The sequence below is a fragment of the Theropithecus gelada genome, chromosome 10 (genome assembly GCF_003255815.1).
Source record: "Theropithecus gelada isolate Dixy chromosome 10, Tgel_1.0, whole genome shotgun sequence".
Lineage (NCBI taxonomy): Eukaryota > Metazoa > Chordata > Mammalia > Primates > Cercopithecidae > Theropithecus > Theropithecus gelada.
In genome coordinates, this window is record NC_037678.1 from 20,463,964 (window position 1) to 20,752,321 (window position 288,358).

The window sequence follows — 288,358 nt, forward strand, 5'->3', positions numbered from 1 at the left end:
CTGTAATCCCATCACTTTGGGAGGCCAAGGCGGGGTGATCACCTGAGGTCAGAAGTTCCAGACTAGCCTGACGAACTTGGAGAAACCCCGTCTCCACTAAAAATACAAAATTAGCCGGGCATGGTGGTGCATGCCTGTAATCCCAGCTATTTGGGAGGCTGGGGCAGGAGAATCACTTGAGCCTGGGAGGCGGGAGGTTGTGGTGAGCTGAGATCGTGCTATTGCACTCCAGCCTGGGGAACAAGAGTGAAACTCTGTCTCAAAGAAAAAGAAAAGAAAAAAGAAATTCTATTTTCCAGCTGCAACATATGACATAGAGAACCTGAGCAATAACCACAATTAGGGTGAAAGTAAGAGCTGAAATGCAGCAGAGAGGGCAAAGAATAGTGACAATTCAAGCCTTCCAATTTATAAGGTCCCATTTAATGTGTTATTTCATTTGATCCTACAGCAATCTTATGAGGAAATTATGATTATGCCCATTTTTAAACCGGCTAGGAAACAATTGCTGAGAGCTTGAAATATTTGTCTAAGGACACACAACCGGTAAGTGGTAAAGTTGGCGATTCAAACTCAGGTCAACTTATTACAAATCTCATTCTTTTCCCTAAACTTGGTCATCCTTGGAATCATTGGCCAGATTCTTGATCTTTTTTATTTTCATTTGTCTCAAGGTATTTTCTAATTTCCCTGGTGAATGCTTCCTTGATCCATTGGTTATTCCAATGTGTTGTTTAATTTCCACATACTTAGGAATTTTTCAGTTTTCCTTTTGCTATTGATTTCTAGTTTTATTTCATTGTCGTCAGAAAAGATACGTGGTATGACTATAGTCTTCTGAAACTTGTTAAGGCTTGTTTTGTGGCTTAGTAAGTGATCTGTCTTGGAGAATGTTTCCTGTATGCTTGAGAAAAATGGGTATTCACCATTATCACTGTTATTGGGTGGACTGTTCTGTATAGGTCCAATTGGTATAAGTGTTGTTCAAATCTTTTATTTCTTTATTGATCTTATGTCTGGTTGTTCTACCCATTGTTGAATATGGGTTATTGAAATCTACTATTTTTGTGTTACTATTTCTCCTTCAATTCCGTTAATGTTTGCTATATTTGGATGCGCTTATGTTAGGCACATATATATTTATAATTGTTACGTCTTCTTGGTGAATTAATGCCTTTGTCATTATATGATGTTCTTCTTTGTCTCTTGTGACAGTTTTTGACTTAAAGTCTATTTTGTTTGATATAAGTGTGGCCCCTTTGCTCTCTTTTGGTTACTATATGTATGGAATATATTTTTCCATCCTTTCATTTTCAGCCTTTGTGCGTCCTTATGTCTAAAGTGAGCCAGTAGACAGCATATAGTTGGATCTTGTTTTTAAAATCCATTCAGTCACTCTATGTCTGTTGATTTGAGAGTTTAATCTATATACATTTAAAGCAGTTACTGATAGAGGACTGCCTATTGCCATTTCTTTCTCTTTTTTAATGTCTTGTAGTTAATTTGTCCCCTTTTTCTTCTCTTGGTGTCTTCCTTTGTGTTTCATTAATTTTTTATAGTGACATGCTTAGATTCCTTTCTCAGTTTGTTTTTTTTTTTTTTTTTTTGAGACGGAGTCTCACTCTGTGGCCCGGCTGGAGTGCTGTGGCCAGATCTCAGCTCACTGCAAGCTCCGCCTCCCAGGTTTACGCCATTCTCCTGCCTCCGCCTCCCAAGTAGCCGGGACTACAGATGCCTGCCACCACGCCCGGCTAGGTTTTTGTATTTTTTAGTAGAGACGGGGTTTCACCATGTTAGCCAGGATGATCTTGATCTCCTGACCTCGTGATCTGCCCGTCTCGGCCTCCCAAAGTGCTGGGATTACAGGCTTGAGCCACCGCACCCGGCCAGTGTTTTTTTTTTTTTAATCTTGTATAGGTATTTCCTCTGTGGTTACCATGGGTTTTACATAAGACATCTTATAACAATCTATTTTAAACTGACAAGAACTTAACTTCAATTGCATATGAAACTCTACTCATTTACATCCCTTTTTCATAAATTATATCTTTTTATATTTGTATCATTAATATAGTTTTAAAGTTATGATTTAAATTCTTATGATTTTATGATTTTACCTTTTTAATTCTTATGATTTTATGATTTTACCTTTTTAATTCTGTACCAGAATTAAATGTTATTTATATGCCACCATTGCAGTATTATAGGATTTTGTATTTGTCTATATATTTACTAGACAGCTTTATATTTTTATATGTTTTTGTGTTGCTATCTAGTATCCTTTAGTTTCAACTTGAAGGAATTCCTTTAGCATTTCTTATAAGGCAGGTCTAGTGGTGAGTACTCTCTAAGCTTTTGTTTATTTGGGAAGGTCTTTAGTTCCTTTCATTTTTGAAAAATAGTTTTGCTAGATATAGTGTTCTTGGTTACTAGTTTTTCTTTTTTATTCTTTTTTTGAGACAGGGTCTTACTCTGTCACCCAGATTGGAGTGCAGTGGCACAATCATGACTTATTGCAACTGCAGCCTCTCAGGCTCAAGCAATCCTGCCTCAGTCGCGTAAGTAATCAGGACTACAGGCACATGCCAACATGCCCAGCTGATTTTTATTTAAAAAAAAAAAAATGTATAGAGATGGGTCTCCCTATATGTTGCCCAAGCTAGTCCTGAACTTCTGGGTTCAAATGATCCTCTCACCTCAGTCTCCCAAAGTGCTTGGATTATAGGTACGAGCCACCATGCCCACCCTTTTGGGTTTTTTCTTTCAGCACTTGGAAAGTGTCATCCAATTCATCCACTCCCTTCTGGTCTGTAAGGTTTCTGCTAAGAAATCCACTGATAATATTATGGGAGCTCTCTTGTATGTGATGAGTTGCCTTTCTCTTGCTGCTTTCAAGATTTTCTTTTGGTCTTTGACTTTTGACAGTTTTATTATAACACATCTCTTGTGGGTCCATTTGGGTTCATTCTGATTAGAATATTCTGGGCTTCTTCAATTTTTTTTTTTTTTTTTTTGGGGGGACAGGATCTTGCTCTGTTGCCCAGGCTGAAGTGCAGTGATGTTGATCACAGCTCACTGCAGCCTCAACCTCCTGGGCTTGAGGGATCCTCCCACCTCAGCCTCCCAAGTAGCTGGGACTATAGGTGTGAACCACTACACTTGGCTAATTTTTGTATTTTTTGTAGAGATGGGGTTGCCCAGGCTGGTCTCAAACTGCTAGGCTCAAGCGGTCTGCTTGCCTGCCTTGGCCTCCCAATGTGCTGGGATTACAGGTATGAGCCACTGCACCTGGCTGAGCTTCTTGAATTTGGATGTCCATTTTCTTTCTCAGATTTGGGAAGTTTTAGGCCATTATCTCTTTAGATAAGCTCTTTGTGCTCTTTTCTCTCCCTTTTCCTTCTGGAACTTCCATAATGCATATATTGGCCTACTTGATGGTGTTCCATAAGTTTCTTAGGCTTTCTTCATTTTCCTTTATTCTTTTCCTCTTTTGCTCCTCTCACTTGATCGTTTCAAATGACCTGTGTTTAACTTTGCTGATTCTTGCTTCTGCTTGATCAAGTCTGCTGCTGAACTTGTCTAGTGAATTATTTTCTTTAGTTATTATATCTCTTTCTTTTTTTGAGACAGGGTCTCACTCTGTTGCCCAAGCTGGAGTGCAGTGGCATGATCTTGGCTCACTGCAACCTGTGCCTCCCAGGCTCAAGGGATCCTCCCACCTCAGCCTCTCAAGTAGCTGGGACTATAGGTGTGCACCACCACACACAGCTGGCTTCTATTTCTTTAGGATCAGTTTCTGGTGATTTACTTTGATCCTTTGATTGGGCCATGTTTCCCTGTTTCTTCATATGCCTTATTAATTCTTGTTGGAATTTGAGCATTTGCAAAAACAGCAACTTCTCCCAGTCTTTACAGACTGACTTCATACAGCAGAAGAACTTCATCAATCAGTCCAGCTAGAGATTCTGTGGGCCTCTCAGACCTTCTCTGGGGATGCGTCTCTCTGGGCTTGTGCATGTGATTTCCCAATTAGAAGAGTTTGCTGGTTTTTATCAGGAGCTCATAATTTCTTGCTGCTTCCATTGTGTTTGCAGTACTGCAGGTTTTCCGGTGCTGCAACAAGCTGCGGAGCTGTCTCAAGGGCCCCCATGTATCCAAAGTATGCTAGTTCTCTGTCAGCATTCGGAGTCACACAAAACAGAAATCAGTCCCTTGGGAAGTATCCAAAAAAAACTGGAACATTAGATATATATTCCATTCTTTTCATTCCCTCCCATGGGAGAAGCCCTGAGTTGGGCATTTTTTTATGATTACACTGAGCTGTGCTGGCTTGTGAAGAAAGGACTATCATGAGTGAAGGCAATGGCTTCTTACCTGTTTCCATGCAGCTGTTTTTGGCTTTGCACTTGCATGGGGTACTGTGACTTTTTTTTTTTTCTTTTTTTTTTGAGATGGAGTCTCGCTCCCGTCACATAGGCTGGAGTGCAGTGGCGCGATCTTGGCTCACTGCAATCTCCACCTCCTGGGTTCAAGCGATTCTTCTTCCTCAGCTTCCCGAGTAGCTGGGATTACAGGCATGCGCCACCACGCCCAGCTAATTTTTGTATTTTTAGTAGAGATGGGGTTTTGCCATGTTGGCCAGACTGGTCTTGAACTCCTGACCTCAGGTGATCCAGCCACCTCAGCCTCCTGAAGTGCTAGGATTACAGGTGTGAGCGACTGTGCCCGGCCTCTGTGACTTCTTACTTGGTTTTTGGAGCTCTCATAAAGGCTTTTTAAACTGCATGTTATTGTTAAGTAATTGTCTATTTTTTAGTGACAGGGTCTCACTCTGTCACCCAGGCTGGAGTGCAATGGCACAATCATAGCTCACTGCATCCTCGAACTCCTGGGCTCAAGCGATTCTCCTCTCTCAGCCTCACAAATAGCTAGGACTACAGGTATTCACCACCATGCCTGGCTAGTTTATTTTTCATTTTTAAATTTTTTTGTAGAGATGAGTCTCACTGTGTTGTCCAGGCCAGTCTTGAACTTCTGGGCTCAAGCAATCCTCCCATGTCAGCCTCTCAAAGTCCTGGGATTACAGGTGTGAACTGCCATGCCCAGCCCAGTGTTTCTTTAGGGTACCAAGCTCTGTAGCTTCCTATTCTACTCTCTTGCTGACATCCCTCCAGATTCTTAATCTTTCTGAGTTGTGGGATATTTGACAATCTGTCAAAAGCTGTGAAACATCTTTTACCTAGAAAAAATATAAAAACAGAAATTATGAGATATGAATTTTGAGAGAATTATATGCCCTCACATGCACAGGAATATATCATATGCACATGAATATATAGCTATTCACAAAGCCTGGTTTAAAAATCTTGATACAGTCTGTGCAATAAAGCATTAAATCAGCAGGCTTGGGTTACTCAAGCCCTGCATATTCCAAATAATGGACTGGCCCTTGACCAGCTTCTGGGAGATAACTTCTGAAGCTTGGAATATCCTGCCTGATAAGAGCGTCTTTGTATGCCTGAGGCCTTGGGCCACACTGCATCTGTTTGTCCAGGTAGATTATGCTAACAATGTGATTTATGGTGAGTGCCTGTTTTTGTATGTCTGAAATCCTGGGCCACACAGTATCAGTTTGACCTGTGCAGCTGGAGACTGATAGCTAAGGTCATTGATACAGGGGCTGCATACCTGTATGACTGCCTCGGTTAAAATCCTGAACACCGAGACTCAGGTGAGCTTCCTTGGTTGGCAGCAATTTGCACGTGTCACACATCATTACTCAGAGCATTCAACACTGTCTGTGAGACTAGTAGAGGACAGCTGAAAGTTTATGCCTGGTTTCTCCTGGGCTTTGCCTTACATGCCTTTTCCCTTTGCTAATTCAAATCTGTATCCTTTCGTTATAATAAACCATAACCATAAGTTTAACAGAGTCCTGTGACTCCTAGTGAATTACTGAACCTGAGGGTGGTCTTGGGGACTCTTGACATAGTTCAAATCACTCACATGGAACTAGCCAAATTGTCATAACCACTATAGCAATTAGGCCACATGACTCTCAGCAGCCAAAACAAAAGTTCATTCGAACAAATATTTCATGAATGCTTATCGTTTGCTAAGTGCTAGGAAAGCACAAAGACTCGAAGATAAATACGTTCATGCGTAGAGCTATAGTCTTGGCATAGGTCTCTCCAGCCTTCAAAATATAAGTGGGACTTCATGTACCTAGGAGGTATTCCTTTCTTCTTGTTGCTTCCAGTTTCTCTCACTGAACACATCATTCTGTGTCAGGCCGTGCTTAAAAGGAATTATTTTTGTTTGCAAGGTAATGACTTTCGGAGGGGTTTTGTCTTAGTTTTTGAAATGTTTGTTTTTAAAAGTCAGGTCTATTGAGGCATAATTTATATATAGTAAAATTTACCCTTTATAAGTATATAATTCTGTGAGTTTTGGCAAGTGTATACAATCACCACCATGTCAAGATACAGAACATTTCTGTCACCCTGAAAAGTTTCCTCATGTTCCTTTATAGTCAAGCCTCCTCTCTTCACCCATAGTCCCTGAAAACCATTGATCTGTTTTCTGTCCCTATAGTTTTGCCTTTTCTAGAATGTCATATAAGTGGAATCATATGGTATGTACTCCTTTGTGTTTTCTTTTTTTTTTTTTCAACTGACCACAGTGCTTTTAACATTCATCCATGTTGTTGCATGGATCACTTGTTTGTTCCTTTCCATTGCTGGGTAGCTTTCCATTATGTGGATGTGCCATAGTTTGTTTGTCCATGCACCAGTTGGTAGACATTTGGATTGTTTCTAGTTTGGGGCTACTTTGAATTAGGCTACTATGAGCATTCACATTCGGGTGTTTGTATGGATATGCTTTCATTTCTCTTGGATAAATACCTAAAAATAGGATTGCTATGTCAAATGGATGAGTATGTTTATAAGAGATTGCCTATTATTTTTCCAAATGGCTTTACCATTTTGTATTTCTACCAGCAATGTATGAGATTTCCAATTGTTACTCATGCTCATCACCACTTAGTATTATCGATCTTTCCTTTTTCTTTTTTTTTCCAAGACAGAGTCTCACTCTGTTGCCCAGGCTGGAGTGCAGTGGCGCAAGCTCAGCTCACTGCAACCTCTGCCTTCCGGGTTTAAGCAACTCTCCTGCCTCAGCCTCTGGAGTAGCTGGGATTACAGGTGTGTGCTACCACACCCAGCTAATTTTTGCATTGTTAGTAGAGATGGGGTTTCACCATGTTGGTCAGGCTGGTCTCAAACTCCTGACCTCAGGCGATCCGCCCGCCTCAGCCTCCTAAAGTGCTGGGATTACAGGCGTGAGCCACCGCGCCTGGCCTTTGTTTTGTTTTGTTTGTTTGTTTGTTTTTTGAGACATGGTTTCACTCTGTCACCCAGGCTGCAGTGTAGTGGTGCAATCTCAGCTTAATGCAACCTCCACCTCCCGGGTTCAAGTGATTCTTGTGCCTCAGCCTCTCGAGTAGCTGAGATTACAGGAGCGTACCACCATGCCCAGCTAATTTTTGTATTATTAGTAGAGACGGGGTTTCACCATGTTTGCCAGGCTGGTCTCAAACTCCTGAGCTCAAGTGATCCACCTGCCTTGGCCTCCCAAAGTGCTAGGATTACAGGCGTGAGCCACCACGTCTGGCCAGCAGTTTCTTACAAAGCCAAACTCTAGGACCCAGCAATTCCACATCCAGGAATATGCTCAAGAAAAATTAGTTTATATGTCCACCAAAAGTCTTGTACAAGAATGTTCATAGCCACTTAATTTCTATAGCCAAAAACTTGACAAAATCCAAATATCCATCAAGAAAAACATAAAACAATTTGGGATATAATCTTACAATGGAATACCACCAGCAATAATAAAAGTAAAAAAATATAGTAATATGCAGAACAGCATGGATGAATCTCAAAAACAGTATGCTGAGATTAAAAAAAAAAGCCAAATGAAGTAAGAAGTATATGATTCCATTTATATGACATTCAAAATCAAGCAAAACTATCTATGGTGGTAGAAATCAAAATAATGGTTACCTCTGGTGGACTAGGTATTGATTCAGTAAGGTGCCAGGGGTCCTTCCAGGGTGAAGGAAATGGTCTATCTGTTGAAGTGGGTGAAGGTTTCATGGTGTATACATATGTAAAAATTAGTTGAATTGTACATTTAAGACTTGTGCATTTGACTGGGTGCGGTGGCTCACACCTGTAATCTCAGCACTTTGGGAGGCGGAGGCGGGCGAATCACGAGGTCAGGAGATTGAGACCATCTTGGCTAACATGGTGAAACGCCATCTCTACTAAAAAATACAAAAAATTAGCTGAGTGTTGTGGTGGGCGCCTGTGGTCCCAGCTACTTGGGAGGCTGAGGCAGGAGAATGGTTTGAAACTGGGAGGCGGAGGTTGCAGTGAGCCAAGATCGCGCCATTGCACTCCAGCCTGGTGACAGAGTGAGACTCTGTCTCAAAAAAAAAAAAGACTTGTGCATTTTACTGTATGTAAATTCTACCTCACTTTTAAAACACTTTTAATTTAAAAAATTACTATGGACTCCTAAAGATCCTGTGTTTATTTAACAGCTATCAGATTTTATCATATTAGCCAGGCACAGTGGCTCACACCTCTAATCCCAGTACTTTGGGAGGCCGAAGCAGGAAGATCACTTGAGCCCGGGAATTCAAGACTAGCCTATCAACATAGTGAAAGCCCATCTCTACAAAAAATGTAAAAATTAGCCAGGCACGATGGTGTGTGCCTATACCCCAAGCTAGTCAGGAGGCTGAGGCAGGAGAATCATTTGAGCCCAGGGGTTTGAGACTGCACTGAGCTCTGATCACACCACTGCACTTTAGCCTGAGTGACAGAGTAAGACCCTGTTTCTTAAAAAAATAAAATAAAATAAAATAAAATAAAAATTAGCATATTATAAATTGAGATGGACAAACTTTATTTTTATTTATTTTTATTTTTTTGAGATAGAGTCTTGCTCTTTCACCCAGGCTGGAGTGCAATGGTGCGATCTCAGCTCACTGCAATCTCCACCTCCTGGGCTCAAGCAATTCTTCTGCCTCAGCCTCCCAAGTAGCTGGGATTACAGGCGTGTGGCACCACACCTAGCTGATTTTTGTATTTTTAGTAGAGACAGGGTTTCACATGTTGGCCAGGCTGGTCTTGAACTCCTGACCTCAAGTGATACACTCACCTTGGCCTCCCAACATGCTGGGATTACAGGCGTGAGCCACCACACCCAGCCCAAAATAGAGAAACTTTAAAATATTTAACTCATTTAGAAATAACAATAATAAACTCATTACACATTAACATAACATTTTAATGAAAAACAACTATATTGTCTACAACAAAAAAATAATGAGAAGAGTGTCATTGTTTTATATCTTTGCAAATTTCTTTAATATGTGGCCTAAAAGAAGATGGCTGGATTTTTAAACCAACTTCTGCATTTAATTTTTTAAGCTCTCACATGTCACTCAGTGTTTGGAAACTCCACTGTATACTTGAAAGAGAAAATAAGTGAAAAGACAAATAACCCGTTATTATTATTATTATTATTTTCCTTTTTTTTTTTTTTGACATGGAGTCTCGCTCTGTCACCCAGGCTGGAGTGCAGTGGTGCCATCTCGGCTCACTGCAAGCTCTGCCTCCCAGGTTCAAGCTGTTCTCCTGCCTCAGCCTCCCTAGTAGCTGGGACTACAGGCACCCGCCACCACGCCTGGCTAATTTTCATATTTTGAGTAGAGACGAGGTGTCATCACGTTGGCCAGGCTGGTCTCGAACTCCTGACCTCAAGTGATCCTCCTTCCTCGGCCTCCCAAAGTGATGGGATACAATAGTGAGCTACCGCACCCAGCCTATTATTATTATTAAAATAATTTAGACCTCATGACCATCTGAATGAGTCTCAGAGCCTGTAGGGTCCCTCCTCACCACACATTGGGAACTGCGGCTCTGATCTGCCCCCCAGGCTAATTTTTTAGCATTTTTCTAGAAAAGAAATAAAATACCCACATATAGAATGGGGTTTATGTTAGCTACTATTTTTTATATGCTTCCTAGTACCTTTCTCATTTTCCACAGTTCTACCTTGCCTCCCCTGTGTCTTCCAGGTTCAGCAGCTTCAGAGAGCAGAACATCTTTTCCTCTCAGCCTGGCCCTCTGCAATGGAGGCCATAAAGAGGCCAGTAGTGAAAGCTACAGAACACATGAGCATGGCAGGGGCTGAGCTCCATTTCAGGGTAACCTCCATCACTGTCTACTTGCTTACATATAATATCACCATAATTTGCTGCTGGAATTAGTCTTTGTCTTGACAAATGTATTCACATATGTATCTTGCATCCAAGTTTTGTTTTTTTTTTTTTTTTTTGAGACAGGGTCTTGCTCTGTCGCCCAAGCTGTAGTGCAGTGGCGCAATCTCAGCTCACTGCAACCTCCACCTTCCAGGTTCAAGCGATTCTCCTGCCTCAGCTTCCCCAGTAGCTGGGATTATAGGTGTGCGCCACCATGCCTGGCTAATTTTTGTATTTTTTGTAGAGACAGGGTTTCACCATATTGGCCAAGCTAGTCTTGAACTCCTGACCTCAGGTGATCCGCCCTCCTTGGCCTCCCAAAGTGCTGGGATTACAGGCGTGAGCCACCCTGCCCAGCCCCTGCATCCAATTATAAAATATGACTGTCACTACAGAAAGTTCTCTCATGTTTCTTTTCTCTTTCTCTTTTTTTTTTTTTTTTTTTTTGAGACAGAGTCTTGCTCTGTCACCCAGGCTGGAGTACAGTGAAGCGATCTTGGCTCGCTGCAAGCTCCGCCTCTTGGGTTCACGCCATTCTCCTGCCTCAGCCTCCTAAGTAGCTGGGACTACAGGCGCCCACCACCATGCCCAGCTAATTTTTTGTATTTTTAGTAGAGACGGGGTTTTACCATGTTAGCCAGGATGGTCTCAATATCCTGACCCCGTGATCCGCCTGCCTCAGCCTCCCAAAGTGCTGGGATTACAGGCGTGAGCCACCTCACCCAACTGTTTCTTTTCAATCAAACTCTGTCCCCACCACACCACCAGAGGCAGTGTGGTAGGATAATAATAATAAATTAGTAAAAATTAATCCCAGAATATTTTAACTAATCCCCAGTGAAATTCTTTTTAAATTTATTTGGGACCAGGCATGGTGGCTCAGGTCTGTAATCCCAGCACTTTGGGAGGCCAAGGCAGGAGGACTGCTTGAACCCAGGAGTTCAAGACCAGCCTGGGCAACATGGCAACCCCCCATCTCTACCAAAACAAATTTTTTAATTAGCCAGGTGTGGTGGTGTGCACCTGTAGCTGTGGTCCCAGCTACTTGGGAAGCTGAGGCAGGAGGATCACTTGAGCCCAAGGGGTCAAGGCTGTGGTGAGCCATGTTCATGCTACTGCACTCAAGCCTAGGTGACAAAGTGAGACCCTGTCTCAAAAAAAAAAAAAAAATTATTTGGGAAATCTCTGGATATCTTAGGTCTACTGTTCTTGGTTATGGACTCTATAGAAATCACAAAAATTTTCCAGTCTTTTCATAGATAATAATAGGTATTTTGGTTTTTTTCTTCAAGTTATTCTAAATTATGAAAACAGGAGAACTGCTCTTCAAACTGTAGAACAGGTATTCAACAAAAGCTTTTTATTTCCATAATACTGAATTGCTTGGATCTAAGGAAGAATATATTTAATGGGCAAAAGTCTCAAAAGAAAATGCAGGTCACTATTGCTCTTTCCCATTTATCAATAGTGCAGCTCGGCAAAGCTCACATCGTATTGTGCAAGGTGAAAAGAACCCTCTCAGGTTCCAAGTTGTAGGATATGATTAAAGCCTAGTGACAATAAACCAAGCTGGCCTCAGGGCCTGTTTCCCAGACAGTCCTTTTCAACATCAGTACTCAAGGCAGATCAGAACCTTTCAGAGCTAGGGGAAATACATCTGCAGTGCTTAATTGTACACCCCTTGAGGCTTGCAGATAAACTCCCTTATCAAAAGAAGGCTTGAGTCCCCAACAAGTATTGAGTGGCTCAATTATTTCTTCCTCTGTCCCACGAAAATGGTTTTTCAGTGCAGAGGATAATTCTGCACACATTTATCAGTCCTGGCATAGACCTAGCCTGGTGGAGCACATGTGGATGAAACGTGTGATGTCCAATTTCAAGGTGTTTACAGTATATGTAGTTCTCTGTTTTATGGGGAGCGCCAGGTAGACAATGACTCCAACTAAGAGGTTAGGCAGGGTGGGGAGGGGACTTGTGGAAGAGGGAAAATGTGAACCAAGCCTTGAAAGAGCCAACTATTTTTTAATACCGCAGCCCAAGTGATGTTTCTGAAGTACAAATCTAATTATTTCATTTCCCTCTTTAAAGCCATTGGGGATGAGAAATATCAACACCTACTTTGTTTTGTGAGATAATGGTGCCCAGCACACAGTGAGTAAGGAAACTGAGGCTCAGGATGGGACCATGCTATCTCCAAAGCCAGCTAGTTAATGGCAGAATCATACTAGAACTCAGGGCCCCTGGGGTCACTGCTCCCCAGCACCTCAACAGCCATTCTTGGCTGAACTCACTGAGCAAAATCAAGGTGCCAGCAGGACTGTGTTCCTTTCTGGAGGCCCTTGGAGAGAATCCATTTTCTTTTCCAGCTTCTAGAGGCTGCCCACATTCTTTGGCTTATCGTTCCTCTTTTCCTCTTTAATGGCTGATTGAATCCTTCACACATCACATCACTCTGACACTGACCCTTCTGCCCTCCTCTTACATTTGTTAGGACCCTTGTGACTACATTGGTCCTACCCAGATTACCTAGGATAATCTCCCGTCTCAAAGTCCTCATCTTAATCCCATCTGCAAGGTCCCTTTTGCAATTTAAGATAACATATTCAACAGGTTCCAGGAATAAGAATGTGGATGTCTTTGGAGAGCCATTATTCTGCCTACCACAGATATAACCTAGCTGTTACCACCAAGGGTTGGAATGAGGATCATTCTGGGACTGCTGCAAGAGGCTGGAAACTGGAACCAAGTGCTCCCTTCATGGTAAGAAGCCAATGCTGGAACAACACTGACTGGAGCATCAAGCAAAACAGGAAGGAACAACTCCTTCTACCCTCCTCCTGGCTTCGAGTCTCTCTCTAGCTCCCCTTGTTGGCGGGACCTATCAGAAGGCCAGCTGGCTACAGAGGACTGTAGTTTCGCAGTTTCAGTTCCAGCATCCCAGAGCTGAATATAGAAGGGTGGGTTGGAAGCCGAGAGACAGTAGCTTAGTAACTGACAAAGATGCCACTAAAAAATTCAGTTTAAACAAGTGACAGCCTATGATTACATTGCATTTAATAAAAAGTTCAAAGCTCCGATATATAATGGTTTTTATAAACCAGTAAGAAAAAGCAACCCAGTAAAAGTGGGTAGATAAGAACAAAAGATTCACAGGTACTGTCCCATCCTGTCCAGTCCTATCCCACCGCTGTGTCTGCCAGTCATGAGCTCCACGCAGTTCAACAAGGGCACCTCCTCATACGGGCTGTTGGCTGAGGTCAAGAACTGGCTTCTGTCCAAATATGACCCCCAGAAGGAGGCAGAGCTCCACAGCTGGGTTGAGGGACTCACTGGCCTCTCCATCAGCCCCGACTTCCAGAAGGGCCTGAAGGACGGACGGGATGCTCTTATGCACACTCATGAACAAGCTACAGCTGGGCTCAGTCCCCAAGCCCAACCACTCCATGCAGAACTGGCACCAGCTAGAAAACCTCTCCAACTTCATCAAGACCATGGTCAGCTACGGCATGAACCCTGTGGACCTGTTCGAGGCCAACGACCTGTTTGAGGTTGCAGCTGCAGGTGTCTCTTCTTGCCCTGGCAGGGAAGGCCAAGACTTAGGAGCTGCAGAGCGGGGTGGACACTGGCATCAAGTACTGGAGAAGCAGGAGCGGAACTTCAGCAGCCCCCCGTGAAGGCTGGCCAGTGCATCCTCAGGCTGCAGATGGGCACCAACAAATGCGCCAGCCAGTCAGGGATGACTGCATATGGCACGAGGAGGCATTTCTATGACCCCAAAAACTAAATCCTGCCCCCCATGGACCACTCGATCATCAGTGTCCAGATGGGTACAAACAAGTGTGTCAGCCAGGTGTGCATGATGGCTCCCGGGACACGGTGGCACATCTATGACCCCAAGCTGGGAAATGACAAGTGTGAGAACTCCTCCATGTCCCTGCAGAAGGGTTACACACAGGGCGCCAACCAGAGTGGCCAGGTCTTGGCCTGGGCCAGCAGATATACGACCCCAAGTACTGCCCACAAGGCACAGTGGCGGATGGGGCTCCCTCAGGCGCTGGCGACTGCCTGGGCCCGGGGGAGGTCCCTGAATATCCCCCTTACTACCAGGAGGAGGCTGGCTACTGAGTCTCGCAGCATGCTCTCTCCCCACATCATCTCCCCGTCTGGGTTTTTGGGTTTTTCTGTGTTTTCATCTCTTTTTTTCTTAACGTGTTCAGTGCTGACAATCAACTGAGGGTCTGTGAGTGGTGGCATGGGATCAGGCAGCAGGGCTTTTGTCTCCCTTGCCTTGGTCCTTCGCAGGACTGAGCCACCCGGCTGTGGGGGAAGGGGTCAAGGCCATATCCCACTAAGTGTTGGGTGAGGGTCCTTGTTGGCACCTCCAGGCTGTGGGCCGAGCTGTGCTGGGGAGAAGAGACCTGGGCTTGGAGGGAACTGGTCCCCAAAGCTTTCCGCTTGCCTCACCTTTTCCCCCTTTTGTCAGCTGATCAGTTTGTGGTTTCTGTACCCACTAAAGTTTCAGGACGTATCAACAAAAGAAGCATACATTTTTTTTTCCCCCTAGGAATGGGGCGGGGACAGTGGAGAAGGTGCTGGGAAATGAGTCCCTTGGGAAATGGGGCCTGGCCACAATGCTAAATATCTCAGGCTCCCAAGTGGCTGGATTTCCCTAGTAACCTCAGACCAACAGATCTCAGACCCTCAGACCTGCCCTGGGGCCCGGTGGGGAAAGTGAGGCCCATACAAGGAAGTGGAATTCTGAGGTGTGAGGGCTAAGCTTGACCCCCCGTCCATGCTAACTCCCCACACTGTGGCCTCAGTAGGTTTTGTTGTTGTTGCTTAGGCTGGAGTGCAGTGGCGTGATCTAAGCTCACCGCACCTCCACCTCCTGGGCTCAAGGGATTCTCCTGCCTCAGCCTCCCAAGTAGCTGGGACTGCAGGTGCTCCACCACACCTGGCTAAATTTTGTATTTTTAGTAGAGACAGGGTTTCGCCATGTTGGCCAGGCTGGTCTCGAACTCCTGGCCTCAGGCGATCTGCCCGCCGCGGCCTCCCCAAGTGCTGGGATTATAGGTGTGAGCCACTGCACCCAGCCCCTCAGTAGGTTTTAAGGAGCCTCCAGCCCTCCTTCCCCGCTTCTTGGCTTGACCAGCTATACTGCTGCATCTCCCCCCGCCACATGCCCCGCCAAGTACTGCACAAGGACCAACACCCAGGGGCCCTGCTCCATGAGATAATGTGAAATACAACTGTGGACCAAATGCAATAATACCTCTGTTTGTAAGAAGAAAAAAAAAAAAAAAAAAAAAAAGAAAAATTCACAATGGCCAATAAACAAATGAAAATACTCTTGATCCCATTAGTGAGCAGGGAAATGCCTTAGGGTCTAGACGCAGGAGAATGAGGTCATCCTTTTTGTTTAGAAGATAATCCTAGGGCCGGGCGCGGTGGCTCAAGCCTGTAATCCCAGCACTTTGGGAGGCCGAGATGGGCGGATCACGAGGTCAGGAGATCGAGACCATCCTGGCTAACACGGTGAAACCCCGTCTCTACTAAGAAATACAAAAAAAAGCCGGGCGAGGTGGCAGCGCCTGTAGTCCCAGCTACTCGGGAGGCTGAGGCCGGAGAATGGCGTGAACCCGGGAGGCGGAGCTTGCAGTGAGCTGAGATCCGGCCACTGCACTCCAGCCTGGGCGACAGCGCGAGACTCCGTCTCAAAAAAAAAAAAAAAAAAAAAAAAAGAAGATAATCCTAAACCTTAATTTTGGCACAGCTGAAACACAAATTAGCACACCAAGAATGAATGGATCAATGAAGAGCAAAAGTTCTCCAGGTAGGAAATAGGAAGACTGGAACATGAGCATACAAACCATGCTAAAGGAAGAGCCTTCTTGGGCCATGTCCAGATACATGGAATTAAATCTTCAGAAGAACAGTGCATGTAGTGTCTGCTCATTGTAAAGCTCTCAGTTCAGAAACAATAGCCACTTTCGAGAGCACTGCTAGAGAGGTAGCTCCGCCCACTCTAGAGAGCCCCAGGCCAGTCCCATTTCCCACAAGCCAGCTGTAACAAGGAGGAGGAGTAAGTCTGGGGTGTGGGGTATTGAGAAGGGCGCAGGGCCAGGAAAAACAAGTTAGAGAATCTCTAGGCACCGGTGAGTCATGTTGATCATATCATAGATCAATGTCAAATGAGGTAAAATAAATGACTAAAGTGGCCAGGGTACTTCTGGGCTAGCACATAGTTGTGGAAAGAGGAGTTTGTCTTCTTTTATCTTATTCCCAAACCAGCATAATTTGTCTTCAGTGACCCTTACAGCATTCTTGGTGCTGACAGTGAGTGGGTCAGCTTGGTCTTTTCTGGAGGAAAGATAGAAGAGCAAAAAGTATCCAAAAGAAACCAGATAACGAAAACCTGAAGCCTGAAGACGTTTTTCTTGTATGTCAAAGTCCTAATTTTAGACCCAGTGGAAGGCTCATTATCCAACATATTACAGTATGGAATTGTAACTCTGCCGCGTCTAGAAGGAACTGTCCATTACCAGAAAGAAAACAGTCTGCTCGGTCAGTCTTCAACATTCATGGATTACGGTGATGGCAAAAGGGTTTCTTGACTTTCAGTCAGTTGCTTTTTGATCTCTTTCGAGTCACCCTCAGAGGATACCTGGGTACCCATTTTTCTTCCTGGTTACTCTCCTCTTTCTCCATCCACTACCCACCCCACCCCTACCCTGAGTCCTCGTTCCAGTCTAGACTGTAGGAACAGTCCTGGGCCGCCTTCTAAATGTAGCATAAACCAGACCAACAAACCTTTCTCTTGAGGGTTCTGATAGTCCCCAGTCATCCTTCCATGACTTATGCTAAGCGGCTCTCTCTCTCTGGGTAAAAAGGGTGAGGAACAAAAGGATTCTGTGAAATAGGAAATCCTTTTCTTCCACAAAGTCAAACCAGATACTAGACCTTTGGGTTGGACATCAGTTTATTTGCATGCTTGGATGCTGCTATGCTTTTATGCTTCAGAAGCCAGGCTGAGATTACAGGTTGAGTGTCCCTTATCCAAAATGCTGGGACCAGAAGTGTTCTGGATTTTGGATTTTTTCAGATTTTGGAATATTTGCATTATACTTAATAGTTCAGCATCCCTAATCTGAAAATCTGAGATCCAAAATGCTCCAATGAGCATTTCCTTTGAGCATGTCGGTTCTCAAAACGTTTCAGGCTCTGGACTGGGGATGCCGAGCCTGCACTAAATGGCTCCTCCCTTCGTCTCCCCGTGGGCCCTATGTTGGCCCTATGTTGTAGTTAAGCAGCCCCTCCCTTCTGGAACTGTGAGTGCCAGAGTAACTCAGATGTGCCTCCACTCTAAGCCATAAAGAAATAATTAGCCACAGTTAATGGCCCATAATTTGTTATCTCTGTATCCTGTTCCTCAGGGTTCCCTCTTAAATTATTATCCAGGAAGAAACATAAAACTACACATAAAACTGTATTTCATAGAAACAGAAGAATTGAGCTGCTTTTTTCGCTTTGTCTCCCTGTGATTTGAAGCAGTTGGACTTCCTAGATGGAAATGAGGTTCATTGCCACAGATGGGAAAGGCTGCCGCACGTTGGTTTGCCTCATTATGATGCAGACATATGTACAGGACCCGCTATATAATTTGTGGGACCTAGTGCAAAAGGAAAGTGTGTGGCCCTTTGTTTAATATGTTAGGAACTTCAAGATGGCAACAGAGCAGCATTAAACTGAAGGTGGGCCCTTCTGAGTGTGGGGCCCTGTGTAACTGCAGAGGCTGCACACCTATAGACGAGCTCTGCACGCAGAGAATGGTCTCAGGACTAGAAAGATGAAGGGAATTCTGCCCTGAGAAGGAGAAAGCACGGGTGAGGTGGTGAATGGTGTGGCCAAGGACAGTGTCCTCTAGGTGGTTCTCTGGAACGCAATCTGCTTGGCATTGGATATTGGAGGGCCCCAGGTTCAGAAAGGACAGGTATACATGAGGACGCTGGAAGGAAGCAGGGCGAAGGGTGTGAGAATGTTGGGATTGAAGGAGGGGTGGCATACAGTGGGAGTTCTAGGCATGGAATCATCTTGTTTTGTTTTCATTTAATCAACCCATTTCTTTCTCTTTTTTTTTTTTTTTTTTTACTGAAGTAGAATGTATCAAATTTAGATGAATGATTTTTTTCCCTCCAAATCTGCTTTTCCCGTTTCTTCATCTTGGTGAATGTGAATCACTGTCCACCTAGTTGATCAAGGCTGAAGCTGGGAGTTGTCTCTGATCCCTCCCCAAGTCCACGGAACATCAGTTCTATCATCAGTGCCTCTCCTGAGCCCACACATCTCCTTGCTCCATAACCAGTGAAACCACCATCATTCCTGACCATGGCTGTGGCAGCAGCCTCCTCACTGACAGCTTCTGAATCATGGAGACGGGAGTGTAAGTCCTCATTCTGCCACATGTTAGCTGAGTGAGCTTGGGCTGGGCTCTTTACCCCTCTGTGCCTCGGTTCCCACCTCTGTAAAATAAGAATCATAATACCTATCACAAAGCATGTTGTCAGGGCTAAAGGAAATGAAGACATAGCTGAGCGTCTTCCCTCTTGTTCCCTCTCCATCCCTCAGGCCTTCAGTGAAACATTTCTTTCCTTTCCTGACTTGCTCATGGCAGGTTCCCACAGGCCACCAGCCTGCTCTGCAGCCCTCATCACACTTCCCTGTCTTCTCTCAGCACTCCTCTCCATGAGGACAAGGAGCCTGGTTTCCATGGCCAGGGTGCCTCTGACATGGAGTGGGAGTTCACCTTGCTGTGTGACTGACATTCTCACAAAGAATCAAACGTTCCCAGACATGGACTCCCTGTAAGCTTTCCCCTAACTGTAAGTAAGTGAGCAGGTGACCACGTGACAGAAAAAAATGATGAAGACCAAGACTATCCCAGCAGATATTACGTTAAGCTGGGGCACTGGAATGGCTCATCAGAGCAGGTCCCTCTGTAAGAAACAGACCTAGGTCAGGTAAGGCCACCCAAGGAAGCCAGGAGACTGGGTGCTGCAGGTCAACACAGCCAAACTCCCCAGAGAACACAGTGGGGCTGGGGCTGGGATGTGACAGCCTGGGACAGGGAGACACCCCAGAGGAAGGAATAAAGGTGGGACTCCTGAGTGGTGGGTCACCCTTTGTCCTTAGGCCCTGGAAGCTCCCCATCCAATGCTCCCCACTGAGGCCAACAGGGTAAGAGGTGTGCACACTAGCGGGTTCGTGCCCTGAGCCGGTCAAGGCAGAGCAGAGGGACGGGGTGCGAGGGTTTTTTTCATGAAATAACATATATGTAGAAAAGCACATCAAACATATCTGTAGGGGTTGCTGAATTATAAACCCACTACTCCAAGACCTGGAGCATCCCTAGCACTCTAGATCCTCCCCAACCTGTTCTCCACATCCTCCTAGAGACCACCGGGACCTCGGCTTTTGTAGTTACCATGTCCTCACACCCCCAAAGAATAGTTTCGTTTTGCCTGGTTTTGAACTTCTCAAAAATGGAATCATACAGCGTATATTCTTTTTTCTACTCAATATTCTGTGAAATTCATCCATGTGGCTGTATGTAACTACTTTATTGATTCGTTGCTATGTTGTTTGTGGATAACTTTCACAAGTTCCTTATTCCTTGCCCTGTGGATGGACAGTTGTGCTGTTTCTGGCTTGTGCATTTTCCATGACTTAGTGTGAGACTTCTTCTGGATGGCTTGCAGGGGAGTGGGAGTCTGGGCTGGAAGGGAAGGTGGGGGAAGCAACAGCAGCAGCCCTGGGCATGGGGGGCACAGCAGGTGGGAGGGATCTGTGGGTCAAGCAGGACTACTGAAGTGCAGAGCAGGGTTGAGGGTACTACAGAGGAAAGGGCCCTGGAGGAATCCTTGGACATGTGCTCCTACTCTGAGACTGGACGGGGAACGCTCCCCGCAAGGCCATAACCGGGCTGTTTAGTAGGCATGGGCACAGCGCCTCTATCCTCTGGACCTGCCAGCTGACCCCAATTCCCTGTGGGGTATAGACCAGTTATATGCAAGAGAGGCCAGACAAGACAGCTTATTGCAGAATACTGCCCTTGGGACTCAGAGGAAACACTAGAAATTGACCAGGGAGTCAACCTCTGGTGCCACTTCTTTCCCAGGATGGGCATCCATCAAGAGGTTTGTATTTGGGAAGTTCAGGGATCACTGGCTGCACATCCAGACACTGGCCCACATGGAGGTAAGGTGGCTGGAGCCCTGAAGGGAGGGGGTCTGCACTGCTGACCACTTGCCTAGATCTCGCCTGTGCTAGAAGCAAGGCCACCCATGGAGCCCATCTCTCAGAGCTCAGCAGCTGAGGGCAGAGCTTCCTATCCTTGCCAGAAAACCTGTCCCTGGCAACACCCCAACCCCAGTATTTCTTGTTGGGGACTGTCCTGGCTGGAGATGGCCAAGAGTCCTTCCCACACTCTGAGAGACCTGATGTATTTCCCTCTTCTCTTGGGTTTGGCAGATATGGGTAAGAGGAGAGATGCTGTTGCCTTGGAGCTGGCAGGTTGTGTGGCAGACAAGCAGGGTTCCCGCCGCCTCCCATGGAGACTACACTGGAATGCAGGTGAGGTGCTGGGAATCAGTCACAGATGTTCAAGTGCCAGCTTTGGCAGGACCGTTCTTTCTGCTGTAGATCAGCCAGACTTTGAAAACATGATCTACTTCCTCACTGGATCCTCAACAGTCCCCTCAACAGTCCCATGGGCAGATCGGACAAAAATCCCCATAGGTGAGAAATTAAAGCAGAGTAGAGTGGTCAACTCCCACCCCGTAAGTGATTGTAGGCTAGAACACAGGTCTCACAACACTGGGTCAGGGCTTTGCCTGCTGGGTGGCAGAGAGCTGTGCACAAGCAGGCACTTGCCTAGGCAGACCCTATGCTCTAGCTTCATCATTTCATGTTTGATTTTCTTTTTTTTTTTTTTTTTTGAGACGGAGTCTCGCTCTGTCGCCCAGGCTGGAGTGCAGTGGCCGGATCTCAGCTCACTGCAAGCTCCGCCTCCCGGGTTTACGCCATTCTCCTGCCTCAGCCTCCCAAGTAGCTGGGACTACAGGCGCCCGCCACCTCGCCCGGCTAGTTTTTTGTATTTTTTTTAGTAGAGACGGGGTTTCACCGTGTTAGCCAGGATGGTCTCGATCTCCTGACCTTGTGATCCACACGTCTCGGCCTCCCAAAGTGCTGGGATTACAGGCTTGAGCCACCGCGCCCGGCCTCATGTTTGATTTTCTATAGTGTAATCAGTCACAGGATCATTAACCCCCCTGGTGTCTGCTGCAAATTTATCTTAAGTGCCAATTTGTCCCTGCATTAGAAGGGAAGCTGTTTAGTTGAGGGAGCTCCTCCTGAGAAACAGTGAATTTTATGTTATTTTTTATTTTTTTGAGACAGAGTTTCATTCTTGTTGCCCAGGCTGGAGTGTAATGATGCGATCTCTGCTCACTACAACCTCCGCCTCCCATGTTCAAGCAATTCTTCTGCCTCAGCCTCCCGAGTAGCTGGGATCACAGGTGCCTGTCACCACGCCCGGCTAATTTTTGTATTTTTAGTAGGGACACGGTTTAACCATGTTGGTCAGGCTGGTCTCGAACTCCTGACCCCAGGTGATCCACCTTCCTCAGCCTCCCAAAATGCCGGGATTACAGGCATGAGCCACCATGCCTGGCTGAAACAGTGAATTTTAGTGAGCAGCTGATTCCTTCTTGCAATGGTGATTGCTTCATGCATGATTTACTGAGTTTTGGAAAGAAACAGTCCTGTGTAAACCCAATGAAACAGCACTAGTACTTTAACATGCAGTGTTCTTTGGAATTGCTCTTGAACTCTTCCCTGCCCTGGTTTAGGCCTTTTATCATGCAGGTGGCCTCTTACCGCTCTTTCCACCTCAACTTGCCTCACCTCCCAGCACACACTTCCAGTCAGCCTGGGCCCAGGAGAGACTGGGTAGCGCAGCGGTTGAAAGCGTGATCTCAGGAGGCAGAGGGTCCAGATTCAGAAAACCGTGGCTGTGCTGCTTCAACTTTCGGGGTGACCTTGGGCAAGGGGCTTAACAGCTCTACTGGCTCAGTCATATTAGTTTCAAATGAGGCTATGACAGTACCTCGCCAGGTTAACAGGAGAATTAAGTGTGTTATTCGTGGAAAGTACTCGAACAGTCCTAGCCCATAATAAATACTATTATCATCTCGTTCCATTCTCTGTTCAGAAACCTCAAATACCTATAGAATTGGGACCAGTGTTTGGCCTGACGTAGGAGACTTTTTTGGCCTAAGGTTTTAACAAATATTTCCTGCCTTTCCTGTTCACTAACCCATGTACTCTGGCTCAGATCCTGAAACCCACCCTCTTGTCTTGACTCACCTTGACCTCATCATATTGCCATGTGTTGATGTCACTGCTATCCCCCCAGGGGCAGGTTCCTTGCTCAGACGTGCATGTACTCTCTTCTTCCTCTGAGCTATAACTCCAACTAGTCAGTATCCAAGTTCCTGTAGCCACTAGTTGTGGAGAAAGCTAAAGTCATCAGACATGAAAAGTATTCTCTACACAACTCAACCACTTAGAAAAATCACTCTCCACTTAAACATCTCTCCCTCCTTAACATACTCTCCATCCACCATAGCCCAACTTTCCTCTCTGTTATGGATTGTGAGATGTTGAAAATACAACAAAACAGGTATCAAAGTACAATTTAAGTTTTGTAAAATATGCAGAATTTCACATAGTTGATGAATGTGTTGTTGGCCAAATGCTCAGATGAGTGTAGCCATTGGCAAACAAGGATCTCAGAGAGTAGGTCCATTAACAAATGAAGGGGAAAGTGACATGTCTAACCAATTAGGTGCTTCCTAGGGGGACGATGTGAATATCAAAACTAAAGGATTTAAGAGGGAAACTGATGAAGCCCTTGACTAACTTTTCCTAAAATGATCCCGTGATTGGTTACACTGTAGAAAATCAAACATGAAATGATGTCCTATTGTGTAATCATATAATTTGGGGAGGGAAATACACCTAAAATATTATTTTTAAGAATTAGCCTGGTCGGGAGTGGTGGCTCATGCCTGTAATCCCAGCACTTTGGGAGGCCAAGGCAGGTAGATCACTTAAGGTGAGAAGTTTGAGACCAGCCTGGCCAACATGGCAAAACCCCACCTCTACTAAAACTACAAAAATTAGCTGGGCGTAGTGGCACATGCCTACAATCCCAGCTACTCAGGAGGCTGAGGCACGAGAATCTCTTGAACCCGAGAGGCGGAGGTTGTAGTGAGCCAAGATCGTGCCACTGCACTCCAGCCTGGCGACAGAGGGAGACTGACCCTGTCTCAATAACAACAACAACAAAGAATTAGCCTATAGTTGCAATTACCTTGTGTTAAAACATACTTTTTAACAAAACAGTGGGAGATACGGGTTAAAGGATACAGCATTTCAGTTAAATAGGATTAGGTGAAAGGGCTCTATTGTACCACAAGGTGACTTAGTTAATAACAATGTATTATATTCTTGAAAATCCCTAAGAGGGTAGATGTTAAGTGTTTCTCATCATAAAAAAAATAGTATGTGAGGTAACGCGTATGTTAATTAGATCAATTTAACCGTTCCACAATGTATACATATTTCAAAACATACTGTATATTATATATAATTTTTGTCAATTCAAAAAAGATACTTATTTCAATAATATTTTCATTTTGCAAGATTAAATTCAGATCAAACCTTTTTCACTATGTGCTGTATGAAATGCTGGTCTCCATTTTCAATGGGCTGTCTCTAAGAGGCTTTTTCAGGTCCTGTTCTTTTTGGATGAGGGTATGTATTTATCTGCCTGATCATCTTCCCTAACAGGCAGCACATTCGTGAGAGCAAACAGTGCCTGAGACAGAAGTGCCATGTCATTTCATGGAATGGTGGAGGGGGACATGTGTGAGTCACCAGTGAAGCCTGTATAGATACTTACCTTCAATGACTTACTACATGAAGGCATCACAGGGCATATCCAGAGCTGTCAGAAGCCAAGACCCCCTCTGTACATATTGGTTACAGTCCTCAGCAATGAGGGGTGACACAGTACCAAGGCAGAACAGGGCAGAGGGTTCCTGAACAGACAGCCAGGCTCTTGCTCTCAGCTTGATCTGGGCTTTTCAGGCATCAGCAGGGCCCTCTGAGAGCATGAGGTGCCTTGGAGGGCAGCAGGGTGACCCGGAAGACATGTGACTGGCATGGGTGATCTGGTAGTCCCAGGTAAGGAGAGGCAGAGGCCCCTCTGCCCTCACCTGGGGCAGCACACAGAAGCCATGCCCAGTGGCTTTGGGTGCTCTGGCCCATTCCTGTCTAACCAAGGTCAGAGCTTCCTACGACTGAGTGTCATAAACAGACTGACGATGGAGCTTCCCCTAGTCCCAGGAAGGGCTGGTGGGGTGTCGGAATTCAATTACAATATGGAAATAAGAGGTGAACTTCCTACTTGGGGTTGAGGGATAGGAGGGCAAACTTGGCATCAGCGTTCACCCCTGCACTAGGTGCTGACTGCATCCTGAAACAGAGGGTAAAAGCGAAGAGCAGATGCTGTGGCCTCTCGGTTCAGGGGAAGCCCCAAGGCATCTCTGGCTGACAAGGCTGAGCTTAGTCTTCAGGCCCAGAACTAGTCCCCAGGTTAATGCCACCAAGCTGTGTGGGGGTGCAGGTGAAACATGGCCACATAGACAGGTCCAGGTGGGGACACCTGATGCTTTCACAGTCTCCCCAGGTGCCTGAAGGAGGCCTCTAGAGACTTAGAACTGTGGTATATAACAGGCCTCCATTTTCAGCACTTTAATTTCTGCATGTCCAAGGAAGCATGTGTGGAAGGAAGGCAGAGCACTGAACCTCAGAGCAGTAATGCCGAGGAAGTAGGTGAGAGGGCTGCCTGCAAAGTCTGACAAGCCAACTACAGAGACAGAAGAACCAGCAGGAGGGTTAGCAAGGTTGCAGGTTGCAGAATGGTTGCAAGAAGGAATGCTTTGGAGTGGGTCTAGAGTGTGTGGCTGATCCCTGGGGACACCCAGTGTTGGGACGGCGGGGGGCAGCAGAAGCAGGAGGAGGAGGAAGGGGTGGTGAAACAAAGACCATATAGAGCTGGCCACTCTTTCTATTCGTTTCACAGTGAAGGGAAGGAGCAAGACAGGGTACTTGCTGGAGGCAGAGACTTGAAAGAATTTGCTTTGCAGGTGGAGGACTGGACAGCTTTAGGGACAGAGGAAGGAGCCAGCCAAACAAGGTTGAAAGAAAAAGGCTGAGGCCATGGTGGATGTGTGACAAACCCCCAGGCCATCTATTCTGGCTGTCATTTTGTCACTTACTGAACCATTTCTGTTCCCTAACTTCGAAAGTGTGAGAATTTCTGGCAGAAGAACCTACACCATGGTTTACTCTGTAACAGACAACAAAAACAAGTAAAGCTTTGTTGCAGAGTATTTTAAAAAACAAAACCAAGACAACTCACTAAAGGTGGTGAGTCAGTTACCTCTCGCAAGTGGGAATTTCACTTGTAATTGTGTACACTTTTTTTTTTTCTTGAGACGGTGTCTTGCTCTGTCACCTAGGCTGGAGTGCAGTGGCACGACCTTGGCTCACTGCAACCTCTGCCTCTCAGGTTCAAACGATTCTCCTGCCTCAGCCTCCCGAGTAGCTGGGACTACAGGCGCCGCCACCATGCCTGGCTAATTTTTTGTAGAGTTTCGCCATGTTGGCCAGGCTGGTCTTGAACTCCTGACCTAAAGTGATCCGCCTCCCTCGGCCTTTCAAAATGCTGGGATTACAGGCATGAGCCACTGTGCCCGGCCTTGTGTATATTTTTATATTATGTTAATGAACAGTATATTTTAAAATGCAAAATACAATTGGAAAGTTCTATAGAACCTTTTGTATAGTGAAAACAGCCTCCAAAATGCTTCTGTAAATGAAGAGGTTCACGTACTGGGTTGCTCTAAGTCCCTTGCTGTCCCCACTTCTTGGTAGGACAAGGGAGTGCCAGGAGAGCACTTCCTGCAGCACTGCAAGCGCTCAGATGCTAGGGGTCTGGCCTGTGCCCACTTCAGCAAAAGGAATGGTGGGTTCTCTTTTCTTTTTTTGACGGAGTCTCGCTCTGTGGCCCAGGCTGGAGTATAGTGGCATGATCTCAACTCACTGTGTCCGCCTCTCAGGTTCAAGCAATTCTTCTGCCTCAGCCTCCTGAGTAGCTGGGACTACAGGTGCACGCCGCCACACCTAGTTACAGCTTTCTTTTGTATTTTAGTAGTGACGGAGTTTCACTGTGTTGCCCAGGCTGGTTTCGAACTCCTGAGCTCAGGCAATCCACCCCGTCTCGGCCTCCCAAAGTGCTGGATTACAGGTGTGAGCCACCGCGCCCAGCTGTGTGCTTCTTTTTCAGAAGGAAAACAATTTCCTTGGAGTCATTCAACACTGGCATCTCCAGCTAGTGCCTGCAGGATGGCCTCTTGGGCATTGCCACCTCCGGTGGCTGCATGGGCCTGACCTGTTTACTGGCCTGAATGTGCAGTGGTGCCCAGGGTCTCCAATGCCAGGAGATCACATTAAAACTATTTGGAAAGGGGAAGAGAAAGTGGGGGTGTGGGACAGGAGGAAGAGCAGCACTACTGGTAACAGCTGTGTCCCCACCTCCACCAAGCTTCCAAGATGTTGGTGCAGCAGGGAGAGGAAGCACTGCTCCGGGGCTTTTCCCCGACTCCTCCCACAGCTTCCCTCCCTGAATCAACCTAAGGAGGGTGCTGCAAGAGGGGCTCTTAGGATGTACATGGTTTCCAGAGGCAGCTGCTCCCTTTTGTGAGTTGTGAAGTATCCTGTCCGTGGAGAGGCACTAGCTCAGGCTGCTTAGCCCAGGGAGTGACCTCTCAGCTCCTTGGGGGGATGCTGCTGCTCCAAAAGTAAGGGGGCAGAGAGAGTTCAAGCCCATCCCCCTTCTCCCAACCAACTAGGATTCCTCTCCAGGGGTCAGTGGCAACTGTCGAGAGGCATACCATTCTCATGGTTTCCATTTCCATCTCCTCATCCCAGTAAGAGAGGCTGGCAAGCTGACATCTTACTGTCTTTACAACACTAGGAGTCTCTAGCTAGGCAGTAATAAGGCAGCAGCTAACATTACTGAATCCGATGAAAGAGAACGGAAAGAATCAGACCACCCCCAAGGGGCCAGGGGATGCAGGTTATGTCCCAAGGGCTGACAGGGACTTCTAAAGTGTATGCCAGCAGTTATCAGCACTTTCTGGGGGACTTGAAAGAACCTCCAGTTCTATGGCTTGATCTTCCAACTGGCAAAGTGCAGCAACCACTTACTACTAACTCATGTCTATTTGAACTTGGGTGACATGGTCTTAAATACGTTCGGCAACCTTGGGCTCCTCTGTCATTGAGGAGGGTAGGGAGGGCCATCTGAACTCCAAGGCCTCCACTTCCTCTTCCAACCTTGGGCTCTGGGATTTATTCTTAAAGAGATGCTAAGAGCATCATAGCCTGGACCCAGGCCTCTGTGATGCAGAGGTGAGGTCCACCTGGCTCCACCTTCCCCACTCCTCAGCTGTGAAGCTAGTCTGCAGCCTCTGGCTTCACCTTTAGTCATGAACTTAAACTCATCAGTTTAACAAAGTGAGGTCCTGTCTGTCTGCAGGATTGCTGCCATGGCAGGACTCAGGCGTTCTTAGATGCTGCCTCAACCCCAACAGTTTCTCTCCACACTCCCTTCCCATTGGCTCCATACACTCGTACAGCATCGGGGCACATGCAGACCACCATCTGTTTACAAAATGTTAATTTCAAAACAAAACACATATATGATGCCAGGCACAGTGGTTCACGCTTGTAATCCCAGCACTTTGAGAGGCTGAGGCGGGCAGATCACCTGAAGTCAGGAGTTCAACCAGCCCGGCCAACATGGTAAAGCCCTGTCTCTACAAAAATACAAAAATTAGCTGGACATGATGGCAGGTGCCTGTAATTCCAGCTACTTAGGAGGCTGAGGTGGGAGAATCACTTGAATCTGGGTAGCAAAGGTTGCAGTGAGTCCAGATCACGCCACTGCACTCCAGCCTGGGTAATAAAGTGAGGCACTGTCTCAACATAAAAAAAAAAATAAAACACATATATGAACTTTAGTTTGTCTTCTTCGGCTAGTGATTCATTTGTAACTTAGTACAAAACTCAGATTGGAATGCTTCAAAGTCAAATGTTTTCCCCGTAAGGTGGAAGCCAGAGCAGGGTCTAGTTTCAACACACAGTGGAATGGAAGTGCTGCCTGGCTCTGATTGTTCCAAATGCCAGCTAGAAGCCAGAGACAGAAATGCTATCTCATTTCATGGGACAGTGGGGAGGAGAGCATTTGCTAGGCCCTCACCTTCCCACTCCATTTATATGCCAAGTGCTCTGCTACAGATGAGGAAATGTCTCCGAGTTCCTCATCATACACCAACGAGCAACTCGGCTGTTGCTGCAGGGCTAGGATCCCACTCCAGGTCTGTGGGCTCTAAAACACAGGTGCTTTCCACCAAACTGGTGGTTTTCAAACCAACTTTTGTGGCAGTGCTTCCGCAGAATTTGTCCTGATGATATTAATAACGTCATAAATATTAATAACCATCTTTTAAACTATATACACTCAAAGGTTTAAAACACATTCAATGAGGCTGCTTGGGACTTCACTGTACAGTCTGCATTGCTGTGTGTGTGTGGCCTTTGCAGGGGTCACTGACTGGGAGGGCACTAGCTTAGTGCTGTGATCATTAGGCCCAGGGCCAACTCAATCCTGGTGGCCCTGAGCATAGAGTAATTCTAGTGCTTATAAATCCTTGGGTGTCTCTTATCTGATATATGGATGATAAAGACTGAAAGCAGGTTTTCGATATTCTATTAATCCCTTTTTTCAGGCATCTACTTCAGTTTTGTCAACAAGAGATTGCAGGCAAGCTGTGACTACTACCATTTGCAACCACTTACCTATAAAACTCAAATTTTTAAAAATAAAACTCCCCCATATAACTAAAAATCCAGAAATAAATTGGATGCTGGGACAGTTCACAATGAACCTATCTGCACTGATAAAAAATGCTCCCTCCCCGAGCCCACTGATTTAAGATGTTATGACTTAAACTTTGATGATTCATGCTAATAACGTATCATTTGTTTTTGTTTTTATGTATTTGAAAAGTTAAAAAAAACACTGGATTAGACTCACAACATTCTGATTTTGATTAAGAGGGAGAAGGGCTCACAATTCAAGCCTTGTGATGGCAACTACCTTAGCTCCTCACCAAGATTTCAACGAGAACCAATACAGCTATTTACGTAAGGCTTTCTGGAGGCCCAAGAGCACAAGAGGAGGATTAGGAGTCGGGAAAGTATCTTCCCTTTTTTTTTTGGGGGCGGGGTAGGGGGGTGGGGGACAGTCTCCCTCTGTTGCCCAGGCTGGAGTGCAGTGACGTAATCATGGCTCACCACAGCCTGGAACTCCTAGGCTCAAGAGATCCTCACACCTTAGGCTCCCAAGTAGCTGGGACTACAGGAGTGCACCACATGCTTGGCTGGTTTATTCATATTTTTTGTAGAGACAGGTTTGTTTTATATTTTTTTGTAGAGATGGGTCTCAACATATTGCCCAAGCTGGTCTTGAATTCTTGGGCTCAAGTGATCCTCCCACCTCGGCCTCCCAAAGTGCTGGGATTACAGGCATGAACCACCGTGCCTGGCCAAGAATGACTTTTATTCAAATTTTGCTGTTAACTCATTGGTAATGTGGATGTCTTTGGCCCTCTCTGAGCCTCAGTTTCCTCAATGAAAAAGGAGGAGATTGGATTAGTGATTTTCAGACATTTTATTTTAAGAAACAAAACCTTTCTTCATACCAGATCTTACTTTTAAATCTAATAAAGCTTTAAATGGGTCTGGAGGCTCCCTCTCCCTGATGGCCCCACAGAACAGTATGAAAACCGTGGAAGTAGATGATCTAAGGTCCCTTCCACCTCTAAACATCAGGAATTCATGTACCCTGCCTCTGGAAGACAGAGTGACCCCCCTCACTGTCCCCTCCTCACTAACAGCCCCTAAGAGGCTGAGCTGATTTATGATTTATACTCTGCACCTAAGACACTGGATTACAGCGCTGGCAGGAGAACCACAGTGACAACCCAAATCCAGGTGCTCAGCAACTGTTTATGGGTGAAAATGACGGATTTATTCAACTTAAATGTTCATCGAGGCTACAGCAGAATCAATGCTGTTACAATAGGCAAGCACTACTGTCAGCAGCAACATACTGTTTATTTCTTCAACAGCATCTGAGCCTCATGGGTTATGTTTTCATTAAAAAAAAATCTTATAAGCCAGTTGGGAAGCTGTTAAAGGCCAATTTTAAATGCCAATGTAAAACAAATTTCACTGAAAATACAATTCAAATACAACTGCTATGAGCACTGTAAGAAAAGCTGACTAGTAACCTAGATATGATAGAAAAGACCTTAAATGGTAAATAAAAGGATAGCAGCATTTAAAAACCTGGTAACTCGCATTTCAGAAGATGCCCTTCCCCTGCCCAGAACTTCATGCCTGTGAACACCTGCCTAGCCTAGGAGAGGCCTGTTCAAGCAGGGAGGCAACTGGTATCTGCACAGAGCATGCAGCAGATGAACTCTACAACAGCCGAGAGGAACGAGGCTTCAGTGCAGTTGTGTGCTGGGGACAGCAGGACTCGTGTTTAAGTGTCAGAGGCTTAGACGGGTCAGCTCTGAATTAGAAGTCTCTCACATATCTGGTCCTGCCCTTGAGAAATCTTTTTTTTTTTTTTTTTTTTTTTTTTGAGACGGAGTCTTGCTCTGTCACCCAGGCTGGAGTGCAGTGGCCGGATCTCAGCTCACTGCAAGCTCCTCCTCTCGGGTTCACGCCATTCTCCTGCCTCAGCCTCCCAAGTAGCTGGGACTACAGGCACCCGCCACTTCGCCCGGCTAGTTTTTTTTTGTATTTTTTAGTAGAGATGGGGTTTCACCGTGTTAGCCAGGATGGTCTCGATCTCCTGACCTCGTGATCCACCCGTCTCGGCCTCCCAAAGTGCTGGGATTACAGGCTTGAGCCACCGCACCCGGCCGAGAAATCTTATCAGAAACCTCAACTTAGAACAACTTTCTTGAAAATGTGACTAGAAATTAAACAGCTGGGACTCCTGCCACGTTATACAAAACTCCAAATGGATAGTCACTTTGCTCCACAGCCCAGGGCCCACTTTCAATTCTGCTGTTAGCCCTCACCTCATGCAATCAGGTGGATACAGCTGCAGTCCTCGGGACAGGTCACTTGAACGGGGAGCAGCTAAATGAAATCCTGCAACAGCACCTTCAAATCAGCCCTCATTCTTAAAAGATCAACAGAGGTCAGGGCTAGAGTTAACTTCAACAGGCATGGGATGATCTCCTAGCCTCATGTGCAAGCAGCCAAGTATATCAGGATATACCCTTAATTCTCATCTTGATGTTTTTTAACAGCCAGAGATCATTTAACAGGTCCTCCAGCACCTTCTGTTCATTCTCCTTTAGATCTACCACAGTAACATTCTAACTCATAGAATATTCTTTGCTAACATGAAAAGAGTTAGCATATAAGCAAACTAGAGGAAAACTTTTCTGCACCCCCTCATAGAGAATCTCAGTGGATTAAGGCAGCTGTAACTTGTTTTGGACTGCAGTTACTGAGGCCAATGTATAGAAGAAAGGTAACTAGAGTGCCAGGATAGGAAAGTTCTGAGATGAAGACAACCTGGCAGCTCAAAGTGAGTTTGTGCCCTGTTGCTTCAGACCAAATTCCCCCTACAGCCTGAAGCAAGCTGGCCTTACCCACAGAGATCTCCCTTTCTCCATATGCAGCCACCTCTCTCAGGGCAATTCCTTGCCTTGGATCCTCACTGCACCTGCCTCACCAGCATCTTGGCTCTTCATCTTCCTACCATCAGAGAAGTTTTCTATTTAGGAGCTCATAACGGCCTTGCTGGGCCGTGCCAGTGTTTTAATTTGCTGGGGGCTAGCCCACAGGAACAATAGTGGCTGTGTGTAGACACGCTGGCCATAGCACACACTCATGTTTTTCACAATTTCATCTGAATACACAGACTGGGCTCCCTGGCGGAGTGAGGGTGGCTGAGATGGCACCTTCTCCTTCCACAGAAGAATTATTTCTTGTTTTCAAATGCCTGCTGGGTGGCACTTACAGCTTTCATACTAGAACCAGCTTAGCTGGCTTTATGTGTTTGTGTACTTTAGGTAGAAGGTACATTCAGAAAGTGACCCTAGAGAGACTGCCCCAAAAAGTGAAGGCCTCTGGGGAGCTCTGAGCAGGCCACTCTCTGGATCCTAGCCAACTCACCACAGATGCTGGGCTGGTGACTCTGGAGCCAGGCAACCCTCAATACCAACCTTCCCGAGGGAGGAACAGCAGAATATATCTCACCCACAGACCCATGTGATGGAAGGGATGCCCAACAGCGCTGTAGGGGATAGAAAAATCTCTGTGAAGAGCAAGAACTAGTACTGAAGTGACTAGATGCCACAGCCCTGCTGTAAGAGCTAAGGAGCAGAGGTTCCTCTGTGTGGAGAGGGTGGGAAGGAGACCTCTAGTTGACTGCATAACCCAATCACATCTAATTCCATTTCTGTCCCCAGTTCTCTCTGCCCACCCATAGTCTATCCTTCAAGAACAACAGGCAGAAGCATTTTCTCACCCCTACCCCACACCTCCTTCCACTCCCCCACCGAAGGGGCCAGAGTACTGGCTGCCCTGAAATCAGAGCAGCAGCTAAAAATGGAGCCTAGAGGCGAGAGGTAGTTGTAATGACTACTGATGTGCCACTCTTCAGAGGAGGAGGAACAGCTGCCAGGTCAGACGCCTGACTGCTTTGCCCTCTTTTAGCCTGGGAGATTTTAGGAGCAAAATCACTGAGGAAATGCGTTCAGTGCTTGGACATCATGGTGAGGCTCCTTGCCAAGGTCTAGAGACGGAAGGCTATCTGTAGCTTTCCTTTGCCAAAGGTCAGTTTCCCAGCAGGCCCTCAAACACTTCTGTGTGAGAGGGAAAAGGGATGAAGAGGGGATAAACCACAGGGCGAAGAATTAGGAAGTGTTAGCAAATGCTACCATGTGGAACACTCAACTTTATTCACTTTATTTATATATTTAACAATTCTAAAGTATTTACTTCTTGCTTTGACAAAAAATGAAAAATATAGGAGCACTGACTCCTCTTTAGGAGAAAAGGGTTATATGTACAGCTATGGAGAGTTACGGTTCCTCCTTTAACAAAGGAAAATATTAATAAAAAAGTGCTTCATTGATCAAAAAAGAGCTAAGAGCTGCAAGCATTTATTCACACTGTACATCAGACCCAAGAAACCCGTATCATAACCTCTTGGCACCTGTAACTGGGAACTGCACAATCTTCAATTAGACCAACTTTTCCCCTACCTGCACAACCAGATGACACAGAATGTGGTAAAGAACTACACCCTGTTTCACCACACACAAACTCTGAGCAACCTGTTGCCACTGGAAGTCAGAGACGTGCTCATATGCTCTGGGCTTTGCCTGAACTGAGAACACCAGGGAAGCCTTCTGGGCCACGCCGTAACACACCCAGGCACGCACAGAAGCCACCTTCCTGAGACACAGCTTGCCCTTGGTCAGGGAACTGCTACCAAAGGAGAAGAGCAATACAGGGCAAGGCCAGAGCTTAAGCATTCCCTGACCTTACCCCTAGTCCTCACCATGATCCACCCTGTCACCAGTTAGCAGCTTTCAGCAGAGCCAAGCATGGCCTCCCCAAGAGGGAGGGCAGGCACAAAACATGGATGCCAAAATTACAAAGAATGCACTCTTCTCCAACCTTCCCCACACCCACCTCCACATATATTCTTGATTTAAGGCTGTTTTTGGACCATATCAAAGCTCACTGAGGAAAGGTGCCCCAAATCTCCTCAAGGCTATGTCACTTCTCTAAGGAACCCTACAAAGTCACCAAGTGGCCCTTCACTGCTGGATAGCAGCCAGACAAGTGCCCACTCAGACAGCCAGGAGTGGGGAAGGGGGACTGCTCAGCCCTTCTTCCTGTTCCAAGAAGAGAAGGAGAAAGGCTGATTGTATGAGGACCTGCTCCCTTTTCCAGGGGCTTGTAACTCTAAAGGCTGATTCTACCCCTTAAAGGGAAGATCCATGATTGGTTTGGTTTGGGAATGGGGGATTTCTGGAACCCTGAGTCTGGATTTCCCTGTGCTGGCTGAGGAAGAGATTGTTTAAGGGACCAGGCCCCAGAATGGGGACCCAGGTGTATCTGGGCTCAGGGCAGGCTTTGACCTTGAGTGCATAACTATTTTGGCCAGTCTGTACTCATGCCTGAGGGTGGGAAGTGCTACACAGCCTGGCCCAGGGAAGCAGCCCCCTGAAAGCAAAGGGGGCCCAAGATAATCTGGGTCAAGTTAAAAATGGAATCCCACGGGGGATAACATGATGGCTACCCAACTCTCAGCCCCTCGCCTGCCTCAAAGGAGCATCCACTTTCCTTTCCCAAAGAGGGGCCTAAGGGGATGCCATTTACCGTGTGCCCCTCCCTCCAAACATCAGCCTCATTTATCCATCTGTGAGAGGACTGGCTCAGCTCCTTGCAGGAGGGAGATGATGCCCAGGGCAGTGCTCTTGGGGAATATGCTTCCAGCCTCCCCAGCAGCAAAGGGTTCCCAACCAGCTCTGATGTGGCGGTGGCGTGAGGAATGGTTGTATGTTAGCACTGGCTTTCTTCCCTGCTCACGGTCTCAGATCCCCATACTCCTGGCTCTGACCACCATCCTCCCACCCAGGAGAAACAAGCCATCCCTCGGTGTCACCTGACAGCAGGCAGCTCGGCAGTTACAGCAGGCCTGGCAACCCCTGGTCTTCCATCAAAAAAAAATTAAGACAACCAAGGGAGAGTTTCCTTTTTTGAAGGCAAAGAAAGAGGATGGAAAAGGTAGGGAGAGAGTGGTAAGGACAGGAAATAAAAATCAATCTACAATCCAGTGGTGCATCCCAAATTTCTGTCACTCTGTACAGGTGGTTCCATGCCCCCATTCCAAAGTGCACGGGCCTCTTGGTCTGCCCAGGCTGTGTGGGCCTGTCATAGGAACAGCAGCTTGGCCACTGCCCACCCAGGTCACTGAGCTTCAGTTGGAAGTGGCAGCAATGGGCTTATCCAGTTCAAGGTCAATGCTGGAGCTCGTGGGACGTAGGCTGCTATAGCAAGACTTGCATACTCGACTGGGTTCAAAGAGCTGCTGGCTGGGAACTGGAACCTTCTGGTTACAACAACTGGAGCAGAATACGTTCCCACAATTCCTTGAGATGAGAAGAAACAGAACAATGTTAGTTTTGGCCAGCAGGTATGCGGTAGGGAAACCAACTTCAAAAGACAAAGTTTGCTGTGTGTAATTTGCATGTGCTGGAGCTCCTTGAGATCAAATCCTTTCATCTCTCTAGCCCAGGAACAAGCTGGGTAGGGAAGGTGTCCCTACCTAGCAGAGTCACATGTCATTTTCACTTTAGGGCCAAGGATACTTGGCTGCCTCACCACTGACTCAAGGGTACCAGGTATACAGAAGAATGCTGCTCAAGAGAGATCTGTGAGAATACATAGGCCTAACAATGGGTTAAGTCCTGATCCAGGAAAACCCAGTGGCCACACCAACCTAGTCAATGCTCTCTGTGTAGCTTGTGATCACAAAGGCCAGGCTCCTCAAATGAGAGAAACAACTACCCAGCCTCACTGGGGAGTAAGGAACCTTGCCCAACGGCCACTTCTCCAGAGAATCAAAGGCAGAAACATGGTAGATAGACTGTTGCCATTTTGGACTGCTCTGCTGGCAGCATGCAAAGCCAGGGACAAGCAGCCTGTGATGCATGCTCAGAGGGTGAAAGAGGAGAGATGGGAGGACAAGAACACAGATGAACACACGTGCACACACACCCCCTTATTAGATAGGTGTCAGTCAATTATGGCTCACTCCCCAACCCATGCATCTCCAGGGAAAACCAGAGTTCTACCAGAAGGCCAGAATGCACTCAGGCCCCAGGCCTCCCTCTCCTCCTCCCCTGAAAGCTGGATTCTGAGGCATCTGTGCAGCACAGGCCTGCACCCCCAGACGGATGCCCATCAGAGCCAACAGGAAAGGGAATTGTTTCTGCCCACCTTACAACTCTACTTTTCCTGGGCCCTGAGGTACAAATCAATCCCAATGAGCCTAAGAACAAGAAATCCCAAGAAGCCTGACACAGCCCACCAAAGACTGAGGGAAGGCAGCTTCTTAGCCAGGATCACTAACTTTTCATTTATGCTGTTCGGAATGCAAACCCACTGTTGGATTAAGGATCACTTAGGCACAGGAGGAGAGAAGACTGAAGACCAGTTGGGAACAAAAGAATACCACAAAATGAAAGGGGGGACATGGGGCAATGCAAAGACAGAAAAGAAAAACACAAAATTCATCTTCTAGAATGTTGTAAGTACTTCATAACTAGTTCTAAAAAGCATGAGTCAGCAAAAACCTGTAGTTACACAGAAAAATTTCTGAACGGCTACACTTCTTTAACATCCCTGCTGGAGTTCAGCTCAAAAGCCTGACATGAATTTGATGCTTTTCTTTCTTTTCTTTTCTGAGATGGAGTTTTGCTCTTATTGCCTAGGCTAGAGTGCAATGGCGCGATCTTGGCTCACTGCAACCTCCACCTCCCAGGTTCAGGCGATTTTCCTGCCTCAGCCTTCCAAGAAGCTGGGATTACAGGTATGCACCACCATGCCCGGCTAATTTTGTATTTTTAGTAGAAGTGGAGTTTCACAATGTTGGGCAGGCTGCTCTTGAACTCCTGACTTCAGGTGATCCGCCTACCTCGGTCTCCCAAAGTGCTAGAATTACAGGCGTGAGCCACTGCACCTGGCTGATGCTTTTCTATCTGACTTCTTTCAGAGGACCCTGAAAGACGCTAAGTGGAGTCTTTCCTTAAAGTCTTCCATGCTAAAACAATTCTCTGGAAAGACCACCTCTGTTCAGTCCTGGTCTCTTTAAAAAAAGGTTGGCGGGCGGGGGAAGCAGCAGTGATGCTGTTTGACCTGGAAATTACTAGCATTATTCTGGCATCTCAATGAATCACTGACCCAAAATAAATAGCTCTGAAAACCCAACTGGCTCCCCTACAAGACCAGAAGACAAGAAGCACTACTTCTTGTCACAAGCAAGACGGCCTGGCTGACCTCTGTGATCAGGAGGGGAGCACATGGCTACAGCCTGACCCACCCTTGATGGCCTCTCCTCAGCTGCTTTGAATCCATCCCCTCAAGTCCACGTCTGCCTGCCCGTGCACCCCAGGCCCCAGGCTTCACCCCAGTGAGTGCAGAGAGGGGGAAATGATAAGAGTTAGTGTGGACAAGTTATTGTAGATGTGCAGACATCACAGGCAGGTTGTTGCAAATGCTCACCACGTTTGATCAACACGGTCAGTGTCCCTGCAAGGAGGGGAGAAAAAGCTCAGAAGAGAAGCCAACCAAAGATATCTGGGCTTGGGGTGCAGGGTGGGGAGATACATGTCCTAGAAGCATCATTGCTAGCCAAAGAGGTTGTTCCATTTTCAATCCAGGTTCACTCATGTGGGTGAGCTATGGCACGATTCAGATAAACTTCCAAGAACACTGAACATCCACCAGACGGTCAACACCCTAGCTGGGACAAAGCATCCCTAGTAACTCACTACCCCAACCCAGAAGGAAAAAGAAGTCAGGAACCTTAATGATTGGAAGACTGTCCTCAGCTGTCCCTACTACTGCCCAAGCTATGACTGCTCACCAATGGCACAAGGGAAAACAAGGGTGGGGTCAGGGAGCAGGAAAGGAATAGGAAAATAGTTCCCTCCCTATCACAGGAAAACTGGTTTTGCTCATAGTAGCCATGTTGAATGGGAAGAAATGTTATGCTGAGAATGAGAAATGGTGGTTTCGGTGGTGGCTGTTGTTCCACCAATCTGGGAGACAAAACCAAATGCTACCATTTGCACATTTCAGAATTTAATAGTGATTCCTCTCAATTTCAACAAAGATGCCAAATGCAGTTTTGCAAACACCAATTTCAGAGGCACAGGAAGATAAGACCATTGGTCTGCCTCAGACAGAACACTGAGATGCCCACAACCCTCTACTCTGCAGGCTCTGTGGGCCAACCCTCAGCCTCCACACCCAGCCCACCCTATCATACCCCCTTCAATGGTACCTGCAGTGGTGCTTCCTACTGGCAAGCCAGAAGGCACTGTCACACGCATAGCAGTGGGCGGCCAGGTGGTCAGGAAGCCAACGGGTCATCTGCAAAACAGATGGGGCCAGGTTACTGACAGGAGATGGGTCATCCAGCTGGAGCCAGCAGAGCCATGCTGGGGGCAGCAAGAGTCACAAGGACCTCACTGGCCCCGGTGGCACCAGCCCAGATCTGATGTCAACAGTACAAGAAAGGCGTCCAAATCGTTTCCCTGGAGGGGACTCCAATCTCCCCTGAGATAAAGTAGCAGGCAGCAGCACCCTGGGTCACTGTGAGAGCTGGCAAGGCTCCAGTTCATAGAGGCAATGAAGAGGGAGGGCCAGCTTGCTGAGTCTCCCTGGCTCAGAAATCCTAGGCTTCATGTGGGTTCCCAGGAGCTGAGGTGCCAGAGGCTCAAGCCTAGCTGTGCTGTGAGGTGCTTCCTTGGCCAGGGGTATGGGGTGGGAATGGGGGTGGAGAAGAACCACAAAACAGTTAAATGGATGGCACTCAGAGCAGGGGCTGAGCCTGTACCTCCGTGTCCTGTTTATCCACCTGCTCCCAGCTGGCTTCAGAGAAAATCTCTGTGCTGCAGCGAGACAAACAGTTCTGATCCAGATTGCTTTCCGAGTCGGGGATTGAAGTCTGTTGGCAAACAAACACAGCTGAACAGAATGAACCTCGTCTCCTCCCAAAAGAAGAAAAGGCCTGGTGAAGAAGGGAGCACTGAGGACTCTGGGTGGGGCCGAGTGCTAGGACTGCCGAATCTGCAGATGCATCAGCCATCAAGAACTGGGTGAAGAAGTGCAGTGTGGGCCTGGGCTCAGCTGGGAGACGGATACACAGGTTGTGTGCAGTGACTTTGGAGTGGAAAGACAGGCCTCAGGGTTCCAGAAAGTGAGAGAAGTGACCCAAATGGAATGAGAATTCTGTATGTCAGCTGCTCCAGTGGGCCTGTCAATCCAAACCTGCCTGCCACTTAGTTAAAGATGAGTGCTTTCCAGATGCCCTCCTTTTTTTGGAAGGACTCTCTGGGAACATGAGAAACTATCATTAGCATGAAGGAAAAGCCAAGTCACTCTGAACTGAAAGTCATTGGATGTGCCCGCCTTTAATGCACGCTGACCACTTGAGAGCCAGGCTCACAATTGTACTTGAGCTGCCTGAATCAACTCCACCCAGAGAAGAAAGCATCTCCTTAAGAACCTCCCCTCTGGAACCCCTTTCCAGCCACCAACCTCCATCAGAGCTAACTCCTCAACAGTGCTAGAAACCAGTCCCTTCTCTCCATTTCTACTGCCAGCATCTGTCACAGGGTGGGGTATAAATATTTGTTTAAAAAGAACTGAACCTTCAAAGTCATAGCCTACATCTGGAAGGGCTAATACTTTGCAGTTACTAAGGTAGAACAGGCACTAAAATCTGACAGGAATAACTTGGCATTGCCCTACAGATGTCATTCTGCCCACGGGTTCAAGCTCTTCTGAAGACTTATGATCCTGTGTCTGAGAGATCTGACCAACCATGTAGTGCATGCTAAGTCTCTTCCTCTCCAACGGCCTCAATAGGACATCTGTGGAAAGTAAGCAAAGCAGAAAACAGGCAGGCTGCCATTGCTGTGGCAGAGGCTCATCTCCAGCCTCTCTTAACAGGGCTACTCTGGACCTTTCCAATCCTTATAACAACCTGTACCAATCACCATGCTCTTGGCACAAAAGGCACCCAGCCTTAGTGTGCCCTGTCTCCTTGGGCAGCTATGGAGGAATACCACAGCCTACTCACCACCTCATCCCCAAAGTCTCCATTAAAGTGTAGGGAGCTGGTCAGGTACTGGCTCTCCAGGCGACTCTTCAGCTCCTGGACTTGTTTCTTCAAAGTTTCTACTTCCTGCTGGTGGCCTGACTCAATCTGACGCAGGCGCTGTTGGATTGTGTCCGTGTACACTGACATGCCATCATCATCCAGGTGGCTGCGGGAAGGCTGGTCGGGGCTACTGGTTGCAGATGGCCTCCCTGAGTGGCTATGGAGCCACTTGTGGTGCAAGTTCCTTGAGTGTAAGTGGGCAGAGCTGCAGCTCATAGCAGACAGCTGACGGCTCAGTGAGTCCTTGCTCCTACCAGCCTCCCCATTGGCGAAATGCCCATTGGGTGTGGCGTACATCTGGAGGGTGCTAAGACCTGGGGGCTGCTCTGAAGCCCTGTTTTCAGTCTCTGGGGCACCGTTGCACACAAGCCCCTCTTTACATTCAGCTAAAGGCAAGGCACAAGGGGAACGTGTCAGGCTGAGAGTGCTGCCAGGGGAAGTCCTATGCACCACAGACCCCACTTGGGGCCTCTCAACCAGGCTTGTCTCTGAAGGGCTGGGTTCCATGGTCTGGGGAAGCCTGTCCTTGCCACTATTAACAAGGCAAGGTCTATGATGGACTTGGGGCCCACTTCCTGATTCCACCTTATCTTCCACTAACATGTCTGTAGAACTGTCCACATTTGGTCCTCTGGTCTCAAAAGGGACTTGGGAAGGTAGCAGAGAACATGATTGTGAGGTACCACAGCCAACTTTTGCATCTACTGGGATTGGAAGAACTGCTTCCTCCCTACCCTCTGCCTTCTCTTCTATTCGAAACTGCTCCACAGGGACCTCCAGGGAATCCTCATCCCTCAGGGGGAACTGGAGAGAACTGAGGAGAACACTGAGCCCACCCTGCTGTTCAGAAATACCCTGTGAAAACAGAGGCCGGCTCATGTCCAGATGGCTCCTCAGAGCAGCATCACCCAGTTCTAGGTCTTGGTGAAGTCCAATGGTTGAGGCCTCAGGTGTCTTCCTCCTGCTCTCCTTTTCTAAGAGAGGGTTCTCTTTAAACTCCTGCATCTCAATGCCTGCCCTGTGGGCAGGCTCCTCTACTCCACTCTCCTCTTTGGTGGCCTCCTGCAAGATGTTCTCCATCTGCCCCTCGGCTACTCCAGCTGCAACGGAAAGCTCGGCACCCCCCGGCACTCTGGTGGGCTTCCCTAGGCTGTCGGCAGAAAGGGGATCCTCTCCAGGGCCAGCCAGGCTGCTCAGCTCTAGCGAGCGCCGGTGTTCCTGCCACTTCTCATTCAGGCTGGGGTCGCTGCAGCGCCGGCTGGCTAGAGGCACTGTGTTGTCACAGGCTGTGCTCAGATTGTCATACGATCTAGTCTTTGGTAGCCTACAGGAAAGAAATTTGGGGGAAATGAAAATCTTGGAAGCTGTCTGGAGGGAAGTAGGAGACAATAGGTTTTAACAAGCAGTTGCTTCGTAACTGGGTCCGTTACAGCTACTCATGGAGCTATAGCATCTCTGGAGCGAGGCCCAGACTGCTGGAGCGGCAAAGCTCCGGAATAAGTCCTCCTCCTAGTGTGCAGATTTCCTTTCACCCTCCCCCAACCCCATGCCCCATACATACAAATGAGCTAACAGCAAATGTTTTTTTTTTTTTTTTTTGAGACGGACTCTCACTCTGTCACCCAGGCTGGAGTGCAGTGGCTCAATCTCAGCTCACTACAACCTCCTCCTCCCAGGTTCAAGCGATTCTGCCTCAGCCTCCCAAGTAGCTGGGATTATAGGTACCTGCCACCACGGCCGGCTAATTTTTGTTGTATTTTCAGTAGAGATGGGAGTTTCACCATTTTGGCCAGGCTGGTCTTGAACTCCTTATCCCAGGTGATTTGCCCACTTTGGCCTCCCAAAGTGCTGGGATTACAGGCGTAAGCCACTGTGCCCAGCCTGCAAATGCTATTTCCGAAAGACATTCTTCATGATGCTGCTGTGTTTCTCAGTGGGTGGCAAAGTAGCACTGGTGTTTCTTGATATTACAGTATTTTAAATTAATGCGTTATCTATCAGTCTGTATTTAATAAAGCTAACTCTCAAGTGACAGAGCCAAATTTTTTCTTTTTTTTTTTTCTTTTTCCTGAGACAGGTCTTGCCCTGTCATCCAGGCTGGAGTGCAATGGATCTTGGATCATTGCAACCTCCACCTCCCAGGCTCAAGCGATCCTCCTGCCTCAGCCTCCCAAGTAGCTGGGACTACAGATATGTGCCACCACGCTTGGTTAGTTTTTGCATTTTGGGTAGAAACGGGGTTTCACCATGTTGCCTAGGCTGGTCTGGAACTCCTGGGCTCAAGTGATCCTCCCGCCTTGGCCTCCCAAAGTGCTGGGATTACAGGCATGAGCCACCAAGCCTGGCCCCAAAGCAAAATTTTCTGTCATCTGACAGCATCTGCCTTTTACGCCTCAGAAGACAAATCATGGCAAATAGGCAGGGGCACAGAGCACTGGGGAAAACACAAACCAGGGGGTCACAGAAAACCTGGAGGATTTGCTCTATCACTGAGGAGCTGCTCAGTGCATGCAAAACAACATGAAGCAACAGGGCCCAACTCACTCCCAGAAACAAGGCTCTTACAGCCTTGTAACCCAGAAATCCCTATAACTTCCCTGAAAAAACTGCAGAGATCTAAGAAAGATATTGTGGAGGCACATAACATTATGATCTCTAACCATCCCTGGACATGTCCCAACACAGGAATACACCACACAGGCTGTCAGGCCCGTGGCATCACCCTGGGCTCACCGGCTCAGGGGTGGATCATCAGGGCTGGTGCCTGGGGCTGGGTATGGTGCACAGCTGTCATCCACAGGGGTGGTTGGGGATGGGCAGGGCAGGTACACTGCACTCCACAGCATCAGGTTACGCACATGGCACACAGGGTACAGCACCTGAGGAGGGGGGAGGACACAGGTTTAAATAGGTCCCAATAAGTCTTCTAGGATGTCTGGAAATGAGGATCAAGAGCAAGCACCCAGCTGGAATACCAAACAGGGCTGACCGGATCTCCACAAAGCAGCAGCACCAATGGATACAGGTCTATCCCAAGAGGACCAATACACGACTAGACATTTTACATGGCCAATATTTTTCACCTAAGAGCCTCTTGAGAGCATGAAAATCTAAAATATTTTTTTAGATCCCTTTCTCATTATAGCTATTTCTTGGGTCACCTTCAATGTCTGACTTTCATCAGCTTGATTTGTTGCTTTTACTGCCTAAGAAAGTGAGTCATTCTATTAGATGCTGATTGTCCATCTCGCTGGCACAAAAGCTTGGCTTCAAAAAACACTGTCAAACCCATTTTATAGGATCATTTAAATTAATCATGTGAAAAGGAAATTTTTCTGCTGTATTGTTACTTCCTCAGAAGGCACACTGAAGGGGAGAAACAAGCAGTCAGCTTAAATCTTTTCTGTGATTACTTAAATGTAATAAGAACCATATAAATAATCCAGGAAATCAATATAAACTCTGATTAGCCTCCTTTTGACTTCTTTAGGGTTTAAGATACATTCTGACAAAGACAATATTACTATGAAACTGACACATATGTCTATGTGCCTCCTTTTCTCTGCTTAACAGAAGGTATTCATTTCTTCAGGGAACAAAGTCTTAAAGGGCCTGCCAGCTCTTCATGTGAGCAGAGAATCACACAGACAGACAGACACACACACACACCAATGTCAAACACAGTTTACTGTTCTGAGAGAAGCTATGGTGGGTATCATTGTTTATTGACACTGGGAGGGTGCTGGGGGCCTGGTGGCAGCTCCTTCTGAGCTATCAGTGCATCAGGAAGCAACTTAAGTGCCTCTCCCATAAGACAGAACATGCTAGAAATAAGCTCTGGAGGCAGTGCCAAAAAAGATTCATGTCTAGGGTGGCAAAGTAGAGATCTGTGTTAAATCAAACCACCCTCAGCAAGTAGTCATCAGAAACAGGTCAGAGTACTATCAGAAGCAGGACTTCCTCAGGACAGAATCATAAGGGAAAAATGGAATCAGTCCATCCAGAGATAGAGAGGCCTTCACAAAAACAGTCACTACTCAAAAAGGCTCTCATATGTAACCAACCCCAAATTCCTTCTGCTGATCACAGTGGAAAGGCTGAAGGATACATACGGCTTCTGACTGAGAGGAATACAGTAGGTTTTTGAAAGCCTTGTTGCCAGCCCGAAGAAGTGACCACACGGAACATGTCCGTTCCTGAGTATGCTTCTCCCCTCTCTCCTTGGCATTGTTGCACAGGAATGTTCCAAAGAGGCAGGAATAGGTATGCTGTACCAGTTTCACCTATGGGATTCCAATAAAGCATAAATTAAGCAATCAGGCATGCATACTCTGAGAAATCAGCTCAGCCGAGCCACCTTATCCTGACATCCCTAAGAACACTTCAATTTACTCTGTTAGGATGGGGAACCCAGTGAGCCATGCAGTAGCCTCCTCCTCCTCACACCACCAATTCCAGGACCCAACCACCTGAGTCAGACAGGTTGTTGGTACCCCCATTCCTCTTAGCTTCCCTGATAAATAGTCTGAGATTCTGAATTAACAGCCACCCTCACAAGCGCCAGAGCATATGAACAGGGTACAGGAGCACGTCCGTGTACAACTCAAGTCTGAGCTGAGAGTATACTTGTAAAACTACTTGTTCATTCGACAAATTATTGAGCATTTCACATGCCCCAAATATGACTAAGGTGCTAGACATGCAGCAATGACCAGCAAATTCTTCTGCCCTGATGGAGCTTGCTCTAGTCATAGGTGAAGAGTGACCAGTGCTATGGAGAACAAGGCAGACTGAGATGGACAGGACATGTATGAGGCAGTACAGGATGGCCTCACTGGCTGGTACCCAATGGACATGAAAGAGCAGGCATGTGGGTATCTGAGGGGAAGCACTCCAGGCAGAGGCAACCACATGTGCAATGGCTTTGAGGTAAGCACATGCTTGCAATTTCTGAGGTACAGCAAGGAGGCCAGTGTGACTAAACGAGATTGCACAAGAAGGAGAATGGTAGGAAATAAACCTAGAGAGGTAGCCTCTAGGAAGGCCCTGGAAGGCCACTTTAAGGACTTTGGCTTTTACTTTGTGTAAAATGTAACTAGAGGTTTTTAAGCAAAGGAATGACACAGCCTGTCTTATGTTTTAGAAGAGACTCTATGCTGGGATGACTCAACTGGGGCAGATGATGGTGGCTTCAACCAGTGTGGTACCAGTAAAGGTGGCAATAAATAATCATGTTTTAGATATATCTTGAAAGCAGAGCTGCAGAATCTGACTAAATGTGAAAGAGGGAGGGAGTGAGGGAGGGAAGGAGGAAGGGAGGGAGGGAGGGAGGGAAGGAGGAAGGGAGGGAGGGAGGGAGGGAAGGAGGAAGGGAGGGAAGGAGGAAGGGAGGGAGGGAGGAAGGGAGGGAGGGAGGAAAGGAGGGAGAAAAGGAAGGAGGAAGGGAGGGAAGGAGGGAAGAAAGGGAGGGAAGAAAGAAGGGAGGCAGGGAGGGAGGCAGGGAGGAAGGAGACTTGACGATGACAAAGAATTTTGCCCCAAACAAAAGGAGGGATGGAAATACCATATGGTGAGAGAGAAGACTTCTGGAAGATCAAGTTTGGAAGATCAAGTTTTATGGTGAGGAAACACAGAAATCAAGAATTAAGTTTTGGACAGGCATAGTGACTCATGCCTGTAATACCAGCATTTTGGGAGGCCGGGGTGGGAGGATACTGTTTGAGCCCAGGTGTTTGAGACCTGCCTGGGCAACAAAGCAAGACCCCATCTCTTAGGAGAAAAAAAAACAAACAAAACATCAGTCAGGCACAGTGGTGCGCACCTGCAGTCCCAGCTACTCAGGAAACTAAGGCGAGAAGATCACTTGATCCTGGGAGTTCAAGGCTGCAGTGAGCTGTGTTTGCACCACTATACTCCAGCCTGGGGGACAGAGTGAGATGCTGTCTCCAAAAAGAAGAATCAAGTTTTGAATTTATTAAGTCTGAAATAACATTAAGACAGCCAAGTAGAGATACCTAGTAGTCACAGATAGATATGTGACTCCGAAATGACGAGGTCTAAGCTGAAGGTGTATAAATGTGGGACTCATCAGCACACCATCTGTAGATGGCAATTAAAGCCACGAGAATGGATGAAATACTTAGAAGTGTAGATGGAGAAGCAGCCTGGAGGCTGAGCAATGGGGCATTCCAACATTTAGAACTGGGGAGAGGAGGCTGGGTGTCGAAGCTTACGCCTGTAATTCTTTGGGTAACCAAGGTGGGAGGATCACTTATCAGGAGGTTTGAGACCAGCCTGAGCAACACAGCGAGACTCCATGTCTATTTACAAAAAATTTTTAAAACTAGCCAGGCATGTTGGCATGTGCCTGTGGTCCCAGCTACTGGGGAGGCTGAGGTGGGAGAATCCCTTGATCCCAGGAGTTTGAGGATGCAGTGAGTTATGATCACACTTCTGCACTCCAGTCTGGGTGACACAGTGAGACACTATCTCAAAAAAAAAAAAAAAAAAAACCTGGAGGGATTAAGAGGAATCAGCAAAGGAGGCAGAAACAACCCAGTAAGGTAAAAGGAGAACTAAGAGCAAGCAAGTACTAGAAGTCAACTGAAGAAAGCATTTCAAGGGAGTGGTTAAACTGTGCCAAATGGTAATGACGGATCGAAGAGATGAAGACAGAACTTATCACTGGATTGGTGACATGAAGGTCACTGGTCATTTTAACAAGAGCAGCTTTGGTAAAGCAGTAGGGTGAATGCCTGATTGAAGTGGGTTTAAGAGAATGGAAAGAGGAATTTGAGATAGCAAGGGCAGAAAACTTGAGGAGCTCTGCTATAAAGGGGAATAAGAGCAATGGGATGATAGTTAGAGGTAAATGCAGGACCAAGAATGGGTTTTGAAAAATGAGAGACACTACACATTTTAAGCTGAAACCCATTTCTGGTAGAGAGGGAAATGCACTGACGCAGAAGGCAGAGAGGAGAAATGCTGGAGCCAGCCAGTGCAGCAGATGAGAGGAGATGAGAGCTGGTATACAAATGGACAGAGGGGGCTGGAAGAGGGCAGGGACAGTGAACCCTCCAACAAAAGAGAGGGTGGAGAGAGTGTGAGACAGACATAGGGGGTCTGGTAGACAGACTGGAGGGAGCATGGTCCAGACATTCTGATTGCTTCTATTTCTAACTGCTATTTAGGGTTTCTACCATCCCTTTAAAAATAAGTTTAAAAACAACACAAGGACTTCATGCAAACCTGGTATACCTCTTTTTGAAAAATAGCAAAACTAAAAAAAAAAAAGTAACAGGAAAAAAATCATCTCTATTAAATTCTGCAAGAGGCAGCACAGTTTCATGTGAGAACTGGCCCACTAACATTTGTACTGACCCTCCTGCAAATCGAGAACATCCCCAAAATGAAGAAACTCACAAGGAATGCTTCATTGAACTCAAAAGAGCAAGGAAATTGCCTCTGAAGCTGATGAACACAGTCAAGCCACTGCAGAAACACTGGGCAACGTTCATTCAGATCATCCGAGTTCTCCCCATGACCACACCGGTCAGCAAATTTATGGCCAAAATCCAGCCACTCCATTTCCACGAGGACCTGGAAACCCTGCAGGGAAGCATCCAGGAGAGACCATTTGTGCTAGACTATCCCGACTGTGACAGTCCTAAGCCTGGTGTCACAGAAAGCAATCCCCTCTAACAGCCTCCCAGAAAGCCCACCTGGCCTTGCCCTTTGGTGGAAGGCTCCAATCCTGATGAGGCACACACTTAGGGAAATTTCCCAATTCTCTGAACTCCATTCCATGATCACTGAAATGGTACTGACTGCGTTTAAGCCCTTCTTGAATGTGTATTTTTAGCCTCTTGTGTTCACTATATAAAAGCCACACTTGTCCCCTAAATTTCTCTTTTAACATTTCTGCCTCTAGTGTTACACTTACAAAGTCAAGTTTGTAAGATCCTTCTACACCCCAGGTTTAATAAATATTTGTGTATATTTTAGGGTACGTTATGATTTTTCTTTCATCTTTAACCCAACAGATGGTTATTTCAGGTAGAGCTGCTTCTCCACAGAACACTCTGTGTCAACATCTAGCATGCCAAGATCCTTTTCCAGATGCCTTATTTTCCTGAGGTAGCTAAAAACTTTTACAAGTAGACAGACTGCAAAGGAAAATGTGTCTATATTCTCAATACCTTGTTACCCATCATCTGCCCCATTTTAAGAGGTGCAAGAACTGTGGGAGGAACCACCACAATTTAGCTCATGGTATAAAGGACCAATGATCAAAACAGAAATTTCACTTTCTTTAACCTACTCACCACTCCCAAAAACTGGTATCACTCCTAAGACGTCTCCCCAGCTCATCCTGAAGTACCAACCCCTCCCATTTGGATGCGCTCACCTCTATGGTTCGGTAATAAGGGTCCAGCAAGAGCTTAGCCAATGCCACAATCTGGGGGGTGCGGTCCCAGCCATCTGAGCAGTGCACTAGCACCGGCCGCTGATCCTGATCCACAGCATGCACTACCAGAAGCGCTGATTTCAGAAGCACAGACAAGTGATGGAGCCATTTTGTGCTTTCAAGAGCTGATAGCCAACTATAAAAACAGGAGAGGATTAGAAAATGCTGATATTTATGATTTACTGCATCATGCTCAATGATTGTCAAATTAAAAAGTAATTCCCAAAGATTTCTCTCTCCAAATATAACACTGCCAAAACAAAAAAAATCTGTGTGTTCATAAAGCATGTCTTAGGGTGAGGCCCAAGCCCTACTATACAATAGAGAAGAGCCTTAGACATAGGGGCTACAATTAATAGGATGACCTTTTGTTCTAAAATCTGTATGGATGATTTCCCAGACAAAATATTTGACATTTTTCAGTCCATGGTATAAGGAAAGTAGCTCTTTCTGGAATCTTCTCCTGAATAAAATGTAGCCACTGCTGAGATGTAAAACAGAAGATACTTAATCACCAGCAACTATGCCCAACAAGTTCTCAAAAAAAAAAGTTTAAGAAAAACTCATAAATACAAAAATATCTATGAGACATAAGCTGGATGCTGTATACAAGAATGGTATACACAACACTGCCTATGACCCAGACTGTAACACCTACCACTGTTTAATTCTTTAATGTTTACTAAAACCAGACGGGCCAATCTGATAATTTATTCTCATACAAATTAGTACACCAATGGCCACACACTGTTGCTGGGCTTAACACAGACTGGATTCAGCAGGGATCTAGGAGAACTTTTTTTTGAAAGACCTTTAGGGGCTGGGCGCAGTGGCTCACGCCTGTAATCCCAGCACTTTGGGAGGCTGAGGTGGGCGGATCACTTGAGGTCAGGAGTTCCAGACCAGCCTGGCCAACATGGTGAAACCCCGTCTCTACTAAAAATACAAACATTAGCTGGGCGTAGTGGTGCATGCCTGTAATCTCAGCTACTCAGGAGGCTGAGGCAGGTGAAATCGCTTGAACCCGGGAGGCGGAGGTTGCAGTGAGCTGAGACTGGGCCACTGCACTCCAGCCTGGAGGACAGAGCGAGACTCCATCTCATTTTAGGAGTATCAGATAGCAACAGCTGCCCCTTGGGAGTAATCACAAGCTAATCACACTTGCTTTTTAAACCGTGTTGACATTTTGTTTCTTGTGCTTTCCCTCACCCCTCCCAATCCCTAAGAAAGAGTTCTGATTTTTCCCAAATGTGATCAGATTTGTAGTTAAGATCACAAGTCAAGCCTTTCAAACGCTGAGTCAGAGGAAGAAACAAACACTTCTGTCAGGGGACTCTGGGAAGGCTATAAAGGCCTACTAAACCCTGTGGAATAAGTATGAATTTTTGGCACAGTCTAAGGAGGTGGGGGTCTTTCCAGGCAGACAACAGAATGCAGTGCATAAGTACTGGTTGTATATGGATTTGTTTGGACTACCAACCAGACTGTGACTCCTCAGATGGCTAACACTATGTCTCAGTCATAACTGTACCCAGCACAGTGCCTAGCATACAGCAGGGAGTCCCACTGTTTAATGAATTGTAAGTCTGTTACTGGTAAAAATCCAATCTTAAGACTTTCTATCTCCTAGTAGGTACCCGAGAAACATTTTTTTCCTGAAGGGTCAATTGTTTATTTTCATTCCTCACATATTCTCAAAAGGAACTAGAAGATAAGGCTTAGGAGAAAAAACACTAAATTATCTCCTAGCACCTGAAGAAATGGTAAACAAGAGAACCAGTGTGAGGTTCTTTTGAACCTAACTAAACTATTATTTAATACCAGTTGGTGTTGTCTGTGACTAACGAAGCTGTACTCCAAAATCTGCCAGCCAAGGAGGGGCTGCTGACAGACTCCCCATTCCTTTGTCCTATTCTCAACCTGCACTAGAAGCCTACCATTCCCTCATCCTCCACAGCCCCAAACACAGGCCACGGGCCTAATTACAGCTGCCCATCACTGCTACAGCTGCTTTTTATCCATGAGGGAGACTTCAGTGCAGCATGATTTGCTGCCAAATGCATAAAAGCATTACCTTTAATAAAATCCCCAAGACATTTATGTGGACCAGATGAGGGCTAATTATATCTTTTTGACTCTGATAGTTAAGAATTTTAACATATGGAGGGTATTAGAGATCATGTATTGTTGATTACATCTCTTTCATTTTATAGTCAGGAAAACTGAGATCTACAGTAGTTAACCCCTTGGCCAAGGTTACACAGTTCGTGGCCGATCTCCTGGGTCCTTAGCCAGGCTCCTTCTACATACCACGCTAGGGAAGAAAGTGCTGCTAGCTGAGACCTGGAACTGTGTAGCAAATGCAAATGGTTAATCCCCAAAGGAGGCAGCAAGCTCAATTCTCTGGTCAGGCTTTCCCCAAAGGCACTGCTTCATCCTCTGGGCTGATGACAACTATGGTGAATTTAATCATTTGCTACTGGCAGTCAATGTAAGTGGTTTAGGCAGCATCTGATTTAATAAATCAAATAAAGAATGCAGGAAAACTTGATGTGATCATGAGATCTACCGAATAGGACCCAGAGAAACAACTATGGGCTCCAGCACAAATATCAGAAAAAAGAAAATTCTGTTTTCTCTGGCACCTATCTCTGGTTTCCTGAAATAGTAAAAGAGGACTTTTAAATATTTATTTGTCCATGTTTGTTTTATAGAACATTCTTCCTAATTTATCTTGTATTCAATCAGTACCCTTGGAGGGGGTATTATTTCACCTTCCTCACTGCAAATGCCAGCCATTCATATTTAATAAGCAGTAAGAATGACAATGTTTTTAGTAAATGAGAATAGTTTAGAAACTGAAAGCAGATGTAAAAGGAACTGACCTAATGGCAAGTTTTAACCCCTTTAGAACATGACGACTAAATTCTGACTTTTCATGATAAAACATCCCAGTTCATAACAGGTTAAGTATCACTATGGGACATCAGAAACTGAAGAATTAAATTACTTTGGGCTAAAAAATGATGTGGAAGGGAAAGGTCCCAGGACCAACAGTAAGGTAATGCTTCTGTTTTGATGCTGAGATTTCTTCTGTGCTGCAGATTTAAAAACCTTTCAAATGGCTGTATTTTCTCCCAACTCTTTCTCTGTGCTGCCACATTTTTTTTTTTTTGAGACTGAGTCTGGCTCTGTCGCCCAGGCTGGAGTGCGGTGGCCGGATCTCAGCTCACTGCAAGCTCCGCCTCCCGGGTTCACGCCATTCTCCTGCCTCAGCCTCCCGAGTAGCTGGGACCACAGGCGCCCGCCACTTCGCCCGGCTAGTTTTTTGTATTTTTTAGTAGAGACGGGGTTTCATCGTGTTAGCCAGGATGGTCTCGATCTCCTGACCTCGTGATCCGCCCGTCTCGGCCTCCCAAAGTGCTGGGATTACAGGCTTGAGCCACCGCGCCCGGCCTAAATTTCTTTTTTTTTTTTTGAGACGGAGTCTCGCTCTGTCGCCCAGGCTGGAGTGCAGTGGCCGGATCTCAGCTCACTGCAACCTCCGCCTCCCGGGTTCACGCCATTCTCCGGCCTCAGCCTCCCGAGTAGCTGGGACTACAGACGCCCGCCACCTCGCCCGGCTAGTTTTTTTTTTGTATTTCTTAATAGAGACGGGGTTTCACCCTGTTAGCCAGGATGGTCTCGATCTCCTGACCTCGTGATCCGCCCGTCTCGGCCTCCAAAGTGCTGGGATTACAGGCTTGAGCCACCGCGCCCGGCCTGTGCTGCCACATTTTGGACGCAGGAAGGAAATACTTGCAGAGACTGGACTGGTAACTGAAGTTTACCAAGAAACAGAAGGAAAGACTGCTACAAATTAATTTTTTTTTTTCTTTTTTTCCCCCCTTAGTTCGAGGAAGGAAGAAAACTAATTATTTAAGAGCAATGCAAAATGAAAGCCAAGGCCAAGGACTTACTTTCCCGGATCTGGCATCTGAGTGCACAGCAACCGCAGAGACTGAAAACTCCTCCGAATAGAATGAATGTTTGCCATCCCCATAAACACAACTTCACAGTTTGGGTAATACTCTGGAGAGAGTAACAATAAAGAGAACACAAATATGTTGAATTTAAAGCCCACAAGGCCAAATCTAAAAGCAAACTGGCTATAAAACAAACCCACTGCAGCTTCTGATTAATGAAACTGAAATGTTTTGAAATGCTTAAGTATTAGCCCAATCCTTTATAATAAGAGGAAAACACTGAATTTTAGCTATCTTTTCAAAAAGGGTGAAAATGGAAGGTTAGATTTGTAAAGAAGATACTGACATAAAATAAAAGCTATTATTTTTTAAAAGGCCTACTTTGATCTCAGTTTGGCTTTACTTCTTGGGCCTTATCTAACTTGTGGCTTTGGAATCTCTTTGAAAGGAACTCAGCAGAACAATGCGTTCTCACATTCAAATTTCACCTTGGTACAGCTGCTTTCAATTTCCAGCTTAGACCACATCTGAACAAAGAGCATGGTGCCTCTGCCTGTGCCAGAGGCACTGAGGGGGGTCCCTCCTTGGGGAAAGCTAGCATTCCAACAGTAATGGTATTACAGCTCAGGACAGAGGTACCTTACTAGGGTTCTATATTTACTGCTTCAGTTTTCACCCCAGGTTTTCTAAGGAAAGGCCCTTGAGGAGTTCGCTACAAGGCCAGTGATGAGCATAGCCTCTGTCAAAGGCAACAAAAAGCTTCAGACGGCTGAGAAATTGAGCCCACTAAAGCAGCAGCTTCCAAACATGAACAAGCCTTACTACAGGGAAGATCTGCTTTCCTTATCACCTAAAAGTTGGCACAAGGAAGGAAGATTATGTGACTTCATTGCACCTCCTCCTCCATTTCTCCTCAGAAAAGAACATACAGTGTTAATCCAGAGAGAAGCTCTGGCACTCTCACGACAGGATGGATGAGGAATATGGCTTGCCACTTATTTCAAATTGAGAACTAAGTCTCAGATGGGCAAGGGCTGCAGTCACAAGGAGAAAGGATGGGGAACAAAGCACCATACACCTCACCTGGGCATTCGCAGCCTCCTCCTTTGGCTCGGTTTGCCACAGCAGCTGCATAGGAGCGAGCATCCAAGATCAAAAGCTTCTGCGGTTGGATGGCTAAACTCTCTGCTCCTGAAGCATTTGACAGAGAAGAATCTAGGGACATAGAGGGAGGGGGCATACTAAATGAGCCTGTCTCTCCCAGAACTGTGCAGAATTAGACCCACAAGCACATCTTATGGAAAGGTTCAATAAAATGAAATCCCCTAACCAAAACCCTGATACATAGGACTTTTCTCTTTAGTTTATTTTCTATGTTGCCTTCTTATGAAAGATGAGAAGGATTTATTCTCCAAAACTGACTCCCAAGGTACACATGGAGTTCACACAGTCCAATCTCTTATACTTCATTTTTTTTTTTTTTTTTTTGAGATGGAGGCTCGCGCTGTCGCCCAGGCAGGAGCTCAGTGGCGCCATCTCGGCTCACTGCAAGCTCCGCCTCCTGGGTTCACGCCATTCTCCTGCCTCAGCCTCCCGAGTAGCTGAGACTACAGGCGCCCGCCACCGTGCCCGGCTAATTTTTTGTATTTTTAGTAGAGACGGGGTTTCACCATGTTAGCCAGGATGGTCTCGATCTTCTGACCTCGTGATCCGCCCGCCTCGGCCTCCCGAAGTGCTGGGATTACAGGCGTGAGCCACCGCGCCCGGCCAACTTCATTTCTACACCTGTCGTCCTTTCATGAAGCCTGGCATTTCCTGCCATGGTCTGCAGATACTGCAAGTCCCCTATTACATACACACTCCATTTTTGTCACAATGGCAAGAAAGACAACACACACACTAATATCTTGATTGAGGTTTAAAACAAAGGGTCTTCTGATTCTCCACCAAGACCCATGACTCCTCAATCCCATCAAGTGAAGCTCTGCACATTCACTTCTATAAAAGTAAATCTATGTCCTGTAAGGAAAAGGCCATTTCAAGAACAGGTTCTTAGATGCTATAAAAATTATTGCCATGGGTCCAGGGAGCACCTTACCGAACTCCACGTCAGAAAGGTCTCCCCCATTGGGAAAGTCTCGAGAAGTATTTCTAGTTGACAGCTTGCTGCCACTCGATCGGGAGTCAGAGGCACAAGCTTTGGCTACTGATTGTACCAGATGCTCATCATCTGCATTTCGCCAGCCCCACCAGCTAACCTCTGGCTGTCCACAGCGGGCAATGACAGCTCCATTGCTTTGGTGCCTGTGTGAGAAATAAGAGACAACAACTGTACCCATTCAGATGCTCTCTGTACTCATACAAAATAGATTTTAAGTGCCTTAATGAATAGTCTAATTCTAGGTAAGTGTTAGGTCAGCTTCAAGTCTTCTCAGTATTAAAGAGGGTAGAAATCTTACACAACCAACAAGAACAACAAAACCTGTGTGTCTTTCTCAATGATCGTAACATCACAGAGATCCCTGTAAAGTTACCAAAAAATGACTAACGGATCAGGCAGGGAGGCTCACATTGCAATCCCAGCACTCTGACAGGCTGAGGCAGGAGGATTGCTTGAGCCCAGGAGTTTCAAGACCAGCCTGAGCAACTGAGTGAAAACCCATCTTTATAAAAAAGTTTTTACAAATTAGCCGGGCATGGTAGCACATGCCTATAGTCGCAGCTACTCAGGAGGCTGAGGTGGAAGGATCCCTTGAACCCAGAAGGCTGAAGCTGCAAAAAGCTATGATTGTGCCACTGCACTCCAGCACTCCAGCTTGGGTGACAGAGCAAGACTCCATTTCCAAAAACCGACAAAAAAAATTAATGCGTACTCTTAGCAAAAATAAACATTCGTAACTTAATCTACAGATACTACACTAATTCTGCTACCCAATAGTGAAATCTGCTACCTTTTTAATACTGAACCAAGAGCCTGCCTCTGGGAATAAAACATTTACCTGGCCCACAGTGAATTGCTTTACAAAAATCCTTTACAAAAAAAAATACTGAGATTTCATGAGTCACAAACTGCTCTTATAATAGGCAGATAGCTCAATGAGCCAGCTACCCTTCCTAGGGCTCACAGAAAGAGAAGAAGAGCATCAACCTCAGAAAACCATACTCTGACATATCCTTTTCCAATAAGACAGACCAGAAATTACAGTCTACTTTAAGGTGCTATTAAAACCCAGACTTTTCCTAATTAGGCAATTTTAACCAATAAAAAGTTAGAAAACTTCTATTACTCGGCAGTAAAGAGCAATGAAGTTCTGATACAGGCTAGAACACTGATGAACCTCAAATATGTTATGCCAAGTGAAAGTCAGTCAGTCACAAAAGGCAACTTATTGTATGAAAATTTACATGAAATATCCAGAATAGGCAAATCTATAAAGACCGTAGATTTGTGCATGTGGTGACTATTATAAACTCTTAGTTACTTAAGGGAGCTTGCCTAATTCTAAGTTGGGGTTACTTATAACGATTATGTTTCTATATAAAACTGAAGCACTCTATGTTTTAGTAGCAGGGGCTTTATCCATTGGACATCTTAATTATTCAGGGCTAGGGTGATTGGGTGCCCTGTGAATGGGTTTTTTGGGACGATGAAAATGTACTACAATTTGTTTTTAATCCTAAAGCTCACAAATAAATTAAATTTGGCACTAATCAAATTCCACTGAAATCACCAGTTTGCTTGTAGTTTTTAAATCCTCCCTCCCTACGAGACAAGTAGCTATAAGTACTTGTGTATTGCCAACATGCTCAACTGGTTCACGTGTTGAATGGGGCCAAAACAGAAAAAAATCTCAAGGATTCCTTATAAAATGACTCCTAGCAAATAACAGGCACTGGGCAACCACTGAGCTGAATGACTCCAAACCATGCACAAGAGGCTGGTTGGGCCTTTCCTGAGCACCCTCTTCTTCAATGCTTCCCAGCGATACCCAAGAGGAGCAGTAGGTGGCACTCTTCAGCCTGGATCTTGGGTTTTAGGGGCCACTGCACATTACAGGAGCTATTGGATTTCAACTGGGCTATTGCAATAAACAATTATGTTTTCTGCAGTCTAAAATGCTTCAGACAACATGAAAGATAACTCAAACGCTACGGTTAAAAAATCACTGAAGGAATGCATTCCTATCACTAACAGAACCAGGCAAAGTATAAAAATTATGATGTCCAACAGATAAAGCCCTCACTACTAAAATCGAGAATGCTTCGATTTTACATAGAAACATAATTGTTTTAAGTAACCCCAACTTAGCTTTAGGCAAGCTCCCTTAAGTAACTAGGAGTTTATAATAATTACCACATGCACAAACGAAAAAGTTGCGAACTGCACTACAGATGGGCACCCCTCACACCATCTTGCTGTTGTTACAGCAATCTCTGCCTTCAGTAATAAATCCAATTAAGTGCTCTCTCATCACAGTAGGACAAAGCCCTAATCAAGCACTGGTTCAGCATGGTGCTGTCAAGTAACTCCTGCTGGCAATCTCAGGAATCATGACCCAGTCTACAGACAACTAAATACAGGAAATGGATGTCAAGAGTCACAGGTATCCTGCCTCCTAGGCTGGCAAAGCAGAGCATGGTGGAGGGTCCCAAACATTATTCCACACACCCCTTACAAAGCTCCCAAATAATACAGCAACCCAGTTTGGATCTTAGCAATACAAGACACATGTTCTGAGACAGAGTCCAGTTCCAGGAAACCTGCCTGATTTTGCATGGATTACTACACCAAGAACTTTAACTTCTGATCTTTTGAAAGACTTCTCTGAAAAACTGCAAATAAAAATTTTCATTTATATATCCCCTTGTGTCTCTAGAAAAAGGGGGGAAAACCTAGGGTGCATGCCCTCTAGAATAAATTTTAGAAGGGAAAAAAAGGCTTCCATTTTTATTACATTCTAAGAAGTTTTTCTTCAACCAGCCCTCTTAAGTTTCTCTTCCCAAAGGGAGAATTCACCTAAAGCCTCTTATTCTGCCAATGAGAGTACCTTACCCCTTTTGGTCAAAGTCAGCAAGCCCCGCAAATGCCAGGGCTGCTGACCTAACACAGCTGTTGGCCAGAGCAGCAACTGGCTGCTTTCCCCATTCCAGCTGAGCTGATCATTGATAAGACTCATAAATCCCTTCAGCTTTCACTACTCTCTAGTTCCTGTAGCATGCTTACCACTTGAATGACAGGTAAATTTGGTGACTGACTTTTCTAGGACTGTCTGAAAACAACAGTGATGAGAATTGAGACTGAAAACGTAATGGGTTCCACTGGGCCAAAGCAAATACTTTTCCATCTCTCTCCATTCAGAGTGGGTATCAGAATTTGCCTTTAGTAGACTAAATGAACAAGCTGGTTACCTCTGCAGGAATTCCACAAGGAGACAAATCCCTTCCTACAATCTCAATATTTCAGTGGAATGAAGTTTCTAACTGTAAGCCACTGGATTGGCCCAACTCAGGGAGAGTCCAAAAAGCCGGCAAACTGGGAAAATGAAATGGAGAACGAAAACATTACAAAGAGATGACATCCAAAACATTTCCAGAATAAGAAGGAAGGACTTCTTTAAAACTTAAGAGGATTCTGTAAGAACTGAGATATTCACTGAATTATAAAAGCAGCACTCAAGAGATATAACCTAATCCAAATGTTGGTACAGAAGCTCAGTGTTTATAGGCCCTCATTCAGAACCAGAACAGATCTACAAAACAAGAATTATCATTCCCATTGTATTAATTAGGAACAGACTGAAGTCAGTTAGGGAATTTATTCAAGGTGCCTTAGCAAGGAGTGTAAGAATATACCTGAACTCAGACCTGTGACTCCAAAATCTGTGCTCCATCACCACGCCACCATCCCCATCTAGAACTTGCATCCCTTGGCTCTCATGCCTCTGATCACTGAAATCTTCTATCTAGTCATGCCCCAGTCTTCTTCTCTAAATGCTTCCTCTTGAAACAGAGTTCTTCCACATGTCAAAGTTTCAACCACAAAGACAATCAGAGCTAACTCAACTCTATATTCCCAATGATCACTTTCAGAGACTCATCTCTCAATCCAAAAGCCCTGCTAACAGCTGAAACTAAATGCTTAGTAAGCACATTAGCTTCACAGAATGTCAGAAGGATGTTGAAATAGCAAGTCCAGCCACTTTACAACTAAAACTTCCTTAGCTGTTTCAAATGAACTACCAGCTAGTGTTCTGAATGCAGTCAGTACTGATGTGTTACTGTAGGAGAAGCTTTAGCAATAAGGAAGTACAGCCTTGCCTAGCAAGTTCTCTGAACCCTCCCCACCCTCCCCACCCTTCCCAGGTTAGCAGCAGCAGCAGCAGAGGCAGCAGACCATATGTAGCAGGCAGCAGCACCAGCCCAAGCTGGGACTGGTTCAGTTTAACTTACCTGTAGACGACGGCAGGGATGCGCTTCCAGGACCTGAAACTTGCTACACTTTCTAGTTCTTTGTCAGTGATCCAGGCAGGCACTATGAGCTCTTGAGGATAGCTACCACATAATCTAAAGAGAAGATGAGAAGTGGGGAGAGTCAAGGGGAGATGAGAGGGAGAGAGAAAAGGGGAGAGAGAGACACTAGGTGAGCCAGCATAAGGATGATGATCTCACTGCCACAGAGCCAGTTAAAGGCAATGAGGTGCTTTATTTGAGTTTTGGTCTCCTCAACAGAATGGATTACCTTAAGTGTGTTTTGTTTTGTTTTGTTGCCTTAAATGTTTACTTATGTGTATATAACAAGTGATACTATTTTGGATTGTTCCACTTGATGCTACCTTTTGGCTATCAATGAAAATAAAAGGGAGACAAGGGTCAGTCTCTTTATACTTCATTACAATTCTTCTGCTGTAACAAGTACACACGTTATTTCTAAATACATGAGCACCCAGTCCAATTACAGAACTGAAAGTCTGTGTCAGCTCTACTAGACCCTCAAGGAAGGACAAAAGCCCACAACTTCACATTTCCAGAGACTTCACAGGATTAACTCATTCTTTGATTTGAACCACACAGGGTGTGGTCCTTATAGGTAACAGGTGCAGCTATGGGTATGCAAAACCAATACAAGCCAGCCTATTTGCATACGCAGCCTCAGTCCCATTGAACCAGGTTAGTAATGTGACTAAGTTATTAATCATAATTTCCATAAAACATACTTCAGAACAAATTACACTCGGAGCTAGGGGGTAAGCTTTCTTTTAATTAGGGAAGATCCTAGCTGCAGTCAAGCTAGTATTCTGGGAAGCAATACTTCCGACACATTTTTACTTATAGGACAATGTCTCTCTCTGGATAATCCAATCTTCTTTTTTCAATAGTGAAGGCAATAAGGCCTTTAATCCAAATCCTAAAACACACAAACTCCACCAACACCACCAACCCCCTGCCCCAGCCTATCCTATACATAGGGGAAAGCACAGAAAAACACAAAATGGCTTAGGTGTTGGGGGTTTTGATCATTTTGCACTAAATCTCTCCCGTTCTCAACTTCCAGAAGATTAAGTCTCAGGAATTTAAAAGCCACTGAACAAAGAGAATGTCTATGACTAAGAGTAGCCATACAAATCTATTCACAAACTCCTAAAAATAAGCTGGGACCCAGTAATGACGGTTAATATCTAACCATAAATCTCATTCCCTTCAGTATGTATTAAACTCAAGAGTAAATTTGGCTCTCACTCTTCCCTTGTAGTAGGAAGAACTTTCAACATCCTATTGTTTCCCATCCGACCTCCTCGTTTTGTCTTATGGTGGTGATAACATCCTAAAGACTGGTTCTGAGGTATAACTGGTAAACTCCTTGGGACAGTTTTGCTCTGTTACCTGGGCTAGAGAGCAGTGGAGTGGTCATGGCTCACAGCAGCCTCAACCTCCTGAGCTCAAACAACTCTCCCACTTTAGCCTCCCCAGTAGCTGGGACTACAGGCATGCACCACCATGCCTAGTTGATTTTTTTTTCTTTTTTTGAGACAGAGTCTCGCTCTGTCGCCCAGGGTGGAGTGCAGTGGCGTAATCTAGGCTCACTACAAGCTCCGCCTCCCAGGTTCACACCATTCTCCTGCCTCAGCCTCCCAAGTAGCTGGGACTACAGGCGCCCACCACCGCACCCGGCTAATTTTTTGTATTTTTAAGTAGAGATGGGGTTTCATCATGTTAGCCAGGATGGTCTCGATCTCCTGACCTCGTGATCCGCCCGCCTCGGCCTCCCAAAGTGCTGGGATTAGAGGCATGAGCCCACCGTGCCCGGCCAAATTTTTAAAAAATTTTCTGTAGAGATGAGGTCTCACTCTGTTGCCCAGCCTAGTCTCAAACTCCTGGACTCAATCAATCCTCCTATCTTGGCCTCCCAAGAAGTTAACTTTTAAAATCCATATTAATTAGGGATTATTTTCCAACAAGTCTGTCTTAATTCAGTTTTTTAACTTGATCTAATTTTCTAAACATTCTGTTCACTGTCCTATAGGTACTACACTCCCAGTAGTCAGTTCTTCAGTACCTACTTAGTTGTGGATAAACAATTTCCAGTACAGGTTACACTCAGGAAAGCCTAATGCAGCCACAGGCTCTCTGAGGCCGCCCCCTCATCCAGTATTCACCCTCTTTCTTTGCTTTGACTCATCACTGAGAACAGGCAAAAGTATAAAAAGTCTGCAGCGCCCAACTCTTCAAAACACCCTGGGTTCTTAACTCTCTGGAGAAGGTCCACATTAAGAACTGTCTACAGCAATTAGCTATAGCTTTTCCAGTGAAAACTGAAACACTCTGATGGCTAGCCACAAATAGACCAGGAAAATGGCTATCATAATTTGAGACAGCTAAGATGCCACAGAATGATCAGTGATGCAGGAAAAGGTAGGAGAAGGATATATTTAAAGATTTAAGATATTTAACTATCCGGGACAATTTTGTTTTATAGAAATTTGGATTACCAAAATCACAGTAGTTAACTGTCCTCCCCCACCAATGCACTTACACATTTTAAGGAAATGGGTAATGGCTAAATGGTTACAGAGTCTCACTCTATTGCCCAGGTTGGAGTACAGTGGTGCAATCTCAGCTCACTACAACCTCCACCTCGCAGGTTCAAGTAATTCTCCTGCCTCAGCCTCCCAAGTAGCTGGGACTACAGGCGTGCACCACCACACCCAGCTAATTTTTGTATTTTTAGTAGAGACAGGGTTTCGCCATGTTGGCTAGGCTGGTCTCAAACTCCTGACCTCAGCTGATCCGCCTTGGCCTCCCAAAGTGCTGGGATTACAGGTGTGAGCCACCATGCCCAGTCAAATAATGGTTACATTAATATTTAATGGTTAAATGATCATAGCAGTGAAGTTGGTTTTAGAGCAACATATTAAAGAACAGAATAATACAGATTGAGCATCTTTAATCCAAAAATCTGAAATGCTCCAAAATTCGAAACTTTGAGTGCTGACATAATGCCACAAGTGGAAAATTCCACACCTGACCTCATGCGATGGCTTGCAATCAAGTCACAGTCAAAACTTTTTGTACAAAACATCATGTGAAGTTATTTAAAATATTGTATAAAATTACCTTCCAGCTTTGTGTATAATGTGTGTATGAGACAAAGAATTTTGTGTTTAGACTTGGGTCCCAGGCCCAAGATAATCTCATTATGTTCATGCAAATACTCCAAAACCTGAAAAAAATCCAAAATCTGAAATATTTACAGTCCCAAGAATTTCAGATAAGGGATACTCAACCTATACTTATGTCTATTCCACAGCACTTGGAGTAAAATTACAGTCATAAAAACTAGTTCATAAATGTTCTGTCACTGCTTATGAGACCACTGATCCTATCTCTAATGTGATGCCAAGTGGTGATGAGAAAAATGGTAACTGCCTGCCTATAGGCAAACACAGTATTATCTAGACATGCATGTACCAGAAAAAACAGAGGCCTAAAGGGGGTAGAAGGGAAGGTTCTAGGATCCTGTTAAGTAAGGATCACTTTCCACTCCAATGATAGCAATGGGAACAGAAGGTTCAATAAATACTCTGAAGATCATATGCCTTTAGATTTAATAAATAAAACCATTTCAAAGAAAAACTCTAAGTTCAAATGTTCTGCCACATGAGAATTGTGGTTTCTGCAAAGGCACTGGCTGTGAAACATAGTCCACAGGGACCCATATAACTCACTTGTACTTCTCATTGATGTTGGAAATCCTCCAGGCGTTGTTCATATCAAAACCCATCCTCTCCACCTCGTTTTTAAACCTTGAAGTTACATGCTCCCCTAGAGGCCAAGGATAAACAGCAGAAAGGAAGAAATGAACACCATTTTGCAAAACGGGTGGAATAAAAACAAAGAAATTTATATTATCTATTTTACATATATGGAAATATATATTTTTTACATATATGGAAATATAAATATATTCTGAGACAGGGTTCCACTCTGTCACCCAGGCTGGAGTGCAGTGGTGTGATCTCGGCTCACTGAAACTTCCACCTCCCGGATTCAAGCGATTCTTGTGCCTCAGCCACCCAAATAGCTGGTATTACAGGTGCATGCCACCATGACTGGCTAATTTTTGCACCTTCAGTAGAGATGGGATTTCACCACATTGGCCAGGCTGGTCTCGAACTCCTGGCCTCATGTGATCTGCCCGCCTCGGTCTCCGAAAGTGCTGGGATTGCAGGCGTGAGCCACTGCGCCCAGCCTGTGTATTTTTAAACGTAGGCATTGTATAAGTAATAAAAGTAACATATTATATAGTTTTAGTTTAGAAAGATCCCTGTCAGGTGAAGATTATAAAAAGGAAAGAAATTAATTCTGATCAAGAGTTATGTTATCTCATCTAATCTTTACTATCAACTCTGAGAACAGGATCACTAAGCTCATTTTACAAAGGACAAAATTAAAACAGAGAAGTTATTATGGCAGGCCTGTCTGGCCCCAAAACCCATGCTCTTGTCCTACAACACTGGCTACTTGCCTACTTCCACACTCAGACTGACAGTACACTTATTAAGAAATAAAATCAATAACAAGATCACCACGAGTAGCAATACAGATCTATAATTCCTCATCCAAAACCCTTTGGTTCAAATTTTAGAATTTGAGAGTTTTCCAAACTTTCAAAAGGTAATAAAACAGTGCATATATTATAATATTAGGCTCACATGCTTAACAAGATCTCCTTAAACAAGTATTTATATTTCTTTCCTGAAAGATATGTATCATTCACACGAGGTGGGATAAATAAAGCAACAAAATAGCCTCATGTTAGCTCAGATCAGGTCCAGCCAAGACACCAAATAGTGAATGAAAAACATTCTGGTTTCCAGAGCCTTTTAGATGATGGAATTGCAGGTTAACAGGTCATGGAATCATAACTGCCAGTCAGGAATCTCAGGAAACACCACACTACTAAGTGCTAATTATTTGCAAGAACAGCCACCCAAGCTGGTATAATCTGGCTATATTTGCCCTAATGAATCTGGCTTTCTCTTCCTTAAGAAAGCAAAACAAAGGTAGAAATGAAGCTAACATAAATTCAGTAAATCTGAAATAGCTTTCTTCCTTGAAAACATACACAGCCTGAGGTCAGTATGTTATTTTAAAAAATATTAAGCAGTACCTCTAATATACAATGGTACAGCTTGTAAAATAAGTGCTAGCAGTGCTGGAAGAAACCACAACAACAAAAGCACAAAACAGACTTCACTTTGGTGATCAAGGTATAAAGCTTTGTTCTCCCTGGAAGAGGAGCTACAGAATAGGAAACAGCAATTACTTGAATGAAAGACAATTCTGTTAAACTACTTTCCCATTTAAACTGCTTTTCTTGAGCTCAAGGTAGGTATTATACGTTTCCTGAAGGAGAGTTATAAAAAGATGAGGTTGAGAGGTACAAGAAGAAATAATAGCTAAATCCATCCCATTCTGGAAAACTTTTAGAAGCAATGTAGCAGGCTTCCAAACAGGAAAAAACTATTTGAATTGGGGTGCCATCTGTATACAAATTGCAAGGAATACTGACCATCAAGAACACTAGGCCAGACACAGTGCCTCACGCCTGTAATCCCAGCACTTTGGGAGGCTGAGGCAGGCAGACTGCTTGAGCCCAGGAGTTCAAGACCAGCCTGGGCAACATGGTGAAACCCCGTCTCTACAAAAATGCAAAAATTAGGTAGTGGTGGTACATGCCTGTAGTCCCAGCTACTTGAGAGGCTGAAGTGGGAGGATCACCTGAACCTAGGGAAGTTGAGGCTGCAGTGAGCCGTCATCACACCATTGCACTCCAGCCTGGGCAACAGAGTGATACCCTGTCTCAGAAAAAAAGAAAGAAAGAAAAAAAAAAAAAAGACAAGGAGTCTTTAATTCATAATCCCAATTTAAAAGCTGCAAGACTGTGGCAAATTCCCAGTTCATTAAGAGATTTTTTTCCCCCTACTCTGGGATATAGCTCCAAGTCTTTGCAAGAGGTGAAAGTATTTCATTAATGATTTTTTAAAAAATTTTTTCTGTGCTTTTCTTGAACTGTACATTAATGGTCTTTAACATCAATACCTCTATCTTAGGGTAAAACACATAGATACCCTAAAAGGATCTTGTGATTTAAAAATAACCACCGGCAAAATAATAACAGTAACAATCACTATCACTAGCAATTTACTTCACAGAATCACTTCCCAAAGACGGACTTAGAACGACCATCCAGAGCACAACATTCTGAGCTATACACAGAAATATATACTGACTAGCAAGTATAGAAAATCTGTTATTTTGAGTTCTTTGAGAACGGGAATGAGTTTTAATTATTTTTATATCCTCTAATGCAGTGACTTCATAAACTGTGAAACTGACCATCACAACCCATAATAAGCATTATGTTTTATATCACAATACAACAAACATGTTTTAATTTTTTCATTTTTTGAGAGACCGGGTCTCCCTCTGTTGCCTAAGCTGGATTTGAACTCCTAAACTCAAGCAATCTTCCCACCTCAGCCTCTTGAATAGCTGGGACTATAGGCAGACGCTGTGCCCAGCTAATACAACATACATTATTTTTTTGAAAGCATTTCACAAAACAATATCCACTCTTACTGTGTGACACAATTTGATATTTTCTATTCCATTTCTTTAAAATTAGATTTCATGACCCACTACTGGATTTGAAAAACACATCATTACATACATCAGGAATTTAACCAGCTTTTGTGAACTGTGTGAGATGTTCACTCATGTTTACTTAGCAAGAAAAATAAGCACAAACACATCTATTGCTGGATTGCCCTTAAAAATTTCCATCTCAGAATTCTCAGGTCTCCATCAATTCAACATTAAATACATTGTGATACCCCAACTTACTTTAAATACTGGGGCTTATAAGGTTTTTGTTTGGCTTTGTATTTCCACTTCAACCCTTCCTATCTGCCTTTGTCCCTTTTCAGCATTTAGTATTTCTTAAACTAAAAATAATACAGTCCAGCAATTTTCATTTTAGTAGAAATGAAAACTTTCTTTTTAAAAGCAATGAAGTTCCCTAACTCCCTTTATCAGAAGCACAGTGTCAATCAGTGATCTAAAAAGTTTTCCCTAAAAAGTCTAGCTCCCTGGCTGATCCTGAGTATTCAAGCCCACAATTATATACAGCCTAAAAGGCCTAGGACAGAAGGGACCGGCCTTTACCTGGCAGGCGAGGAAGCAGACGAATATGAGTGAGAGAAGGTAAGAACTATTTCTCACCAGATTTTCAAATATGGAGAAAGGAATTATGCTTTTCTACGTACAAAGGTCCCAGTAAATCCTCTAGATGTAACTTCCTGGACTGCATTCAAACCCGGAGGACAGATAAATAGGCAGCTTCACAACAGTGTTAAGACCCAGAGTCATATGCTATTTGTGGATAAACAAGACGGGCTTAATGGACATTTCACATGAGAGAGGTTACAGAGGTAGGCCTGACGCTACTAAACTGGCAGCTAAACTGCCCAGTCATCTGTCAGGCCTCCAGAATAACACTCTAGTATAGACCACCACCACCAAGTCAGTTGCAATGAGGAGCAGGAAATTAAGGACATGGGAGAGAAGTTTTCAGCTTTAAGCCCACTTCTTTTTTAGTGTTTAAGGGGCTAAAAGAAGGGTCAAGAATTTGACAAAGGCTTCTGCAGGTTTCACAGGTAAACTCCAACAGCAATGCTGAAACTTCTTCCAAAGCTGATTAAGCCTTAGAGCTGTGACCACAGTATGGCTGGCTTAACTATGACCGGTTCAACAGCCAGAAACTAAGATTTATATGAATACTAAGACAATTATGTAATTTTCTCATTTCCCTCCTTTCTGATACATTCTACTTCTAGCAAGCTAGGTAGAGAAGACTCCATAAAAGACTTTATTAACTGCTATGAGATTAAATTAACTTCCACCTCTCAGAGTCTACACTTGTGATATCATGTACTGGGGCAGATTATAAAAAGGCATGACTTTGAAATATCTCAAGTGTTGTCTCATCCTAAAGATGACTTGTAAGTATGTGGTTGTCTGGTATGCTAATATTTGATGAGTAATGCTATAGACACCACCACCACTCCACAATATTAGGTAACGACAAAAGAACCAGGTTGACTAGATGTCCTCGAGGTGGTTTTTTTTTTTTTTAAATTAAAACCAAGTTTTTCCTTTGTACTCCACAGTGAATATATATAAAAGGCAAAAGCCATACACACACATACATTCAACCAAGTCACTGAAATAAAAGATTCCATGCTGAGTGGTGGCAGGTTAACATAAGTGTGGACTGTGTATATACTGGGAAGAAACAAAATGCAACCCTTACTCATAATCTCTCGCCAAACAGTTATGATTGCATTACCTTGTAGTTGCATAATTTCCAAAGTGTTTTCATAAGCATGGCACATAGGGGGCACTTAAACATTTACTGAATTGAACTCTGCAGCATTAACAGATTTGATCTTCAGGATACCTGGATCAGCCTGGGCAGGAAGAGCATGAATGTCCCAGTTTAAAGCACAAAGGAAACTAAAGCATAGAGAGCATAAATTCTTGCCCAGTGTTCTTTTTTTCAACTAAATTGTAGAGTACGCATTTGAATTCAGGTTTCCTAATTCCTAAGTCAGTACTTTACCCCTCGCGTGCCCTTGCATCACAAACCTACAAAAAGACAGACAACATCGTAGATATCTTTATGTCTTGATGGCCAAGGAATATCAGATATCATCAGGAAGGGGAAGGGTCTGGGGACAAAAGTCATCCCACCTCAGGACAAAGCCACCCATAATTAAAAGACTAGACAGAGGTACCTCTCAGGAATATCCTAAGAGTTTGCTCAAATCCAAAAGAAACTAAAATTATCAAGGGACTAAAAAAGCTCTCCTAAAAAGATAAGGACTTTTCCATCTGTGGTTGTGAGAGAACAGGAGAGGAGAAAGCAAATCTTGCTGAGTAAATGCTGGCAACCCAAAATTAGGGAGTACCTCTTGGAGTCAGGGGTCTTAAACAAATTAAAGTTCTTATATAACATAATGCAGTACAATCCACTCATTAAGTTCGTTATCCTAGGAGATGGTAGAAACTAAAAATAAAGAAGATACAATGGTTAAAAACTCAGAAAATGTACATGTAAAAGTTGTACACATCACTGTCTGTAAACTTTCTCTTTAAGAAAAACCCCCAAATTTGAAAAGAGCTATAAAAAAAATTTAAAAATGTATTTAAAATGTGATGGCATCTCAATAAAGACAAAAAATAGATGCAACAATTGGAGTGAAGTGAGAGACAGTTTAAGCACATTCTCATAAACGTCAAGGTTAGTGTGGTCTGTCGTAGGTGACAGGATTCTGCTAGCCTGGACACGCTTGTGAGAAGCTGGGATTCCGAGGCTTTCCCTGAGGCTCCACGAGGGCAGGTGCTTTTGTTTTTCAAACTCTGTATCCACAGCACCCCCCACGGTCAGGTCTGAATAACTGAGAACTGGTTTTAAGTTTTAAGTTCTGTGGTCAGTGATTAGCACTGGGACTTGACAACAGGCTTTTTACCTCTGAGCCTCCATTTCTTTGGCTCCCAAAACAGACACCAACCTATCTTGCCTGTTTGACAAGATTATGAGGATCAAACAAAAGTATTTATCAAAGCATCATTAAACATAAGATAATGCTAATGTTATAAGCATTTTAATACAACAGAACAAGAATGTGAACCAAAAGCTTCAATTAGTGATGGGGCCAGAAACAAAGTAACAAAAGCAAGATTAGCCTCAAATGTTTAAAATGACCCCCAGGCAGACTTGTAAGATTGAAGATTCAGGATTAAAATTTCAGGTTTCTAGAAAAAAGTCCCAAGGGTAAACTTTATTTGAAGGAAGCTCACAACTTTTCACTGCATAGAAATTTAAGACTTCACTTCGAAACCTGACACACTAAAAGTCAGTGTTAGACCAGCAAAGTTCTATCTATGACCACATAAAGTTTACAGGAAACTACACGCAGAAAAATAACATGAACTTGGTCAAAGCCATTTCTGATGGAGAATGACAGTGAAGGGAACAAAGACCATAGAGGAATCAGGAAGCCTGGGTTCCAGAACAGGGTCAGCATCTCTTTTTTTTTTTGGGGGGGGGGGTCACATGTTAAAACCCACAATCTAGGCCAGATGCGATGGCTCACGCCTATAATCCCAGCACTATGGGCAGCGGAGGCAGGCGTATTACCTGACGTCGGAGCTCAAGACCAGCCTTACCAACATGGAGAAATCCCATCTCTACTAAAAATAAAAAATTATCTGGGCATGGTGGCGCTTGGCGCATGCCTGTAATCCCAGCTACATGGGAGGCTGAGGCAGGGGAATTGCTTGAACCCAGGAGGTGGAGGTTGCAGTGAGCTGAGATCGCACCATTGCTCTCCAGCCTGGGCAACAAGAGCGAAACTCCGTCTCAAAAAAAGAAAAACAAAACAAAAAAAACCCCACAATCTATTTGTTCTTGATAGGCACCTGGCCTCTCACCAATGAACTCCTATTCAACTTTCAAAGCTGATTCAAAAGCCAGTTTAAATGTGAAGTCTTCCCACACATGTATACAAAACTCATGGCTCCCTTCTATTAGGCTTCCATAATATTCATAAAACCTTATTATAGTTGAGCTGTTTTTAGGCCCAATAGATTGTGATGCCTTCTAGTGTTCTTCCCTTCCCCTGGAAGGCAGAAAAGAAGTTCTATTAAGCTTAGAAGAATGCTGCGCACATGCTAGGTGCTCCCTAAAATATACACTGATTGAATATATCAATGCTTAGGTGTCCCATTTCATGTTAAAAGTACCTCCATCAGTAGCTTGATAAAGCCCCTGGCCATTTGCACATTTCTGAAAGGCGTACCTGGTCTGCACAGGTCTCCATGTTGCTCCTTTTCACTGGCATAGACCTCCATGCACCAAGCATGGTATGCAAATGAGAAGAGATCTTCTATTTTAGCAGGTGGTCGGATTGCATTGTTCAGTCTCTTCAGCCACTCTTGACACTGCTCAAAAGTTGAAAACTGACACCTTTTGTAAAGCCAAACAAGTATGGATATAATCAGACAGTTGAAGTGAAATGTAAGAAAAGCCATTATTTCAAGAATGCCCACTCGAAGTGGGAACCACAGTCAAGAAAGCATCTGAGGCAGGCAGTCATTCGCATGCTCATTATCACTTATAAGAAAAACAAATGTTAGCCAATGGACCAAAATGTCCAAAGAAGGAAGCTAACCATGTGGAAAACCTATTTTTTTAGACTAATGAAATCTCTTCTAAGATTTATTAATGACAATTATTACAGAAAAATGGCAGCTATTCTCTTTCGAGTGGAGCTTCATTCTACTTCTTCCATGAAAGTTGTATGGTTGTCCCTCATAAAAAATGTGTTTAGAAAAATCCTTTTTGTTTTGTAGTAACATATTAGCACAAGTTTAAAACAAACAAACAAAAAACCACAGCATTATTTTTAGCCAGTTAGGGAGTAATTTCAATATTTAGCTATTAGGCCAAATCAGATCCAAAAGACAGACTGCACTGAAACTTTCAACTATGACCATGTAGAGAACAAAACAATTCTACTGTCAACTGCAATTTTCAGTATATACAACTAAGGAGTTAAAATAATTACTGAAAACTAATTTATTAAAGATGAGTTTAGGCTGGGTTCAGTGGCTCATGCCTGTAATCCCAGCACTTTGGGAGACCAAAACGGGCAGATCACTTGAGGTCAGGAGTTCGAGACCAGCCTGGCTAAAATGGCAAAACTCCCGTCTCTAATAAAAATACAAAAATATTAGCCAGCTGTGGTGGCATGCACCTGTAATCCCAGCTACTCAGAAGGCTGAGGCACAAGAATCGCTTGAACCAGGGAGGTAGAGTTTGCAGTGAGCCAAGATCACACCACTGCACTCCAGCTTGGGCAACAGAGTGAGGCCTTGTCTCAAGAAAATAAATAAAAATAAAGATTTGTTTAAATATTTGGCCTTTTTGAATGCAATGTTAAAAATTAATTAATAAGCAACTACCTTCTTAAACTGAGTGGTGTAGCCAGTATCTATAAAAAAATAAGCAAAATCTCACTGACTAAAAAGCAATTTAAATATCTGTCTTAAAACCAAGGGGTCACTTAAACCTCTCCCTCGTCCCAATCACGGTGGCTTATCAATATACCCACACATAATGTTTACTGACACCCCAGAAAAGGTCAGAGGAATGCAGTAAAAACTTGTGGAATTTAAGACCTCTAGGGCTATTAAATTTAAAAATGCATTTCAGGCATCGTTGTTGGTTTTTGGTTTTTGGTTTTTCAGACGGAGTCTTGTTCTGTCACCCAGGCTAGAGTACAGTGGCTTGATCTCAGCTCACTGCAACCTCTGCCTCCCAGGTTCAAGCAATTCTTCTGCCTCAGACTCCCGAATAGCTGGGACTACAGGCATGCACCACCACACCCAGCTAATTTTTGTATTTTTAGTAGAGACGGGGCTTTGCCATGTTGGTCAGGCTGGTCTCGAACTCCTGACCTCAAGTGATCCACCCACCTAGGCCTCCCAAAGTGCTAGGATTACAGGCGTGAGCCACCGCACCCAGCCTGCAACCATTATAGTTAAGAGCAGATAAAAATCATCAAAGAATGCTAAACTTATGGAGAAATTTTTATGAGAAGCAGGGACATTCGCATTGTTTCAAAGTGCGCCCCCAGACTGTTTTTAGTTGCCAGAGAGAAAATGCAGCAATTATAGAGAAACCAGGTGACATCTCGACTGGAATAATCAAAATTAACATCACCAGTGAAGGATATGTGGACACGGTACTTCCAGATGTAATACAATACCCTGAAAAGCACGTGACATCATACATACAGTATTCCAGTTGAGAAAACATAACCTCAATTTAATTGAGGGAACACTGGACAAACACAAAATGAGAAGTATTCCATTAAAACAAAAGACTGTATTCTGCAAAATGTGAACGTCATAAAAGAAAGTAAGGCTGTAGAAAACGTTCCAGTTTGGGCGGGTATGGTGGCTCATGCCTGTAATCCCAGCACTTTGGGAAGCCAAAACGGGCAGATCATGAAGTCAGAGTTCAAGACCAGCCTGGCCAACACGGTGAAACTCCGTCTCTACTAAAAATACAAAAAATTAGCCAGGTGTGGTGGCACACGCCTATAATCCCAGCTACTCAGGAGGCTGAGGCAGGAGAATCGCTTGAACCCAGGAGGCGGAGGTTGCAGTGAGCTGAGATCGTGCCACTGCACTCCAGCCTGAGCGACAGAGCAAGACTCTGTCTCAAAAACAAACAAAAACAAAAACAAAATGTTCCAGATTAAAGAAGGCTACAGAGTCATGGCAGCTAAATGCAATATATGACCTAGACTGGATCCTGTACTGAATGAGGTGAGGGAGAACGCTATAAAAAAAATACCAGTAGGTCATTAGGTGAACTGACAAAACTGGAACATGTATAGTAGACTGGATATATGTATTATCAATGTAAACTTGAAAATTGATGATGCTATGGTTATGTAAGAAAATATCCCTATTATTAGGAAAGCACACTAAAGTATTTTGGGATTAAGAGCCATGATTATGTAACTTACTCTCAATCTGTTCAGAAAAAGAATCTCTCTCACACACACACACACACACACACACACACACACACACACACCCCAGGCCTCTGCAAATAATAAAGCAAATAGTAAAATGTTAACAAGTGAATTTGGGTAAATGGTGTACTGATATTCTTTTTAGTATTTTTACTTTTGTAAATATAAAATTATTTCCAAATTTTTTTTTTAAAAAAAACATCTTTCAACATAGCAAAGTACACATCCTACAGATAAAATATTTCAGGCAAAAACTACTCAGAAAATATTCCTAATGACGTTAATCATCAAAAGGTATTTTACTAAGTTACCAAATAATGGACCCATTCTTTAAAAAATATTTTCCACACTAAACAGCAACACAAACATACCACATACCTGATAACTTTGCAGTCTTTGCAAGTCAAATGAAGCTGAAAGATATCTCGGCATTCAACACTTTCTATAAGCTGTAATGGAACCTGCAATTAAAACATGAAGTCCTCTCAGTCAAAAAGGCTTTGACCCTGGAGTTCTTCAATGTGTCCAACAAGACTAATTAAAAAGATCTATAAGGGAAAGCAACAAAAATAGAACTTCAAACTTATCTGCATCAACAGTACTCAAGTTATTTACTACAAAGTGAATTAGGACTTCCCTTTATCTCTACATCAGTGGTCTCAAGTCATGTCATAGCATGAAGGCAACAAAGAGGTGGCACCACCTTTGGAAGAAGGGGAGAATATATCTCTCAGGCACTGAATTCACAAGATCAGAGTACTACTTTTAGATGCTATAACTGACTATGATTTGCAATGATGCAATGACACAGAAGCTGAAGAGAGCCAGAAGAGTAATCTTTTCTTGCTTATAGAAAAGAACTACAGATCAGAACACCAGTGGGAAACTACTGTTTGCCCCAAATGACAGAGTGGGCTTATGGCTTTAGTGTCAGCCAATGAGGCTCCTGAAAAAGACTAGAGTTCTAAGCTGACTGTGGATTGCACAGTGAAGACAATGGGGTAATAGCTTCTGGCCAGGCTCTCTACTAAGTAGAATAGATCCAAAAGGTATCAAAAAGGAGGGAGAAGGCCATACATTGATCAAAGACGCTAAAACTATAACAATGTCAGATTTGCTTCAAAAGATCAGTTAGGAGCCCTGTTTGCAAAATGGGGCTTGAGGTTTGAACAAGCTGGAATGGTTCCTCCTTGCCAATCTGGTCTGCAAACTCTACTGGACACAGGATTATGTATAACAGCAGATAGAAGGGAGACAGATAGAAGCAAAAGCATCTAGACAGGGTGCCAAATCTTCAGGACAATATGAGGATCCTCCTCCTATCCCTCAAATCATCCTAATTCAACCCTTGGCTTCAAAAAGCAATTTCTAGGCTTTCAAGGCAAACCTGGTAAAATAATAGTGAATACTTTTACTCCTTGAAAAAGGAGTGGGCCATTTGCCTCTTACAGTGTATCAAGCCTAGCCAAAATGTGGCTCTGGGAGTTGCAAATAGCATTCCAACAACTTGTGTTTAGTATGCAAAGAGGAGGGCAGTCTCCTCCAATGCAGACAGGAACAAGAGTGCTGTCTGCACAGGCTGGCCCTCGTGTTAGTTGAGCCAGTTTCAGGAACAAGCTTCCTGCAAACTCTGCCCCACCACGGAGCTGCCAGTCAGCAGAAAACTCTCAGAATGAGGATGCAGGGATCAAAAAGAAGCCCAGTGATGGACAAAGAAACAAACTGGGGCAGGGGTTAAAGAAGAGAAGAAAGCAAAATAATATTACTCACATAAATGACTGGGAGTTTCTACCTTAGGACTAAAGTCTTCTTGCTTTTAAGTCTACAGTCTACAAAAATTCCCTTACAAATGTAATAGGACTGGGGGTCAGAGAAAGACTAAGAAATCTTGGCTGGACGCGGTGGCTCACGCCTGTAATGCCAAACACTTTGGGAGGCTGAGGTGGGCAGATCACCTGAGGTCGGGAGTTTGAGACCAGCCTGATCAACATGGAGAAACCCCATCTCTACTAAAAATACAAACTTATCCGGGTGTGGTGGCACATGCCTGTAATCCCAGCTACTCCAGAGGCTGGGGCAGGAGAATCACTTGAATCCCAGAGGCGGAGACTGCGGTAAGCTGAGATCACACCATTGCACGCCAGCCTGGGCAACAAGAGCGAAACTCCATCTCAAAAAAAAAAAAATCTTGCCTGTGTTCTGAGAACAAAAGGAGCTTTTGGCCCTCTGTTTTTGTTTACATCCTTAAACCCAAGGTGCTGTGAGAAACTGCAACTGATGCAACTAAGACTTCTTCCGAGACCTGTGCATCTAAGAAGGGAAAAAAAAAAAAAACCTACAATTTATCAGAGATACACTATAAAGAAGAAATATTGAGATTAAGAAGATAGAGATTAGAAGACAATATTGCTTTGTTCTGAGGCCAGTCCTCTAGGTAGCCTGTAACAGACACTTACTGCATTTTGTATATACTCCTGCTAACTACCCTACTCCCTATATATCCCCCCAAAATGTGGCTGCACACCGGCAATTAAAAGGCGTGAGTTCTAATCTCAATTTTCTAAAATGTTACCAATTAAAATTTTGCCGGCTTCATTGGGCAAGCCTCCAGCATTCCCATGTGCCATCAGCCTCTGCTTTCTGAACCTCAGTTACAACTAAGGAAATCTCAGGCATGGGGTCTAGGAAGAGTCTGGGATAGGATTAGAGTGAGCTTTACAAATCCACATGAAGAGGCTGCTCCTACAGCAGTCACCTGCATCCCAAGTCCCCTGCAACTGACTGACTTTATGGACAGAAGACATGAAAACCAGCTAATGCCCTTAGCAGCTGCTGGGGGAAATGGATTAGCCTTTGCTACGTTGCTACAAAGAACAAGTAAGTTTTACATCCTTATTACTAAATCAGAGCCCAATGGCCTGTGCCCAAACTTAATAAAGTATCTCAGAGCATGCAAAACATTGGCTACCTAAAATTCAGGCAATATATACACATATATTTTTTCTGTATTTTAACAACGTAAATTTAAGAAAGAAGAATTAAAATGTTGGTTCTATGGGTTGAAATCAGATTGCAGACACTAGCAAGTCACCAAAATCAACCATGTGTATACAAGTCACAGATATGGAGAACAGATTTTAATATTCATGCAGATTGTCACAAGCAGGAAAGTTTAATATGCAGCAAGAATAGGGACCTATAAAAGAGAAACACATGATTTTTATAACAAATGTCTCCCTTTTCTTCTCCTTTCTACTCCATTGTTTCCCTTCAGTGCTCCGTCCACAGACTGCCTTTTTTCTTTTTGAGACAGTCTTGTTACTATTGCCCAGGCTGGAGCGCAACGGTGCAATCTCAGTCCACCGCAACCTCCACCTCCCAGGTTCAAGCTATTCTCCCTGCCTCAGCCTCCTGAGTAGCTGAGATCACAGGCACCTGCTACCACACCCAGCTAATTTTTTGTATTTTTAGTAGAGATGGGGTTTCGCCATTTGGCCAGGCTGGTCTCGAACCCCTGACCTCAGGTGATCCACCTGCCTCGGCCTCCCAAAGTTCTGGGATTACAGGTGTGAGCCACTGCGCCCAGTCCATCATGCCTTTTCTAAAAGGCAGAATTGGCCTTCTCCTGTTCATACCTCCATCCAAAACATACTGTTTCCCTACTTTCTTAAGGCCCACTGCATTGCTTTAGGTTCAAATTTCCTCATGTAAGAAAATGATCTCTTACCATTTCTATAACTAGAGATACCCTACATTCAAACTCAAAAGCAAATTACAGATTCAAGAGCCAGTCCACTTTACAGCCCAGGAAGGTTAAACTACTACACTATAAGCTAGTATAGTAGAGTAAAGTCAGGACCAGAATCCGTGTCTGTCCTCCAGCCTGGGCTCCTTCCACCACACATGGTGTGCCTTTCTTTCTTCCCCTACACTTGGACTTCTCTTCCATATGAGCTGTACTTTAGTTCTTCTTGCACAAATAAGTAGCTTCTCCACCAGGGATCTTCAAGAGAAAAATAGAGTTTAAATCAAAACTCCTCAGATGCAATTCTTTTTGTAACACAGTAGCAAGATAAACTCACTTTCAAATCCCTCAAACCTACTGATTCAATGTCTTGTAACAACTCATTTTCTTTTTGCTCCTCTCTCCTCTATCTCCACCTGCCAGGTAACACAATCTCACTTTACAATGCTTTTCCTAATATAAATTTCACCAAACTCAGGCTCAAACAATGCATCAAACACATTCAGTGCTACAACCAATTCCTCAAAAAGCCAAAAGTTACATCACAGACACTAACACCCTTAAGAGCATCAATCCAAAAAAAAAAAAACAAAAGCAGAAGAGCCGCAGTTTAAAAACTTAACAGACATGCACAGGTTATGTCCAAAGTACTGTCACATTTCAGAGGGATCTGATGCCATCATACCCTACTATATTTACCTCCTCAACTCATTCTGGGTGTGTGTGCATACATGTGCATTATTTTTAAACACCAGAATTTAGTGTGGGATAATTTCTACCTTTTTAAAAACAAACACCCTTTTTATAGCCTGAATGGGAAGTACTAATCTTGTACTTGTACACCTGAAGTTAAAATGCCAGTAACAGAGTAAAAATGGATCTAAATCTAAAATCAGTAATAAAGTGGAATATCTGGGCACAAAATCTTTTCATTTAAAAACTAATCAGGGCCAGGCACAACGGCTTACACCTATAATCCCAGCACTTTGGTAGGCTCAGGCAGGAGGATCGCTTGAGCCCAGGAGTTCAAGACCAGCCTGGGCAACATGGTGAAACCCTGTCACTACAATAATATAACATAACATAAAAAAAAAAGATTAAAAAAATGAAATAAAATAATAAAATAAAACAAAAAATTGGGTGCAGCGGCTCACATCTGTAATCCCAGCACTTTGGGAGGCCAAGGTGGGTGGACTGCTTGAGCCCAGGAGTTTGAAACCAGCCTGGGCAACACAGACATCTCTACAAAAAATAAAATTAAATTAACTGAACATGGTGGCACGTGTCTGTAGACCCAGCTACTCAGAAGGTTGAGGTGGGAGGATCACCTAAGCACAGGAAGTTGAGGCTGCAGTGGGCCATGATGGCGCCACTGCACTCCAGCCTGGGCGACAGAGCAAGACCCTGTTTCAGAAAACAACAACCAAAAATCCACTAACCAGCAAAAGACTGTCACTGGTTTAAGACTCAAACTCTGTTGTTCACCTTTGACAAATTACAAGCCTCCAGCACTGCTTTCGGAGGCTCCCACTATTATATGAATGCTATATAAAAGTGCATTAAGTATTAACAATAACCTCCTTCGCAGCAGGGTGTGGTGGCTAATGCCTGTAGTCCAAACACTTTGAGAGGCTGAGGTGGGAGGATAACCTGAGCCCAGGAGGCTAAGGCTGCAGTGAGCCTAGACTGTGCTACCGCACCCCAGTCTGGGCGACAGAGTGAAACTCCGTCTCCAAAAAAAAAGTGAAAGAAAAAAATACTAGTGTTGATTTTACAAATTATTTCTAATAGAAACTTGTTCTACATTTTTTTGAAGGTCACAATTCCATCTGCTTATGTATAAACTATAGGGCTTTTTCCTTACCCTACAAATTGTTCTCATAGTAGCATACAACTAGAATTTGGTCCAGTAAGAGGAAAAGGACTCATGCAGAGGGGAAACATTCTGCTGATTTGCAAAGTGAGCATCTAACACTCAAAATCAATTAGCTCCAAGCACAGGTGCAGCAACCGCCTAGAATTTTCATGCTACTTACTGGGATTTCAGAAGCAGCAGATTGAGAAAGAGTCTATTAAATTACACACACACACACACACTTTTAAATGTTCATGAATTCCACTTGAACACTTTAACTTGTTTATAAATTATCTAAGCTTCAAAGAACTACGTCTGTAAATATGTAATAATAATTTGGGAAAAGCACAGAATAGGAGCAGTTTATACCTTAAGTGCTACACACAAACTACTACAGAGATTCTTTACCACAGGAACTGGAACTTGATATTCAGTGAATGTGTGAATTAAAGTAATTATGTTTATGGTATCAAAACCTACAGACACATTTTACTCAATGTGCTGTGAAATTAAAAGAGAATACATGATATCAGGTAGCTATTTAAAACATGATGGTAAGTCATTTTCTAAAGTGCTAAGTATTTTGATTTAAGCATACAAAATGATGCAAACTGGGGCATGCCACAACATATACTGGTACGTTTGGGCTTTGATGGTTTAAATGTGTTTGATATAGATAAAATAACCTTTAAAGAGAGCCTCCTGATCTAACATTTTATTGAAACACTTATTTGCTGAGAAAGGAAAGGAAAGACCACTACCAACTGTCTGATCTCCATCCAGGACCTGATGCAGGAGGAATCCTTGTTTCCTAAGTACCTCCAGATTTCAGGTTTCAGGAATCTCTTAGTACTAGCTGTGATATATTAATTTTTATGGAGGAGTTCTAGTCTCTCTCAATCTGAAATTTAAGTCACTGCAATGCCAAAATACTTTTACACCATTTTTCTGTACAAAGTCATTACCTTGGGGTTTTTGTCGGGTTTTGTTGTTGTCGTTTTTGACAGAGTCTCCCTCTGTCATCCAGGCTGGAGTGCAGTGGCGTAATCTCGGCTCATTGCAACCTCCACCTCCTGGGTCTAAGCGATTCTCCTACCTCAGCTTCCTGAATAGCACATGCCACCATGCCCAGCTAATTTTTGTAGTTTTAGTAGAGATGGGGTTTCACCATTTTGGCCAGGCTGGTCTCGAACTCCCAACCTCAGGTGATCCGCCCGCCTCAGCCTCCCAAAGTGCTGGATTACAGGCGTGCATCACTGCACCCGGCCTACCCTGGGCTTTTTAAGTAACATGTAGGCTCTATGCTTTAAAGGGTTACGATGCTAACAGAAAAAACACTTTCAGGTTAAGAAAATGGATCAAAAGAAAGAACAGCGGCAAGTTTCCTTAAGCATTATCTCTCAATCACAATGGGGGATCAGCAATTCCAGTCAACAACCTACTCACCCAGCTATCCTTAGAGACAATTAAGACACAGCCTATTCACACAGATATGTCTTGTTTTAAAATAAGCTTTAAACGCCAAAGGGGGAAAAGGTTCTAATGCCCACTTCAAACCCACATTAACTTCAATTCATTGAATATTTAGTGAATATTGTGGCACCAAGAGACATGCTGGATCTTAAAGATACAAAGAATTAACCAAAAATTACAACCTAATTGGTAAATGTTATAAAAGAATGTACAAGATAAAGACAAAGCAAAGAGTGTAATTAACGTTCATAGAGGGAACTGGGACTAAGAAAGGCTTCACAGAAGTTATCACCTGAACTGAATTTTGACAGATGAATAGAAGTTTCTGGGCAGAAAAGGGAATACAGAGATATGAGGGTATGGCTGAAGAGTACAAGGAGGCTGCTTTTACAAGTAAAAAAACGTGAAAATGGGGAAAGGAGGAAAGCTGACAACATTGCAGGGACCAAGGATCACAAACAGCTTCATGCCATGCTAAATAATTTGATCTTCATCATAGAAGCAGTGAAGAAACACTGAAGGGCTTTAAGCTGATGAATGACATGATCAGTTTCATGCTTTCTTTCCGGCAGACCTTATTCTCAAACAGTTCTAAAAATAGTCTCTGAAATACTTGGCCATCAACCAATAAACTGATAAATACAGTATATGAAAAAATGCAATGATATAAAACTATCATTCTCACATGCAATTTAATTATAATTCCAGCAATTCAAACACTGAAAGAACACAAAGTTAAACTGGACAGTTCTACTGAACATTACTATCATTACTTCCACAGTAGCTGGTGGGGAATTCTCAGTTGCTGGGATTTTATAGGTGTTTCCAGAACCCCTTTCCCCTCCCCATTACGACTACTCAAATCCAAGTGGACCCTTCTGAACAGAGTGCTACATAGTATGAAAGAACAGCATTGGCTCTTTCCTTAATGAATCTGGTGTGTATCTTTAGCTGATAGAAACTGATGTAACTGCTATAATCACGGCCCAAATCTAGAAGCCAGAAGGGATTCAGGCCAAAACTGCTCTTGGACATAAATGCTTAACTACAAAAAACAATGACAGTAACAAGTAAAAAATGTCGACTACCAAAAAAAAAAAAAAAAGACAGCCACTGAGCTTTTCTTTAATTGCTGAGTAAAACAAATGAACAATAGATTTCAAAGAATCCCAAAATGAACCCAAAACACAGTCTGCATGGAATTACAGTTCCGAGCTGTTTTAACGTGTCATAATACACACTTCTCTGTGCTGGAAGTGGAGTGTAGAAAGCCACAACACTGGCAAGTAAAGAAGGAAGAAGGCATTTGCTGTAAGTAAGTAATTTTCAGGCCTTTGTTGCTTTCATTTAAGACTAATGATAGCAGAGCACTGAAAGAACCAGTTCACTGAGAGGACATTCATAACTGAAAAGAGTAAATGTACTCTTGAGAATCAAGAGCCTTCCTTTTCTTCAGTAATACATAGTCCATTATGCAAATAAACATTATACTTAACATCTACACTTATACCACCAAGGAGTCATTAGAGTAACTTCATGCTGTAATGAGTCTGCAGTGAGCTCAAAGTACATCTCATCATTTGACATTAAGGCCCAGGGAATTACCTCAACTGAGGCAGTTGGTAACTACTAAAGATTGAGGAATAAAAGCCTATTCAGCCTTTACACCTTTATAAAGCTTAATGATACAGCATTACCTAGTGCAAATCATTCACTGTTAACTAAACAATGGACACCTCAGCTGACAACTACACACATCATTTTAAATCAAGCATAAGAGTTGCTTGCTGACCTAGTGTTCCTTGAGTGCTAAATTAAGTGAGAAAAGCAGAGCACATAATGCTTTCACTCCCAATTCTGTATGCCTCGCCTCTCTCTGAGAGCATTAAATTTGACTTCCTTTCTCCATCTACCTTAGAGGGAGAACAGTTGGTAATCACTTACATTAACAAGAGACTCCTTGAACTTGATGTGAAGTCTGTAATTGGAAAGGGCAATGATGGCATCCTCGGCACGGCCCACAAACTCTGTGCTCTCTCCATGAAGTTCAAGGAAGGGAACCTTCGAGATGAAAGAAACCCTTTAGAGTTCTGAAGCAGTTAAAAAAAAAAAAAAAGGCTTCAAACATTAGTTGGCTGAATGGATGGTAAATCCTCTGCCACTGAAGTTGAAAACACAGCACGTAAGTAGACAAGGAACCTAAAGAGGATGGGTTTATACCCACCTAATTCAAATATATCTAGTTATTCAAATTCTGAACTAATAAAGGAATGATACAGAGAAGATCATCTTAAACAGTGGATTCCCAGGAAATAAGTCTGGCTAAAATGAGATGTTTTCCAGCTTGCATTTCTTTCTATCTATCTATCTATCTATCTATCTACCTAGTACATTACACTTCAATCCATTAACTCTGCTATACAGTTAATGCTAAATAAATATTTTATATTTAAAAGTGGCCTATAATTACCTGAAGATTCTCATCCTCCCGGATCAGCTGCTTCCTGGGAAAGATCTGATTGGCCTGGATGCACTCAAGGCTGTGCCGAGTCTCTTCATCCTGGAAAAGTCCAAAACCTTAAAATAATTTCAAAGCTTCTAATCATCCATATTTGGTTTTTCTGCCATGTCTGCTAGTATAATCACAATGAAAGTACGAAGACCAAGGTGAACAGGCAGAAAAGCTCAAGGAAACAATACTGATCTTAAAAAGTTTTTTATCCATTATATTAGGTACAACTGGTCTGAAAGCACATTAATGCAAAAAAAGAAAAAAAAAAGTCAGAGTTTAGAATATTTCTTTTAGGCACTAACAGGTTTGTTAATACATTTCTTCTTCTTCTTTTTTTTTTTTTTTTTTAAAGACAGAGTCTCACTCTGTCACCCAGGCAGTGGTGCACTGGTAGTGTAGTGCACAGTTAGTGTGGTGGTGTAATCTCGGCTCATTGCAACCTCGGCCTCCCAGGTTCAGGCAATTCTCCTGCCTCAGCTTCCTGAGTAGTTGGGACTGCAGGTGTGCCCCACAACACCTGGCTACTATTTTCTGTAGAGACGGGGTTTTGCCATGTTAGTCAGGCTAGTCTCCAACTCCTGGCCTCAGGTGATATAGCTGCCTCAGCCTCCCAAAGTGCTGGGATAACAGACCTGAGCCACTGTGCCCAGCCCCACAATACTTTTAAGAGAAACCAAGATATAATGCTTTTTTCTCTTTAAGTTACAATCTTAAATTATTTGAGAGATACATACTGAAATATTTAAAAATGAAAGGTGACATTTGAAATTTGCTTCAAAATAATTGGGGCGGGAGTAAGGAAGAAGTGGGACGTAAGTGAAACAGGACTACCTATGAATTAATAATTCATAAAACTGGGTGAGAGTTCATTATCTCTATCATTGTGTCTACTCTGGTTATATGTGAAATTTTCATAATAGAAAGCTTGAAAACAATTTCTAAGAAAAAGTAAGCTTAAGAACTGAATTTCCCAAGTTGAAAATATTTGAAAGACTATCCTTCATTTATTCTGCCTTATATTACAAAATGTATTTCTGATAAGACAATTTCAAAAGCAGCAGCAATAAATTCTCATCTAGATGCATGTGAATTGAATTATAATTTGTATTAAAAAGTAATCTTTTGCATTACGAATTTTTTTTTTTTTTTTTTTTTTTTTTTTGAGACGGAGTCTGGCTCTGTCGCCCAGGCTGGAATGCAGTGGCCGGATCTCAGCTCACTGCAAGCTCCGCCTCCCGGGTTCCGGCCGTTCTCCTGCCTCAGCCTCCCGAGTAGCTGGGACTACAGGCGCCGCCACCTCGCCGGGCTAGTTTTTTGTATTTTTTTAGTAGAGACGGGGTTTCACCGTGTTAGCCAGGATGGTCTCGATCTTCTGACCTCGTGATCCGCCCGTCTCGGCCTCCCAAAGTGCTGGGATTACAGGCTTGAGCCACCGCGCCCGGCCGGCATTACGAATTTTTATGGTATAGGAAGACATGAGAAAAATGTCATCTATTAGAAAGCCTGACTAAATTATAATAGAATCTGTTTACACAGCAATTTTTTTTTTTTTAAGTCAGGGTTTTGCTCTGTCACTCGTGTTGGAGTGCAGTAGCACAATCACAGCTAACTGTAACCTCCAACTCCTGGGCTCAAGTGATCCTCCAGCCTCAGCCTCTCAGGTATCTGGGACCACAGGCACCCACCACCATGCCAGACTAATTTTATTTTCAGTAGAGAAAAGGTCTCGTTATATTGCCCAGGTTGGTCTCAAACTCCTGGGCTCAAGTGATCCTCCCACCTTAGCCTCCCAAAGTGCTGGGATTACAGGTGTGAGCCATCAAACCCAGCCCCACACAGCAATTTTTAAAAGAGCAAAAGCCACATCATGTTCAACTGACAGCATTAAGAATTATAACCAGTGGTTACTGGCTGCTTCTGTATATACTACTTAACACAATTCCAATAATTTTATAAATCCTCCCCCAAAAAGTTTTTCCTCTTATCTATAAACAACACTTAAGGTTTTACTAACAGCAACCATAATCATAAAATGGTAATACTCTACACTAGCAAAATTCTCAAAATGAAGTCCACAGACTCTGAGATGCTTACAAGGGCCCTGCGAGATCAAAACCTTCCCAATAATATGATATTATTGCCTTTCTTCACCGTACTGACATCTATACTAATAGTACAAAAAATAACTGGTAGGTAAAACTGCTGGTACCTTAGCACAACTGAGGCAGTGGTACCAATTTCATACGAATGACCTTGATAAAACAAGGAAATATTATAAATTCTATTTATTAAATCCTGACCATTAAGTAGAAGTCTTTTTTACAGAGGAAATACAAGTAAAACACCTCTGATGCACGGTGCAGTATTATGGTGTCAAGAGGTAAAGCACTTGTGCAAATGCTTCAATTAAGAGATGAATTAGCCATTTTTTTCACTGAATATCATTCTTAATTGGAAGAACAACTGATGGAAAAACTATGTAATACAGACTTGGACATCTGGCAGGCCTTTTTTCCAAAAGATAGTATTAGGAAAAAAACAATAACAACAAAAGATAGTATTAGTTGCCAATAATTAAGCTTTTGTGCAAAAATTAGATTTTGGAAAACCTCTCATCTCCATGAACTTTATAGCTTCCCAGTACTTAGGACTTTTATCTTTAAAGTGGAGGTATTACCAAGTGTGATTTTAAAAAAACATACACACTATAATAAAATATGTCAACTTTTGAAGATCTGCCTCAATGAATGAACCCATTATTTTCCTAATGACCAATGCATGATGTTACAAAAATCATACGTGAATAAAGATTCACTCGAAGTGCAAGACAGACCAACGGTTTTAATGTAATATAATACAAAAAGTTCACCGATATGGTTTCAGATTCTATACTGCAACTAACCTTTAAAAAACCACCACTGGCCAGGCACCGTGGCTTATACCTGTAATCTCAGCACTTTGGGGGGCTACAGTGGGCAGATCGCTTGAGCCCAGGAGTTCAAGACCAGCCTGGGCAACACGGTGAAACCCCAACTCTACAAAAAACAGAGAAATTAGATGGGCACAGAGGCACATGCCTGTAGTCCCAGATACTGAAGAGGCTGAGGTGGGAGGATCACCTGCACCTGAGGAGGTAGAGAGTACAGTGAGCTGTGATTGTGCCACTACACTCAAGCCTGGGCAACAGAGCAAGACCTTGTGTCAAAAACAAACAAAAAAACACACCACTTGTCAAGTATTAAAGAAAAATATAAATTATCTGGGAAAACTGAAAATACTCTTCCCTTTTGTAACTACTTTTCTAACTACGTATCTGCCTGAGGCTGCATTTTCTTCCTATATTTCAAAGAAAACATTGTAACACACTAAATGCCGAAGTTAATATGAGAATTCACCTGTCATCTATTAAGCCAAATATTAAAGAGATTTGCAAAAATGTTAACGCTAAAACTAATTATCTTTGGATGAGGAAAAAATATTTTTCATCAAAAAATGTTATTTATGCTACCATAATTGGCTTGTTGTTACTTTTAAATGAATTTATGAGCATTTTAAAGATTTCTCAGTTTTATTTTCTAATATGGTATAAATAGACATAACCCACATAAACAAACCCTCCTGGAGGTACCTCAATAATTTACGAATGTAAAAAGAGGTCTGGAAACCATCAGAGCTGCTTGTCTACTATACTCTAACACTAAATACCAATTAAAGCTGCTTCAGTCCAAAAGTCAGGTTTTTCCTAAAACCATTCTCCTAGTGCTATCTATGAAAGACGAGCCATGATTGCACCACTGCTCCCCAGCCTGGGTGACAGAGTGAGATACAGTCTCCAAAAAAAGAGACAAAATTAAAGATGTGAAGAATCTTGAATTTAGGGAGATTTTTCTCATAAACCAATATGGGATAGTAAGGAAATGCTATATAAACATGGAGGGGAGCAAAAATCTTACATAAAAGTATACTTTTAACCTATCTTCTCAGCATCACATTAACTAGCTTTTTACCTCACATAAATTCATAAGACCTAGACTTTTATTCTCTGTAAGGTCATTTTACAGAGGTACCCATTATTAATCTTTAAGTGATTCCCTGACCTAGTTTTCTGCTGACTTTTAGCACAGAATTGAAATAACGTAGCAGGCTTGTAAAGAACAAAAAGAAGCCATTTACCTATTCACTCTTGCTGGCACACTCACCAGGGTGCTAATCCAGACCAATATATATCACCAAAATAGCTACTGAAAACTGAAAATGGATGATTTTCAACATAAAACAACTGAAAATTAGGCCAGCAAGGCAAGAATGAAATACCTATTTTTCATAAATCAAACAAATGTTCTTTTTAAAAGCTATTGTCTCAGTTCACATTACCTGTAAAACTTCAGAACTTTTCTCCCCTTGTACACAAAAATACATTTATTCCAAAAGGAATTAACATTAGGACTCACTGAATCTAGGGGACTGGTGATCCCATGTGGCTGAACAGTTGAATTTCACAGTTGAATTAGCCTGAATTTATTATAGTTTCTGTGAGTTTCATAGGTGAAGAAGGCCAAACTTGAGATGGTTAATAAGGTGAGAAGTTAGAAGGAAACAAACTGGGAAATGTTGGCCTGGTAACAGATTTGGAAACAAATTTATCCTAGGCTATAAGCAGTAACTTTAGAGATGTATTCCATGTCATTAATTTCCTGGTACTGCTGAGGAACACCAGGCATTGTGGCATCTGGCACTTCGCAGTCTCCATCCACCTCCATAAAGTCAGTGGGGTCATTCACAAAATACTGAAAAAGGGCCAGTCACCACAGTTCCAGACTAGTTTCTGCTACTGGCTAAATTATGCAGCTAGGAGAGGAAAGTACATGCCTCAGAGCAGAAGTCAACCATAGAGATAAATATTTAAAGTACATGGGAAGGGCCGGGTGTGGTGGTTCACGCCTGCAATCCCAGCACTTTGGGAGACTGAGACAGATGGATCACCTGAGGTCAGGAGTTCAAGACCAGCCTGACAAACATGGTGAAACCCCGTCTCTACTAAAATACAAAAATTAGCTGGGCGTGGTGGCAGGCGCCTGTAATCTCAGCTACTCAGGAGGCTGAGGCAGGAGAATCGCTTGTAACTAGGTGGGGGAGGTTGTAGTGAGCCAAGATCACGCCATTGCATTCCAGCCTGGACAACAAGAGCGAAACTCCATTTCAAAAAAATACAGTACATGGGAAGGAGAGACTGATGACCAGTCAATTAATCCTACTAACTGAATTTATATCTAGTGTTCGTGTTTGCAAAGCATAGAAGTGAAAATAATTACCAGTCCTACTGTCATTTCCAGTCATATTCTTAAGACTGGTATTAAAAGACAAACAATGCATTTCCCTTGATAAAATGCTTGGGATTACTGCCAAAGGGGTAAGGGTAAAAGAAGTCAAATACAAGAATAGTCATGAATTTATGATTACTGCAGCTGAATGATGTGTATATGAATGCACTGTACTTTTCTTTCTGCATAGGCTTCAGATTTTCCACAATAAAACATGAAAATATATTTTGCTAATGCTTAACCTCTCAAAGACTCCAATCTCATTTAAGAACCTTTAAGAGTATAAAAGACAGGGGGAAATGTTACTCTCAAATTAGTACAGGGGTTTACATTAAAAACAAAAATAATGTTCAATGCTTCTGAATTATCTATACAAAAACTAAGGATTAAGGACATACACTCTAAATGCTACAATATAGTATAATTAAAATCAATGGTCCAACAACTTGCAGAACGTTTTACAGCTAGTAAAATAATCATTAGGAATCCAAAGAATCAACATGGGAGAATGTTTAATTCATTAAGTGAAACAAGCAAAATAGAAAATTATTGTATCATTCTAACTATATAAAACATATATATGAGACATGAACTAGTTAGAAAGGAATATAATCGACGGGGCGTGGTAGCTCACGCCTGTAATCACAGCACTTTGGGAGGCTGAGGCGGGCAGATCACCTGAGGTCAGGAGTTCGAGACCAGCCTGGCCAACATGGCAAAACCCCAACTCTACTGAAAATACAAAAATTAGCCAAGCATGGTGGCAGGCGCCTGTAAATTCCAGCTACTCAAGAGGCCGAGGCACAAGAATCGCTTGAACCCAGTAGGCTGAGGTTGCAGTGAGCCGATATTGCACCACTGCACTCCAGCCTGGGCAACAGAGCAACTCTGTCTCAAGAGAAAAGATAAAGGAATACAACCATGGGTTCTGACGGTAGAATTATAAATGAGGATTTGTAAAAACTTGTTACAACATTACTTTATGAGAAATTAAACAAAAACAAAAGATACATACATTGCCATGCTACTCCCCAACTAGTACACACAGAAGCAACTCCCGAGCATTGTCTACAGCATCAGGCCAGGGACAACACCAGGAAGACTTTCTGCTACGCACCATGGAGAGCCCAGCAGCACCAGGAAGAGGACCACACTGTTACTAGCTGTGTGGTATACAATGAAGGACAAACCCTCAATACAGAACAGAGCTGCTTTCATAAGCCCATCATTTGTTTATTCATTAGCACTGGCTGAAATACTAAACAAGCACTTTTTCAATTCATTGAAAACTCTGTGGGAAAACCAATAAAGTATAATGAAGAAACAACAGAAAAAGTTCAATGTTTAGGTATAAGATAAATCATAAAGTTGTAATGCCCACAAACTAAGAAAAAACTGGCATGCCTTTAAGATAAGGGCAGTTACCTTTCTCTTCCTTTTAATATGACATTTCTGCACAACTAGTTTGTTTTTTTAATTTTGAAATGCATTTTCCATACATCCCTAATGAAGCTTGAAATTAACATAGCCTTTTCAATTCCTTCTCTGTGCATCAGCATAAAACAGAGTTTGGATCTAGGAAACATCACAAGGTAGAAGAAGGACAATATTACAGAGGACCATTTCTTTTTCAAGCCTTGAAGCACTGTTTACATTTCCTCGGGATTGATGAAAATGTGGCTGGCTCGCTGTTCCATCTTCTCTGCTTGAGCTGGGCCCCAAAATGGCCCGTAAGTCATTAAATTGTCCATTAAATTCTCTTTCTGGTTAAAGATACAGGAGGGGGTGTGCAGGGCTGCTCCACCTACTATGGGATCAAAATATTGCCTTAAAGAGACAGAACAGGGAAGGTAGGGAATTGCTTCCATGAATTCATAAAGCATATATGCTATGTGAAGTAATACATACGTTAATTAGCTTGATTTTGCCATTCTACAAGGTATATATATATTTCAAAACATTATGTTTTACACAATACATACATAATTTGTCAATTTAAAACATTTTTAAAATATGCAGATTACCATCTTACAATTTGTCTACAAACACACACACACATATACAAAGTTTTCACTACATGCTACTTCCTAGAAAAGGAATTAAAAACCTGGAGTCCAAGAACTGTATGTTTTAGTCTTGATTCCATTTGCTTGCTGACTGAAAAATAAGAGACAATATCTAGCTCACAGGATTAAAGTTAATAGAAATGAAACTGCTCTGTATATTGGAGTATTCTGTAATTATTACCACTAAGTAAACAAGAAAAGAAAGGAGATGAGATCTGGGAAAGAAAAAAATAATTTCTTACAAAAACAAAAATGGGTAAGTATGAATTTATTAGTGTTCACTTAATTGTCAGGACAGAGGTTTTTTTTGTTTGTTTTGTTTTGTTTTTTTTACTCTTATTTGCTTGTACTTACCATGACAGGAGGCCCAGATTAGGAGAAGAAATCCCCGTCCCTTCTTCAGTGTCCAACAAGGCTCTCTTCTTTCCCTTATGGTGAGGTCTTTGAGGGTGGGGGAAAAAAAGAAAAAAAAAGGGAGGGGGAAGGCAAAATTGGCAATAGTTTTTCCCCTAATCGGCCATATCCTAATAAAGGTATTATATATACACGCAGGTCTAAGAAGCTGATCAGAGTCAGCCAAGAAAAAGTTGATTATCACCCAGCCAATTCCTACTAGTCAAATCCCAATTTGACAATTCCTCTGTAAAAATCCTGTTAGTCTTAACCTGTTTCTGCAAAAACAGTATCAAAGGCTAACATTCCTAATGTTCATAGTAAAACAAAAAATATCATAAAACTTTGATGAATAAAGCAACAATTAAAATCAACCTGCAGGCCAGGCAAGGTGGCTTATGCCTCTAATCCCAGCACTTTGGAAGGCTGAGGCAGATGGCCTGAGCTCAGGAATTCAAGACCAGCCTGGGCAACAGAGTGAAACTCGGTCTCTAAAAAAATAAAATAAAATAAATCAATAAATTTTTAAAAGCTGGTCATGGCAGCACATGCCTGTAGTCCCAGCTACTCAGGAGGCTGAGGTGGGAGATTAACTGAGCCTGGAAGGTCAGGGCTGCAGTGTGCTGTGATTACACCACCGCACTCTAGCCTGGGCAACAGAGCAAAACCTTGTCTCAAAAAAATAAAGTCAACCTGCAAATGCAAAATCATTATTCTTGTAGTATTTTAGGATGTTTTTGCGGTTATCTCTAAATTCAAAATGGATCCCTTATCTGAGGAAACCAAACTGACTTATGAGCAAAATAGGAAAAATAAATTTGCCTTATTACCCAAATATTCTACGTTCTTCTAAAAACTTATAATCTGTACTAATATCTTTACCTGGTTTTATAAAGAACAAAAAAGGAGTAAAGAATACCCAACGAGAAACCCAAAGATAGGCTTATACAAAGAGTAAGTAAGTTGCTCTTTTCTTTGAACAGTCTCATGCAAAACCAACATTTCTAGTTTGCTAAGCTTCTGTAACAGGATATTTCAGGGAGCTTGGGCTTCAATGTGCAGCATAAAACTCTTTCAAGGGCAATGTAAGCAAGGGAACAGAGAACATCAAAGCAGTAGCAGGCCCAAATCGTGTTGAGGCGTTTTGAGCAGAGGACTGGCAGGAGATGACTTAAAGAATCATTTTGGGCTGGGCATGGTGGCTCATGCCTGTAATCTCAGCACTTTGGGAGGCCAAGGCAGGCAGATCATGAGGTCAGGAGTTCGAGACCAGCTTGGCCAACATAGTGAAACCCTGTCTCTACTAAAAATACAAAAACTTAGCAGGGCATGGTGGTATGTGCCTGTAGTCCCAGCTACTCAGGAGGCTAAGGCAGGAGAGTAACATGAACCTGGGAGGTGGAGGTTGCAGTAAGCTGAGATTGCACCGCTGCACATCTAGCCCAGGCGACAGTGTGAGACTCTGTCTCGAAAAAAAAACAAAAACAAAAAAATCATTTTGGCTGTTGGGCAAGGGAATAGTCAAGGCTACTGGGGGTAAGGGGCAAAGGAAGACCTATTAGAAGGCATCAATCCCAGCAAGAGAAAATATAGCAATGAAAAGGTAGTAGAGATAGAAGTGGTGAGATGTCACTGATTCTGGATATACTTTGAAAATACTGCCCACAGGGTTTGAGTTGATGAATTAAATAGGACAGAAAAAGAGAAGTCAAGCTTTTCGTGTCAGCAACCAGAAGCAAGGATTTTCTATTTATTGATGAAGGGCATTGTGAGAAAAATTGATTCTTCTCATGCCATGCAGAGACAGCTCCACGGACAAGGAACAAGAAATTAAAAGTTTCCATTTTAGACACATTGTGTTTGAGAACCTGTCAGATATCTAAACAAAGATGCCAAGTAAAGTGCTAGTTAAACCAGACTGGAGATCAAGAAGATAGAGTCTAGAGATATAAACATAAATGGGAGACATCAGTGTGTGAATGGCATTAAAGCCAAACGCAGGAGCAAGTATAAATGGAGAGGGTAAAGATGACTAAGGACAGGGGTTTTGGGTATGCCATTTTTTAGAGGCTGGAAGGAATAGGAAGAATCTTACGGTTCAGTAACAAACCAAGTTGGAGTCATCATTCTTACCCCTCTTCAAACCAAGCCTAACTTTTGTGATTTGGCCTAGCTCAAGAACTGAAACTAATGCAAAATCATCTTATTTATTAATTCTTTTCAATAAATATTTATTCAGTATTATTCAATATTTACTACACTCCATGCACTGTTGTAGACTTTGGGGAGACCATTGTGAACAAAAATTCATGGAACTTAATTTTATTTTTGGTCTTTCTCATTAGAAACAGATAACTAATGTTAGGCAGTAGGCAACTGCTGGAAAGAAAATAAAGCAGGGTTTGGTGATGGCGTAACAGAGTGCTATTTTAGATAGGTAAAGATGTGCAAAAAGGCACCTGTTGGAGTTAATTAAAAAGGAGAAGGGCAAAGGCAAAATTTGAGGGTATGACCTTATTAAAAGAACTGGATACTGTTATAAAGAACTTTTTCAAAAAAGAAACACACTGAATTATTTTTTAAAAACTGTCCTAAAATTTTATAAAAGGTATTTGTGTTTTAGAATAAAATTTCTAAAGATAGCATCATAGATACACTCAAACTGCTGTACCTTAAACAATTTAAATGGAAGTAAATTTAATGCATTTTGCAAAACTATTAAATAACAAAATATAACTCCAGTGAGGAAGATACTACTGTCAGATGTAGGTGGAATGTGAAGGTGAAACCCCCATACACTGCTGGCAGGAATGTAAAGTGGTACAACCTCTGAGGAAAAGTTTGGCAGTTCCCAAAAAAGTTGCAGAGTCATCGTATGTCCCACCAGTTCCACTCCTGGGTATATACCTAAGAGAACTAAAAATGTATGTCCACATAAATACTTGTACACAAATGTTCACAACAGCATTATTCCTGATGGCCAAAAGTGCAAACAATCCAAATATGCATCAATCAATGAATGGACAAACACAATGTGAATGGATAAACAAAAAATACACACACACACACACACACAAAATGTATACACAACGGAGTTAGCCAACAATAAAATGGAATAAAATACTGATATATGACACAACATGGATGAAAACATTATGATAAGTGAAAGAACCTGGGGTACAAAAGGCCATATATTGTTTGATTCCATTTTTATGAGATGTCCAGAAAAGGTAAATCCACAGAGACAGAAAGCAGATTAGTGGTTGCCAGGAGCTAGGTTGAGGGAAGAATAGGGAGTGGCTGCTAATGGGTACAAGGTACCTTTGTAGGATGATGAAATGTTTGGAATTAGGTAATGGTAATGGTTCTACAACATTATGACTATACTAAAAACCACTGAATTGTATACTTTAAAAGGGTGGATTTTATGTGATGTGACTTACAGTTCCAAAAAAAAAAAAAAAAACTACAGAGGCCATGTGCAGTGGCTCACTCATAATCCTAGCACTTTGGGAGGCCAGGACAGGAAGATAGCTTGAGCCCAAGAGTTCAAGGCCAGTCTGGGCAACACAGCAAGGCTGTCTCTACTGAAAAAATTTTTTTAAAAAATTAGATGGTTGTACACACCTGTAGTCCTAGCTACCTGGGAGGCCGATGTGGAAGGATCCCTTGAGCCCAAGAGTTCAAGGCTGCAGTGAGCTATGATTATGCTACTGCATTCCAGCCTGAGTGACAGAGCAAGACCATGTCTCTAAAAAACATGTGCATCTGTGCACGCCCGCGCACGCGCGTGCACGCACACACACACACACCCACACACCCCCCCAAGGTGAAGAGTAACAATATAATCAAACTCTTCATAAAATAAAATAAAATAAAATAAAATAAAATAAAACCTGCTGCAAAAAAGTTACAGTATCAACCCAGCAGCAATGAGCATTCTAAGCCCCTAGACTATGGTCCCTAAAGACTAATTCCCACTTCAAAAGGAGATGGGGCATCTGAAAAAAAACATAGCCAATTCCAGGTCTAGAACAGAAAATGTACAATTTGATTCTGAAACATCATATTAAACCGGAAAGTAAGAAACATATAAAAGACTACTGAGGGTAAGTCAAAAATAATTGGGAGTCAATCTGAAGAGACTCACTAGCTAAAAAGGAAACAATTTGAGCAAAAATGGTTAAATGCAATGGATTGGGTTTGTTTAAATATGAGTTCATGAAGAAATATTCTCTCTCACAAACACACACACAGACACACACACACTCCCCTACAAGTCACCAGTGGAAGATGTTAAGGAACTAACCTTTTATTTTTGAAAACCAGCAAGTAAGGGAAAAGAATCAAGTATTTATCCTGCCTTTCTTACACAAAATGAGCTAGTATAGAATCAAGTAGTTGATGAGGGAAGAATTCTACCTAATATACAAAGACGACAGAATTTGGTAGTATTATTTTACAACTGCTAATGAAATATAAAATGCAAATAATAATCTAGTCTATGGAAAACTACAGGAAAATAACCCCTATTCTTTAAGTAAATAGCAAAACAAAAGATCGACATAGAAGGGAAACCTACAGAATTAAGAGAGACTTAAGTGACCATGTCAACCAACTACAATATATAGATCTTATTTGGATCCTTATTCAAAGTATAAGTTGAGCCATCTATTAGGGAAATCTGACCACATACTAAATATCTGATGATATTAAGGAATTATTAATTTTCTATATGATTGACAATGTTAGTGTGGTTATAGGTTTTTGTGTGTGGTGATGGGTTTTTTAAAATAATTATAAAATACATAAAGTTATATACCAAGGAGTAGGCAGAATGAGTAGGAGTACCTCTGAAATAAGATGGGTCATGACTTGGTAACTTTCAAAGACCAGTGAGATAAGTTAATGGAGATTTATTAAACGATTTTCTCTACTTTAATATATTTGAAATTTTCACATAATAAAGTGTTTTTTTAACCATAATGGCAATTCTTCTATCTCAAAACCTCCAGTTATTGAAGAATTAAAGAGTCAGAGTTTAAGCTGTCATAAAACCATTGTTTATATAGTAAGCCTATCAATATGCACTGCTATGTCCTTCAGTTTTTCAGAGAAAAACTCACAAGTATCCCAGATGTCCCAACTAAAATGTATTCATCTGCAGTGACACTGAACTAGAAATCAAATTCCAATTACAAAATAAACTCTCAATCTGCAGTCACATTATATATATATATATACACACACACACACATACACACACACACACACACACATAAGCTACCTTCCCAGTCGAATCTAATTTGTTTCGCTTTGTTTTTGAGACAGAGTCTCGTCTATCACTCAGGCTGGAGTGCAGTGGTGCGATCTCAGCTCACTGCAACCTCTGCCTCCCGAGTTCAAGTGATTCTGGTGTCTCAGCCTCTCAAGTAGCTGGGATTACACGCATGTGCCACCATGCCTGGCTAATTTTTGTATTTTTAGTAGAGACAGGGTTTCTCCATGTTGGCCAGGCTGGTCTTGAATTTCTGGCCTCAAGTGATCTGCCTGCATTGGCCTCCGAAAGGGCGTGAGCCACCACACCTGGCCTACTCTAATTTTTTAATGAGTACAGAAATACCAAGACAGAGATTTGCCATTTGGCATTAAAAGTCTCAATTTAAACAAAGTCTTCACCCAGAAATAAGGCCTTCCATTTCTATAACAAATAGACTGTAAAATGATGTTCTGCCCTTCAGTCAGTCAAAATTTACCAATAATCTACTATGTGTTACACAGTATGACACGGTGTTAGCTCTGCATTAATTCGACTTATATACCACTGCAGAAGACAGAAAAAGATGGTAATAATTACAAATTGTGCTAAATGTGATAAAGTAAACAAATGGGATGCTGAGACAGGGACTGGGGATTGGGGGTACCAAAGACCTACTTTAGGTAAAGTGATCAGAAAAGACTACTCTGTGGGGCAAGGCCAGTTTCTAACATACAGAACTGCATGTGTTCCTCAGACAGGAAAGACCTTGATAATTTTGAAGAACTAAGAGGAGGAAACCATTGTAGCTAAACTGTACTGAATCAGAAAGAAGAGTGGCACAACTTGAAGCTGGAGAAATGTACAAGGAAAAGATCACGTGAATAGTAAGTTTAAAATACAGTCCAAATACGACAGGGAGCCATTGACAGGTTTTAAATAGCAGAGTGACATGATTTGATTTTAAGATCACCCTGGTTGATGTGGGGTGAATGGATTAAAAGAGAAAAAGAATGAAGAAGAGAACTAGGAGACAATTACAGTAAGAGACTAGTGGCTTGATTTAGAATGGAGGCAGTACAGATAAAAGCCTAAGTATGTGAAATATATCCTGGTGTATACGTTTAGGTAGAGGCCGGGATGTGGCAGCAAAGGGAGATTAAAGAATTTACAGTCCAGAGGAGATAAGAAAATAGTTAACATAGCTGAAAGTAAGAGGAAGTGCTTTAAGTATCTGAGAAAAGTTAAAATTGCTATAGGAATTTCAAATCCATAAGAAAAAGCCAAGATCACAGGAAACTGTGCAACCACTCAGAATCAAGTACTTGCTAAAGGTTCCTTTTAAAACTAGAAAGAGCATTAGACCAGTCTGGGTATTATGTAAAACAACAAACAAAAAAACACTACAAATAGCAGATGTGACCAACCCTTAGGAAATATTCAGGGTTCATTATAGCACCTGACTTGCAAAATGTGAACCCCACAGTGGTAGTTATACCAACAGCACAAAAGGAAGAAATTGAGTCATTACTGTTTAGTCTGATAAGCAGTGTAATACTTAAACTTTTTAGTTATACTAATAATGCATGCGCTCAGTGAATTTTTAAGATACAGGTGTAAAAAGTAAACAAGTAATATCATACACTGCTGGTGAGAATGTGAAACAGTGCAGCCTCTTTGAAAAATAGCCTGAGAGTTGCTCAATTAAACACAGAGTTACCATTTGACTCAACAATTTTACTTCTAGGTATATATCCAAGAAAACGAAAACATACGTCCATGTAAAATCTTGTAAATACATGTTTATAGTAGATTTATTCAAAATAGCCCAAAGGTGGGATGGGCTATTTTGAAGTATTAGTACTTCACTTCCTCTTTTTCTTTTTTGAGACAGGATCTCACTCTTTGTCACCCAGGTTGCTGGTGTGCAGTGGCATGAAGATCTTGGCTCACTGAAACCAAATGTCCATCGACAGATGGATGAATAAACAAAATGTGGCATATCTAAACAACGGAAAATTATTTGGCCATAGAAGAGAATTAAGTGGGCTGGGCATGGTGGCTCACACCTGTAACCCCAGCATTTTGGGAGGCTGAAGAGGGTGGATCACGAGGTCAAGAGATCGAGACGATCCTGGCCAACATGGCAAAACCCCATCTCTACTAAAAGTACAAAAATTAGCTGGGCGTGGTGGTGCACGCCTATAGTCCCAGCTACTCGGGAGGCTGAGGCAGGAGAATCACTTGAACCCAGGAGGCAGAGGCTGTAGTGAGCCGAAATCGCACCACTGCACACTCCAGCCTGGCGACAGAGCGAGACTCCGTCTCAAAAAAAAAAAAAAGGAATTAAGTGGCCAGACACACTGGCTTATGCCTATAATCCCAACACTTTGAAAAGATGTAGTCAGCACACTACTTTTACCCAGGTGTTTGAGACCAGCCTGGGCAATATAGTGAAACCCCATCTCTACAAAAAACACAAAAATTGAGCCAGGTATCGTAAATAGTGGCTCACGCCTGTAATCCCAGCACTTTGGGAGGTCCAGGCAGGTGGATCACTCGAGGCCAGGAGTTCGGGACCAGCCCAGGCAACATGGCAAAACCCCGACTCTATAAAATAATAATAAAATTTAAAAAGATAAAAAATACAAAAACTAGCTGGACATGCTGGCATGTGCCTGTAGTCCCAGCCACTCAGGAGGCTGAAGTGTGAGGATCACTTGAGCCCAGGATGCAGTGCCGAGGTTTCAGTGAGCCCAGATCTTCATGCCACGGGACAACAGAAGCCTAGGCAACAGAGCGATACCCTGTCTCAAAAAAAAAAAAAAAAAAAGAGAAAAAAAGAGAAAGGAATGAAGTACTGATACATGCTTCAACGTGGATGAACCTTGAAAACATTATGTTAAATGATAAAGCCAGTCACAAAAGACCACATATTGTATGATATCATTTATATGAAATGTCCAGAACAGGAAAATCTTAGAAAGTGGATTAGTGGGGGCCAGGAGCTGGGGGAGACTGAGGGGAGAGAGGTTAACAGCTATGGAATATGAAGTTTTGTTTTGTTTTGGAGACAAGGTCTTGCTCTGTTGCCCAGACTAGAGTTGCAGTGCTGTAATCACAGGATCACGGTTCACAGCAGCCTCGAACTCCTGGGCTCCAGCGATCTTCCTGCCTCAGCCTCCAGAGTAGCCAGGACCACAGGTGCAAGCCACCACACCCGGCTAATTTACTTTTATTTTTGTCGGGGAAATGGGAGGGTCTCACACCATGTTGTCCAGGCTGGTCCCGAACTCCCAGCCTCAAACAATCCTCTTGCCTCGGCCTCCCAAAATGCTGGAATTACAGTCATCAGCCACCACACCTGGCCTGAAAAAGGTCCTAAAATGGACTGTGGTGATGGCTACACAACTTCGTGAATATACTGAGCCAATGAACCGTACACTTTAAATGGGTGAACTGTATAGTATGTGAATTTTATATTAACATATCTGAGTTAAACTTATTTAAAAAAAAAAAAAAAGACTGGTAAGCAGAAGTTCGCTTTTCACTCCTTACTGCCCTTTAGTTCCTCTAAATGTAAGTAAAGCAACTGTTAACTATTTCATAAGTATCTCCAGACAGTTCTCTATGCACATACAGTCAAGCTTCGCTTAACTAAGATGGAGACATGTTCTGAGAAATGCATCATTAGTAGATTTAGCTGTTGTGCAAACATCACAGAGGTATTTATACAAACCTAGATGGGACAGTCTACTACACACCTAGGCTATATGGTATAGCCTGTTGTTCCCAGGCTACAAACCTGCACAGCATGTTACTGTACTGAATACTATAGGCAACTGTAACACAGTGCTCCCTATCTGTATATCTAAACATACATAAACAGAGAAGATACAGTAAAAATGATACAAAAGATTAAAATGGTACACATGTATAGGACAACGCTTACCATGAATGGTGCTTGTAGGACTGGCAGTTGCTCTGGGTATGTCAGCGAGTGGTGAGTGAATGTGTGAAGGCCTAGGACATTACTGTATGCTGCTATAGACTTTATAAACACTGTACAACTAGGCTACACTAAATTTATAAAGAAAATAAAGTAATTGTACTAAGACATTATGACAACTACAACTCCACTAGGTGACAGTTATTTTTCAACTCCATTTTAATCTCTACCACTGTATCTTGGGTCTGTTGCTAACCAAAACATTATGTGGCAGATGAGTGTAAAAAGACACACATTATCTACCCCCCAAAATGGGTGGGGTGGGGAAGCCATACTGTAGTTTCTTCAGTATATATTCTTCAATTAATATAACAAATCCCTCCTATATCAGTATATACATATGGCAGTTTGGTATTCCATTATACCCCAGTGTATCATAACTTAACCATCCATCAATTAGTGAGACATTCAGGTTGTTTCCATTTTTCTATTACCACCAAAAAAGCCACCATAACCACCCTTATCCATATGTATGCACAAGTCACTATTTCTGTAGCCCTATTTATTCTTAAAAATATACTAGGTAAAAGCATATAAATTTGGGGGAGGGGCTGCAGAGGGATTATTGCCAAAGACTGTACATACATACTTTTCTATTTTTTAAAAAAAACACCAACACATATTTATCAACTTGCCATAAGTTTTCAGTGTTCTGTAATTTTAGAAGTTAAAATAAAAATATGCCTAAGCATTGTCTGTATTAATTCCGAAGTATGTTTATACACATACAAAAAAATCATATAATGGTTGTTAACAATTTACCCCTCTAGGGAAGAGAGTGGGAGCAGCGACTTTCAGTTTTTAAATTTTTAAAACATTTGCAATTAGGATAACAAATTTTTCTACAAAAAAGCTTTTAAACAGAAAACCCAAAACTCAAAGTAAGTTTTAATGAAAGGTTTTCATTTAAACTCAGAGTGTTAAGGCATAACCTTAAGAAAACCTTAATAACCTCAAGAAAAACAATCAGGAATGTAAAGCAATGGCTCTCAGGGCTGCCTATACTAACTATGACCTTGACAGCAAATCATACTACCCCTCTGAGCCTCAGTTTCTTCATCGAGAAAATAAGGAGAATAATCATTGCATCAAAGAGTTGTGAGAATTAAGATATTAATGCATATAACATGCTTAGAATAGTTACTGGCATGTAATAAGCACTTTTTAAGTTAGTATGTACATGTATTCATATATATGACAACACACAGTTATATAAAGACTGTACTTCATTAAATGTTTCATTACAGATAATTTGGATAGGACAGTTTCCAACACTGTCTTCTTTTTGTTCACACATATGCACGTGCACACTGTTTTTAAACCATTTAAAAGAGGTTTGCATACAAATATCTCTAACTCTTACTATTTCAGTATGTATTTCCTAAGAAAGATAATCTCTTATATAACCACAGTTCTAGTTTCAATTTCAGAACATTTAACACTGCTGTATAACCTACCATATCTATTCCAATTTTGTCAATGAATCCAATCATATCCTTTATCCTTCACAGCAATACTCCCCCCTTTGGTAAAGGATCTAGTCTGGGATCATATATTGAAGCTATTTTTATATCTCTTTAGTCTCCTTTAATCTGGGGCACATATTAATTAAACAGTATGTTTCCTGGCATCAAAATTAAATACATTCACATCTTTGTCTTCAAACCTAGATCTTGCTTCTTCAGGTAAGAATGTGGCTGGGGCAGTGGCTTACGCCTGTAAGACCAACACTATGGGAGGCTGAGGTGGGAGGATCACTTGAGCCCAGGAGTTCAAGACCAGCCTGAGCAACATAATGAGACCCCCATCTTCACAAAAATAAAAATAAAAACAAATTAGCCCAGCAAGGTGGGACATGCACGTAGTCCCACTTACTCAGGAGGCTGAGGTGGGAGGATCACTTGAGCCCAGGAGATCAAGGCTACAGTGACCCATGATCACACCACTGCATTCCAACATGGGCAAGAGAGTCAGACCCTGTGTCAAAAAAAAAATAACACTTTTACAAATTTACATTATGGCAATACAAATAACAAATGCTACTGAGCCAAGTACTATGTTATTACATTTCTGGTCGGCACAGTGGCACACGCCTGTAATCCCAGCACTTTGGGAGTCTGAGGCAGGTGGATCACTGGAGATCAGGAGTTCGAGACCAGCCTGGCCAACATGGTGAAACCCCATCTCTACTAAAAACACAAAAATTAGCCAGGAGTGGTAGAGCATGCCTGTAGTCCCAGCTACTCAGGAGGCTGAGGCAGAATTGCTTGAACCCAGCAGGTGGAGGTTGCAGTGAGCCAAGATCGCACCACCACACTCCAGTCTGGGTGACAGAACGAGACTCTGTCTCAAAATAAACAAATTAATTAATTAAGAAGGATGACATTTCCTTCTCTACAGATCTAATCTGCAACACTCCCCCACCCCCCCGGCTAAATGAAGATTAAGATTCCTCCAAGCCTCAAGGTGAAATAATCTTTCTTTTCTTAATATATGAGAATTTGACAACTGGAATCTGCATGCTTCTCTCAGCTCCATCATCAGTACCGCCCCATGATATGACTTCTCAGAAATCTTTACAGAAAGAAAGCAACATTTAATCTTCCTATTGAACGTGGAATCTCATCTTTCAGGCACCTGTTAAAGAGAAATTACTCAATTCCTTACTCAAAAACTAAAACTTATACTTGCAAAAAAGAATACCTCAAGTAAAATACTGAGCAATTTGGACTACAAGGGCACAGATTACATATACCCTATGATCCTTCACCATACAGAAAAGTGGGGAAAAAACAGTAACCTAAATCAACAAGATTATGCTGACCAATCTCTACTAAAAACAATCTCTTCTCCTCCCTTATTCTTATCAAAACAAAAACCCTAGTCAAGAAGAATTTATACTGAGAAGGCACTGGTATCCCAGGACTCTAGGAGTGTTTCCGTGAACTGACAGTTCAAATATGAACATAGTTCTTGCCTTCAAGGGCATTCCCAATCCTGTGGGGATGACAGACAAATATAACTAATAAGACAGAGTATGTCAAAAGATACAGAAATTTAATTCCATGGTAATGCAAAAAGCAGAGAAAGATTCTGAGCTGGACACTTAAGGAAGACTTTCTGGAAGACTCAAGCTTTTAATAACTGAACCAGCCAAATTTTGAGCTACTGAGACTAGGGGAACAGGAATGGCATGGCGGCAGAGTAAGACAAAAAAGCACATTGGAGAGTATCTGAGAGACAGAAGGTAAGTCAGTGTGGCTACAAGAGATGAACTTGGTACACAGTGAAAACAGGTGAGAAGCTGTTTGAAGCCCACCTGTAAAGAACCTGAAATGTTATGCTAAGGAGTTTGATCCTTGTTCTAGAGGCACTGGCAAGGAAATGATCTGGATTTAGGAACTTAAAACCAAGGCAATAACTTGTCTTCTAATAAAACTGTACTATAGTTCCCTAAATTAAACAGGTAGCAGAAACAAGAGGCAGTAAAAGATTTACATAGTAAGAGACACACAAAGGTCTATGAAAAGGGACAAGGTTTGGCAGCCATACTGGAGAAAGAACTCGCAAAATTTTTCAGAACTTGTTTTTCTCATTAAAATTCACATTTGCACTACAGTAATCCCCTGCCTTATCCTCAGGGAATATGTTCCAAGACCCCCCTGTGGATCCCTGAAATTACAAGTAGTACTGAAAACTATATATATAGTTTTTCCTCTACATATGTACCTATGATAAAGTTTTATTTATAAATTAGAAACAGTGAGAGATTAACAACTAATAACATAGAACAAGCAACAATACACTGTAATGAAAGTTATATGAATGTGTGGTGTCTCTTTCTTGCTCTCTCTCTCGATATTTTAGTACTTTTGGACGTTGGATAACTGAAACCTTGGAAAGCAAAAGAAGACAAGGGGGAGCTGCTGAACTAACTCTAGTAATAAGAGGCTTTATTTTTCATATAGATATATACCAATTTAAGAAAACTCAAAACAAGAAGCAAGTTTGAATTTAAAACCTGGGCAACAGAACAAGTTCCTGTCTCTACAAAAAAAAGTTTCCAAACTAGCCAGGCGTGATGGCACACATCTGTAGTCCCAGCAACTGGGAGGCTGAGGCAGGAGGACTGCTGTAGCCCAGGAGTTCAGGGCTGCAGTGAGTTATAATCACCTAACTGTACTTCAGCCTGGGAAACACAGCAAGACTGTCTCAAAAAAAAAAAAAAAAAAAAAGATAAAAATAAATAAAATAAATAACAAAAACTGGAGATTGATAACTATTTATTTTAGACAAATGATTAGTGCTGCAACTCATAAAATCTCAACTTAAATACAAGTTTTCCAGTACACTATTACAGTACAATTATATATAAAAAAAGTGACCTGGTATGAGTCCTAGTGAAAAAAAACCATCACATGTAAGGACATTAAAGTGAACACAGAAAAACTCATCTAAATAATCATTAACAAACAGATCCTCAAAAATCAACCTGTAAATTAATTTTTCCTTGCTTCAAAACAGCACAGAGAGAGTATTGCGGGAGGGGCGGGGCGGGCGGGGCAGGGCGGGGCGGTGGCAGGAGGGGAGAAACAAACTTACCAAATGAAGTTTGTCCCAAGAACTTTTTCTACTAGGAGGTTTCACAAGGAAGTCTGCAAAAGAAAAACCAGTAATTTTATAATGACAAATATCCTAGGAATCAAGTTAAGCCACTTCGATCTCCCAAGACCTTTCTCTACCAGTCATAATGCTATGACAATAAGATTCTTAAATTGGTGCAACATGGAGTATTTAGTCAACCACAGATTTTAGAATGTTTAATTGCACAGAACCAACCCAGTCAAGCCTTAGCATGCCTTCAGAAATTGCAGAACTGTACAGAACAGAGCTTTCCAAAACCCACAGATAGGCTTATTTAAGTTTTTCCTCAGTCAAACAAGCATCATTTCTGATGGCTTCTTGGGTAAATCATTGCCACTACAGGAACAGGTACTTTACAAAACTAAAAAGATCACAGACACTCTAGGCTTGAACTTAGTTTAAGGTCTTTTGTACACATAATTGGCTTCTATCAAGGGATCTGTCCTTTTAAGAAAAAGGGTAAGAAGAATATGGTAGAAAAACAAAGAATTGAGCCAGGAACGGTAGCTCGCACCTGTAATCCCAGCACTTTGGGAGGCCAAGGCAAGCCGATCACTTGAGGTCAGGAGTTAAGAGATCAGCCTGGTGAACAAGGCAAAACCCCGTCTCTACTAAAAATACAAAAATTAGATGGGCGTGGTGGCATGCGCCTGTGATCCCAGCTATTCAGGAGGCTGAAGCAGGACAATCACTTGAACATGAGATGTGGAGGTTTCAGTGAGCGGAGATCGCACCACGGCACTCCAACCTGGGCAACAGAGCAAGACTCTGTCTCAAAAACACAAAACAAAAACAAATAATTCTTGTCACCACTAGGCAACAATCTGAACTTCACAAAATATCTAATCGACCTGGTTCCTTTGTGACAATTTCTCTAAAGTTGTGCAAACACGACTCATCCATTTGAACTGTTAAAATGACATGAAGTCACATAAATGAACAAGATTGCTCAGAATATTAAAACTCTGAAATTAAGAAGTCAAGGCCAGGTGGGGTGGCTCACGCCTGTAATCCCAGCACTTTGGGAGGCCAAAGTGGGTGGATCACCTGAGGTCAAGAGTTTGAGACCAGCCTGGCCAACAGAGCAAAACCCCAGCTCTATTAAAAATACAAAACTTAGCTGGGTGTGGTGGGGCACACCTGTAAGTTCCAGCTACTCAGGAGGCTGAGGCACAAGAATCACTCAAACCCGGGAGGCGGAGGTTGTGGTGAGCCGAGACGGCACCACTGCACTCCAGCCTGGGCGACAGTGCAAGATTCCGTCTCAAAAAAGGGAAAAAAAAAGTCAGTAAAATATGGTACATTATTAACTAAGAACCATAAAAGGAAAGCTAAATATGCAACAATAAAGTGTCTTAACCATTTTACACATAATATTTTTGTCTCCCCAGTAACTTTTAAGTCTTATAACTCAGGCCATATTATTCGCACACACTATATGACAATGAAAATAGCTACTCATAATTTGCAACTTCAGAGACGAACTGTATGTAATATGAAGACCATTCTTGCTGTTAAGTTAGTTAAGTATTAAATACAACATAGTACAGCAGGAGTGTTGGGGGATTTGTAAATCTGTAGAACATTTTCCTGCAAGAGTGTAATTCTACCCGAGTATTTGCATGAAATACATACTATTATTTTCCTTTTTATTTTTCCTTTGTATTAGAGCAAGGACATTATATTTCTTTTCAAAACTTTTATCTGGCCAGGTACAATGACTCATACCTGTAATCCCAACTTTTGGGAGGCTGAGGCAGGAGGATCACTGGAGCCAGGAGTTCAAGACCAGTCCAGGCAACATGCGGAGACCTCATGTCTACAAAAATTTAAAAAGCTGGGCATAGCAATGCACACCTATGGTCCTAGCTACTCAGGAGGCCAAGATGGGAGGATGGCTTGGGCCCGGGAGGTCAAGGCTGCAGTGAGCCATAATGGTGCCACTGCACTCCAGCCTGGCCAACAAAGTAAGACCCTAGATTGTCTCAACAACAACAACAACAAACAACAAAATAATGGAACAAAGGAAGCAGAGCAAGTTGTCAAAAATAACTGAAAAATTGTAAGGCCTATGGTAACTAGAAAAAGGATATCATCTTTAAGAAATGAAGGGGAGATTCCAACGAAGTTATCGAGCTATGATACGCTGGCTTTAACAGTGACCTCCCAAGTAGATGTACGTCCAACAGGTAAATCGGGGGAGAAATGGTTCAAGAGACAGGTCAAGTCGAAGGGCAAGAATGAACTGATGGTGCTAGATTTAATTCAGGAAAATCACTATATCTGCTGTAAAAGTTACCTGACATGTTCTAAAAATTACGTGATAATTTATTCTGTCAAAAAGATGAGACATCCGTAATACAGAAGTGTTTGTGTAAAGTTTCCACAGGTGCCGATTAACTTCTAAGAGATGGATCAAACAACAAGTGAGAGTCAACAAAAAAAGGTTCAGGTAGGTGGGTTCGGGTAGGTGGACTTAATGCTGGCAAAGACTATTCTTCCCAATAGCCACAATCAAACATCTGCTTGGTTAGAAACTAGTGTGTCATTGTGAAACACTGGAAGCAAAATTAAAAACTGCCCATGCCTCTTAGGACTATTTGTCAGATAAGGGCCATGTAGACAGGGTGTGGTGGCTCATGCCTATAATCTTAACACTCTGGGAGGCCAAGGTGGGAGGACTGCTTGAAGCCAGAAGTTTGAGACTAGCCTACACAACAAAGAAATACCCCCATCTCTACAAAATAAAATAAAATAAATAAATAAAATTAAATCAATTTTTTAAAATTAGCCAGCCATGGTGGCACACACTTGTCGCAGGTACTCAGGCGGCTGAGGCAGGAGGGTTGCTTGAGCCCAGGAGTCCGAGGTTGCAATGAGCTATGATTACAATGCTGTACTCCCAGCCTGCGTGACATTGAGATCCTGTCTCTTTTAAATTTAAGACACATACACACAACTTATTTGAAAGAAAGAAAAAAAAGGGCCAAAGTAGAGGTGAGTCTGAAAGAAGCTCTCTGGTACCATAAGGTCTCCCATGGTACCAGTCATATATCTACCTCAAGGAATAAGAGTAGTTATGTTTGGGTAACCCTGAACATTCACGTATTTGTAGAGGTAGTAGAATGTAATGTGGTTACGTTAAATCTAAGCAATTACCTAAAAGGTAATAAAGGATGCTTAAACACATTAAGCACTAATGAACAAACAGGGAAGAGGAGTGAGCAGGGTTCTTAGGTTCCGTCTGCAAGATGGGTATAAATAAATACACCTTTCTGGAAGTTACCTGAAATAAGAGGGTAAAACTTTTACCATCACATATTGGTACACACATTGTCCCATATGGATAGGATTTTCTCCATTGTAAAAGATAACCCTGGCCGGGCGCGGTGGCTCAAGCCTGTAATCCCAGCACTTTGGGAGGCCGAGACGGGCGGATCACGAGGTCAGGAGATCGAGACCATCCTGGCTGACACGGTGAAACCCCGTCTCTACTAAAAAATACAAAAAAAAAACTAGCCGGGCGAGGTGGCGGGCGCCTGTAGTCCCAGCTACTCGGGAGGCTGAGGCAGGAGAATGGCATGAACCCGGGAGGCGGAGCTTGCAGTGAGCTGAGATCCGGCCACTGCACTCCAGCCTGGGCGGCAGAGCGAGACTCCGTCTCAAAAAAAAAAAAAAAAAAAAAAAAAAAGATAACCCTAAAGAGAGTAAAAATATACTAAATTATTAAATACTACAGTATTGGATACCATCATGCAGCTTTCACTGGAGAGGGGGACCTAACAATATACTCTAAGTCCCTTTCTGTAAAGTAATGAGGTAATGACTAAAAGGAAGGGCACAGAGGCCCTAAGAAGGCCAAAAAGGAATGGACATATTTAGTACCTACACAGAACTGTTTATGTGACCATCGACGTGCCACCTAGCACATCAGCTTCAACAAGGGCAAAGAGACACACCAATTTGTACCATTTACATAATAAAAGAACCCCAGCTACAAAAACTAGTAAGTCTGAATCAAATTCATGAGGAAAAACTAAGAGGCTCTGGCCAGGCCTCCTAAAATGTTGAGGGGTACTGGGGACTAAAGCAGCACTTCTTTGGCTAAGATACAGGTTAACTTGAAAAAAACAATAGAATACTTTTCTACATAGTCCTGTCTTACTTTTCAAATGAAGGATAATTAAGAGTCAAAACCTTAAGAAGGCAATACTGAATAATTTTAAAACAATCTTTTCACTTTCATTGATGTTAAAATAGATTTTTTTACACATGCATTTAATATTAAGAAACAGATCCAGAGAAAAATTTGAGTATACAGGCAATATTTTAAAAATTCAAGAGGTACAAAATTTTAAGAAGTAGATTTACAACTGCCACAATTTTAGGTCATTTTTTTCAGCTTGTTAGTGTTTCCTTTCTTATGTCTATTAATTTTTCACATATCAGAAACTAGAATTCTGTAGCATGTTAGGTAAGACCATTCTTTGGTGGGAAGATAAATTAATCATGAGCATTAACCAAAACCCACTGTGTAAAACTACTACAGCTTAGTCTTACTCCCTGCTCAAGTTTTCTAAAACCTTCGTTACCGAGGTCAACTATAAATGAAAATAGATAAGGAGAGAGTTAAAAGTATGGCTACATTCAGCTACTGTGGTAAGTGGTAGATGTTCATTCAACATGTTTTTCTGAGTGATGGGCACTATTCTAGGAACTAGAAATACAGCAATGAACAAAACAAAGTTTCTACCCTTACACAATTGCCATTTCAGTGTCAGTTGTGATATCCTCACAGGGCTCAATGCTCCTAGTGTGACTTTTCCCCTATTGATGACCATGCACTGAAAAAGATAAAACAAATGGTAAATATAAAATTTTGTCACTGTCCTGGTTCAAAGAGATCTCCAAGTAATTAAAAACAAAAAACAAAAAAAACGAAAACCAGAAGCTATGTGTCTTTTCCATCTCTTTGGAAACATTAAGGTCTGGGAGTTTTCAGGGTTCCAGATGCAACTTCATGATCAGTGTACTGCATTTCTCTGCCAACTGTGGGGCACAGATAAGCAGCTAAAATATTATCTTTCCTAGGCAAGAAACAACCATCTTCTCCCCAGGGGGAAGAAAATCTAATAAGTTGTCAGAATCCAAGCTGAACTCCAAGTGATAATCATTTCTGTATCAAAAAACCTGTACTCAAGGCAGGTAGATGGCTTCAGCCTAGGAGTTCGAGACCAACCTCGGCAACATGATAAAACCATCGTCTCTACAAAAAACCCACAAAAATTAGCTGGGCGTGGTGGCACATGCCTGTAGACCCAGCTACTAGAAGGCTGAGGTGGGAGGATTACTTAAGCCCAGGAGGCAGAGGTTGCAGTGAACCATCATCGAGCCACTACAGGACACTCTACTTGATAGAGTAAGACTCTGTCTCAAAAAAAAAAAAAAAAAAAAAAAAAAAGCAATCTTTACTGGTAATAAATCACTTGAACCAGTAACACTTAAGATAATTTCCACTATTAACAAGTGATAACTCTCTTTTAATAATAACCAAAAGATCAATCATGTATAATTATGTAACTACACACAAGGTACAGAGTATGTTGTTTATTCTTTTACATAAATTGACCTTTTTAATGTGGGAAAGGTTCTAAACACATTCTTCAAAAGAAGTTCTGCAATAGACAGAATCAAACAGTAGGTTAGTGATTAATGCTTAAAAATCAGTTGTCTTCATTTAGAGGCTTTTCCAGATGTAAACCCCAAAATGTGAGAAAGCAAAAGCAAAGTAATTACACATTAACATTTTTAGACATTAGGCTGGTTGCATTTCACATGCACCTTATTGTTTTACACATCTCAACAGAGAAGAGGAAGCAGCCCTGATCATGTTCTCAGAAAAGATTAACTGGGAGTAAACCAACCTTAACACATTTCATTGGTTCCCTTTTAAATAACTTATTTCACAAGCATTTTCCTTTTAAACTTAACCCTTATACAAGAGATAGGGGGTAGGGGAATATCAGCCATATATAATATCTTTAGCACCAGAAGAGATTAAAACCAAAGATCACATGAAATCTGCTAAAAAGGGTAAAAATTAAAATTTTAAGAATGAATATAAAATTATATGTTCTGATTTGCTCTTTATACTCCCTTCTACATGCAGAACACATTCACTTTATACTTTTTTTCTTTTTCTTGAGACAGAACCTTGCTCTGTCACCCAGGCTGGAGTGCAGTGGCACGATCTCGGCTCACTGCAACCTCCACCTCCTGGGTTCCAGCAATTCTCCTGCCTCAGCCTCCCAAGTAGCTGAGATTACAAGCGCACGCCACCATGCCCAGCTAATTTTTGTATTTTCAGTAGAGATGGGGTTTCCCCATGTTGGCCAGGATGGTCTCGATCTCCTGACCTCAGGATCCACCTGCCTTGGCCTCCCAAAGTGCTAGGATTACAGGCGTGAGCCACCGCACCTGGCCCACTTTATACTTTTAACTCAGATATACTCAGATATATCATTAACATGATTGTAAGGAAGTTCTTTAATCTATAAAGCTATTTTCTGAATCTATGTCCTCTACGAAACATCACACGGTAGGCATTATTTTACTATAGAACTTAAGAGTTTAAAATCTAATTTTATAAGGCAGCATTTAGGTTTACCATCTGAAAGAAATGTTCCCAGTCAAGCGCGGTGGCTCACGCCTATAAACCCAGCACTCTGGGATGCTGAGATGGGCAGATCACGAGGTGAGGAGTTTGAGACCGGCCTGACCAACATTGTGAAACCCCATCTCTACTAAAAATACAAAAATTACCTGAGCATGGTGGTGCGCATCTATAATCCCAGCTACTCAGGAGGCTGAGGCAGCAGAATTGCTTGAACCCAGGAAGCAGAGGTTGCAGTGAGCTGAGATCATGCCACTGCACTCCAGCCTGGGCGACAGAGTGAGACTCCATCTCAAAAAAAAAAAAAAAAGAAAAAAAAAAAAAAATGTTCCCTATCTCCTAAGGGGGAAAAAAAAAAAAACCCTTATAATTTCAAAAAGGTTTTGAAATTATAACCCTTTTGAAACAAAAGGCATACTTAAGTCTGGGTTGTTCAGAAATCATAGAAAATCCAGGCATTCAAGCATTAGAAATTAACTGAATTAAAAGCCATGCAGAATCATTTTATCCAAGTGCCAGAGGCAGTTCAATATTTATAATTGCTTTGGAAAGATCAGAAAGACTAGCTCCAGCCTCGGAAAAGGGTTTCCTAACTTTGGTTCCTTTGACTATTTCCAAGGTCTACCTTTGGGAATTTAACAGAAGGCAAATTCTTGCACACTCATTCATGTCTTGCTTCTTGCTCTCAGTTAACCTCTGGTGAAGAGGAAAGTAACTACAATTCCTCCTGTTCTCCCCAACAGCTCGCCCCAAATCAGTGTCTTCAACAGCAATGCCTAAATCAAATGGAAATAAAAGATATTCTAGAAATTCATACTTCCTTATGGAAACTTAAATTTTCCTAATTATAATCTTATAATGACTTCCGCCCCTCTTAAACATACATAATTACATCTTAAATAACATTAGACCGACGACTCTCCCCTCCTCCCTCATACCAATCAAAGAATAAAATCTTAATTTCATTTTCTTGGACAAAAAGACCCAAAATAATCAATCTCCACGAAGAGAAGTAGTTTTAAAAACAGATTTTCAAGAAGTTTTTAATAAGGTTTAAATTAAGAGCTCCTATTCTTATGTACTCAACAGAAAACTAATCAAGGAGATAGGCAGCAAAGACCAGAAATGTGGAGTTTGTGCGTGTGTTTTGTTTTTTGTGGGTGTGTGTGGGTGTGGGTGTGTGTGGGTGGGTGTGTGTGTGTTTGGGAGGGCGGACAGAGTCTCACTTTATCACCCAGGCTGGAGTGCAGTAGCATGATCTCGGCTCACTGCAACCTCGCCTCCTGGGTTCCAGCGGCGATTCTCCTGCCTCCGTCTCCTAAGTAGCTGGGACTACAAGCACCTGCCACCACACTGGGCTAATTTTTGTACTTTTAGTACAGATGGGGTGTTTCACCATGTTGGCCAGGCTGGTCTCAAACTCCTGACCTCAGGTGATCTGCCCACCTTGGCCTCCCAAAGTGCTGGGATTACAAGCATGAGCCACCACACTCGGCCTCTCTCTCTCTCTCTCTCTCTCTGTCTCTGTGTGTGTGTGTGTGTGTGTGTGTGTGTGTGTGTTTTAAAGACAGGGTCTCGCTGTCACCCAGGCTAGAGTGCACTGGCATGATCATGGCTCACTGCAGCATCAACCTTTCGGGCTCAAGCAATCCTCCCTCTTCAGCCTCCTGAGTTGCTGGGACTACAGACACATGCCACCATGCCCAGCTCATTTTTACTGTTGTGGTTTTTTGTAGAGATGGGGTCCCATTGGTCTCCAACTCCTAGGCTCAAGCAATACTCTCGCCTCAGCCTCCCAAAGTATTGGAATTACAGGCATGAGTCATAGCACCTGGCTGGGTTTTTTGTTTGTTTGTTTGTTTTTTCTAGACAACACTGGGCAGATTTCATGATAAAAACATATCAGTATCTTTTTGAAAGGTGCAAAATTTGCAATGCTTATTCTAATATGCTTTGTTTCTAGATCTTACCATAAAAACACAAATCTCTAACCCTCATCCTTCTTATATTATCCCTCTCCCTTCACAGTTGCCTAAGAGGTTTCTTTTCTAGGAACACAACTTAATTTGAAGGCTGGCTTGCCATCAGAACTCAAGAGTATGCCCATGTATAAATAAGCATGCCCTTCCTATTTTGTGTAGGTATTTGAGATATTAAACAAATTCTAGAAGACATTTGGAAGTAAACGAAACTCAAAAAATAACTATCAGTATCTCAAACCTAGCTAACCTGCATAATGCTTATCAGTATAAGAATGTTTTATTTTGAATGTTAATGAATGTTAATGTTATTGTCTCCCCATCTGTAAACAAAAAGATTCTTAAAAGTTCTGGCTCCTGCCACAGTTTTATGCAGAATAATAGGCATCAAAAATCGACAAGGACCAGAAAGCTGAATGAAAATGCAGACCCATCCTTTAAGCATACAACTTAACAATAAAAAGAAACAGATTTGAATTTTTAACTGCTGTCATCACAACTGAAAACTGTCCAACTCTAGCTACCCAAGAGGTACATTCAAAGAGAGACAAAATTCAAATAGTAGAGGCTATGTGAAATGAAAATAATCCCCTCTTCTATTGGCCTAGTTAAAATTTGTATTCTGGCAATTAGGTAGGGGGCTACTCATATTTTTGAAAGCACGCCAGTAAAAACCCCAACAACCTCCAATAATCATGCACTACAATGCAGGCTCTGTTTAAATGATGAGCTCAAATACCTACTCTTTCAAAGCAATTCTCAGATTACTAAATGGCCAAAAGACCAGAAACTGTCTTGACCTGAACACCATCTTCAATTCAACATATCCCCAGAAAAGACCTACCTTTTTAAAATTAGTAATATTTATCTCATGTAAACTAGAGGAATACATGTGACTGCCATCCAAATACACACAGTAAGAAAATGAACTTTTTCAGCTAAAGCCAAAAAGTAGAATTCATCAACATGTTTTACTTAAGGAAGGCAAAAGTACCAAGTTAAATCAGAGCTAACAAGTAGTAAAAGGAATTTCTCCCCGTATGCTTTTAAACTGCATTTAAATCAATGACTCATAAAAATGCAGACAGACCAAACCTTGAATTTAAAAAATTCTTACACTATCATTTTACTTAACTCCAGAAAACTGGGAGGCAGAGTTGTTTGTTTGTTTAAAAAAAAAAAAAGCATACTGGCTAAATTACTTTTCTCATAAGAGGAAAAACTTCCTCAAACATACAGCCTAATAGAAACCTATCCTCATACATTATAGAGTATATACTAAGTATATTGTTTATACATCAAAAACTTAAGCACTATACAATTCAGCATTTAAAAAAACCAATCCACACCGACAAGTAATTGGAATTCTCAAGTTGCCAACAAGCCTGTGAATTAAGAATAATATTACATTTCCAAGGTCAATCTGAGCTACTTATTTTCCTTGCATTTTCCAACATAAAAATCATTTGTCAAAGGAGCTAATGTCCGAAAGAGGAGAAAGAAATAATATGTTTATCCAATCTCTCTGGTAAAATCAGACCTGTAATTGGATAATGGATTCTGTACTACTATTGTGTTTAGTCAAAACATATATATGTGTTAAAATACGGAAACATAAGAACCTTGGGAAGAACTTACACTTTTTCTTTTCTAATGATTTACATCTTCAACACTTTCCTTACATCTAACCTAAACCCTGTATTCTAAAGCATATAGTTATTTTTTCAATGAGAGTACTCTATTACCAGTGTTTCCATGCTGAGGTATATATTATCATTGGTGATATCTGAGATTAAACAGAACATAAACAAGTATCTTTTAAAAAACTATATTTGGGCTAATGAGCATTTTTAAAATTTTACCTTTTATTCAATCTGAGACGCCATCAAATTCAAGACACACTATTAATTTACATACCGCTAGGAAAAAAAAAAAAACGTTTCCAATTCAACTATAACATGCCATTGTCTTTAAGATGCACTCCCATTAGGTATACAGATACTGCAAAAAAAAATATGCAAGTAGTACATTAATGAAAGGTTTGAATGATACTGCCCTAATACTAATATAAATTCTTCATATACAGAAACTGCTACAAAAATCATTTCCTCAGGATTCTTTGTTCCCTCATTTTTCTTCATAAGACATTTTTCCAATCCATTCACAGTCTGAAACCATTCATGAACAGGCTTGACCTGGCGCACATGCAACAGGATCAGTCCTTCCCACAGAAATGATAAGCCTTTCTCTCGAGTCCTCAGCTACTAGCAGAGAGCTCCCCAAATATTCCTCGACCCTGACTGCTATTGCTAGCACAGGACCACAGATGACCAGATCACCTCTGGGTTGTCAATCTAGCACCTTTACCTCTATCCTAAACAGAATTCATCATCTGCCTCCCTCTCCTCTCTCTCTTCTCCCCACCACAGCTCCTCAATACTCCTTTGGAGCTCCTCACAGTTGTTCTAGGTATTCCAGTCTAGAAACCATTTGACTCTATTTCCAATGACAAAATCTGACACCAATTTTCACTGCTTTCTTTGAAATGCCTAATTCTCATCTTTCCATTGCATGTTATCAGTATCACCGCCACTTTTTCTATCAAATTGACTGGCAAACATGTGCTTAAATTTAATTAGACCTTAATTACTTTAGACACACACAAATATACACATACACACACAGGTTTTACAATTGACTTTATAACAGAACTACTCTGGTCAAATCTTTTAACACTCCCTGTAGTAGTCCTTCAATAGAAGTTTTCCCTAAAATTTCGCTCCAAAAAATAAACCCTCTGACATTCCATTTCCAAATTAAACAAGTTGAGACTGCTTTTAAAATTTTTTCACGCATGAATTTTTTTTTAACTGCTATTATCTTTGCCTGATTCCCTCATCCCACTTTATACACCTGGATAAGGCCCAAGTGTCCTTCAATTCTTGGCTTGAAAACTTCCCCCCTCCCCACTCCCCACTCCCCATTTTAAAGACAGGAGTCTCACTCTGTTGCCCAGGCTGGAATGCAATAGCACGATCACAGCTTACTGCAGGCTCAGGCTCCTAGACTCAAGCAATCCTACTGTCTCAGCCTCCCAAGTAGCTGGGACCACAGACATATGCCACCACGCTCAGCTACATTTTTTTTTTTTTTTTTTTTAAATTTTTTGTAGAGACAGGGATCTTGCTTTACCCAGGCTGGTGTCAAACTCCTAGCTTCAAGCTATCCTCCCACCTTGGCCTCCCTAAGTGTTGAGATTACAGATGTAAGCCACCGCACCCGGCCAGCTTAAAAACATTTTTACTGCAAAAGCTTCCCTGCAGAGTTCACTGTGCCATTTCAATATAGTTATTTTGATTTATAACACTTACTACATGTCATTATAATTATTTACATATCTAGGGCTGGGCGCAGTGGCTCACAACTGTAATTCCAGCACTTCAGGAGGGCAAGGCAAGAGAACGGCTGAGACCAGCCTGGGCAACATGGCAAAATTCCACCCCTACGAAAAATTCGCCAGGCCTCATGGCGCTTGCCTGTGGTCCCAGCTACTTAGAAGGCTGAGGCTAGAGAATCACCCACGTCCAGGAAGTTGAGGGTGTAGTGAGTGGTGATCATCTCTCTGTACTCCAGCCTGGGCGACAGAGGAGACCCTGTCTAAAAAATAATATTTAAACAATTCATTTCCAGAAATAAAATGTGAATATTGTATTTACTTTGATTATGGAGAAATCTGCTATTATAAATCACACACAGCAGCAATTTCAGCAATGAACCTATTTATATAGTTCATTCATTGTAACTGATGACTGAAATGATATCTATTTAGCAAATATAAAAGTAAACACTTCTAAAAATAAGAAAAACTTAAATCAGAAATACATCAATTGAAAATAGCAGTTCTAATGAGTTTATATGTTCTGTGATCTCAGAGTTTGCAAAGATCTACTGCAAATAAAGTTTTATCACAACAAAAAGTCACTAATCAAGTGGCTAACATACAAAATTAAAGATAACTGAGCAAAGTAGCTTGCAAAACTTTAAAATGCAACGTAAGAAAAAGAACGGCACCTAATTTCCAAAAGTCATGCTGCCTCTGCATACCAAGCTACATATGTCCTGAGGATAACAGAATTTGTTTGGAAGTCCACAAATACTATCCTCTTCCAACTCAATTTGATCTCTATCTACTTCCTGTCTTCTTGTGGGGGTAGGAAGAAAAGACAAAAGTAAAAGTCTGACTTTTCCCCTTACTATTATCAAAAACAGGACTTCAAGTAAGGATACTCAATCTAGAATAAAACATCACAAAATTAACATGTAAGTCAGAAAGAAGTAAAAGTTAGTGCTCCCCTAAGACAATGACAAGTTCTTGGGGTAGACAAGAGTAGTGGAGATAAGTATTAGATTGGTGCAAACGTAATAGTAGTTTTCGCCATCACTTTTAATGGCAAAAACCACAATTACTTTTGCACCAACCTGAAATATATTAAGATCTCAAAAAGAACCATCAAACACTGTTCTCGCTCTTCTGGACTCTAAGACCCCTCTAGCTCTTGCCTTAAGTTGTCCACATGGAGGCCGGAAGCGGTGGCTCACGCCTGTAATCCCACCACTTTGGGAGGCCAAGGCGGGGAGGATCACCTGAGCTCACAAGTTCGAGACCAGACTGGGCAACATGGCAAAATCCCATCTCTACAAAAAAAAAAAAAAAAAAAAAATCAGCCAGGCATGGTGGTGCATACCTGTACTCCCAGCTACTTGGGCAGCTGAGATGGGAGAATGGCATAAGCCCAGGAGGCAGAGTTTGCAATGAGCCATGATCGTGCTACTACACTCCAGCCTGGGCAATCGAGCCAGACCTTGTCTCAAGAAAAAATAAAAATAAAAAAGTTGTCCACATCAAGGAGGTGGTGTTAGGGGTGTGGGGTTGGGAGTGGGGAAGGGTAAGCAAAATGCCTAAACTAAAAGTCTATCATGTTCTAGGGCTATAAGAGCCTCATTTTGCTATATGAGACGTAGCAAAATAATCCTTTAAGTCATAGGATACAGATTCAAAGCAGAAGATCTGGAATAGTCATAACACACTAATTCCTTCCTTCCCTGACAAGCTCACCTTACCCAACACAATTCCTCCAAAAAACTAGCTAAAATTTCTATGAACTTATAAACTTATATACTAAAAGAGTGGCAAATGTAGACAAGAAAAATACACACATCATGTGGACCAAGGTGTCACAGAAGGGTCAACATATCCAAAAACTAAAGGCATTCAAGATAGAAAATACCGTTTTTGGTTTTGTTTTTTCTTTTAAAGAAATGGTGTCTCACTCTGTTGCCCAAACTGGGGTGCAGTGGCACAATCATAGCTCACTGCAACTTCAGACTCCTGGGGCTCATAGGATCCTCCTACCATGGCCTCCCAAGTAGGCAGGATTACAGGCACTCACCACCATGTCTGGCTAATTTTTTTATTTTTTTGTAGAGATGCCACTGAATTGTACATTTTAAAATGGTTAAGATGGTAATAAATGTTATATATATTCTCCCACAATTAAAATTTTATTTTGAAAATATCTACTTATCCACGACACCATTAAGAAAATGAAAAGGAAAGTCATGTAGGAGAAGTATTCTCAAATCAATCATCAGGGAGACACAAAATGAAAACCACAATGAGATACCCTTTTACATCCACTGGACTAAATTAAAGAAACTGGCAAGAGCAAATGTTGTTGAGGACGTCGAGTAACTAGAGTTCATACATGGCTCGTGAAGTGTAAAATGGCAATTACCACTTTGGAAGACAGTTTGGCAATTGTTTATGAGGTTAAGCATACATTTATCCTATGACCCAACAATTCTACTCCTGGGTATCACCCCAAGATAAATGAAAGCACATAATCACAAAAAGGTTTGGACACAAATGTTCATAGCAACTTTACTCATAATAGCCCCAAACTGGGAACAACCCCAAATATCCAATAAGTGATCAGATAAACAAATTGTGGTATACTTCTATAATGGACTGCCATACTCAGCAAGAAAAATGAACAAACAACGTACTGATACTCACAACATGGATAAGTCTCAAAAGCATTATGTTGACTCAAAGCAACAAGTTAGAAAAGAATACTGTGTGATTCCATTTACATGAAGTTCAAGGACGAAACTAATTTTTAGTGATAGGAAAGAGAATAGTAGTTTGGGTTGGGGGAGAGAAAGACTAACCAGAAGCGGGGCATAAAGGAACTTTCTTATATGATGTAAAAGTTCTGTATCATGATTGAGGCAGTGGCTGCACTGCTGTAAACATTTATTGAAACTCAACCTGCACACTTGCATTTGTGTATTTCACCATGTAAATTCTATTTTAACTTTTAAAATCCTAGAATAGTATCCCAAAGAGGCTCTAACACTGATCCAAAAGCAGTGTTGCAGTGTCTCTAGAAAAGATCATAAAATCAAGATCATATGCACTAATCTCCCAAGGTCAGTGTTATATTTTCCAAATATTTTTCTTAAGGAATACATACGAACTCCTGGTCTCTCTTATAACCAAAGGGAGGTTACCAGTGTTTTCAACCTCAGCAAAGTCTGAGGTTCCTCGAAAGTACTAAAATGTCCCTAAATATAATTAGCCTCCAAGGAGATCAAGTCCATATGATATGATCAATGGCATGTGCTTTATGATGGCATTAGTCAGTCACCTGGCACCTCTTGCCAAGGAAACTGTTCAACCACTTGCTAGTCTACTGGCAATGAGCAACAATTTTTTTTTAAAAGGTGGGGCAGGGGGAGAAAAGCCGGACCTTAAAGAATGTTCCAATTTTTCCTACTAGGGAGGAAAAAAAAGTTCTAGTTTCAACTCCCATCAAACCACTCATCTGTTAAAAGTATAGTCATTGTCACGCATGTCCGTGTGAAGAGAGTCCATCAAACAGACTTTGTGTGAGCAATAAGGCTGTTTATTTCACCTGGGTGCAGGCAGGCTGAGTCCGAGAAAGGACTCAGCAAAAGGTGGTAGGATTATCATTAGTTTGTACAGGTTTGGGATAGGTGGTAGAGTTAGGAGCAATTTTTTATGGGCAGGGGGTGGATCTCACAAAGTACATTCTCAAGGGCAGGGAGAGTATTACAAAGTACCTTCTTAAGGGCCGGGGAATATCAGAAAGTACATTATCGCAAGGGCGGGGAGGGTGTATTGTCATAAGGTCAATTGATCAGTTAGGGTGGGGCAGGAACAGATCACAATGGTGAAATGTCGTCTTTTGTGGTTCTTCAGTCGCTTCAGGCTATCTGGATGTATACAGGCAGGTCACAGGGGTATGACGGCTTAGCCTGGGCTCAGAGGCCTGACAGTCATACTCGTATTTTAACAATTATAGCTGCTATCTGAAAGTCCATACTATCTATGGCCATACCACCCTGAACGTTCCCTATCTCGTCTGAAAGTCTACACCAATTATTGTTCTTATTTTATAAAATAGTCAAGTAATACCTCCATATACATAGAAAGTCACTAAGGTCTACTTTGAAATTTAAGCATTTTCACTAAAACACTGTGACTCCAAAAGTCAGTGCTCAATTTCACTCACTGGGAAAACAAGCATATGGCTTTTGCTAAAAGTAGTTTTGGCTAACCTCAATGATTATGTCTGAAAAGGTTTGCAGGATTATCTCAAGAGTGAGATAATCACAAAGCTTAAAATTAACAACTCAGGATTAATTTGAAAAGTCTATCTCTACAAGATTTCGATGTCTGAAAATAAAACTATAAGCTCCAATAAAGTCCCTTTCCCATCTTTTGGACCTACAATGTTTTATGTTTTTATTTTATTCAAACCTATAATAAAAACAGTTTGAACCCTGACACTCCTTAACCAGATCTTAAGTTAGGAAACAAAAATACCATGGTAAAAGAGTTTATTTTAAATTCCAGCGTGGACATAGTTTCATCACATAAAAATCACAAAATTATGATTTCTAATTATGCAGCACAATTAGAAAATGTATAGTTTTCGGCTAGGCACAGTGGCTCACTCCTGTAATCTCAGCACTTTGGGAGGCCGAGGCGGGTGGACCATTTGAGGTCAGGAGTTCCAGCCCAGCCTGGCCAATATGGTGAAACCCTGCCTCTACTAAAAATACAAAAATTAGCTGGGCGTGGGTGCCTGTAGTCCCAGCTACTCGGGAGGCTGAAGCAGAAAATCGGTTGAACCCGGGAGGCAGAGGTTGCAGTGAGCTGAGATCACGACACTGCACTCTAGACTGGGCGACAGAGTGAGACTCTGCCTCAAACAAAAAAAAAAAAAAAAAAAGAGCCGGGCGCGGTGGCTCACGCCTGTAATCCCAGCACTTTGGGAGGCCGAGGCGGGCGGATCACGAGGTCAGGAGATCGAGACCATCCTGGCTAACATGGTGAAACCCCGTCTCTACTAAAAATGCAAAAAATTAGCCGGGCGAAGCAGCGGGCGCCTGTAGTCCCAGCTACTCGGGAGGCTGAGGCAGGAGAATGGCGTGAACCCGGGAGGCGGAGCTTGCAGTGAGCCGAGATCGCGCCACTGCACTCCAGCCTGGGCGACTAAGCGAGACTCTGTCTCAAAAAAAAAAAAAAAAAAAAGTAAAGAAAATGTATAGTTTTCTAAATCACCTCTTGAAGAGGTCCTGTAAATTATACAGCTAGTCCTGAGCAAAGAGTCTATGGAAAAGAAAAGAATTTGCATATACCTTTACTCTAATGACCAAGAAAAATTTATCTCTATACAGTTCCACATCAGAGACTCAGATTTCAGAAAGGTCTGAACACCAGTGGGCTGGGGGAAGTCCCAAACAGCAGTGAGACCTCTCCCTCAGCCGGTGTCCAGGCTCTTGACACTATCACAAGGAGAAATTCAAGAATGAGTCAGAAACAGTGAAAGTATGGAGATTTATGATAAAGCAAAAATTATACTCAAGAAAGGGGAGTGCGAGTATACTCAAGAGAAGGTTGTACCAAGCGGGTTGGTGCTTCTATCTTTATGGGTTTCTTTAGCCAAAGCATGGAATATTCAGGAAGATTCCAGGAAACCAGTGATGATTTCTCAGAACTGTAGTGCCACCCATTTCTACACCAAATATGGGTGTTCCTGGAACTGCATGGTGCTGGTGGGTATGTGATTTAGTATGTTAATGAGCACATAATGAAGTCCTAGGTGAAACTTAGGTCAAATCCAGTGCCATGCTGGGTCAGTCTTAGCCAGCTTGGCCCACATCCTGGTTTAAGGTCTTGTCAGCCCCTAGTTTATGCAGCTATTTCAACAGTTTCCTTTATGCTAGTCATGTAAAACTGCTGCCTGGAATTTTCAGTTCTCCTGTGACCACCCTGTATTATTCCTGTCTCAAACCTACTGAAGCATCAACTCAGTACAGACTGATGCCAAATTAGGAACCAACAACTAAAAAAACAGGCGTGTGAAAGTTTGTTCCATCATTTAATTACTTCAAATCTTCTTACAATTTATGAAATGCATTTTGGGTTTTTGTCGGTTTTCTAAATTTATTTTTCTTGGGAGCATAGATTCAAGCTGCCCTGAATATATACTCCCCATGAAACGCAATTTGATGTGTTTACTTGAAACTCAAGAATTATACATGGTGCTACTATTCACCAAGTTGTATATTCTAAAAACTAGTGTTTTATAAAACAAATCAAGTCTGGGTGCTGCGGCACATGCCTGTAGCCTATAGTCCCCTCTACTTGGGAAGCTGAGGCAGAAGGATCGCTTAACCCCAGGAGCAAGCCTGCAGTAAGCTATGATCATGCTGTTTGCACTCCATCCTGGGCAACAGAGCAAGATCCCGACTCAAAAAAAAAAAAAAAGATCTGCAAAGTTTTTTCAGAGAAAAAAGTGAATAAGCACAAAAAAAGGAAAAGAATAAATAGCTCCCAAGCCTCAAAACTGCTGTGACCAAAGGTAGACAGTGTATGGTAAAGAAAGAAGTCTCTAGAAGAGGCCGGGCGCGGTGGCTCAAGCCTGTAATTCCAGCACTTTGGGAGGCCGAGGCGGGCGGATCACGAGGTCAGGAGATCGAGACCATCCTGGCTAACATGGTGAAACCCCGTTTCTACTAAAAATACAAAAAACTAGCCGGGCGTGGTGGCGGGCGCCTGTAGTCCCAGCTACTCGGAGGCTGAGGCAGGAGAATGGCCTGAACCTGGGAGGCGGAGCTTGCAGTGAGCCAAGATCGCGCCACTGCACTCCAGCCTGGGTGACACAGCGCGAGACTCCGTCTCAAAAAAAAAAAAAAAAAGAAGTCTCTAGAAGAGAATGTCTTGGTATCGAGTAGGCACTCAAAAAATTATTTTTATAACCATTTAAAGAGTCCATATCCTCCAGAGAAATAAGATTCCGCCCTGCTGATAAGCATCTTAAAGCTGCAAATCCAAATAAGTACAAGACAAAAGAAGCTTAGCGCTACTAGATATGACTAGAAAGATAACACAGAAAATATATAATAACAAAAGCTTAATCCAGTATTAAGAAGTATCTTAGTTTTGTCAGCTGTAGAAGAGGGGGTGCTTGACAAAAAAATTTAAGGGGGATAAAATATAAGCCTTTAAATCTAAAACTCAGATCAAATTCTCCAGGATCAAATTCTCCTTTTAGCCAGTCAGTAATATGAAAAAAACGTAACCATCTTAAAACTCAAGTTGATAGCATGAGGGGCCATATTTTTTAATATTACTATTTTATTACTCAAAGAAATTAATTCACTTAGAAAACTGAAGAAAGTCTTTGGGAATGAGAAAATACAGAGAATTTACAAAAGCAAATAAATGGCTAATGAACTGAAAACGTGGTATCACTAAATAATGTTCTACTACAGATTACCTCTATTAAATTGTATCATTAAAGACACTGGCATTTTCAAGAAGTCAACAAAGCAAGAAATCCATTCATTCTAAAGCTGAACACTTTTTAAATATCCTCCAGCCAGGCACTGCTTTCTACCCACTCTTAGAGTTTATTTCAGCATTGAAACAAATCTAATCTAACCACAGAGAATCAAGAAATCAGGTTTTCCATTAAACTCTCAGGCTCACCATCCTCAGAACTGGCATCTAGTACAGGAAAAAGCTCCAGGGCAGGAAGGAAGTCTACTTGCCCTGCATTACTGAGCTGTAAGTTTATGTTGTTATGGGCACCAGCACAATAGAGCAAATATAAGAACAAGGAAGCAAAAAGCTGACCGGATAAGACAATCTGGTCCATGTGACCAGTTTATTAATGAGGTTGCAACTACCTAAAAGTTCCCAAGCATAACCAAATAATCTGACTTTCCCCAAAAAAATTATTATGGGGTTAGAGTTCAGTACTATAAAAAAATTAGATACATTAAGGAATATTTTATTCTTCAGCCTAATCTTGGTCTACATTACGATTGTAGGCTACAGAATAGAAAGAGATAGCAGAATGGATAGTTGGTTTTGTCTCCATCTTCTAAACTTTTCCCCTAAAAGTGGGCATGGAGGCCGGGCACAGTGGCTCACGCCTGTAATGCCAGCACTTTGGGAAGCCGAGGTGGGCGAATCACAAGGTCAGGAGATCGAGACCATCCTGGCTAATATGGTGAAACCTCGTCTCTATTAAAAATACAAAAAATTGTGGCCGGGTGCGGTGGCTCAAGCCTGTAATCCCAGCACTTTGGGAGGCCGAGACGGGCGGATCACGAGGTCAGGAGATCGAGACCATCCTGGCTAACACAGTGAAACCCCGTCTCTACTAAAAAAATACAAAAAAACTAGCCGGGCGAGTTGGCGGGCGCCTGTAGTCCCAGCTACTCGGGAGGCTGAGGCAGGAGAATGGCGTGAACCCGGGAGGCGGAGCTTGCAGTGAGCTGAGATGTGGCCACTGCACTCCAGCCTGGGCGACAGAGCGAGACTCCGTCTCAAAAAAAAAAAAAAAAAAAAAAAAATTAGCCAGGCATGCGGGAGGCTGAGGTAGAAGAATGGCGTAAACCCGGGAGGTGAAGCTTGCAATGAGCCAAGATTGCACCACTGCACTCTAGCCTGGGCGACAGAGTGAGACAGAGCAAGACTCCGTCTCAAAAAATAATAATTGAAAAAAAAAAAGGGCACGGAGAGAAGAAATCATTTAACCAGCCAGTAAACCGCATCAGATATGCAAATTATTTTGTAAAGGTCAGGACTGAGGAATAGATCTCCTGCTTTCCTTCCTTTATTCTCTTCTCCAAAATTTGTGGCAGTGTTACTCCTATTCTTTACCTCTTTGACCTAGTGGAGAAATATGACGCCTCATTTTACTCTGCCGTATCATTTCAGTTTCTGCTGTTTCAAACAAGGTTTTCAAAAGGAATACTAGTGTGTCAGAACTGAAAACATACGCTAGCACTTTTTTAAATGTTAGTTTTTAACACATTCTTACACAGCTTTAAAGTCAGCCTGACCTTGCCTCAAAACCCAGTTCAGGCATCTAGTAGTTCTGTAATCTTGAGCAAGTCACTTTTTCTTTCTCATGCTTCCACTCCCAATGGTATCTTATAGTGTTACTGTGAGAATTAAGTGAGCTAATAAACAGAAACACTTCGAACTGTACATGCCATTTAGTAATCACATACATATTAGCTCTACCACTAATGTCCTGTTGTAAATTGATCAATAACTATAGTACAAACTGTTTTTGCCTCTCAAAAGAAATAGAATTATCTCCTCTGACAAAACAATCTCATGGGTTTATCAAAGAACAAACTAATATACAACTTAAAAGCTCTCAAAACGTCTTCATTACAGAAGTATCCATTTCTTAATTCACAAGACATCTATAGTTAAAATATACTACACACAAAGCTCTACTTAAATACTATAATAGAAAAATATATGCTTAATAAAAGTAGTCTAAATGGATAAATTACTTTGTTAAGCAAAACCAAACTCTGAATAAACACCATTATTTTCATACTTTAAAGCTAGTATTTACTGAACTATGTGCCAATCACTGGGCTATGTACTTTTTATGCATTATCTCATTCAATCTTCATAGTTGAAGGAGGTGCCATTTAAACCACTTAACAGTGAGGACTTCAAGGTTCCCAAGGATTCAATAACTTGCCCAAGGTCAAAGCTAGTATGTTTCCAGATTCTAATATAACAGGGTAGGACAAACAACTCACCATAATGTGACAAGATCAACCTGCATGCCCTAGTTTTCCCCTAAAATAGAATCTTTTCAAATTCTCCAAATATTACAATCTATAATGACATTAACAACTTAGATACTAAGGAAAAGAGACCACATTAGTATAGATTTTTATATTAAAATGCAAGCATGGCAAGAGAAAACTCCAGAAATTACATATACAAAAGAAAAACTGGGCTCTAGAATAGCCAAATGGGATACCACCTTCTTCAAGTAATCTAATACACAGTTGCTCATTTGATTAGATGTGCGCTAACACCTTTAATGTCCAGAGCTTAATTTTTTTTTTTTTTGAGATGGAGTCTTGTTCTGTCACCCAGGCTGGAGTGCAGTGGTACGATCTTCGCTCACTGCAAGCCCCGCCTCCTAGGTTCACGCCATTTTCCTGCCTCAGCCTCCCGAGTAGCTGGGACTACAGGTGCCCGCCACCATGCCCGACTAATTTTTTGTATTTTTAGTAGAGACGGGGTTTCACCGTGTTAGCCAGGATGATCTCGATCTCCTGACCTCGTGATCCACTCGCCTCAGCCTCCCAAAGTGCTGGCATTACAGGCGTGAGCCACCGTGCCCAGCTAGAGTTTAATTTTCATAAGCAAATGTATTCACTTCCATAGATATTATACATAATATAAACATGTTTTTATCCATAAATCAACTACCCTAAAAACATGTACTATTATAGGGAAATAAGTAGAAGAGTATGTATGGCTGGACAAGCACAAGTGCATCATCTCATTGTGAGGTGGTAAGAAAGCAAAACTAAAAATGCCTACTTTAGCTGGGCACAATGGTGCACACCTGTGGTCCCAGCTACTTGGGAGGCTGAAGCAGAAGGATGGCTTGAGTCCAGGAGTACAAGTCCAGACTGGGCAACACAGTAAGACCCAGTCTCTTGGGGGGAAAAAAAAAAAAAAAACACAGAACTGCTCTGTTGGGTTTATACTATCATCTTTATGTGCAAAGAACAAGACTACCATTGATGACTAAAGTCTGATTAGTACCTCTCAGTTCAAAAATTATATGAAGATAATGGAAGGGAGCATACCTGGTGACAACCACCCAGTGAAATACAAATGAAGCCAGCAAGATGCATTTTAATTCTTAAATTTTAAAATAACTTGACCGATAGTAAAATAAGCTACATTGGCATTTAGTTAAGAAGATCAAAAATATACTAAAAATTCTGATGGTATACAAATCAGATAGTACACAAAATATTTTGCCAACTGTGACGTGTATCCAAGAACTTGGATATAAAAGTATCCTCAAAATTAATCTATAAAAACCCATGAAGGATTGTCTGTGGTTATGTAAAATAATGTTCTTCAGGTTTTTTGCCTGGATAATAAAAAGGAAAAAAAAAAGATAATGTCTTTATTCTCAAGAAATAAACTCTCCACCTGTAATCCCAGCACTTTGGGAGGCCGAGGCAGGTGGATCATGAAGTCAGGAGATCAAGACCATCCTGGCTAACACAGTGAAACCCCATCTCTACTAAAAATACAAAAAATTAGCCAGAAGTGGTGGCATGCACCTGTAGTCCCAGCTACTCAGGAGGCTGAGGCAGGAGAATCGCTTGAACACAGGAGGTAGAGGTGGCAGTGAACCAAGGTCGCGCCACTGCACTCCAGCCTCGGCAACAGAGTGAGACTCCATCTCAAAAAACAAAAATTTTGAAATTTTAAAAAGAGTAAACTCTCAAGTATTTAGAGGCAAAGGGGCACAGTGCTTCCAACTTATTCTAAAATGATTCAGGGAAACAATATGGAGAAAGGGAGAAATAATAAAGCACATGAAACAAAATGTAAACAATTGGTGAAGAACACTGGGAGTTCCTTATTTCTATAACTATTTTCAAATTATAACAAAGTTAGTTTTTAAAATCTGAAACAAACATGACGAAGATAAATATTTGTTAAATTAGGTTGTAGGTACATGAACATTCATCATATCACTTCATTATTCTTTTGCTTTTTCATTATTTTCCTTATGGTAAAATCCAAATTTTAAAAACGTTGTACTCTAGTCCCAAGTGAAGTACCCTCTGACCATGAGGAATGCTGCATAATACTATCTTTCAATGATACTATTAATAATCTGACTCATAATTAGTCTTGATCACTTCCGTGCCTTCCCAGCAACCTTTGATTATAACTTTCCTAGTAAGTTAGTTAGACCAATTTAGTGCCCTGTTAACTTTCCACCGAAAAAAGGAACATTTTGAAAAGAACTTTTACTATGAAACCAAAAACAAAAACAAAAGCACTCTGGTGACAGAGGACAAGACAGTGATTATCTCAGAATATGTACTGCCTAAGAAAGGATGGAAGGGAACCTTAGTAAGGAGAGAGCTATAAATGTTCTGTATATTAATATGGGTGTAGTTACATGGGTCTATACATATGTAAAAAGCTGCCAGGCTTTAATTTAGGGTTACTATACCTTATATGTATATTATGTCTCAATTTTTTAAATTAAGAACAAAAGAGAAGCACTTAGAGAACAGAGAACTTACTGGTTCAAGTCAAAAATCTAGAATGTAATAGACTGAAATAGATTACAATGGCATTCAGATTTATAACCAGTCCTTATAATCCTGATCAACATTAATGTATCTCTGAGATGGGAATTTTTTCAGAAGAATAAACCATTCCAGAATTTTGAATAGAGGGTGTACAGTATTCTTCAACGCACATGTGCAAAGAAGAATAAAGAGCTGGCTGTCAGGAGTTCCTACCAAATAACATGAAATCTTGATAAACCTGTAACATTGCTGTCTTATAAAAAAGGGCTAAGAATCAGGTTAGACATACTCCTTCCCTCTAATAGTCTTAATCTGCTTCAAAAAAAGAAAAAAGGATTCTCCTCCCCTTCTAGGAGGACTTTATTTTTTTAAAACATAGCTTTGGCAGCCGGGTGTGGTGGCTCACGCCTGTAATCCCAGCACTTTGGGAGGCCAAGGCAGGCGGATCACAAGGTCAGGAGTTCGAGACCAGCCTGGTCAAGTTAGCCAGGCATGGTGGCACGTGCCTATAGTCCCAGCTACTCGAGAGGCTGAGGCAGAAGAATCGCTTGAACCTGGGAGGCGAAAGTTGCACTGATCGTGCCATTGCACTCCAGCCTGGGCTATAGAGAAAGACTCCGTCTCAACCAAAACAAAACAAAACAAAAAAACAGCTTTGGCAAAAACTAAATACTATTATCACTTTGGATGTTGTCCTCCTCTGTTCAAAGCAACATATGTATGTACAGAACAACCAAAAATGTATATAATGATTAACAGTACCATGAAACTAACATTTAAGAGGCAAGTATGGAAAAAGATAGGGGTAGATTAACTGCTATCTTCCTTCCACTGACTATATCTCATTTCAGAGATTCAAGTACTGTTAACCTTGTTGTGTCAGTATTTCCACTGCAGAATTTAACACAAAAAATTTTACTTATTAAATAGTGACAAAGTTGCCAAATCAATTCAGAAACAACCCTCAACTCTAGAGAAATTCAAGATTTTTAAACCAACCACTCTTAAAGTTAGGTCATTTTTAAGTTTTTTTTTTTTTTTCTTTTGAGACAGGGTCTCACCCTCTGATACCCAGGCTGGAGTGCAGTTGTGTGATCACAGCTCACTGCAGCCTCCACCTCCCAGGTTCAAGTGATCCTCCCACCTCCGCCTCCTGAGTAGCTGGCACTATTCACATGCACCAGCATGACCAGCTAATTTTTTTTATTTTTATATTTTTGTAGAGACAGGTCTCATTATGTTGCCCACGCTGGTCTCAAACTCCTGGGCTCAAGCAATCCTCGTGCCCCAGTTTCCTAAAGAGATGGAATTACAAGCGTGAGCTACTGTACCCAGTCAAAAATTCATATTCTTTTTTCTCTTTCAAGACAGGGTCTCACTCTGTCGCCCAGGCTGGAGTGCAGTGGCACAATCACAGCTCACTGCAGCCTTGACTTTACTGGCTCAAGTTATCCTCCCACCTCAGCCTCCCAGGTAGCTGGGACTACACACATGTGCCACCACACTCAGTTAATTTTTTGTAGAGATAGGGTTTTGCCATGTTGCCCAGAATGGCCTCGAATTCCCACTTCAATCCTCCCACTTCGGCCTCTCAAAGTGCTAAGATTACAGGCATGAGCCACTGCATCTGGCCAAGTTCATATTATTATTATTATTTTTTTTTTTTTTTTTTTTGAGACAAGAGTCTTGCTCTGTCGCCCAGGCTGGAGTGCAGTGGAGCGATCTCGGCTCACTGCAAGCTCCGCCTCCCGGGTTCATGCCATTCTTCTGCCTCAGCCTCCTGAGTAGCTGGGACTACAGGTGCCCGCCACCACACCCGGCTAATTTTTTTGTATTTTTAGTAGAGATGGGGTTTCACCGTGTTAGCCAGGATGGTCTCCATCTCCTGACCTCGTGATCCGCCTGCCTCGGGCTCCCAAAGTGCTGGGATTACAGGCTTGAGCCACCGCGCACAGCCAAGTTCATATTCTTAATGTGAATATAATGTTAAAAGTCTACATAAAAGATCTGAGAATGACCATTTATATTAAATTCTACAAGAGGCAAAACTAACCTATAGTGATGGAGATATGATCTGTGGTTTACTGAGCAGTAGAGAGAATTAATGGCCAAAAGGCACCTGGAATTCTTTTTGCAATAATGGAAATATTCTACATGTTAATCAGGTGGTGTATTATAACTGTATATATTTTCCAAAACATACGAAGTGAATTTTGTTGTATACAATTTACCTTAATAAATCGACTTTCAAAAGCAAAAGCATTATACAAACACACTCCTAAGGCTTTAAAAAATTATCTGGAAATCAAATAGTATGAAAGGAATTAACTGAATAGATTCAACTGAAAGACAAAAATTGAAAGGCTATGTGTCTGGAACCCAATCTATGTGCTGTCCAGTTACTAGGGCTCTTCTTACCTGCTGTACTTTCCATACACCACTCACATCTCTCAAACACTTGTCCAATGCTATAAACAGTTCAGTCAAAATTCAGACCTTCCCAGTAAGTGTTAGAATAATAATCTAAAAAGAGTTGACCATTTCCATTTAAAAACTCTTCTGTAAGGCCAAACGCAGTGGCTCACGCCTGTAATTTCAGCACTTCGGGAGGCTGAGATGGGCGGATCATGAGGTCAGGAGATCGAGACCATCCTGGCTAACACAGTGAAATCCCATCTCTACTAAAAATACAAAAAAAAAGTTAGTTGGCATGGTGGCACACACCTGTAGTCCCAGCTACTCGGGAGGCTGAGGCAAGAGAATCACTTGAACCCAGGCAGCAGAGGTTGCAGTGAGAGGAGACTGTGCCACTGCACTCCAGGCTGGGTGACAGAGCGAGAGATTGTCCCCCCCCCCCAAAAAAAAAAAAAAAACCTTCTATAATCCATGAGAAAAAACCTGAAAAACAGACCAAAAAAAAAATTACAGAAAAAATGCAAATGTTCAACATACATACGAAAACATCTCAACTTCATAATCAGAAAAAATGCAAATTAATCGTTTTCCATCAAAAAGATTGGCAGAAAAGTAAGATATTGCTTAATTTCAAGTACTGGCACTGGTAGAAAAATGAGTGTTTTTTGTTCATTTGTTTGTTTTTGAGACAGACTTGCTCTGTCACCCAGACTGGAGTGTAATAGCACAATGTTGGCTCACGGCAACCTCCACCTCCCAGGCTCAAGCAGTTGTCCTGCCTCCCGAGTAGCTGGGATTACAGGCACGCGCCACCACACCCAGCTAATTTTTGTATTTTTTAGTAGAGACAGGGTTTCACATGTTGCCCAGACTAGTCTTGAACTCCCAACCTCAGGTGATCCACCCACCTTGGCCTCCCAAAGTGCTGGGATTACAGGTGTGAGCCACCGTGCCCAGCCAAAAGTGAGTAACTGTACACACTTTTGGTAATGGTAAAACTGCTAAAGCTACTTTGAAGAGTATCTTGACAATAATACTACGACTACTACTACGTATTCCATATAGCCAAGCAACTCTACCTCTCTTGATATATTTCGACAAAGTCAGCACACATACGCCCTGAGGCATATTTTTAAAACTTTGAGCTAGGAATGGTGGCTCACATCTGTAATCCTAGCACTTTGGGAGGCCAAGGAGGGACGATCACTTGAGCCCAGGAGTTCAGGATCAGCCTGGGCAACATGCCAAGACTTCATCTCTTTTTTTAAAAAAAAAAAAAAAAAAAAATTAAAAAAAAATTTTTTTTTTTAACTTCACACCAACAGGTTGTAAAAACAAAAAACTAGAAACAGGCTAAATATCCATCAATTGGGGAAAAATATATGGAGTAAACGTACAGCATACTTAAAAAGAAGAAAAAAAGAAACCTACATATTATTTGGTGGTACATACATACCTAAGGGCACTGGGGGGAAAGCCTACAAGAAAAAAAATGTGGCCAGGAGCAGTGGTTCACACCTGTAATCCCAGCACTTTTGGGAGGCCAAGGCAGACGGATCACCTGAGGCAGGAGTTCGAGACTAGCCTTACCAACATGGTGAAACCCCGTCTCTACTAAAAATACAAAAACTAGCTGGACAAGGTGGCAGGCACCTGCAATCCCAGCTACTAGGGAGGCTGAGGCAGGAGAATCGCCACCCGGGAGGCGGAGGCTGCAATGACCCGAGATCGTGCCACTGCACTCCAGCCTGGGGGACAAGAGCAAGACTTTGTCTAAAAAAAAAAAAAAAAAGAAGAAGAAGAAGAAGAAGAAAAAAATGTAGTGATTACCCATACAGAGGATGATAAAAGAACAGGATTAAAAATGATGGCTACATAGGCGTGGTGGTTTGCGCCTGTAGTCCCAGCTACTTGGGTGGCTGAGGCAGGAGAACCGCTTGAACCCAGGAGGTGGAGTTTGCAGTGAGCCGAGACGGTTCCACTGTATTCCAGCTTGGGCAACAAAGCGAGACTTTGTCTCAAAAAAAAAAAAAAAAAAAGGCTAGAGATTTTAGCATTACATTTTAATATTTTACAAGGATATGTAGTCATGATTGTGGTAAAAAAAAATTTAAAAAAAAATTTAAAAAAAAGAAAAAAGTATTTTAAAAGGAGCATTTCTTCACCCACTTGTATACCAAAAATTAATTACAGAAGGTGCTGATGCAAACAAGAAACTAATATAATACATTTTCCTTCCTTAAAGAGTCTCATCCAAGGAATGTTACTATCATTTCTCATAAGTGTTGCTGTGCCCAATGCATGCACCTTATTGCATACACACTGCTTTAGAAAGCCCATCAGTATTTGAGCTCTCTTTTTGATAAACCTCTACCACTACCACTAAGAATAGAAGTATCGGCTAAACACCTCAAAATTAAAATAAAATAACAAGAATTTAAAACAAAAATGTTTTAAAACTATGAAACATTATTGAAAAAAATTAAAGACCACCTAAACAGAGACACTCTTGTTCACTGATCTAAAGACAACTTTTTAAGATAGCAAACTGACAAAATCATCTACAGATTCAATGCAATCTTTATCAGTGAGCTTTTTTGCATGCACCAACAAGCTGATCCTAAAATTCAAGTGGAAATACAAGGAACCCAGAATAACCAAAACAACCATGAAAAAAGGACAAAGCTGAATAACTCAAACTTCCCAAGTATATCTTAGCAGTAAGTCTGAAATTATCAAGAAAATGTGGCACTAGCATACAGACACACAGATCAATGGAACAGAATTTAGAGTCCAGAAATAAACTCTTACATAGATGGTTAATTTATTTAACATTAATTTAACATCTATGTTATTTAACAAAGATGTTAGAACAACTCAATGAGGAAAGAACAGTTTTTCAACAAACGGTGGTGGGACAACTGAATATCCATCTAGCAAAGAATTAAATAAGACCTCTACCTCACACCATATACAAAAATTAACTCAAAATAGACCTCAGACCTAAATGTAAGAGCAAAAACTATTAAACTTCTATATGAAAATATGGGAGTAAATCTTCATAACCTTAGATTAGGCAATGGTTTGAGATATAAAACCAAAAGCATTTAGTGGCTAAAGAAAAATGAAATAAATGGGATTTCATCAAAATTAAACATTTTTGTGCTTTAAAGGGCACAATCAGGACAACCCAAGGATAAGAAACTTGTATCTGGAATACATAAAGAACTCCCCTGACAACAATTTGTTTTAAGTTCCAAATTAAAAATGGGCAAAGAATCTAAATAAACATTTTTCCAAAGAAGATACACAAATGACCAATAAGAACACAAAAGATGCCCAGTATCATTAGTCATTAAGGAATTACAAATCAAAGCCACAATGAGATACCACTTTAAATCCACTAGCATGACTAAAATCAAAAGGGCAGACAATAACAATGCAGTCAAGAATGTGGAGAAATTAAAATCCTAATATATTGCTGATAGGAATGTGACATGGTATAGCTCCACCGTGGGAAACAGTGTGGTAGTTCTTCAAAAAGTTAAACATACAGTTACCAAATGATTTAGCCATTTCACTCCTAGGTATATACCCAAGAAAACTGAAAATATGTGTCCCCACAAAACTCTGTACGTAAAGATTAAAAGCACCAGTATTCACAATTGTAAAATAATAAAAACCCAAATGATCACTGATGGATGAATGAACAATATGTGGTATACCCATACATACAATGGAGTATTATTCAGTCATTAAAAGGAATTAAGTACTGATAATGTGCTACAACACTGAAGACCCTTAAAAACATCATGCTAAATGAAAGCAGCCAGCACAAAAGGCCACATGTTGTACAGTTCTATTTAAATAAAATATCAAAAATAGGTAAATTCATTGAAAGAAAATCAACTAGCAGTTGCGAAGGACTAAAGAGGGGTGGGAAAGTGGAGTAACTGCTACAGGGCATGAGGTCTCTGTTAGGGATTCTGAAATTAAATAGCAGTTATGACTATGTAACTCTGAACATGCCAAAAATCATTAAATTGTATGCGTTATTTTTATTTTATTTTTTGAGACCGAGTCTTGTTCTGTGGCCCAGGCTGGAGTGCAGTGGCTTGATCTCAGCTCATTGCAACCTCTGCCTCTCGAGTTCAAGAGATTCTCCTGACTCAGCCTCCCCAACAGCTGGGACCACAGGTGCCCGCCATCATGCCCAGCTATTTTTTTGTGATTTTAGTAGAGACAGGGTTTCTTCATGTTGGCCAGGCTCATCGAACTCCTAATCTCAAGTGATCCACCCACCTCGGACTCCCAAATTGCTGGGATTACAGGCGTGAGCCACCGTGCCCGGCCCTAATTGTATACTTTAAAAGATCGAGTTTTATGGCCTACGAATTATAGCTCAACAAAGCTTTTTTTTTTTTTTTTAAGGAAAACAAATAAAAAGGTAAGTAACATTTTTACATTCTTACTCCTGGTTCCTTCTTTTAAAAACGAGATTTACTCTTTTGAGGGCCTCTGCAATTATCTACTACAATTATTCTTAATTTTAAATAAACTTATCTCCAAGGGTTAGGCTGTTTGCAAGCTACCAGTCCAATACACCCAGACAGAACAAAGCACACGCAAATTAACAACGATGTCAAAAAATTCAGGCTGGGAGCAGTAGCTCACACCTGTAATCCCAACACTTTGGGAGGCTGAGGCAGGAGGACCGTTTGAACCCAGGAGCGTGAGACGGACCTGAGTAACATAGCCAGATTCCATCTCTACAAAAAATAATAAAATTAGCTAGGCGTAGTGATGCACGCCTCTGGTCCCAGCTACTGGGGGAGGATAAGGTGAGAGGATCCCTTGAGCCTGGGAGGAACCAGCTACAGTGAGCAGTAATTGTGCTACTGCACTCTAGCCTGGGTGACATTTTGCTCTGTCTCCAAAAAAATAAAATGAATTTAAAGGGGAAATGTTTCTCAAATTATTTCATGCCAAACATTTTAAAAGCCTATTGCTTAGACAATTAAATATATTATCAATACTAGTATGGATACCCAAATTAATTATAAACTGTCGAATCTAGCAATTCTATTATTGGTTCAAGATACAAAAAATATACATATACACTAACAATGAACAAGCCAAAAAAAGAAATTAACAACTTCCATTTACAATGGCATCAAAAAGAATTACTTAGAAATAAACTTAACCAAGGATGCAAAAAACTATTATACTGAAAACTACAAATCACTATTAAAAGAAATTAAAGAATACACAAATCAATGAAAAAATATCATGTGTTCATAGACTGGAAGACTTCATATTGTGAAGATGTCAGTACTACGCAAAGTGATCTACAGATTTAATGCAATCCCTATTAAAATCTCAATGGTATTTTACACAGAAATAGAAAAATTCAGTCTAAAATTCACATGCAATTTCAAAAAAACCCAAATAGCCAAAATGAACTTAAAAAGAGCAATCTTGAACTCACACTAACTGATTGCAAAACTTACTACAAAGCTCCAGTAAACAAAACAGTGTGGAAACTGGCATAAAAATAGATATATAGGCCAAGAGAATAAAGTAGAGAGCCCAGAAATAAACACTTACATATATGCTCAAATGATTTTCAACAAGCATACCAAGACCATGCAATGGGAAAAGGACAGTCTTTTCACTGAATGGTACTGAGAAAACTGGATATCCATATGCAAAATAATGAAGGTGGACCTTTATCTTAGATAATATGTAATTAACTGTTTTTAATTAACATGAGTTAATTTAAAAATTAACTCAAATGGATCAAAGACCTAACTATAAGAGCTAAAACTGTAAGACTCTTAGAAGAAAATAGGGGAAAAGCTTCATGACATGGCATTTGGCAATGATTTATTGGATAAGACACCAAAAGTACAGGCTAAAAAAGAAAAAACTAACTTTATCCAAATGAAAACCTTCTGTGCACCAAAGGGCACTATCAACAGAGTACAAAAGGCAACTCACAGAATGGAGAAAATATCTGCAAATCACATATCTGTTAAGGAATATTTAGAATATATTTTTACAACTCAAGAACAAAAACCAATTCACTAGTAGGCAAAGGGCTTTGATATGGGCTTTTTGGTTCCTTGAAACTGAAATGTTGAAGCCCTAATCCCTAATATGACTGTATTTGAAGACAGGGCCTTAATTACATCTATAGGATGTAATTAAGGTTAAATGAGGTCATGCAGATGGATCCTTGATCCAATAGGATTAGTGTCCTTAAAAGACAAGACACCAGAGAGTTCACTCTAGGAAGAGAGCCATCACCAAAAATCAAACCCTGTCAGATTTATTTCTGTTATTTAAGCCACCCAGAGTGTGATATTTTGTTATGGTAGCCTGAGAAAACTAATAAAGACTTGAACAGACACTGTTCCAAAGAAGCACAAAAGGCCAATACATACAAGAAAAGATACTCAACATCCCTAGTCAGCCAGGCGCACCCCTGTAGTCCCAGTACTTTGGGACGCCAAGGTGGGCAGATCACTTGAGCACAGGAGTTTGGGACCAGCCTGGGAAACATGGCAAAACCCCGTATCTACATAAAAAAAATACGAGCCAGGTGCGGTGGCTCACGCTTGTAATCCCAGCACTTTGGGAGGCTGAGGAGGGTAGATCACAAGGTCAGGAGATCAAGGCCATCACTAACACAGTGAAACTCCGTCTTCACTAAAAAAAAAAAAAAAAAAAAAAGACAAAAAATTAGCTGGGAGTGGTGACACGCGCCTGTAGTCCCAGCTACTTGGGAGACTGAGGCAGGAGAATGACGTGAACCCGGGAGGCGGAGCTTGCAGTGAGCCAAGATTGTGCCACTGCACTCCAGCCTGGGCGACAGAGCAAGACTGTGTCAAAAAAAAAAAAAAAAAATTGCTGGATGTGGTGGTGTGTACCGGTGGTCTCAGCCACTCTGAAGGCTAAGGTAGAAGAACCAATTGAGCCCAGGAGGTTGAGGCTGCAATGAGCCCCGATCACCCCACTGCACTCCAGTCTGGGTGACAGAGTGAGACCCAGTCTCAAAAAAAAAAAAAAAAACCAGTCACTAGGGAAATGTGAGTCAAAACTACAATGAGATACTACTTCACACCCATTATGATGGCTATTTTAAATTTTTTTAAGTGTTGGCTGGGGTGTGCAGATCCTTGTGCATTGCTGGTAGGAATGTAAAACGGTACAGCTACTGTAGAAAAATAGAGACTTCTCAAAAAATTAACACAGAGAATGACCATATGATCCAGTAATTCCACTTCTCGGTATACACCCAAAAGGAGTAAAAGCAGAGACTTGAACAGATAATTGTATACCAATGTCCACAGAGGCGTTATTCACAATAGCTAAAAAGTAGAAGCAACCCAACTGTCCATCAGCAGATAAATGGGTAAACAAAAATAATACCAATTCTGGGTATAAACCCAAAAGTAGTAAAAGCGGGTACTTAAACAGATATTTGTACACCAACATTCATAGGAGAATTATTCACAACAGCCAAAAAGCAGAAGCAACTCAACTGTCCATCAATAGATAAATGGATAAACAAAATGTAGAGTATACACACAATGGAGTATTTTTCAGTCTTTAAAAGACGTGATACAGGCCGGGCAAGGTGGCTCACACCTGTAATCCCAGCATTTTGGGAGGTCAAGGCAGGAGGATCACCTGAAGTCAGGAGTTTGAGACCAGCCTGGCCAACATGGCAAAACCCCGTCTCTATTAAAAATTAGCTGGGCAAGGCGGCGGGTGCCTATAATCCCAGCTACTCGGGAGGGGAGGCTGAAGCAGGAGAATCACTTGAACCCAGAAGGCAGAGGTAGCAGTAAGCACAGATAGCAACACTGTACTGCAGCGTAGGTGACAAGGACAACATTCCATCTCAAAAAAAAAAAGACATGATACAAAAATTAGCTGGTATGGTGCCGCATACTTGTAGTCCCAGCTGCTTGGGAGGCTGAGGTACAAGAATTTGCTTCTACCCAGGAGGCGGAGGTTGCAGCAAGCCAAGATGGCGCCACTGCACTCCAGCCTGGGCAACAGAGTGACACTCTGTCTCCAAAAAAAAAGAAAGACATGGATGTACCTTGAAGACATTATGTTAAGTGAAATAAGCAAGTCACAGAAGGTCAAACATTGTATGATTCCACTTATATGGAGTTGTAGTTAAATTCACAAAGATAGAAAGCAGAATGGTGATTGCCAAGGACTAGGAAGAGGATTGAATGGGGAGTTAGTGTTTAGTAAGTACAGAGTTTCAGTTGGGAAAGATGAAAAAGTTCTAGAGATGGATGGTGGTAATCACTGCACAATATGAAAGTATTTAAATGCCAGAGAACTGTACAATTGAAATAGAGTAAAGTAAAATAGGAATTTCAGAAAATAAATGAATCATCCATTAAAAAGTAATAAAATAAGATCCTAAGCTCTCCCAAAAGAAACTCCCTGTTGTGGTTTAGATGTTTGTCCCCTCCAAATCTCATGGTGAAATGTGATCCCAAACATTGGAGGTAGGGCCTAGTAGAAGGTATCTGGTTAGGAGGGTAGATCCCTAATATGGCTTGGTACCCTCCCCTCAGTAATAAGTTCTTGCTCTATTAGTTCACGTGAGAACTGGTTGTTTAAAAAGATCCTGGTACTTCCTCCTCTCTCTTTTGCTCCCTCTCGCTACATGACATGCCTGTTCCCTCTTCGCCTTCCAACATGATTGGACGCTTCCCGAGGCCTCACTAGAAGCACATACTGGTGCTATGCTTCTTGTATAGCCTGCAGAACTTTGAGCCAAATAAAACTCTTTTCTTTATAAACTACCCAGCCTTGGGTATTCCTTCATAGCAATAAAAAACAAACTAATACACTCCCCAAAGTATTAACAGGATGTCCATCAAGATACTGTGGCATTACTACAGGACCACCTCCGCCACCCTCCCTGCCCCCCAAAAAACCTGGCATTTTTGTCATAGCTCTGACTTATTAGATGTGTAAGCTTTTTAAAAGTCTTTAGAATGAACAAAATTTAGTAAAACCTGAAGAAATTAAATAACCATTAGATCTCTTCAAAGAATATCAAAAGGTATAAGAAAATTAGGAGAAACAACAAAATCTTTTGTATTTGGTCAGTATCGATCTTTAGGCCAAATGCAATTTATACCACTGAAAGCTTGAGTAATTTCTGCTCTAGAGAATTACTTATACATAAAGTTAAAAAAAAAAAAAAAAGCTTTATCCATCATCATAGTTCTACAACACTGGTCTTGTCACGATTTCCTGTGCCTAAGATTATTTTCCTACCATTCAAAAAGTTTAAATAGCAACCATATCCTTTTTGTCATGTAAATATAAAATACAAACATCTAAACAAATATAACACAACATTCGAATATTCGAAATACCACAAATCTTTCAGGTACCAAAACTGAATACACACACAAGGTTAGCAAGATTCTGTTTCATTTTAGCCATAAGATTCCTGGTGGGCTTACTTTTACACACTATGACTCCAGCAAAATGTGTTCTGCAGCCTATTATAGATGGTTTAACTAGCAGAAATGAGTCATTTAATTAGCATAATACACAGTGGTCTAATAATTTTTCTTAGCTAATAAGGAATAACCAACGAGTTCATGAGGTATCTAATTTTTAAAGCAAATTGCCTATTTTTTTTGGTTGTTTTTTGTTTTTGAGAAGGAGTCTTGCTCTGTTGCCCTGGCTAGAGTGCAGTGGCACAATCTCAGCTAACTGCAACCTCTCTGAGGTTCAAGCGATTCTCCTGCCTCAGCCTCCTGAGTAGCTGGGACTATAGGCACGTGCCACCATGCCCAGCTAATTTTCATATTTTTAGTAGAGACAGGGTTTCACCATGTTGGCCAGGACGGTCTCTATCTCTTGACCTCATAATCCGCCTGCCTTAGCCTCCCAAAGTGCTGGAAGCCTAAATCTTAATAAAAGCATGTGTAAAATAAAATGTCATCAGCCAGTATCCTAATAAATTTAGATTCTGAAATACATGTAAAAATACTTATACTGTGTTGAGTTTAACCTAGAAAAATACTTCCTAAAGATTAAAACCAGGCTGGCTGCAGTGGCTTAAGACTGTGATCCCAATACTTTGGGAGGGTGAGGCAGAAGGACTGCTTGAGCTCAGAAGTTCAAGACTAGCCTGAGCAATACAGTGAGACTCCATCTCTACAAAACATTTGCTTTTTAAATTAGCTAGGCATGGTGGCACAGGCCTGTAGTCTTAGCTACTGAGGAGGCTGAGGTGGGAAGATTGCTTGAGCCCAGTGGCTGCAATGAGCCATGATTACATGACTGCATTCCATCCTGGGCTATAGAGACCATGTCTCCAAAAAAAAAAAAAAAAAAAAACCCCAAAAGTGAATATAAATTAATAGTCCAAAAATATTTATTAAACTTCAAGGATCACATATCTTATCTGGTATTTATCACTGTTTTATAACAGTAATTTCAACCTCTTGATGAGAAAAACTTTCCTTTCTCAGCTAGCTTTTGCTTTCAATGTACCTAAAATTGGACAGTTTAAACCGCTTCACCAGATATGTGAGAAATCCATGGTAAGACAAAATGTCATTTACTTTTAAGTATATATACAGTTATGGTATGATGAATAAAAATATGCCTTGCTAAAGAATTAAGAGATGAGACCTAGAGAAAACTTTTTACCCAGAAAAAAGGAAGAACAGGAAGCAAAAAATGAGGTAACTTAATGACCCAGTGACTGCTACGAAAACTACAAAACCATGTAGTCATATGATATTTTCCCAAAAACATTATGAGTGATAAGTTTATATTTTTGCCTTACACTAAAATGTCCCTTGTAGGGAGAATAAGAAGTAAGAAATAGGCTGGTGTGAACTGGCTCAGGCCTATAATTCCAGCATTTTGGAAGGCCGACGCAGGAGACCACTTGAGGCAATGAGTTAGAAATCAGCCTAGACAACAAAGTGAGATCTCAGCAATTAAAAAAAATAAATAGGAAATAAGACAATTCAACTAACCATACAAACGGACAATCCTTTCTTTGTATTCTTAAAGGCAAATAATATTTTGTCCCTCTGTCTTTTAGAATCCACAACCAGTAGTAACATAGTTCATTAAAATTCCCTTTACTCTTAACATATGAAATGATATGAGACACATTATAAAACCCCTAGTGAATCCAAAGAAAACAGAAGATTGTCTTAACCATTCTAAATAGTTTATCCATTTGCCTCCAAAAAGCAACATATATTTAATACATGAGTAATTCTCCAACCCTTATTCCTTTTCCTTCATAGTCTACAAACTGAGTAACAACGGAGATCTTGTTCACCACTACATCTCCAGAGCCTATAACTTAACAGTGCCTAGTAAACAGGTGGCACTTAAATATTTATTGTATTATAAGCCTAAGTCTCACAAAGGAAAACGACAAAGATACGAAGAAGAAAGATGTTTCAAGACAGAAGGAATGCTTCAGAGAGCTACTACCTGCTATCAAAAAGAGACACTAAAACTTGCAAAATTAATTAGAACTTATGGAAGCTATTTTAAATCAGATGGCCACTTTAGAGATGCCTGCTTAACACCATGGACTTATTTTTCAGTACAAGAAAAGTGCTATTCAGGCATACATTGGAATACTAGTGTAAGAAAGCACTATACACCTCTAAAGAAAGTTCTAAACAGATGATGCCCCTCAACACTTCCCTTCCAGGTTCATCGCATGTCAAGTAACACCAGCAGTTGCTAATATTTTCTAACTTAAAACACTTAAACTCACTGCATTAGCACATGAGGCATTTTGTGATTTCGGAGGGGAAAATGTATTTTATAATTTCAAAATAAATTAGCAGCTTCTCTGTATCAAGTAATCCCTTGACGGTTGTTCAAATCCCTTTTTTTTTTTTTTAAAGAGACGAGTTCTCCCTATGTTGCCCAGGCTGGCCTTGGGCCTTGAACTCCTGGGGTGAAGCAATCCTCCCACCTCAGCCTTTGGGACTACAGGTATGAGCCACTTGGCTCCTCCAGTGCAATTTTTAAAATCTTACACGAAGGAACTTTTCCTGGGTGATCAGGGGAGGTAAAGGGGGTAACATTACTAAGAATACAAAACTGAAGTCTATAGTCCTAACCAATGACCCAACTAAAAACAGACACCTTTGGCTACAGATTTCTTTAAAAAGGATTAAGATATGAAAACGTAATCCTTCCTTTACATGAAAAATAGCCATTAACAATCACCTTTCCTCTTCTAATGTTAAAGCAGGTTTTTAAGAGCACAGTCCTCCTGTTTGAATTATTTCCACATTCTAGTAAATACTAGCTGGTGAGAGCCAATACAGAATCTTTTGCTGAAGATATTGGGATATTACAGAACAAAAACAGAATAATCCATAATTAATTAGTGACATATCTTAAAGCTCAAACTACTGCAGTTACAGGGGGCAGTGAGATAGTTCTGGCAATCAACTGTAGGCATTAGGGAGCAACTGGTAAAGTAGCAGATCCAGGGTACTGTTAACAATCTCATTACAAAGGCTGAACATTTATTTATTTACATAAAATCCTGTAATGAACAATTAGAACACGAATATCAGCTAAGCCAGGACAAATGGTGCAAAACATTGCCCGCAGAATGCAATGTATTAATTTATGAAGTACGCTATAATAGCCTTTATCATGCAAATCTTGTATTTATTTATAAAAAGTTAAATTAGTCTGACCATGATGGAGTAACATGAGACTAGCCCTTCCACCAAAACTACTAAAAAACTGGACAAGATACATAAAACAGCTATTCTTGGATGCTGGACAATAGACGGCACCGAACTGTGATCCCTGAGAGAAGACAAGCAAATTACCTGTGCCCTAATGATCGTCCAAGCTTTGTACTTTGCAGCAGTTTCCAGACTCCAGCCAGAAAGGGAGAAACTGAGTATCTAGGGAGGGTGGAAACCCAATCAGAAACTTAAATGTGTTTCAGAAGGCTGAGGCAGCTGTAATTTGTGAGGCACTGTTACATCTTTACTAAACTAGCTGCACATGCATTAGATGAGCTTTCACGAGGGTGGGCAAAGAACAACCATTGGATAATAACTACCAGAGTTTACACAGGCATTCTCCTTCTGACTGATTAAAGAGACCTTATTAAACTCAGGCCATTCAGCTGAAACCTTTATAAACAGGCTAAACTAGCCCTAGGGCAACGGCTCCTCTCCAGGCCCACCTGAACAAAGCTTTAAATAAAAACAAGCCTAACATTGAATTATGGATTTTCTAACATATCCAAAAGTAAAATGTATGACAATAGCAAAAAGAACAAAAAATAAGAAACTGGAGACATACCACCATAGGATTCTTATACATTAAGTGGTATATAATTTGAAGGCAGAATGTCAAAAGTTAAAGGTATCTACTCTACTGTAGAGCAGCCACAGAAAAAAAATAAAACAAGTATATCTCCACTACAAGAGGGGATAAGATGAAATATTACAAAATCTTTCATTCAAAAAAATGACAGAAAAGAATAGATGGGATTAATAGAAAACAAATGGCAAAATGGTAGACTGAAACCTAACCACATGGATACTCAAACTCAGAGTAAAGCACCATTTAATAACAATTAAAAGGAGACTGTCAGCTGGGCGCAGTGGCTCACAACTGTAATCCCAGCACTTTGGGAGGCCAAGGCGGGCAGATCACCTGAGGTCAGGAGTTCAAGACCAGCTTTGCCAATATGGGGGTAAATACACAAAACACAAAATATACAAAAATTAGCCGGGCATAGTGGCAGGCACCTGTAATCCCAGCTCCTCAGGAGGCTGAGGCAGGAGAATCACCTGAACTCGGGAGGTGGAGGTTGCAGTGAGCCAAGATCGCACCACTGCACTCCCGCCTGTGTGGCAGAGCGAGACTCAGTCTCAATGAATGAATGAATGAATGAATGACGGAGAACTGTCAGCCTAAATAAAAAAGCAAGACCTAACTATGTGCTAATTACAAGAAATGCACTGCAAATATATACACAGACTGAAAGTAAAAGTATGGGGAAAAAATTATGCAAATACTGTGGTAATAAAGCTACCAGAGTTATATTCATGTTAAAGTAGCCTAAGGGATGGCAAATATTATCAAAATAAAGTGGGACAAGTCATAAAAGAATGAATTTACTGAGAAGACATAACAATCCTAAATATGTATGTACCTAAAAAAGAACTTCAAAATATATGAGGCAAAACTGGTAGAACCAAATATTTGTCTTTGAGACACAAAACATTCACTGCAATAGACCATATGCCTTATGACAAAACAAATCTCAAATTCTGAAATCCTGAAAAAGACTGAAATCCTATAGAGTACATTCTCTGACCACAATGCAATTAAATTAATAACAATAAAATATATACAGGAAGTTAAACATCACACTTTTATAATTCATAAGCCAAAAAAGACATTAAAAGAGAAATTAGAAAATATTCAAACTGAATAGTAGTACACAATATGTCATTTTGTGAGCTGCAACTGAAGCACTGCTCAGAGGAAAACTCAGATATTCACAGTACATACAAAAAGACAAGCCTACACTTACCTCTCTCAGTATTCAATTTGAAGTGTTTCACTTACCTAAATGTCAAACAAAGCTATAAACTTCCAGAATAAAATTTAAGAAAATATTAGTGACCTTAGGTTTAGAGACAATTCCTTAGATAGGCTATAAAAGTCATTAACTCAAAAAGAAAAAAAAATAACTTTGACTACATAAAAATTAAGTTTCTGCTCTCTCAAAGACACTATACTATTAACAATGAAAAGGCAAGCAACAAATTACAAGAACATATTTGCAAAACATGTAATTTGCAAAACCTGTTATAAAGGACTCATATTCAGAATACTTTATGAACTCACAATAAACAAAAAACAACCTAATTTTTTTAATGAGCAAAAGATTTGAACACTTCACCAAAGTTATATAAATGGCAAATAAGCACATGAAAAGATAATCATCATTAGTCATCTGGAAATTACAAACTAAAACCATGATGATTTATCACTACAGACCCACTAGAACGACTTAAGTTAGTAAGACTGACAATACCAAACATCAACAAAGATTTGGAGCCCTGGAATTCTCATGCATTGCCAGTGGGAATGCAAACTAGGCCGTTACTTTAAAAACTATAAACACACTTACCCTACAATCCTGCAATTTCTACTCCTGGATTTTTAACCAAGAGAAATGAAAATATATGTCCATACAAAGATCTATGTTGCAAATATTCAGAGGAGCTTTATTCATAATAGCCAAAAACCGGGCCGGGTGTGGTAGCCCACGCCTGTAATCCCAGCACTTTGGGAGGCTGAGGCGGGCGGATCACGAGCTCAAGAGATCAAGACCAACCCGGCTAACACGGTGAAAGCCCATCTCTACCTAAAATACAAAAAATTAGCCAGGTGTGGTGGCACACACCTGTAGTCCCAGCTACTCAGCCCGCTGAGGCAGGAGAATAGCTTTAACCCAGGAGGCGGAGGTTGGTTAGCCGAGATCTCGCCACCGCACTCCAGCCTGGGCAACAGAGCAAGACTTCATCTCAAATACATAAATAAACCCAAAACCTGGAAAAAAAAAAAAAAACCAATATCCATTAACTAGTAAATAAAGGAATTGTGGAATATCCATACAATGGACTACTGCTTAGCAATTAAATGGACTAACTACTAATTTTAACAATATGGATGACTCTCAAAGCATTATGCTAAAATGAAAGAGGACAGGCACAAAATAGTACATCCTGTATGATTTCATTTATATTACATCCTAGAAAAAAGGTAAAATTTGTGCAAATTATACTTCCCTAAGGCTGATTTTTTAACCATGTGGCAGCAAAAAAGTCAAAGGTATACATATGTGCTCTGGTTAAGACAAGTATTTTCCCTAACTCTTAGTTACAGAAGGGCTCTAAGAAGTTAATGATTTGCCCCAAATTAGTAACCAGTGGAAACATGTTTTGGGATATAGATCACTTTACTGTAAATACAAACTTGGAACGTATGCTTTAGGGATGATTAAGAAGATCTGTATAACTAAGACCCTTTGTTTTTGTTTTTGTTTTGAGACGCAGGTCTCGCTGTTACCCAGGCTAGAGTGCAGTGGTACAACCATGGCTCATTGTTGTCTTGATGTCCTGGGCTCAAGCAACTCTCCCACCTCAGCTTCCTGAGTAGCTGGGACTACAGGTGAGCACCACCACAGCTGGATAATTATTGTTATTATTATTATTTTGTAGACACAGGGGTCTCCTATGTTGCCCAGGCTGGTCTCAAACTCCAGGCCTCAAGCGATTCTCTCGCCTCGGCTTCCCAGAATGCTGGGATTACAGGTGTGAGCCACTGTGCCTGGCCAACTAAGACCCTTTCGAAGGAGCTCCAGAACTATGTTTAACTTACAGTTAAGTATCAAAGGAAGTTTCAATTTACATAGGCAAGCCAGCTAAAACAGCTCAGGCCAAGAGTTGGATGATGTAGCATAGACATCTCAAATACTTAGCTTACCACAGTCTTGGCCAATAGTCAAGTTTATTTTGGGACTGGAATATTTAAAAGTCCATATTCCCTGCAGCTCCTACACATTGATCCTATTAAACAAAGGCTTCCAATTCTGAATCTTTTAGGTACTCATCTTTCATTCTCACTGAATGCGTTACCTCCAAGCAATTGGGGTGGTAAAGAACTGGATTTTGAACGACAACATCATGACAACAGCTTATTAAAAAGCAAGACAAGGCCAGGCTTGGTGGCTCATGCCTGCAATCCTCCTAGCACTTTGGAAGGCTGACACAGGAGGATCGCTTGAGTTCTAGAACAGCCAGGGCAACATAGCAGGAACCCATCTCTACTAAAAATTTTAAAATTAGCCAGGCATGGTGGCACACACCTAGAATCACAGCTACTTGGGAGGATGAGGCAGGAGGATCCTTTGAGCTCAAGAGTTTGAGGCAGCAGTGAGCTATGATCATGCCACTACACCCCAGCCTGGGTAACAAAGCAAGACCTCATCATTTATTTCTTCAGTCATAAACATAATAAAAAGACAGGAAAACTGCTCTTAACACCTAATTAACCACATCAACTTTAACTTTAGCATAAAGAAAAATTAAGACTTTTCTTCATCTCTATCATCAATTCATTTTGCAGAAGTCTAACATTTAATCCATAAGTGGGCAATCCATGGAACCTAAAGCAATTACTACAAATTCACTAATGCTTACTATACATACCTCACCTCTTCATTTCCTCTTGTCTGACTTTTCACCGAGTTTTTCTCCTCCCTCTTTCTGACCCTTTTATATGGTTATAACAGCTACTTTGCAATAAAACCACAAAGAGGATATTTATGCCTAATTAATGAAAGTACTGACTTTATATCTTTGCTATTGTACTTATTATGGTGACAAGCTCTTTAAGGAAAACGTCTACACTGTATAAGCATAAATAATGGGAAAGGAATACTGATTTATTCTATACCCATTATAAACACTTTTCCCTCTAAGCCATTGAAAAAATGGAAGATACTTTACTATTTTCACTCCACTGATCCTGAATATTATCTCATATATAAACTGAGTGTACCTATGTATATTAATGTTTACCCTGAGATTAAAGTCCAAACTATTTTTAAATACGTACAAAGCGCACTGGAGAAATGGTCAGACTAACATTAAATATACTGGTCAAAATTCTCAGTTGTAAGTTAAAAAAAAAAACCCAATTCAAGCTAATTTACACAAAATTTTTTTAAAAAAAATTTTTTGGGGGGAGACACGGTCTCACTCTGTCACCCAGGCTAGAGTGCAGTATCATGATCATGGCTCACTGCAACCTTGACCTTCCAGACTCAAGGGACCCTCCCATGTCAGCATCCCAAGTATCTGAGACCACAGGCGTGCGCTACCACACCTGGCTAATTTTTTTTATTTTTTGTAGAGACAAATCTCCCCACGTTGCCCAGGCTGGTCTCCAACTCCTGGGCTCAAGCAATCATCTTGCCTCAGCCTCCCAAAGTGCTGTGATTACAGGTGCAAGATACCACACCCAGCCCAAAAATCAGAATTTGATGGCTCACAGGATAATGAGATGATGCTTAGAAACAAGGAAAAAAACTTCAGGACCAGGGCCTCAAAGGCACAGTGCCATGGGACCCATCTCTATCTCATGAGAAATCCAGTGAATGTTCTATTCCTTTTACTAGTATAATTAAGTGTTGGAAGCAGATCCCTAATGTCCAGAAAATATGATTTAAGGATACAACTTAGGAATTATCAATAATCCTACTAAATGTAAAAGTTAAGAAAATCTAACCCCTGACACTGAACCACTAACTTACAATTACAGAAAGTCCTGTCACATATGATCCGGTTTCTCTTTATAATGAATAGATCTTTTTGCCTTGTACTAAAGATTTCCGTGGAGAGCTGAGGTCTTGCTTAGGCTGGGGTAAATATAAAAAAGAAAAAAAAAAGTCTTAACAGGTTAAAAAAAAAAAGGAAAAGAGGCATAAAAGTCAATTTAATGGGCTTATATACATGGCAGTTTAGCAAGGAAGAGGGCAATCTCATTTTAAAAATGTACTCAGTAACAGCACAAATCTGAAACTAAAGTGTGAGACTCCTACTTTTGGTTATCATATAGTCGCCACAGTAATGACTAAAATTCATGTAGTACTCACATAGCTAACTATCCCTAAAGAAATGCTTCCTTTCGCAAGACGTTTAAGCGGAAAGGAATATGAAATTTCTTAACACATCTATATTTTAAATTACTCGATTTCAGGAGTAATCACTCTGAAACAACTGAGTGAAATAAAAACCAGCAACCCCCAAATCTTTGCTGAGCCATCACTTTAACTCATCAGTTTGCTACCAACTACAGTGTTTACCTTTCTAGTAACACTTCTAGTTCCATACAAACTGTTTTGTTCTACATAACTGCACTAGATTTGGATGTACACTCAGAATTTAAACGATGACCTACATTCAGTGGTATGTGGGTACCTATAAAATACAGAAAAGGGCCCACTTTCTACTAATTTCTTTCAAGCTCAATCTGAGGCAAGAAAATGATACTCTGTTTTTAATATGAAGCAAATTTATATTTATAATAAAGAATTACATACAAGGTGATATTTATTATTCCTTAATACAAAGTTCTGTTATATGCTGAGAGACATACTATTTATGAAAAAATTATAAAAATGAAGAGCTACAAATAATGGAAGGGAGAAGTCCAGGTCCTTGCTTATAATTTTAACAGCCAACATGTATAGAGCACTCTTCTAAATGCTTCACCATTTATTAGTCATTAATCTTACAACAACTCGGCCGGGCGCGGTGGCTCAAGCCTGTAATCCCAGCACTTTGGGAGGCCGAGACGGGCGGATCACGAGGTCAGGAGATCGAGACCATCCTGGCTAACACGGTGAAACCCCGTCTCTACTAAAAAATACAAAAACTAGCCGGGCGAAGTGGCGGGCGCCTGTGGTCCCAGCTACTCGGGAGGCTGAGGCAGGAGAATGGCGTGAACCCGGGAGGCGGAGCTTGCAGTGAGCTGAGATCCGGCCACCGCACTCCAGCCTGGGCGACAGAGCCAGACTCAGTCTCAAAAAAAAAAAAAAAAAAAAATCTTACAACAACTCTACAAAGTGGGTAATATTATTATCCTCGTCTTATAAAGAGGGAAACTAAGGAGCAGAGAGATAAGGTAACTTGCCCAAGTCATAAAGCTAGCTAATAAATAATTTACAGATGCAAGTTTAAACCATATAAGAAATTAAGCAGGAACAACACATATATAGCAAATACGAAAACAAGAGAAAAGTCAAAGCACTCAATCTCAAAAAGGCAGAAAAGCAACATAAATTAAGAAACTAATTTTTTTCTCTCAGTGCAACGAAACCAGGTCTATATCACTGGGGGTTGGGGGAGCAGGGCAACTGGGTTCTCAAACTATATAAAAATCTCAAAAAAAGTAACATATTTCTTGTGGTCTGGGCACAGTAAGCCCAGGAGTTTGAGATCAGTCTGGGCAATATGGTAATACAGTCTCTACAATAAATAAAAAATCAGCTGAGCATGGTGGAGGCTAAATTGGGAGGATGGCTTCAGTCTGGGAGGGTCGTGGGAGCCTGGAAGGTCGAGGCTGCAGTAAGCCATGACTGTGCCACTGCACTCCAGCCCGGGCAACAGAGTGAGAACTTGTCTCAAAAAAAAAAAAGAAAGAAAAGAAAAGAAAAGAAAGAAAAAGAAAAGAAAAGAAAAAAGAAAAGAAAAGAAAAATTAACATATTTCTTAAATAAATAAAAGTACTCTTAACTTTCGGGAAGCACGTTCTGGAGAAAACGTGTATTAAATAAATGATAGCACTTTGGAAACTAACTTTTCATTCCTAAATATGCTTTAAAGAATACAGCAAATAGCTAAAAGCAATCCTTCATAATTTTATCATGTTTAGCACTTTTTACTGAGAAACAGAAAGTTCTACAATAATCAAAGTGGGTCAATCTATCACTGCGGTACATACAGTCACTTAGTCTTATCCCTGAAAAATATTTTCAGATTATGTAAATTTTTAACTCTGAGATAACCTTCAACAAAATGAAAAAGGCACATTCCTGCTATTTCCGCAAAGGGCCAATAATTAATCTATGGTACTGATTAAAGAAGATTAATTTGCCACCTAGAACAACATATAGCCATGAAATTTAATTTAGAAACAGAGCCGCAATCACTAATCCACTAAAACAATCAAGAGTTACTATCTATTTCACAGTACTGAAGCAAATCCACTTTCATTCTATTTTTACTCCTGAAGTGTGCAATGCTAGTAAGCAAAGGGTCTGTTCCTCAAAACTGAACTGATTCTGGTCTTGCTTTGGTTTCTTTTGGTCTGTTCCAGTAGGAAGCAGTAGCTACAGTGTCTGACGTGAACATGATACTTGTGCTTACTACTAAACTATGTATATTCCCTTAGCTCTAGAAAACTGATACGGCATTGAGCTTCTTGAGTTAACCCTCAGTCACTATAAGGCTGTTCTCATCCAGGTTCGTAGAAAGAAAGCTTCCACCATGGTTACTCCCATTCTGAATCCTCAACTTGTTCCCCACCCCTGGGTTTTACAAGGTTGCTAGGAAAAAAAAATCTTACTTGCATCTGACTATGGAAGTCCTTCCTACCTATATACCATTACTCTTAGGAGGTACAAGCGAGATCTCATCTAGATTTCTTGGCTGCCTTTTACCGATGTAATCATAGCATGAAGCTTTGAAATGTGAGATCCCGAGCTAGGTCACTCCTTTCAAAGTGTCTATCATTACTCCTTGGAGAGTCAGCTGCTGGACTGCTGCCAGTGTGCTCTTTGTTGGCTTTATCATGAAACCATATTCCTGTAGAGCTGGAATGGTGGCCAAAACACTGCATTTCAAAAGACTCCTTCAAAATGTGTATCAAAAAAAAAGATATAGATACACATCCAACCAAGCCATTCACTTGTTTTTAGTAAGAGAGGGAATGAATAATACAAAGGAGATTAAGTAGCTATGTTAAAAGATTCTCTTATGTGCAAGTATGCAAAAATATCCCATAAAATCACTTGATAATTTTCTTTGAGTAGATTTTATGCAAATAGGTACATCGAAAATGTTTTATGCCCTTGAGGAAAGAAAATTCAACTTTTCTGTGTCAGGTAAGAACTCTGAAGTTAAGTAAAAGCTTGAGATACCCAAGGATTCTCTGATGATCCTTCAACTATCACTGAAGGGGTAAAATATCTACTCTTTAGTAAGCAGCTTTAGTAATGGGTTTTAGAGGAGACCATCAATAAAACATTTTGTAATTTTTAGAGGGTTTTTTGGGTTTTTCTGTTTGTTTGTTTTTTTGAAATCAAGTCTCACTCTGTCACCCAGGTTGGAGTGCAGTGGTGCCATCTCAGCTCACTGCAACCTCTGCCTCCTGATTTAAGCAATTCTCCTGCCTCAGCCTCCCAAGTAGCTGGGATTATAGATGCACACCACCATGACCAGCTAATTTTTGTGTTTTTAGTAGAGACAGGGTTTCACCATGTTGGCCAGGCTGGTCTCGAACTTCTGGCCTCAAGTGATCCATCAGCCTCTGTCTCCCAAAGTGCTGGGATACAGGGATGAGCCACCACACCGGCCAAATTTTTAATTTTTATAAGGTGAAACAATGTTGAGAATGGGGAAAGGGGGAGAGGATATAGGGCAACTCAAGTAGTTCCACAGTACAGGAATGAAAAAGCTCCTAGCTCTGAATAAAATAATGGATAGTAATAATGCTTTCAGGGTATATAAAGTGAGACAGGCCGGGCATGGTGGTTCACCCCTATAATCTCAGCACTTCGGGAGGCCGAGGGAGACGGATCACTTGAGGTCAGGAGTTGGAGACCAGCCTGGCCAACGTGGTGAAACCTCGTCTCTATTAAAAATTTTAAAAAAAATTAGCCAGGTGTGGTGGCACACGCCTGTAATCCCAGCTACTAGGGAGGCTGAGGCAGGAGAATTGCTTGAACTGGGAGATGGAGATTGCAGTGAGCCAAGATCACACCACTGCATTCCAGCCTGGGCAACAAAGCGAGACTCGGTCTTAGATAGCTAGACAGACAGATAGACAGACAGACAGATAAATGTGAGATAAATATATTCGTGTATGGTAGTACCAGTCTCTTTAGAAAAGACACCAAAGTTTTTCCTATAAACTTTGAAAACAAGCCTGGCACAGTGGTACGCACCTAGTGTGGTTACCTGGGAGGCTGAGACAGGAGGACTGCTTGACCCAAGGAGTTAAAGGCCGGCCTCGAAAACACAATGAGAACTTCATCTAAAAGAAAAACAAAAAAATGCCATCCTGAGCAAATGCTCCGGATGAATCTAGACTTTCAGATGCTCAGAACTTGTTTGACATTGGTCAGCAAAAAGATAGATAATAACTTTGAAAAAAGTTAATATATAACAACTAATATATAAAAGGTTAAGGGGTTTAAGAAACTTGCCATAATTTAAAATATGCTTTTGCAAGTGTTTAGTGCACAAATTTAAAATATGCACCAAAAACCCATAAAATTGTTTTAATATCCAAAAGGGGGAAAGCTGTAAAAATACAGTAATAAAAGATGCAAGTTCAAAAACACTGAATACATGAAATACATAATTCCACACAGCAGCTATTATATTAAAGGCAAGATATTCCCCAACAAGTAAATTCAAACAACTTCATTTAATTTAAAATGCCTGAAAGAACATTACCTTACATCAAGGAAGTACCTTAACCAAAAGAAAGGACTCAAGCACCAAATGATACAACCCCATAACTTATACTTCTGAATTCCCTAGTCCTAAGACTTACACACATGGTAAAAGGGCTCAACTATGAAATTTTATCAACTATGAAATTTTCATAGCATCAACTCCTATATATCAACTATGATACAAATATCAACTATGAAATTTTAAGGAGAGGGACCGTCCTTTTATTTACACAGTTGTTCTTTAAACCACAGGGGTTTGAACTGCACAGGTCCACTCATGTGCAGATTTCTTTTAACCAAATGTGGACGGAAAAAGTATTCTTGGGATGCGAAACCTAAAAACACAGTAGGCCGAGGACTAGCTTTTCATATAGACAGGATCCACAGTGGCAACTGGGGCACTTAAGTATGCCCAGATTTTGGTGTATGTGGGAGTCCTGGAACCCATCCCCCAAGTATACCAAGGATATACTGTAGTGGGATATATGCTGACGTTCTGTATTATTCTCTGTATAACCACTAAAAATGAAAAATGTATGATAAGCTTCTTACTCCATACTGATGTAACAATAGCTCTAAGAACCATAATAGAGGATAGCAAATTGGTATGTTTAAATGTTGGTAGAAATGTAAATTTCCATATGCCATCTGTGATGATGATTAAAAAGTTTCCCTCCAACACTGGTCCTCCTACTCAACCTGTCCTAAAGCTCCAACTGTCTAACACACTTGTAACTTAATTGTCTAACTGCTTCCATGTTTAAAACCAAGACACACACACACACACACACACATATCTCTCTGAACGTTGTCCATCTTCCTGCTAAAATCAACTCCCCTTGCTACTTATTCTATCATCTTTGAATATTTTTGCTTCTTACATGTATTGTCTTTCAACTCTTAACACAGATCCTTAGGGGAAAGAGGATGTATAACTGTTGTGTTATCACTGTAATAAACAGTAGCAACAACCACAATTAGCAAATATGGAGTGCTTACTATTGGTTATCTACATATCGTAAGCACTTGCTGAATTCTCACAAGAGCTTTAAGAGGTATTATTGTTATCCCCATTTTAAACCTGAGACTCAGAAAAGTTAAAGAATTTGCCCAAGATCAGAGTGCCACAATTCAAACCCAAGTGGCAGAACCACAATTCAAACCCAAGCCTGGGCTCTTATTCACGACAGTAAACTGCCATGGTGGAAACAGCATCCAACTTGATGTCTGGACTCAAGTACTATTTCAGCTACTCACTAGCAGGACAACCTCAGGTAAGTCCTGACAGCTATGAAAAACAATTTACTTACTTGTAAAGTAAGAGTAACAATATATAGCCTGCCATGCCTACACTTCACAAGGTAGCAATGAAGATTAAGTGTGCAACTGATAAAGCTAATTAAAACTATTTGTATTACTAATCCCATAGTTGCTACCTCCATACTCCCATGGTATTAATTCTGGCAGCCCCATCCTGGAATTCTAGACTTGGATCACCAACATTATTGTCTCAGTTAAAGTAAAGAGCTACAAGTCTTGTCCACATCAGACAGTGACATATAGAAGACAAACTGTTAACCTGCAATTGCCATTACTGGCAAAACTGGGCAGGTATTTCCAGGCAGGTATTTTAATGTGAAATAGCCAAAAATAATGATAGCCTACAAATGAGATACCTATTCACCAAATGACCATATTTCAAGTGTAATATCCCTTGGTTCCAAACACAACATTCAGTTTTCTAAATATTCAACATCAGAAGGAACGTACATTAATGAGAAAAGCTCTGTAGTTCCAGTACCTCTGTACACCTAGCACCTCAATTATATAATACATTTATACTGAGGGCTTAAACTAAGATTCCACACTACACAAAAGAAATGGTTGGGCAAGGTGGCTAACACCTGTGATCCCAGCACATTGGGAGGCTGAGGCAGGCAGATCTCTTGAGCCCAGGAGTTCAAGATGGACAACATGACACAACCCCATCTCTACACACACACACCCACAAAAAAACAAAGATTAGCTAGGCGTGGTGGCATGTTCCTGTAGTCCCACCACCCAGGAGGCAAAGTTGGGAGGATCACCTGAGCCCAGGAGGTTGAGGCTGCAGTGGGCCATGATTGTACCACTGCACTCCAGCCTGGGTGGCAGTAATACCCTGTCTCAAAAAAAAAAAAAAAAAAGAACGGAAAAAGAAAAAAAGAAAATCAAAAACACTCTACTATTCTCTGAAATGTCAAACCACGTATGGCCTCGGTAGTCTGACTCGGGGTTGGAACTGGAACTTCAAAAAATTAACTTGCAAAAATGGCATGCGAACTCTTTTTTTATTTATTTTTATTTTTTTGAGAAGGAGTCTCATTCTGTCACCCAAGCTGGAGTGGACTGGCACAATCTCGGCTCACTACAGCCTCTGTCTCCTGGTTCAAGGGATTCTCATGCCTCAGCCTCCAAGTAGCTAGGATTACAGGTGCATGCCATCACGCCCAGATAATTTTTGTGTTTTTAGTAGAGACGAGGTTTCACCATGTTGCCTAGGCTGGCCTCAAACTCCTGACCTCAAGCGATCTGCCCTCCTCGGCCTCCCAAAGTGCTAGGATTACATCCAGCCTGCAATCTCTTTTCTAAGGTAAAAAGGTCTCATCTATTTCTCTTGGCCTCAGATTGCTGCAAAAAGAAAGCTCACTACATAGGAACAAAGAAGATAATTTATTAACATAGCTAATCAACCTAAGTTTTATGTCTTGTTCACATGAAACTCTGGTTATCAGTATTAATACCTCCAGCCATCTTGGGGGAGAAGAGGGGAGGAGAGGAGAAGAAAGAGGAATTCTGTAGTTCTAAAATTTTTCCCAAATACTTTTTACTTACAAACTTTCATAACCGACCAGGCACGGTGGCTCACGCCTGAAAACCCAGCACTTTGGGAGGCCGAGATGGGTGGATCACAAGGTCAGGAGTTCAAGATCAGCCTGGCCAATATCATGAAACCCCATCTCTACTAAAAATACAAAAAAATTAGCCGGGCGTGGTGGTGGGCACCTGTAGTCCCAGCTACTCAGGAGGCTGAGGCAGGAGATCGTGCCACTGCACTCCAGCCTGGGCGACAGAGCGAGACTCCGTCTCAAAAAAAAAAAACCAACTGTCATAACCAATTATATAACCATTCTACTACTTAGAAGAACAAAAAAGTCAATGATTCACAATTTAAAAGCTACTAAAAACATAAAATATGAAATTATGCACTAAGGAGTTCTATATTTAAATTTACCCATTAAACAAGTATGTGTGTGTGTACTTCTTTAATTTAAAAAAATTCGAATGACTTACAGTTTATACTGTAAGATTATTTACACAAACAGATTATTCTCATTCCAGAGTGGGCTTTTTTGGGGATGAAGTTTCCTAAGCAATTTATAATGTTCTGTGAAAATCACCAGCCTTTTCAGGTTCTGTAATAAAGTTTTAAAAGGTCTAGGCACCATATTTTTTTAAATCATAAAAAAAATACATGGGCACATGTGTATGTATGTATGCATGAATGCTTTTATGGCAGTTTTATTTGTAATTACCGAAAACTGGAAACAACCCAAATGAACTGGGGAATGAATACAGAAACTGTTGTACATCCATACAATGGAATGCTACTAAGCAACAGAAAGTAATTACTGATACATAAAAACATAGATGAATCTCAAAACACATTAGGTTAAATAAAAGACATCAGTCTCAAGAAGCCACATACTGAGTCAAGCAGGAGGATCCCTTGAGGACAGGAGTTTGCAGCCAGCATAGGGAACATAACAAGACCTCCCATTTCTATTAAACAAAAATTAAAACAAAAAGGCTAAATACCACATGATTTTGTTTACATGGAATTCTCAAAAAAAGACAATACAACAGAGAAAAAACAGATCAGTGGTTGCCAGAGACTAGAGGTGAGGAAATGGGCTGACTATAGAAAGGGTCATGAGGAAATTTTTTGAGGAACTACTCTATATCTTGATCATGGTGGTTGCAAAACTAGATGTGTTTCCCAACCTCACAGAACCATACTCAAACATACCTTAATAAAAATAATTTTCAACCATATAAATGATAGAATTTTATTGCTCTAATACCAAGACCAAATAGATGCTGCTTAAACCACTGAAGCAAGAACATTAAACTTTGGTCTGATCTGCCTCCAAGTCTGAAAACTCCCTTTCATTAACATTTTGCCTAAAAATTAAACAATATTCGTAAATTAGTCACAAAATCCTTTAACATTAAAATATATATATATACTTAAAGAAAACTACATAGTGCTTATATCTTAGTCATTTTAGGAGAGAATTAAGGGAATAAAGCCCAAGTAATAAATATTAACATCAATCTTTTCCAGAATCATGATGGTCAAAACAAATGAGACTCTTCTCCTAATTTTGGTTCAAAATACCACAATTTTTACTTCAAAAACTCTCTAACAGATTATTATAAAATCTTAACATTTGCCTAAAAGTCTTTAAGTGTTTTCACACAACTAGGCAGTATAACAAAAAAAAAGAGCACAGGCTTAGGCCGGACGCAGTGGCTCACAGCCGTAATCCCAGCATTTTGGGATTTGGCCAAGGCACACCACTTGAGTCCAGTGGCGAAACCCCGTCTCTATAAAATACACAAAAAAATTAGCCGGGTGTGGTGGCACACACCTGTAGTCCCAGCTACTTAGGAGGATGAGGCAGGAGGATGACTTGAGCCTTGGAGGCAGAGGCTGCAGTGAGCCAAGATCACGCCACTCACTCCACCCTGGGTGACAGTGAGACCCTTTCTCAAAAAAATTTTTTTTTAAGCACAGGCTCTAGAACTCAACCCAGCTAGGCAAGTTATTTAACTTAATTTTGCCTCAACTGTCTCCCCAGTAAAATTGGGATAATTTTACCTACCTCTGGGAATAATCCTAGACTATTAAACGAGTTAATACATGTATTACAATAAATCACAGGATAGTGCCTGCATAGTTAACTAAGCCTCAATACTAACCTAATAATAAATGAATGATATCAATAATCACCAGCTGTGTAGTCTGTGTATACCACAATTCTGCTCTGTAAGGTAAGTGGCCTAAATTCAATGGCCTAAATAAAGACCTATTTAGTAACAGTACTCTATATTCCTATTATTTTACCTGAATTGCACCTACCTAATTCAGTTTGCAAAAGAAAGGTTAAGTATTATACCTTTTATATAAAAAAAAGTGAGGTCTAAATAAGTTAAATGACTTACCCAAAGAAACAGTAATGTGAAGGCAGAGCCAAGGCGAGGTTCTGGTATTCTGAGATTCCTTAAAACTTTGTCCTCTCCAAAATTTTTACCCCTCCATCAATTCCTTCCCTCCTAACAAAGATACAGGTATAATGCACCCCCAAAAACCTCCAATTTAATAATTTTAAAATTTCATTAAGCTATACATTCTATTTGTGCACTCTTCTGAATGTTTGTTTTATATCATAATAAACAGGTTAAATGGCTTATCATTAAGTGTATTCACATATGAAGAGAAGTAGTGGAAAAGTTACATCAAAAGCTAAAAGAAGACAAACTCAGCAGATTATGTTCTTTAAAATTTTGTGAGAGGCAAAAGTTTTTAACTGAGGTATAATATACATACAAAGAAGGGCACATTTCCTAAGTCTACTACTCAATGATTCTCATAAACTGAACACAACCACGAAATCACGACCCATATCAAGACACAGAACATTACCAGCACACCTACAATCTCCCGTCCTCACAACCAAAGACAACCATTATTCTGATTTCCATTCTCATCTGTTAGTTTTGTCCGTTTTTCAAGCTTTACAGAAATGGAGTGCTCGCTTCAGCAGCAAATATACTAAAATTGGAACAATACAGAGAAGATTAGCGTGGTCCCTGCACAAGAATGACATGCAAATTGGTGAGGCTTTCCATCTTTCTTAATTATTACAGCAGTATTATTTAATATCCAAAAAACAATGATCAATATGAAGAATGGGATGAACTAATCAATACTGTGATTGAAGACAACAGCATTATTTGTCTGGGAAACTAAAGACAAAATAACTAGAAAACTATTAAAACTGTTAAAGGAGTCAATTTGCTACTTAAGGAATAAACACATACTCTATTCACAATAAAATATACTATATACTATGGAATTAAAATTACATTTCTGGCTGGGCACAATGGCTCACGTCTATAATCCCAGCACTCTGGGAGGCCAAGGTGGGAGGATCACTGGGGCTCAGGAGTTCAAGACCAGCATGGGCAACGTAGCAAAATTTCCAGAATAGGACTAACTCCATGTGTAGCATCTACATGTGGACAAGTATGAGTGTTTCTTGATTTAATAACCCAAGTGTCATCTCTATGAATGCATGTATACAACTTTGTTGGACTGAAGGCTCCTCATCTCAACCCCACTGGAGGTAAACGCTATAAATGTAAGTAATTCAAGAAAGTCTCATCCAAATTAACTCATGCAAAACAAAAACAAGAAACATTTGCCCCATCAAGGTAACGTTATAAAATGTGTAACTACTGTCTTTATCAGTGACTCACTTATAAAGTAGATCTGAACTATGGATTACTACTACTTACTTTCATTAAAAAAAAAAAAAAAAAAAACAGTATGGGATACTTTTGTAAATTTTCTTTACCCAAAGGTTCGCTGCAGCCATAAAAAAGAACAAAATCATGTCCTTTGCAGCAACATGATGCAGCTGGAGATCATCATTCTAAATTAAACAATGGGTAAACATGGACATAAACATGGGAAAAACAGATACAGGGAACTAACAGAGAGGAGAGGATGGGAAGGCATGAGGTTCAAAACTACCTACTAGGGGCTGGGTATGGTGGCTCACACCTATAATCCCAGCACTTCGGGAGGCTGAAGTGGGTGGATCGCTTGAGTCCAGGAGCTTGAGGCAACCTGGGTAACAGGGCGAAACCCAGTCTCTACAAAAAATACAAAAATTAGCAGGGCATCGTGGCGCACCACTGTAGTCTCAGCTACCCAGGAGGCTGAGATGGGAGGATGGACTGAGCCCGAGAGGTCAAAACTGCAGTGACCAGTGATCGCAACACTGCACTCCAGCCTGAGGGACAGAGACCTACCCTGTCTCAGAAAACTTAAAACTATCTAGCGGGTGCTATGCTTACTACCTGGGTGATGGGGTCAATTGTCCCCCAAACTTCATGCAATATACCCATGGAACAAACCTGCACACTATTATTATTGGGAGAAAAAGAGCTAATTTAGAACAACATATGTAGCTTGACCCAATTTGAGGAAAAAGTTTACCTTTGTATATTTGTTGAAAACAACTATCAATAAAGGATTAAAATTGTGTACTATTCATTCATATGAATACTACACAGCTATTAAAATTAATGAAGTAAGGCAAGTGCAGTGGCTCACACTTATAATCTCAGCTACTCAAGAGGCTCAGGCTCGAGAATCACTTGAACCTGGGAGACGGAAGTTGCAGTGAGCCAAGATTGCGCCACTGCACTACAGCCTGGGTGACAGAGTAAGATTCTGTTTCAAAAAACAATAATAATAATACACATATATCGACATGTCATTTTTCACATTATAGAAAGTATGTACTAAAATATCACAAATTTGAAACACAATACTACATAAAATGTATGTAGATATTTGTAGGAAGAATATAAGTGCATGAGCTAAAAACATAAATAACTTCTGCATAAGAAAATAGGATCTAAGAGGATGACAAAACGGACTGCAAGTGTATGCATATTTTAATTTTTAAAAACAAATATAGGCCAGGCACAGTGGCTCACCCCTGTAATCCCAGCACTTTGAGGGGCCAAGATCACCCGAGGTCAGTTCAAGACCAGCCTGGCCAACATAGTGAAACCCTGTCTCTACTAAAAATACAAAAATTAGCTGGGTGTGGTGAGGAGCTCCTGTAATCCCAGCTACTCAAAAGGCGGAGGCACAAGAATCACTTGAACCTGAGAGATGGAGGGTGCAGTGAGCAGTGACTGTGCCACTGCACTCTAGCCTGGCAACAGAGCGAGACTCCAAGGAAAGGAAAGGAAAGGAAAAGAAAGAAAGAAGGAAAGAAGGAAGGAAGGAAGGCAGGGAGGGAGGGAGGGAGGGAGGGAAAGGGAAAGAAAGAAAGAAAAAGAAAGAAAGAAAGGAAGGAAGGAAGGAAGGAAGGGAGGGAGGAAGGGAGAAAGAAAGAGAGAGAGAGAAAGGAAGGAAGGAAGGAAGGAAGGAAGGAAGGAAGGAAGGAAGGAAGGAAGGAAGGAAGGAAGGAAGGAAGGAAGGAAGGAAAAGAAACCTACTGAATTAATACATGGTGTTTGTTAAATTATTCTCCATATTTTTCTAAATTTTTTAAATATTTAAATTTTACTTTAATAAGCCAAGGCTGTGGAATTCAGAGACAGACAGGCTTTGTTGATTCTATATGGGATTTGTGTGTGTGTGTGTGTCAAGCCTGTTATTCTGTACCATAAAATTTCTAACTCAAAAAAAATTATATTATTAGGTTGGTGCAAATGTAATTGCAGTTTTTGCACTGTTGAAATTTGCCATTTGGTACTGGAATACACTCTTAAATAAATGTGGTTATGTTATACACCATTTGAATGCACATTTCGTGCCTTTTCTTGCTAATAACGTATTTTTTGCTTTTTTTTTTTAGACTACAGAAATTATGTTAGACAAAAAGCAAATTCAAGTGATTTTCTTGAGTTTAAAATGGGTCATAAAGCAGTGGAGACAACTCACAACATCAACTACACATTTGGCCCAGAAACTGTGCACTGGTGGTTCAAGAAGTGTTGCAAAGGAGATGAGAGCCTTGAAGATGAGGAGTGTTGTGGCCGGCCAGAAGTTGGCAATGACCAGTTGAAAGCAATCATCAAAGCTGATCCTCTTACAACTACATGAGAAATTGCCAAAGAACTCAATGTTGACCTTCTACGCTTGTTTGGCAATTGAATCCAATTGGAAAGGTGAAAAAGTTTTTTTGTTTGTTTGTTTTTTGTTTTTTTTTGAGATGAAGTCTTACTCTGTCGCCTAGGCTGGAGTGCAGTGGTGCAATCTGGGCTCACTGCAACCTCTACTTCCCGGGTTCAAGTGATTCTCCTGCCTCAGCCTCCCTAGTTGCTGGGATTACAGGCGCTCGCCACCATGCCCAACTAATTTTTGTATTTTTAGTAGAGATGGGGTTTCACCACGTTTTCCAGGCTGGTCTTGAACTCCCGGCCTCAAGTGATCTGCCCACCTCGGCCTCCCAAAGTGCTGGGGTTATAGGCATGAGCTACCACGCCCGGCCAAAAGGTGAAAAAGATTGATAAGTGGGTGCCTCATGAGCTGACCAAAAATTTTAAAAATCGTCATTTTGAAATGTTGTCTTCTCTTAGTCTACGTAACAACGACGAACCATTTCTTGGTTGGATTGTGCAACAAAAAGTGGATTTTATACGACAACAGTGATGACCAGCTAAGTGGCTGGACTGAGAAGATGCTCCAAAGCACTTCCCAAAGCCGAACTTGCACCAAATAGACGTCATGGTCACTGTTTGGTGGTCTGCTCCTGGTCTGATCCACTACAGCTTTCTGAATCCCGGTAAAACCAACACATCTGAGAAGTACGCTCAGCAAATTGATGAGATGCACCAAGAACTTCAATGCCTGCAGCCAACACTGGTCCACAGAAAGGGTTCAATTCTTCTCCCCGACAACACGCTGCACAACCAACATTTCAAAAGTTGAATTGGGCTACCAAGTTTTGCCTCATCCACTATATTCAACTGACCACTTGCCAACCGACTACCATTTTTCCAAGCATCTAGAAAATTTTTTGCAGGGAAAATGCTTCCACAACCAGCAGGATACAGAAAATGCTTTCCAAAAGTTCATCAAATCCCAAAGCACGGATTTTTACACTACAAGAATAAACAAACTTGTTTCTCATCGGCAAAAATGTGTTGATTGTAATGGTTCCTATTTTGATAAATAAAGATCTGTTTGGGCCTAGTTATAATGATTTAAAATTCACAATCCAAAACCACGATTGATTTTACACCAACCTAACAGTACCTACATTTATTATCTCAACTGCTCTTCAACTTTTTTTTTTTTTTTTGAGACAGAGTCTCCCTCTGTCACTCAGGCTGGAGTGCAGTGGCACTACCTTGGCTCACTGCAACCTCCAACTGCCAGGTTCAAGTGATTCTCTTGCCTCAGTCTCCTGAGTAGCTGGGATTACAGATGCCCACCACAACACCCTGTTAATTTTTTTATTTTTAGTAGAGATGGGGTTTCGCCATGTTGGCCAGGCTGGTTCTCAAACTCCTGACCTCATCTGCCCACCTTGGCCTCCCAAAGTGCTGGGATTATAGGCACGAGCCACCGTGTCCAGCCTAATCTTACTCTTTAAAGGCAGATAATAACAAATGTCTTAACCCAGAAATCTAACCTTTTTGAATGATGTTCTCCATTCACAGAAGCATTTAAAACACTACAAGTGTGCAGTAAACTAACAGCAAAAGCCAACAAGCTCTAATCACTTAAACTCTAGAGGATATATGACACAGCTCTTCCTAAAATATCACCAGATGACTATATAAACTTAGAACGGCTCAACTCCTAGCTGTATATTAACACCAAAACTCCAATAAGTCTATACTGTCATAATAAAAACCATTTGCCTAAATATCTTCCAACTCATATCAGATGTATTAAATACACCACATCCCATCTGAATTGCTACAACTCCACTTGATATTTAAAACACAACACCACACACACACACACACACACACACACACACACACGGATACAGAACCCGGCAGTCTGGGCTGAGTTCTGTGTTTACAGAGTTCATAGAAACTGATTTTTCTTAAAGTGTCTTTCATAATTCTCAATCAGCTTGTTAAGAAGAAAGAAACTAGATGGCTCAGTCCTCTTGTGTTTAATTGTGATCAAATCCCAGAATGTCTTTAGTCATAGTGGAGTTCACAATGATAAAGTTCAAATCAGTTTACCTGCCCCATTCCTCCCATACTACTTCCTACAACTGACACTCCTCTTAGGAACTGGAGCCACTTAACCACCCACTTTCTCAATGGTGACTGCGACATAAACCTTCACAAAACATCCAATGAAAAATAAAGACTTTAAAATAGCAGTTTTTGGCTGAGCGTGGTGGCTCACACCTGTAGTCCCAACACTTTGGAAGGCCAAGACGGGCGGATCACCTGAGGTCAGGAATTCACGACCAGCCTGGCCAACATGCTAAAATCCCACCTCTACTAAAAAATACAAAAAAATCAGCTGGCTGTGCTGGCTTGTGCCTGCAGTCTCAGCTATTCAGGAGGCTGAGACACGAGAATCGCTTGAACCCAGGAGGCGGAGGTTGCAGTGAACTGAGATCACGCCACTGCACTTCAGCCTGGGTGACAGAATGAGACTCCGCCTTAAAAAATAAAAAATAAAATAAAACAGCAGTTTTTCCTACTTATAAAAGTAATACATGCTCATCGTAGAAAAATGGGAAACTCTAAAAGAATAAGAAGCAAAAAAGCCACATTATCCCACCAAGACAGAAATTAATCACTACTAATATTTCCATTCATGGCCATCCAGGGTATCTTCTGTATATAAAAGTGTCTTAGTTCATTTACCAAACAGGATTTTAAGTACTGCAGAACAAGGGGGAAGTAACATACTAGTTCTTTGGAAGACTAATTTTCTTCGGTGTAAAGAAGTTACACTTACAGTTGAGTAAGTCAACCATATGTACAGGAAACTGGAGAGAATGACAAAGGTGAGGGGAATCATACCTGCTCTTTTTCATTCACTCACAGCAAACCATGGAGTCCATGTTTTGGGAACCATTATGTATGCAACGGCCAACTAATGAGTATGTTTCCTTTATAAATAGCAGCCTACTAAATAAACAAATACATACATACATACAAATATACAGTCTTGCCACAGAAGTTACACACACAGTGAAAGGAATGACATTAAGAGTATTTTTTTGTCACCATGAAAGTATCTTAAGAGAAAGTAAAGGGATATGTGAAACATTGATCTAAAATTCATGACCTCTTCCACAAAAATATTTTCTGTGCACGTAAGATGAAGGAACAATCTCACTATGGAAAACTTAACTGCTGGTTTTACAATACTATAACTTATTTACATGTGTAAATAAATATGCAGGAGTTTAACCAGTTAGTCCACAAATATTGATAGCTTACTCTGTACCAGGCAATGTATTAACTGCTAGGAAGTAAAGGAGAGAACAGCCACCAATCCCTATTTCTGCACAACTTTCAGTCTACCTCTTGAAATATGATGTCAAACACTAAGCATATGTGGCCTCCAGCAAGTCCCAACAGTCCTGATTAAATGATGATCTCAAATCCTTATGATGATCTAAGAAGACATATGTGAAAGTAGCTTATCAATCATGTTACCTAAAGTAAAAAGAGATATGTAGCCTTTTGTGCAAAGCACTGCATATAGCAATCATCTTCCATATAAATTATCTCATTTCTTTTAACTGGCAAAAAAATAATCACTCAAGTTGCTTAATACAATCTCTTTTCACAGTCTCTAAGATTTTAATATTATCTTTCTCTGCCAATGACCCATATGAAATAACTGAAATTAATTTCCCCACTGTTTTCTAATACAAAAAGCCTTGTTTCCTGATTTCACAACTTATAGGGGCTGGGGGGCAGGCAGCCACAGATGAAAAGCAACTTATTCTAACTCAAGAAAAAAATTATCTTTTAATCTAAGAATCATCATGGAAAGTTTTTTATAGGCTCGGGCTAATCCAAATAGAGTTAGTGACAGGTTAATTGTGGTACTTTGAAAGCAAAGGAGAGCAAGTAGCAATTATTCATCCCTTCACTCAGTCTCTAGGACCTAACCTCTTATAAAACAGGGAGATATATATTATAGCCAAACTGCTTTCCAAAAAACATAATTTTTTAAAATATGTTCTACACAATATTAATTCTTCATATCTAAAAGAGATAGATTACTTACATTGCTTCTTATCCTACTATTTGTCCTTTCCAAATTCAGCCACCTCAACAATGCAAAAAGTATCGAACTGATGCTTTAAATTTATTTTTGCCCTTATTGCAGATATGACTCTCAAGAGCATGAGACTTTTTTTCCTTTATTTTTTGAGACAGAGTCTCACTCTGTCACCCAGGCTGAAGTGCAGTGGCACAATCTCGGCTCAATGCAACCTCCGCCTCCCAGGTTCAAGAGATTATCCTGCCTCAGCCTCCCAAGTAGCTGGAACTACAGGCACGTGCCACCACGCCTGGCTAATTTTTTGTATTTTTAGTAGAGACGGGTTTCACCGTGTTAGCCAGGATGGTCCGATCTCCTGACCTCATGATCTGCCCACCTCGGCCTCCCAAAGTGCTGGGATTATAGGCATGAGCTACCATGCCCGGCCTAGCATAGGACATTTTAAAGGCATTCAAGATCCAACTAAACTGCACCATCTGCAAAACTAGTGAAATACCCAAAAACAAGCATCTGTAAATGCCCAATATTAAACCTTAAGAGTCTAAAGCAGTAGTACACAAAGCAAATATAACATATCTCCAGGAGACTGGGCACGGTGGCTCACACTTGTAATCCCAGCATTTTGGGAGGCCAAGGCAGGCAGAGTTCCAGATCAGCCTGGCCAACTTGGCAAAATCCCATCTCTATTAAAAAATACAAAAATTAGCCAGGCATGGTGGCACACACCTGTAATCCCAACTACTCAAGTGGCTGAGGCACAAGAATCACTTCACCCCAGCAGGCGGAGGTTGCAGTGAGCCAAGGTCGCACCACTGCACACCAGCCTGGGTAACGGAGAAAGACTCTTGTCTCAAAAATATATATATATATAATATATTATATACACACATACATATTACATATTCACCTATTATATATACATATATTATATATTACATATACATATATTATATATACATATATTTTATACACATATATATTATATATACATATATTAATATATACACATATATATTATATATACACACCCACACACATACACACACCTCCAGGAGTAACCAAGACGCCCCAGGGTAAAAAAGGAAAATATCTGAACTTTATTTTTAATTATCAACCTTGTTAATTTTTTGTTTGTATTTTATAAAGTCCACAATAATCAGTAACTATACATATATTATTTGTAAATTAAATATCTAAGGATTAAGAATTGATGCTCAATTTTTCTTCTCTTTTCTCAAAGCAACAACATGAAGTCGTATCATTTTTTTTTTTTTTTCTGACTTCATTCTTCCCATCCCATCATTTTTTTTTTAAAGAGACAGGGTCTCACTATGTTGCCCAGGCTGGAATACAGTGGCTATATTCATAAGCACAATCACAGTGAACTTTAGCCTTGAACTCCTTGCCTCAAACATTCTCCAGCCTCAGCCAACTAAGTAGCTGGGACCACAGGACCATGTACCGCACCTGCTTAATGCTCAAAATTTTTTAGTGATGGGGTAAGCAACCAAAAAGTTTGAAGACCACTGGTCTACACCACTCCCTTGCACTGAACTTTCATTTTTATCAGCTCTCTCCCAAAAGTTAAGCTATGGAAGGAAGTCCTGATGCTGAAAAAGAAACAGAAGAAAAGCTGTTTCAAACTACTTTAAACTCCCAACAACAAGCTAAAGATGACAAATCACTAGCAAGAATATATGAAATTGAATACTAATATGCTGTTGATGGGAATTTCGTATAGACATCCTATCTAAAGGGCATCTTGAGTATATCCAAATTTAAAACACACATACCCTTTAACCTAATAACCCCCCCTTTTTTTTTTTTTTTTTTTTTTTTTTTTTGAGATGGAGTCTCACTCTGTCACCCAGGCTGGAGTGTAGCAGCTTAATCTCGGCTCACTGAAACATCCGCCTCCTGGGTTCAAGTGCTTCTCTGTGCCTCAGCCTTCCAAGTAGCTGGAATTAAAGATGCCTGCCGCCACACCCAACTAATTTTTGTATTTTTAGTTGAGACGGGGTTTCACCATGTTGGCCGGCCTGGTCTTGAACGGCTGACCTCAGGTGATCCACCCACCCTGGCCTCCCAAAATGCTGGAATTACATGCATGAGCCACCACACCTGGCTAATAAACCCACTTTTAAGAATTTATCCTGGCCCAGGCGCAGTGGCTCAGGCCTGTAATCCCAGCACTTTGGGAGGCAGAGGCGGGCAGATCATGAGGTCAGGAGATCGAGACCATCCTGGCCAACATGGTGAAACCCTATCTCTACTAAAAATACAAAAAATTAGCCAGGCGTGGTGGCGCGTGCCTGTATGCCCACCTTCTCAGGAGGCTGAGGCAGGAAAATCACTTGAACCTGGGAGGCAGAGGCTGCAGTGGGCCAAGATCACACCACTCCACTCCAGCCTGGGCAACAGGGTGAGACTCTGTCTCAAAAAAAAAAAAAAAAAAAAAAAAAGAATTTATCCTAAGGAAATAATAGGACAATTCAATGTCCAAACAAGTTCATCACAGTATTGTTTTAAGAGAAAAACTGACAATATCCATTAACAACACAGAACTGCTATAAACTATGACGCATCCATATTATAAAAACTACATGTTCATTAAGGGAATATCAATTTTACATGGAAAGTTGTTCTTTAATTATTTCAATAGGTATGTATAACAAATAAAAATAAAAATACCAAACATTACATCCAGATGGGATTACAGGTAATCTCTACTTTTTTTTTTAAAACACTAAAACTGTTCTGGGCCAGGCACAGTGGCTCACGCCTGTAATCCCACCACTTTGGGAGGCCAAGGCAGGCGGATCACCTGAGGTCAGAAGTTGGAAATCAGCCTGGCCAACATGGTGAAACCCTGTCTCTACTAAAAATACAAAAATTAGCCAGGCGTGGTGGCGGGTACCTGTAATCCCAGCTACTTGGGAGGCGGAGGCAGCAGAATTGCTGGAACCCAGGAGGCTGAGGTTACAGTGAGCTGAGATCATGCCACTGCATTCCAGCCTGGGTGACAGAGCGAGACTTCATCTAAAAAAAAAAAAAAAAGTTCTGTAGCTTTCATAACAGAAATAATTTCATTTTGAAATTTAAATGATATTAAGTTAAAACTCCAAATTATTGTCCTATATCACTTCCAAAACTCTTTTATAAACACTCTGTCTTCCCATGTCATTTGTAGAATCAGTCTAAACAATTAAATATTTGGTTTATCTCATGGAAAAATGATAGGCATAGAATAAATAACAACCCTATTTCAAGTTAACCATCTTGTCTTTATACCAATTCTTGCCAGTTATGTCATGATTTATCAATACACTTCTAATTTCTTTGTATTTTGCCAGAGTATAAATTTATGAATAATTCTGAAAACTAAATAAATTTCTATTTCTCTTCCGCAACTAAGTTACAAAAGTATTAATGACTTCGGGAGGCTGAGGCAGGGAGTATCGCTTGAACCCAGGAGGCAGAGGTTACAGTGAGCCAAGACTGCGCCATTGCACTCCAGCCTGGGCAACAGAGCGAGACTCTGTCTCAAAAAAAAAAAAAAAAAAGGGCCGGGCGCGGTGGCTCAAGCCTGTAATCCCAGCACTTTGGGAGGCCGAGACGGGCGGATCACGAGGTCACGAGATCGAGACCATCCTGGCTAACACTGTGAAACCCCGTCTCTACTAAAAAATACAAAAAACTAGCCGGGCGTGGTGGCGGGCGCCTGTAGTCCCAGCTACTCCGGAGGCTGAGGCAGGAGAATGGCGTAAACCCGGGAGGCGGAGCTTGCAGTGAGCTGAGATCCGGCCACTGCACTCCAGCCTGGGCGACTGAGCAAGACTCCGTCTCAAAAAAAAAAAAAAAAAAAAAAAAAAAAAGAAAGAAAAAAAAGTCTTAACTACTAAAGAAATTAGATTTAGACCCCAGATAAGTGAAATCAGAAAAGCTTGCTACCATCTGTCATACCAGAATCATTCTGAGTATCTGTAGTTATCAGCATCAAGACAATACCTCTGTGTCTATATTTACTTTTACTTTATGCAACGTACCGATACATTCTCCTTCTGAAAATGCTTTAAATAAGTACACTGATTTCATTACCCTATGATACTGCCACCTGCTACTTAAAAACACAGCCTTAAAACTTTACGCAGAATGTACTAAACTCCTTGCTCCTACCACCTTCTACTACTGCTCCAACATAAGAAAATAGGTGAAAGTCAGCCAAGTCTATTCCAAGTACAGACCTTGGCATAAATGTGAGACACCCCAGGCTCCTCTGAAGTCCCAGTAACATTGTGACTATTCCGACTGGCAGACAGGATACATGTGCTGAAAGGTTTCTCCAGCCAGAGTACAGAAACAGAAACCTTTTCTGTTGCCATATCAGTGATATTGGTAAATTCTGAACTTGACAATACGGACTAGGTTTACCACTGCTCCACAAGCCAATTCTGCCAAGGCATAAAATAGGATTCTAATACAATATGATTCTAATACCAGCCCCTTACATTTTTAGAATACTTTTCATATACGCTATTGTTTGATCCTCCCCAGTAGTCTGTTAGAAAAGTAGAGAAGTTGCTCTTCTTCCTTTCACTAATGAGGGAATTGGAGCTCAGAGGGGTTATGTAGCTTGCCAGAAACAACACGGCTAATGAAGAATAACAACCCAGGCTTGAACCCAAGATTTACTATCTATCCACTTTCATGCTACAATTTTCATTTTTAATATCTGATACAAATATGAACTTAAAAGGTATATTGTTTCTAGATACAAAAGCAATGATGAAAGCATATCAGTATTGATATCACAAAATTAAGATTAAAAATAGCAATGACAAGTTAATAACTTTGGTAGCCTCTAAAGTTACTGGGAGTCCTAGTTCAACCCAGTATGAATCTGGTATCATCTTATATCTTAAATCAATGTTACACTGATTATAAATTTATGTATATATTCTCCATAGAAAATTACAGAATTGGGTGGTAAGAAACAGCTAGCTATATAAATTGCACAAACTCCCCCCAAACCATTCTCAAGTCTTGTGACTTCACACTAACTTATGAAGTTCCCAATGTAAAACCCGATTTGATTTCAACACTAAGCGAATTACAACAGCATAAGCATGTTCTTTCTACATAACACTTGCAACATACATTCAATTTCCGAGGCACTTTTGGACAATGTCTAAAATCCATAAGCTAAAAGCAGAATCCAACACAGAATCTTGTTTCTTTTAAATAAGAAAGGTTCGTCTACCTATATGAGATGAATACCAAATAACATAATTAGAAATTATTAAAAATTTGCAGAATCAGGTTACAGAAACTACTTGAGGTCAAAGACTATAGGCCCTTAATCGTATAGATGGGAAAACTGATGCCCAGAGAAGTTAAGTGACATTCCCAACAGCAATAAATGACACAGATGGAATCAGAATATATGTCTGTCAGTCCAGAAGTTCCCATTATTCTATACTACCTCTGCATTTACTGTGCTCTTAAAAAAGTCACTAATATCTAAAACACTTAAGACCCACTAAGACTCAAAAACTAGGGGACACAATAATGTTCACGACAGTCTTTAGAAAACAATTTCTTAAAGGAATCTCAAAAATTCCAAACAACAAGCACTGAAAGCTGGCTCTTTATTTTCATTTTCTTTCCTATCCAGAGCCCTACTTGATCAAAAACTGACTCTTTAATCCATTGCAAAATATTAAGTAGCTTTTAATAACACTGCTATAAACCACCATAACTGTTGTATCAATACTATTCACTTACTAAAAAAAAAATCTGAGGGCGCAGAATATGCTGATAACTGCACTGGGTACTGGGGACACCAGGGAACAAAACAGACAAGGCCTCTGGCTCTTCTAATGGACAGCTGGGTGCAACTCTAAAAATACTACTCTATGATTTGACAGGATATTTACCAAAGTCCTTCACTACTCTACACAACTATAACATTTTCTTCCACCTCTTCCAAACTTGTAAGAACCTTCACCACACTCCCCTCTAAAACATGAATACTTCCTTTGGTAACAGCATTCCACTTTACTGAAGAAGGTGTGAACGTGTTAACTAGAACTATAGCAGATTTTTAAACTGACTTTACCACTCCTCATGGCCTGCGGCAAATTTCAAGAAGTTTTCACAATCCATAGTAACCCTTCCTGGTTCACAACCCTGGTCTCAAATGGCTGCTAACACACCCATCCTACCCTCCACTAGAAATCTGAGTCAGACGGTTTAGGAGGAACCATGATGGTGGGAAGCATCTTCAGGGGACCCCTTTATGAGCCAGAAGCTGACTGACTTCCTCTCCTTCCCTGTTTATTTCCTCTGAATTCTTCAATATATCTTTGGGTACAGTATATCTCCAATTAATCAGCATCTAATTTTATCAAATGTGTTCCTAATAACCTGTGCACAAATTAACTTTTTGCCAACAAATCTTTTCCCCGACATAAATCCATTATATTTTAAGAGATGCTCAATTTGCATCTCTTTTTTTCATGCTTCCCTTCTTCTCCACCTCTTAAATTATTAAAGATCTATAAACAAAAGCACTCTGAGAAGTCGTAATTAATGGGACGTCTTTGGAATACCCAACCTAAAGCAAAAGTTCACATGCCTTACTGACCAGAATCATTCACGGAGCTTTGTAAGGATAGATTCCCAGGCTCTATTCTCAGAGATTTTTAATTCACCAGGTCCTGCATGAGTTCGAGGAATTTAGGTAGTCCATAATATTTCTAATGACCAGCCTTAAACTAGACAACCACTGAAGAACCTGGCCTATGAGCTGAGAAACTCAGGTTCTTTTATGGCTGGCCATTAATGACAAGCGGGGCTGTACCACTGTGCTGGTCACTTGAAGTTCTCTGAGTCACCTGAAAATGAGGGAGTAATTGGAGCCAACAGAGGTCTTCATAGGCAGCCAATCTAAAATTCTAGAATCCTCCAAATTTAATATCACATACTATACTGGGTTTACTCAAAACAGTGTCATTCTGGCTCGGGGCAGTGGCTCACACCTTTACTTCCAACACTTTGGAAGGCCAAGGCAAGCGAATCACTTGAGGTCAGGAGTTCCAGACCAGCCTGGCCAACATGGTGAAATCCCCATCTCTACTAAAAATACAAAAATTAACCAGCCGTGGTGGCACACACTTGTAATCCCAGCTACTTGGGAGGCTGAGGTGGGAGGATTGCTAGAACCCGGGAGGCGGAGGTTGCAGTGAGCAGAGATCGCACTACTGCACTCCGGCCTGGGCGGGAGAGCCAAGATTCCGTCTTAAAAAAAAAAAAAAAAAAGAAAGAAAGAAAAAAAGGTGTCATTCTGTAAACTCTTCTAGCCTACCCAAGTCATGGGCCTATAAAGGGAAGACTTTCTGCATGCCATTAATGTCTCCTGTCCTACTGAACAGCCCTGAATCTGAAAGGGGAAGGTCTCCACCACCTCTCCATGGACAAATCACAAACATTTGACATTAAAAAAAAAAAAATCATCTCCTGTAATTCAACCCAGGCCTCTCATGGCATTACCATTCACATATGAGAAAGCTGAACCTCAACTAGAAAAGTACATGGTTTTGGGGTTTTGTTTTGTTTGTCTAGGTTGTGGAAAAGTAGATGTCAGAAAACAAAGTGGATGTCAAGATACTATAACAGTAAGAATTTAGGCCTGGGTCTGGAAAGGACATTTGAACATCAATATGTAATAGTAATCCATGTCCAAAACTCACAAGTGAGATTATCAAACTCCAGGGGAGTCTATTAATGTGACCATAAAATCTACCCCATAATTTTGACATACGTTTTCCAGCCCAAATTCCAACCGACAATATCATCTTACGGGTCCGGAAATGCCATACATAAAGCAAAATTTCTACCGGAGAAATAACACTGTAATCATTTGCGGAGCAGTCTGACCAGTGTTCCCTGAGTTAGGCCAACCGCCCCCAACCATCCTTCCCACCTAAGTACTACCAGGTCAGGAGGATGCCCTGTTGCATGATCAGGCGGTCACTCCCTTCCACAAGGCCCAGGCCCGTACAGTTCGCCCCGGGGCTCCCATGGCCCCCGACCTCCAGTATCCGGCAACGATGGACCGCCACAGACCCGGCAGGGGGCGAAGGGCGCACATCCACCTCCCAGGAGTCCGTGGGAATAACCCCGGGCGCTCCGAGGCTACGTCCCACACCCAAAGCCGCACGGGCCCATCCCCGCCAGGTCTGGGAAGGCAGCCCGAGCCCAGGACCCCGCCTCCCCCGCACCTAGGGTCCGGGCCGAGCTCGGCCGCTGAGCTCCCATTCCCACTCCCACACCCAGCGCCTCCCCCTGGCGGCGACGGCCGCTGGGGACGCCCCTCCCCGGGCCCCGCACGCAGTCCCCAGCCCCCCCAGGGCGCTGCCTCCTCAGAGGGTGACAGCCGCCTGGCCGGGGCCGGGGCCGAGGCCGGCCCCTCCTCCAGCTCTTCCTCACCCCCCGAGTAGACGGAGGACGGAGATGGGGTTCTTACCGGGCAGCAGGACATGGCGAGGCCCGCCACGGCACAGTCTCCTCCTCCGCCACCCCACCAGGCTGCCTGCCAGGGCCGGCGCGGGGTAGCGCCTGAGCCGCTGGGACGTCTAGTCCTGCTGCTACTACTCCGCCGCCGCCGCCGCCTTCTCACAACCACAACAACATGGCGGCAGCGGCCACACAGAGCGCGCTCCCGACGCCGAGCCGGGCGACGACCGGGGACGCGCGCGCACGCTCGGGCGCTGCGCCCGGTGTCCGGGAAAGGGGGCGGATCTCCGCCGGTTGGACGGGGGCGGGGCCTGGACAGGTGGTCACGCCCCAGGAGATGGGCGAGGCTGCAGCCCAGACTAATACCCGCGGCTGGGGAGAGGCTCGCGAAAAAGCCCAGCGGAGGAAGAATGGCTCGACAGATGGGAAATGGGTGGAGAAAAAGAGATGACAAAAAAAATCTGGAAGAAAACCAAAGGTGGTCCTACAGATTTTTAGGAGGCGTCTTTTCCAAGCTCTGTAACCCTGGGCAAGACATGGCTCACTCTACTTACCAGAAAAATAGAACAATAGTGGTATCTTCCACCTGCAATTGTGGGCAGGATAAAATCAGTTTAATATAATGCAAGTAAATATAGTGTTTTAGAAGTTGTATTCAGAATACAATTTCTTTTTTTTTTTTTTTTTTTTTTTTGAGACAGAGTCTGGCTCTGTCGCCCAGTGGCATCTCTGCTCACTGCAACCTCTGTCTCCCGGGCTCAAGCGATCCTCCCACCTCAGCCTCCTGAGTAACTGGGACTACAGACTCACATCATGCCCGGCTAATTTTTGTATTTTTTGTAGAGACGAGGTTTCTGCCATTTTGTCCAGACTGGTCTCAAACTCCTGGGCTCAAGCAATCCACCTACCTCAGCCTCCCAAAGCGCTGGGATTACAGGCATGAACCACCGCACTCTGTCCAGAATACAATTTCAAACTGATTCAATTTCAGCTCCTAATCAAAAGCTCAGCGGGAAGAAGTAAGTTTTCAAACAAAATAAAAAACAACCCCCCCAAAAAAATTGTAACCTACCCACACTAGCCTGCAGAATTCCACAAACCAGGATTGCATTACCATAGGCCCTAACAGATTCACCTCCTCTGAGTTGCCTTTTAACATTCTACCCTTGACTTTTCTGTAAACTGTCTAGGAAGACTAGTCAAATGAAATCTATTCCTGCGTCTGTTGTAAACTTTTTCCACAGCACTTTCTGAAATCTATTTTCAATGTTCATTGTCTTTTTACTCCACTAGAATGTAAAAGCTACTTGAAGACAAGGATCTTGTCGTGTTCGTCACTGTTTCCCCAGCACCTAGAACTGTGCAGTGTAAGTAGTAGGCAGTCCAATTTCTTGATTAACTAACAGCTGACTGGGTGCGGGGGCTCACGCCTGTAATCCCAGCACTTTGGGAGGCCGAGGTGGGTGGATCAACTGAGCTCAGGTGTTCGATACCAGCCTGGGCAACATGGTAAAACCCTGGATCTACTAAAAATACAAAAGTTAGCCGGGCATGGTGGCAGGCGCCTGTAATCCCAGCTACTTGGGAGGCTGAGGCAGGAGAATAACTTGAACCCAGGAGGCGGAGGTTGCGGTGAGTCCAGATTGCGCCACTGCACTCCAGCCTGGGCAACAGAGCAAGACTCCGTCTCAAAAAACAAAACTAACAGCTAACATTTATTCATACAACTCATCTAATGGAATCTTCACAACTTTAATAGGTAGATGCCGTTATCTCCATGTTACAGATGAAGAAAGTGAAGCACAGAATAAGTTGCACATATTGAAACAAAATTCAAACCCAGCAGACAAAAAAAAAAAGAAAAACCACTATGCTCTCACCCACCCGACTGTACTGCCCAGTGCATGACACAGTAGCCTGAAATAAAATCTCAAGTAGAAATTACTTTAGGCCAGACACAGTGGCTCATGCCTGAAATCCCAGCACTTCAGGAGGCCAAGGCAGGTGGATTGCTTGAGCTCAGGAGTTTGAGACCAGTCTAGGCAACGTGGCAAAATCCCATCTCTACAAAAAAATACCAAAAAACTGGCGAGGTGTGGTGGTGCGCGCCTGTAGTCCCAGCTATTTGAGAGGCTGAGGGGGAGAATGGCTTGAGCCTGGGAGGCAGAGGTTGCAGCGAGCCCTGATTGTGCCACTGCACTCCAACCTGGGTGTCAGAACAAGAAAAAAGAATGAACGAAATAAATTACTTTAGAATTAAAAGCTTGGAAAGCCCTTGCTTTACTACCAGAAAAACCGGTATGCTTCCTGCTTTTCGATAACTGTTATGCAGCTGATTGTGTCTCTCTTTTCACTCTGGCTTCCAGAAAGCCCAGGGCTAAATGTGAAGCTCAGCAATGACCTCTTCTTAGCCCTTACAGTCCACTCCTGCCTTAACTTTGCACCTTTATTTATATGTGGCTCTCCTGATTTTCCCTTACTGTTATATGACAGTAGGCTTTATGGAATGGGAGAAGAAACAGTAAATACATAAAATTGATGAATGACTTAAAGTTTTTTATTTTATTTTATTTTTGAGACAGAGTTTCACTCTTGTTGCCCAGGCTGGAGTATAATGGCGGGAACTCGGCTCACTGCAACCTCTGCCTCCTGGGTTCAACCGACTCTCCTGCCTCAGCCTCCCGAGTAGCTAGGATTACAGGCATGTGCCACCACACCCGGCTAATTTTTTGTATTTTTAGTAGGGACGGGGTTTCTCCATGTTGGTCAGGCTGGTCTCGAACTCCCAACCTCAGGTGATCCTCCCATCTCGGCCTCCCAAAGTGCTGGGATTACAGGCATGAGCTACAGCGCCCGGCCTATTTTTATTTTTATATTTTATTTTATTTTCAGACAAGGTCTCACTCTGTTGCCCAGGCTGGAGTGTAGTGGCTCCATCTCTGTTCACTGTAACCTCTACCTCCTGGGGCTCGAGCCATCCTCCCACCTCAGCCCCTTGAGAAGCTGGGACTACAGGTGTGCTCCACCACACCTGGCTAATTTTTGTATTTTTCATAGAGACGGGGGTGGCGGGGGGGTGAGGGCGGTGTCTCACTATGTTCCCCAGGCTGGTCTCAAACCTCTGAGTTCAAACGATCCATCTGCCTCCGCCTCCCAAAGTGCTGGGATTACAGGGGAGAGACACAGCGCCCAGCCTTAAACTTTAAAAATTAAGGGGGGAAGAAAAAAAAAAGGACTTTCCAACCTGTTTTTCCCATTGTTTAATAAGCTAAGGTTCTCATCAGCCACCAAGCATCTCCTGCAGGGAAATTCCCCTAACTAGTCATCTGCTCAGGGAAAGGCCATAGGGTGAACTGCCACAGGTTTGTGGCCTCTGATTGGACTGAAGCTAGCACCTGACTCCAGGACAGCCCACCCATAGGCTACCTAGCTCCCAGTGAGATGGCACAGGGCAAAGAGTTCTGCCAATAGGCAGTCAGCATCCACTCAGCCAATCCCACAGCTCCCCAGGAATTCACAGTGGAAGAGGGAGATGGCATACAATTTTGGCCTCTTTTTAGACAGAGTGTCATCGTGTTTGCCTTTTAATCTGGGCTAAGTAATCTTCAATTGAATTTTCAACCAGTATTTGGGACATGGGAGGAATTTCTCTATGCCCATGAAATCACAGTATTTGCACCTTCTCGTTTTCATAATAGCTAACATGAATTGGAGTGAGTGGCTATTCGCAGACCAGGTATTAGCACACTACAGCCTCCAACTCCTGGGCTCCAGCAACTCTCCTGCCTCGGCTTCCCTACTGGGTCCAGAGGTATTCACCACTGCAGCTGACTGGATTGAACCTTTCAATTGTGGCGGGCGCTATGTGAACACTTTACATGTATCTAATGTAATCTTAGGCCAGGCACGGTGGCTCACACCTGTAATCCCGGCACTTTGGGAGACTGAGGCGGGCAGATCACCTGAGGTCAGGAGTTCGAGACCAGCATGGCCAACATGTGAAACCCCATCTCTACTAAAAATACAAAAATTAGCCGGGCATGGTGGCAGGTGCCTGTAATCCCAGCTACTAGGGAGGAAAATTGCTTACTCAGGAAAATTCCTTGAACCCGGGAGGCAGAGGTTGCAGTAAGCCAAGGTGGCGTCTCTGCACTCCAGCCTGGGCAACAGAGCAAGACCCTGTCTCAAAAAATAAATAAAATAAAATTTAAAGATAATGTAATCTTTACAACAACACTATAGGAAGGTATTGTTACTGTCCTCCATTTGACACATAAGGAAGTGTAAAGGTCAGGATTTGAAACCAGATGATTTGACTCCAAGTGCATGCTTGTCAACTTCATTACTACACCCCATCCCTACTGCTGCCCACCTGCTTACCTTTAAGGCAGACTTTAGTAAATTATTTATAAATAAGAAAGAGAAAACTGCAGCATGGCCTTGAAAACTCACCTCAAGAAGAAGGGCCTAAGGAGACACAATAGAAAGAAAGCTGGTCTGTGTCTAAAGACTTAAATTTGATTCTTGGCGCCTCCACATACCTGCTTCTCATTTCCCTTTTCTATGCGTCGGTTTCCTCATCGCCCTGTAGGGTGGTAATCATTAACCTACTTACCTCATAGAAGCATGTTGGCCGGTCTCCGTGGCTCATGCCTGTAATCCCAGCACCTTGGGAGGCCGAGGTGGGTGGATCATGAGGTCAGGAGATCGAGACCATCCTGGCCAATATGGTGAAACCCCATCTCTACTAAAAATAAAAAAATTAGCCGGGTGTGGTGGCACACACCTGTAGTCCCAGCTACTCAGGAGGCTGAGGCAGGAGAATCGCTTGAACCCAGGAGGCAGAGGTTACAGTGAGCCAAGATCATGCCACTGCACTCCAGCCTGGTGACAGAGCGAGACTCCATCTCAAAAAAATAAAAAAAAAAGAAAAGAAAAAAGAAACATGTTAGGTTTCTTTGAGGTAATGGGTTTGAGAACATTTTATATTCTATTTAAAAGCCAAATCAGTGGACAGTTTCCTTGTGTGCTTTGGCTGAAGACAGAGCCCCAGCTTTGTGCACTGGGTCAAGGAAAGAGGGGAACCAACCCTGGCTCTATCTTGCTGCCCTATTTCTCATGTAAAGTCCTCTACCCGCCTGACCTTGTCCTCCTCCTGCTGTCCTTTCAGCCTTGCTCCCCCTCCTATCTTCAAAGCTGAAAATATTCTTCCAGCTTCACCGGGACTCTGAAATAGCCTAAGACAGATTAAAAGGCTGATTGGGGGTTGGAGGCTTCCTGAAGTCATACAGGGCCCCTGGAAGTCAGGGGTCCCTCAGCCTCCCAAAATGCAGACTTCCCAACACTGGGTAATACTGCTTAACTCTAAATGTCACTGATTTCAGTGAGCACTTTGCACGAATTAGCCCATAATCTCTTCAGCGTCTCCTTCATCTCCCAATCCAGCGAAGCAGACAGAAGTAACTGTGGTTTTCAGACTTTGAGGAACAATTTGCCACGGGTCAGACAGAAATTAGAGTTGAATCATGTTGCTGTGATTCAATGTCTCCTGGGATTTTCCAAACACCATACTGCAACCCTACTGTAGGACAGGGTAATTTCAACTCTGATTGAGCCTAGAGCAGTGATTCTCAAAGCATAGTCCACAGGTCCCTGGAGGGTCCTGAGACTTTTTCAGGGTTCTAGTTGGGTCAAAACTATTTTCATAGACCAGGAGTGGTGGCTCACGCCTGTAATCCCAGCACTTTGGGAGGCCGAGGCAGGCGGATCACTTGAGGTCAGGAGTTTGAGACCAGCCTAGCCAATATAGTGAAGCCCCATCTCTACTAAAAATACAAAAATTAGCTGGGCGTGGTGGCGGGTGCATGTAATCCCAGCTACTCATGAGGCTGAGGCAGGAGAATCGCTTGAATCTGGGAGGCAGAGGTTGCAGTGAGCCGAAATTGCACTACTACACTCCAGCCTGGGCGACAGAGTGAGACTCCATCTCTAAATAAATAAATAAATAAAATTAAAACTATTTTAATAATAATGCCAAGAAATTATTTGCCTTTTTACTGTGTTGACATTTGCACTAATAGTGCAAAAGCAGTGGTAGTAAAATTGGTGACACTTTATCACAAATCAAGGCAGTGATATGATATGTACTAGTAGCCATTGTACTCTTCACCAACATACACTAGTAGTAAACAAAATGACAGTTTCACTTAAGAAAATCACTGATGAAGCAGTAAAAAAAATGTGTTTTATTATCTCTATATGTTTGAATACAAGTCTTTTTACTATTCTGTGTGATGGATTGGGAATTAAACATAAAGCACTTTTTTCACTTTTTAAATTGAGGTGAAATTCACATAACATGAAATTAATCATTTCAAGTGGACAATTCAGTGACATTTTGTGCATTCACAATGTTATGCAACCACTACTTCTGTCCCATTCCAAAACATTTTCATCACTCTAAAATAAAACCCTCTACCTATTAAGCACTTATTTCCCACACACATAAAGCATGTTTACTATGTACAGAAGTAGGACAGTGGTCTCAAAGAAAAAACACTTTTGCAGTTGTTTGAGTTGCAACATGAACTAGCCTCTTTTTTAAGGAAATACCATTTTTACTTGAAAGAATGGTTAACATGTAAACTACAGTTACCCAGATTTCGGGGTTTGGCAGATATTTTCTCAAAAATATATGAAGTAGGTTTGTCACATCTAGTAAGACAGCTAATAGTATTTGTTGTCAATGATAAAATTCAAGCTTACTTATAATTCTGGAAAACTTAAATGTCCCACCATGAGCTTGACAGCCTCCCAATATACCTTCCCAATACATCTGCTGACACAGTTGGTGATGTTAGCAAAATGAATATTTTATATCATATAATGAAATGTGCCAACATTTGAAAGAGCTACATAGTGAACCAATATTTTCCATATGACCAATGCATGATATTATTGGGCATGGCAGTGCACAACTGTAATCCCAGCTACTCAGGAGGCTGGGGCAGGAGAATCACTTGAACTCAGGAGGCAGAGGTTGCAGTGAGCCAAGATCGTGCCACTGCACTCCAACCTGGGTGAGAGAGTGAGACTCTGTCTCAAAAAAATAAATAAATAAATAAAGGAGAAGGTAGACCAATGGATTTTAGTGTATGAAAAATTCATCGATATGAATTTTTTTTTAATTTTTTTAATTTTTTTTTTTTGAGACGGAGTCTCACTCTGTTGCCCAGGCTGGAGTGCAATGGCACAATCTCGGCTCACTGCAAGCTCCGCCTCTGGGTTCACGCCATTCTGCTGCCTCAGCCTCTCGAGTAGCTGGGACTACAGGCACCTGCCACCACGTCCAGCTAATTTTTTGTATTTTTAGTAGAGACGGGGTTTCACCATGTTAGCCAGGATGGTCTCGATCTCCTGACCTCATGATCTGCCTGTCTCGGCCTCCCAAAGTGGATATGAATTTATGCAAGTAAACTTTAAGAAACTATTACCTGCCAACTTTTGGTGAGTATCAAGAAAGAACATCGACAATGAACTGAAATGTATAAGTCTGCATTTTCTTCATGTACTTCAACCAAATCAAATTGCCCCAGACTAAATGCAGAAGCAGATATGAGAATGCAGAATTCTTCCATTGTCAGACTTTAATGAAAATTGCAGACATGTTAAAAACAATGCCATTCTTCTCATGAAATTTTTTGTTTGAGAAAATACAGATTTTTTCCATAAAAATATGTCATTTACGTTAACATGTCATGGACTTACAATATTTTTAAAATAGCGTCATTTTTTAACTATTAGCAAACCAAATTCAACAGCACATTAACAAGATCATTCACCATGATCAAGTGGGATTTATCCCCGGGATGCAAGGATGGTTCAACGTATACAAATCTATAAATGTAATACACCACATTAACAGAGTGAAGGACAAAATCATCCCATCATCTCAATAGATACAGAAAGGGCACTTGACAAAATTCAGTATCCTTTCATGATAAAACTCCCAACAAATTAGGTATAGGAGAAATGTATCCCAACGTAATAAAGGCCATATATAACAAACCCATAGCTAATATCATACTCAAAGGTACAAAGCTGAAAACTTTTCCTCTAAGATCAGGAATAAGATAAGGACCCCTACTCTCACCACTTCTTTTTTTTTTTTTTTTTTGAGACGGAGTTTTGCTCTCGTCGCCTAGGCTAGAGTGCAATGGCGCGATCTCAGCTCACTGCAACCTCCGCCTCCCAGGTTCAAGCAATTCTCCTGCCTCAGCCTCCCGAGTAGGTGGGATTACAGGCATGCACCACCATGCCCAGCTAATTTTGTATTTTTAGTAGAGACAGAGTTTCTCCATGTTGAGGCTGGTCTTGAACTCCTGACCTCAGGTGATCCACCCGCCTCAGTCTCCGAAAGTGCTGGGATTACAGGCGTGAGCCACCACGCCCAGCTCACCACTTCTATTCAATATAGTACAGGAAATCCTAGCCGGAGCAATTAGGCAAGAGAAAGAAATAAAAGGCATCTAAATCAGAAGGGAAGACATTAAATAGTCTCTGTTTATGGACAACATGATCATATGTATGGAAACCCCTAAAGACTCCACCAGAAAACCATTAGAACTAATAAATGAATTCAGTTAAGTTTCAGGATGGAAAATCAGCACACAAAGATTAGTAGCATTTCTGTATACTAACAACATAACAACTAATTATCCAAAAAAGGAATCAAGAAAACAATCCCATTTGCAATAGCTAACAAACAAAAACAAACAAACAAAAAAATTAGGAATAAATTTAACCAAGGCAGTAAAAGATCTGTACACTAAAAACTATAAAACACTGATGAAAGAAACTGAAGAAGGCAAATTAACAGAAAGATATCCCTTGTTTATGGATTGAGAGAATTGATATTGTTAAAATAGCTATACTATCCAAAACAATCTACAGCTTCAATACTAGCCTATCAAAATTCCAATGACAGTTTTCACAGAAATTTTTTAAAAATTCTAAAATTCATATGAACCACAAAAGACTGAATAGGCAAATCTGTCTTGAACAAAAAGAACAAAGCCAGAGGTATCACACTACCTGATTTCAAAATAACAAAGCTATAGTAATCAAAATATCATGGTGCTGGCATAAAAACAGACATACAGACCAATGGAACAGAACAGAGAGGCCACAAGTAAATCCAGATATTTACAGTCAATTGATTTTCAACAAAGATGACACTACACAACAAACTACACAATGGAGAAAAGACAGTCTCTTCAATAAATGGTGCTCGGAAAAACTATATTCACATGCAGAAGAATGAAATTAGACCTTCATCTCACACCATACACAAAAATCAACTCAAAATGGATTAAAGACTTAAATATATGACCTGAAATTAAAACTACTAGAAGAAAACATAAAACCTTCATAACATTGGTCTGAGAAATGATTTTTTGCATATGACTCCAAAAGCACAGGCAACAAAAGCAAAAATAGACAAATGGGACTACATCAAACTAAAAAGCTTCTGCCCAGCAAAGAAAACAACAGAGTAATGAGATAACCTATTGAATGGGAGAATATGTAGTAAACCATACATCTGACTAGGGGTCAATATACAAAATGTATAAAGAACTCAATAGTAAGCAAATAAATAATCCTACTTTTAAAAATGGGCAAAAGATCTGAATAGGCATTTCTCAAAAGAAGGCATACAAATAGGCAACAGGCGTATGAAAAACTGTTGAAGGTTACTAATCATCAGGGAAATGCAAATTAAAACCACAATGAGATATCACATAACACTTGTAAAAATGGCTATTATCAAAGAGACGAAGACTGACACTGTGGCATGCCTGTAGTCTTAGCTACTTGGGAGGGTGAGGCAAGAGGATTCCTTGAGACCAGGAGTTTGAGACCAACCTGGACAACATGGCGAGCTCCTATCTCTACAAAAAAATACAAAAGTTACCTGAAGTGGTGGCACATGCCTGTAGTCCCAGCTACTTGGGAGGCTGAGTGAGAGGATCACGTGGGCCCAGGAGGTCAAGGTTGCAGTGAGCTATGAGTATGCCACAGCACTCCAACCTGGGTTACAGAGTGAGACCTTCTCTCCAAAAAATAAAAAAGTACGAGAGAGAAATAAAAGTAGGAAGTAAATATTAGTATAAATGTGCTAAGCACATTATGTCAAAAATTCACAAGAATGATACCCAAATAACTGGACATTGGGAAATACTCAAATAGTGTTTGATTGAGCTTTTGATGTCACCATTTATTTCTATATGGGTGATCTTCATCTGGAAAATGGATTAATGTGGGAGTTAAATCAGTTAACACAAGTACAATAGTACAATAGGACTCAGTAGGTGTGGGTGCCATCATTCCCCCAGGAAGAGGCACCCTGCTGTCCAGTGTCAGGGAGGCTTTGCTGCAATGGGAGGTAAGAAAGAGGCTTAGGTTACTGACCCAGCTGAGCCACTGACTCACTGTCTGATCTGACCACACCTTCAGGACCTCAGTTTTATCATCCAGATAATGACAGGGTAGAATGTCATCCTCTTCTTGGAGCCTCCTGGTTCTACCAACCATCCTTTGATTAAAGGATCAGCCTCACCTGGTTTGATTATTGCATCACGGAGCCACAGAATTGCAACTGGAAACAACTCAAGAGCTCCAAACGTGTCTCCCTGGCACCCCTGCCTCATTTCATGAATGAAGAACTGAGGGCCAGAGAGGGTAAGCAACTCGCTTGGCTATTCTGGGAGAGGAAGTCAGCAGGTTCTGCCCCAGTATCCAGTGGGGAAATGAGAGAGCTTCCTCTTCATTTTGAAAAATGACAAGTATTTGGTGGTTTAGGCACTACCTACCTTAACAAATACCCCAAAATTCTGCTGCGGATACAAGTCCCACTTCAGGTGGAAAAAATCAATGCCATAGGTTTGGGAACACTGTGGTAACCGGGTTGATGGATCACTTTGCATTACAAACTAAATCTACCTTTAAAAGGTCAGAGCCCCCTCTAAATTTCCCCAGGTAAGATAGAAAAGATGAAATTGGAAAGAACGGGTTAGAAAGGTATTGCAGGGTGAGTGGGGGGTGGCTTCCCTCCTTCTCCTCTCCATTTGACCTCTGTGTCTCCTCTCTCTCCTTTCCCTCCCCTCTCCAGTGTAAGACAACACACCTCTCTCAGTGCCCAATGTGCTGTGCCCAAAGCTTCCCCGCAGCCTGGGCCAACTTACCAGCTACAAATAGAACAAGAACCCACTGAAAATAGCTCCTCCTCCCTTCTGCCCAGAACTTCCAATTGCTCACTAAGACACCCTGCCCTACACCGAGCAAGCTGCAAGCAGAGAACTGGGGTTGAGGGACACCAAGGTCATAATAGGAGACCATCTCAGGAACAGTCCCAATAACAGCTAACTCTATTATAAAGTACTAGGTCAGTGCCAGCGCCACTGCAAGAGCCTGGCTTTAGTTCCCTGCTACCCAATGAAGAAGCTCCTGGCTATTAACCTCACCATACAGATGAAACTGAGAGGTGAGGAACTTTCCCAGGGCCACATAGTGGGAAGTAGGAGGTGGAACTGGAGGCAGAACCCACCCAGATTCCAGTCTGGAGGCAGACTGGAGTCCCTATGGTTAACCACTGCGCTACAGTCTCTCTCTGTGCAAGGTCGCTGTGCCAACTCGCTCCACATCCATGAAGCTGTAGGGAGCTCAAACCATCCAGACCCTTCTTTGACAGCCAGGGAAACTGAGGCCCAGAAAGAGGAAAGTCTTGCCCAAAGATACTTAGTAAACGAGTAAATCAAGCACCCAGGTCTCACTTGGCTCAGAGGCCAATTGTTTTTGCAGAGGTCAAGGCACACAGAGACTCCCTTGTTCCTTTTATGTGGAAGCCCCATGGGCCTTTTTTTTTTTTTTTTTAACTCAACCTCCTCCCTTTTCCCAACAGAGCAGAGAACTCCCCGCCCCCAGACATCCGTCTGGCAACCAGGCCTCCTGAGAGTACCTCTTCCTCCTCTGCTCAGGGTGTTTAATGTTCTAGAGAAAGAGAGCAAACAGCAGGGCATAAATCATGGGTGACACAGGCTGGCTTTCTCCTCTGCTGAATGTGAAGCAGACGGGACCCAGCAAGGGAAGAGAATTAGCAGGGATTTGCTGGCTCATTTAAATTCAAGGTCCAAAGGCTCACATTTCTCCTGCCCCTGAGAGTTAGATAAATTTTCTTCTACTCTGGATCCCATTTGTTATAAAGTAATTCTCTGAAACAGTCTTAACCTCTGCAAAGATGACAAGAAAAAATAGAATAAGGTCACAGAAGCTCTGCTGGGGAGGAATTTAAGAAGTGATTGAGGGCTATGAAAAAGAGTCTCACACCTGGTGTCAGAGGATCTTACATTCCCAGCCCTGCCACATCTCTACAGAGTCGGCCAAGCTGCCTCAGTTTCCCCGATGTGTCTGAGAACCAAGGAGTCCAAAGAGATGCAAATGCTCTCTTAGGCAATCTTTTATTTTATTTTATTTTTTTTTTTTATTTTTTATTTTTTGGAGACGGAGTCTCACTCTGTCGCCCAAGCTGGAGTGCAGTGATGTGATCTCAGCTCACTGCAAGCTTCGCCCCCCGCCGGGTTCAAGCAATACTTCTGCGTTAGCCTCCCAGGGAGCTGGGACTTCAGGCACATGCTGCCACGCCTGGCTAATTTTTTGTATTTTAGTAGAGACAGGTTTTCACCGTGTTGTCCAGGCCAGTCTTGAACTCCTGAGCCCAGGCAATCTGCCCGCCTCAGCCTCCCAAAGTGCTGGGATTACAGGCCTGAGCCACCGTGCCTGGCCTAGTCAATCTTTTTGTTGTAAATGTTTGTTGAGCACCAGGACGAGCTCTGCCCATGCAACCATGAACAAGACAAAAACCAGTCCCTGGCCTCCTGAGACTTACAGTCTAGTTGGTAAGACAAAGTCAACAGAAGCCCAGGTAAGTGCTGTAATGGAGAAGATACAGGATTTATGGCAGCAGTTGTGCAGCGGAACCTACAGACTTGTGGAGGTCCAGGTAACACTGATACAGAGACTTGAAGGAAGGGGAGGAGCTAAGTGGGCAAAAATCAAAGAAAAAGTTGACTCAGAACCTGCAAATACACAGAGGCAAAAGAGAGCTGGCCTCTTCCTCCAACAGGTATGGGTTTATTGGGGCATCTTTCTGTGAGGCAGGCTCACCATTTTAAGAAGAGAATCTTTGCTGAAATTCTATGATCTAATGCTGTGTTGTTAATCACAGAGTGCAGGCTGGATTCCATAATGGTTACATTCTTTTAATAGCACAAATTCCGTTTTCAGCACCTCTAGGAAATAATCAACCCTGTCCCAACAAGTCTCTGAATGTTGAAAAATCCTTCTCTTTTCTTTTTGTTTTCTTTTTTCTTTTCTTTTCTTTCTTTCTTTTTTTTTTTTTTTTTTTTTTTTTTGAGACCGAGTCTTGCTCTGTCACCCAGGCTGGAGTGCAATGGCACGATCTCAGCTCACTGCAACCTCTGCTTCCCGGGTTCAAGCAATTCTCGTGCCTCAGCCTCCCAAGTATCTGGGATTATAGGCACAAGCCAGCACATTGGCTAATGTTTGTATTTTCAGTAGAGATGGGGTTTCACCATGTTAGCCAGGCTGGTCTCAAACTCCTGACCTCAAGTGATCCGCCTGCATACACATCCCAAAGTGCTGGGATTACAGGCGTGAGCCACCATGCCAGGCCTTACAAATCCTTTTTTTGTACATATTCCATCTGTCTCCCTGGTTCCCACGTTCATGACTTTTTAAGGTCGGGTCTTCTAGAATCTGACCCACTGTGTCCTCCCTTATCAGGGCATATACTGCATAAAAGGGCCCCCAGTGTGATGTGGAGGCCTCAGTCTTTCCAGTAAATTACAGAATTATGTACAACCAGAGAGAAAAAATAAAGCTCATTCTCTACTCTGAGCCCAGTGGTGTGGAAGGTTGCCAGTGAACACCCCTATGGGGAAATGTAGCTCTAAAGGCAGGAACCAGGGGATCAGAAATGTCTCTGGAAATGAGTCTCCACTTCCCACCAACGAGGCTCAGAGAGACTGGGCGACTTACACAGGGTCCTGTGCAAAGAGGTGGCTGGACTGGCTTTCAAACCCAAATGATTGGCCTATGTCTTCAGAATTTCTCGAATATTTCTGAGGAAAGGTATTACATAGCTATCATCAAAATAAACCACAAAAAAAGATTCCCAGCTGAAAAATAATTAGGGACATGCTGAGTTCAACAAGGTAACCAAACCATTTTATTCTTTGCAGCAGAACTCAGAGTCTTGATATGCTGATGCACATAATAATTACCTAAGAAGAGCTTATGGAGTTTACAGAGTTTCCAGAACTCATTTGAGCTGAGAACACATTACTGGGCAATTCTGGGATCTGGGGTTCATGGAACTCACTTTGGAAAACACTGCACTAACTGTTCTATGATCTTGTAAGTATTTATATCCTTATATATAAAGGGAACCCAATCTGTTTATTTTGGATGGATGATTTGCTTGTTGGGTGACCTCAAGTCAATAATATTCTCCCCTTTTTGAGCTTCATTTTTATCCTCTACAACAGGTGACAGCAAACATTCTCTGTAAAGAACCAGATAGGCTGGGTATGGTGGCTCATGCCTGTAATCCCAGCACTTTGGGAGGCCGAGGCAGGCAGATCACCTGAGGTCAGGAGTTCGAGACCAGCCTGGCCAACATGGTGAAACCCCATGTCTACTAAAAATACAAAAATTAGCCGGACAAGGTGGTGCACACCTATAATCTCAGCTGCTTGGGAGGCTGAGGCACGAGAATCACTTGAACCCAAGAGGTGGAGGTTGCAGTGAGCCAAGATCGTGCCACTGCACTCCAGCCTGGGTGACCGAGCGAGGCTTCATCTCAAAAAAGAAAAGAAAAAAAAGAACCAGATAATAGACTGGGCGTGGTGGATCACACTTGTAATCCCAGCACTTTGGGAGGCCAAGGTGGGTAGATCACTTGAGGTCAGGAGCTTGAGACCAACTTGGCCAACATTGCAAAATCCTGTCTCTACTAAAAATACAAAAATTAGCTGGGCATGGTGGTGGGTGCCTGTAATCTCAGCTACTTGGGAGGCTGAGGCAGGAGAATCGCTTGAACCCGGGAGGCAAAGGTTGCGGTGAGCTGAAATCGCACCACTGCATCCCAGCCTGGGTGACAGATTAAGACTCCGTCTCAAAAAAAAAGAACCAGATAATAAATATTTAATGTTTTACAAACCACATACATCCCTGTGGCATTTTCTTCCTTCCTTTCTTCCTTCCTTGAACTCTTTTATCTTTTTTCAAATTTATTTTTAATTACCAGATAATTATGCATACTTATCAGATACAATGTGCTGTTTCACACATTGTAGAATGATCAAATCAGGGGAATTAGCACAAATATGTATCATTTCTTTGTGGTGAGAAAATTTAAAATCCTCTCTTCTAGCTATTTTAAAATAGACAAATACATTATTATTGACTATCGTCAGCTTGCTGTGCAGTAGGACACCAGAACTTATTCCTCTAACTATAACTTTGTACCCCCTTTACCAACATCTCCCCGTTCCTGCTCATCTCCCCATCCCCACCAGCCTCTAGAACTACCACTCTACCCTCTACTTCTATGCATTTGACTTTAAGATTCTACGTAGAAGTGTTTGTCACTGTGCCTGGCTTATTTCACTTCATATAATATCCTGAGGTTCGTCCATGCAACAACAAATGACAGACTTTCATGTGTTTTTAAGGCTCAATAGTATTCCATTGTGTCTATATACCATATTTGAAAAAATACATTCATCCACTGATGGACATTTAATAAGTTTTTTCCATATCTTGGCTATGGTTGAGTACTGCTGCAATGAACATGGGAATGCCGGCATCCCTTCAGCATACTGATTTCAATTCCTATGGATATGTGCCCAGCAGTGAGATTGCTGGATCATATGGTAGCTCTATTTTTAGTTTTTTGAGGAACCTCCATACTGTTTTCCATAAGGGCTGTACTAATTTACAGTAACACCCACGGTGTACAAAGGTTCCCTTTCTCCACATCCTTGCCAACACTTTACCTTTCATCTTTTTGATAATAACCTCTACAATGCCTCAAAATATAAAAACCATTCTTGGCTGTCAGGTCATGAGAACAGGATGGAGGGAAGAGTTGGGGCAGCATTTTGGCCCAAGCTGTAGATTGCCAAGCCATGCTCAACAGTGTTTCATACACATAAAGTGTGAGGAAATCTACCAGATATTCTGCATTTTGTACATTTTGGTCCTTCTAAGCCACCTTAGGGGGTGGGCACCAAATTTCTTCTCCTTTCTAGGGAACAGCTGATGTCCAGAGAAAGAAAAGGAAAATCTCATTTGCAGAATCACTCAATGGCCAAGAGGAAGGTGCCACTCAATGACTCTGATGCTCAGAAGAGATGCCCAACCCATGGTGTAGACTTGTAGCATCTTTACAGTTTCTTTCTTCCTTCCTTTTTAAAGAGACAGTGTCTCACTCTATCATCCAGGCTGGAGTGCATGAACATGACTCACTGCAGCCTCAACTTCCTGGGTTCAAGTGATCCTCCCACCTTGGCCTCCCAAGTAGCTGGGACTACAGGTGTACCACCAAAACTGGGTAATTTTTTTTCAGTTTTTATAGACAGGTTCTTGCTATGTTGCCCAGGCTGCTCTCAAATTCCTGGACTCAAGTGATCCTCCTGCATCAATCTCCCAAAGTACTGAGATCGCAGGCATGAGCCACCATGCCCTGCCTTCTCTGCAATTTCCATAAGACAAGACAAGGGTTTAAGAGCAGTAGTCTGGTCGGAAAAAGGGACTAGGAAACTGTGCATTTGCCTTTGCAGGACACATATGTATAGCACATGCACTTTTTTTTTTTTTTTTTGAGACTGTCTCCCTCTGTCGCCCAGGCTGGGGTGCAGTGGTGCCATCTCGGCTCACTGCAACCTTTGCTTCCTGGGTTCAAGCAATTCTCCTGCCTCAGCCTACTGAGTAGCTGGGATTACAGCCACCCGCTGCCACACCCAATTAATTTTTGTATTTTTTGCAGAGACGGGGTTTCACCATGTTGGCCAGGCTGCTCTCAAACTCTTAACATCGAGTGATCCACCTGCCTCCACCTCCCAAAGTGCTAGGATTACAGGCGTGAGCCACCGCGCCTGGCCACACATGCACTTTTTACTTACAGTGGATATTCACTTTTAGTAATTGGGAGGGGACTGATAGAGAATTTGAGATAAAAACTCCAAACCATTTCTCAGATCTGCCCCTGCTGTAGCTACTGTGGACCAAGCTTAGTGTCTGCCGTTTTGTAGGCTCCCATTTCACTGGTCCACAAATTAATCCTACAAGCAAGTAATGTGATCTCCAGTGAGTGATGGAGAAGGTGAGGCTCCATGAGGTTCGTTGACTTACCTACCCGCCTAGTGTCGCTCAGGTGATAAATGATGGAATCACAGTCCATTTGCAAGTCTCCTGGCCCCAAAGTCGGTATCTATTCCAATGCACCCTGCTGATTGGAACCACTACCCTGAGCCTATGTTTTAATGATCAGGGTACTCACAGTCAATTTCTTATAATTTCAAACTTTATTACATAGAGCATTAGATAGTTTGATAAATGTTTCACATGTTAGTCTTCATTCAGTCTCTCTGTGGATTGATTTCTTATGTTTTATTCACCTCAGTTCAATATTTGAGTCAAAATTCCTTTGAGTTCTTGACTCAGAAGTAGGCTCACGTAAATATGCCCAACTGATTTTTGACAAAGGTGCAAAAGCAATTCAACAGAGGAAAAATCACATTTTAAACAAATGATGCCAGAGCAATTGGACATCCATGGAAAAAAAAAGAACCTGGATGATATACAAAAGTTAACTCAAAATGGATCAAAGACTTAAATGTAAAACATAAAACTATAAACCTTTTAAGAAAAATACATAGGAGAGAATCTTTGGGATCTAGGATTAGGCAAAAAGTTTTCAGACTTGACACCAAAAGCACAAGCCATAAAAGGAAACATAAATAAATTGTACCACATCAAAATTTAAAACTGATGCTTTGTGAAAGACCTTGTGAAGAAAATGAAAAGACGAGCTACAGGCCAGGCGCAGTGGCTCACGCCGGTGATCCCAGCACTTTGGGAAGCCAAGGCGGGCAGATCACGAGGTCAGGAGTTCGAGACCAGCCTGGCCAACATGGTGAAACCCCGTCTCTACTAAAAAAAAAAAATAGAAAAATTAGCCAGGTGTGGTGGTGTGTGCCTGTAATCCCAACTACTCAGGAGGTTGAGGCAGGAGAATGGCATGAACCCGGGAGGCAGAGCTTACAGTGAGCTGAGATCGCACCACTGCACTCCAGCCTGGGTGATAGAGGGAGACTCTGTCTCAAAAAAAAAAAAAAAAAAAAGACAAGCTACAGACTGGGAGAAAATATTTGTAGGCTACATATCTGACAAAGAACTATGAAAATTCAATGGTAAGCCAGGCGCTGTGGTGCACACCCATAGTCCTAGCTACTCAGGAGGCTGAAGTGAGAGAGTTGCTTGAGCCCGGGAGTTCAAGTTCAGCCTGAGCAATAAAACTAGACCCCATCTTTGAAACAATGACAAACCCAACAGTAAAGATCCAACAATCCAATTAGAAAGTGGGCAAAAGACATGAACAGACATTTCACTGAGAGAATATGCAGATGGAAAATGAACACATGAAAAGATGCTCAGATTAGTAATTAAGGAAATGCAAATTAAAACTACAATGAGATATAACTACACATCTGGCAGAATGGCTAAAATAAAAAACAGACCAGGTGGTTCACACCTGTAATCCCAGCATTTTGGGAGTCCAAGGTGGGAGGACCACTTGAACCCAGAAGTTTGAGACCAGCCTGGACAACATGGCAAGCGCCTGTCTTTAACAACAACAACAAAATAGCTGGACATGGTGGGGCATGTCTGTGATCCCAGCTACTCTAGAGGCTGAGGCAGGAAGGTCACTTGAGTCCGAAAGGTCGAGGCTGCAGTGAGCTATGATCATGCCACTGCACTCCAGCCTGGGTGACAGAGCAAGACCCTATCTCAAAAATAAAATAAAATAATAAAAACAATGATAACACCAAATGCTGGTGAGGATGCAGAGAAATTGGATCACTCATACATTGCTGGTGGGAATGCAAAATGGCAAAAACAGTGTGGAAAAAATATGACAGTTTCTTAAAAATTTAAACATATGCTTACCAATACCCAGCAGTTATACTCTTGGGCATTTATTCCAAAGAAATGAAAAACGTAATGTTCATGCAAAAATCTGTACGTGACACCTGTAATCCCAGCACTTTGGGAGGCCAGGGCAGGTGGATCACCTGAGGTCAGAAGTTCGAGACCAGCCTGGTCAGTATGGTGAAACCCCATCTCTACTAAAAATACAAAAAAGAGCCAGGCACGGTGGTGGGCACCTGTAATCCCAGCTACTTGGGAGGCTGAGGCAGGAAAATCACTTGAACCTGGGAGGCGGAGGTTGCTATGAGCCGAGATTGCACCACTGCACTCCAGCCTGGGCAACAAAGTGAGACTCAATCTAAAAAAAAAAAAAAAAAAAAATCTATGCATGATTATCTATAGCAGCTTTATCGTAATAGTCCCAAATTGGAAACCAACCAAATGACCTTCAATGGGTAAATGTAAAACAAACTGTGGTACATGGTATCATGGACTACCACTCAACAATAAAAAGGAAAGAACTATTGACACCTGCAACGACTTTGTTGGATCTCAAGGAAATTATGTTGAGTGAAAAAAAAGTCAATCTCAAAGAGCTACATAGGGCAGGGCCCGGTGGCTCATGCCTGTAATCCCAGCACTTTGGGAGGCCAAGGTGGGCAGATCACTTGAGCCCAGGAGTTTGAGACCAGCCTGGGCAACACAGCAAAACTCTGTCTCTACAAAAAAATTCAAAAAGTAGCGGTGTGCACCTCTAGTGCCAGCTACTTAGAAAGCTGAGATGAGAGGATCACCTAAGCCTGGGGAGGTCGAGGCTGTAGTGAACCGTGATCACACTACTGCACTTTAGCCTGGGTGACAGAGTGAAACCCTGTCTCAAAAAAAAAAAAAAAAAAAGTCTGAGCATGGCCTTTTGGTTTATAGACTCAAGCCTATAATTTCAGCACTTTGAGAGGCTGAGGTGGGAGGATCACTGGAGTCCAGGAGTTCAAAAATGAGCCTGGGCAACAAAGTGAGACCCCATCTCTACTTATAAAATTAAAAAAAAAAAAAAAGAAAGGCTAAATACTGTGTAATTCTATTTATGTAACATTCTCGAAATGACAAAATTATAGAGATGGAGAATAGATTAGTTGCCAGGAGTTAGGGAGGCAGGAAGGAAGGGAGAAGGCTGTGGCTATAAAAGGGTTACACAAGGTATCCTTGTGATGAAACTGTGGGTGGTAGTCAAACAAATCTACCCATGATAAAATTGTACAGAACTAGGCATATACATACATACATACACACACACACACACACACACACACACACACGAACGAATATAAAACTGGGGAAATCTAAATAAGGTCAATGGATTGTATCGATGTCAATTTCCTGATTGTGATAATATACTATAGTTATAGAAGATGTCACCATTGGGGGAAAATGGGCAAAAGACATAGGGACCTAGGGGATCTCTCCATATGCTTTCTTACAACTGCACACAGATCTACAATTATCTCAAAATAAAAGGGTTGTGGCTGGGCACGGTGGCTTACATCTGTAATCCCAGCACTTTGGTAGGCCGAGGCGGGCAGATCACTTGAGGCCAGGCGTTTGAGACCAGCCTGACCTACATGGCGAAGCCCCATCTCTACTAAAAATATAAACAAATTAACTGGTGTGGTGGCGCCCACTTGTAATCCTAGCTACTCGGGTGACTAGGCATAAGAATCGCTTGAGCCCAGGAAGCAGAGGTTGCAGTGAGCACTCCAGCCTGGGCTGCAGAGTGAGACTGTCTCAAAATAATAATAACAATAAAAAATAAAATAAAATAAAATATGCTGGGCACGGTGGCTCACATCTGTAATCCCAGCACTTTGGGAGGCCAAGATGGGCAGATCACGAGGTCAGGAGATTGAGGCTATCCTGGCTAACACGATGAAACCCCGTCTCTACTTAAAATTCAAAAAATTAGCCGGGCATGGTGTCACACGCCTGTAGTCCTAGCTACGTGTGAGGCTGAGGCAGGAGAATTGCTTGAACCTGGGAGGCCGAGGTTGCAGTGAGCCAAGATTGTGCCACTGCACTCCAGCCTGGGTGGCAGAGTGAGACTCCGTCTCAAAAATAAAATAAAATAAAATAAAAAATAAAATAAAAGGGTTTTGTTTTGGTTTGGTTTGGTTTAGGTTTTAATTCTTTTGAGTTTTTGGCCCAAGATGGTTCATTTCAGGATTTAAGGTGCACTGGCCGTTCATTTGTCTACTAAGATCACCTCATAGCTTTTGGCAAAGCCCATGTCTGCCAGGAACAGTGCTAAGTGCTCTTCATAGATTAACTCTTTTAATAGAACCTAGTAAAGTTGGAAACATTTTTATTATATACCCACTTAACAGATGAGGAAACTGAAGCTCAGCAAAGTCAAGTCATATGCTCCAATCTTTATAGCCATTAAAAGCCAGGAAAAAAAAACAGAGCCTCTGAGTCCAAGTCCACACCCTTACCCTCTACACTATACCTCCTCTCTGATTAGATGCCACATGGCATTGATCTTTGGCACAGACTAGCTTTGAGCCTAGGACAAAACGCCAAGGTTCTCCTTTGAGTTCTACTAGGATAGCAGTACAGTGGAAAGAACACTGCATCATTCCACTAGATTCCTCTAGACCATTCCAATTACCAAGACTAAGTTTAAGTCCCAATGCGGCAGCTTTGTAGCCTTAGAAAAGTCACTTCTGTGGGAGCCTCAGTCTTTCTTCTTTAAACCAGAGCTTGTAATTCCGGCACTGTCGGTGGATCAAATGAAGTAATGTATTTTAAAGGGCTTTGGACACTCCAAAGGGGGCAGTTATTATTAATAACAGGGCACTGTGAAGTAAATTCTAAATATAGGCCACTCACTCCTATTTATCTTCTGGTTTGATGGTAAATGCTTTGAAGGCTTGAGCTGAGTTTTGGCCTTTTATTTTATCCTAACCTCTCCTTTATGAAGTGCTCCCCAAAAATGGTAGATTTCTAAAAGTTTTTGTTAACTGTAATATTGATAGAAAAGTGATCAGAATGCAAAAAGAAAAAGAAAAGTATTGATGGTAAAAATACAGAACTCTGTGCTTTAACTGCGTTTTTCTTGCAAATTGTGAAGAGAACTCAGAATGGTCTCAGCCAAAACTCAGCTCTTGAATTTCCTGCCTTACCCCAGGTAAACTTCTTATTTTCAGTGTTGGAATTGTGGGTTCTATCTTTCCAGGGGCATGGAAGAATGTGAAATTTGCAAAGTACTTTGAGGCACAACGTGTTCTTGCTATTTATACTAACCAGAATCTGTGGCTGTTTTTTGGGTAAGGTTTTTCCACATAAAACCAACCTTTTTTTCACCCTTTTCCCAGTTACAACAACCTTACAAACTCACAAACAAATTCCTCAGCTTTACTACTAATGCCAGTAACATGAACTTTAAAAATGCCTTTCATCTCCTCCCTTAAGCAACGTTGCAAACAGTAATTAAAGTTCAACACTCTTGTGAAGGAGGCATCTATTATTCAACCCATTTTCCAAACAGGTAAACCCAGACTTAGAAATTATGCCAGGTGCAGTGGCTCATGTCTGTAATCCTAGCACTTTGAGAGGACAAGGCGGGTGGATCACCTGAGGTCAGGAGTTCAAGACCAGCCTAGCTAACATGGTGAAACCCCGTCTCTACTAAAAATATAAAAATTACCTGGGCATAGTGGTGTGTGCCTGTAATCCCAGCTACCCGGGAGGCTAAGGCAGGAGAACCACTGGAACCTGGGAGGTGGAGGCTGCAGTGAGCAGAGATCGTGCCACTGCACTCTAGCCTGGGTGACAGAGTGAGACTCTGTCTCGAAAAAAAAAAGAAAGGATGAAAGAAAGAAAGAAGAGGAAGGAAGGAAGGAAGGAAGGAAGGAAGGAAGGAAGGAAGGAAGGGAGGGAGAAATTAGAGGCCTGCCCATAGGTCAACAGGGTTTAGAGCAGGGAGGGTAGTGGAATTAAGACTTCTAGACTTCCTAGCTCTTAGATTCACCAAGGCATGGGGCAGTAAGAGTCTATGGGCAAAAAAGTGGAGATGCCCCCTCAGAGCAGGTATTCACTGAGGTAGGGTGATCTAGAGGAGGCAGAAAGGAGAAACAGACCAGATTCAATGATACTCAAGGAAAGGAAGGAGGGAGAAAAGGAAAGAAGGAAGGATTTAATAATAGATGGATGGATGACAGGCAAATAGAATGAATGGATGAAAGAAGGAAAGACTGGATGGGAGGAAGGAAGGGAGGAAGGGGGGAAGGAAGGAAGGAAAGAAGGAAGGAAAGAAGGAAGGAAGGAAGGAAAGAAGGAAGGAACGAAGGAAGGAAGGAAAACAGGAAGGAAGGAAGGGAGGGAGGGAGGGAAGGGCGAGCCTGAAATCACTTATAAAAGAAAATAAATGAATTAGATCCACAAATTTGGTTGAAGGCAAGAAGGATTACGATGGAAAGAATAGTATTTTTAAACTGTCTGATTTTTAAATGAAGAATAGAAAGGATAAGATTTTTTTAACTTCATATTTTGAAAAAACTATAGACTCACAAGAAGTTGCAAAACAGTACAGAGAAGTTCCGTGTACCCATCATCCAACTTCCCCCAGTGGTAACATCTTACATAACTATAGCGTATTACCAAAGTCAGGAAATTAATTGGCAATTAACAAGACAACGGACTTACTCAGATTACACTAGTTTAGGAAGCATAATATATGTTTACAATTTTATTTTACACATAAAGTACACAAATCTTAAGTGTACAGCCTGATGTAGTTTTATATATGTGAACATTCATGTAACCAACATCTCTATCAAGATATAGAATGTTATCAGCCCCCAATGTTACCAACTCCCTCGTGTTCCCTATAGTCAATAACTGCCTTCCCACATAACTGTTATTCTTTTTTTTTTTTTGAAACAGGGTCTCACCCTGTCACCCAGACTGAAGTGCAGTGGTGTGATCACAGCTCACTGCAGCCTTGACCTCCTGGGTTCAAGTGAATCTCCCACCTCAGCCTCCCAAGTAGCTAGGACTACAGGCATGTGCCACCATGCCCAGCTAATATTTTTGTACTTTTTATAGAGATGGGGATCTCGCCATGTTGCCTAGGCTGGCCTCGAACTCTCGGACTCAAGCTATCCACCTGCCTCGGCCTCCCAAAATGCTGGGATTATAAGCATGAGCCACCTCGCCTGGTCCACTATTCTTTTATTGCTCTATATTAGTTTGCCTTATCTTGAACTTCATATAAATGGAATCGTACAGTATATTCTCTTTTATTTTTGGCATATATATATGTGTGTGTGTGTGTGTGTGTGTATATATGTGCATATATATGTTTTTAGAGACAGGGTCTCGCTCTATCGCCCAGGCTGGAGTGCAATGGCTCAATCATAGCTCACTACTACCTCAAACTTCTGGGTTCAAGTGATCCTCCTGGGTAGCTGGGACTACAGGCATGTGCCACTTTGTCTAGCTAATTAAAATATTTTTTAGACTGGGCATGTTGGCTCATGCCTGTAATATCAACACTTTGGGAAGCCGAGGTGGCTGGATCACGAGGTCAAGAGATCGAGACCATCCTGGCCAACATGGTGAAACCCCGTCGCTACTAAAAATACAAAAATTAGCTGGGCATGGTGGTGCACACCTGTAGTCCCAGCTACTCAGGAGGCTGAGGCAGGAGTATCACTTAAACCCGGGAGGCGGAGGTTGCAGTGAGCTGAGATCGTGCCAGGCACTCCAGTTTGGGTGACAGAGTGAGACTCATCTCAAAAAAAAAAAAAGTATATATATATATATATATAAAAATTAAGCCAAGGTGGGTGGATTGCTTGCACTCAGGAGTTTGAGACCAGCCTAGGTAACATGATGAGACCCTTCTCTACTAAAAATACAACAACAAAAAAATAGCCAGGCATAATGGTGCGTATCTTTGGTCTCAGCTACTCAGGAAGCTGAAGTGGAAGGATTGCTTGAGCCTGCGGGTCAGAGGTTGCAGTAAGCCAAGATCATGTCACTGCACTCCAGCCTGGTGACAGAGTGAGACCCAGTCTCAAAAAAAATTATTTTTTTATAGAAACCAGGTCTCACTTTGTTGCAAAGGTTGATCTTGAACTCCTGGCTTCAAGTGATCCTCCCTCCTCAGCCACCCAAAGTGCGGAGATTACAGGCATGAACTACCGTGCGAGCCTACCTGGCTTCTTTCACTCAACATTATGTCTATTAGACTCATTCATGATTTGACATGTAGCAGGGGTTTATTGTTTTTCATTGTTGTCCAGTATTTTATTATATGAATAGATCATAATTATTTATCCATTCTACTGTGGATGAATGTTGGGGTTGTGTGTACATGTTGTTTGTTGAACCTAAGCTCTCATCTCTCTCCCTCTCTCCCTCCCTCCCTCCCTCCCTCCTTTCCTTCCTTCCTTCCTTCCTTCCTTCCTTCCCTCCCTCCCTCCCTCCCTTCCTCTTTCTCTTTCTTTCTTTCTTTCTTTGTTTCTTTCTTTCCTTCTTTTTCCTTCCTTCCTTTCTTCCTTCCTTCCTTCCTTCCTTCCTTCCTTCCTTCCTTCCTTCCTTCACAGGGTCTTGCTTTGTCACCCAGGCTAAAACACAGTGGTGCAATCATGGCTCACTGCAGCTTCGAACTCCTGGGTTCAAGCGATCCTCCTTCCTCAGCCTCCTGAGCAGCTGAGATCACAAGCATGAGACACGATGACCAGGTAATTTTTGTTTTGTTTTGTTTTGTTTTGCAGAGGCGGGATTTCACCATGTTGCCCAGGCTGGCGTCAAACTCTTGGGCTCAAGTGATCCCCTTGCCTCAGCCTCCCAATGTGCTGGAATTACAGGCATGAGTCACCATGCTCAGCCCTAAGCACCCATTTCTGATATGTAGGAAAGGAGTTGCTGGTAAGAGGGTAGGTAGATGTTCAGTTCTGGGAAATGCTCCTAACAAGTTTTCCAATTTGTATCAATTTAATTTATCCTCCCACCACCAGTGTATGAGAATTCCATGAGAGTATAAAATTTTATGTCATTAAACTCTGACAAACGATTGCCTGCAAGTCCAACTATGATCTATCTGTTCTTCAGAATTCTCATTTCAAAGTGTTTTTCTGTTCAAACGCAAAAGTAGAGAAAGTGTCTAAGAAAATCTCAAAGGCTTCAGGGCACGAAGATGACATCAGAGGTCAGGAAGTTAAGAAATTAGAATGGTCATTTTCTTGGGAGACTTGGAGTCAGTCACTGCTCTGAGCCTCAGTTTCCTTATCTTTAAAGTAAAGCCAATGGATGGGCTCATTTCTAACATTCTTTTTAGTTCCCAATGTCATGATTCCAACTTGAAAAATGTTGATGTTGTAATGTTAAGTAAAATGATAGAGGCTAGGCACAGTGGCTCACGTCTGTAATCGAGCACCTTGGGAGGCTGAGGCGGGCAGATCACTTGAGCTCAGGAGTGCAAGACCAGCCTGGGCAACATGGAGAAACTCCGTCTCTACTAAAAATACAAAAATTAGCCTAGCGTGGTGGCAGGCACCTGTAATCTCGGCTCCTCGGGAGGCTGAGGCAGGAGAATCGCTTCAACCCAGGAGGCGGAGGTTGCAGTAAGCTGAGATCGCACCACTGCACTCCAGCTTGGGCAACAGCATGAGACTGCCACAAGAAAAAAAAAAAAAAGTCAAAGGGTAGAAAGAACATATGCTGCCACTTTGGAAAATATACGACTGGAGGAAAATAAACAATGCTTATATTGTTAGATTGTTGCATATTTATTTTCTTTCCATGTTTAATAATACAGGATTCTTAAATTTGTGGTTATATGAGTCTAAAATATTTGTGTATGTAAATATATATTTGATGTATTAACATAATAATATTAGCCTACCATATTAACATACTATAGCACATGAACTAATTATTTTTCCATTTTTTTATTTTTTAGAGACAGGGTCTCGCTATGTTGCCCAGGCTGGAGTTCAATTGCTCTTCACAGGTGCGATCATAGTACACTGCAGCCTCAAACTCCTGGCCTCAAGATGTCCTCCCATCTTGGCCTACCAAGCAGCTGGAATTATAGACGTGGCTTTCACTTTCATATATAATATAAAACCTGAGATTTCATTAACTCCAGATATATCATCAACTCAAATTATTAGACACTTTGAAGCCAACTAATATTTATTCAAGAAATACTGAGCACCTTCTCTGTGCCAGACACAAGGCTTGGCCCTGAGGACATGATTGGAGAACTAGACATAGGACTTGAATGTCTAGGAATTTATCACCTGCTGCAAGGGACAAGCACATCAATAGACAAGTACAAGGCAATGTGCTAAGGTTTATTTTTGGCAACTTAGGAACTTACAGGAGGAACCTTACTCAGTTTGAGAGAGTCAGAAGGGTTTCCTGGAGGACATGGCACTCAGCTGAGACCTGAAAGATGATTCTAAGTACACCAGGTACAAGGGGAACAGGAGTGGGAAGAGCATCCTCTGCAGTGGGACTAGCTGGGATACAGACATGGGAGCTAGAGGGGTGAGATGGTCATGGAGCCACAGTTGAGTCAACTGTGGGTGTTTGTGGGACAAGATAAGATACAGTTGAAGAGGTTAAAATACCCCACACAGTTCATTGAACTGCCATGGAGAACCATTGCAAAATATCAATCCGGGGCTAGTCAGTAACCATTCAGTTTTGTTCCAAATTCCCCAGATATGGCTAAACATAAACTGAGATATTGACAAATACGTATAAACTGGGCTGTTTTCATGCCCTGCTGGCACTGCTGATTTTCTCATAGGGAGCTAAAGGATTGTCAAAGGCAAAAAGTACTGTGTCTGCTGGTCTCATTGGCAATCAACAAGAAGCAAGGTTTCAGCCCGGGGAGGTGTCCAAGGGCCCTATTAGGAAGATGACACAGGTGGCTGGACAGGGGCCAGAGGGTTGAGAAAATGAGGCACTCATCCAAACAGTGTCAGGGATTATCCGTGGGCATTGGTATAGGGCACAGAGCCCAGAGGAGCAGAGACGTATTGTGACATATGTCTATCTAAGGTCAGTAGGGAAGCGGCAAGGCCACTAGAGACAGGGAGACAGCCCATTCTCCACCTTCCTCTTAGTATCGCTGCAAAAGCTGCTTTGTGCCTTGTCACCGGCAAGCCACCCCAGTGAAACACTCAGTGACCGAGTGGCATTGAGAACACATCAGTAGTAGCATGATACATTGGTCAGAACCACATGAGCTCAGCTGGAGGCAGAGCCGCCTTCTCTCTTTGGCTGGTGACAGGTTGATAAAGTTCTCAAGTCCTGCAGTCAGCCCCTGACAGCTTCTCTGGGCAACGGTTCATGTTGGGATGCTTCTGCCACCCTCCTGTACACCCCAGGCACAGCAGCTGGCCGGCTACTGCCTCCTACCAGGAAAGGTCTGGACCTCACTGGGATTCCAAAAGCTTGACTTTCAGTCCCTTCGTGCAGCGTCCTCTGAGTGCAGCTCCTGATCAGCAGGCAGGAGGCCAATTTAAAAACACAAAACGTACTTATTTCTCACATGTCTAAAAAGTATAAAGACAAATCTAAATCTCAGACCAGCTAAAATCTTTGACTTATCCTAGATTCCCCTAAAAGTAGAGTATGAGGCCGGGCAGGGTGGCTTATGCCTGTAATCCCAGCATTTTGGGAGGTTGAGGCAGGCAGATCACCTGAGGACAGGAGTTCAAGACAAGCCTGGCCAACATGGCGAAAACCCGTCTCTACTAAAAATACAAAAATTAGATGGGTGTGGTGGCACATGCCTGTAGTCCCAGCTACTCAGGAGGCTGAGGCAGGAGAATCACTTGAACCCAGGAGGCGGAGGTTGCAGTGAGCCGAGATCTCATGACTCCACTCCAGCCTGGGCAACAGAGTGACTCCATCTTTAAAAAAAAAAAAAAATTGGTTGGGCACAGTGGATCATGCCTGTAATACTAGCACTTTGGGAGCCCGACACGGGTAGATCATGAGGTCAAGAGATGGAGACCATCCTGGCCGATATAGTGAAACCCTGTCTCTGCTAAAAATACAAAAATTAGCTGGGCGCTGTGATGCACACTTGTATTCCTAGCTACTTGGGAGGCTGAGGCAGAAGAATCGCTTGAACCCGGGAGGCAGAGGTTGCAGTCAGCTGAGGCAGCACCACTGCACTCCAGCCTGGCGACAGAGTGATAGTCCATCTCAAAAAAAAAAAATTACTCAGTCTCAGTATTCCGTTATAGCAGTACAAAATGGACTAAGACGTGCTCAGCATCCTTCCCTCCATTCCTGGGAACAGCATCTCCATTTTGGGATTGGGAAACCACCCTCTCACTTCCAGTCCCTGTGACTGAGTGAGGCTAACCTCTCCTTGTTCCCAAGACACCAACTCCAAGGGTTGCTCAAGTCCCAGTTCCAGCCAATCAACACAGCCTGTTCCTGCCTGCCAGCTACAATGATTAGTTCACGACCAGTCCCTGAATCGTAGGTGCTTAGATCTTCATTTGAGTATTCACACAGCCATGTATTTTGGGAATACAATTCCATCCCATGGGTAGGACCTGAGAGGCTTAAACTAACCAGTTTAAGTACATCCATTCCACTGAATGAAGACACTAATTTTGGAGTGAGCATGTGACCAAAGTAGCCCAGCCAGCCTGCCTCTCAAGACTGGCTTGGAATGCTGGAACACGTGTGTTCTTTCTGTGCTCAAGGAAAGAAGGAAGCCCATGGTGCTGGCTGCAGATGGAGGGCATCTTTTTTTTTTTTTTTTTTTTTTGAGATGCAGTCTCGCTCTGTCTCCCAGGCTGGAGTGCGATCTTGGCTCACTGCAAGCTCTGCCTCCCAGGTTCATGCCATTCTCCTGCCTCAGCCTCCCAAGTAGCTGGGACTACAGGCGCTGGAGTGCATCTTAAGACCCCGAGGTGAACCATTCTCAGTAGAACACCTCACTATATACGGCAGAGCAAAAAGACAAAACCGGTCCCTGAGGACCCAGGTGAGTTGTTGGATCAGCCAAACTTGAAGCTCAACTTACTTCTAGATCTCCACTTATGTGCACCAATGATTCCCCTTCACTGTTTAAGTCCATTTATGGTGGATATTTTGTTACTTGCAAGCTGAATGCAAACCTAACCAAGCCTGAAGTTAAACCTAAAAGAGAACCATGAGTTCATGTAATAGAAAGGTCCCAGGCTGGACGTGGTGGCTCAGGCCTGTAATCCCAGCACTTTGGGAGGCCAAGGCGGGTGGATCACCTGAGGTCAGGAGCTGGAGACCAGCCTGGCCAACATGGTGAAACCCGATCTCTACTAAGAATACAAAAATTAGCCCGGTATGGTGGTGCATGCCTGTAATCCCAGCTACTTGGGAGGCTGGGGTAGGAGAATTGCTTGAATCCAGGAGGAGGAGGCTGAAGTGAGCCGAAATCCTGCCACTACTCTCCAGCCTGGGTAACAGTTGGAGACTCTGTCTCAAAAAATAAATAAATAAAAGAAAAGTCACAGGGTAGAGACACTCCAAATAAGCTGAGGCTTTACATCCATGATCTCATTTGATTGTCATATCATACTGGTCACTACCATTCGGATCCCCATTTAATAGATGAGGAAAAAAAGATTCAAAAAAGTGATGGCACCAACCCAGTAGTTCTCAAGCAGAAGAAATTTTGCGGCCCCCCCAACCCAGGGGACCAGGTACACTTGATACTGTCTACAGACATTTTGGGTTGTCATAACTTGGGAGTGGGGAAGGGGAAGGAGGGAGCTATGGTACTGGCGTCTAGTGAGTAGAAGCCAGAAATGGTACTCAATGTCCTACAATGCATGAAACAGTCCCCCACAACAAGGAATTATCCAGGCCAAATGTCAATAGAGCTGACATTGAGAAACCCTGCTTGATTAATCCAGGGTCACTTGGATGGTAGGCTCAGATTCAAACCCAAGTCACTCCACAGAATGCTGCTTGAGCCCACTCTAAAAATGCAATACATCCCTATGCCAGAGCCAATCAAAGGGTGGCTACAGCTAAGGCTCGGGAAAGCGAGAGGTCTGAGAGCTCAGGAGTAATGGAACCCGGCCACTTCAGGGGCACCGTAATCTTGTACCAACTTCACCCTCTGTCAAGTGCATTCCAAGGTGAGCCCCTTGTGGGTTCCTGCTTCATTTCTTGGCCCTGGTGGCCTGTGCTTTGGAGGACCTAGGGAGATCTGTGGCTCCATGCCCAAGGTCCCAATTCCATTTCTACCTATTTGCGTGGCATTTGCTCTCCAAAACTGGAAATTAATAATTCATTTTGCGGGATGAATAATTCAGCAGAGAGGACAAAGGGCCACTGGCAGTGGTTGACACCACAAAATCAGTCTATGTTTTCTTCTAAAGGGAGAGGGGACTGGGCACAGTGGCTCATGCCTGTAATTCCAGCACTTTGAGAGGCTGAGGCAGGTGGATCACCTAAGGTCAGGAGTTCAAGATCAGCCTGGCCAACATGGCGAAACTCCTTCTTTACTAAAATATGTAAAAATTAGCCATGTGTGGTGGTGCACGTCTGTAATCCCAGCTACTTGGGAGGCTGAGGCAGGTTGAACCCAGGAGGCGGAGGTTGTGGTGAGCCGAGGTTGTGCCATTGCACTCCAGCCTGGGCGACAGAGTGAGACTCCATCTCAAAAAAATGAAATAAAATAAAAATACAAAATTAGCCAGGTGTGGTGGCACACTCCTGTAGTCCCAGCTATTTGGGAGGCTGAGCATCAAGGATCACTTCAGCCTGGAAGGCTGAGACTGCAGTGAGCTGTGATTGTGCCACTGCCATCCAGCCTGGGTGACACAGCAAGACTCTGTCTCAAAAAAATGAAAGAATGGGCTGGCCGCAGTAGCTCACACCTGTAATCCCAGCACTTTTGGAGGCCCAGGTGGGCAGGTTGCTTGAGCCCAGGAATTAGAGACCAGCCTTGGCAACATGGCAAAACTTCATCTCCATTAAAAACAAATAAATAGCCAAACAGCTGAGTGCGGTGACTCATGCCTGTAATCCCAGCTACTCAGGAGGCTAAGGCAGGAGAATCACTTGAACCCTCGAGATGAAGGTTGCAGTGAGCCGAGATCACGCCATTGCACTCCAGCCTGGGTGACAGAGTAAGACTCTGTATATATATATACACACACACACACACACACACACACACACATATATATATAGTCAGGCGTGGTGGCTCAAGCCTGTAATCCCAGCACTTTGGGAGGCCGAGGCGGGCGGATCACGAGGTCAGGAGATCGAGACCATCATGGCTAACAAGGTGAAACCCCGTCTCCACTGAAAATACGAAAAAATTAGCCGGGCATGGTGGCAGGTGCCTGTAGTCCCAGGTACTCGGGAGGCTGAGGCAGGAGAATGGCATGAACCCGGGAGGCGGAACTTGCAGTGAGCCAAGATCACGCCACTGCACTCCAGCCTGGGTGACAGAGCAAGACTCCGTCTCAAAAAAAAAAAAAAAAAAAAAAGTATATATATATAATATAAATAAAAGAAAATTAAAAGAAAATAAAATGATAAAGAATAAAGGGAGAAGGGGCTAGGTGCAGCAACTCACCTATAATGTAATTCCAGCACTTTGAGAGGCCAAGGCAGGAGGATCACTTGAGCCCAGGAGTTCAAGACCTGCCTGGGCAACATAGTAAGACCTCATCTCTAAAAAAAAAAAAAAAAAAAAAAAAAAAATTAGCCAACACCTATAATCTTAGCTACTTGACAGGCTGAGGCAAGAAGATCACATGAGGCCGGGAGTTCAAGGCTGCAGTGAGCCATGGTCACACCACTGCACTCCAGCTTGAGCGAGAGTGGGAATCTAACTCAAAAAAATAAAAAATAAAATAAAGGGAAAGGGGAAAAGAAACTCTACATCCAGGATGATCTCTGGATGGAAATGACACCAATACTGGACAATTTAAACAAGCCCCCCTTTTGGGAATGGGCATTGGTGAAGACATTGGGGCTACCTAAAGGGAATTCTGGACTGTGTTTCCCTCCCCACATCACTTCCAGCCTCTTGAACTTTCACAGTCCATTACAGCCCAGCTTGATTGGCACCTACTCCAGTAAGCTTTCCCTGACATCCCTAACCAATTGAAGCTGAAAATGTATTTCTGATTCCATGTATTAACCACTGACCACTGCCCTGACCACTGCCTGCCTCTCAGCCTCACACTAAGCCATGTTTCTATCACCACAGATTCTTGGGCCTTGAGATGGCTTTTCTAACTAGAAGGGAACAAGAGGTTCACCAGGGTGCTGGTGTGAGTTGCTCTTAGCCTTTTGAGGATGTTTCTTTAAGGATCAGATGAAGCCTCTCAGCCTCTCTACTGAAAAATGTTCCCCAAACACAACTGTGTACAATTCAAGAGGGACACAGATCTTGGGAGCCCCTTCATGAACCTGAGTTTAGAATTCGTGCCTCATGGGGAGCCTTCTGTTAAGGAGAGGAATTACAGTTGTTCAGAATGTGTGCTGTGGTTTGAATGTGCGCCCTCCAAATTCAGGTGTTGCCAATGTGACAGTATTAAAAGGTGGAGCCTTTACGAGGTGATTGAGTTAGGTGCCCTCATGAAAGGATTTGTTTTTGCTCTTGTTGCACAGGCTGGAGCACAGGGCCACAATCTTGGCTCACTGCAATCTCTGCCTCCCGAGTTCAAGCAATTCTCCTGCTACAGCCTCCCAAGGAGCTGGGATTACTGGCGCCTGCCACCATGCCCAGCTAATTTTCTGTATTTTTAGTAGAGATGGGGTTTCACCATGTTGGCCAGGCTGCTCTTGAACTCCTGACCTCAGATGATCCACCCACCTCGGCCTCCAAAAGTGCTGGGATTACAGGCATGAGCCACCGTGCCCGGCCTCATAAAAGGATTTGATGAAGGAAGTTCAACCTTCTTGCCCTTCCTCCTTCTGCCATGCAAGAACACAGTGTTCCTTCTCGCTGAAGGATACAGCAACACGGCACCATCTTGCAAGCAAGAAAGCAAGGCCTCACCAGACAACCAAAGCTGCTAGTGCTTTAATCTTGGACTTCCCAGCCTCCTGAACCGTTAGAAATAAATTTATGTTCTTTGTAGGCTGGGCGCGGTGGCTCACACCTGTAATCCCAGCACTTTGGGAGGCCAAGGTGGGCGGATCATGAGGTCAGGAGATGGAGACCATCCTGGCTAACATGGTGAAATCCCGCCTGTACTAAAAATACAAAAAAAATTAACCGGGCCTGGTGGCGGGCACCTGTAGTCCTAGCTACTTGGGAGGCTGGGACAGGAGAATGGCGTGAACCTGGGAGGCAGAGCTTGCAGTGAGCTGAGATTGCACCACTGCACTCCAGCCTGGGTGACAGAGCAAGGCTCCGACTCAAGAAAAAAAAAAAAGAAATAAATTGATGATCTTTGTAAATAGCTCAACCTCAAGTGTTCTGTTTTAACAACACAAGCGGACTAAAACAGTATGGAAAACAGCTCAGTCTCTCAGTCTTGCCTCTCCTCAAAATGGCCCTGTCTCAGGGCCAAGGTATTTTAAGGAAGTCAGTAATCAACAAGGAGCTATTAGACACCTTCTATGTGACCCTGGGCAAGTCATTGCCCATCTCTGGACCACAGTTTCTTACTTGGAATTGGAAGAGTTGGTCTAGATTATCCCAGCACTTTGATTCAATCATTCAGTCAGCAAATATTTATTACACACTATAAGATGCCAGGTACCAAGCTAAGCACTGGGGATAAGGCTGGTGAACAAAACAGATGAGGTCTCTAATTTGTCAGAACACATAGTCTAACGAAGGAGTCAATCATTCATTGACGACACATAAATACAGGAAGATAAGCTGTGACCAGTGATACACAAGGGAAGTGAAGGGAGCTGGCTAGGAATGCGTGTATCAGGAAAGTGATTATAACCTGGGAAAAGATGAGATGAAGAGGAGGCTTTACCTTGACAAGGAGAGCAGGGGGTTATTTCAGGCCGAGGAAGCAGCATGGGCTAGTTCCCTGAGGTGTGAAGGGGCTGTTGCACTCAAGGAATTAGGTCAGAGCAGCGGCATACTGAAATCTCTGGGGACTATGCAAGCCCAGAGGAGTAGATACTCAGCAAGAAGAGAAAGTAGGGTTCCCTTCTTTTCATGATGGTCAAGGTAAATCTTCCAGTAACTTCTTTTCAAACTCTCTCAAGGAAAGCTGAAGAGCTGGCGATATTCCACTGGATTGAAACCCCAGGTTTAATGGCCAAAACTGCCAAGTATCAATCTTTCCCATCACCAGGATAGCCGGAGACCTCTTGAAATTCCTTCCTTTCAGATCCTACATGGAAAGTACAAGATGTGGCTGGGCATGGTGACTCACGCCTGTAATCCCAACACTTTGGGAGGCTGAGCTGTGAAGATCGCTTGAGTCCAGGAGTTTGAAACCAGCTTGGGCAACAGAGCAAGACCTCATCTCTAAGAAAAAAAAATTTTTAAATAGCTGGGCACAGTGGCTTGCGCCTGTAATTCCCGCTATTCAGGAGGCTGAGGCAGGAGGATTGCTTGAGCCAGGAGGTCAAGGCTTCAGTGAGCTGTGATCACTGACACTGCACTTTAGCCTGGGCAACAGAGCAAGACCCTGTCTAAAAAAAAAAAAAAAAAAAAGAATGTACAAGATGCTACCAAATAAAAAATGTTAAATCTTGACGTGAAGCAAAATGCTCGCTGCCCCAACCCCCTCTGAATTTAAACCACATCCCAGCGTTTGAGGAATTGTTTCTACCTCCTGGTTCTGTGGCTTTATTGTCCCACCCTGATGATTATAGAGAGACCTGAACATGCCAACTGCCACTTTGATGGGTGGTCTGAGTGCAGAGTCTCCAGGCTGCATGGAAGCAGACAGGGCCACCCTTTCATCTCCCTGGGTGGGGCTTTAGACTAGAGCCAGCATGGAAACTTTGGTTCTGGTGCCCATTCTGCCATCTCCCCCACTGCTGGGTAATTCTGAAAGGTCCCATTCCCTCTTTGGGCCTCAGTTTCCTCATCCATAAAATGAGAGGTTTGAGTTACATGTTCTGTAAGCGTTTTCTTCGATTTGGGGGATTCTCTACCCTCTGATTTCTAAAACGTGTTAACTCTGACTTTTTTTTTCATCTTTCTGACTGTTGTTCATAGACCAGTGACAGGAGGCAAGACAACCACTATTTGTAAATTATAATGAATGGATAATTAGCTGCCTTCAAATTAAAGCTCTCTTCCTGGAAGCCAGGAGACCTGGTTTTTAAGTTGTTTACCATTATCATCACTTAACGCTGTTTTCTCACTAAAACCAAAAGGGGTAGGAGACAATGACAAGCAGATGTTTTGTTATTAGGGGCCCTGGGGGATGATTTGAGACTTTTCACTGCAGTGATCATTCTCTAGAATCTTCTGGAGTCAGCAGAAGCTTTGATGAATCCGACAGAGGCCAGGGGGATTGGACAGACACAGAATGGAGGCCTATCGAAAGAAAACCTGGCTTAACAGAAAGCTGCTGGGGACAGCAGTTCCTGGCTGAGGACAGTGTGGATTATGAAATTAATATATTTATGTGACACTTTGCAAAGAGATTTCAACTGCCATTATTTCATTTTCTCATGAGGACACTTTGCCAATGGTTGAGCTCACACTGCTATTACTTCTCACATGAATCTTTTTTATTAAATGGTCTCGCTGGCTGTGGTTGATTTCCTGTTAAAACAGTCACCAAAGATCTGTAAGACAGAAAACAGACCAGTAGTTGCCCATGGATGGGGAAGAAGGACTAATTCCTCTCCACTTGAATCAGAGCTGGCTTTGTAACTTGCTTTGACCAATAGAATGTGGACGAAGTGATAGTGCGGCGTTCCAGAGCCTAGGGCTTGAGAAAAATGGCAGCTTCATTCATCCCTGAGAGGTCTTACAAAGATACATACATACATACATACATACATAAAAAGAAATATGACGCTTCGGCCAGGCGCCGTGGCTCATGCCTATAATCCCACCACTTTGGGAGGCCAAGGCATGCGGATCACCTGAGGTTGGGAGTTTGAGACCAGCCTGACCAACATGGAGAAACTCCGTCTCTACTAAAAATACAAAATCAGCCAGGCATGATGGTGCATGCCTGTAATCCCAGCTACTTGGGAGGCTGACGCAGGAGAATTGCTTGAACACGGGAGGTGGAGGTTGTGGTGAGCCAAGATGGAGCCAATGCACTCCAGCCTGGGCAACAAGAGAGAAACTCCATCTCAAAAAAAAAAAAAAAGAAAGAAAAGAAAAGAAAAGAAATATGGCAGTTTCTTGGCTAGGCACGGTGGCTCCTGCCTGTAATCCCAGTAATTTGGTTGGCCAGGGCAGGTAGATCGCTTGAGCCCCAGAGTTCGAGACCAGCATGGGCAACGTGGCAGAACCCCATATTTACACAAAATACAAAAATTAGTCGGGCATGGTGGCATGCACCTGTGGTCCCAGCTACTTGGTGGGGCTGAGGCAGGAGAATTGCTTTAGCTCAGGAGGTCGAGGCTGCAGTGAGTCGTGTTGGCACCACTGTACTCCAGCCTGGGTGACAAAGTGAGACTCTGTCTCAAGAAAACAAAAAACAGGCCAGGCACAGTGGCTCACACCTGTAATCTCAGCACTTTGGGAGGCTGAGGATTGGCCAACATGGTACAACCCCATCTCTACTAAAATACAAAAATTAGCTGGGTGTGTTGACAAGTGCCTATAATTTCAGCTACCCTAGAGGCTGAGGCAGGAGAATCACTTGAACCCAGGAGGTGGAGGCTGCAGTGACTTGAGATCATGCCACTGCACTCCAGCCTGGGTAACAGAGTGAAACTCAGTCTCAAAAGAAAAAAAAAAAAAAAGAAAGAAGGAAAAGAAAAGAAATATGTTTTCCATTTTTTACCCTCTTGGGGTCTAAACCACCACACAGAAGCTCCAGCTATACCCCCATTTCTCAAGCTCATGATTATTAATACTTTGGGTCAGATAGTTCTTTGTGGTGAGGCTGCTCTGTGTATTGCAGGATGTTTAGCAGCATCCCTGGCCTCTAATACCTAGTTCCTCTAGTAGTGACAACCAGAAATGTCTCCAGACATTGCCATATGTCCCCTGTGGGAGAAAATCACCCCTGCTTGAAAACTGCTGGACTAGACTACTGAATGATGAGAGAGACCATGTGGCAAGAGAGCCCCACCCAGCTGCCAGCTATTCCAGCCACCCCAACTCAGATGCCAGACATATGAATGATGCTGTCTGGGACGTTCCAGCCTCAAATGAGCATGCAACTCAGTGTAACCAAATGATAACACCAGCTGACACTACGTGGAGCAGAAGAACCACTCAGCTTAGCCCAGCCAATTCACAGAATCATGAGACATAATACATCTTTATAAGCCACTAAATTTGGGGGTAGTTTATTATGCAGCAACAGATAACTGTGACACAGGCCTAGCTCCATTCTTTTATCTCTTTTTTTTAAGGCAAGGTCTTGTTCTGTCAGCCAGTCACCCAGGCTGGAGTGTGGTGGCATCATCATGGCTCACTGCTGCCTCAACCTCCTGGGGTCAAGTGATCCTCCTGCCTCAGCTTCCCAAGTAGCTGGTACTAGAGGCGTGAGCCACCACACCCAACTTTTTATATTTTTTTGAAGAGACAGGGCCTCTCTATGTTGCCTAGGCTGGTCTCAAAGTCCTGGGCTCAAGTGATTCTCCCATCTTGGCCTCCCAAACTCTCGAGGTTACAGATGTGAGCCACTGCACCAGCCCTAGCTCCATTCTTGCTATCATCTATTCTGTCCACTGCCATGGCTATTAGAGTTATCTTTTTTTCTTTTATTCTTTTCACAAGACTGCCTACCATTGACTACTAGAGTTATCTTTCTAAAAATTTCTCAGCTCCATTCAAACCCTCCAGGACCTTCCCCACCATCAGTTGCTTAGCATGGTCCACAAAGCCCTCCATAATCTGGCCTCTCCTTAAAATGCCCTTAAACTCTGAGATTCAAGCTATACACATTTACTTGCAATTACCTGAATGGTCCATCTTCTTTTACACCTCTGGGTCTTTGCTCCTTTCCTTGTTAAGTTCTACTAACCTGTCAGTTCCTAGATTTCCTGAAAACTCAGATTAAACAGCATCCTCCCCAGAGAGTCCATGTATATCCTACTACATACGATGCTTTTCCTGGCTGGGTGTGGTGGCTCACACCTGCAATATCAGTTGGGAGGCTGAGGTGGAAGGATCACTTGAGCCTAGGAGTCCCAGGTTGCAGTGAGCAATGATGGTGCCACTGGACTCCAACCTGGGAAACAGAGTGAGACTTTGTCTCAAAAAAAAAAAACAAAAAAAAAAAAAACTTTTGGCCAGGCACGGTGGCTCATGCCTATAATCCCAGCACTTTAGGGGGCCGAGGCGGGTGGATCACCTGAGGTCAGGAGTTTAAGACCAGCCTGGCCAACATGGTGAAACTCCGTTTCAACTAAAAATACAAAAACATAGCAGGACATGGTGGTGGGTGCCTGTAATCCTAGCTACTTCAGGAGGCTGAGGCAGGAGAATCACTTGAACCTGGGAGGCAGAGGTTGCAGTGAGCCGAGATTGCACCATTACACTTCAGCCTGGGTGACAAGAGCAAAACTCTGTCTCAAAAAAAAAAAAGGTTTTTCCCTTATGACCTCAAAGCATTATGTATATGCCTATCACAATACTTCTTAAACCGTGCTATATAATTTATGTTTTATTCATATTTCTGACAAGACTGTGAAAACCTTGAAGGCTGGAATTGAATCGTTACTTTATTGATGATAACTGGCACATGGTAGGTGCTCAATGAATATTTGTTGCTGAGTGATTATAGTAGGTTGAACAAGCATTATTATACAGCTAAGGAAACAGAGGCTTAGATAAGCTAAGCAACTTGTCCAGTTTGCCTAGTAATTAAGGGATATAAATGGGCTTAACACTTACATCATTAGACTGTACAACCAATCCATCAGCTACCTCTTTACCATGTACCTCTCCAGAACACCACTGGTCTAATAAAAGAATACCAATTGGTGGGTACCCAAGGTATACCTGGTCTATCCAGAAGCTAATATCTCCTTATCCCTAATCTAGCAACTTGAAATGCCAGCCACTGTTTCTGGTCATGATCTTGAACAGTTAACAATCTCACCCCTCTTGCCCCAGTGGGTACCAGTCATAATCTTTAGAAAAGGCTGGTCAACTAAACAGGAGAAGGACTGAGCACCTAAAAGTTGTATTAGGACAGAAGCCCAACTCAAAATGGCTTAAGCAAAACAGGCATGAGGAAAGCCTCAGGGTACCTGAATTCAGGTTTGCCTAGATCCAGGGTTCAAATGATGTCATCTCTCTCTTTCATTCTCTCTCTGCTTATCATTCCTTTTCTTGGCTCTGCAGTTCTCTGAGTTGGCTTCATTCTCAGGTTCTATGTGGTGGCCTCCAGCCAGCATAAGTTTATTCTTACTGCTAACAATCTCATCAGAAGGAGAGCTTCTCTTTCCTTTTGATTTCAAATAAGGATACCAGAATTCGGTATCACTGGATAGATTTGGCAGACTGGATGGAATGGCTCATGCCCGTAATCTTAGCACTTTGGGAGGCTGAGGCGGGAGGGTCACTTGAGACCAGGAGTTCGAGACTGGCCTGGGCAATATAGACCCTGTCTCTTAAAAAAAACAATTGAACATCATGTATCCACTCTTGAGCCAATCACTGTGACTGAAGGTTTAGAATATGCCATTTACCCAGGCTCATATTAGATTGATGTGGCAGCTTCCAAGATGGCACCCAGTGATCTTGCCTTCTGATATCCATGCCCTTGTATAGTAAGACCCCTCCCACATTGAATCAAGACTGGCCTATGTGACCAGTAGAAATGTGGCTGAAGTGATAGTTTGTGACGTCTAAAGCTAGGCCACAAAGACATTGGTGCTTCTGCTTTGATCTCTTAGATTGTTCGCTTTGAGAGATGCCAGGGGCCATGTGGTGGGGACACTCAACTAGCCCTGTAGAGAGGAACCGAGGCCCCTTGCCAATAGCCAGTACCAACCCAGCAGTCATGCGAGTAAACGATCCACCGCAGAAGTGAATCCTTCAGCTCCAATCAAGTCTTCAGTCTAGCTGACATCTGATTGCATCTTCCTGAGAGACCCTAAGCCAGAACCACCCAGCCAAGCCACTTTGGAACTCCCAACCCACAGACACCATATGGGATAATAAACTATTTTTTTAAATTGAGATGGGGTTTCACTATGTTGCCCAGGCTAGTCTTGAACTCCTGGGCCCAAGTGATCCTCCCACCTTGGCCTCCCAAAGTGCTGGGATTACAAGCATGAGCCACTGCACCTGGCCTAAAAAACTATTATTACTGTTTTGTTTTGTTTTGTTTAGACGGAGTCTTGCTCTATTGCCCAGGCTGGAGTGCGTGGTATGGTCTTGGCTCACTGCAACCTCTGCCTCCCAGGTTCAAGCAATTCTCCTGCCTCAGCCTAGCAAGTAGCTGGGATTACAGGCGCCCGCCACCACACCTGGCTAGTTTTTTGGTATTTTTAGTAGAGACGGGGTTTCACCATGTTAGCCAGGATGGTCTCAATCTCCTGACCTCGTGATCCGCCCTCCTCAGCCTCCCAAAGTGCTGGGATTACTGTTTTAAACTGTTGTATTTGGGGATGATTTGTTGCATAGCCCTAGATGACTAATACAATTTTGGACATTTAAACTCTGGGTAAGGGGTCAATGCCACTCCATACATATTGAAATGGGAGTGACGGTTCCCTAAGGAGTGATCAAGCTGCTATTGGTAGGAAAACAGAGGAAATAAACACTGGACGCCAAACAACAGCTAATCTCAACAATGAGTGCTCTGCAAACACATGCTTGCTGGAGGACTGACATGCAAAAGAAGGGAACACTGATTCATCTGAGGTGACTCAGAGTGTCTGGGCCAGGCAAGACTCAGACCTAGATATTTCAATGTCTATTTTGTAGCACTGAATATTGACAGTTTTCTCCCTAGTTACCCCTAGACTTTGTTGATTATACGAACCATGGACACTCCTCTCTTTTGCCAACCCAAATAGTTGTTCTTAGTTGTTTTTCTTTTAATCTAGAGGAGAAGCCAGGCCAAGAAATTACTCTGTATTTGCATGTTTGCAAATGACTTATGCATGATTTGAGGCCTCTCCTGTTAACCCGGCTTTTAAATTTAATTTCAGTTGGACACATATTAGCTCAGACAAGAATGTGTCCTTTGTAAACCAACATTCCTCATTAAGCTTTTTCGGCAAGGGAGAAAGATGAAAGAAATGTAAAAGTTAACACTCCAGCTGATAGGGAGTCTCCTTTCTTCCTTCCTTCCTTTTCACTAACATTTTTCGAGCACCTACTATGTTCTTGGCATTGTCTATATTATCTCATTTAAGCCTTCTGTTTTGTTTTGTTTTGAGACTGAAATGCAGTGGCACAACCACAGCTTACTGCAGCCTCCACCTCCCAGGCTCAAACTATCCTCCCATCTCAGCGTCCAGAGTAGCTGGGACTACAGGTGTGTGCCACCACACCCAGCTAGTTTTTTTATTTTTATTTTTTGAGAGATAAGTCTCATTATGTTGCCCGGGTTGATCTCGAACTCTTGGCCTCATGCAATCCTCCCACCTCAGCCTCTCAAAGTGCTGCAATTACAGGCACAAGTCACCACATCCAGCCTTAAGCCTTCTAATGATGAGGTGGATATTAACTATCTTGTTTAACAGATGAGAAAACAGATACATTTGGAGAAGTTGGTGACTTATTGGATGTTTTGACTTCTTACAGTCATGTTATTTAGTTCCAAAACCTTTGTGATATGAACATCTTTGTACCCATAGAAAAAGATGGAATCAGTGCATATATTTTTTCTGGAATTATTATTTTAAGGACCAAAGACTGCTGTATGTGATTTTCTCCCAACCAGTCACCAGGATACAGATTGCATTTTCCATGCGTCCAGTGTGTGTGGATGACAGAGAAGAAACAAAACAACACAAAACAAAACACACAGTTTCTGGCACCTTTTTCTGTCCCTTCCATGTCAGTAGAAGATCAGTTTTCCAAAAATGACAGCAACAGACTGGCAGGGTGGCTGTAATCCCAGCACTTTGGGAGGCTGAGGTGGGAGGATTGTTTGAGCCCAAGAGTTCAAGACCAGCCTGGGCAACATATTGAGAAACCATCTCTACAAAAAAATTAAAAATTAGCCAGGCATGGTGGTGCATGCCTGTAGTCACACCTACTCAGGAGACTGAGGCAAGAGAACTGCTTGAGCCCAGGAGGCAGAGGCTGAAATGAGCCATGATCATGCCACTGCACTCCAGCCTGGGTGACAGAGGGAGACCCTATCTCTAAATAAATAAAATAATAATACTAACAGCAACAAAGGGAAACATTCACTGTTCTGACACAGCTTGTGGCACTTGAGACCTCTTGGAGCTTGGGAAGGGCTCTTGGTAGGGAGGTTATGAGAACAGGCTCTGTGGTTAAACAGGGCTGAATTCAAATCCCCACTCCACCCACTTACCAGCTCTGTGACTCTGGTCTAGTCTTTAAACCTCTCTTTAAAATGGGGTAATAATAGCATCTACCTCTTATCATTCTTACAAAGAGTCAAGGAGCACCTGGCTCAGTGGCTCATACCTGTAATCCCAGCAGTTTGGGAGACCAAGATGGGCAGATCACCTGAGGTCAGGAGTTCGCGACCAGCCTGGCCAACATGGCAAAACACTGTCTCTACTAAAAATACAAAAATTAGCCCACTGTGGTGGCATGCGCCTGTAGTCCCAGCTACGAGGGAGGCTGAGGAAGGAGGATGGCTTGAACCTGGGAGGCAGAGGTTGCAGTGAGCCGAGATCGTGCCACTGTACTCCAACCTGGGTGACAGAGTGAGATTCCATCTCAGTAAAAAAAAAAAAAAAAAAAAGTCAAAGAGATAATGTATATTAAATGCTTATTCCAGTGCCTGGGATGAAGCAAGGGTTTGACAAATGTGGTCATTACTATCACAATTGTCTTTATCTCTCTGCACCTCTACCTCCTCTGCTGCAGACCTGGGGTTGATATGTGTCCTCTAAGTATCTGTGGCAGGCAGACTCTAGAATGGCCTCCATTGATTTACATCTTTTGGTATTCCTGCCCTTGTGTAATCCCCTGTGGGCAAATCCTGTGACTTGCTACTAACAAATAGAACACGGCAAAAGTGATGTCACTTTCATGATTAGGTTACATGAGATTGTAATTTCTCTCTTGCTAATAGAATCTCCCATTGCCTCCTTTTGTTTGTTTGAGATAGGGTCTTGCTCTGTTGTGCAGGCTGGAGTGCAGTGGTGTGATCACTGCTAACTGCAGCCTCGAACTCCCGGGCTCAAGCAATCCTCCTGCCTCAACCTCCTAAGCAGCTGGGACTACAGGCATGCACCACCATGCCTGGCTAATTTTTAATTTTTTTTTGTAGAGACGAAGTCTCGCTATGTTGCCTAGGATGGCCTCAAACTCCTGGGCTCAAGCAATCTTCCTACCTCAGTCTCCCAAAGTGTTGGGATTATAGGCATGAGTCACTATGCCCAGTCCCTACTGCCTTCTTTGAATTTTTTTTTTTTAATTTTTGGAGACTGGGTCTTGCTATGTTGCTCAGGCTCTATTTGAACTCCTAGGGGCAAACAATCCTCCTGCTTCAGCCTCCCAACCTGCTGGAACTACCAGCATGTGCCACCACTCTTGGCTTCCCTGTTAACTTTTAGGCTTTCATGCTTTGATGAAGCAGGCTGCTACACTGGAGAAGCCTACGTGACAAGCCTTTGGCCAAAATCCAGCTAGGAACTGAGACCCTTAGTCCAACAACCATTAAGGAACTGAATTTAGCCAGTAGCCATGGGAACTCAGAAGCAGACCCTTTTTGAGTTGAGTCTTTAAATGAGACTCCAGCCCTGGCTGATACCTTGATTGCAGTCTTGTGGGTGACCCTGATGCAGAGGAGCCGGCTATGCCATCCTCAGATTCCTGGCCCACAGAAAATGTGAGATAATAAATGTGTTTGTTGGCCAGGCGTGGTGGTTCACGTCTGTAACCCCAGCACTTTGGGAGGCCAAGGCGGGCGGATCACGAGGTCAAGAGATCGAGACCATCCTGGCCAATATGGTGAAACCCCGTCTCTACTAAAAATACAAAAGTTAGCTGGGGGTGGTGGCACTTGCCTGTAGTCCCAGCTACTTGGGAGGCTGAGGCAGGAAAATCGCTTGAACCTGGGAGGCGGAGGTTACAGTGAGCCAAGATCGCACCACTGCACTCTAGCCTGGTGACAGAGTGAGACTCTGTCTCAAAATAAATAAATAAATGTGTTTGTTATAAGTGGCAAGCAGTGTGTTGTTGTAAGTTTGTGGTAATATGTTATGCAGCAATACAAAACTAATATAAAATCCAGCTCCTCTCATCTCATTTCTGGTTTACAGGCCATCTCTCCTATTTCCTCAGCACCTTGCATTCATCACATTGACTCGTTGCTATTGGTTTTCTTGCACTCCCTATTTTGTAAGCTCCTTGAGGACAGGCACTGGACTAAGCATTACTTGTAGCCCTAGTGCAGATAACAGGGGTTGGCAGGAGGGTCCTGGGAAATACTTCACAATCCCAGGGTAGGGTTGTGTTTTCCATTCGGGGGCTTCTATAACACCCCAATAATGATGGTGGTTGGTTTTGAATTCTTACTGTGTGATGAAGCCAGGGATGTGTGTTCTTTTTTTTTTTTTTTTGAGATGGAGTCTCGCTGTGTGGCCCGGGCTGGAGTGCAGTGGCACGATCTCAGCTCACTGTAAGCTCCGCCTCCCGAGTTCACGCCATTCTCCTGCCTCAGCCTCCCGAGTAGCTGGGACTACAGGCGCCGCCACCTCGCCCGGCTAGTTTTTTTGTATTTTTAGTAGAGACGGGGTTTCACCGTGTTAGCCAGGATGGTCTCGATCTCCTGACCTCGTGATCCGCCCGTCTCGGCCTCCCAAAGTGCTGGGATTACAGGCTTGAGCCACCGCGCCCGGCAAGATGTGTGTTCTTAACAAGTTTTCTGTGATGATTCTGATCCTTAGCCAGACTTAGGAACCACTAAATCTACATTACCTGAGACATTCTGTAGAAAAACTGCATCCTTCTCTCAGGATAGCTATACTTGTACCTTCATTAAAAAAAAACAAAAACAAAAACAAAAAAAAACATGTATTGCATACATACAGAAAAGTGCACAAATTTTAAGTGTATAATTTGATGAATTTTCCAAAGTGAACACATCTACATGGCTACCACCGAGATGAAGACAGGGGTGACCCCAGCCTCACTTGCGGCCCCTCCCAGTCCACAGCCCCAGAGGAAACCACCAATCTTAACACCATCACCACTCATGAGTTGTCTGTTCCAGAATTTCCCGTAAACGAAATCGCAGTCCGTACTCGTACATCTGCTTAATATTATGTTAGTGCTTTTGACTTGTTAAAATTTCTCTTCTGGATTAAATATGTAAAACGGTGACTAAGGAGGTCGGGCAGAAGGTGGAAGCCTGGGATTCCGAGACGCCTTCTTAGGTACCCAACTTGGATTTCCCGAGAGGTGTAATCACGTAGGGGTCGTAGGAGGGGAAGGAGGCGTGGCTACAGACTGCCGAGTGTGGGGCGGAGTCTTAAGAATTGACGTGCTGCCCGGGTCCGGCTTCCCGGCGATAGTTTACTCTGCTCTGGGGGCGGGGCCAGGCCGAGACTTCCTGTCTGCTCCTGCGGAATCGCCGTTTGACCCCGGAAGTGCGGGCGCCCAGGGAGCTGTCACCGTGGTCGGCGGCTGCGGCGGCGGCGGCGGCGGAGGAGGTGGCGGCACAGAGCTGGTGGTGGAGCCGCCGAGGTGAGTGCGTGGCTGGTCCCTGCCGGATGCAGGGCAAGAGGCCCCGGAGGAGCCGCGGCTGTGCCTTTGGCACCCTTGGCTCTCCCACCCTCTGGCCTCCATTGCGGGGCCCGCACGTACGCTGAGGGGTTGTGAGCCGCCCCCAGCTCCCGAGACTTGGCCGCCAGGGTCAGGAGCCACGGGTTCGAAGTTCGGCCCCAGAGTGGCCTTGGACCAGCCACGATCCCCCCACGTCCTCACACCCGGGGCTTCAGTTTTCTCAGGGTTCACTCATTCGTTCAGCAAATATTTGTGGAGTGCTTCCTGTGTGCCAGACACAGATCTAGGCATTGGGGATACACATAAAGCAAGACAGACAAGGCTTCTGCCCTCATGGAGCTTACAGTCTAGTGGGAGGAAATGGTCAACGACAAGCAAATGCACGAGGTCATTAAAGTTGTGACACTAACTGGGAGAGTAGATACTATAGGCAGAGCAATCAGAAGGTCTCTGAGGAGAGTAATATTCAATTGAGAGACTAGAGGAATGATGACAAAGAAACTGAGGAAGCAATAGCCCCGGGGATGTTCCCAGGCCATATTGTAATTGGGTGCTTGTAGGGAGCTCCCGTCCCTTTCTTAGCTTTTGGCTTTCGCTGTCCTGCCTGGCAGGGGAATACAGTGGTGGCACAGACATAGTCGTGATTATTGTTTGTCCTTTTGAAACTTAAAGTTCAGATTGCCTAGTTCAATTTCTTTTTTTTTCCCCCCAAAACGGGGTCTTGATCTGTCGCCCAGGCTGGAGTGCAGTGGCGCGATCTCGTCCCACTGCAACCTCCACCTCCTGGGTTCAAGCGATTCTCCTGCCTCAGCCTTCCGAGTAGCTAGGATTACAGGCATGCGCCACCACGCACAGCTATTTTTTTTATTTTTGTATTTTTAGTAGAGGCGGGGTTTCACCTTGTTAGCCAGAATGGTCTCGATCTCCTGACCTCGTGATCTGCCTGCCTCGGCCTCCCAAAGTGCTGGGATTACAGAAGTGAGCCATCGTGCCCAGCCCTGCCTAGTTAATTTGTACCCATGCTTTAGACAAAAACTCAGGTCTTCCTTGACATCCCTCCTCCCTCAAGCCAGGTGTCTCTTTTAAATGCTGCCACAGCTTCATGAGCCTTACCTACATAGCTACATCATGGTATTGGTTTTTATTTGTTTGTATGGCTAATTGGAAAAGTATCTGTCTTTCCCCATTATGACTGTAAGCTCTGTGAAGGGCAGGACCAGGTTTGTTATTTGCCCACCTTAATATTCTCTGGGCATCAGTGCCTGCCACATAATAGGTGCTCAAAAATATTTGAATGGCCGGGCAGTGACTCATGCCTGTAATCCCAGCACTTTGGGAGGCCAAGGCGGGTGGATCACCTGAGGTCAGGAGTTCCAGACCAGCCTGGCCAGCATGGCAAAACCCTCTCTCTACTAAAAACACAAAAATTAGCCAGGCATGTGCCTGTAATTCCAGCTACTAGGGAGGCTGAGGCAGGAGAATCTCTTGAACCTGGGAGGCAGAGGTTGCAGTGAGCCGAGATCGTTCCTCTGTACTCTAGCCTGGGTGACAGAGTGAGACTCCATCTCAAAAAAAAAAAAAAAAAAGGAATAAATGAAATGATTAACATACTGTTTGCTCTCCCATGGTTTATAAAAGGTCTTTTCTGCCACCAGGTTATCATCATCTCTTTCTGGTCATGTCTCTCCCATACTTACATGAGTCCTCGCTGCTTTCAGGTGAAATAACTAAAATATTTTTTTTGTTTGTTTTTTGAGGCGGAGTCTCGCGCCGTCGCTCAGGCTGGAGTGCAGTGGCCAGATCTCAGCTCACTGCAAGCTCCGCCTCCCGGGTTTGCGCCATTCTCCTGCCTCAGCCTCCCGAGTAGCTGGGACTACAGGCGCCCGCCACCTCGCCCGGCTAGTTTTTTGTATTTTTTAGTAGAGACGGGGTTTCACTGCGTTAGCCATGATGGTCTCGGTCTCCTGACCTCGTGATCCGCCCGTTTTAGCCTCCCAAAGTGCTGGGATTACAGGCTTGAGCCACCGCGCCCGGCCAGAAATACTAAAATCTTTAGTGTAGCATTGAGGCTTTTTTTTTGAGATGGAGTCTCGCTCTGTCACCCAGGCTGGAGTGCAATGACATGGTCTCCGCTCACTGCAGCCTTCGTCTCCCGGGTTCAAGCTATTTTGAGGCTCTTTTTAAACTGGTCCTGTCTTCCCTATCCAGCTTCTCTTCTCTCTTCACTTCTGTCATCCCCTATCTGACCTTGTGTTTTCAGCAACACCAAATGTCTCCCTCTTCCTTCAAAGCCACACTTTTTAGACAGGGTCTCACTGTGTCCCCTAGGCTGGAGTTCAGTGATGTATTATGACTCCCTGCAATCTCACTCTCCTGGGCTCAAGCAATTCTCCTGTCACAGCTTCCCAAAGTGCTGAGACTGCAGGCGGGAGCCACCTCACCCAGAGCCGCACATTTTAAGACTCTGAGCCTTTGTTCATGCTTGCTCTCTGCTTGGAATGTCACCTTTTCCCCCATTCTTCAACATCCAGGTTATAGATCACCTTCTTTGTAACATGCTTCATTTCTCTACCGTACATTTCCTGTTACAGCTTTAATGCCGAATGATAGTTATATGCCTAGGACCCAGATTATATGCAGGACATTTCCTGTTACAGCTTTAACACCAAATGATAGTCAGTTATATGCCTAGGACCCGGATTATATTCAGGAATTATTTGCTGAATAAACCAGGAAGCCCAAAGTGTCTTGCCTCTGGTTGAGACTTGAATAATAACAACTAAATTTTATTGAGTGCTTATTATGTGCCAGGTATTGGGTTGAGCACTTCACATTGACTACTTCTCATGGCAACCCTGGAAGTTTATGTACTATTACAATTCTGATATTACAGAAGAGGCAGTCAAAAGTTACAGAGGTTAGGGAACTGTCTCAGGGTCTCACCATGGATAAGAAAAGGTGGAGCCAGGATTTGAACCCAGGCTGTAGGACTGTAGCGCTGTCTCCTTACCACCACACCAGACTAGCCCTGAACTGCCCTGGCGGGCAGTGGTTTGTAAGGGTGAATTTCTTTTAAAAAAAAAAATTTTTTTTTTTTTTTTAAATTTTGAGACAAGGTCTTGCTCTGTCACCTACGATGGAGTGCAGTGGTGCCATCATGGCTCACTACAGCCTTGATCTCCTGGGCTCAAGTGATCCTTCCTCCTCAGCCTCTTAAGTAGCTGGGACTACAGGTGTGCACCACCACACCTGACTAATTTTTGAATTTTTTGTAGAGATGAGGTCTCACTATGTTGCTTAGGCTGGTCTCAAACTCCTGGCTTCAAACAGTCCTCCCGCCTTGGCCTCCCAAGTGTGGGGATTACAGGCGTGAGCCACTGCACCTGGCCGTGAATTTCTTCTGAAAGCAAATGCTGTCTCTACCTGTCTCGGCCTGGACTGTGGGGCCTAGAGGTTAAAGGGTGGAGACTTGCTTCCTCCTCATGACTTTTTTCCCACCCTGTGTCTCACAGCCAACACTCCCGCAGCCATCTTCAGCGGGCAAGCCTGGAAGGAATTGGGCCTGTCAGTCATTTAGAGTTCTGCACTGGTGTGCAAGGCAGTGGTGTTTCCAGCTCGCCTTCCAGCATGGCTAGAGGGTTAGGAAAATAAATTATTATTATTGTTTTTTAACATATTCAGCACGAGAGCCCCAGGTGCCCTAGCAAAAGACCTGGGCTTTGGTTTCAGCTTCGCCAATAATGTATTTACCTTGAGCAAATCAGGGCCCCTCTTTGGACATCTGAGCATAGTAATCCTTGTCCTTAATTGGGTTGTTGTGAGAGGCTAGTAAGATAGTAACTTGATTAGAAATAGGTGCAGCAGAAGATATTATCTATGCTTTGCAAAGCTGAAAGATGAAAACTTACCCCAAGCTCTTTATTACTTTCTTTGCCTTGTGATTTTTTTTCAGGCCACCTCATGTATGCAGAGACCGTGTGTGTCTGATCTGCTGGGATCCTATAGCTGGAACAGTTGTCAAGGACTAGGCAGACTGGTCCTCTCTCATTACTCCTTCTAGGGTGGGGATTTTCACAGTCTTTATAACAGGCCGGAACCAAGGTTCCTTGGGTGCCAGGCTGTGTCCACCTCCTTGCCTTTGCTCTGCTGTTTCTTCTGCCTGGGGCACCCTTCTTTCCTAGTCAGTTTCTATTATCAAGACTACTCAGGGTCTCCTCTAGAAGGGCTTTGACTCTCACTCCACCCCTTCAGCCCATCCCACCCCTAAGTTTAACTAAACTAGACACAGTATAGTGAATGGTTAAGAACCAGCCTGCTTCACCACCTACTAACTGTGAGACCTTGGGCAGGTTTCTTGTTTTCTGTGAGCCTCTGTTTTGTCACTGATAAAATGAGGATAATAATAGAACTAACCTTAGAGTTTTTGTGAGCATTAATACATGTAAAGCCAGTTAACTGGGCAAGTAAGTTAATGCTGAGAAAAGCACTCAGAGGCCAGGCACTCACACCTATGATCCCAGCACTTTGGGAAGCCAAGATGGGCAGTTTGCTTGAGCTCAGGAGTTTGAAACCAGCCTGGGCAACATGGCGAAACCCCATCTCTATTTTAAAAAAGAAAAAGAAAAAAGAAATTCACTTAGAGGAGCTCTTCATATCATTAAGCCTGGCCCAATATCTGAGATATGACACACCTGGTAGCTCATGTCCCCCATACTCCTCTGCTTGTCTGTGAAGGCTCAAGAGGTGACAGTTTCATCACCCCAGCCTCTGTCTCTTCATGTTGTCATTGAGACTGTTCCAGCCTTTTATGGCATGTTTTTTGAGGGGCCTAATTCACTTCTATTCCATGATTCATTTAACATGTATGTCCCTTCTGTGGGTCAGGCCAAGTGATATTGTGAAAAGAACACTGGACAGCAAGACAGGAGACCTTGGATCTGCCGCTTACTGACTGTGAGGTCAGTTTGGGCTTTTGTAGAAAGGAGTTTTCACTGTCAGTTTTCTATGAATTATCTTTTTCCCTGGTCCTTCTGTTTTTCCATGTCCTTCTTCCCTTCTTCTCATGTCCTATTCTTCCATCTACTTCTTCCCTGAAGCCTAGAGAGATTGTAAAATCTTAACATCCTCCACAAGTGAGGAAAGGCCCATGGCTTCACCCCTCAAAAGACTTAAAATCTGGCTAGAGTTTTAAAAGGAGTGTCCTCATATGTAGTTGTTCTTCAAACATTTGGTGAGGCCACCTCTGTACCAATTCTGTGCTCACAGAAAAGATAGCAAGAGGAGAGGCCTGGACACTGTCTTCATAGAGCTCACAGAGCTGGAGCCGTAATAAAGAGAATCTAAGTATTTTTAGCCAGTACTTCTCAAAGTGGGTGGAAACAGGCTGGGCACAGAGGCTTACACCTGTGAGCGCTTTGGGAGGCAGAGGCAGCACTTTGGGAGGCCAAGACAGGAGGATCATTTGAAACCAGGAGTTTGAGACCAGCCCAAGCGATGTAGTAAGAACTCATCTGTCAAAAAATAAAGCCTGTCTCTACAAAAAAATTTAAAAATTAGCTGGCCGTAGTGGTGAATGCCTGTAGTCCCAGCTACTCAGGAGGCTGAGGTGGGAGGATTGAAGAGTTAGAGGCCACAGTGAGCTATGACCGCACCACTTCACTGGGCAACAGAGTAAGACTCTGTCTCTTAAAAAAAAAAAGCTAGGCGTGGTGTGTGCCTATAGACCCAGCTACTGGGGAGGCTGAGGCAGGAGGATCACTTGAACCGGGGAGGCGGAGGTTGCCGTGAGCTAAGATAGCGCCACTGCGCTTCAGCCTGGCGACAGATCGAGACTCCATCTAAAAAAAAAAAAAAAAAAAAGTGTGGAAGTCATCTGGGGAAGTATTTTCTTCTACAATTGAGAACCGCTTTATGCAAAAAAACAGTCACTTTGTCCGGGTTAGTAGGCGCATGAACTAGGTCCTGAACCACAACAGGAGCCTCCTAAGGCGAGAGGTCGAAGCTTCTCTTCTGACTCTGGGATCAGCCCCAGAGCAGGCCCTGCCCCCAGGAGTCTGTGTGTCTGCTCTCTTCTTCCCATCCATATTCCTTTCAGGAGGGTCACGCAGCACAATGCCAGCTCTGCCCCTGGACCAACTCCAGATCACCCACAAGGACCTGAAGACAGGAAAGCTGAGGACTTCACCAGCGCTGGTGAGCCGGTCCCTTAAGGCCATTCAGCCTGATATTGTCAGTCTTGCAATTTCAGAAGCAAAAAGTAAATTCCTTCTTTATCTGTTCCAAGAATGACCCGAGGGCCATGGTCAGTGATTCAGTAGCTGAGACACTACTAGTCTCTTCCAGGCCCAGAGTAGGAATTTCCTTCCGAGCAGCAGCTTGAATTTGCGTAGGATTTTCCGTGTCACCACCCTGCACCTTCCCCCCAAAGCATTTTATTTCAAATCAGTCTGATGGCAGTTCTGATTCAGCCTGGATCGGGCTAGAAATGGGTCCAGCCCAAAGCTGGGTTTGGGGATTTGACCCTGTGGAGGGTGTTCAGGTTTCAGGTAGCGTTTTCAGAGCTATCTAAGCTGCTATCTGTATTTTGGTGGGAACGCTGATTTCAGAGGTTGGGCTGTGTTTTATCTCAACTGAGATAAGAAGCACCACATACAAACACCCCAGCAGGGCTTGTGAGACTGAAAAATAAGGAGGCTGCGAACATGTCGATTACCAGCTGCAGAGAGAGATTAGAGCCATGGAGAGGTGCCAGGCTGCTGAAGAAGGAGATAGATGTGGCCCTGGAGTTCCTGTACCCGCTTGTTGTTTTCCCAAGAATTTGAGCTCCCTTGAACAAGGTGGGAGGAAGTGTTTTCTAGGGGTTTGAGTAAAGTCGTGGGAAACAGGAATTGGTGTTTTATTTCCTGCCTTCTAGATGGCTTCTCATTACTTCTTAAATACTCTCTAATAATAGTACCTGACATTTATAGAGTACTTGCCCTGTGCCAGACCATTCTAAACACTTCACCCAGATTATGTCATTTAGTCCACATCACAGCCCTACAAATAGACATTTTGATTGTCCCCATTTTACAGATGAGGAAACTGAAAGTTCAGAGTCACAGAATTAGGAAATTAGGGGAGCCAGGATGGGAACCTAGCCGAGCAGACCCTAGGACACATATCCTTAAAATCTTTCTGCTATAAAGCCTCACGTTTCCTTTTTATAACCTTTTTATGTGTGGGAGATATTTATCAGAAAATCTGGAGTGTTCTTTTCGGTACGATAGCCACCCAATTCATTCACCACATGTAGCTATTAAGCACTTGTAATGTGAATAGTGAGTGTATGCTGAGGAACTAGATTTTTAATTTAATTGTAACGCTTTTAAATTAAAATAGCCCCATGTGGTGAGTGCCAGCACAGATATAGAGCAGTTCTATTATTGCAGAAAGTTCTGTTGGAAACACTGATGGAGACTGGCTCCTTGGGTGATCAAGTATGATTTTCCACCTCAGTCCTCCCCCCATACGGAATTAACATGTGGGTTGTTAGACTGTGGGCACTGTGAGAGCAGCGGCCTGGTCCTTGCCCTTTACTCCTGATTTCCAGTGCCAGGCACATAGGAGGCTCTCAGAAAACATTTGGTACATGAGTCAGGGACTACAGCCAGGCCATGTGCCAGGTGCTGGAGCTATAAAGAGAAAAGACATGGTCTCTGCCCTTGAAGAACCCACGACCTAAGAGAAAGACAGACCAGTAGCTTCTCTAGTGTGATCAGGGTTGTGATAGAAGGAAGTCTAGGCTGCTTCATGAGTGCAGAGCCGGGGCCACTGATCCAGATCAATGGGATGTATAGGGGCAGGGAGGCCTTGGGCCTGGTGGGAGGAGGGAGGCCTTGGGCCTGGTGGGAGGGTACGTGCAGCCCAGGAAGGCTTCCTGAAGGAAAGGGCTTCTGAACTGGTTATTGAAGGGTGACTTAATACTAGCTGGGCAGAGCAACAGAAAGCTGGACCTGGTAGGACGACCTTAGTATGCAGTCCTGGAGTCTTGAGAGAGCCTGACTCTTACACTAACCACAAGTCACTTGAGGTAGCAACAGTGTAGCAGAGTTAGCAAGTACAGGCTTTGTGTTCATTTCACACATATTTGGATATTTGTCTTTGTGTCTTTGGACAAGTTATTGAACGTCTCTAAGCCTCAAATCCAAAAAATATAATAATAGGACCAGCTTTGCAGGGTGGTTGTGGGGACTAAATTAGATGTCTATGAATGAGCACTGTGCCTGGGACATAGTAAGCACTCAATAAATTGTTTTTACAATAGTGATGACAACAGGGACAACAACAGCAGCACTGAATGGGAGGTAGGGTGGGAAGGCTGATGAGCTGAGGGAGACAGCTGCCTGATCGAGGAAGGGTCTTGTTGGCAGACTGAAGAGTGTTACTCTGAAGGCCATGGGAAGCTCCTAAAAGATTGTACTAAGATATGTGTCCACCCTATATTTGTCCCTTTAGTCTTGACTTGGGGCATGATCTCTAGCCAAAGGGTAGTTACCACACCACCTTTTCAGAACGATTGGTAGAGCTAATGTTGGTTGAGGATCTACTATTTGAATAGCACATACTTGACCCAAAAGAAATAGTCTTGTGGCCAGGCCTGGTGGCTCCTGCCTGTAGTCCCAGCACTTTGGGAGGCTGAGGCGGGTGGATCACTTGAGCCCAGGGGTTCGAGACCAGCTTGGGCAACATGGCAAAACCCTATCTTTTTTTTTTTTTCAGACAGAGTCTCGCTCTGTCGCCCAGGCTGGAGTGCAGTGGTGCGATCTCGGCTCACTGCCACCTCCACCTACCGGGTTCAAGCGATTCTCCTGCATCAGCCTCCTGAGTAGCTGGGACTACAGGTGCCTGCCACCACGCCTGGCTAATTTTTGTGTTTTTAGTAGAGACGGGGTTTCACCATATTGGCCAGGCTAGTCTCGAACTCCTGACCTTGTGATCCGCCCACCTTGGCCTCCCAAAGCACTGGGATTACAGGCGTGAGCTACGACGTCCCATCAGCCTCCATTCATTTCTTTGTCCAGCCAGCAGATCTGTACAGAAAGTCTGCTCAGTGCGTGGTGCTGTTCTATAGACTCGGAATGCTGGGTGAGCAAGGCTCAGGCTGCCTCCAGACACCTACAGGCTAGTGGGGAAGACAGTTGGGAAGACTGGTCCTCCCATTTTTTTTTTTTTTTTTTTTTTGAGACGGAATCTCACTCTGTCGTCTGCCCAGGCTGGAGTGCAATGGCGCGATCTCAGCTCACTGCAACCTCCGCCTCTCGGTTTCAAGCAATTCTTCTGCCTCTGCCTCCTGAGTAGCTTGAGATTACAGGCGTGTGCCACCACGCCCAGCTGGTCCTCCCATTTTATACAACTTTATTCAGGCATCGTTGAAGGACAATAAACTGCATATATTTAAAATATGCAATTTGTCAACACCTATGAAAAGAAAGGGTTTTTTCTTTTGAGGTGGAGTCTCATCTGTTGCCAGGCTGGGGTGCAGTGGCGTGATCTCGGCTCACTGCAACCTCCGCCTCCCAGGTTCAAGCGATTCTCCTGCCTCAGCCTCCCGAGTAGCTGGGATTATAGGCACGTGCCACTATACCTGGCTAAGTTTTACATTTTTGATAAGAGACGGGGTTTCACAGTGTTGGCCAGGCTGGTCTCAAACTCCTGGCCTCAAGTGGTGGGCCCGCCTTGGCCTCTGAAAGTGCTGGGGTTACGGGCATGAGCCACTGTACCCAGCCAACATTTTAAAAATTAAAATATGCAATTTGATTGGTTTTTCCATCTGTATACATGCATGAAACTATCATCATCAGTGAACATTTCTGCCACCCCTAAAAGTTTTCTTTGTGCCTGCCTGCAATTCATGCCTTCCTCTCACCCTTTCCCCATGCAAACCACTGGTCTGAAAGCACTTTTAATGCTGTTCAAGTGGTATAGAGAGGTGAGCACAGAATGCAGGTGCTGAGGGAGAGCTTAGATGAGCTCCTAATCCAGCCGGGGTGGGAGTCAGGGAGGCTTCCTGGAGGAGGTGAGATTGGAACTGGGGTCAGAAGGATGATCAGTGAGACCAGGATGGCACACAGATACCAGGGGTCATTTAATAGGTCTGCAGTGTAAGCTTTGGCTCAAATCCTGCCTCAGTTGTCTCTTTAATCCCATGACCTTGGGAAAGTTCCTGAACCTTACTGTTTGATTCCTCCTCTAAAATGGGATGAATACTTTGTCTATTAAATAGTTTTTGTAGATTGAAAAAGAAATAAGGGCTGTGGGTTGTGTCTGCTTAGTGGCTGGCACAGGGCAGGTCCACAATAAGTGGCAGCTTTCATTTGCATCATTCCAGCATTCGCCAAATCTGTCTCCCACCTCCCAGTACAATCTGTGCCCTTTTGTTAGGGCCCATGTTTATGCCTCCATAAAAATGATTCTTTCGTTTAAAGTCCTTATCCTCCAAGGCTTGAATGCTTGGAGGCTTGGAGGAAGGCTGCTTGCTCTGGGAAGCCGTCCCTTATCCTCCAGGTGCTGTTAATTCCCTTCGGCATTTCCACAGTCCCTCTGCCAGGTCTGAGCTGTCACTTCCTCTGTTTTGTGCTCACTTGGTGATTTAGATGTCCATCTTCCCCCGTGGGATTGCATGGAAAGTAGAATCTCAGGGGGTGGGTGGGTGGGTGGGTGTGTGTGTGTGTGTGTATCAGGAGAATGAGTAGCCTAGTGTGTGTGTGTGTCAGGAGAATGAGTAGCCTGGTGTGTGTGTGTGTGTGTCAGGAGAATGAGTAGCCTGGGGTGTGTGTGTGTGTGTGTGTGTGTCAGGAGAATGAGTAGCCTGGGGTGTGTGTGTGTGTGTCTCAGGAGAACAAGTAGCCTGGCCTGAGTGAGAAGTGAGGGAAGAGGTAAAGTGCCAACAGATAGAGGAGGAAGGAAGCTTGGAAACCAAGGAGATGTATTTTGGCTCCTGACAGTTGTTTTGAACTTGTTTCAGCCAGCAGAATTTCTTTTTCAACGGATTTGTACCTGTAACTCCATGATATAAATTTCATTTAAATAGGAGGGGGTCCTGCAGACCCACATGATAGATGGCCTTGAAGAATCCTTGTGGTACCCACAGGCTCTATAGTTTGGAAACTCGCCTAAGGCAGTAGGAAGGCATAGATGGTTCTTGAGGAGGCTGACCTCTTATCAGTCTCAGTTTTTCTGTATCCTCTGGATCAACAGACCTGGAAATGGATGGACTGTGGTTGATAAGAGGTGACACATTGCCTGGCCATCCTCCTGTTCCCACTTCCCCAGAGAAAGCACCCCTTATGTAGTCAGAGGAGAAGACTTAGCCCATCTCCTCTTTATGGTGAACAAAGTAAGGTTTGTTCATGACAAGTAGGGGCTGGAAGGGAGAACTTGTGATTCTATGCTGAGACTTACAGTTACTTGATTAGAATATTTTATGTAAAAAAAATTACTGAAGTTTTTTTTTCTGGTTATAAAAAAGATACAGCATAGTGATACAAACAGTATGATGCTATTTGTATAAGAAAGAACAGACCCAAACAAATCGTTTTTATGGGTATAATTTAATGTAAATGCCTGGAAGAGGTCTGCAAGGACACCCACCAGATGGTGAGTGGTTACCTCTGCAGGGAACATGGGGCCGGGGAGTGTAGTCCCAGGCAGCTCACCTTCTCTGTACCCTTGTAAGTTTTTGAAAGAAAAGATGCTTGTGTCAAATTATATAATTAAAAATTAATTTAAAAAGTAATATATGTGGCCGGGAGAGGTGGCTCACACCTGTAATTCTAGCACTTTGGGAGGCCAAGGCAGGTGGATGGCTTGAGCTCAGGATTTTGAGACTATCCTGGGCAACATGGCGAAGCCCCATCTCTACTAAAAATAAAAAAAATTAGCCAGGCATGGTGGTGCGCACCTATAGTCCCAGCTACTCGGGAGGCTGAGGTGGGGGATCACCTGAGCCCAGGAGGTAGAGGCTGCAGTGAGCCCAGATTATGCCACTACACTTCAGCCTAGGCAACGGAAGTGAGACCTGTCTAAAAAAAAAAAAAAAAAAATTAATATGTGAATATATGTTCTTTTTTTTTTTAATGGGAAAGTCTATTCAAGCCACAATTCCCCACCCCCCACCCCCATCAGAGATAACCACTATTAGCTTTGGGGCATCATCTCCCCAACTTCTTTTTTAAAAATCGATACCAGCGTGTGAATATATTTATACTTTTTAAAAACCGAAAACTACGCTCTGGTTTTTCTTCAGAACAAATAAATCTTTCGCCTTTTACTAAAAAAGAAAAACGAAAACCGATTCTATGAAATAGAGAGTTTTGTATCCTGCTTTCTCTTCCCTTAACCTTTCCCTGTGTCATTAAATCCACTCCGAAAACATGGATTTTAATTACCGCCTAGTGTTCGCTGGATGCAACCATGCCCTCTTTGTTAGATACACTTGGTTCTTTATGCTTAAAAGCTCCTTGGAGGGTCACCGGTTGGAACAGCCAGGTGTTGTCATTGCTGTGGGTTGGCAAATGGGCCCTCGCTGACTAACCTCTGCCACGTTAACACGTGGTTTTTGGATCCGTAGCACCCCGAGCAGAAGGCAGACCGGTATTTTGTGTTATACAAACCGCCCCCTAAAGACAACATTCCCGCCCTAGTGGAGGAGTACCTGGAACGCGCCACCTTCGTAGCCAATGACCTCGACTGGCTCCTGGCCTTGCCTCACGATAAATTCTGGTGCCAGGTAACATTCTATCAAAATTAACGCTAAGACAAAGCACATGACATGCCGTTGGTTGGTTGCTGTTGTTGTTTTTCTTCCCTTAGGAGGTGCTTTTTGTCTACTTCTTACACTGGATCCTTAACAGCAAATTATGGTTTGGATTGCTCTGTCTTGTATCACAATCTTAATGTTTACACACCTTTCAAAGTGTCAATTTTAGAATCTTGTGTTTAGTCCTCGGCTCATTCATACCTCCTTGGTCCCTTGGGGTCGGAGTGTTTGGAATAGGGCAGGGCTGATGGGCGTTGAGCCCCTGCACAGTCCACCCACAAGTCCCTGGGGCCTCAGGGATAAATCCTCGCTCTCTTCTGTCTCCTGGCTTAGGTGATCTTTGACGAGACTCTACAGAAGTGCCTGGACTCCTACCTGCGCTATGTCCCCCGCAAGTTTGACGAGGGGGTGGCCTCAGCCCCTGAGGTTGTTGACATGCAGAAGCACCTCCATCGAAGTGTTTTTCTCACCTTCCTCCGCATGTCCACTCACAAGGAATCCAAAGTAAGCCACTGATCCCATGACAGGTCGTCACCTGACACTCGACACCTCTGTGCCAGGCTCTCCACCCCTGGGAAGGAAGGCTCTGGAGGCATTGAGTTTCCTCTTTGTCTCCCCTCCATCTTTATTCCCTCTGTTGGGGAAGAAATCTGTGCCACCTCCCTTATCCTCTAACTCACTGGGTTGGTCTGTGTTACACCCAGTGTTTCCATCAAAGAGAGCCGAGGGCCCTTTGCCAGCTGACGCGTGACTGCCTTGACTTGTGCGTCAGAGAGAAGAACATTGATTCTGACTTCTTAAAGGAACTTGTATACTCTTTTAAAAAATCTTTACTGTTTTTTTTTCCTGACTTTAAAAATAATACTGCTGTCTCTAAACAACCCAAACATTGCAGAAATATGAATGTCACTGACAAAATCTCAGTCCTGCAAAATAACCACTGTTAGGTGCATCTTTCTTTTCTTTTTTTGAGACAGGGTGTCACTCTGTTGCCCAGGATGGAGTGCAGTGGCACAATTATAGCTCATTGCAGCTTCGATCTCCCAGGCTCAAGTGATCCTCCCACCTCAGCCCCCCAAATAGCTGAGATACAGGCATGCACCATCATGCCTGGCTAATTTATTTGATTTTTAGTAGAGATGAGGTCTCTCTATGTTTCTCAGGCTAGTCTTGAACTCCTGAACTCAAGTTATATTCCCACCTGAGGCTCCCAAAGTGCTGAAATTACAGGCATGAGCCACTACACCCAACCCTGTTACATGCTTATTTCTCCAGATAATTTATTCCCTTTGAATGTGTGAGTGTGTGTATTTAAAAAATAGGATCTTGCTTTTTAAAAAGTTTTATAATATGGACATATTCTTTTCCTTTTTCTTTATTTTTAGAGACAGAATCTCTGTCACCCAAGCTGGAGTGCAGTGGCGCAATCATAGCTTCCTGTAGCCTCAAACTCCTGAGCTTAAGAATCCTCCTGCCTCAGGCTTCAAAGTACCTGGGACTACAGGCACCACCACACCCGGCTAATTAAAAAATTTTTTTTGGACAGCGGGGATCTTGCTATGTTGCCCCGGTTGGTTTTGAATTCCTGGCTTCAAGCAGTCCTCCCTCCTCAGCCTCCCAAGTAGCTGGGATTATAGGCACTAGCCACCACACCTGGCCTAGAATAGAAATTTCCAAATATACATACATATAAATTTTTTTCTTTTTTTTTTTTTTTTTTTGAGATGGAGTTTCACCCCTGTTGCCCAGGCTGGAGTGCAATGGCATGATCTCTACTCACTGCAGCCTCCACCTCCTGGATTCAAGCATTCTCCTACCTCAGCCTCCCAAGTTGCTGGGATTACAGGGATCTGCCACCATGCCCATCTAATTTTTGTATTTTTAGTAGAAATGGGGTTTCACCATGTTGGCCAGGCTGATCTCGAACTCCTGACCTCATTCGCCCGCCTCAGCCTCCCAAAGTGCTGGGATTACCGGCGCTGAGCCCCTGCACAGTCCACCATACCTGGCCACGAATACAAAATTTTCATGTACAAAGTACAGTAAATCCCATGTACCCTTCAACAATTATCAACAATTCTGCCAATCTCATTTTATCTCTTCCCCTTAGTTCTCTTTTTTTTCCTGAAGTATTTTAAAGCAATCCCAGATATCATACTAATTTATCTGCAGATATTTCAGGATGAATTCCCAACTGACTGTGTTATAGCGTGTTTTGTTTCTTTTTACATTTAAAGGGAGAATGGGCCTGGTATGGTGGCTCACGTCTATAATCCCAGTACTTTGGGAGGCCAAGGCAGGTGGATCATTTGAGGTCAGGAGTTCGAGACCAGCCTGCCCAACATGGCGAAACCCTGTCTCTACTAAAAATACAAAAATTAGCTGGGTGTGGTGGCAAGCTTCTGTAATCCCAGCTACTTGGGAGGCTGAGGCAGGAGAATGGCGTAAACCCGGGAGGCGGAGCTTGTAGTGAGCCGAGATCATGCCACTGCACTCCAGCCTGGGCGACAGAGCAAGACTCTGTCTAAAAAAATAATAATAATAATAATAAAATTAAATTTAAAAAAATTTTTAAGTGGGGGCTGGGCACTGTGGGTCACACCTGTAATCCCAGCACTTTGGGAGGCTGAGGCAAGCTCATTGCTTGAGATCAGGAGTTCAAGACCAGCTTGAGCAATATAGGGAAACCCTATCTCTACAAAAAATACAAAAATTAGCCAGGCGTTGTGGCACGTACCTGTAGTCCTGGCTACTGGAGAGACTAAAGTGGGAGGATGGCTTGAGCTGAAGAGGTGCAGTTTGCAATGAGCAGAGATTGTACCACTGCACATCAGCCTGGGCGACAGAGCCAGACCCTGTCTCAAAAAATAAAATAAAATAAAAGACATGATAATACAGCCAGTTCTAAAAGTCATGGGGATGTTTAGTCTAGAGACACAAAGACACAGATAGATGAACATTAAAAAAAAAAAAGGTGGGGAGAATGGCCATTGCTCCAGGTCTATGCATAAGGCATCATTAGCCAGTCCCCATTTGATGGACCCAAAGATTGTTTCTCATGAGTTTGCTATTTGTAATGCAGGAGTGTTCAGAAAATCTCTATCCTTTCTCTCTGCATTTTTCCTTAGGATCACTTCATTTCCCCTTCTGCGTTTGGAGAAATCCTCTACAATAACTTCCTCTTTGACATTCCAAAGATCCTGGACCTCTGTGTGCTCTTTGGAAAAGGCAACTCACCACTGCTCCAGAAGATGATAGGTGTGTAGGATGCGGGACTGGGAGGATGCACCGACATGGCCCCCACATGCCAGACTAAAGGTTGCAAAGGCCAGCGCTTTGACAGTGCCCTGGGACTCAGGGCGGTAAGGGCAGGGAGTCTTGGGAAATTGCTTAACAGATATATGAGTGTCGTCTCAAAATGACTAGGTAGTGACACTACCTAGGGAGGTGGAAACAAAACTGTGTACCAGACAGTTCCTCAAGGATCTGGAAGTTTTTTTTGTTTTGTTTTGTTTTGTTTTGTTTCCCAGGAGAATCACTTGAACCTGGGAGGCAGAAGTTGCAGTGTTTGAGATGGAGCAAGCCTCTATCTCAAAAAAAAAAAAGAGACAAAGCCTTGCTCTGTCACTCAGGCAAGAGTGCAGTGGTGCAATCATATCTCACTGTAGCTTCACATTCCTGGATTCAAGCTATCCCCCCAACTCAGCCTCCCAGGTACCTGGGACTACAGGTGCATGCCACCATGCCTAGCAAATTAAACGAATTTTCGGTAGATGGGGTCTCACTATGTCGTTCCAACTGGTCTCGAACTCATGGCCCCAAGTGATCCTCCTGCCTTAGCTTCCTGAACAGCTGAGATTACAGTGTAAGCCAGCATTCTGGCTTGGGAGTGTATTAGTATTATGCAATTGGCCATGCGTCAAACATCGGAATGGGGAAGTTTCCTTTGGCGATGAATGTAAGAACAGCAGTGATAACTAAGCTAACCTTTATTGGATCGTGTTCCGGGGACCCGGCATTCTGCCAAGTACTCCACATATGTCATGTCAATTGGATCCTCACAGCAGCCCTGTGAGATAAGTGCTGTCATCATCCCCACTTACAGATAAGGAAACTGAGGTTCAAATGTAGGGAACTTGCCTAAGAGGATATGACTAATAAGTGGCCCAGTCGGGACGTGTGTCCACATAGACCTGACTCTCAAACTCTTGCTCTGCAACTCCCTGCTTGAGGGATGATGGCACTGCATCAAAAACGTCATGATTTGCATTGCTGCTGAGAGCAGGTAGGGACAGAGTTCAGAGAGGGCTCTTCTGGGTTGCAAAAGGAACGGACATTAGCAGTTGGATCCCATTAGCAGGCAGAGGGCTAGAAGGTTTGATAAAAAACAAGCAGTTATTTTAGAGGTTCCTCTTTATACACACACACACACACACACAAATAAGAAAAAAAAAGAAACACAAGCGTTGTGGGATGTTACGGAGTGTGCGTCCCAGTGATATCCTCTTTGAATTGTAACTCATGGAGTTGGGCCAGGCACAGAGCGGTGTTCACCCTGGATGCCCTTGTCAGCTCTCCTCACCTGGAGCCTGTAGGACACAGTCTTCTAAACATCTAGTTACAAAACTGAGTTACCCCTTGTAATGGTCGCTTTCCTTTATTCTTTCCTTCCTTTTTTTTTTTCTTCTTTTTTTTATTTATTGAGATGGAGTTTCGCTCTTGTTGCCTAGGCTGGAGTGCAATGGCGCAATCTCGGCTCACTGCAACCTCCGCCTCCCGGGTTCAAGAGATTCTCTTGCTTCAGCCTCCCAAGTAGCTGGGATTACAGGTATTTTTAGTAGAGATGGGGTTTCTCCATGTTGGTCCGGCTGGTCTCAAACTCCTGACCTCAGGTGATCCTCCCATCTCAGCCTCCCAAAGTGTTGGGATTACAGGCGTGAGCCACTGCACCCAGCCTTTTCTTTTCCTTAATGGTAAAGGTAATACATGTTAATTTAAGAAATTTTGAAAGGATATAAAGCATAGTGAAGCAGGAAAGCAGTTACCAGATTTCTACAAGAAACAACCATTTGGTTGTTTTTTCCTTCTAGTCTTTTCTCTGTATTTTTCTTAAACCATACTCGATCATAATGTATATGAAATTTTGCAGCCAGGCGTGGTGGCTCACGCCTGTAATCCCAGCACTTTGGGAGCCGAGGCAGGCAAATCACGAGGTCAGGAGTTTGTGACCAATCTGGCCAACATAATGAAACCCCGTCTCTACTAAAAATACAAAAAAGTAGCCGGGTGTGGTGGTATGCACCTATAATCCCAGCTACTCGGGAGGCTGAGGCAGGAGAATCACGTTAACGCAGGAGACAGAGGTTGCAGTGAGCCAAGATGGTGCCATTGCACTCCAGCCCGGGAGACAGTGCGAGACTCCATCTCAAAAAAAAAAAGAAAAAAAGAAATTTTGCATCCAACGTTTTCATTGGAATAATCTCTGGTTTCTCATTCATATCTAATTATTTCCTGATCATCAGTTAATCTTTTTTTTTTCCCAGCCTGGGAAACAGCGACACCCTGTCTCTACAAAAAATTAAAAATTAGTCAGGCGTGGTGGCATGCCCTTGTAGTCTCAGTTACTCTGGAGGCTGATTCGGCCCTCCAGCCTGGGTGACAAAGTGAGATCCTGTCTCTTAGACCCTGACTAAGAAAGACTCCTAGTAATTTTACCACATACTGAGAGGATGGAGCAAGTGAGCACCAGAAGGCACAGTTAGTTAGAGAAACAATTCTTAGGCCAGTTTGCTTAGAGAGTGGAGCATTCCAGGAGGGCAGCAGCAGGAGACAGGGGAGGGGAAGTTGGAGCCTTGGAGCTGGATTGGGAAGGGCTTCATGCCAGGCTTTAGCACTTGGGGAGTGGTATTGCTTGGTGGCTAAGAAGACAGGCTCTGAAATTGAACTGCCTAATTCACACCACAGCTCTATTCCTGGCTGTGTCCCCTTAACCAAGTCAATTAACTACTCTAAGCCCCAGTTTTTTCATCTGCAGAATGGGAAGACTAATAATATACCTATCCATAGGATGGGTGCGAGGATTAAATTGGGTTGTTGAGGCTGGGTGTGGTGGCTCATGCCTGTAATCTCAGCACTTTGGGAGGCCGAGGCAGGCGGATCACCTGAGGTCAGGAGTTTGAGACCAGCCAGGCCAATATGGCGAAACTCCATCTCTACTAAAAATACAAAAAATTAACCGGGCATGGTGGCAGGCGCCTGTAATCCCAGCTACTCAGGAGGCTGAGGCAGAAGAATCGCTTGAACCTGGGAGGCGGAGATTGCGGTGAGTCGAGATTGTGCCATTGCACTCCAGCCTGGGCAACAAGAGCGAAACTCTGCCTCAAAAAAAAAAAAAAAAAAAAAAGGTAAAAACAAATTGAGTTGTTGAAATAGCATGAGTAGAATGCTCAGCACCATGCCTGGCATGTCACAACCATTGGTAAGCATGAGCTCTTGCTGTGATGAGACCGTGGAGCCTACAGGAGCTTGGAGCAGGTAACAAGATTCATCTGGCAGCATGCAGGTGGGAAGGGTGGAGACAGGAGGCCTTGTAGGAGGTGGGCGCATCTGTGTAGGTTTGAAGGTGAGAGCCTGGCTGGGCTGCTGGGGAGGAAAAGGAAATCCAGGAACCTGATTTAAGCAGGGCTTGGTGAGGTCATCTAGAACTGGTGTTGGTTGCAGAAAAAAAGGCCCTCTGGGAGGTGGGAGAGGGAGCTGTGGGTAGAGGGGAGGTTCAGCATGGGACCTATTGGGTGTAAGATGCTGCAGGTATCCAGAGGGGACTGCGTGGTGATGGGAGAGTGAGAAAGCCCACTCACTTACTGCCTGGGCTCCGAATCATCTGGATCACTGACTCCTTTGAGAATCAGATGAAAACTTCTATACAGAAAAATGTCCTCCTTCATAGATTCTGAGGTGTTTTTTTAAGAGTTCTCAGACCTTGAGATTGAGAATCCTAAACTGGCTTATTAAGAAGAGCCCCTTCTTTGGCTCTTTGAGGGGAGTCAGCACAAAAGAAGTCAGGACCAGGCCTCAGGAGCCCCTTCACTCTGTGTGTGTGTGTGTGTGTGTGTGTGTGTGTGTGTGTGTGTGTGTGTAGACAGGAAGTGATGCAGAGAAGGTGTCTGCAGTTTCTGTCTCTCTCACACACACGTACACAACAGCTCTCTTTTTAACCTTTGAGCAGAAGGTACAAGAAGGGGCAGCCTCCAATTTCTATACTATAGAAACTCAGGCAAAGTGATCACTTGTAAGAGGATTGACAAGTGAAAGAAGGTGGGAGAAAGGGGACTGGTTGAGTGTTCTGTGAGTAGAAGCCCAGTTCCTTATGTTGCCTTTTTTTTTCCCAAGCGATCCTCCCACCTTGACACCTCCTGAGTACCTATCCCTATTCCCCCACCTTTTTTTTAACCTTCAGGGCTGGTATTATGCATCAACAAGTGTAATTTTGAAAGCAAGCCCTTTCAGTTAGACTCTCAGCACTGCTTTGCAAACCAGGAATGACTTGGGCCTTGGCCCAATTGTGGACTGCAGTGATCTACTTGGCAGTATCTCCATTCACCCTGGGTTTTTGAACTGCTTTCATCTGAGAAGGGACATTTCAAAGGATCCCATTGCTGTTCCTTACATTTTTATTATTTCTTTAGGAGATCAAAAGAAGATCGTCACTGTCATTAGAATCAGATGAAGGTGAGGAAAGGGACTTAGAAGACCCCAAGAATAGAGTATGAAATTTGATCTATACTAATAGATCAAATGTAAAACCTCGCTTTACTCAGACTGCAGCACTGGAAGGATCATGAGAGGGTGCCTCCCCAGTGCAAGGTGGTTGGGATGCTTTAGAGAACATGGTATGGCCCTGGGGATTGTGAGAGGAAACCTCTCCTAATGCCTGGGTCAGGAGGCACTGCGTGGAGTAGGTGACTCCTGCTTTATGGTGGAGTTAGCTCTAGGAAGGCACTCCAAACAGAAGGCAGGGACAGGGCTGGTTTTCTGAGGTTGAGAATGGTGTGAGGGAGGAGTGCGGTGTAGGGAAGGGGGAAAGGGTAGCCTGGGATACCAGCAGAGGCCAGATCTCACAGGGTCTTTTGTGCCATCGTCAGGAGTTTGGACTTAACCTTGAGGGTTTTATAGGAAGAACAGAGTTTGGTGGGGAAATAGCTCTGTTGTTCCTTGCCTGTCAGGAGTAGGAGGTGGGTGCGGATGGTCTGAGCACACCTTCACAGGTTATGGGATCAGCACCCATCTGGAGATGGGAGGTGCTGAGCAAGTCTGGGCTGGTAAAACTCAGCTTTCTGGAATCAAGAAATGCAGTGGCGTGGCATCCAGGGAAGTGCTTACAGAAAGTCCAGCCACCTAGTGACTTGCTTACTCACCCAGCCCCATCTGGTTTTTGAACTCATTCATTTTTCAAATCCTCCAGAGTCCAGCAAGGGCTGCAGGGTCATCAATAAGGAAACCAAGGACAGACCTGCCCAAAGGCAGAGAACACCTAGAATTCAGAACATCCTGACCATCAGCCAGCCTTAGATGGTGGGATTATAGGGGGCCGAGAACCCTGGCCTCTTAAGGGCGTTGGCATTTCACATTGTCACGTCCCCAAGCTAGCTGTGATCTTCCCTCCTTCCCTCCCTCCCTCTCTCACCATTTGGGCAGCCAGAACACTTGGTTTCTGTTCCAGTTACCATATGCTCAAACCTACGCACTTAGAGCGGCAGCACTTGGAGAATAGTAAACACTCGGAGACAAGCTTCATCTTATAGGAACAACTGCAAGTGTGTGGTAAATCTGTCTCCAAGTCCTTCTCAGGCCTCTCACCTTGGAGTAGGATTAGTATGGTTAGCATATCTACAAGTGGAAGGCATGAAATTTCCAGAGAAATATCTCCCTGCAATCTCCTCACATTATTGGAGAGTCCTGGATTATTGCATCCATGTTTCTTGAGCAAAGAGATCCTATCTGCTGATTTTCCTGGATGACTAACTCCAACTTCCAGAGCCATAGCTGTCATAGGAGGCAGGGTGCCCAAGTGTGATCACTCCTTGGGGACATCAGGGTGAGCTGGTTTGACCAGGGCAGGTCTTTTATGTAATTCACTAGGCAGAGGTACTTAAAAGGTTAAATCATACTGAGCAAGGTCCCTCCCCAATCCTGGGGAAGCTTCTAGGCTGGGCCAAAGCTCAGCGCCAGCAAGGCCTGGGGCCAGAACTCATCCGAGGTCCTAGCTGCAGATGGGATTAGGAAAAGGGAGAAAGGTCACAGATATGCTGGCAACCATATGTAATGTGTCCTCTTCACTCCACCAAGCCCCCACCTTTTCTCAATTCCAACCTTTCTCTTCTCTTTTTAGGAAACATCTTTACACAGCAGCCAAGTTACTACAATGACCTGGATGAAACCCTGCCTACCATCCTTCAGGTACCAGCTCTTGGCCCTGCCCAGGGGAGGTTAAGCTTGGGGTATAGGCCACCTCCCCAACTCAGTGGTGTTTCCTGACTTTCCTGGAAGAGCTGAGGAAAAGTTTATTCCCTGACTCCCCCGTCTCCCCAGACAGTCTCTTTGTCTTACCCCTGACTACACCTCTTTAAATTCGCCCTTTTCTGTTTTGAACAAGACTTAAGCCTAAGGGCTGGCTGTCTGGCGCTCCTACAGACAGAGTTTGGCTTGCGTTTTGTGTTGCTTGCCAACAGCCATATGCCTCTAAGGATATCCCTTTAAGAGACCAGTGTTTCTCAAAAAGTAGCTTTAAAGTTTTATAAAATTAATTCATGAAATAATGTTCATTGTAGAAAATTTGGAAAATAAAAAATGAAAGAGGAACATTACCATTCCCTCATAATCCCACCACTAAGAGATATCCACTATTCACAGTAAGTTTTGGAATCCTTACATGCCAGCCTCCTTAAAAATGGCACAGTCAGTTCAGTCCCTACGATGGACTCTGTTTTCCTCTCACTGTTGATTTGTCTTATTTCAATGTAGTTTCCATAAATAGCTATCTACAGGGGCTCTAAAGATTTGTTATACATTGCAAAAGGTATATCTTAAATGTTCATTATCATACTTGCTTGGCCTATACGGTCAGATAATATCTACAGGATTCTGGGAGGGAAGACAGGATCTTGCTCTGTCACTGAGGCTAGAGTGCAGTGGCACAATCATAGCTCACTGCAGCCTTGAACTCTTGGCCTCAATTGATCCTCCCACCTCAGCCTCCCAAGTAGCTGGGATTACAAGTACATACCATCTTGCCCAGCTAATTTTAAAAAATTTTTGTAGAGATGGGGGGGTCTCACTTATGTTGCCCAGGCTGGTCTTGAACTTCCGGCCTCAAACGATCCTCCATCCTTGGCCTCTCAAAGTTTGGGGATTACAGGAGTGAGCCACCACACCTGGCCCCAGGTTGTCTTTTTAATCCTCTCCGCCCTCCTGTAAGAAGGATGCTCCCATCATTCCCATCTTACATAGTTTTTACTCTGACCTTACTATTGGAGAAGGTAATTGTCTCAGCTTATATCCTGAAAACATGGATAAATATTCTAGAAACTCCAAGGCAGTTTTCAGATCACCTGACCCTGGCTCCGGCCAGGGGTCCTAGCCCTGGTTCAGTATGATGTGAGAGAGCCCGTTCTTGTCTTTCACAGGTCTTCAGCAATATCCTCCAGCACTGTGGTTTGCAAGGGGACGGGGCCAGTACCACACCCCAGAAGCTCGAGGAGAGGGGCCGATTGACCCCCAGCGACATGCCTCTCCTGGTAAGGTTGCCCTTCAGCCCAGTCTCTTTCCTGCTGGGTCCCTCCAACCAGGGCCTGGCTACCCAGAGGCTGGGAAGATTGCCCCAGTAGAGCACCCAGTGGTCTCTTCCCAGACCAGGGCCCCTTCCCTGCCAGGGCCCCTTTCCCCAGTGCAGTGAGCAACTATTATGTCAACTATTATGTCCTATCACACAGGTTTAGAGCATTTTCAGTTGGCTTGGATTTCTCTCTGGGAGCCTCATTTACAGAGTAGTGGAAAGAACCGGGGAATAAGAATTCAGAGTCCTCATTTGTTTCAGTTTGACATGTTCATTTGTGCATTATTCATTGAGCCATTCATTCAGTGGACTTATATTGAGGAGTCTGCAGCATGTGCCAGACCCTGTGCTATGTCTGGAGGTAAGGCAGTAAACAAAAGCAGACTGGCCCCTGCGCTTATGGAATTTAGAGTTGACAAGGGTGACAGAAGGCAAACATTCAGGAAGCCTCGACGTGTCAGGTGCTGCCCTAAGCCCTGGAGATAGAACAGGAACAAGGCAGCTATGAGCTATCCTCCTGGAGATTGTGATCACATTTCAGAAGGGCACGTGGCAGGTGCTGTGGGAACAAATCATTTTACCCCTCGGAACCTCAGTTTCCTTATCGGTAAAATAGAGATCCTCAACAGCTTCCCAGCCTACTTTTCAGAGTTGTCATAAGAACTAGGAAAGTGTGTAGGAAACTTAGAAGAAAGTGTTTTGTATACCCTCTTCAAGATGTGAAAAACCTATGGACTTGATAGTCTTGTCCTGCCTCGGATGTTCCTTCTTTGCATGATGTCTTCAGATTCAAGAGTTGGTTTTCCTTTAACTTAGAAGAGGGAATCATATTATCTCAGAACTGGAAGTAACCCTAGCGATGCTTGGGTGTAAGGCCATTGGAGCTACCATAGAAAGACCTGAGGCTTAGAGAGGTTAGGTGACTCACCCAGATCGTGCTCCTGAAGATGGACCAGCCAGCCAGGCTTTGCCCGGAACCTCCAGTGTTCCCTTCCTCCCATGTTAGCATCCTGCCTGTTTGGGACCCTGACCGTGTTAAAGTTGTCTCAGACACTCTGCAGATCTGTATGTGCGGGCAGAGGAGAATAATGCAGTGTATTCTTTTGGCAACAGGAGTTAAAGGACATTGTTCTCTACCTTTGTGATACCTGCACCACACTTTGGGCCTTTCTGGATATCTTCCCTTTGGCTTGCCAGACCTTCCAGAAGCATGACTTTTGTTACAGGTATGGCAGTAGTTCTGGCTGTTGAAATAGAGGTACTGGCTTATGTACTAATTTAACAAATATTTACTTATTTAACAAATATTTACTGGGTGCTTAGAATGTGCCAGTCTTCCAGCCTGGGGATGCAGCAGTGAAAACAACAGATAAGCCTCCTGCTTGTGTGGAGCCTGCGTTTTAGAAGCACTCCCATTTTTTGGCCAAGACCAGGATAGGGTAGGGGGAAAAAAATACACACACACACACACACACACACACACGCACAATGAGCTGGGCATGGTGGCTCATGCGTAATCCCAGTACTTTGGGAGGCCGAGGTGGGTGGATCACCTGAGGTCAGCAGTTCAAGACCAGCCTGACCAATATGGTGAAACCCCGTCTCTACTAAAAATACAAAAATTAGCTGGGCATGGCAGCATGCACCTGTAGTCCCAGCTACTCAGGAGGCTGAGACAGGAGAATCAGTTGAACCCGCGCAGCAGAGGTTGCAGTGAGCTGAGATTGCGCCACTATACTCCACCCTGGGTGACAGAGCAAGACTCCATCTAAAAAAAAAGAAAAAGAAAAAAAAAACACACAACCAAGAATAGTTTCAGTTCAATAGAGTAGCCCGAGGGGAACACACACAAGGAAACAACAGAGTGCTCCAACGTGGGGCTGGGAGATCACCCTTGAAGGATGTCTTGAAGGAACAGGTATCTTCCAGACAAAGAAAAGTTCCCATAGCAGGAAGGGCATCTTAGGCAGGTGAAGTGAAGCATGCAGAGGCCCAGAGAGAGAGCTGGGGAGTGAAGTGTGACATGAGGCAGAGTGGGGGGACACACAGGACAGCAGGAAAACAAGCCAGTAACAGGAGCCCACTTTGGGTAAGTCAGTAGAAGTCAGATTGTGAGGAGCCTGGGATGTGCGGCAGGGCCTTTATGCTGTAGGCAGTGGGGAGCCCCTGGAGGCTTTTATCCAAAGGAGCCTTTAGAAAGATCCTGGTGGGATGGAGGCAGATGGGAAAGAGAATATGAGCGAGGGAGGCAGACCCACTTTGCCCTCTTAGCGCATCTGTTGCTAGTGCAGTAAGAAAGGGGTGGGCATGGGCATTCCAGGCCAGGGTGAAAGGGCTGGCAACCTGCGTGTTGCCTCACAGTTGTGGGCACAGGCCTCTTCCCCGTGGCCTCTGACTGTCACTCTAGCAAGACGTCTCTCCCCACCGTTTGTAGCAGCTTCTGGGAGCTGCCCAACTCCGTCCATTCAGCTGCCTGCCCATTCTGTCATTTACTCACCCATTTAACAAAACATTTATTTAGTCCTTACATGTGCCAGAGATGGCAGCTGGTGCTGTGACCCCTCCCTGGTCACCTCAGCTTATAAAAATCAGACATTAGGGTTACTGAGCCTCCCAGAGAATGTTAGGATAACGTGCTGCCCAGCATTTTCCCCAGCAGAGAGGGGTATGTAGCTGTCCACTTTTTTAAAAAGGTATCTTTTCTCATGATAAAAGCAGCATGTGCTTGTAGGACATTTGGCAAATCCAGAAAAGTAGGAAATTAAAAGCACCGTAAGAAATCGTATTATTCTTAGAATTTTGTACCTTGCGTATTTTCGCTTATCGTAGGCATTTTCCCATTTTGTTAAAGTGTTTCCCCAAATGTGGCACAGATTGCTTTTGAAAGGCTCTTTGGAGATGGGGAAGGGGTAAGTTTTGGAAGAGCCGACTTTACTGCAAGGGACAGCAGAGGCAGGAGAGAAGCTATGCCCATCACAGGGTGAGGAGGAAGAAAGGGAAACACTTTTGACTAAAGGCAACACTGCCTTTGACCCACAAACACCCTGGGGCTGACCCAGCCTGTTCCAACCGTGCTGGAGGCCAGGAACGCCCTCCTGAGCAAATGCAGCCACCTCAGTTCTCCAGAACTCTCTGAAAGTGGTTACAGTTGCCCAGTCGGCTTTGTTGGTAATCCCTCTCAAAATAACCTTTTTCCTCCTTCCTCTCCCATCTACTCAAGTATAGCTGAGTATACCTCTTTCTGCCCTTTTAAGAATAAATAATATATTCACATGGTTCAAAACTCAAAAAGTATAAAATACACACTGAGAAGTCTCTCTTTCCACTTTCCCAATTCTATTATTCACATACAGCCATCGCCATTAGGTTTTTTTGGTGAAATTTTCCAGAGATATGCAAGTATATTATGCACATATGAGCAACTATGCACATTATATGTCTCCCTCCTTTTGGAAAATTTAAGGCTTGCATATTATGAGTATTTACTGTTTGCATTTTACTGTTTTACTAAACAGTGGTGCCGTATCCGTGCATTAAGCACTCTTTCTCTGATGTCTTTGGTATGGCTGGGTAGAATTCCACTGTATGGAATACCAGATCCCATTGATGGTCCTTTAGGTTTTTTTCAGGTGCTTGCTATACAAAAAAATACTACAGAAGCCAGGCGCAGTGGCTCATGGCCGTAATTCCAGCACTCTGGGAGGCTAAGGCAGGCAGACCACTTGGGGTCAGGAGTTCAAGACCAGCCTGGCCAGCATGGTGAAACCCCACCTCTACTAAAAATACAAAAATTAGCTGGATGTGTGGCACACGCCTGTAATTCCAGCTATTCGGGAGGCTGATGTGGGAGAATTGCTTGAACCCAAGAGGCAGAGGTTGCAGTGAGCAGGGATTGCACCACTGCCCTCCAGCCTAGGCGACAGAGCGAGACTCTGTCTCATTAAAAAAAAAAACAAGAATAACTTTGCACACACATCCTTTGGTACCTCTGCGAGTATATCTGAGGAATAATTCCTAGAAGTAGACTAGCAGAGACAGATGGAATGTGCATTTTTAATTTCCATAGATCTTGCCAAATCGCCCTCCATAGGGGTTGTTCCAATTTACTCTCCCACCAGCAACATATCCTGGCAACGGCTAAACCTGTTTAGGCCAAACTGCCCTCTCTGTCATTTTCTGGGCTATGCTGTGGGCCTAGTGGGACCCGCCTCTTTTGGCCTAGTTACCCTTTGTTGTGTATAGCATTGTAGTAGGATAGACGTTGCCAGAAACCAGCCAATTGACAGGCACATGTTTACAGAGGACTTGCTCCAAATTCAGCACCAACCTAGACACATAAGCTGCAGTTCCGGCTTTGGGAAGCTTAAGATGTTTGGGGGAAGAATTATACCACAGAAAAGAGGCAGCTGCAGTTTCACTTGCCAGAGCAACAGGGCAATATATTCCACATGCAGTGCATCTAGTTCTGGAAAGGAAGAATTCCCATGAGTGAGCATGATCAGGAAGTGCACAGGGAGGAGGTGAGCCTGGAATGCTGCGTGGAGGAGGAGGAGGAGAATAAGGAGAAAGAAGAGGAGAGCAGTGGCCAGCATTAGCCTGAGAGGAAGCCAGAGGGCTGTGGGAGTGCTGATCTCTGGAAGAATGTTGAGGGGCCGTGCGACTGGGATGGAGAGTTTGAATTTGAGTTGGGAAAGGGTGGTGTGAAATCACCAAGGTGAGAAGCAAGATTGGCTGTACTGTGACAGATATGGATGTACCAGAGAAAATAATTATGGTTTGCTGTCATAAGAGGTAGGGAACTGCTAGCAGGTGTTTTTCTTTTTTTTTTTATTAGTATAATTATATTTGTTTGAAAATAATTTCATAGAAATTATTTTTAATTTACATTTTTTTTTTATTTTTTGAGACAGAGTCTCATTCTGTCTTCCAGGCTAGGGTGCAGTGTCATGATTTCGGCTCACTGCAACCTCCACCTCCCAGATTCAAGTGTTTCTCCCTCCTCAGCCTCCCAAGTAGCTGGAATTACAGGTGCCCGCCCCCATGCCTAGCTATTGTTCATATTTTTAGAGGAGACAGGGTTTCCCATGTTGGCCAGGCTGGTCTCAAACTCCTGACCTCAAGTGATCTGCCCACCTCAGCCTCCCAAAGTGCTGGGATTACAGGCAGAAGCTACCATGCACAGCCTTAATTTTATAAAAGTTTTAAGCCAGGTACCTGTAATTTCAGCTTCTTGGGAGGCTGAGGCAGGAGGATCGCTTGAACCCAGGAGGTCAAAACCAGCCTGTGCAATATAACTAGACTTCATCTCAAAAAAAAAAAAATTAATTAGTTAATTTAAAAGTTATAGAAACAGTGCTAACTGGCTTAACTCATAAGCCAATGTAGAAAATATGATACATTTACTTTTTTCTTAAATTTTTTAATTATTACTTTTTATTTTAATATATTTTTTCTCATTTCCAGTGGGATTGGAAAAAATCCTGAGAACATTTAGCCTATTTTGACCAAATACAAATACTGTGTTGAGATTTTCATATTAAAACAATTTTTTTTTTTTTTGAGACAGAGTCTCACTCTGTTGCCCAGGCTAGAGTTCAGTAGTGCGATCTTGGCTCACTGCAAACTCCACCTCCCGGGTTCAAGCAATTCTCCTGCCTCAGCCTCCTGAGTAGCTGGGATTACAGGCATGTATCACCACTCCCAGCTAATTTTTGTATTTTTAGTAGAGACCAGGTTTCACCATGTTGGCCAGGCTGTTCTCAAACTCCTGTCCTCAAGTTATCCACCCAGCTTGGTCTCCCAAAGTGCTAGGATTACAGGCGTGAGCCACCGCACCCAGCCAGAACAATTTTTTTTTTTTTTTTTTTTTTTGTGACAGGGTCTCTCTCTGTCACCCAGGCTGGAATGCAGTGGTGTGATCATGGCTCACTGTAGCCGTAACCTACCGGCCTACTGCCTCAGCCTCCCAAGTAGCTGGGGCTACAGGTGTGCACCACCATGCCTGGCTAATTTTTGTATTTTTTATAGAGATGGGGTTTCACCAGCCTGTTTCCCAGGCTGATCTTGAGCTCCTGGCTCAAGCAATCCTCCTGCCTCAGCCGCACAAAGTGCTGGGATTACAGGCCTGAGCCACTGTGCCTGGCTAACTGACAGTGTTTGAGCAAGAAAATTACAAGCAAGTAATCTTCGATCTGCTTCTCAAACTTCAGTGGGTCCTGAATGGTCTTCTGATTCCTCTGTTAGTATGAGCCTATCTGGGCCTTAGTTGCCCATCTGAATGAGGGACATGGCTATAGGTCACTTCTTATGAAGCTATTCCTGGGACCAGCCCCAGGGGGTCAGTCTGGGGTGAGCTCAGGGAAGAACCAAGGGGTCCCTGGAGAAAATTGTGTGGAAAAAGAAGAAATGGACCTTCCCACTCCCTGGGGTTTGCTTTGATGTTCTTACGAAGTGTGGTATTTATGAACTAATCCAACATTTTCCCTGTGTGTGCCTGCACAGACTAGCTTCCTTCTACGAAGCAGCAATTCCCGAAATGGAGTCTGCAATTAAGAAGAGGAGGCTTGAAGATAGCAAGTGAGGCGGGGACAAAATTAAGAATGTTGTTGTGGGAGAGAAAGCCCCGAGCAGGGCCCTGCCTTCCCTAGGCATTAGCATCCCCATCTCTAAGACAAGTGGGTGGGACCAGGGACTGTGCAGCTTTTGGGCTTCTGCATCCCTGTCTAGCCACTTCCTGACCTCTGCATTGGTTTGTTGTTGTTGTTGTTGTTGTTGTTGTTGTTATTGTTTGAGACAGGGTCTCACTCTGTCACCCAGGCTGGAGTGCAGTGGTACAGTCACAACTCACTGTAGCCTTGACCTCCTGACGTCAATCAGTCCTCCCACCTCAGTCCCCCGAGTAGCTGGGATTATAGGTGTGTGCCACCATACCTGGCTAATTTTTGTATTTTTTGTAGAGATGGGGTTTTGACATATTGGCCAGGCTAGTCTTGAACTGCTTTTTTTTTTTTTTTAACTCTTAGCATATTAAAATATATATATGTGTGTGTGTGTGTTGTCTGTAAAGACTTGTGTGAGGACCTAACTAGAAAGATCCCAACAGCTAGAGTTAAGTGTTATTAAACAGCATGAAGGAGATTTGACCCAAAGTCCTGCTTGTCCCAAGGCAGTTATGTCTGTTAACCCAATCCCCCAAAATACCATGATGGCTGGCCCCTGCATTTAAGCCCTTCCCTCAGCTGTTACTCACATTGTTGATACTCAGCCTGCTGGTTCCTGACCCACCATTTGAACTGAGAAGCAGCCCTGGAAGCAGCTGGCTTCTCTGGGCCTGTGGCTTTTGCCAGCTGCTCTCAGCAGTGAATTTTGAGGCCTTCTGTGCTCCAGGGAGGCACCTGCAACTGCTGGGGAGAAGCTCCCTTCATGCCTTTTTTTCTTTTTCTTTTCCTTTTTTTTTTTTTTTTTTTTTTTTTGAGACAGAGTCTTGCTCTGCCACCCAGGCTGGAAGGCAGTGGCGCCATCATGGCTCACTGCAGCCTTGACCTCCCAGGCAAACACGATCCCCCTTAGCCTCCCCAGGAGCTGGAACTACAGGCCTGCATCACCACACTTGACTAATTTTTTGTGTTTTTTGTAGAGACAGGATTTCACTTAGTTACTTAGGCTGATCTCAAACTCCTGGGGCTCAAGTGATCCTCCCACCTCAGCTTCCCAAGGTGCTGGTATTTCAGGTGTAAACCATTGCGCCTGACACCTCAGGCCCTTTTTGTCTCCTAAACCTGTGTCTTTTTTCTCTCTGGCCTAGGCTTCTAGGTGACCTGTGGCAGAGGCTCTCCCATTCCAGGAAGAAGCTGATAGAGATTTTCCACATCATCCTGAATCAGATCTGCCTCCTTCCCATCCTAGAAAGCAGGTAACCCTCAGGAATTGCCTCCTGGTGGAAGAGTCTCCTCCCCAGGCCCTGCAGGAGCATTTCCATTCTTTCGTCTTGGCTTCCTCCCCTGCACTGGGGTTGGCTGAACAGAGATGAGAAACTGAGAAAAGTGCCTCATTCGTCCATCGGGCCTCAGCCCTGAAGAGGGGCAGGGGGTGTATAAAGGAGCTGTAGCTCATCTTGCATTGCATGAGCTTATCTTCCCTGGTGTCCTGTTCTAGCTGTGACAACATTCAGGGCTTCATCGAAGAGTTCCTTCAGATCTTCAGCTCCTTGCTGCAGGAGAAGAGGTGAGTGCGGCTGAGCTGGGCCAGGCCTATGACCCTCCCACCAGTCCCCAAGAGGCCTTACATGATAGAGCCCCCGCCATAGGCCCACCACAGCTCTAATAAGGTCGGGCAGTAGACACAGGGAGTGGCCTGCAGCAGCACAGTGTTCCTGTGGCCCCAGCCCTGTCCATCCCATCTGCTCTCCTCTGCCTACAGGTTCCTCCGGGACTATGATGCACTCTTCCCCGTGGCCGAAGACATCAGCTTGCTGCAGCAGGCCTCGTCAGTCTTGTATCCTTCTACCATAGCCCACTGCGACAGGGCCCAGCTTGACTAGGTCAGAAGTGAGACAGGCTGCTGGAACCCAGAGGAGTGGAAAGAGGTTTAGCCCCAGAACCCACGCGTGGGTCAGCCAGCTGTCCGAGGTGGCCTCCCAAGGTCCCAGCCTCGCCTTTTCTGTCTTTTCTTTCTTTCTTTCTTTTTTTTTTTTTTTTTGAGATGGAGTCTCGCTCTGTCGCCCAGGCTGGAGTACAGTAGCGTGATCTTGGCTCACTGAGAGTTCACACCATTCTCCTGCCTCAGCCTCCCGAGTAGCTGGGACTACAGCCACCCGCCACCACGCCCGGCTAATTTTTTGTATTTTTAGTAGAGACCGGGTTTCACCATGTTAGCCAAGACGGTCTCGATCTCCCGACCTCATGATCTGCCCCCCTCGGCCTCCCAAAGTGCTGGAATTGCAGGCATGAGCCAGCATGCCCAGCCTTTTTTTTTTTTTTTTTTTAATTTTATTTTTTGAGACAGAGTCTCTCTCTGTTGCCCAGGCTGGAGTGCAGTGGTGCAATTTTGGCTCACTGCAAGCTCCGTCTCCCAGGTTCACACCATTCTCCTGCCTCAGCCTCCCAAGTAGCTGGGACTACAGGTGCCCGCCTGTATTCTTTTGTATTTTTTTAGTAGAGATGGGGGCTAATTTTTTTGTATTTTTTTAGTAGAGACGGGGTTTCACCGTGTTAGCCAGTATGGTCTGTATCTCCTGACCTCGTGATCTGCCCGCCTCAGCCTCCCAAAGTGCTGGGATTACAGGCATGAGCCTCCACGCCCAGCCTCCCAGCCTCGCCTTTTCTAGAGAAGATGCCTGCTCTGATGCTTGGGGCAGGGGGGATGCAGTCGTAATTTTCCTATGTGTTTCCTGAACATCTGGGCCTATATGACCAAGATGGACTCAGCCCCTCCTCACAGCAGGAGGGGAGGTGGACAAGTAAACAGGCAGTTAGAGCATCACGTGGGAAGATTTCAGAGGGCAGGAAACCAGAGGAGGCGCCTCACCCAGCGGAGCTCCAGGTGGGGGTGTCAGATGGAAGTGATGTCCAAGCAGAAGAACAGCAGAAAGAGTGGGAGAGCATCAAGCTAGGAGCAAGGACAAGGACAAGAATGTTCCCAGTGGACAGAGGACAGAGAAAACAGGCTCCTTGGAGCCACAGACGTCATGTATAGAGTACAGGGGGCAGTCATTAAGGAGGGGTCTCCCAGGAGGAGGAATTGGGGTGTTGCAGGTGAGGTGAAGGCCAGCAATGTGCACAGCCCTGGGGTGACCATCACTAAGAAGTTTGGGCTCTGTCCTGCAAGCGCTGGGGAGCGTGGAAGGTTGTGAAGCAGGAGGTGACATGGGCAGTTCTATACTTTGGAAAAGCTCTGTCTGGCACAGGGAAGAGAATGGACTGGCCCAGAACCACCATGAGGCTCAGGCCAGTGAGGAGGCTGTTGCTGGCATCCAAGCATGGGTGATGAGGGTTTGGACAAGAAGCAGAGTGAGAAAGTCTAAGGGAACTCTCAGATTTCTGGCTTCACAGTGCCCAGGGTGGTTGACAAGGAGGAAGGACGGGGAGGGGCAGCCTATGGGTCATTCTAGTGGTTGCAGTAGATTGCTCAGTCCTGCTTCAGGGAAACCTGATGGCCCACAACCTTTGCAGAATACCCTCAGCTAGTTGGACAGGAAGCCCAGTGGCAGTGGCCCTACCACGCCCTCCTCCTGGCAGTCAGTACAAAAGAAGAGCTGCTGGCTCGTCCAAACCTGTGCCCCAGGACACTGATGGCAGCCCTGGCCCTGTCTTTACTCAGAGCTGCTTTCTGCTGAGTGGCAGGCCCTAGGTTGTGAAGCCAGCATGGCTGTAGTCTGGCCCATTTTCCCATGCAGCCCAGGTGCCCGTGATGCCCGCTTAGGTATAGCCCAGAAAGCCCCTGGCAGGAACCATGTGGTCAGATGCTGGGGAGGGACTGAGAAATTGTGCTGCTTCAGAGCTAGGAACCTAAGACAGACCCTTTAACAAGTCCTCACAGGGATGAGACGCGGACTGCCTACATCCTCCAGGCAGTCGAGAGTGCATGGGAAGGGGTGGACAGACGGAAAGCCACAGATGCTAAAGATCCATCGGTGACTGAGGAGCCTAATGGGGTCACGGTGATGGCAGAGGCAGTCAGTCAAGCGTCATCACACCCGGAGAACTCGGAGGAAGAGGAGGTATGTGTCTGGGTGGCACTTTTCCCTCTGCGCTTGTCCCTCCTTGGCCCCATCTAAGAGGCTGGGGCAGCAGGAAACCTCCCTTCTTTGCTTTTATACTCAGGGAAAAAGGTTTTTTGGGAATAGACAGCCTCAAGCAACTGGTTAGCTCTGTGCTGCCTTTAGAGGGTCCCAAGCCAGGGGCATGCTGGACTGGGTGTGAGGAGAGAGCAAGTTGCTTCAACTATCGAAACCTCAGCTTCCCCTCTATAAAATGAAGGGGCGAAACTTTCTGTGAATGTTTCCACGAGCCCTTCCCGGAGCTCTCCTCTCAACAGATAAAAGTGGAGCTCCTTTGGTTGCAACTGGGAACAGTGCCAAGTCCCATGGTTTGGCCTTCTCGGAAGCCCCTCAGTGGGGCTCCAGGATGCCACTGAACAAATGTAGAAACCTCGGATCTGGTGCCTTCTCTCCAGGCTTTACCAGGACTGGCCAAATCTGTGGCTGTCTTGATTGGCCACCAAGGCCAGGACTCCCCTGCATGTTGGGAGGCAGCATAAGAGTGGTGAAGACCACACAGACTCAAACCAGGCAGCTCAGGGGTGTGACCTGGTTCTACCACGTGGCAGCTGTATGGTCTTAGGCGCATCACTCACATTGCACCTTGGTTCCTCATCTGTAAGGTAGGGACAGATGCAGTGGCCACCTCCACGAGGTGCTGGGATTCCGAGAGCTATCACATGCCCAGGCTCACCCTGAGCCTGGCTGGCCTTCAGTGCTCCATTAACAAATGCCGCTGTCCTTCCTCCCAGACCCCAGGCCCTGTGATTCCTGCAGGGCCTTGGAAAACAATAGCCTCCTTCACCTTTTCCCACCCTCTTCCCCATTTCGCTGCTTAGCAGACTCATGGAGATTTGTATTGTTGTGATCTGTAAATGTCCTTAAATTAAAAGGCTAACACAATTAAGTAATATTGAGCAATATATAAAATGCTTGCCCCTTACTTAAAAAGGAGATTATAGGCCGGGCATGGTGGCTCACACCTGTAATCCCAGCACTTTGGGAGGCCGAGGCGGGCGGATCACGAGGTCAGAAGATCGAGACCACGGTGAAACCCTGTCTCTACTAAAAATACAAAAAATTAGCCAGTTGCGGTAGTGTGCGCCTGTAGTCCCAGCTACTCGGGAGGCTGAGGCAGGAGAATGGTGTGAACCCGGGAGGCGGAGCTTGCAGCGAGCTGAGATCGTGCCACTGCACTCCAGCCTGGGTGACAGAGCGAGACTCCGTCTCAAAAAAAAAAAAGGAGATTATAATTTTATAATTAAAGGGGAGCATCTCCACACAGTCCAGCTCTGGTGGTTGCTGTTCGCCTCCAACGTCAGTCAACTTGTTAGAGTTGGAAAAGGACCTTGGATTAGTAGAAAGAATCGGTAGAAACCAGGGCTGTTTATGGAGGGCCTGGTCTGTGCCAGGTACTGTGCTCACTGGGTTTTGTGCCATCTTTGAACTATTTGAAACAACCCCATGAGGTGGGTGGTATAGGCCCATTTTAGGAGGAGGAAACTGAGGTTCAGAGAGGGGAAGCACCCTGCCCAAAGTCACACAGCCAGTAGCCCAGCTGGTAAGTCATACAGTCCCTTCAAAATTTTAATTTAATTTATTTATTTGGTTGGTTTGTTTTTGTTTTGTTTTGTTTTGAGATTGAGTTTTACTCTTGTTGCCCAGGCTGGAGTGCAATAGTGCAATCTCTGCTCACTGTAACCTCCGCCTCCTGGGATCAAGCAATTCTCCTGCCTCAGCCTCCTGAGTAACTGGGATTATAGACACCCACCACCACACCCAGCTAATTTTTTGTATTTTTTTAGTAGAGATGGGGTTTCACTATGTTGGACAGGCTCGTCTCAAACTCCTGACCTCAGATGTTCCGCCTGGCTCAGCTTCCTAAAGTGCTGGGATTATAGACATGAGCACCACGCCCGGCCTAAGTTATTTTATTTTTTATTTTTTGAGACAGGTTCTTGCTCTGTCACCCAGGCTGGAGTGCAGTGGCTTGATCAAGCTTACTGCAGCCTTGACCTCCTGGGATCAAGTGATCCTCCCACCTCAGCCTCCTAAGTAGCTGGGACCAAAGGCGCACGCCGCCATGCCTGGCTAATTTTTTTAGTAGAGACAGGGTTTCACTGTGTTACCCAGGCTGGTCTTGAACTCCTGAACTCAGGCAATCTACCTGTCTCGGCCTCCCAAAGTGCTAGGATTACAGGCATGAGCCACTACGCCCAGCCACCTGGCTACTTTTAAAAATTTTTTGAACTGATAGGGTCTTGCTCTGTTGCTCAGGCTGATCTAGCTCCTGAGCTCAAATAATTCTCTTGCCTCAGCCTCCCAAAGTGCTGGGATTACAGGTACGAGCGACTGTACCTGGCCTTAAATTTTTTTTATTTTTTGTTTATTTTCCTGGATATGTAGTAGGTGTATATATTTATAGGTTACATGAGATATTTTGATACAGGCATGCAATAATCATAACAATCACGAGCCCCCTTTTTCACAGAGAAAGAAATGGAGGCTCAGAGAGACTTGAGTCACTTGGCGAAGTTCTCACAGGCAGGAGGGGCAGTTCCAGGACTTGAACCAGATCCCTCATGCCTAGTCCAGTGCTGTTTGGGGCCTGTGGCCCTATCACCGGCCCACTTAGCCTTCCCCTTCTTGGCTCTGGCTCTCACTACAGTGCATGGGAGCAGCCGCGGCTGTGGGCCCTGCTGTGTGTGGGGTGGAGCTGGACTCACTCATCTCCCAAGTGAAGGACCTGCTGCCAGACCTTGGTGAGGGCTTCATCCTGGCCTGCCTGGAGTACTACCACTACGACCCAGAGCAGGTGATCAACAATATCCTGGAGGAGCGGCTGGCCCCCACCCTCAGCCAGCTGGACCGCAACCTAGACAGGTGGGAGAGACAGGTGGGAGGAGGCTCCCGCTGCCCAGGCTGCCTCAGGGTGGGGCCCCTTCCTCTCTTCCTTCCCTCATTTGTGGCCCAGGACTCAGCTTGTTCTCTCTTCCCAGCCATTTAAACTAAAGCCCTCTTTGGGGAAACATAAAAACCTTAGGCCCCACAGGAGTTTTTCACTTGCCCCAGGCAGGGCAGAGTATACACATCCCTGCCACACTTTGTGGGAAGGTTGATTAGAGCCATGGATGTGTCTTTAGGGATGTGACACAGAGTTGTTGAGCCCTTCTGATCCCCTACATTCCTGACCTGCCCCTGTCATTACCACGTTCCCACTAGATTTGTGAGAGAGGATGGCCACAGCTTCTCACTTTCATCACATCTACCATTTGTTTGGCCCACTGCTGCCCTGAAGGCCCCATGGGACAGCAGGAACCAGTGCCCAAAAGGGTGTGTCTTCCATAAGCAAGTGATGTTTACCAAATGAATGAGTGAAGTTAGCTTTGTGCCTTTGGACAAGTTCCTCAGCCTCCTTGTGCCACATTTTACAGATGAGGGCACTGAGGCACAATGACGTTGAGTGATCTGTGACTATTGATCTCATGGGACTATTACAAGCATTAAATGAGGGATAGCGCTTTTAAGAAACAGAAGGAAACCCTGTGTGAATGGCATGCAGGGTATGGAGGGGGAGCTTTGTTCGAGGTGTGGCTGCATACCCAGGCAGGGGCCAGGTCAGGCGGAGGCTTATCTCCCTCTTCAAGGTTTGAGATTGTGTCCTAGGAGTGTCTGTTGAAGGGGACTGAAAAATCCGATGGATTTAACACAGCAGGGAAGCGTGGGGTGCACGTTGCTTCAGCTGGCAGGGCCCCCTTAAATTGATCTCTGTGTCCCCCACCCAGAGAAATGAAACCAGACCCTACACCCCTGCTGATGTCTCGCCACAACGTCTTCCAGAATGACGAGTTTGATGTGTTCAGCAGGGACTCAGTAGACCTGAGCCGGGTGCACAAGGGCAAGAGGTGAGTGCAGTGGGCCATGCGGTTCCGATACCCCAACTCTGGAAGTGCAGAGAGGACACAGGGAAACCAAGGGCTCCATCTTCGCAGAACTGGACATGGAGTATCAGCACAGGGATCCCTTCACAACCCTAGACCTGTGCACCCCCAGTGGTTAGAAGCAGGTTCTCTAATGATCGGTCTTCAGGTTCTGACTCTGTGCAGGGAGGCTGTTAGTGAATCCCCCTTGTTGATAGCAAAAGGCCAGAAGGGCCAAAACTATCCCCACTTCCCTTCTTCTTACATCTTTAATGTGTTAACCATCAAATCACTGGTGGACAGTGCTTCCCAGAAACCATTCTTTGACCTGATTTTCCCCAGGCTGTGACAAAATGAGAAAATTAAGGACTTTGAGTGAGCTTTTCAGAAGGTGAACATATTCCACTTTAAGGCCTTTCTATTTATTTTTAGTTTATGTCCTTCCTACTTTTTTGGCATTGAAAAGTCCATTCATGATTTATTCATTTATTCAACAAATATTTGTCTAATACTTACAGCATTCTAGGCTCTGGATTAATTAGGTTCTGAGGATATAGTGGGGAGTGAAACAGACACGGCCCCTGCCCACGTGGAGTTGGCATTAATCAACTCATCAAACAAGCAACACCAAATCACAGATATAACAAATACTACAAGCTGGAGGTGCACAGAATTCTGAGCCTTTGGTAGGGCTTCACCCCAGGCAGGAAGGCTCCTCTGAGAACATGACATGGCACCGAGAGCTAAAGGGTGAGGAGGGGTCAGTTCTGCAAAGGAGGGAAGGAGAGGTTCCCAAGCAGAGTGAGCAACAGGGACAGTGGTCCCGAGGCCATAGTGAGTACAGCAAAGGGTCCCATGAACCGACAAGGCCGGCATGTTTTATGTTTTGAAAAGAGCAGGGCCGGGTGCGGCAGCTCATGCCTATAGTCCCAGCACTTTGGGAGGCCAAGGCAGGTGGATCACTTGAGCCCAGGAGTTCGAGAACAGCCTGGGCAACATGGTGAAGCCCCATATCTACAAGAAATACAAAAATTAGCCGTGTGTGCTGGCACACGCCTATAGTTCCAGCTATTCTGGAGGCTGAGGCGGTAAGATCACTTAAGCCCAGGAGGTCAAGGCTGCAGTGAGCTGTTATCATGCCACTGTACTCCAGCCTGGGTGACACAGTAAGAACCTGTCTCAAGAAAAAAAAAAAAAAAGAGTTCACTCAGCTTTGGAATGATGACCCATCAGAGGGACAGAGAGTCGGATGTATTGGTAAAGAGTACAACATCCAAGTGGAAAACTGCAAAATAAGATGTATTCTAGTCCCCCCGAGTTCTGCATGGAAGCTAGAAATCAGGGGACCTCTGGACAAGTACAGGTTGCTCTTTCACCATCACGTGGATGGGGATTGTGAGGTTCAGAGAGGGAGGAGACCAGTCAGCCTCATTCTTGTGGTAGGAGCCCCAGTGGTGGAAATGTCAGGTGCTTCTTCAGTTAGGGCCCTGTGTTGTTACCCCTCCCTAGGGCCGTTCACTGTTAAAAGCTTGGCTGGCTGAGGGCTTGGGGAACCGACGCAGGGCAACTACAAAGCCATCTGGCTGGCTGGACAGGAAGCACTTGCAAACTGCTTAGTCATACACATTGCAACACCCCCAGATCCCAGACTAGAGGTGTTATCCTGCATCATTGCGACATCCCCAGATCCCAGGCCAAAGATGTTATCCTGGACCAGTGGCCGCTTTCCAGGCCAGCATGACCCTCTGTAGCTCTAGCGGTGGGCAAGGAGCAGACAAGGGGTCCTCCAGGCTGGTAGAAGGCTGGCCCCCTGCTCCAATCCAGGGAGCCTGATTGGTAAGTTCCCCACGGAAGTTAGCCATCTCTGGACATGGCCTTTCACCTTGATCTGTGGTTTTGCCCAGGGCCCATGGTATTGTAAGGTCTCATCTCACCCCACGTAGGTCGTAAGTCACCTATGAGCATTTGCCAAGGGGCTGGTCCCAGCTGTCAGGGTCAGCAGAGTGGCTGGCATTGAGGTGGCCAGATTTCTGGAGCGCTGTGCCCTTGCTCCTGGGGCCCTCTGGGCTGCCATGCAGAGAGACTCATTGTGCTGGGTAGCCCAGGGGCTGCAGATTGCAAAGAGGCAAAGCCTCCATTCATGTGTTCATTATTTATTCATTCAGCAAATATTTATTAAGTGATTTACTAGCACCAGATCCTATGCTAGGCACCAGGGAAACAGGGTGAGCTGGATACCCAGGCCTTGCCTTCAAACGATCATGAGGAAGACCATTAAACAAGTAAGGACAGAGTGGGAGGTGCTGGGTTGGGGTACACAGGAACTTCAGCAAGGACACATGTCCTAATCACATGAGAAATTAGGTAGGACACTGCAGATGGTACTGGAGTTAAAATGTGTTTGTTGTTGAATCAGATAGGCTGTTGTTGAACTGAGTGGCCTAAGTAGTAAGGAAATCTGTTCCCTTGCATGACAAGGCAGTGTAAGGTAGGGCAGTCTAGGCTTGGTTGAGCTATCATCCAGAATGTATCTTTCCTTTCTCTTGGGGCCTCACTTCATGGTCAGGCTACTTCCTTTGAGGCTGCAGTAGGGGCTGCAGCAGGAGCTGTTTCTACTATGGCTTCCAGACATGACAGTGCCAGGAGATAGTCCAGACCAGGTCTTCCTGTGTCTCTCCTAGAGACTAGGGTACCTTTCCCAGAAGTCTCCAATACCCCTCATATCTCATCAGGAAAACCAAGTCACAGAGTCCAGGCCTGTAGCTCCAGGGTCCAATGGAAAGGTAGAAAGACCTAAAGAAAATGTAGGGTCTGTTTGGAGAATAGGTGAGGTGCAGCATGGCTATTGTGGAGACATCAATACATGTGCTACAGGTATATCATAGCCAGTGAAGGAGTCAGTGGGCAAGAGGCAGGGTCCCCTAATGCCTTTGGACAATTCCATGGTGCCCTGGAAGATAATATGTGTTCTAAAAATGTGCCGGCCGGGCATAGTGACTCATGCCTGTAATCCCTGCACTTTGGGAGGCCGAGATGGGGGAATCAGCTGAGGTCAGGAGTTCAAAACCAGCCTGGCCAACATGGTGAAACCCCATCTCTACTAAAAATACAAAAAATTAGCCGGGTGTGGTGGCAGGTGTCTGTAATCCCAGCTACTTGGGAGGCTGAGGCAGGAGAATCGCTTGAACCTGGGAGGCGGAGGTTGTGGTGAGCCGAGATTGGGCCATTGCACTCCAGCTTGGGCAACCCCGTCTCAAAAAATAATTTAAATTTTTTTTAAATGTCTGTGCCCTTGGTCTGCCTTTTGGGGAGTCACAGAGCACATTAAGGCTCTGAAAAGTCCTGTAGTAAAAGAAACAGGATTCACTTTGTTGAGCCCAGAAGGTGCTGGATCTACTTCTACATGTCATCTTCTTTCTTTCTCACATCAGCCCTGGGAAGTGGGCGCCGAGAGAAGGAACTGAGACTTAGCGAGGATGAGGGACTTGCCTGTGGTCACACAGCCCAGGAAGTGGCAAAGCAGACCTGAAGCAGGAGACCTATGCCTGGCCCTGGCTCTGCTCTTAGTAGCTGTGTGACCTTAAGAGGGTTGCTCTGCCTCTCTGGATCCCGATTCTTCACCTGGAAAAGGAGTCTGTTGCTTCTGCAGGCTCTTTAGAAGTTCAAAGGCAGGGGTCACCCTGCTAAGGACCAGTTTGAATTGGGCCTTGAAGGACAGGCTTGAGTAGATGAGGAAGGGAAAGGTGGTGAGGTTTCAGGGGAACCCGCATGTTCCCTGGGCTTGCTTCCAACTTGGAGGCTGAGGAAGCTACCTGCTCCAGCGGGTCTCTGCAGCCACCATTGCCTGTGTTTCCAAGCTTGACTGAAGTTCTGGACTCTAATGCATCTTCTCCCAGCTGACTTTGATCCTGATTTTTCTTTTTCCTTCCTGGCTCCAAATGATGTCTGGGGCCAAGGTTACACCTCCCTGGACAGGCTGCCCGGGTGCCTGGGTTTCACTGTCCCTACCTGTGTCTTCTTCCAGGGCACAGCTAGGGTGGGTGGAGCTTGCCATGCTTCTCTGCCTGGCCCTGCCAGGAAGCCACATAACCAGAGGCCACATAGCATGGAAGAACTGCCCCACTGCACAGAACCAGGGACGGGATGGACCAGAAGCCGAAGGTGTAGCAGAAAGAATGGTGACGCCTCTCATTCTTCCTCAGTCTCATGGCCCAGCGCAGGTCCTGGAAGCTATTAGGCCCTTAGGAAATATGTGTCAAATGCATGGATGTGCTCCTACCAGTGGCACCTACCGCCTGAACAAGCTTGGGCTCCTTTTTCTTCCTCTCTATCTCTTTTTCAACTTAGCGAAGAAAGCCAGGTACAGGGCCAAGGTCACAGTCACAGGCCCCTTCCCTGGTGGATGTGAAAGATTTCTTTGAACTGAGATTTCTCCCTGGTCTAAATCAAGTGCACCATCCCTCCTGCCATACCCTGGGGCTCCTGGTCCAGTCAAGTAGCCTCCTACCGTGGAACCTCCATTACCCCTTCCTACAGATGCCCCGCCAGTCCTCCTGAACCAAGTTCATTCCTTTTGTTTCCAGGGCCTCTGTTCAGCACATTTTGTGTTGATTGGTCTGTCATCCCCACTACACTGAGTTCATGAGGGCAGAGCTATATTTTCTTCATTTCTGAATCTCTCCCCAACTCAGCCTCATACCTTGCCTGGCACAGAGCAGGTCTTTAATAAAGACTACTGAAAAAAAAAAATACAAAATATTAGCCGAGCTTGGTGGCACACACCTGTAGTCCCAGCTACTCAGGAGGCTAAGGCAGAATTGCTTGAACCTGGTTGGCAGAGGTTGCAGTGAGCTGAGATCGCGCCACTGCACTCCAGCCTTGGCAACAGAGTGAGACTCTGTCTCAGAAAAAAAAAAAAAAAAAGACGTGAAGGGAGGCAAACCATTGTCCACCACGCTGAAGGCTGCAGTCCTGACCTGCCCTGGCTGCCAGGCAGACAGCCCGACAGACTGAGACGGACTCAGACGCCTGCCTCTCCCTGCACCAAAAGCCAGTTAATAGAAGATTTTTATGGAAGCTGTGTTTGGCTTTGTGTCTTTTCTTTTCTTTTTATTATCTTACCCTTGATACATTCCAGAGACCCGATTTCACAGCTAAGCTGGATTTTCTTGCCTGGCATCTCATATTGATTTTCCCCTGCAGGGCTAGAAGCTACATTCCACAGGCCTGGGTATGTTTCTGACAAGCCAGGTTTTTTCACAGGTTTGCAAAGCCACAAGTTAAGAAGCCTCAGTCTCTGCCGAGCTCAGCTCACTTGTGACCCAAACATGTCCCTTCCCCCACCCAGTGCACCCGAGTTTCCTCACCTTTTTGTTTGTTTGTTTTGTTTTGTTCTGAGATGGAGTCTAGTTCTGTCTCCCAGGCTGGAGTGCAGTGGCACAATCTCGGCTCACTGCAAGCTCCGCCTCCTGGGTTCACCGGGTGCCACCATTCTCCTGCCTCAGCCTCCCGAGTAGCTGGGACCACAGGTGCCCACCACCACGCCCAGCTAATTTTTTGTATTTTTTAGTAGAGATGGGGTTTCACTGTGTTCGCCAGGATGGTCTTGATCTCCTGACCTCACGATCCGCCCGCCTCGGCCTCCCAAAGTGCTGGGATTACAGGCATGAGCCACCGCGTCCGGCCCCGGGTTTCCTCACGTGTAACATGACTGGAGTTGGGCTTCCAAACATTTTCTTCCAGTTAAATTTTACATGGAAACTTGAGCTGTGGAAGAGACAGAAGGCTGCTGTGGTGAGGTGGGGGTGATAGGAAGAGGACTGAGCCTCCCACCTTTTCTTACATCCCAAAGGTCCCTAGGGCTCCCTTGAGCTCAGTCAGAAAGCCACATGTGGCCTTGCTGCTTCTTAAATTTTTGTTTGTTGGCAAGGAAAGGTCATTTTTGAAAAAACAATAAACAAGTAAAAATTTTTAAATGAAAAAAATTTTTGTTTAAGTGATCCAGTCTGGGCACAGTAGCTCACACCTGTAATCCCAGCACTTTGGAAGGCTGAAGCAGAGGATCACTTGAGCCCAGGAGTTCAAGCCCAGCCTGAGCAATATAGTGAGACCCTGTCTCTACAGAAAAAATTTAAAAATTAGGCCGGGCGCGGTGGCTCATTCCTGTAATCCTAGCACTTTGGGAGGTTGAGGCAAGCGGATCACTTGAGGCCAGGAGTTCCAGACCAGCCTGGCCAACATGGCAGATATTCCATCTCTATAAAAAAATACAAAAATTAGCCAGGCATGGTGGCACGCGCCTGTACTCCCAACTACTCAGGAGCTTGAGGCACGAGAATCGCTTGAGCTCAGGAGGCGGAAGTTGCAATGAGCCAAGATCGTATCATTGCACTGTAGCCTGTAACAAAAAAAAGATTTAAACAACTCCAAGTGCTTCCAAGCAGTAACCACTGTCATTTGGTGAGGGGCTTACTAGCCTTCTCTCTGCATTGACATGCATAGGTGTGTGGCCATAGAAACAGAGTTAGTGTGGTTTGCTTTTGGGATCATACTGTATGCATTTTTCCTGTAGCTTGCTTTTTTTCCTTGGGAATAAATGAGAATTCTTTCCGAGTTAGTACAAATAGATCAATGTCTTTCTTGACAACTGCCCACACAGTGATCTGTAATTTAGATGTGGCACAGTTCATTTGGCTCTTTCACTCATGAGGGACATTAGTTGCTTTCCATTTTTCACTGTTGCAAACAATGCTGAAAAGAAAATCCCTAATCACACCTCTGTACACACAGTCAGTGTTTCTTTAGGGTCCATGCCTTGACAGGGAATATCCTGGTTGAAAGGTGAGCACATTTTACCTTTTTTATTTATTTATTTTTTTGAGACGGAGTCTCGCTCTGTCGCCCAGGCTGGAGTGCAGTGGCGTGATCTCGGCTCACTGCAACCTCTGCCTCGCAGATTCAAGCGATTCTCCTGCCTCAGCCTCCTGTGTAGCTGGGATTACAGGCACCCACCACTATGCCCCGCTAATTTTTGTATTTTTAGTAGAGACAGGGTTTCACTGTCTTGGCCAGGCTGGTCTTGAACTTCTGACCTCGTGATCCACCCGCCTCGGCCTCCCAAAGTGTTGGGATTACAGGAGTGAGCCACTGCATCTGGCCCCATTTTACCTTTTAACAGTGGCTCTTGGCCTGGCACAGTGGCTCACACCTGTAATCCCAGCACTTTGGGAGGCTGAGGTGGGGGGATCACTTGCGGTCAGGAGTTTGAGGCCAACCAGGCCAACATGGTGAAACCCCATCTCTAATAAAAATGCAAAAATTAACTGGGTGTGTAGTCCCAGCTATACGGGAGGCTGAGACAGAAGAATTGCTTGAACCTGGGAGGCGGAGGTTGCAGTGAGCCGAGATTGTGCCACTGCACTTCAGCCTGGGCAACAGAGCAAGACTTCCTCTCAAAAAAACAAAAAACAAAGAAAAAACAATGGCTCTTGGGATGCCCTCTAAAGTGACTGGAGCCATCCTTATGGGCACCAGCAGCAGTGAGAGTCCCACCTTCCCACGCCCTCACCAAGGCTTGATTTCATTTGTCTCTGTGACAGTCTGAGGGCTGAAGCAGTTAAGCCTGTGGTCTATGGACCCTCCGTACCCTGTGACCTTCCAAGCCTGATGGTTTTCCTTCCTCTCTTTCTGCTGTTCCTTCTCAGCACCAGGAAGGAGGAAAACACGCGGAGTTTGCTGAACGACAAGCGTGCAGTGGCGGCACAGCGGCAGCGCTACGAGCAGTACAGCGTGGTAGTGGAGGAGGTAGGCTACCAAGGCCAGGTCTCTGCGGGGCCGGGGAGACCGGGCCAGCCCCTGAGCCCCCCAAACCCATGCTTATGTCATTGCAGGTGCCACTGCAGCCAGGCGAGAGCCTGCCCTACCACAGTGTCTACTACGAGGATGAGTACGATGACACATACGATGGCAACCAGGTGGGCGCCAATGATGCAGACTCAGACGACGAGCTCATCAGCCGCAGGTGAGGCCGTAGAGGGGGTGGCATTCCAGGGCAGAGCAGCTCGCAGGCCTGTGGGGCTCCCTCACCCACTTGTTTACACAGATGTGGCAGATCCAGGGCCCAAACCCAGTCCTCCTGACTCCTAATCCAGTGCTCCTCCACCCCCCAGCCCACCCTAAATGGGGCAACATTTATTCGGTGTCATGCAGTAGCTTTGCATTTTTCTTTTTTGAGACAGAGTTTCCCTCTGTCGCCCAGGCTGGAGTGCAGTGATGGAATCATGGCTGACTGCAGCCTTGGTCTCCTGGACTACAAGTGATCGTCCCACCTCAGCCTCCTGAGTAGCTGGGACTACAGGTGTGGTGCGCACTGCCACACCCCACCACGCACCTCCACACCCTGCTAGCTCTTCTCTTTTTTGCAGAGGTGGGGTTCTCACTATGTTGCCTGGACTAGTCTCACTTCCTGGGCTCAAGCAGTCCTTCCACCTCAACTTCCCAAAGTGTGGGCATTACAGGCGTGAGCCACCGCGTGCAGTCCGTTTTTCTTCTTAATTGAATAAAACGTTTTCAGGTGGAATGTTACAGCAATTTCCCCAATACAAAGCAGAGCTGTCCTGACTAAAGAGAGAACTGGAGACCCTCCCGGCCCCATCTCAGCCTCCCCCTGAACCCCCACCTCAAATTCTGTTAACCTCAGAGAATCCAGGGGCTGGAGCAAAGCTGGCTTGAAACCCCTTTGGTTTTTCTCAGCCTCCTGAGCCCTCCTTGGCTGAGCCCCCTCTCACCCAGCCAGGTTCCCTCCTCCTTGTGGCTCTTGCTCCTGGTTGAACCTTGTCTTTGATCTCATTTCTCTCCACACCCTCAGGCCATTCACCATCCCTCAGGTGCTGAGAACCAAAGTGCCTAGAGAAGGGCAGGAGGAGGATGACGACGATGAGGAAGAGGAGGCTGACGAGGCTCCCAAGGTACCTCCCTGGCAGGTGGCAGATGAAGGGGAAAGTGCAGTTCTGAAGGGTGAATCAGAAGTGCCCCTCACCCCTCCCTACATCTGGCCGTGAGGCAGCCCCAGCGTCACTGGCAGGGACAGGAGGAGTCACGTTGAGCCCAGGATGTCTGCTTGGAGAGCTGCTGGCTTAGAACTCACTTCTGCTGCCCACTAGTGAGGACCCAGGGGACAGATTAAAGGCAGGGCCTCTGAGCCGCCAGCTTCATTATTAGGCCCAGGAGCCTGGGGGTCAGGAGAAGGGCAGTTACCAGCACCGTGCCCAGGATGGCAATTCTTAAAATCAGAGAGGAGTTAGAGCCCAAGGGCCCTGGGAGGTCATCTGGATCAGTAGGTTAGAAAATTCTACTTTTTAGCAGCTAAACTTTTTATTTGAATGAAATCTTAACTGGAACCTCAACATATAGAATAGATAAAAGCGGCACTACTCAGGTGACGGGGCAGCAACCTGGGATCATGCCCCACACCAGGGTGACAAATTCATATGTTTCTGGGGCCGGGTCACCAACGGCAATGAGTAGCGGGGCCTGGTGGGGACTGCGCCGAGCAGCGGGAAGCACATGCCCTGCCTCAGGGGCTCCTCGGTGGAAGCATAGACTCAGGGTTTCCACAGATCTCTCTGCTTCTCAGGCAAGGGGTCAGCCCAGATTTTTATGTAAAACCTACCAGTTTTGTGTTGTTGTTGTTTTGGAGATGGAGTCCCACTTCTATCCTCCAGGCAGGAGTGCAATGGCGCGATCTTGGCTCACTGCAACCTCCGCCTCCCAGATTCAAGTGATTCTCCTGCTTCAGGCTCCCAAGGAGCTGGGATTACAGGAGCTCACCACCACACCCGGCTAATTTTTTGTATTTATTTCAATAGAGACGGGATTTCACCATGTTGGCCAAGCTGGTCTCCAACTCCTGACCTCAGGTGATCCACCTGCCTCGGCCTCCCAAAGTGCTGGGATTACAGGCGTGAGCCACCATGCCCAGTCTTCTTCTTGTTTGTAGAGACAGAGTCTTGCTTTGTCACCCAGGCTGGGGTGCAGTGGTATAGTCATGGCTCATTACAGCCTCAAACTCCCAGGCCCAAGCAATCCTCCCACCTCAGCTTCCCAAGTAGCTGGGATTATGGGCTCACACTACCACGCCTGGCTAGTTTTTATATGTTTTTGTAGAGATGGGATCTCACAGTGTTGCCCAGGCTGGTCTCAAACTCCTGGACTCAAGCGATCTTCCCACCTAGACCTCCCAAAGTGCTGGGATTACAGATGTAAACTACAGTGCCTGGCCTTTTTTTTTTTTTCCTTTTTAAAGCTACTGGCCACCAAAACCTGTCTGTGGTTCCTAGGTCCCGGTTTTTCCTTGCACTATTGGCACAGAAGGCTGTCCTTGAGAGTGGGCACTCTCACACATGCTGCTGGTGGTGCCAGAGTGAGGCCTAGGCCTGCAGCTCCCAGGACCACTCAGCTCCCAGGGGTGGCTCCCACAGCCTTCAGGGCCCTTCATGGCCTCTCACAGTGGCCATCCTGGCCTCCCCGACACTCCCATTTGTCATTGTTTTGCCATAACTATGGTCTATCCACTCTACCAGCCTGTCCAGGAAGCCTCAGTCCCTTCAGCTGCCACCTGCTCAGGGAAGAGGTGGGGCAGGGGGCTCCTAATGGAAACCTCAGACCACAGTAATCCCGCTCCATTCCTGGGCATTGCTCTGCCAGGCTGCAGCTTCCCCCCACACATGACATGGAGGCATCGACAAGATTCACTTGAGTAGGGCCTCACTGCCGCTTAGGAAAATGCGGCAGCTCCTGACTCCAGATTTGGTCTTGTCTCCCTTCCACAGCCTGACCATTTCGTGCAGGACCCTGCAGTGCTGAGAGAGAAAGCAGAAGCCAGGCGCATGGCCTTTCTCGCCAAGAAGGGGTGAGCATTCAAGGGGCTGCTTCTAGGGGGACCCCTCCCAGCATCTGGGGAGGGCCCAACCAGCCACCCAGGAAACCCACACGTACACCCTAAGTGCTCCATGTGTATTTAGTTCTCACGACAACCCTGTGAAGTAGCTACCATTATCACTATCCTCATTTGACAGATGAAAAAACTCAGGCCCAGAGACGTTAGGTAACCAGCCAGAGGTCACACAGCTAGTACGTGACGGAGCAAAGATGGAGCCCAGATGGCTCAGCTCCAGGGTCCCCACTCATAACCATTATTTGGTGAACACAGGAGGGGATTTATCACCCAATGCGTCCAGGGCTAGCTGATATCAGGCAGAGTGTAAATGTGAGAGAGCTCAGACAGACAGACACACATCCTTTCCGGCTGATAGAGGTATGGAAGTGAGGGGCACTTGAGCTGGGCCCCTAAGGGTGAAAAGGGCTCAGAGGAGTTTGTCATATGAGGGCAGAAGAGAAAGAAAGCAGGCATGGTCAGGAGAGGGATCTTTGAGGGGAACTGAGATCAGTACCCAGAGACTCCTCATCCAGGCCCCGCATCTTCCCAGTGAGGAAATATTCAGAGGGGCCAAGGATCTGCCTCCACCTAAGGCCAAGCCAGGAGTAAAAGCCCACTCCCCGATCCTGGCCCTAGGCTTCATGCAGCACTGTCTACTGCGTGCAGGAGGCCTGGCCACAGGGAAGGCATCTGGATTTCATTTTGAGGGCAGTGGGGAGCCACACAAGGTTGTTGAGCAGGGAGCAGAGCAACCCTGACTTCTCATCCATCCCAACCCCGAGTGCGGAGCTCTGGCAAATCCCGGTGGTCGAGATGGTCTGAAAGGGCCCTAGGTCGCATCTGTGAGTGCTCTTGGTCTTTGGAGGCTGCCAAGCAAAGCCCTAGGGTGGAGAACAGGAGTAATGTCTCAGCTGCAGCATGTGGCCCCAGACGGAGAAAGGAGGAGACCCCCCCCCCAAAGCCCACCCCGTCTCCTGTGCGCTGTGTCAGCTCTCTAGCTGTGCCTCCGCTACACATAGCAATGGGGGCACCTGGAAGCAAGGCCGAGAGAAGAGAAAACACCAGGCTCAGGGCTGGTCAGAGCCCCAGGGCCCTGCCCCTGCCGGGCTCCATCTCTCCTTCCATCTGAAGTTGGGACATGGGTGACCCAGCCCAGTCTGCGTGTCCTTTCCCAGTGAACACCAAGGCAGGCTGTGCGCTCTCCCTGCCGGAGCCTCTTCCGGCTGACAGATTCTTGTGGGGTGGGTTGTGTCTCCCTCAGGTACCGGCATGACAGCTCAACAGCAGTAGCCGGCAGCCCCCGGGGCCATGGGCAGAGCCGCGAGACAACCCAGGAACGCAGGAAGAAGGAAGCCAACAAGGCAACAAGAGCCAACCACAACCGGAGAACGATGGCTGACCGCAAGAGGAGCAAAGGCATGATCCCATCCTGAGGCCTGGTGCAGGGCCAGCGGGGAGGCAGCGGCACCAGACTCACCAGGCTGCGCTCCCATTGCCTGGGGCCTCCTCACCAGGGTCCCCAAGTTCAACTCGACCCCTCAACAGCCTCAGCTTTGCAGCCCGAGAAGGCCGCCTCTCATCTACCAGCCAGCCATGAGCGCCTTCCTGCAGAACACACAGTGCCTTATGCCACAGCCGAAGAATCCATGGGGCCGGCAAGCAGGCACCTTCCCCCAGCCGTGCTGGTGGGAAAGGGACAGGCATGGAGTCCCAAGGCAAGCGCTGCAAACCTCGGGCCACAAGAAACCACTTCCCCTTTACCCTGGACAGCAGGAAACCTGTATATTCAAAAACAGAAAGAGGCCTGCTAATAAAATTTTTGACCCTTTCAAACGAAGATCCGTGTATGCCCATGACCCACATTCCCTGTGTCTCATTCTTCAGGGACGGCCGCCAGTTGGAGGGCAGGATGGTCAGTCAGAATGGTCAGGTGCTCTCTCCATCAGCCTCTTGCTTGCGGCCCCTGTAACCCCCCTAATGCTGCCCTGCATTGCCGTGTGACCCCAGACTGTCACCCCCTTCTCTGAGCCTCCAGTCCTTGCTAGTGGAATGAAGGGCTGGGTGGGGGGAGCCCCTGTGGTCCTTTCCATTTTCTCATTCAGTTATGACAGCTCCACCGTAGGAGGTAGGGACCATTTTCAGCCCCGTAGTGCAGGTGAGGAAAATGAGGCACCAAGGGCTGAAGGCACCTGCCCCGGCCACAGCTAGAAAGTGGCAGAACAGGAATTGGACCCTGGCCTTTATAGGGCTATAGACCCTGTAGGTGGTGTCATCTCCATCTCACAACAGGCGCAAGGACATTCAGCCAGTGGCAGAGGCAGCACCCAAACTCGGCACCTCGTGGTTGCATCTGCACTGTAATAAATCCCCCCAAATCGAGAGTTCACACAGAAACCTGAACAAGTGAGAATGTCACTGCCCAGCCCTGTTGAAGTGAGTGGGACTTGGTTCCTCAAAGCCCCTTCCCAGGCAGGGCCAACCAGTTCCTAGTGTGGCAGCAGCTGCCAGGCCACCATGCATGTTGTCAGTGGCGAGTCAACAGTGGGGCATTGACTGGGCTGACCCTAGCCCAGCCCAGCCTGGAGCCCCATCCTGTCAGCGGAAGCCAGGACCCATGCCTGGCTGGACCTTGACAAATCACCCTGGATGCTGGTGCAATTTATTTGCACGTGCTTAGGATGAGAGTCTGAAGCAGAGGCAGACAGGCACTTGATGGATTGGTTTTGTTAGGTCAGCCCACACAAGTGAAAATCAATAGCAATCCCTCTGCCTTGCCAGCTCTCTTGGTCTATTTGAGATGCAGAGCAGATACGGGGATGCTGTCCTCCCCCTGAGCTGCTGAATTAGCTGAGATCAGGCCCAGGGTCAGCCATCCTGACGGGCAGCAGGAAGACTCTGTTTCCTCCTGGAGGCATTTGCCAGGGACCTCCCTGAACTCAGGTCCAGTGCTTGTCCCTGGAGCAAGGCGAGGTGAGTTGGGAGTTCCCAGGATTTACTGGTCTTACCCGTTCCTGTTCACACGGCCCCTCTCACCTTCTCTTAGTCTCTATACCTCCCACCCACCCAGACTGGTGTTCAGGCCTCATGTGAAAATCCTGGTTTAAAGGATTTGAAGAGGCGGCAGGTTTTCAAATTTTTTAGAATATAGTGCCAGGTCAAACTTCATCTCCCTTGAGGAACTACTACTTTCTCGTTTCAGATCTCAAAAGCACTCTTTCAGGGGTGCTTTGAAAACAGCTCAGGGGCTATCCAGAATGGTGTTCCTACACCTACCACCTTGCCTCTCAGGGCCTCAGTTTTCCCATCTGTACAGTGATCCAGTTGGACTGGATGAAATATTTCCACTTGGTGCCAATTAAATCCTCTGAAGAGATCCCAAGGTTTAATTAACATTGGCAGCTGCTCCAGCCTGTGCAACAGAGTGAGACCCAATCCCTACAGAAAATAATAAGGTGGGTATGGTGGTACACACCTGTAGTCCCAGCTACGCAGGAGGCTGAGGCTGGAGGATCACTTGAGCCCAGGAGTTGGAGGCTGCAGTGAGCTATAATCATGCCATTGCACTCCAGCCTGGGCAACGAGTGAGACCTTGTCTTTTTTTTTTTTTTTTGAGACAGAGTCTTGCTCTGTCACCCAGGCTGGAGTGCAGTGGCACGATCTCAGCTCACTACAACCTCTGCTTCCCAGGTTCCAGCAATGCTGCTGCCTCAGCCACCTGAGTAGCTGGGATTACAGGCACATGCCACCATGCCCGGCTAATTTTTGTATTTGTAGTAGAGATGGGGTTTCACCATGTTGGCCAGGCTGGTCTCGAACTCCTGACCTCATGATATGCCCACCTCGGCCTCCCAAAGTGCTGTGATTAAAAGCGTGAGCCACTGCACCCAGCCAGAGACCTTGTCTCTTAAAAAGAAAAAAAAAAAATTGCAGCTGCTGAAGTGTTAGAAGCAAAGTGGGGTTAGAAATGCCTGCTGGGTCACTGCATCCCACCTCCCCACTGCTGCTTCTACACAGTTATTTTCTAAGTGGCTTCTCTAGGCCCTGGCAAAGAGCACGACTACCACATTTGCCGGCAAGCTTTGAAGACCTTGTGTCTCCAAGAGGACTTAAGACTCCAGTGTCTTTGTTCCTAGTCCGTGGGTGGCAATGTCATGGGCATGTGTGTTTGAACAGTGCTTCTGTGCCTCTGTGAGGTGGTGGGGCAGAGCCTGTCCTTATTTACTAAAAGGGACCTGAGAGTCCCCACAGGGGTGGGAGGACGGGTTAGGCTTAAAGAGCCAGGTGCAGTCTGGAAGAAGAAAGGATTGGTGAGAACTTGCATGGCCCTGCCATGCCAGGAGCTTGGGTAAAATCAAACAGGGAGGGAAACAAAAAAATAATAAAAGTCAATACTCAAGAAATGCAGGAGGGTAACTCGAGCACCTCTGTAAAGAAAAAAAAGCAAACGAAAAATGCAAGGGGGTGTTGTGTAGCCATTTAAAATGATATCGACAGACTTGGTAGTGACATGGGAAACTAAATATTCAAGAATTTTTAAAAGTGGAATACATGATTGTGTGATGCACTATGATTGTGAAAATGTTAATTTCTTTTTTCTCATACAAACCAAGCAAGTCTGGAAGGGAATGTGCATAAATGAAAATAATAGAGGCCGGGCATGGTGGCTCACACCTATAATCTCAGCACTTTGGGAGGCTGGGGCAAGTGGATCACCTGAAGTCAGGAGTTCGAGACCAGCCTGGCCAACAGAGCGAAACCCCATCTCTACTAAAAATACAAAAAGTAGCCGGGGGTGGTGGCATGCACCTGTAATCCCAGCCACCCAGGAGGCTGAGGCAGGAGAATCGCTTGAACCCAGGAGGCAGAGGTTGCAGTGAGCAGATTGCACTCCAGCCTGGGCGACAGAGCGAGACTGTCTCAAAATAATAATAATAATAATTTAAATTAATTAAAAAACAAGAGTTAGCCAGGCATGGTGGTGCTCAGCTGTAGTTCCCGTCCCGGCTATTCATGAGGCTGAGGCTAAGCTCAGGAGTTCGAGGCTGCAGTGAGCTATTATCAAGCCACGACACAGGCTTGGATGACAGAGCAAGGCCTTGTCTCTTAAAAAAAAAAAAAAAAAAAAAAGAAAAAAAAAGGCAGAAGGGAGGGAGTTAAGGCCACAAGACAGGCCAGCCCCACGGCCCAGTCATTGGTTCAAAGCCCAGCTCTCAGTGTTTGTAGCTTGTTCTCAGGAGTCAGGGACTGGGCAGTCAGCCCGGCTGGAAGGGAAAAGGAAGGGGAGGGCAAGTGCATCTACTCACATATTCGCCAAAAATCGACTATGGGCCAGGCATGTGTGAGAAAGACCCAGACTCTGCCGTCTTGGAAATCACAGTACAAGAGGCATATGGATATTAAATAAGACATTTTGGAAAAATGATTAATAATAATTGTGCTAAGTCCCAATACATGAATGAAGGAATGAGTGGGAAGAGAAATAAACAAGCAAAATCAAGAGAAAAAGGCTGAGAGCAAAGAGAATTCCCAGAAGCAAAGAAAGAGAAAGAGAGAGACCAACTAGGCAGAGGCAATGGGGTTCACTGGGGCTCTGCCAGGAAGTGGCGGGGAGGCAGCCAGCAGGACAAATGGAACAGGAGGATCTTTCTTGGAAGGAAATGGGCATTGACAAGGAAGAGGGGGCTTAGAGGTGGGGAAGGGTGTTGGCACCCAGAGCATGTTTATGTGATGCCTGGAAGGAGCTGGGGAGGCACCCAGGCTCCAAGGGACCCACCTGGAGGAAGGCCAGTCCCCAGGGAGAGGAAGGGTGGAGCAGAGGCTCCCCAGAGCAGCTTGGCATCTGGCCTTCTCTAAATCTGAGTGTGGGGCAGCAAGGCAGGGGCTTTTACTGTGGCCAGAGGCTGTTGCAATTCAGTAGTCAGAACTAGCGTTAAAAATTCATTCTGAGGGCTGAGTGCAGTGGCTCATGCCTATAATCCCAGCACTTTGAAAGATCAAGGCAGGTGGATCACTTGAGCGCGGGGGTTCAGGAACAGCCAGGGCAACATGGCGAAATCTCACCTCTACAAAAAATAGAAAAATTAGCCAGGTGTGGTGGCATGCACCTGTAGCCCTAGCTACTCGGGAGCCTGAGGTAGGAGGATCACTTGAGCCTGGTGGGGTGGAGGCTGCAGTGAGCCCTGAGCATGCCACTGCACTTCAACCTGGGCAACAGAGCAAGACCCTGTCTCAAAAAAAAAAAAAAAAAATTCATTCTGTCTAGAGGTTACCCTATGTGTACACAGGGTGGGGTGGGGTCCTCAAAACGAGCATGAAATTCTCACTTCGCATCACACTGAAAATTCCCTTCCGACGATCGATAATCAGCAAGAGGATTTCACACAGACTGGCAGAATTCAGTACATCTTAAAGGGCATTTAGTCCAGATTTTCTCAACCTATTTCAACCCCCAACCAGCCCCAATCTTAGGCTTTGGAATTCCAGACATTCCCCCCTCCCCCGGCCCCTGGGGGTGGGGAGCTTTGTCCTGCTTAAGACTTTGCTGGGGCCGGGTGCAGTGGCTCATGCCTGTAATCCCAGTACTTTGGGAGGCTGAGGCAGGCAAATCACCTGAGGCCAGGACTTGGAGACCAGCCTGGCCAACATGGTGAAATCCCATCTCTACTAAAAATACAAAAATTAGCTGGGCATGGTGGCACACATCTGTAGTCTCCAGCTACTCAGGAGGCCGAGGCACAAGAATCACTTGAACCCAGGAGGTGGAGTTTGCAGTGAGCCAAGATCACACCACTGCACTCCAGCCTGGACAACAGAGCAAGACTCTTTCTCAAAAAAAAAAAAAAAAAGACTTTGCTGAGCTTCTGTGGGTCTCTCCCAGTCATGGAGGTTTCCTCCAGCTTTACTTACTGTGGTCTGAATTACAAAAATGACAGGTACTTAATTCTAGTTTTCTAAATATGAAATGACAGTGATGCTGCCTTTTCTAGCAACAGGAGTCGACTGTCAGCACTCTGACATGTCCCTTAAGTGCTCTGCCATCCCAAGGAGGTAATTATGGTCTTCTCCTCCTTAAAGTGATTTTACCCGGAAGAGCCAGGTGGAAAAGAGGAACAACCACCAATGATTCCTATAAAGTTGGGGACTTCTTTTATTATTTTTTTTAATAATACAGACAGGGTTTCACCATGTTGCCCAGGCTGGTTTCAAACACCTGGGCTCAAGTGATCCTCCCGCCTTGACCTCCCAAAGTGCTGGGATTACAAGCATGACCCACTGTGCCCAGCCAGGTTGGGAATTTTCTTTGAAAAGTTTACAAGCAGGCTCCCCCTCACCTCCCATCTCAGGGGCTGGTCTGCATCTTGAATGTTCTTTCACATCCAGACTCCAGGCTTCAACATACTTGTCCTTTTTCACTGTTCGTTTGTTCATAAAGGTGGCCTGGGGTAGTGAAAAGAGCACTGGATTAAAATTTAGGAGACTAGGGTCTAGCCCTAGATTTTAAGCACCTGTGTGACCTTGGGTCAGTCACTTGGCCTCTCTGGGCTTTGGTTTCTTCTTTTAAGAAAAGGGGGAGGCCAGGCGCAGTGGCTCACACCTATAATCCCAGCATTTTGGGAGGCCCAGGTAGGCAGATCACTTGAGGTCAGGAGTTCAAGACCAGCCTGGCCAACATGGCGAGACCCCATCTCTACTAAAAATACAAAAATTATCCGGACATAGTGGTGCGTGCCTGTAATCCCAGCTACTCGGGAGGCCGAGGCAGGAGAATCACTTGAGCCTGGGAGGTAGATGTTTCAGTGAGCCAAGATCGCATGATTGCACTTCAGCCTGGGAAACAGAGCGAGACTCCCTCTCAAAAAAAAGAAGAAAAAGACAAATGGGGGATAAGCATTGTCCCTTGCCCTCTTGCCTCATGGGCACAGATAATCTCAAGGATCAGACGAGATCAGAATGGGGAGGGCACTGTGACAGCAGTGTACCCTGTTCAAATGGGAGAGATGGAAACTCCTGTGACGAGCAGGCAGCCCTGTCTACCCTGTATTTGGAGCCATTTCCCCCTCTCCTTTTTTTGAGATGGAGTCTTGCTGTCACCCAGGCTGCAGTGCAGTGGCACAATCTCGGCTCACTGCAACCTCCGCCCCCCAGGTTCAAGTAATTCTCCTGCCTCAGCCTCCCGAGTAGATGGGATTACAGTCACGCACCACTAGGCCCAGCTAATTTTTGTATTTTTAGTAGAGACCGGGTTTCACCATGTTGGCAAGGCAGGGCTCGAACTCCTGACCTCAGGTGATCCACCTCCCTCGGTCTCCCAAAGTGCTGGGATTACAGGCGTGAGCCACTGTGCCCAGCCATCTCCCTTCTTTTAATCACTCTGCCGGAAACCTCTCTGCATACATCACCTGCTATTTCCGGTGGGGGGGTGGGCACAGCTCCAAGCATGGAATTCTGGGGTCCTAGGGCCATAAACAGTTATAGAGCTGCCTGTCTCCCTGGGTTTTGGGTAGTTCTTGCTGGTGGGACAGAATCAGGGGTGACTTGAACTCCAGGGCTTTTGTCTCTGTGGGTGAATTCTGTCGTGAAACAGCCTCTCAAGCCCTTGTCTCTAAGGAAGGCTGGAAACTGCATAGTTGAGCCCTTTGGATGGGAGTTTGTTTAGAAGTGAAGCTACTGACCCCTTCACTCTGATGGACTCCCCAGGTGCCACGACAGAGCCAATGTCCACAGCTCAGGCTTCAGGGTCAGAGGCCTTGCCATAGGACAGTAATAGTGACAGATGGGGACCAGCTTGGTGACCTGTCAGACAGGAGGTGGCCTGTCACACCCGGAAAACCACACTCCCCTGCTTGAGAGGGGTCTACACAGAAAGGTATTTAACACTCTCTAGAGTGTTAATTCAGAGTAAGACGTGATGGCCAGGTCAGACTTTTTCCTTGGGGGATCAGGGTCCTCTAAATGGCTGGTGGCCTATTTTGCTTTTGTCATTCAGAGCAGGGGCTAGGCTCTGGGGTCAGAAATGAGCTGGGCTCAGCCACTCCCTGGCTCTCTGACTTTGAGCAAGGTGGCCTCACCTTTCGAAGCCACAGTTGTCCTATCAGTAAACTGGAGATGTTGGCAGGGTGGCTGGGATAAGGTGTGTACAGTTCCGGCCTGCCATGAGACAGGCTAGTGAGCTCACAGGGACTTGTCCACAGGGACCAGCCTGGGAGAGGAGTGACAGGTACCTCCTGCCAATGCTCCAGTTGGCTTTCTGTGCACCCCACCCCCCACTCTCTTGGCATAGCTGCCCTAATTCCTCCTGGGCCATCTCCCAGAAGCCTTCGGGCTCTGGATGGCCTGGACACACAAGCTGGACACAGAAGACAGGCCTGGTAAGTGTGCACTGGGTGTCCTGGGAACCCAGAGGAGGTGCCCCACACAGCCTTGTAGGACTGGAAATTACCCTCAGTGAATCTTTGAAACAAAGCCAGGAAATAGGTTGATTAAAAAAGCCTTGTTTAGAAGTTCAGGCCAGGCGCAGTGGCTCATGCCTGTAATCCCCAGTACTTTGGGAGGCTGAGGTGGGCGAATCACCTGAGGTCAGGAGTTCGAGACCAGCCTGGCCAACATAGTGAAACCCTATCTCTACTAAAAATAAAAAAATTAGCCCGGCGTGGTGGCATGCGCCTATAGTCCCAGCTACTAGAGAGGCTGAGGCAAGAGAATTGCTTGGACCCAGGAGGCGGAGGTTGCAGTGAGCTGAGATCACACCACTGCACTCCAGCCTGGGCAACAGAGCAAGACCATCTCACAAAAAAGAAAAAAAAAAAAGGAAGTTCAGTCACTTGCGTCTGGCTGCAAAGTGGCTGAGTCAGAATTTAAACCCAGGTTTGCGGCTTCTGAAGTCCATTCTCTCAGCCCCTATAGGCTTTCCTTCCCTATAGCTTGGCACTTGAACTGGAAGCCGCAACATTCCACATGTGGTTAACTCGGCACGAAAAAGAAGGCCTATCACGTCCTTTGTTCTAAATACCATGCTTTTACTGATATAGCCTGTAATTCAAGTCATTCTATTGGCAGAGGGGCAGGGGAAAGGGAAGAGAGTAGGAAGCTGGGCAGGATATATTTCCCCAATCTCTGCTCTGCCGTAGCCTCTCCTGTCTGCCAGTGGAGGGAAAAGATTCCCTGCAGAGGGACCAATGGAGGGAGATGTTTTCATTAGGAAAGCTTGGTGAGCTAAGGAGATCAGGCATCGCATGGAGTTGCAGCCCCCGGGCAGGAGGTGGCCCTCCCTGCTTGGGGCCTGCACAGGAGGGAGACAGAAGGCTGCTCAGACAGCAGGGATGGAGGGAACTGAGAGGACTCCGTTCTCGGTGAAAGGTGTTGGGAGAGGTAACGGATGCCCGAGGAAGACACAAGGTTGCTGGGGCTTAAAATAGTGTTGGAGGCATGAAAATTGGGATTGCCAAGGGACAAAAAGGAGAACACAGGAAAGCGATCGGGCCTCAGAGGGAGGGAAGGGATGCCGAGAACACGATTTTAAAGCAGCTGGGACAACGACGGGGAGGCACTCGGCTGATTCAGCTGTACAGTCAGCCCCAAAGCTCTCAGCCTGCATTTTTGTGGATCAAATACGCTAATTAGGCACAGGTCCCTGAAGACTGTGCGGGGAGACCCACTCATTTGCTCTCTGTGGCAACATAACAAAACTACTCCTCCTAGACCTTTGCTAAGCACATCACAAGCACTCTCTCATATACTTTCCCAACCGCCCTGTGACACGTCGCGATCATTACTCCATTTTTCAGCTGAGGAAAATGAGGCTCAGAGAGGGGAGGCAACCTGCCCAAGGAGCCCCAGCTGAAGAGCAGCAGGGCTCGGATTCAAATTCAGGCATGTCCTGTCCCAACTCATGCCCAGGCACAAGGTGCTAGAGCAAAGGGAAGCCCGGATCCTACTTGGTAGGTTTGTGAAGTGAGGTTTGAGGTAGCCTGGGTCTTACATGTCAGGCTAGGGAATATGAACTTGGTCTTGTTGTGGGCAGCGGGGAGCCATTGAAGGTGTTTGAGCAGGGGCATCAGTCTGGCCTTACAAGAGTGCAATGGAGGCCAGGCACGATGGCTCATGCCTGTAATCCCAGCACTTTGGGAGGCCAAGGTGGGTGGATCACCTGAGGTCAGGAGTTCGAGACCAGCCTGAGTCACATGGTGAAACCCCGTCTCTACCAAAAATACAAAATTAGCTGGGTGTGGTGGTGCATGCCTGTAATCCCAGGTACTTGGGAGGCTGAGGCAGGAGAATCGCTTGAACCCAGGAGGCAGAGGTTGCAGTGAGCTGAGATAGTGCCATGGTACTCCAGCCTGAGCAACAAGAGTGAAACTCCGTCTCAAAAAAAAAAAAAAAAAAAAAAAAAAAAGGAGTACAATGGAGAAGGGTTCCAGAGCAGTCAGGGAAAGTTCCAGACAAAAGCTTTTTTTTGTTTTGTTTTGCTTTTGAGACAGGGTGTCACTTTGCCACCCAGGCTGGAGGGCAGTATAGTGACCTTGGTTCACTGCAACCACCACCTCCCAAGCTCAAGCGATCCTCCCACCTCAGCTTCCTGAGTAGCTGGGACTACAGGTGTACACCACCACACCCAGCTAATTTTTGTATTTTTTTTGTAGAGATGGCGTTCCCCCATGTTTCCCAGGCTGGTCTCAAACTCCTGAGCTCAAGCGATCTGCCTGCCTCAGATTCCCAAAGTGCTGGGACTACAGGTGTGAGCCACTGTGCCTGGTCTAGGCAGAAGTTTCAAAATGAGGATACGCCAGGAGCAGCAAGAAGGCAGTCAGCATCAAGCAGCTGCCAGCCAACACTTTCGCTACACTCCATCATTGCCTTGTCCTTGATGCCTGCTGGAGTCTGCCCTTGGCATTCGGTCTGTATATAAATCCAAGCATATCAGGCCAAGGCCCCAAAGAAAAGAGAAAAAAAATTTTTTTTTTTTTTGTACATGGCACAGAGTAATATGAGCATAGCCAATGGTCCTGCATTTGGATCTCTGCTCTACTCTCACTAGCTGTGTTACCCTGGGCAAGATACTTAACCTCTCTGAGCCTCATTTTCCACCTTGGGATGAGGATCCAGTGACACAGGGTGCATGTACGGCACCTGGCCCAGGCCTGCCCGCGGGTGAGTGCCCAGAGAAGGCACTATTTTTGTGCGTGTGATCCTCTGCGTATGCTGGTTACCTGCCCCACATAGTACAGAGTGTTCGTCCTTTGCTATCACTCAAGCAGCTGCCACAACCTCCGTCTTGTGCAAGGAATTTGTATTCTCTCCAAATTTGCACATTGCTCAGGCATTTTAAATTCAATGATTTCTGTCCTTTCCCCGGAAGACTTCAAACTCATTTGTAGGACAGCCCTTGTTCCTTGTTTTTGGAAGGGCTGACTGAGTCACGGAGATGGAATCTATTTCTTTTTAATAACTTACATTGCTTTCCCCTCTTAGTACAAAAGCAGTAACATGCTCAGTGTGGTTCACACAAATAAGCAGAGGAAAACTACTGATAATCCTATCATGTGGAAATAATCACTGTTAAGATTTTAGTTCTTGAATAGGCGGGGGCGGAGCAAGATGGCCAAATAGGAACAGCTCCGGTCTCCAACTCCAGGCGCGAGCGACACAGAAGACAGGTGATTTCTGCATTTTCAACTGAGACTCCACCTCTGGGGACAGGGCACAGCTAAACAACAACAACAAAAAGCAGCTGAAACCTCTGCAGACGCAAACGACTCTGACAGCTTTGAAGTGAGCAGTGGATCTCCCAACATGGAGGTTGAGATCTGAGAACGGACAGACTGCCTGCTCAAGTGGGTCCCTGACCCCTGAGTAGCCTAACTGGGAGACATCCCCCACTAGGGGCAGACCGACACCCCACATCTCACACGGTGGAGTACACCCCTGAGAGGAAGCTTCCATAGCAAGAATCAGACAGGTACACTCGCTGTTCAGCAATATTCTATCTTCTGCAGCCTCTGCTGCTGATACCCAGGCAAACAAGGTCTGGAGTGGACCTCAAGCAATTCCAACAGACCTACAGCTGAGGGTCCTGACTGTTAGAAGGAAAACTAACAGGAGGGACACCCACACCAAAACCCCATCAGTACGTCACCATCAAAGACCAGAGGCAGATAAAACCAAAGATGGGGAAAAAGCAGGGCAGAAAAGCTGGAAATTCAAAAAATAAGAGCGCATCGCCCCCTGCAAAGGAACGCAGCTCATCGCCAGCAACGGATCAAAGCTGCATGGAGAATGACTTTGACGAGATGAGAGAAGGCTCCAGTCCATCAAACTTCTCAGAGCTAAAGGAGGAATTACGTACCCAGCGCAAAGAAACTAAAAACATTGAAAAAAAAGTGGAAGAATTGATAACTAGAATAATTAATGCAGAGAAGGCCATAAACGAATGGACAGAGATGAAAACCATGACACGAGAAATACGTGACAAATGCACAAGCTTCAGTAACCAACTCGATCAACTGGAAGAAAGAGTATCAGCGATTGAGGATCAAATGAATGAAATGAAGCAAGAAGAGAAACCTAAAGAAAAAAGAAAAAGAAATGAACAAAGCCTGCAAGAAGTATGAGATTATGTAAAAAGACCAAATCTACGTCTGATTGGGGTGCCTGAAAGTGAGGGGGAAAATGGAACCCAGTTGGAAAACACTCTTCAGGATATCATCCAGGAGAACTTCCCCAACCTAGTAGGGCAGGCCAGCATTCAAATTCAGGAAATACAGAGAACGCCACAAAGATACTCCTGGAGAAGAGCAACTCCAAGACACATAATTGCCAGATTCACCAAAGTTGAAATGAAGGGAAAAATCTTAAGGGCAGCCAGAGAGAAAGGTCGGGTTACCCACAAAGGGAAGCCCATCAGACTAACAGCAGATCTCTCGGCAGAAACTCTACAAGCCTGAAGAGAGTGGGGGCCAATATTCAACATTCTTAAAGAAAAGAATTTTCAACCCAGAATTTCATATCCAGCCAAACTAAGTTTCATAAGTGAAGGAGAAATAAAATCCTTTACAGATAAGCAAATGCTTAGAGATTTTGTCACCACCAGGCCTGCCTTACAAGAGACCCTGAAGGAAGCACTAAACATGGAAAGGAACATCCGGTACCAGCCATTGCAAAAACATGCCAAAATGTAAAGACCATCGAGGCTAGGAAGAAACTGAATCAACTAACGAGCAAAATAACCAGTTAATATCATAATGGCAGGATCAAGTTCACACATAACAATATTAACCTTAAATGTAAATGGACTAAATGCTCCAATTAAAAGACACAGACTGGCAAACTGGATAAAGAGTCAAGACCCATCAGTCTGCTGTATTCAGGAGACCTATCTCACATGCAGACATACACAGACTCAAAATAAAGGGATGGAGGAAGGTCTACCAAGCAAATGGAGAACAAAAAGCAGGGGTTGCAATACTAGTCTCTGATAAAACAGACTTTAAACCATCAAAGATCAAAAGAAACAAAGAAGGCCATTACATAATGGTAAAAGGATCAATTCAACAGGAAGAGCTAACTATCCTAAATATATATGCACCCAATACAGGAGCACCCAGATTCATAAAGCAAGTCCTTAAAGACTTACAAAGAGACTTAGACTCCCATACAATAATAATGGGAGACTTCAACACCCCACTGTCAACATTAGACAGATCAACGAGACAGAAATTTAACAAGGATATCCAGGAATTGAACTCAGCTCTGCAGCAAGCAGACCTAATAGACATCTACAGAACTCTCCACCCCAAATCAACAGAATATACATTCTACTGAGCACCACATCGCACTTATTCCAAAATTGACCACATAATTGGAAGTAAAGCACTCCTCAGCAAATGTACAAGAACAGAAATTATAACAAACTGTCTCTCAGACCACAGTGCAATCAAACTAGAACTCAGGACTAAGAAACTCAATCAAAACCACTCGAGAACTACATGGAAACTGAATAACCTGCTCCTGAATGACTACTGGGTACATAACGAAATGAAGGCAGAAATAAAGATGTTCTTTGAAACCAACGAGAACAAAGATACAACATACCAGAATCTCTGGGACACATTTAAAGCAGTGTGTAGAGGGAAATTTACAGCACTAAATGCACACAAGAGAAAGCTAGAAATATCTAAAATTGACACTCTAACATCACAATTAAAAGAACTAGAGAAACAAGAACAAACACATTCAAAAGCCAGCAGAAGGCAGGAAATAACTAAGATCAGAGCAGAACTGAAGGAGATAGAGACACAAAAAACCCTCCAAAAAATTAATGAATCCAGGAGTTGGTTTTTTGAAAAGATCAACAAAATTGATAGACCACTAGCAAGACTAATAAAGAAGAAAAGAGAGAAGAATCAAATAGACGCAATAAAAAATGATAAAGGGGATATCACCACCGACCCCACAGAAATACAAACTACCATCAGAGAATACTATAAACACCTCTACGCAAATAAACTAGAAAATCTAGAAGAAATGGATCATTTCCTGGACACTTACATTCTCCCAAGACTAAACCAGGAAGAAGCTGAATTCCTGAATAGACCAATAGCAGGCTCTGAAATTGAGGCAATAATAGCCTAC

General features: G+C 43.7%; 2 protein-coding genes, 1 non-coding gene and 1 pseudogene across 5 annotated transcripts; 3 read left to right on the forward strand and 1 right to left on the reverse strand.

Moving 5' to 3' along the window:
- The first annotated feature begins 13,538 nt into the window (after positions 1-13,538).
- Positions 13,539-14,461, forward strand: LOC112632901 (annotated as a pseudogene).
- A 19,084-nt stretch (positions 14,462-33,545) lies between these two features.
- On the reverse strand, positions 33,546-176,408 carry MTMR3 (myotubularin related protein 3). 2 transcript variants are annotated; one of them, XM_025399068.1, is made up of 20 exons: positions 176,201-176,408; positions 104,426-104,478; positions 90,519-90,605; positions 82,736-82,825; positions 82,210-82,326; positions 73,571-73,653; positions 70,445-70,611; positions 63,245-63,341; positions 59,472-59,585; positions 55,120-55,325; positions 54,105-54,236; positions 53,016-53,127; positions 48,997-49,192; positions 48,012-48,197; positions 44,702-44,872; positions 43,323-43,468; positions 40,509-41,913; positions 39,261-39,371; positions 38,706-38,794; positions 33,546-35,787 (listed from the first exon to the last, which is right to left on the reverse strand). In XM_025399068.1, exons 3-20 carry the CDS (start codon positions 90,519-90,521, stop codon positions 35,616-35,618), a joined length of 3,597 nt encoding a protein of 1,198 aa, XP_025254853.1. In that variant the 5' UTR covers positions 90,522-90,605; positions 104,426-104,478; positions 176,201-176,408; the 3' UTR covers positions 33,546-35,615. The 2 variants fall into 2 exon arrangements, with proteins under 2 accessions (XP_025254853.1, XP_025254854.1); XM_025399069.1 differs by lacking the exon at positions 39,261-39,371 and having other exon boundaries at positions 33,558-35,787; positions 176,201-176,391.
- LOC112633940 lies at positions 160,457-160,559 on the forward strand. Its single transcript, XR_003121689.1, has one exon. It is a non-coding gene; the product is annotated as a U6 spliceosomal RNA (small nuclear RNA).
- Positions 176,409-223,314: 46,906 nt separating the features above from the next.
- On the forward strand, positions 223,315-274,564 carry ASCC2 (activating signal cointegrator 1 complex subunit 2). Of its 2 annotated transcripts, XM_025399579.1 has the most exons (20): positions 223,315-223,450; positions 229,584-229,681; positions 236,100-236,258; positions 236,622-236,792; positions 239,417-239,546; positions 245,677-245,744; positions 246,971-247,081; positions 248,233-248,345; positions 253,621-253,695; positions 254,924-255,031; positions 255,274-255,342; positions 255,538-255,612; positions 257,656-257,836; positions 260,544-260,758; positions 261,661-261,780; positions 269,499-269,598; positions 269,685-269,815; positions 270,662-270,761; positions 272,625-272,704; positions 273,993-274,564. In XM_025399579.1, exons 2-20 carry the CDS (start codon positions 229,601-229,603, stop codon positions 274,162-274,164), a joined length of 2,259 nt encoding a protein of 752 aa, XP_025255364.1. In that variant the 5' UTR covers positions 223,315-223,450; positions 229,584-229,600; the 3' UTR covers positions 274,165-274,564. The 2 variants fall into 2 exon arrangements, with proteins under 2 accessions (XP_025255364.1, XP_025255365.1); XM_025399580.1 differs by lacking the exon at positions 236,100-236,258 and having other exon boundaries at positions 239,486-239,546.
- The last annotated feature ends 13,794 nt before the right edge of the window (positions 274,565-288,358 follow it).

Excerpts from the sequence above, each read along its gene's own strand:
- ASCC2 (XM_025399579.1), top strand. The coding sequence starts at position 229,601 with ATGCCAGCTCTGCCCCTGGACCAACTCCAGATCACCCACAAGGACCTG. Across the intron at positions 239,547-245,676 it reads ACTGCTCCAGAAGATGATAG|GAAACATCTTTACACAGCAG; the intron begins GTGTGTAGGATG and ends TTCTCTTTTTAG. Across the intron at positions 255,032-255,273 it reads CTTCCCATCCTAGAAAGCAG|CTGTGACAACATTCAGGGCT; the intron begins GTAACCCTCAGG and ends GTCCTGTTCTAG.
- MTMR3 (XM_025399068.1), bottom strand. Across the intron at positions 82,327-82,735 it reads GGGAGGATGAGAATCTTCAG|GTTCCCTTCCTTGAACTTCA; the intron begins GTAATTATAGGC and ends TTCATCTCGAAG. Across the intron at positions 48,198-48,996 it reads CTTATTACCGAACCATAGAG|GGTTTCCAGGTCCTCGTGGA; the intron begins GTGAGCGCATCC and ends GCTTCCCTGCAG.